The sequence below is a fragment of the Staurois parvus genome, unplaced genomic scaffold (assembly GCF_062004578.1).
Source record: "Staurois parvus isolate SC_StPar_1 unplaced genomic scaffold, SC_StPar_1.0 ptg001805l, whole genome shotgun sequence".
Lineage (NCBI taxonomy): Eukaryota > Metazoa > Chordata > Amphibia > Anura > Ranidae > Staurois > Staurois parvus.
The window spans coordinates 2,700,280-2,963,697 of NW_028319601.1; the positions used below are offsets into that span (position 1 = coordinate 2,700,280).

Here is a 263,418-nt window from a genome sequence, read left to right on the forward strand (position 1 = left end):
GCTCCTCCATAGAGAGATTGCCACCTCAATCCCAGCCCCTCCATTGGATAGATATTACATCTTCCAGTCCAGTCCTTCTCATGCTTTGGGAGCTGACTTGGTGACGTGATTGCTCTGGATACTAATATGCCTTTGTCAACACAGTCGTTTGTGAGTAAATATCTCCTTTAACTCAATAAAGTTAACTCTCAGGTAATGCACTAGGCCGGTGCGCCCTCTGTTTCCTTGTTTTTGCATACTGGATGCGTCATAGTTTGTTATTGTAATATAACAAACCATGATCTCTTATGGCCCATGTCCTGTGCACATGTTGTAGGAAACCTGGCATAGTCTGTCAAAGAATAATAAAGGGATCAGGCGTCAATTTTGTGTGTTTGTTGGAGATCTGGTACACTTTGTTCAAAAATAACAGCAAACCACAACATGTGCAGTACATGTGTGAGATCTCACTGGGATCACGTCTGATGAAGAGGTCTTGCACTCTTCTGCTGTGATGTGTTCACTTTGAAAAAAACCTTTGGATGTATTTTGAAGATCCATGGCATGCTGGCAAATATGTACATTGTTTGCACTGAAAGGCATTGGTGAGGTAGCCTTCCCAGAAGGCACCTGTAAGACCTTGGCTATGTCACAGTTCTTACTGAAAACCAGAAATGAGGGATGGGCTGTAAATTTAAAAAAAATTCTCTCAATGTACAAATGGCTTCATTAATATTTTGGGATTGTGCGTGCAATATGTACAGTATCTTGTGTTTGGGGTGAAGGCGGTGGCGGTAAACCAAGCTGGCTTTCTACCTCTTCCATGTAATCATTATGGCTGGTGCACTATTATTTAACAACCACTAGGTGCACTGTGGTTCTATCAGAGCGATTTGTTTTCTACTTCCGCCTAGCAACATTACAAGCCGTCGCTATGGAAGAAAAAAAAGTCAGCGCTGGAACCCGGTTGTGCGCAGTGACTTTGTGAATGTTCAAGGTGCCATGTTTACTACTGGCAACCGCTTTTTAAAAACCAAGCGTGCCGATACCTCCTGGATTCTTCCTATCGTTTGACGTATTTCAAGCTGAGGCTGTAAAAAGTGCTGACAAATATCTATGGCTGCGAAAGTGAAGATCTCTGTAATTCTCAATCTAAAATAAGCATGCCAGATTCCAGGATGTCTTCCTGTGATTGTGCCCATTTTTAGGACATGACGTCAGGTACGTAACCCACCCGGTACCCCGCCCCTTCCCTTGTTGTGCGGGAGTACAGGGCGGAGCTGGCAGTGGGGTTTCCGGTCCGCAGTGTGAGGAAGGGAACCGGGACACCGGGGGCGGAGCGAGCAACCGGAAACAGCGGGGTTTCGGCTGATATTTACTCTGGTACCGGAACTGTAAAGGGGGTCCTTGGCACGGGAGGGATAGCTGGCCGGCTGGATGTCGTTAATACGCCACCGCCCTGTTTAGGGAGAGTCGGGGAGCGCAGGCTGAGGTTGTCCTGACTGACTGGGATTGGATATCCGTGACGAAGGAGCTCTAATCGCTGTTCTCGGTACACAACGCGTCCGGCTGGGGCTCTATGTGAGCCGGGAGGAGTGGAGGAGAGAGCGGAGGAGGCAGCGCTATTGTCCGACCTGAGACACTCCCCATCCCAGTGTGTGCCACTGACACCGAGCACAGGACAGGTATGAGGGCTGATACTATCCGGGCTCATGTCCGGCCTCTACTCACTGATCCCCATCTACACCCTGTGAGGGCACCCAGCTCCCCTCCTCACTGATCCCCATCTACACCCTGTGAGGGTACCCAGCCCCCCTCTTCACTGATCCCCATCTACACCCTGTGAGGGTACCCAGCCCCCCTCTTCACTGATCCCCATCTACACCCTGTGAGGGTACCCAGCCCCCCTCTTCACTGATCCCCATCTACACCCTGTGAGGGTACCCAGCCCCCCTCGTCACTGATCCCCATCTACACCCTGTGAGGGTACCCAGCCCCCCTCTTCACTGATCCCCATCTACACCCTGTGAGGGTACCCAGCCCCCCTCCTCACTGATCCCCATCTACACCCTGTGAGGGTACCCAGCCCCCCTCTTCACTGATCCCCATCTACACCCTGTGAGGGTACCCAGCCCCCCTCCTCACTGATCCCCATCTACACCCTGTGAGGGTACCCAGCCCCCCTCCTCACTGATCCCCATCTACACCCTGTGAGGGTACCCAGCCCCCCTCACTGATCCCCATCTACACCCTGTGAGGGTACCCAGCCCCCCTCCTCACTGATCCCCATCTACACCCTGTGAGGGCACCTACAGCACCCAGCCCCCCCCCTCCTCACTGATCCCCATCTACAGTCTGTGAGGGCACCTACAGCACCCAGCCCCCCCCTCCTCACTGATCCCCATCTACAGTCTGTGAGGGCACCTACAGCACCCAGCCCCCCCCTCCTCACTGATCCCCATCTACAGTTTGTGAGGGCACCTAGCCCCCCCTCCTCACTGATCGCCATCTACACCCTGTGGGGGTGCCCACAGCACCCAGCCCCCCTCCTCGCTGATCCCCGCCCCCAGTCCCCCTCCTTGCTGATCCCCATCTACATCCTGTGAGGACGCCCACAGCACCCAGCCCCCCCCCCCCTCCTCACTGATCTCCATTGTAATGTGATGTTCCATGACCGTTCAGCACACAGCAAAGTGCTGCTCTTTTAAGTCATGCTATCAAAAGTTGTTAATGGCACCCCAAATGTAGCCCGTTTTCGACCACCAAACTGCATGGTACCACAGTACTATGCCATTTGGTGCGATTCAATTGCAAATTTAGTACTTGTTCCGGTTCAGGGCATTTGGTAGCTCTTTCAAATAAATGGACTGTCAAAACTGGAACTCGAAGGACTATAAGGGGAACTTCCATGTTCCACATGAACCAACACTGCAAACGCAAGAAAACGTGCATGCAGAAGTGAACGCAGCGATTGTGGTGTAAATGAGCACTTATTGTCCGGGAATCTGTTCTGTCTCCATCCTACAGGCTCCCTGGGTTGGCAGTTCCTTCTCTTGGTAGCCACTGTGCTAATTGATTAATTCTCCAATCGATCTATGGTCACCAGCCCTTTACATCGATACAACACACACGGTGAAGTGAATTTCGATCAATCGTTTAAATCTGTTATCATGTGACCCCACAATCTGATCAGTTGAAATAGTCGTATTTACAAACAAATGCTAATCAATGCAATATGATCGATGCTTTTTCTGCCCTGGCTGATCAACTTTGTTGGATCTTAATTGATCAGAAGGGATGTTATGGCTATTAGTTCATTTGGATTGAATGGCACATTGATTGGGTAATAAAAGTTTAGTGTGTATTCCAACTTTTCACATGAAGACATCATTCGCACAGGGCATATAAATCTGTGCTCCATGTGAGGGCTGTGTTTACCGACACGGGAATTCACAAGTATCCCATGCAAACAGTTGGGGTGCAAAAGCTGCAAAGACACCGCCACTGCTCCCAGTGTGACATCTGAGTGGGTGCATGGCCCCTGACATATCTTGGGTCATTTGGAGCTGTGCACCTGCACAGATGTCACATTGGGAACTGTGACCTAAGCAATGGGACTGCCTGCAAGGAGATGTATGGGGCACCTGTGCATCCCTCTACAGGTACATGACCCTCCACAGGCACACAGTTAGGTTTGCCCTATGTGACTGAGGCTTAATGCCAAACTAAAATCAGAAATACTTACCTCTGTTCCCATGGTCTGATGAATGTGAGGTCCCTCGCCAGTATCCTCTCACCAGCGTCTTCTGGGTGACTGTCTTGGCCGTCTTGATTGGCAAGTGCAGGATGATATCACTCCTGTGCATGCGCAAGAGTCAAGTCATTCTGGCACACATGCATTGTGCCCGAATGTAAACTGAGGTATGTAAGCACAGTTAAGTGTACATTGTACAGCGGTTTGCAAACGGGCAGGTAAGTGTATTTTATTGGGGAGGAGACATTGCCTGATTCTTCTGCAACAAAGAGGCTGCCTGTGTTTTCGTTTGTTTGTTTGTTTGTTTTTGGGCGTTTTTCCCCACCTGGTGATATGGCCAATACCAAACATCCTGCATTAGAGTGCCCCCACTATGGATTATGGCACACAGGGGGCACCTTTGGACAGCAGCATGGTCAGTCTGAGGGGAGGGGGAGTGTTGGATGTACTAGCAAATTTAGATACACTAATATCTTGAAGCAAAACTACAGCTCACATTGCAGTTAGACCAGCAGTCACAGTAACATTTTTTTAAATCTTTTGGGATAAAGGTTTTACATGAATAGATAAAAGTTAACCATTGTAAGTATTCTTCTGTCAGTGGTAAATGGTTTGTTTCATCCCTCTAGCTCAGGGGTGGGCAAACTTTTTGACTTGAGGGCCGCAATGGGTTCATATATTGGACCCGGGTGCCGGACCAAGAGTAGATGAATGATGTGTATGTGTCATCCATAGTAAGTATAGTAATATTCCCCCATAGTAAGCATAGTAATTCATCCCCCCTATAGTAATTCATCCCCCCTATAGTAATTCATCCCCCCTATAGTAATTCATCCCCCCTATAGTAATTCATCCCCCCTAGTACTATTCCCCCTCAAGTAGTAAGCCAAGTCCCCCCTGTGTCAATTTACTTACCTTTGCTCCGCGCGTTCCTCTCGCCGTGTTCCCCTCGCCGTGTTCCCGCGCCGTTCCGGTCTTCAGGGCGGACTGTGAGAGGAGCCTAGCTCCCCTCACGTTCGTCACGCTGCCCCGCCTACACACATCCTGACAGCCAATGTATCACGCTCCGCTGGCCGGATTAAAAGGTCCGCCGGGCCGTAGTTTGCCCATTGCTGCTCTAGCTGATGCTTTTTCCGGAAAGCTTGTTCTGTAAAAAAAAAACAAAAAAAACAAACTGGCTAGATTAAAATTAATGCAGCCATCACATCTAAGAATTGGTAAGCTGAAATTTAACAAATGTTTGTTTTTTGGTTTGATACTTTAAACCCTTTTCCTGCAAAATGTTTTTTTAAAAACACTTTATATAAAGTAGACCGCAATGAAAAACGTGTCATTTGTCATATTTATGTTACATTACATGCACACCATGCTAGGACATCTCCACACTACAAATGTTTACGATATACTGTAGTTTCAGTGACTGACACCATCTATCCTTGAATCAGTTCAGGTCCTCTGTTGTCACTTCAATAGCTAAAGCTTCTTTGTCCCAGTTTTTATGTATAACAAGCAGGGCAAAACCCATGTACAACAACATTTAAACTGTTTACGGCATGAGAATATGTTTCTGTATATAGATGACAACTGCTGTAAATTAAGTTGGGTGGGGGCGGGGTGGTGTTGGGTGGCCTTTATATGTTAGAGGGCTGGGATGCAGGATCTGATGGGATTCACCAGGGTACTTCTAAGGGAGTGTGCAAAATATGTATTTGAAAAAGTCAAATTAACGCAACAGCACTCACTGATCACCTATATACCTTGATGTGTGACATTTCCTAGCTAATATATGTAGACAATTGTATCATGTGCAGATAGGTGTCTGCTCCAAGCACCTGACTTCCCTAGTCTTGTCCAGGCATGCCCCCTCTTCCCATCTCCCTTCCTAGGCCTTGGATACAATGTGATACTATTTACGTATTAACAATATTTATGTAGTGCTGACAGTTTACATTGTTTTACGTTTTATTGTACATTAACATCAGTCCTGCCATCAAAGCACTTACAAGCTATGGTCCCTACCTCACATTTATTTATTACAGATATTTTATATAGTGCTGACTTTTTTTTTTTAAGCACTGTACATATATTGTACTTTCACATGGACAATTAACTTGTCAGCATGATATTGGAGTGTGGGAGGAAACCAGGGCATTCGGAGTAATCCCACAAGGGTGCAAACTCCATACATGTGGTGTCATGGGCATTAGCATGTGAAACCATGTTAGGGGTGCTTGTGGGTTTTATTTTTTTTATTTATTTTTTTTTCCTTCTGGCCTTAACACTATTACCATTTTGTATCAACCATATCACACAATTCTCCAGTACTCTTTAACCTGTTACTTTGTTTGCAAAAGTCATTTTTAATCTTTTAAAACCTGGAGATGTCACTAAAATAATGTTTAGGCCAATGTCGGATGGGCGACTGCTTGTATCAATCTTGCCGCAGGAGATAGTTTGAAATTGCCATCAGTAGGATTGCTAAGTGGCTGCCTGTCTATCCCTGTGGAATCATTGCCTTTGTACTTGAGTTAGCAAGATATCACTCCCATCATTTTGCAGCTGAGAATCAACAGTGTTCAGACCAGTGACTGAGTGACATCTGACTGCATCTGTCTACAGAGGGAGCTATTCCATAGGAACAGATGGGCATCCCCTTTAAGTGATCCTATAGCTGGCAACTTGTCTTTAGTTTAAGAAAGTCTGTCTTACATTATGCTTAGTTAAGCTGGCCATACGTGTGTGTTTTTTGTTTATTTATTTTTTTTTTTTTCAGCCTGTGGGTTGAACAAAAAAGTGAGCAGCACCCATGCTGACAGCACAGATAAAGAAATCTGTTGTATTCTGTATAACCGGCACCAGCAGCGGTTAGAATACCCGAAGAGCAGCTGCATCTGATTGCAGCCATGGTTTGGTCATCAGTTTGCATCCCATTCAATTTTGAAGAAGGATGGCAGCCGGGGGGGGGGGGGGGGGGCACTTGTTAACATGTCCACTCACAGAGAGAATTTCAGCAGGTTTCTCAGGAGCAGGGGCGGACTGACCATTTGGAAACTCATGCACTGCCCGAGGGCCCAGGGTCAGTAGGAGGCCCCATGAGATGCCCCTGGTACCTTTTTCATAGGCTTTTTTGAATTTGGGCAAGGACACAGGGGCCCCATGATCCCCTATTGCCCAGGGGCCCCATGAGTTGTCAGTCCGCCCCTGCTCAGGAGCCAGCTGAAATTCACATAGCAGGTCCTTGTGTAGGTATCTTCTGTTACATAGTGACTTCACACTACACTCTGTCCCTGTCTCCCAGTTGGCTTCTGCATTGTCACCCTGTCACATGCTTCTCCCAGAGACTATACACAGGCATATTGCACTATTGTCTCTAGGAAAGCCAAGACTGAAAAATGATAGCTGATGCTGGAGTGAGTGCATGCAGACAGGAAATAATTCCAAGAAGCTGAATGGAGATGAGCAGCACTGCGATGTGACAAAAGATTAAAAAAACCCTGAATTTTCTAAAGGGGGGGGGGGGGACATGGTACTGGTTTGTGGTGCACAATGCTTTTGGCAGTGATGTGTTTCCTTTTATTTAGGTCCCTGTGGTAGGGGTGCACTTCCTGTGTTACCTAATGAACTCAAAAAGGAAATGACTGATAGGCTTACATTGTGCATTTGCAACTGCGTCGCTGGTATATGAAGAACAGAAAAGACGTTGTTTGACCTGCCTGTAGTGCCCAACCCTATTGTATTTGTAGTTTAGATCTTTTTGCTTGATTATCCTCACATCGCTATGTTTCATCTTTGATTATTAGGCCCATCATTGTTTTCACCCTGCTTTAGTCTATCGTTCTCAGAGCATATGCATAGTTTTATGGTAGGATTATGCCAAATATAAGATCTCCTGCTATTATGGCAATTTTTCTTATTGGTTGAAAGGATTAGCAAAAAGACTATGATTTTCAAATTGATAGCTTAAAGTATATTTTCTCTAGTGGTGTACCAAAATGAAAATTCTTGGCTGAAAACCATAACATATATAATTTTTTTAAAACTTTTTAATATCGTGAATTTTAAATTATTATGAATTTTAAAAATTACAATCCAGTAGCGTAAAATTTCTTTTATTGCAAGTAACACAAAAATTGGACAAAAAATAAAATATATATAACCTTTAAAAATGGTGTTTTTTGCATTGGAGTCAATGGGACGTGATTTTTGTATTAAAGTCAGTTATTATCGTCACCTCCTCTCTCCTCCTCTTTGTTTTTGTTTTGTTTAGTTTTTTTTTGTCTGCAAGAGGCTGATTTTTTTTTTCTTTTTTTTTTTTTTTTTTACCAGATGATATATCCGTGCATCACTAATTTTCACTTTTTTTGCAGCCAGTTTGTGATGACAAATACTTTATATTCCCTCTTTTCTGAAAACTCCAGGTTTTACAAATACTATTTGGTTTTTCCTTTTTGTATGTAATGTTTATAAAGGGCTTGTAGAGTTATTATTTTACAATAATGAACCATATCTATACAGTGCTGGCAGATCTCATTATCCATTCTGAACACTTTCTGTCCTGCGGGTTAAACTAGAATGGACGCTTCTGAATTCGTTTAACCTTTTCTCACCCACCCAAGCATTCTCTTTACACAGTTTTAAACAACTAGGGGGGTGGAAAGGATTAGTGACCGTTTGACCACTGTCATGGTGGTCACTATTGGAAGCTGGTCCTTCTGGCAACTGCTCTTTAGTCCAGACTGAGAGCTGTCTTCTTCAGCTCAGGCTTTGTGTTAGGAGTGCGCAGCGAGTGCATTCTCAACAAATGCATATATTGGCCACCCAGCAATGCATATATGTGGCACGTGGGCATTATGGCTACCCTTTTGCCAACACACATTTGTTAGGCGGTCATAAAGGGGTTAGTGAGAGGAATCGGAGCCTGTCCTTACTTTGCCTGGGCATAGACTTAATTTGTCCATCCCCCACAGTTACTACCTTTTGTATCACTAGATCCTCCCTCCTAGATTGTAAGCTCCAAGGAGCAGGGCCCTCCCTCTTGTATTGAACTGTATTGTTGCTGTATTGTCTCCCACTATATTGTAAAGGGCTGAGCAAACTGTTGGCGCTATATAAATCCTGTATTATAATAATAATTTGATATTGTTCAGAGTATCTTGCAGTCTACCTAGACTTATTTTATTTTTTCTTTTCTTGGCATGCTGTGTGTGGGAACATATTTTCTCAAATTTGACTTCAAAAGTGGAAATGCATTTTAAACCCAATCCAGCAAGGGTTAAATGCTTAACTCTAGGTGATGAGCAATAAGATGCAATATTTGTCTCGCTCCCTACTCCAGCAGGCTCCCTCCGTGTGTGTGACCAACCCCACAAAGCCTCTTCTATAAGGCATTCAGGGCTGCAGTTGCATGTTGACATCAATTATGATGCAAGCTCAGTAGTCCTACTACACTAGTCCTAATACACTGTATGTGGATACGGCAAGGGACCACCCAAAAGCTGGACTGAAGTAGAGCACTGGCTTGAGAAGCAAGGTAAGTACGCCTCTTCCCTTTTTGAGTTTAATGAGAATTTAAACTTTCAATTGGAATGGATGTGGAGGGTCTGTACTGCTCCCTTTTTTTGTTTTTCTTTTTTTTTTCTTCGTAATTCTTTGACTTTGGCTTTAAACTTTATTACATTAATGTTGCTTTAGTTGCCCTAATGATATACCACCACAAGAAGTAAATGAAAAAAAACCTTTGCCTGCATTTGGTTTTTGATGTGTACCAAGAAAAAATATTTTTAATCAGTGCTCCAAGCAAACAAAAAAAAAACAAAATCATTCTGGATATGGGGAGCTGAGACAGGGGTCTCCCCACCTCTCCAAAGGGGGCTGTGTTCCATTGCCCCCCCCCACCCAAAGTGACTCCCATCACATGTACCAAGAAAAAAAACATTTTTAATCAGAGCTCCAAGCTAAAAAAAAAATAAAAAAAAATCATTCTCATTTTCCCCTTCTACTTGACTTACTCCTCAGTCCTGTAGCAAGAGATACTTTGGTCCTCTACTTCTTGATGTAGATGGTTATCCTGCCATGATACAAAACTCAGGATCAGTGGTGGCTGCTGGTTCTGAATTGTATTTGATATAAAACAAAAACGGGGCAGTCACACAACTGGTAAGTACAGAGGCTTTGTGGGACCTGTCATCTCAACAGGAACTGGAGTCAGGCCAGTGAAGTCAGATAAATTTTACTTGCATTCCCTTGACAAAAAACAATATTTTCTGCTTTAGCAAGGGAAGGGGGTGGTTGTTGGGTGGCACAATAAAATTTTTTTTTTTGCCTGGAGTTGGGTGTAAAGATGTGTTTTCTTTTCATTGCTGGGTGCTTGATCTGATGCCAGGACTCTTCAAATACTTCTGTGATAATGGTAGCAAAATGTTATCTCTGCAACAAATTCTAGGTCATTTGTGTTATTGATGCTTTTAATGGGCTTGTTGTTGCAGTATAGATCCTAATATATTGCTTAGCTCAGTAGCATTGCAGCACAAGTGCCCAATATATTTACTTGGTAGACATTTATTTTAGAGGGCTTCTTATCGCTGTATTACATCCAGTAAGCATAGCTTGAATGGCTTTATCCTCTTTGGGGATGACTCCGGTATTGTTTGTAATACACAAAATGTTAGTGTTTCAGGGGAAACGTGTAGTACTGGTTCACACTAGAGTCTCACAGAATTGCATGACAAGAATTGGTGCTCATTCACATCAATGCGACTCAGCATGGTGCAATTTTTGGAAAAGGTTCTTGTGCTACTTTGTTGTGATTTACAGTGCCACTTGGCCCCACAGCATATGCAAAACATGCATGAAAGTCACACTACTTAATTGTGCTGAAAATCATGTCAAAATTGCATCACATTAGTGTAAACTGAGCCTTCCCCTGCAAATACGTATACAGTCTCCTTTGAAATTATTTTTTTTTTTCTCTTTTTATGCTTTGCTATCAATAAAATTGGGATTATTCACATGTAATTACAAGTGTTCTGCGTGACCCGTTGTACTTAAGTTTCCATATTGCGGTGAAATGGTGGGGTTTTATCCACTACCTTGTTTACTTACTTTTCTGACAGCTGTAGCATTTAAAGAAAGTAAAACTGTAGCCAAAACTTTTTTTTTTCCATTTTTTGAATAGAGCAAGGGAGAGTTATAACTCCTGTCTGCTCTTCTTCCTTTTTTTTTTTTTTTTTTTTCCCCATTTGTTTCCCAGAACCAAACAGTGAGGGGAAATCTCTGCAAATTAAATTTAAAGCGGAGTTCTACCTGGGAAAAAAAAAGTCAGCAGCTACAAAAACTGTGGCTGCTGACTTTTAAAATACAGTCACTAAACCTGTCCCTCGGTCCAGCGGTGTCCTCACCATTTCTGGTTTCACCGCCCGTCTTCTCTCCCTGACGCCAGCATCTTCAGTGTGGGCACCCGGCTGTGACAGTTTGCGGCTTCACAGCCGGGTGCCCACTGTGCATGCGCGAGAAGCACTGCGCTTTGTGAATGGGCCCCGTAGTCTTCTGGAACCTGTCACGTGTCCCAGAAGACTACGGGGAGGGAGGGTAGGAGGACAACTTCCGATCGCATAGGAGATCGCAGTGGGAGTGGGTACCTGTCAAATTCAGGTATCCGCTCCTCCCCCTCGCTCCCCAAAAGTGCCAATCCTTAATGGGGAGCGGGGGACAAAGGCTTAAAATGGAACTTCCCTTTTTGGGTGGAGCTCCACTCTAAAGGAATTCCTCAGGGACCTCTAAGTCACCAGAATTGGGGTCCTCATTGGAAGATTTCCCCTCCTATTACTTTTCTGGGGACAAGTCAAAATTTGGGATTTTCTTTTACATTCAATGATGATGGTAAACGGGAGAAATGGAGAGGGTGAATCAGACAGACGGCAATAAAAATTGACAAGCATAGTAATCCATCTGTACTGTACTAAAAACTTGAAAAAAAAGAGTTTTTGCCTTTTTGTACTTTAAGCTTTACCAATAAACATTGCTGGTATATAGGCTTTTTTTTTTTTTTTTTAATAATTAATAAGTCTGCGTGTCTCTTTTGCATTAAAATCCTCTTCTGACTGCCAGTAATGTTTCTCCTAAATGTACACCAGGCTGCAAATGCCTTGGTGCCTGGATAAGTTGATTTCTGTGCATGCGCACAGGGTTTACATCAACCCAGGCTACCCAGACAAGATACACGAATATGTTGGCAGTGAGGGAGCTTGTAGATGTCGCATCTCTGGAGGATGCATAAGTGCAGCAAAGTTTGACATGTGAAACTGCACTCAAATGCATGGTTATGTTTGCAGCATTAGAATAAATGACGTCCTCATTCTCATCTCTACATTTTCCATCTAGGGAACAAGTGAAAGCTTTCAATTAGTTACTAATACCATCTGCTAAACAAACCAACTGTGCTTGTTCCGTGCAGGGCGTAGCAACAAGTTTACTTTACCTTATCCCTTCCCAACAGCATATACTTGCTTTACTTTCTCTCCATGACTTCCCCATTAGGCTGCTGGGAGCAAAGGAATGTCCTCTATACCTGTAAGTACCTAGGTATTTCTATTGAATCCCAGCACTACGTGGAATGGCTGGGGGTGAAGTAAATTTTAAAGCCTAAATTTAATAAAAAAAAAAAAAAAAAGGCACAATGGACATTACTATCATTGTGGTATATGTAACTTGTGCCTCTATCTGTTGGGTTAGTTGAAATGTTTCTCCTTTTTTCCACATTCCAAGTTTTTCCTAGGTCCCTCCCACGATGGTCACTTGCTCACGTCATTTCTGTTTGCAAGGACTTCTATTCAAGCGCATCAGATGACTGAAACCGCTGATCTCCTTCACTCCCAATGGGCTAGCATTCCTTCTGTTCTGGATCCTGAGAGGACCCCACCATTGGATAGCCAATAGGAAGTATTCACTTTATTCAGGCAGTGATGGGGACACCCAAAGAGGGACCCATGCAGGAAGTAAACGGAAGAGGAGTAGAACTCAAAGCTGCAGTGCCATGTGACTGCAGCTCAAAGCGGAACTAAACGGAACTGCTTAGAACCCCCAAACGTAAATGTTTGGGGGTTCTAAGTATTTTTCTAGCAACTAAAATGCTGATTTTTACATGTATGTGATGAGTGTCAGAATTGTCCCGGTATTGAAGCAGGTACAATGGCAGTTTTTCAGGTAACAGTTAATCCTTTGCTTTTTGTTATATACTTGTAATATTGTACTAAGCAGTTGTTGAAATAGCTTGGTATGTTTTATGTTTTTACATGCAATAATAGAACTCCCTGGTAAGAGCATGAAGAAAAGGAAATGTTGGTGTGTAGGACTTTTACAGAAGTTGAAATTGTAGAACTCATTTAAGAACAGAAGTTGGTGACTCACAAAGGGGACGTCTTTGTTTCCTCCTGTCACTGCTCACACCCAGATACTTATTTTAAAACGAGCCCATTAACCCCTAATATGAAAATACAAGTATGGTCAGCAAAATTAGAAATCCTCTTTCGGTGGTAGACAAATTAATGTAAAATTGAGCTGATAACAGGCAGTTAGGAGCCAAAGATGTTGTGTTTTTTTTTTTTTTTTTGGTAACAATCTTTATGTAGAATTTTGTTGTGTGTGTGTGTGTGTGTATATACAAAAAGGAAAACCTACATAACAGGCAACAGCTTAAACACAGACAGGATTTATAGTTAAACATTTTACGTAGCGATACAGAAATGTAGCAAACAATTTATAAACCATTGTTAGATGATAAGCTGAGCTAGCGAACCAAAGATGTATTTCAATTGGCAACAATGTACATTCTTTAGATTTAAGATGTCTGCCCAATAATGCTAGTAATCCCCTGGTTAGTAGGCACTAGCCGACTGCCACAAACATCTCTGTAAGAAATGGTTATAGACCCATCTGTGTTTTCCTCAAGTAACTATAAGTGGCTATTTGCTGGTATGAATTTTGCAAATATTCGTTATTCTTCCTGTGTTTGATGAATTGACAAATGTCTTCAGCATTTTTTGTTTGCTTTTAACATTTCATTTTGGAAAGCATGGACTTTCCCAAATGAAAACTACATATTTTGTGGTTTGCAACTCATTTGGTAAATGTTTTCTATCCTGCTCCTTCTAATTTTCTCCTTGCTGCAGTCAAAAATGAGCATCAAATTGACCCCACTAACAATTAAAAAATCGAACAGGGCCAAAAAAAATCTTCAGATGAGAAGACTTCCAAAAGTGTAACTCTCTTAAAGGGTTCTTTTTTGTTTTTGTTTAAAACATTTCATATTTACCTGCTGTGTGCAGTGGATTTGCACATAGCAGCCCTGAACATTCCCTTTTGGGGTCCTCTGCTGGCACTCTTGGCTATTTCTCTTCTCTGTGTGCCACCATAGGAAGTCACTTCCTATGGTAGTACCCTCAGGCTCGCTCCCATATGTTAGGTGCAGGGGTGGACTGACAACTCATGGGGCCCCCGGGCAATAGGGGATCATGGGGCCCCTGTGTCCTTGGCCAAACTCAAAAAAGCCTATGAAAAAGAAACCAGGGGCATCTCATGGGGCCCCCTACTGACCCTGGGCCCTCGGGCAGTGCCCGAGTTTCCAAATGGTCAGACCGCCCCTGGTTAGGTGGTCGTAAAGGGGTTAATTTACAAAAAAAGGCACTGGCAGTGAAAAGCTTACAGATTGCTAAAAAATTTTTTTCCTTTTGGACCTTTCTCAGCCAAGAAAAGAATTTATTTAAGTGTATGTAAACGTGTGTATATATTAACCTTGCCTACCGGGTACTTTTACCACCTTCATGTCCAGGCCAATATTCAGCTTTCAGCACTGTCGCACTTTGACTGATAATTGTGCGGTCATGCCACACTGTACCCATATGAATTTTTTTTTTTATATAATGTGTTTTTTTTTTTTTTTTTCACCAAGAGAGATTTCTTTTGGTGGTATGTATTCACCACTGGGTGTTTATTTTTTGCACTATAAACAAAAAAAAGCAAACAATTTGAAAAAATTTGCACTTATATTCGCACTGAGGTGGTACGGATAGGTGGTACTGATAGGTGGCACTGATGATGCTGCACTGACTGGCAGTGCTGATGGGGGGGAGGGGGCACTGGTGGGTGGCACTACTGGGCGGCACTTTCACGGTACTGATCATCAGGGCACTGATCAGTGCCAATCTGTTCTGTGACAGCTGCCGGTTATTAAAGTTAGGAAAGTGCTGCCAATAACTGGCAACTGTATTTACTCATTGATCTGCTGTGTCATTGGACACAGCTGATCAGGTGGTGAAAGGCCACTGTGATTGGCCTTTTACCTCATTACATGATCAACTGTGTTCGCCGGCGGCGTGCCGCAGGGCGCATTCCGGGAGGATGTCATATGACGCCCTCCCAGAACTGGACAAGCACGCTGTAGCCATCATTCGGCTATTGCGAGTTAAGGATGTAGTTAAAAAGCAAAACTTTACCTTCTATTTGCCATGTTCAATATTCTCACCAGTTGAAAGTAAATCCCAAATTATGGGTCGTCCCCAGAACAGTAATAGAGGAGAAATCTTCCAGTAGGGACACTGGTTCTGATGAACATGGTGACAACCTGAATATTTCCTCTCATTACCTGTTTTTGTCAGTGGCACAGGAAGTTAAAATCTCTCCAGTAGAACACATGGAAGGAAAAACCTGTCAGGGGCTATAACCCTATTGTACTGTATCCAAAATGGGGGGGGAGTTTTGTCTTTAGTTCTATTTTAACAATTCTCTCTTCTTATTTGGCGCTCTTTTGGTCCACTGAATGTGTAATTGGAATAGTTATGTTTTTATCTGTTTTGATTAGTGGCAACACATTCTTGTTCTCTATTATAGAGAGGAGTAAGGAAGGTAGGTCTAGAGACTAGCCCATAGATCATACAGTTTTCTTTCCTTCCACCACGGGTGGCAGGACGGAACATTGTTTCATTCTGCCATCAACACTGTCAAGGGAATGCTTCCCGCAGTGCTATTGTCTTCTGCCAGCAGAGCACAATGATCACTGCTAGCAGTTGTAGCCACCAGCAGTTATTGCATGACAAAAATGTGCCTGGCTGGTTGTACTGATGTCAATCAAAGGATCAAGATCACTACAACCAGCCTGCACATAGATGGTTTGAAGAGTGAGTGTTGTCACTCTAGGACAGGAAGTAGGTTTCTGGTGTGATCACTGGGTGAAAGAAAGGGAGTAAAAATGTGAAAAAGAACAAATGTAGTCACCACATCTAAGGATTGGTTAGCTGCAGTATGTTTTCTCTTGGGTTTACAGTATACTTTAACCACTTCAAGTCCGGACACTTTCACCCCCTTCCTGTCCATGCCAATTTTCAGCTTTCAGTGCTATCACACTTTGAATGACAATTGTGCTGTCATGCAACACTGCCCCCATATGAATTGTTTAGCATTTTTTTAGACAGAGAAAACTTTATTTTGGTGGTATTTATTCACCACTGGGATTTTTTCTTTTTTGCTATATAAAGGAAAGTCCAAACACTTTGGGGAAAAAAAGTGTTTTTCCTATACAATTTTCCAAATAAATAATCTTTCTTCATAAATCTTGGCCAAAATGTATTCAGCTACCTGTTTAGTAAAAAAATAAATAAATAACCCAAATTAGTTTATAATCCAAAATTATAATTTTTTAAAAAAGTGTGTGTGTGTGTGTGTGTGTGTGTGTATATATATGTGTGTGTGTGTGTGTATATATGTGTGTGTGTGTGTGTGTGTATATATATATATATATATATATATATATATATATATATATATATATATATATATATATATATATATATATATATATATAAACATACTGTCACCCTAGCAGTACAGTGTCTCAATAGCGACACTGTACTACTTGTGGGGGGTGATGATTTTTTTTTTATTTTTTTTTTATTTTTTTTTTTACACTGATTGCTTTTACACCCATAAAGGTTGTAAAAGCAATAATTTCTCCTTCTCTCTGGCTTTATTTTTGCAGCCATTACGAAATACTGTGAGCTATGTGATTGGTCACAGCTTGTAACATGGTAAAAGGCTCTTTTGAATATTCACAGATTTCACAAGCAGTAAGCAATGATGTCAGGAAGTGACATCTTGTTTACTACTATTCATGTGATCACTGATTGGCCAATGAATCGGGACCTCGCACAGAGGTCCCGTACAGCGATCAGTGTCCGGGCACAGAGGGCACCAGATCGCGGTGCCGCACGCTCCCAGGGAGTGTGCACAGGCAGTGACTGCGAGGGCAGTTTATAAACGGCTACCCACTTCGGCACTGCTTCCATCTGGCCGTTAATGTACATGGGCCAGACGGGAAGTGGTTAATTGTCAGTACACCAGTTCATGAGGGCATTTGTTTTGTAACCTCCACCAAACAATGGCTTGATATATTTCTTAGGAACCATTTACTTATTCCAGTAGATGAGTCACAGGTTACATTATCTTATTTGTAAATGATCACTTATATTTAGAGAAGGGTTGACTCATTATTGGAAATGAGTTTTTAACCACTTGCCTACCAGGCACTTTTACCTCCTTCCTGCCCAGGTCAATTTTCAGCTTTCAGCATTGCACTTTGAATGACAATTCACAGTCATGCAACACTGTACCCATATGAAATTTTTATAATTTTTTTTTTCCCACAGAAATGAGAGCTTTCTTTTGGTTGTATTTAATCACCACTGGGTGTTTTTTTATTTTTTGCTAAACGTAAAAAAGACCAAATTTTTTTTTGGGGAAAAAAGTTTTTCCATTATAAAGTTTAGCAAACAGGTAACTTTTCTGCTAGACTGATGCGGCTACACTGAGGCGGCACTGATGAAGTAGCACTGGCAGCACTGATCGACCCTGATTGGCATTGCTAGGCAGCAATGATGGGCACTGTTGGGGCTGCACTGTTTGTCAGTGTATATGTCCCCTTTAACACTTGCCGGTAATCAGCAGTACTTTCTTCACATTGTGAGATTACTGTTGATAACCAGCTAGTGTGTTTGCATCAGCTGTGATTGGACACAACTGATCACCTGGTAAAGGGCCGCTGGAATTGGCTCTTTACCGTGATATGAGATCAGCTGTGTCTGAACACAGCAATAACAGAGAGCAGGGGGAGTAGTTCTGGGAGGACGTCAACAGACACCAATAGGAACCCTCTCAGAACCAGGCGACCGCGCTGTAGCCATCATTTGGCTATAGCGCGGTCGACAAGTGGTTAAATACTATACTGCTCAGTCTCTTATTGTCTGTCAACAGCTGAAGGATAGTGTGATGGAAAGGGGTTTTTTTGTCAATAAAGGAAAGAGGTTGGTTTTAGTCACGGTTTCCCCTGTGCGGGAAATAAACATGTTGCTGGGTCTACTATTGCCTTGATTTTTATGAATATTTTGGATCTTAAAATATGGTTTTATTTTTTTCCTTGCATCGTATACTGGTTCTTTCTTTTAAGACCTCACACAGGGCTTTTGTGCAGCTGCCTCTGGGGACGTCCAGGGTTTTTTTTTTTTTTTTCCGTTTTTTTTGTTTTTCTGCCTCTTCACTCCCCTGCATGTAAGCCTATGTGTCCATACACACAGCAGCGTTTAGAGGCAGGAAAAATCCCACTGCCAGTGTGTGCAAGAGCAGCAGGGTCTTGGCAGAAAAAACACTTGACGCGCATTTAACTCTAGGCGCATTTAGCACTTGATTGTTAATTTTCATTGGCCAGATTAAATAATTGAAATGAATGCCTATACGCTTGACACCTGTAAACGTGCCTAAACACTTGTATAAGCATTAGACACTTTTACAAGCATCTGGTGGTGTTTTTTTTTTTTTTTTTTTTTTATGCCAAATCACTTCTTCTGTTTACAGTGTTTGGAAAACATCCGGTGTACATGAGGTCTAATGCGAAATGATATCTCTATCTTCCAATACTAGAGAAGTATTTCTATCTCATGTACTGTATTTAAGTGGAATTCAAGGAAATTTCAGCGTTCGTCAGTGCGAACACTTGTGGCCAGTGGGCACACACAGATGTAGCAAGCAGGTTTGTTTTGAATAAAAGTTTACCAGGAGATATTGTCGGAGTGCGTGCTTCATTTTTATCGTGTCAGTGTACTGTGGGGTAAGGACATGTTCTTTTGGGAACTGACACTTGCGGGTTTGATTGGTATGTAGTCTTTGGGACTTTGAATAGCACTGTCGGTTTTGGAGCTCTTTACTTGATGAATTTGACACAAAATATGCTCCTTTTAAGCTGGCCATACATTAGTAGATTTTTGAACAAATGTTTGTATGCACATTCGTATGAAAATTGTCAGTACATTGGATGATTTTGGCAAATGTTGTTTGAATATAATTAAGTGTTCTTGCATGGCAAGACCACTTACTGTTATCTCACATATATATTCTTATTATTATAGCCAAATTTACCACCCTAACTCCTCCCACAGCTTTTACACTATATAGACAGTAATATACCGAAATGTGCGGATTGTTCCCGATTGGTGTGCTATTGCTTTGTGGAACGTTTCGCCGAATGGGTCACGAAATATCAGCGTTTTTGTGGTGAAATTGGTCCCATAGGAATGAATGGCGGAATGATCAAAGCTAGAGTGGGAGCTGACAAAAGCTAGAGTGGGAGCTGAAAAATCAGGACATGATTTCTAAACTGCCATCACTCCCTCATTTTCAAGCCCACCTACACAAATCGTATATCAAAACGTTCAGCTGTCCCTGCTGCCACTAAAAATGTCCACGGCTAAGCCATAGTCCTGATAGTTTTCACAATATGACCATTTGTTTGCAACTCACGCCACTCATTGACATTCATTGAAACTCCACTCTAGCCACCTCAAATTTGAAGGGCAATTTCTAAACTGCGATTGTGACTTTTTAGTTTTAATATTTCAGAGACATACTATGCATCAAAATGTAGGTCTGGGTCTTGTAATTCTCACAATATAAAGCTCTTCGGTGTAGGACTTATATTTTTAAGCTACAACCGTTTGAAGATGGCAACCGCCAGTGAAGTGAGCAAGTTGCAGCAGTTTGTTTTTCACCGCTCTTCTCTGCCCTTGCTGTAGAGTGAGTTGCCATAGGAACCCAGGTGTGTGAGCATGCAGCAGAGTGGAGGCAAGAACACTTCATGCAATTTCCCCAGAAATTGTAGCTTTTCTAGTTTGAAATATTATGCACTTTCAAAACGGAACTAAACTCATTGATTTTAACAGTTTAAAAAAAAAAGGGTAATTCCTGGCACGTGCCATGAATAACTGTTACATTGGCTTGTGCTCTCAGCCAAAGTGTCAAGTGTCATGAAATGGATGGTGTCATGTCTGATATCATGTGCAGCACTGTGGCAGTTGAAGATCAGACCAAGGCTAAGATGGCAGCTTCCTTGGCTGAAAACTATAGTGGCTTTAGTTCCGTTTTAACTTCAGATTTGGGCATGAATGACATTTTCCAAGTGGAAACCACATACACTGTTAGGCCTCGTTCACATCATATGTGCAGAAAAATTGATGGAAACTGCCGCGCAGATTTCATTTGCAGAGACATCAGTTTTCATACGCGTTTCAATGAGTTTTATGCACGTTGTATATTCCTGTGCAGAAAAAATCTGCACTTGATACTAGTGTTGTGGTGTGAACAGGGTACATAAATAACAGTTATTTTGATCCCACTAACTGTTGGAGAATCTCAAGAACTTTCTTGAAACTAAAACCTCAATCAAGCTTTAGATGGTTTACCCGGGGGGGGGGGGGGGGGTTTATCACCCAGGTAAGGGACAAAGGTAACCCCTTGTCTGAAGCTGCTGACAGCTAGTCTTGGACTTGCATGAAATATTGGGCAGCTTTCAAGACCTTGAATAGTACATTGCAGCTCTGAAAAATTGGAGAAAGGAAAGTTTATAACTCTTAAAGTGGTTCTAAAGTTTGAAGGTTTTTTTTGTTTTGTGTCTGTTTTTGTTTTGTTTACCTTTTTTAAAGTGGTAGTGAATTTTTTTTTTTTTACTTTTATGCAGAGGTAAGCTTAGAATAAATCTTACCTGTAGGTAAAATGAATATCTCCAACGTGCACCGTTTAGGAGGTATTTGCTCTTTTTTAGAGCCAGCACATGTGCTCTTAAGAAACCGCATACCCGTTCCGTTTCATCAGAGTACTGTGCCATGGCCCAGGACTCCCAAACACATATGTGGGAGTGATGTCATCACGGCTCAGCCAGTCAGAAAGCTGGAGCTCACGACCGCGGAAGGAAGACCAGGTGAAGATAGAGGCCTCTGCAGCGGTGACAATGCTCTGCTGGAGGGCTTCGTTTTAAAGTAAGTCTTCATAATGTGTTAGTATGCGATGCACATTATGACATTACCTTGCAGTGGATTTTTTTTTTTTTTACCTGCGGTTTACTACCACTTTTAAGTGGTTATAAAGCCTTCACATTTTTTCCCTTAATGCATTTATGTCAGGCATCAATATCCCATCTCACCCCCTCCCCCCAAATGGATCCAGCGCTGTGCCTGTCTGTAGCTCTACTCTTCCCTCTGCCTTTGCTGGGGCTCCTCCTGCTGTCAGTCCGTGACGAGGGAACGGGGAGGCAGTGTCCAGTCCTGCTGTCTGTCTCCAATATGTTTAACATCTGAGTTCCAAGTGAGATCCTTTAATTTTTGTAAGTCTTTGCATCTTAACCTTTTTGCGCCGAGAGTATGCAAATATGTTGTATCTCGGCGGGTGGGCAGAGAGCACACGCCCCGCGTGCTCCCAGCACGGTTACCAGCTCCTGATGGAAACATTTTCAATCGTGACAGCCAATCACAGTGGTCACATGATCAGAAAGCTCGCCCTGCCTCCCGGCATCAGAGACCCCTTAAAGGGCCAAGAGGCGATGGTGTTAAGGTTGTTTTTTTTTTTTTTTTTTTGGCCCTGACTGCAAAAATGGAGCTAAATAGGATCAATTTTTCCCCTCCCAAGGACTTTTCAAAGGTACATTTAAAATGTTTGCATTAGGGATGTTTAAATCATCATGTGGGAGAAAAATGACTTCTAAGTTTAGATACAGCATCATACATACATGAACATTTGGTTCAACTATATATCCCAACTGTCAAATATCTGGAATTAAAGGAGAAGTATAGGCAAAGGTTTTTTGGCTATTTGGAGGATGATCACAGGAGTGCAGTTAGTTCTTCCTGTGACCTGTTTTCAGCCTTTTGAGGGCTGTAGTCTGCTGTTGGCTGATGTCACAGCTGGTTCAGGCTCTGAAAAGCTCCTGGCCATATGGTCAGGATCTATCCAGAACCCTGGACCAGCACCTGACTCAATCTCTTAGCGATCCGCTAAGGGCCTGAGCCAGCCCCTCCTGCCCCCTCCACAGCCTGGCGCTCTGGTGAGTGCTTGGGCAAAGCAGAGAGAGTAAGACTGACCGTCCCTGATCTCTGCCCAGTGCAGAGGTGGATAACTGGTCGTGATCTTTGATTGCTCAGTTCTGTGCGCAGAGCCAGCATTCACCTAGGTGAGTATGAGGTGTGGGGTTTTTTTTGTCTCCTACAACCTATACTTGTCTTTTACAACAGTATTAAGCATAATAAGCTTTTTATCACAATGTAATCCATGCATACACAGTACCCAGTTTTCAAAATGTTAAACTTTTCAAGCTGTAATGCTGAATATATTTCATCCTGAATAGTCCAATGAAATGTAATGTTAAGTTCATAGTACCTCATAATTATCTTTAAAAAGCTATTGGTGGCCCCAGGCTAAAGATAAAAAAAAAAAACCTATTTATTTATTTTTGCATGTGTATAGAGCATTTAGCTTTACCATTACTATGGTCAGCTTCAGCCCTGACTTAATGACCCACTTTTGATGGACTTTAGAATTTTTTTTTTTTATTGTAGCATTTACAGTGTTTAGTGTTTTGCAGTAATCTTTTCGGTCCTCCTGCCATACTGGGTTAAAGTAGTTCCAAACAGCTAGCCATAGCATCAGATTTGCAACAAATGTGTGGATGCGGCAGCTAAACCCACAACAGTAAAATCAGTCTGTATATTCAGTAAAGCATGCTTGTTATACTCACTGTGGAACATAAGGGGTAATCCTCCACATTATGTAAAAAGGATGCTTGATCCTGTCTTCTCTGATCCTCTCCTTCTACTGTCGCCAATCCCTCTGCTGATAGAGCCTTGGGGGCAAGCTGCATATGCTCAGTTTGGTGTGTATTGCTAGAGAGGAGTGTTTTTTTTTTTTTTTTTTTTCTTTTGGGAGAGTGCATGTGATCAGCACAGGGCCAATCAGCACTGTTCAGACAGAGGGTCAGGGGTTATGCAATCTCAAAGGACAATTGGGAGAATGAAAACTCCTACAAGTTTTAACCAGTGCTCTTCTGGACACTGATAGAAATCACTCAGACTGCTCTAACTGCTGGTGCGAAAAGGTATTTAGCAGTTTATATTTATTAAAACTGCATTTCCATGTTCTGTGTACTGTGGGAGACCAGATATAGTGAATGCAGGGTCATTGGTTTAGTAACACTTTAAAATGCACATTCTCTTCATTAAGGTTTCCACGGTCACTGGAAAAGTCACTATTTGTTTATTGTCTTGCTTATCTTGCTGTGTGTCTTCATGGAGAGATGTTTTTGTTTCTTTTGTCTCTTTGGATATCTTTTATTGTATGTCTGTCTGTACTTTTCTTATGGAAAAATCGATAAAACTTATTGTTTAAAAAAAAAAATGTAAAAATTAGGTGCAGCTGCCCCTCCAAATAATTACTGGAGTCTGATCTCAATGCGGCGGCGCTGCTCGCTCTCTCTCTCTACTCGCCTGACTCGGTGAGAGCAGCGGGAGTCTTTGGCTGCTGCTGCTGTCAATCAAATTCAGTGATGAGAGAGCAGGGGCCATGGGTTCGCCAAGGATGTTAACCTCTTCACACCGGCCCAGACGCCGAACGGCCACACATTTGCATTCTATTAAAAAAAGAACACGTGCTGAGAGCGCGCGCCCTGCACGCTCCCAGCACACATGTCCAGTACTCACAAAAGGTCCTGATCTCCTCTTTCGATCGGGACCTTTCCTGATCATGTGACTGCATGTCAAGGTGGTTACATGATCCTAAACCCCGCCTCCCGGCTTCTGAAACCCTTAAAGGGCCAGGAGGCACTGGTGTACAGGGGTTAAGGATATTGCAGAGGCTGGGTTTTGTGAATCAACCTGTAGAAATCAGGAATGGTAACTTTTTTTTTTTTTTTTTGGGGCCTCGGGTAATGAGAAGTTGTCAGTACATCAGGATTGTTCAGTTGTCAAATATATATACCATAGTTTTGTAGACGCTAGACCTTTCACACAAACCAATTATTGTACATTTGTTGGGTAACAAAAAAAAATCCTAAGGCCTAAATTAATGAAGAATTTTTTTTTTTTCCAAAATTTTCAGTTTTTTTTATTTGTATGAAAAATGACATAAATGTATTTGGGGTTCAGTGTTGAAAGACCGCACAATTGCCAGTTAACGTAGTAAAGTGCTGATTAACAAAAACTGCCCTGGTCATGAAGGGGGTAACATTTTCCAGAGGTCAAGCGGATAATCCAGGAAATGCCTATCAGCAATGCTGTAGGCTCCTCCTGATGTCAGTCAGACCCATTTGAGGAGGGAAGCGGAGGCCTGGTTTACTAGCGCTGTCTATCTATTGGCTCGCAGCCTGGCTCGGGAACCAAAGGGATCGCACACATGCAGGTTCCTCCTTAGCACCCGGCTTTTTACAGGAAGCATTGGTAGGCAGGAGCACTGGCAGGGAACAAAACAAAAGGTATACCATGCCTTGGGTTGCAGGATTGTAATGCATAGTGTCTAACTTCCTCTACACAATGGATACTTGGCCACATGCTACAATGCTCCATGGATGACCTCTGATACTTAATGAATATTCATTCTTACTGGGTTTCATGAGGCAAAGTGTAGATTAAATTTAGTCTTTTTGTCTTCAGCAACAGTGAAGAAGTAGAAGGAAAGGGAGATTAAAGTTCATTGCTCTAGGCAATTGATTTGTTTTCTGATAAGGCTCAACAACCTGCACCTGCAACCAGTAACACATATCTCCCTACAGACAGATGCAGGTATACCTTGTGGCAGAATAGTGGTGGTATAGACCGATTAGTCTGCTTTTGTCTTTACATTTTTTTTCTAATGTGGATGACAAATGTAAACTTGAAAATGTCTTTAGAAATAAATATTCTAACACAAATCAGACCCTGCCTACAGGTATACTATAGCCAGAACACTGACTGACTTAAAGCAAAAAAGTAATTACACACAACAAAATTATGTAAACACCAGGTAATAGAACAAACTCGTTACCAAATATGGTTTTGGATTGCCTTTGGCATCCAAGATATCCTGGGAATTGACAAATCTGAGTCTAGGATGGTGGATAATGGAATCTGATACCGCTCTTCACGCAGAATCATTCCAGTTCTAGCAGAGATGCCGGACGCAGAAAACGAGACTGAACATTGTTCTCCAAAATCGACCATCGTGGCTCTATAATATTGAGATCCGGCGACTGCAGTGCCCAGGGAAGGTGCAAGACTTGATCTGCATGCTCATCAAACCACGATTTGGCAACCCCAGCTGTGTGAATGTGATCATTATTGTCTTGGTAAAGGGCAGTGTCTTCAGAAAACAATGTCTAAACCATGGGGTGCACATGCTCAGCCAAAATGTGTACATTGCTGCTTGCAGTGACTCTACCTTTCAATGCGATGATGTGGTCTGCAGAACACTAAGATATATGGCTGCCCAAACCATGTTTGCATTGCCACCGCTGGTGGCACAAGACAGTCCTGGTCCTAAGTTTGGGAGGGTGTTTGCCACACGTAAACATGTCTGGCAGTTGGGAACAGTCTGAAGCTCGCTTCATCGGACCATATTACAGTCTTCCATTAATTGATAGTCTACCATTTATGGGTGTTGCACCACTCTCTCCTCTTCTGAGCATTATCGGTCACTAGTGGTTTGCAATTGCAGCTCGTCCGTGATTGTTTTGCTTATGGAGTTCCCTCTGCACAGTTTTTGTGGATATGGGCTTTGGAAGACTGAGATTAAGTGACTTTTGACTTTTTTAGTCACTTTTGCAGGAGTTGTTTTATTTTTTTTTTTTTTTCCGGGTCACAATCCTGTGCAATGTCCTTTTTTTGTCTTTTTCGGTCAGTTGGCTGTCAACTGCGCTTTTGCTATTCAGATGACGCTTTCTCAGAACCTGTATATGTCGTCATAATTTTGATACTGTACCTCGTGACAATGCAAATAAATTGGCAACTTCAGTCACAAAGGCCTCTAGCAGGTTCTCTATCCACTGCCTGCTATCAGTCACAAGGGAAACAGACCTTATGACAATCTAGTGTCTCTGAATCCCTATCGTGCTTCATTCACCCACCCAGCTTCAAACTTTTCGGACTTTGTAAACTTTGTTGCAGCTGCACAAAATGTATGCTTGCTCCAGTCTCTGTGCACCTCCATACGCGTTATGTGCCCCAAATTCATGTAACTCCTTCCAACAGGTACATGAATCTGTTGGCTGCACTGAAATTTATGTGTAAGCACGATGGAAGTGAATTTCTGTGAGGCAAAGGCCTTATTCACTTTGGTGTACAGATACCTACACCTGTGTAAAGAGCTGTCTTCACCCTCACGGGATTCAGTTGTTGCATGTAAGCAGCCTGTTCAAATCATTGACCAGTAGGTTCTGCACAGATCTCTCATAGGACATTTCCAAGTGTGTATCCTTGTGGGACTAATGCACAGATCAGAACACAGGCACTGCTTATCACATGGGTGAAGATGGCCCTGGGCACATTGGTACACTTGTGTGAATGAGGCCTATTTTAGCTGATCACAGCAGGGTTGCTAATTACTTTCCTTGACATACAGGTTAGAGATCGTTTGCTATTCTGTGGAGGAAATAAAGTAATCAAATTATGTCCCAACATGAACATAAAAATGTTAGTAACTGAAAATTATTTTCAGATAAATGTTTGGTAATAGCTCAATATGTGTGTGGTGTGTTTTGTTTTTTTTTTACAGTAGATACTCAAGTGTTCCCTTTTTTAGAGGCAGTGTATATTGCTTTTTAAAATATATTTGTCATGTTCAAGACTAATATAAAAAAAAAATATATACATATTTTTATGTTTTGGACACATGTAAAGTATTGGCTATGAATTTTCGAGTGTTTACTACTTGTCGTTGGTATATTTTGAGAAATACTGGTTAGTGGTCTCTTGAGTTTATAACATATATGTGATTTTCAGTTGTGGATTTACTCTACAATACAGCAATCCCTTTTTCTGTGGCAGATTTACTTCAACAAGAGTAATTCGCTTGCTTGAATTTTTTTTTTCTTTCTTTTTTTACTTTTGTTTCTTGGAACATATGAGCATTTTGCAAATAGAATTAATAACAGTTGCCATTTGGACCCAGCGTCCATTTTTTTTTTTTTCCTTTCTAGATTTACATGAGAATAGACAATTGACATGCTGTTGCTTAGAAGCTGGCAGTTGCATATCCTCTCTTGTATAATTTTCTGCCAGATGGGGACTCCTTGTGCATCATGTGCTGTGTACATAGAACATGGAAAATAATGGAGCTTATATTATAGTCAAATATTTAAGTATACAAACATGCAGTGCCTTTAAGAATTTGGCTCCCAGGTGGCCGGCTTAAAATTATTTTTCCTGTTAAGTAATATCTGGTCATTAGGTACAGTTGAAGTCATTTTGTACTAGCTCCATCCCTTTTGCCACATAATTATCATTTTGTATTGACTTGTATAACATATCATTGAAGAATCTGCAAAATACATATCTGCATATTAATTTAACTTCCATATAGAAATGGTTGAAGGAAAAAGTATAGATTGTGAATGTTGGTGTGTGGGGTTTTTTTTTTTTTTGCCCCACTCTTACCTTGTGCATTGGACACAAGAGACTAGTCAGGTAAGTGAATGGAGACTGCAGTGCCAACATGCATTAACACTGCAGTCTAGTGTAACATGAAGTGAAGCATCTACTTTGCTGCGTGAATTGTGTTGAGAGCCCAAATCAGACATTCTCCAGGGGCTTGCCGAGACGTCTACATTGACCTATAATATTTACAGTATTTAACACCTCACCCTTCTTGCTGCTTCCTAACCAAAAATATGAAAGTATTAAAGGGTCATTAAACTCAGACTATGAAAAACTCTATTTTAACATAGTGTGCGTACTCACAAAGCCAATAATGCATTAATTTTGTGTACATTGAAATCTACCTGGTTGATCTGCCTTTCAGCTGTCCCTTCCATCTTCTCTGTGTCCCCATTGCAGGCTGAGATTGTGTGGACCAGTTGGTGTCCCCTACTGAGCATGCATATTTTAGCTTTTTTCTAAGTTCTTTATTTCCTCCTTTTGCTTATCTGTGCAGCCCACATGACTAGAGAGTCGCATACATAGGTGTATACACAGTGGTAAATGACACTCCCATCCCTCCCATCTCCCTTGTCCTCCTATTGCTAAACACTATGGGGGCAGGATATATTCTACTGATTGGTTACCTTCACTAAAACTCGCAAAAAAAAGCTTAGTTTTAATATAAATCTGCATTAGATATATAAAAAGTAATTGCTAATACCTGTGGTGTATATATATAAAAAAAAAAACCTTTAATGCAGATGCTGTCTGAGCAAAATGAAAGCTAGTGTCAATCATCTTTTTACTCTGACTACATGTTAATGCACAAAAATACACATTTGATGTTTAGTGAAGATTTGTAGGGAGCTGTAAAAGGGGAGCAGGGCCGAGTTGCATGCTGTGTGTCTTATGGAGACACAGCACGGCTCAGGAGCGAGCACACACGTGTGACCATGGCAATTAGCTTGCTATGGGGGCACTTGGTGGGGGGAGCCAGGATCGCCTGTGGGGGACTCGAGAAGAGGAAGATAATGGCTGATCCATTCAAAACCATTGCTCAGAGCAGGTAGGTATAACGTGTTTTTTTTTTTTTTTTTTTTTATTTGTTTTTACAATTACTTTAGGTGATGTCCTATGCAAATCAAAGATCGCACATTTTGATCTACATGTAAATAAAAGTGATTCTAGCAGACTCTCACACAGAAACATCTGATTTTTGATAGTCACTTCTGCTGTGAAATATAGGCAATAGCAGCTGTCATTTTGACAGCCGGCAATTGCTGGTAATATTATCAGGGGTGAAGAAACTGCACGTAAGATGCCTCCAGACAGCTTGGTTAAAGCTTTTCAGGACATATCTCTTGCATTGAAAATCTTGGAGTGATTAACCATTTCCTGTATGGCCCATGTACATAAACGGCCGGACGGGAGCAGTTTGCCGTTTATAAACGGCGCCCGCTTTTATAGGTTGTGCATGCTCCCTGTGAGCGTGCGGCACCGCGATCCGGTGCCCACTGTGACCAATCTCTGTACGGGACCTCTGTGTGAGGTCCCGATCATGTGATCACTAATTGGCCAGTCGATGATCACATGAATAGTAGTAAGCAAGATGTCACTTCTGACATTGCTTACTACGTGTGAAATCTGTCAATTATCACAGAGATCACATGGTACAGGGCTATTCACAACAGTCTTGTACCATGTGACAAGCTGTGACCAATCACCGCTCTCAGTGTTTCTCAGTGGCTGCAAGAATGCAGGAGGAGGAGAAGGAGGAGAGATTATTGCTTTTACAGCCTTTATGGGTGTAAAAGCAATCCGTGTAAAAAGAAAAAAAAAGAAAATCTTCACCCCTCACAAGTAGTACAGTGTCACTATGGTGACACTGTACTGCTAGGGCAGGGGTGTCCAAACTTTTTTCAAAGAGGGCCAGATTGGATGAAGTGAACATGGTGGAGGGCCGAACATTTTTCCGAACATTCTTTGAACCATTACAATTAAATGCAAATAAATTATTTTATGCCAAGTTAATTGCAAACGACATACTTTTCATTTCATAACATTAAGATCAACTGACAGCTGAGTTTTCACAATGTATTGAAAATAAATTAAAAAAAACTTACCTGCACTAATGTGAAGGGTGAAAAAGGTAGCTGGAGCTGAAGTCTCTGCTCGGCAGCCGGGAGGGGAAGAGAAACACACTTCACGCTGGAAGCCTGGCCCTGACGTCATCGCCCTCTGTCTCTCCCAGCGCGGCGCAGTCACGCATGCGCACTGCTCTCAAGCAGAAGACTGTCTGCCACAGAAGGGAGGGCCGTGCAACAGCCGCATTTACACAGACCAGGGAGACAGCGCCGCAGTCAGGCATGCGCACTGCCCTCTGCTCTCAAGCAGAAGACTGTCTGCCATAGAAGGGAGGGCTGTGGGAGGGCCACATTACACAGAGCAGGGAGGGCTGTTGGAGGGCCGTATTAAACCGACCCCCGGGTCGTAAAGGCCCACTGGCCGGACTTTGGACATGCCTGTGCTAGGGTGACCGTATGTTAAAAAAAACCCATAAATAATATAAAAAAAAAAATAAAAATGTAAAAATTTAGAAAAATTATAATTTTTGGTTATAAACTAATTTTTGTTTTTGTTTTTTTGTGTTTTTGTTTAAAAAAAAAAAAATTACTGAATAAAATGTTGGCCAAGATTTATGAAGAGAGATTATTTATTTGCAAAATTTTATAAGAAACTTTTTTTTTTTTTTTTTTTTCCAAAATTTTTGGGCTTTCATTTTTATATAGCAAACAAATAAAATACCAGTGGTGAATAAATACCACCAAAATAAAGTGTTTTTTTCTGTCTCAAAAAAATGCTAAAATTTTTTATATGGGTACAGTGTTGCATGACCGCGCAATTGTCATTCAAAGTGTGACAGCGCTGAAAGCTGAAAATTGGCCTGGACAGGAAGGGGGTAAAAGTGTCCGGACATGAACTGGTTAATTTCTCTTTTGCAGGTACCCTTGGCCTTGGGTCCCTATTCACAACCAAATCAATCTTTAGAGGCCATGATTGGCTGCTTTTTTCTGAAGAGCCAGATGGCAGTTCTGCAATACATGGATTCCTGGGGAAATTAAACTTGAAAACGTTGTACCACCGTGACACAATAAAACTAGTTCGAAAATGAATGATTGAAACTGGGTTGTATGTGTTTGCAACTGTGAATGAATACTTGTCCAGCCATTAACAAACACGTTTTGCAGACTATTCATTTACATCACACTAGAAATGTGTAGTTTTTAGTGGAGAAGTCCTTGGATCTGAAGAGGTTACAATATATTATGCTTCCTGTCATGTTATACTGTCATGTAATATTAATGAGGAATGGGCTGGCGTGTTAAAATGGTCCAATTGATTCTGTCAACTGTACACATTACCCCCCCCCCCTTCTGCTGCTGCCTTTCTCGCTTTCTGCTTTGCTTTCTGAAGGGTGGGGGTGCTTTGTTCCAGGCAGCTAGTTCATGCTGAGATTTCTGCTCCCGTCACATTGTTTCTCCTCCCCTGATTTCATGTGGGTTTTATAATTACTTGACACCCACTCATGTAAGCTTTTCCTAGTTTTCCTGTGTGGTAGGCAGTAAAGAAGGTGATCTAGTCCCAGGCAACAATAACCCAGATTTTACAGCAGAGCAGGCTTTTCAAAATATACCTACAGTATGTTAGACTGGATCCAGCTGGCTTTGCTGCTTCGAAAATTGATGGAACCGTGCATTAACATTAGTCAACAAACTAACCTCACCTATTTCCTATCATATATGTGGCCAGCTGACATAAAGAGAGAAAATACGAATAGACTTTTTTGCCCAATTCTATGAATTATATTAAAAAACTCACTGAACTTAAAATGCAGTACTTTCGTGATTAAAGCATTCTAGATTACCGCAGGGTACAATCTTGCGCTGAAATACATTCATATGTATCACAGCAGTCACATAGCAAACTATTTGCTTCACTGCATGCAAAGGATTTTTATGGACATTTTTTGCTTTAATGGCGCAATCAGCAATTTTGTTATCTGGTCAGGCTCAGACATCTAAATTATTTAAAAATAATATGCCTACAGAGTGCTTGGTTTGACAAAGATTCAGAAATAAAATTGCTTTATTACTGTGTTGCTTAGGTGAGAATATTTTGTTTCTACTTTCCAATGTTTCACACTGAGATGGTTAAACACAAATAGTCTTCATTGGTATTACGATGTGGGAGATTGACTCCCTGTATTAAAATAATACCCTCTAGAGCAGTGGTTCTCAACCTTCCTAATGCCGCGACCCTTTAATACAGTTCTTCATGTTGTGGTGACCCCCAACCATAAAATTATTTTCCTTGCTACTTCATAACTGTAATTTTGCAGTGGGAGGAGTAGTGCCACGTCATTGGTGTCAGTGGGAGGAATAGTGTCCCATCACTGATGTCAATGGGAGGAATAGTGCCCCATCATTGGTATCAGTGGTAGGAATAGTGCCCCATCATTGGTGTCAGTGGTAGGAATAGTGCCCCATCATAGGTGTCAGTGGGGGGAATAGTGCCCCATCATTGGTGTCAGTGGGAGGAATAGTGCCCCATCATTGGTGTCAGTGGGAGGAATAAGTGCCCCATCATTGGTGTCAGTGGGAGGAATAAGTGCCCCATCATAGGTGTCAGTGGGGGGAATAGTGCCCCATCATTGGTGTCAGTGGGGGGAATAGTGCCCCATCATTGGTGTCAGTGGGGGGGAATAGTGCCCCATCATTGGTGTCAGTGGGGGGAATAGTGCCCCATCATTGGTGTCAGTGGGGGAATAGTGCCCCATCATTGGTGTCAGTGGAGGGAATAGTGTCCCATCACTGGTATCAGTGGGAGGAATAGTGTCCCATCACTGGTATCAGTGGGAGGAATAGTGTCCCATCACTGGTATCAGTGGGAGGAATAGTGTCCCATCACTGGTATCAGTGGGAGGAATAGTGCCCCATCATTGGTGTCAGTGGGAGGAATAGTGCCCCATCATTGGTGTCCGTGGGAGGAATAGTGCCCCCATCATTGGTGTCAGTGGGAGGAATAGTGCCCCCATCGTTGGTGTCAGTGGGGGGAGGAATAGTGCCCCCATCGTTGGTGTCAGTGGGGGGAGGAATAGTGCCCCCATCGTTGGTGTCAGTGGGGGGAGGAATAGTGCCCCCATCGTTGGTGTCAGTGGGGGGAGGAATAGTGCCCCCATCATTGGTGTCAGTGGGGGGAGGAATAGTGCCCCATCGTTGGTGTCAGTGGGGGGGGGTATAGTGCCCCATCGTTGGTGTCAGTGGGGGGGGGAATAGTGCCCCATCGTTGGTGTCAGTGTGGGGGGGGGATAGTGCCCCTTCGTTGGTGTCAGTGGGGGGGGGGAATAGTGCCCCATCGTTGGTGTCAGTGGGGGGAGGAATAGTGCCCCATCGTTGGTGTCAGTGGGGGGAGGAATAGTGCCCCATCGTTGGTATTAGTGACACCAATGATGGGGCACTATTCCTCCCACTGACACCAATGATACTTACCTTTCTGACCCCTGCTCCAGCCTGGGCTCGCTCGCTCCCTCCCTCTCCCATGGTACAGACACTTACCGGTCAGCTGTCTTCCTTCTCCGGCCGCTCTCCTCCTCTTCACTCGCTCGATCTTCGCAGTGCCGTTCAGCTCCTCCTCTCCAAGCTCCACCACCTCGCTGGTGATTGGCCGCCTGTGTGCCTCTCCTGAGCTACAGTTCCGGCGGCCAATCACCGGCGAGGATTGATCCCGGGGGTGTCCAGATAACAGGGGCGGCATGTCATCCCGTCCACACCTGGAGACGGATAGAGGAGCGGTGTCTCGGTTCCTAAGACCATCGGAAATATGTGTTTTCCGATGGTCTTAGGCGACCCCTGTGAAAGGGTCGTTCGACCCCCAAAGGGGTCGCGACCCACAAGTTGAGAACCGCTGCTCTAGAGCAAGGGTGGATGACTTGCTTGAAAATGGAGACAAGGGGCCACATAATTAGTGAATGTAATTTTAACAGTGGTCAGAGATGGTAGATATGTAACAAAGACTGCAAGCATGCTATGGGAGTTTGTTGGAGAATAGGGGCATACTTCAGGAGACCGCTATAGATGGGAGATGCAGTACGAGATTTTTACGGATCATTGCTCTTGGTCCCTTTTGAGATCTTTAATTTCACATATATGCTCCCAACAAACAAAACCGACTATCTGCTGGGGCTCCGAGGTGTGCACAATAGCTGCCAAAGGGACCCATGTAGCCCCCTTGTTGTAGGTTGGGCAGTAGAGATTTAGAGAGCATTTTATCTGTAGGGCCTCAAATGTGACTTTTAAATTGCTGATTTGCCAAAGATTTAAAGTGTAACGTCACTTGAAAAAGAACGTTCTACTGATCTTGCCCTCCTCACTTTTTTTTTTTTTTTTGCGTCCCCCTCCCCAATCCTTCCCCCACTGCAACCTCCTTGGATACATCACCCGTCCCAAGAGACTGACTGTGCCACCATTGACAGCAGTAAGGCAATTTTTTAAAGCCAATCAGCAACTGTCACTGAAAAAAAAAAGCTTACAGTACTGTTCATTATACCCCATGTTGGCCTTCTTGGCACTTCAAAGTGTCCATAGAAGTCTGATACTGCTCCCTTACAGCACGTGAAGCTTTGGAGGGGCTTTTATTCAGCTTTAGCCTCCTCTTTGTTTTGAAGGTATTGCAGATATGAGATACCCCAGGATGCACTGGGAAATCAACAAGCAAACCAGAAAGACCTCATCCGCAGTCACTTCCACTTCATGTGTATATATCCTGGGAATGTCTGGTGTAGACGTCATATCTGGTGTGCAGCGAGGAGCAGCAGGAAGCGGGATATGGACTGGAGCAGAACTACTAGCAGATCACACACGTGGTGTGCAACATGAAAATGCTATAGTGAATGGGGACTGGAGAGAGAAGACGGAGCAGCAGAGGGTCAGCATAGCTGGGGGACCAGAGCAGGAGAAACTAGAGATGTCACACATGGTGCGCAGCATGGGAGCAATATAGGGGGAGGTGAGCAGGGATCAGAGGGAAAAGAGGATCTACAGGGCCCCTTTAAAACAAATAGAGAATAAAAATGCAAAAGGCATTTACCAAGCTTTGTTAAACTTCAAAAAAGCAATCCTGGCAAAATCGAGCCATGTTTCTGGTGTCATTGAAAATAATGGCACCTGAACCAACATTTTCCATCACAGCGATGCTGCCATGATCCCAAAACACCAGTTTGTTGCGGTGCATTCCAGACGCACAAGTAATAGAGTGGCATGTGGAGATAAATGTTCAATGCAAAAACTCCTGCCAATAGCAATCCTATGTGAAGTCAATGGGATGCAATTATTATTATTATTTTTTTTAATTTATTTTTTGCATTGAAGCCAGTGGGAGGCAACATGTGAACCCAGGCCCCAGAATTCAATTTCTAGTTGCCATGATGATCTGGCACCTGTAATTTGTTGAGCTTTGCCCTAGCATTTCTATCTGTGGCCATCGTGAGTAAGGGCAGAAGATTTACTTCTTGGAATCCATCTGCCCTTGGCTCTGGCAGCATGGCAGGAGGGTGTGCTTAGCTGAGAAAACCCCTCCTGAGGACCATGGGATGTATGACATGATTTGCCTAGGCATGGAAAGCAGTAACTGAGGAAATGTTTAAAAAGAAAAAGTTTAAAACACGTAAATATGATATACTTTACTATCTATTTACTAATGCTAGCAGCATAAGGATTACAAATCGTTAGTGTTGACTGAGAGCGCTAAGTTACACTTTAAAGCAGAACTTCCTTGTTGCCGATTTCCTACCTTCACCGAATGTCCTCCATTTTCTGGTTTACTCAGTAGTTGCTCTAAAATAGCCTGTTAGTTTTCAAATCAAACCATTAATTCCCTTTTGGTTTTGTAATACCAGAGACTGCTATGCCTCCTATTCCCCCAGCCACTGGCCTTAGCACATCCTTTCTGTAGTTCTTTTTCCAGGAAGCGGTGATATATTTCAGCCCCACTTGCAATGGTGGACAGACCGAGACTCTGACACGTTTAACATTTACAGGCCTAGTGTACTCACTCACATTCAGTACAATTCCTGGTGGCTGATGGGAACTGTAGTTTCCTTTTTACTGCAGAGAGAGGGGAGAGCATATGATGTAATCCCTGCTGTTACACCTCCTCCCTGGCAGAGCAGATGCTGTTAGTTACAGAGATGAGGTCTTGAAACTTTTCTCCTAAATAAGAATTTTCTGTGTTTTAACTGAGTGTTTGTGTGTGTGTTTGTGTGTGTGTGTGTGTGTGTGTGTGTGTGTGTGTGTGTGTGTGTGTGTGGTGGGGGGGGGGGTGTACTAATGGGTGATTTTTTTTTTTTTCCCCTGCCTTTTCCAGAGTTCTTCTTTAAGATTATTATTATTATACGGTATTTATAAAGCACCAACAGTTTGCTCTGCGCTGTACATTACAATGGGAGACAATACATGCGACAGTACAATAACAATACAATGCGATACAAGAGGGGTTCGAGGGCAGGTATTCCCATTGCCCTCAGGAGTCTTGATACAAAGTAACATTTAGGAAGTGACACACTTGTTTTGATTTTTTTTTTATACAGATGTTTAATACATAACTGTATTGATTTGTGTTCTTTGTCTGCTTAAGAGTTCAGATTTAAAGAGTACTTAGAGCTTCCACAAGAAAATTATGGTCATGAACTGAAATCTTAATTCCTCTGACCCCAAATAACCCCACTGCTATGATGTGTGGAAACTAGACGTGCCCATTCAGCTCCCCCCGCTACATTGATAGAAGCTGTACCATCAGTTTCTGCATCGAAAAGTACTCTGTGAATGAAGGACAGGTAGATGGGTAGATGAGAGAAATGGTTCATTGTGATAAGCTGGTACACTTTCAGTGTACTGATGAGAAAATTTGCAGAGTCTGCATCCCTTTTAAAAGTAACTTTAACCTTTAAAAATTTTGGTTGGTTGCACTTTTAACACACCATCCAGTGTCCCCTTTGTAGAATATAAAGAAAACAATGAATGTACTTTTTATTGAATGTTTTCATTTTTAAGTATATAATTGTTGGTTACTGGATGAGCTTTCTTTTTTGTTGTTCCACATCATTGTAGGTCATGGCTTGGTAATTTTAGAATCCATTTTTGGTTCAGCCACCCTGCCCTTTTTTCAAAAAGTCAGGCTTTAGTTTGTTTTGCAGGTTTTTTTTCGGCAGGGGTCTGGTGATTACGCAAATTTAAAACAGGATTTTCAAGAACTCCAGGATGTGTTTGTTGACCATGTGGTTTCATGTTAATTTGAGCTGTTCTTGCTAGATGTTCCTCTGAGCTCTTACATTCTTGTATTCTTACAACACAATGCAGGAAGCAGATCTCTGAAACCTTTTTCTTTACAATGTTTAGTTATTACCTTTTTCAGATTTGGTTGAATATATGAAAAAAAAAATATATACACACTCCCTTCAAAACCTATTCATACCCCTTGAAATTTTGTCATATTATAACCAAAACCTTTTATGTATTTTATTGAGATTTTTTGTGATATACCAACACAAAGTGGCACATAATTGTGAAGTGGAAGGAAAATGATAAATGGGTTTCAAATTTTTTTACAAATATCTGAAAAGTGTGGGGTGCATTTATTTTCAGCCCCCTTTATGCAGATACCCCTAACTAAAATCTAGTGGAACCAATTGCCTTCAGAAGTCACCTAATAAGGAAATAGAGTCCACCTGTGTGTAATTTAATCTCATATTTCCGTTTTTGGTTGGAACTTGACAAAATATGGAAAATTTCAAGGAGTAGGAATACTTTTTCAAGGCACTGTGTGTAATGTGTATATATAATATACACTAGATTGCCAAAAGTATTGGGGCGCTTGCCTTTACACGCACATAAACTTTAATGGCATCCGCTTAGTCTGTAAAGTTTAGTATTGAGTTGGCCCACCCTTTGCAGCTATAACAGCTTCAACTCTTCTGGAAAGGCTGTCTACAAGATTTAGGAGTGTGTCTATGGGAATGTTTGACCATTCTTCCAGAAGTGCATTTGTGCGCTCAGGCACTGATGTTGGACAAAGGCCTGGCTTGCAGTCTCTGCTCTAATTCATCCCAAAGGTGTTCTATTGGGTTGAGGTCAGGACACTGTGCAGGCCAGTCAAGTTCCTCCACCCCAAACTCTCTCATCCATGTCTTTTATGGACCTTGTTTTGTGCACTGGTGCGCAGTCATGTTGGAACAAGAAGGGGCCGTCCCAAAACTGTTCCCACAAAGTTGGGAGCAAGAAATTGTCCAAAAATGTCTTGGTATGCTGACACCTTAAGTGTTCCCTTCACTGGAACTAAGGGGCCAAGCTCAACCCCTGAAAAACAACCCCACACAATAATCCCCCTCCACCAAACTTTTACACTTGTCACAATGCATTCAGGCAAGTACTGTTCTGGCAATCGCCAAACCCAGACACGTTCATCGGATTGCCAGAGAAACGCGATTTGTCACTCCAGAGAACACCTTTCCGGTGCTCTAAAATCCATTGGTAGCGTGCTTTACACCATTGCATCTGGCGCTTTGCATTGCACTTGGTGATGTAAGGCTTGGATGCAGCTGCTCGGCCATGGAAACCCATTCCTTGAAGTTCTCTAAGCACTGTTGTGCTAATCTGAAGACCACACGAAGTTTGGAGGTCTTTAGCAATTGACTCTGCAGACAGTTGGTGACTTCTGCGCACTCTGCGCTGACCCAGCTCTGTCGGTCATGCTGAACTATGTTAAAGGCAGCATAATGTTCTTCATGGCTTCTCCAGACCCTTTCACGTCTGTCACATGTGCTCAGGGTAAACCTGCTCTCATCTGTGAAAAGTACAAGGCATCAGTGGCGGACCTGCCAATTCTGGTTTTCAATGCCAATCAAGCTCTATAGTGATGGGCAGTGAGCACAAGGCCCACTAGAGGACATCGGGCCCTCAGGCCACCCTCATGAAGTCTGTTTCTGATTGTTCAGAGACATTCACACCAGTGGCCTGCTGGAGTTAATTTTGTAGGGCTCTGGCAGAACTCATCCTGTTCCTCCTTGCTCTAAGAAGCAGAATACCGATCCTGCTGATGGGTCAAGGACAGTCTACAGCCCTGTGCAGCCTCCTAGAGTAACTGCCTGTCTCCTCCATTCTCTTGAGACTGTGCTAGGAGACGCAGCAAACCTTCTGGCAATGGCTCATATTGATGTGCCATCCTGGTGGAGTTTGGACTGCTTGTGCAACTTTTGTAGGGTCCAGGTATCGGTTCATGCTACCAGTAGTGACACTGATCGTAGCCAAATGCAAAACTAGTGAAAAACAGTCAGAAATGATGAGTAGGGAAAAGAAATGTGGCCTCCACCTGTAAAACCATTCCTGTTTTGGGGGTTGTCTCATTGTTGCCCATCTAGTGCACCTGTTAATTTCATTAACACCAAAGCAGCTAAAACTGATTAACAACCCCCTCTGCTACTTAACTGACCAGATCGATATCCCAGGAGTTTAATTGTCTTGATGCAATACTCTGATTTAAAAATTGTTCCTTTTATTATTTTTTTTTTTTTTTAGGTGTGTGTGTATTTTTGTCTTTTACCTGTTTACATGAGCCAGCATGTAATAATAATTAATAACCTTATTCAAAGTAAAAGTCTCTGGAGGGCAAATTGAGAAACTGCATTGTATATACACTTGTCTGGAGATCAGCAGTTATATTGTCATTAGTGAAGGATTAAGAAACTGTAGAGACCTGTGAGCTTGTGCCAAACACATAGACCGTGATGTTATTCTGTGAAAATGTAAACTATAATTCCAATATGTTAAATCCTCAGCACATATTCAAATTTATTGGTACAAATTATTATTTTAGACTGTGTTGACATTAAAGTGTTACTAAAGGGTCATTGTTTGTTTTTTGTTTTTTTTCTAATTAATATAACAAACCTGTTATACTCCCCTGCTGTTTTTTAATAGTATTGCACAGAGCGGCCCAAATCCCCGTCTTCTCGGTCCCCCGCAAGTTTTGAATCAAAGACCAGGTTGCTTGCAGAAACCTATGGTTGTAATGTACAGTGTTCCCTATGCCTCTGTATTAGTGAGAGAGTGCCAAGGTGGTGTGAAGCCCCATTATTTTTCCTGCTGCATCTGGGATTCTTCAGAATAATCACTACCTACAGTAGAAGGAAACGGTGGTTCATACCTGTTTCAAAAATGGTTTTTGGGAGACAGGATGCTGTACTGAAACACACTTTTTTGTGCTGCAGTGCATTGCAGTAATGTGTGTGTTGGAGTGTTGCAATGGCATTCATTTTGAAAGACACCCCAATGCAATATGTCAACACAGCTCCATTGCGCCTGTGCTGCAGTGCACCACAACGCACAGTAACACAATCTGTGTGTTGTGCTGTCAGGGAAAAAAGTACTGCATGCCTTTTTGGGGTTTTTTGGGTTTAGTCTGTGCGTTTTCAGCCCATTTAAAAAATTTTGGTTATGCATTAACGAAACCCTTTCCAGGCAAAATTTTATCTCCCTACCACCCTTTACTCTTGTCATTTCTAACCCGTTCTGCTAGGCTTAGTGATTTGTTTTCCTTGTAAAGTCAGCTATGTTCCCTTTAAATCCTCCATCCAAGTCCCACATCTCTGCTGTTTCTGGGTGGGGGGAACGCGAATCCTGTGCTGCTGGATGGGACCTGGCTATTGCTAGTCCCCTTCACTAGCACCAGCCTTCTCCTCAAAGCTGAGAGACTGGGCCATCCAATAGGACGATGTGACGTCATGCAGGCACTGATGCCTGATGTGGACACCTGAAGAAGAACCCATACAGCAAGTAAATAAGAAGAGCTGAGGAGCAGCAGGGGGTTGTGGCTGCAGGTAAGTAAAAAGGCTTTTTAGATGTGGTGGTAGATTTTTTTTTTTCTAGAACAATTAGGCACTGGTGGGCAGGAGAGGGCATGATTTTTATCCTGAAATTAGACTTTTTAATGTGCAAAACAGATGTTGATGCAATGCACAGGGATGGAGAAGTGCGACTGGGCAATCTGCGTATTGTACCCAGAAGGTTAAGGGTTGAGCACAAGCAGATTAGGATATTAGAACCCAGACTGATGTTAATTGATGGATGGTAGGGCTCGGCATGGTGTTCTATGCCCAGTGCATGGTAGGATTCAAGTCGTTACAGTTTGCATACTTGATAATGTATGTCATGACGTAGAGGTTTAAGATGGGGTTTGACTGCAATGCTTGAGATGGTTTACAGATTCTTGGCTCGTGATCTGTGCAAGCCAGAGAAAATCTGAGTGGTTGTAAAGGGCAGTTCTTTTATGAGACATCGGGGAAAGACCTGAGTGCTGGCTGCTGTCGGACTGAGGTGTAAGGTAAGTGTTCTTTCTTACAACCCCTAGACAAAACCACGTTCTAGAAGGAAGAGAGCGAGGGGGTTGCTCAACTCTCATACTTTTTGTTGCATTTGTGAATTTGGGCTTTAAAATTGAGGTTCTTGCAAAGACTAGTTGTAATTTGTTGGTGCAGGGAGTAGCACAGATTTGTATATGTTGTGTATAATGTGCCCGGATCTGTAGGTCTTGTTTATCTGTTTGTAAGGGTTCATTCACACCATGCATTGGGACTACTTTGGCGGCATTTTTCCGTGCACCCCCCAACTCATAGTCATGGCAATATTTCCAAATGTCAATTCTTGCCACAATGTTGCTGTAATGTGCGTTGAAATAAAATGAAATCTATTTTTTTCAGTGCTGTTTTTGCAACTCAAGCTACCGCAGTGAATAGACCTGTTCTGAAATGTCACTCATGACATTTTAAAGAGGTTCTGTGAATAAAGTCAACCATGTGATGATCCGTTGTTTGTGCATTGGTATGGCGTGGCCATGCTTCCAGTATGCCTCACTGTGAACAAGCCATAAAACTGTATCTGTTGCTTATATAGACCTATCGACATCTACTTTGCAATCCTCAAGTTCATTCTAAATAATGAATTGTGTTGTCAAAATTCAGTATCACACAACAGTATGTGCCTATTTCAGTTTCATAATGTGCCAAGTGGTGTTGATTTATTGTCTTTCTGTTGTTTTTTACAGTGGCATCATCTTCCTTTAGCTTTCTTGGGTTTGAAAGCAACATGTCGTCGTGTTGCATTTTTGTTTATTATCTTAACTGCATTTTAATGAAGGATTTTATTAGATGTGCTTGTTTACGTCCTCACAGCTTTCGGTGATTTCAGAATTAATCCTTATATGGCTACAAAAAGATTATATAAAAGTCTGTGTTTGTGTTTTTTTTCTTTTTTTTTTTAAGTCTGATCATTGAATGATGGCTGCTGCTAGGTTGCAGGGCTGGGACAGCCATCAAGGAAACAGATCTGGGAAACCACCACCCAGGTTAATAAGTGCTTTGATCTGTGGAATCAGTGAGCAGCCTGCAGGGGTAAGATGCAGTGGATATTTATAGCAACATGAATGGGAGGGATAAAGAGATTCCGGCTTGACTGCAGAAAGCTTATGAAAGTGAAAGCTGAATGATCACACACACCTTTTCTTCTCTGATCAACAGAATCAACACATCTGTTAACTGTATACAGCAGAATGTTTACCAGGGAAGCCAATCAACACTTTTTAGGGAGGCAAAGCATCTACTTTTACTAAATCAGCAGTTAAGGCTTACAGAAAAGGGGGCCCTAATTATAATTTAGATCTGTTATCTAACAGCTTCTGGAATTCCTCCTTTTTTATTAGACAAATTCAATCTCGTTCGCCATTTTTTTCCCCCTTCCCTTTTTAATAGTGGCATACTATGCATTGTTAAAGATTTGAAAATTCTAATAAAAATACTATGGCCATTAATGTTCAGATGAAAATGGTTCAATAGTCAGATGACTTTTGCTTGTTGTATGTGTGGTTTTGTTTAGTTTTTTTTTGTTTGTTTTTTTCCACTATTTTTGTAATCATGCCTTGTTTTTTGGACCTGGTCAGGCAATAATCGTTTGCCAATGGGGTGACTGGTATTAGTAGCGTGGACTCCATGTATCACTGTTTGTCTAAACCAGCCATCCCTAAATGGCGGACCGTGGTCCGGATGCGGACTGAGCCTATACCTCCCGGACCCGCTGCGGTCATGCCATTTAGGAGCCGATTCTTTCCCCCCCAGCTGCCACTAGCACTGTCTTCTTTGCAGAGCTGACATAGGGAAGCAGCACAACAATGGACGGAGGGCGTTAGCTGACCCAGTTAATTGATTGGTTGCTATGATGCAGGGCAGTCCTAGAAATCAATCCGTTAACTGGGGCAGCTCCCACCATCATTGTGCTGCCTTTCCGAAGTCAGCGCTAGACCTTCTGTGCGTTCCGCCCTCTGCACTGTAAGGTAGGACAGGGAAGTGGGGTCCGTCACTAATCTGAAGTACGTGGGAGGCCGGGGGTGATGTGAAGGCAGTCCGGAAAGTGTAATGTGAAGGAAAGGGGGTGATATAAAAGGGGAGGACAGGCATGTGAAGTGAGTGTTATGAAACGAGGGGGGGGGTTCTACAAAGGGTGCGAGGACAGGAATGTGAAGGGGGGCTGGAGACTTCAGTGTGAAGGGGGGATTCTATAAATGGGGTGAGGAGAGGAATGTGAAGGGGGGCGCTATAAAGTGAATGAGGATAAGAACGTGAAAAGGGGTGGGAACTGCAGTGTGAAGGAGGAGTTCTATAAAGGGGTTGTGGACAGGAATGTGGAGGGCTGGGGACTGCAATGTGAAGGAGGGGTGCTATAAAGGTGGTGAGAACAGGAACGTGAAGGGGGATGATATGAAGGGGTGCTGGGAACAGCAGTTTGACGTAGGGGGTGATATAAAGGGGGGTCGAGGACAAGAATGTTTAGGGGGAGTAAGGACTAATATGAAGGGAAGGATGATCTGCAGGGGAACTGAGAACATTGATGTAAAAACAGCACTGTGATGTGAAGGATCAGAGGCTAGGTTCACATCCATGCGTTGTGTGTAGGCTGCCCATTTATGTCAGTTAGCTTCCTTATTATTATTATTATAATTACTATTATTACTATACAGGATTTATATAGCGCCAACGGTTTACTCATGCAGAAACACAGAGAAAGAAGTCCCTGAACCTTTTTTTTTTTTTTTTTTTAAATGGCACCATTCTGAGTTGCAAGGTATTGTGGTACCATGCAGTTTGGCACTTGCAAAAATGCACCGTGTTTGCCAATGCACAAAGGTGCCTTTTAAGAATCAAACATGGGATTTGGACCTCTGACTGGACCTTTGTGAATTTTAATTCAATACCCCTGCTCTAAAGTATTGTCTGAACTGAAAGGTTGCTACTGCTTCCCTTGTTGGACTACTACTTTTTTTTTTTTTTTCTTCAAATTGATCCAAGTCTTTACCACAAATGGAGCTAGGTTCTTGCTTTTCCAACCTTGTGTTTTTACACAGGTCCCAGGTTTCTTTATAAACGCACCCATATTATTAAAAGAAATAGTCTTTAAGTTCATTGAAGAACAAACGTCTCACTTTCAGGTTTTACTGCCACCTACAGGAGGAGCGAGCCCAGGCTGTGTGCGGCGGTGGTTGCGTCTGTCAAACACTGGCTCAGTCTTCCTTCCTGTCTCCCCTCCTCTTTTTCTCTGTGACCTCGCTGTGCTGTTGCCACCACCTCTCTCCTTCAACCAACCAGCACTGCATAAGAGAGGAGGAGAGCAGACAAACACCAGGTCGGAGGATGCAGGAAGGCAGGCGGTGGTGGCGGACAGTGTGAGAGGTTCCAAGTGCATTTTGAATTACAAAGTTTTATTAAAGACATTGTCATAGAAGGTACAGTTGTGACCAAAATTATTCAACCCCCACTGAAATTGAGTGTTTTGGCCAGTTTGACATTGCTTTTGATCATTCAGTCATCTTGCTTACATTTACATTAAAGAGGCACTTGTAGGTCAGACAAATATAACATAACAGTTATAATGAAATAACCACAAATGTCTTTTCTGTGCTCACAGCATTATCAGTTTTATTCAACCCCCAAGTGACATTCAATCTTAGTACTTAGTACAGCATCCTTTTACAGTTATAACAGCTTTTAAACGTGAAGCATAGCTTGACACAAGTGTCTTGCAGCGATCTACGGGTATCTTCGCCCATTCTTCATGGGCAAAGGCCTCCAGTTCAGTCACATTCTTAGGCTTGCGCACTGCAACTGCTTTCTTTAAGTCCCACCAGAGGTTCTCAATCGGATTTAAGTCTGGTGACTGCGATGGCCACTCCAAAATGTTCCAGCCTTTCCTCTGCAACCATGCTCTAGTGGACTTGGAGGTATGCTTGGGATCATTGTCCTGTTGAAAGGTCCAACGTCTCCCAAGCCTCAGGTGTGTGACGGACTGCATCACGTTTCCATCCAATATCTCCTGGTACTGAAGAGAATTCATGGTACCTTGCACACGCTGAAGCTTCCCTGTACCTGCAGAAGCAAAACAGCCCCAAAGCATGATTGACCCTCCACCATGCTTCACAGTAGGCAAGGTGTTCTTTTCATCATAGGCCTTGTTCTTCCTCCTCCAAACATAGCGTTGATCCATGGGCCCAAACAGTTCTAATTTTGTTTCATCAGTCCACAGAACACTATCCCACAACTTTTGTGGTTTGTCCACATGGCTTTTGGCATACTGCAGTCGACTCTTCTTATTCTTTGGAGACAGCAAGGGGGTACGCCTGGGAGTTCTGGCACGGAGGCCTTCATTACGCAGTGTGCGTCTTATTGTCTGGGCTGAAACTTCTGTACCCACATCTGACAAATCTTTTCTCAGTTCCTCAGCAGTCACACGGGGACTTCTCTCCACTCTACGCTTCAGGTAGCGCACAGCAGTCGAAGTCAGCATCTTCTTTCTGCCACGACCAGGTAGCGTTTCAACAGTGCCCTTTGCCTTGAATTTGCGAATGATGCTTCCTAAGGTGTCTCTTGGTATGTTTAACATCTTTGCAATCTTCTTATAGCCATTGCCCTTCCTGTGAAGAGAAATCACCTCTTCTCTTGTCTTCCTGGACCATTCTCTTGCCTTCACCATGTTTGTAACCACACCAGTAAATGTCTAGAAGGAGCTGAGTATCACAGTCATTTTAAAGCTGCCTAATTGGTGCTTATTATGCTTGATTGCTGCTCGGTGACATCCACAGGTGTTTTCAATACCTGATGGAAAGCACCTGTATGAACCTCTGTTCTTCAGAGTGGTAGTCTTTAAGGGGTTGAATAATTGTGGCAATGAAGAAACCACATAAGAACCATTTACTACTGTATTACATAAACAATTGATGTCATTTTAGTTGCATTTGGGTAGTTACAACGTCCTTGTAGGATTTGATTCTGAATACAATTCCAAATGTACACTATAGTCCCTAAACCCCTTTACAGCATTGGGGGTTGAATAATTTTGGTCACAACTGTATGCAAGGCAGTATCCTGCCATTGATGAGCGCTCTCCTGATCTCTGTATGACACAGAAAAGTAGAGCTCTCCTCAATGGCTGGACACTGCCCCGTGTACTTGTTATTGTGATGTTGGGGGAGTTTAATAAAACTTTATTCAGAGTTTGTAAGTGCACATTAAATTTGACTGTCCACCACCCACCGCCTTCCTGCAGTCTCCGACCTGGTGGTTGACTGTCTGCTCTGTTTCTCTCACACTGCTGGTTGGTTGAAGGGGGCGGTGGTGATGACAATGGCACAGCGAGGTCACACCCAGAGGGAAGAGGAGAGAAGACATAGGAGGTGAGGAAGCCTAGGTGGCAGTAAAACCTGACAGTGATAGACTTTTGTTCCTCAGTGGCCTTCAAGAAAAGGACTTTACACCTGGATATGGAGGACATATTGTGAGCTACCTACAGAGGAGATCCTACCATAGGTCTGCAGGAAGACACATGGTGAATATGGAGGCTGTGATTCCAGGATTTGTGTTCACATACTTTTTTTGACTCTCTTGCTCATAAGAGATGTCAAAACCATCTGATGAATTTGGTGTAAAATCCATTTGGCTCATCTTTCCTGGGGGAGAAACACTTTTGGAGCACCTCTTTATTTCTGTCTTTTGAAGCACTTTTTTTGAACTGTTGCTGTGCATGGATACTAATTTGTGGACTTTTCTTTATATGTATTGTTGCTATTTCAGTTTATATTATATTCTTTGCTTTTCACGATTATCACAATTTTGTTGTATTCAGGGAGGTCGTGCTGTTACCCATAGGGATTTGGGGATAAACATTGGTCCAAGCTTGACCAATGTAACTGTGTATAAAATATCCATATCTGCAGTTCCTAGGTGAAGTCTAAAACGTGACACAGGCTAAAAAAAATGTAGGCAACTGAGCCTAGCGGTGTGAACAGCAGAGCAGAATAGGGTTCTTAAAGGTTTTAGCATTGTCACAAGTAGAGAAGTGCATGAAAATGTGACAGGTTAACTTTAACACCGTATGGAAGAAAAGTATTAGAAACAACTGGTTGTACATTTTATAAATAAGGATCTAACTGGAAGTTGTTTAAGTCTGAAATAATGTTGGCTGGTTGTTGGTGTGCGTTCCAAACATTGTGCAGCTGCTTCTCACATCCTCTGGGGATGAAATGACTTGTAAAGTGAACCCTGTCTTCCTGTGTTTAAGTTCACGGTCACAGGCTACAAGTTTGGAATAGACAAATGGTATTCCTATTAAGTTAGTCTATTTATTTCATATTTTTTTTTAGCTTTGTAGTTAATGGCAAGTACACAGCGTCTTCTGACCTATTATTATTTTTTAAATGTATGGTGATTAATAAAGCCCTTTAGCTATGAAATGCTAACTGTGTAGTTCTTTGCTGTACCAATCTAGTGTCCATCGCTATTTTGGCGAAATGAGTTCATTCTAAATCTTCTAGGTCTTGGAGACCAGCTATAAATGAAATTAATGTTTTCGACTCGTTTGCAACACATGGGACTTGGTATTGCTGAGGAGACACTTAACAACAAGGGGATGGTATCATGTTACTAAGTGATTTTAGCTATCCTCTGTGGAATAGTCTAGTCTAAAGTTAATGTATAGTCTTTTCAATGTGTTGTGTGCCCATTTTTTTTATTTATTCTTTTTATACTGTATGTATAAAAGATTTTAAATGGAAATTCCAGGCTATTACCCACCACCCTTCTAAATCCTATACTAACTACCTTGTAGAAGGAAGATGCTTATACTTGCCAATTCTCAGGGTCTTTCAGCTCCAGTCACATGATCGGGTTCCAGTGGCGGCTTCAGGGGAGAGGAAACATATCCGAGAACAGATGACCCATAGTAAGTCTGAGTGATTGTTCCCTCTGTTGTCACTGCTCTCTCTTCTCCCCGAAAGTTGGCCACTGGGGAAGATCACAAGACCCGACCGGAGCACCCTGAGAATAGGTTAGAATTGGCATCTTCCATCTACATGATAGTTAGAATAGGAGTTAGAAGGGGATGGTAGCAGATTTAAGCTTAGTAATAGCCTCGAATTCCACCAAATGATTTAGTCATAGATCAGTGTTAGTATATTAAAAATCTGTTTCTATGCATGGTTTGCAATTGTGAATGAGTGTATTTATAGGTGTAGGCAGCCATATTGGCTCATTATATATGCATGCTCTGATTCTGCTTTGCCGTGCTGCACAATGGTTGTGCTTTAGGGTCATAATATGAACCGTAGAGGAATTCCTTGTGCTTTCCAGTTTGATTCATATGCAATTCAGTACAGTGCAATCTGAGCCAATTTTATATTGAATGGGCTCAAATCACACTGCATCACACCAAAAGTAGTGAATGCGCTACTTTTGGAGAATCGCTGAAACCAGATCGCATGGTACATTTATACCATGTGATCCAGTGCAGGTAAACGCATTGCTTTAGTGACCTGTGTTTTGGGGTTTCGGTACCCTAACATTGACACATGCTGTAGATCGCAACTGCAGTGCGTTTTGAATGCGGTGCAGGAAACTTGCATGGTTCACAGGTTTCCCGCACTGTGTTCTATTGTGAACCTAGCCTTACTGTTCCTTCTCGAAAGGTTAATTCATTGGTTGGTTAATTCATTGGTCAACTCTAGAAGGGAGAAAGAGTAATGCGATTTTGAGTGGTTGCTCCATCTAATTATTAATGTTGAAATCTGTTTCATACAATAATAATATGGAAATACAAGCTAGTCAAATATTTTAGGCTGGGTCTACATTATTTCTCTGCGGTAATACATATTAGGCACATAGGTGTGCTGTGGCGCATTTCATTCTTAAAGGATAACTTCACCACCTTAACAAAAAATAATAAATGCACATATTTATTTAGTTTTTGGGTTTTTTTTGCAGGTAAAAGAATGTGCATTTATTGTATTTTTTGTTTATGGAGCATCTAAAGCATTGCACCTGCTATCAGCAGATCACTGGTTCCATGTAGGTCTCCCCCTGAATTGCAAAAAATAATAAATGCACATATTTAGTTTTTTAAGGGGTTTTTAGCAGGTAAATGTGCATTTATTGTATTTTTTGTTTATGGTCCTCTAAAGCATTGCACCTGCGACCAGCAGATTGCTGGTGCCATGCAGGTCTTCCCCTGACCTGTCAGTATATCTGCTTGCTTGTACATCCCGTACGAGCAAGCAGATACTACTGGCAGGAAGGCTCAATGAACTACCACGGTGCTGTGGAGCGCCATGGTAGTTAATTGAAAGCTACAAGCCAACAGCCGCAAAGGTTGCCGGGACGAGTACTGTTCCCATTCACAGAATGCTGTGAAATTAATGATGTGGCTGGGCAGGCGGAGCCCCTCACAGCCACATTTTTATAATTAAATTGTGACAGCGAGGGGGGGAGAATATCCCCTGCTAGCTGTCACAGCGGGCATTGGTGGTGTGGGGGCCAGTCAGATCGTTGCATGTTACACCCTGAATATAGGTGTGACATGTTACAAAAGGTGAACTTATCCTTTTAATGGTACCCCAACAAACGTCACCAGTTTTGGTGCTTGTACTATTTGTAAGGATGGTGCTCTGCCATAATGGAACTCATGTTAACACTTGATATAATATGTGTTTTCACACCACAAAAGTGTGAATCTAGCCTTAAAGGATAAGTTCACCTTTTGGAACATGTTGCATGTTCCTCCTGTTTTTAGGGTGGAACATGTAACATGTTTCCAATGCTGCAACTGCCAACCGCTGCCCCTCTCTTCCTATGACAGAGGTACAGGGAGAAGTTCCCCGTACTAGCTGTCACTTCTCAAAAACAGCACGGCCACTCGGTGCTCTGCTCACAGTTCTTTGTAAATGAATGGACTACAGGTCCCGACAGCCTTAGTGGCTATTGGCTTGTAGTCCTCGAACTAACATGGCGCTGTGATTGCTGTGGTAGTTCATTGATTCTTCCTGTTAGAAGTATCTTCTTGCTCGTATGTGATGTAAGAGCATGCAGATACATTGACAGTCTGCAGGAGACCTGCATGGCATCAACGATCTGCTGATCAATGGTTCAATGCTTTACAGTCACCTAACACAAAAGAATAATAAATGTACTTTTTTTTTCCTGCCAAAAATTTGCATTTATTTTTTGTACAGGTGAACTTATGATTATTATTATTATTATTATTAAGGGAAATGGTACAAGAAAAACTCTAAGGGCCCTTCCACACTAATGCGCTCATTGACTTACAATTGAAGGTGGCTGCAGCATGAAGAGTGACCTAGGATTTAAAGTGACTGTAAATGCTTTGAATGCAGTAAGGTAAATCACTTTAATGAGGAATAATTTTCATGTGCCTTTGTTACCCCTGGAAAAGCGCAGGAAAAAGTGCATCAGCCTACTTTTTTTTAATGTAACCTTTGGTGCTGAGACATTTCTGGTTTGTAGTAGAATGTGGAATGCCTATACTAGCAAGGGTTGATGAAAGATCTGGGCATTTACTCACTGTGATTTCTTTTAATGTTTTTTGTTTTTTTTTTTTGTTTGTTTTTTTTGTCTCTTCTAACATTTTCCTTGAGCGCTCAGACAGCTCCCTTTTCACCCTCATTCTCTTTCCTTGAAATGAGCAGTAGAGATGAGCGAATCGAACCAGGCGAACCGGAATTCGAGTCGAATTTCAGGAAATATTCGATTCGCGTCGAAACCGAAATTTTGCCTACTTCGGGTGCGCGAATCGAACATTTCCCGATCAGCCGGCAAAAGTGTCCCTGCAGTGAGCTCCGCTATTTCTGACAGTTCTCTGACAGAAGGAACACATGTTTAGCGGTTGAAACATTGTATCTATTAGTTTCCATTTAGGATACAGATGTTTCAACCGCTGTACATGTGAAGAAGCTGTGAGAGAACTGTCAGAAATAGAGGAACTCTGCACATACACTTTTTGCCGGCTTGGAATTATTCTTCTTTTCATCCTACTTCTTCTTCTTCTTCTTCTTCTTCTTCTTCTTCATCCTCATCCTCATCCTCTTCTTCTGAGGATGAGGATGAAGAAGAAGAAGAAGAAGTAGGATGAAAAGAAGAATAATTCCAAACCGGCAAAAAGTGTATGTGCAGAGTTCCTCTATTCTGCAGATACACTTAGAGGAGCTCTGCAGATACACTTAGAGGAGCTCTGCACATACACTTTTTGCCTGTTTGGAATTAATCTTATTTTCATCCTACTTCTTCTTCTTCTTCTTCTTCCTCATCCTCATCCTCAGAAGAAGAAGAAGAGGATGAAGAAGAAGAAGAAGAAGAAGTAGGATGAAAATAAGAATAATTGCAAGCCGGCAAAAAGTGTATGTGCAGAGTTCCTCTATTCTGCAGTTACACTTAGAGGAGCTCTGCAGATACACTTAGAGGAGCTCTGCACATACACTTTTTGCCGGCTTGGAATTAATCTTCTTTTCATCCTACTTCTTCTTCATCCTCATCCTCAGAAGAAGAAGAAGAGGATGAGGATGAAGAAGAAGAAGAAGAAGTAGGATGAAAATAAGAATAATTCCAAGCCGGCAAAAAGTGTATGTGCAGAGCTCCTCTAAGTGTATCTGCAGAATAGAGGAACTCTGCACATACACTTTTTGCCGGAAACCGCTGTATGGAGGGAATGTCCCAGAACTGTCAGAAATAGACTATTTCTGACAGTTCTGGGACATTCACTCCATACAGCGGTTTCAACCGCTGTATGGAGGGAATGTCATAGAACTGTCAGAAATAGACTATTAATGACAGTTCTGGGACTGTCCTTCCATACAGTGGTTGAAACATTGTATCTATTTGTTTCCATAAATGACATTCTGCAAATACACTTAGAGGAGCGCTGCAGATACACTTTTTGCCGGCTTGGAATTAATCTTATTTTCATCCTACTTCTTCTTCTTCATCCTCATCCTCATAAGAAGAAAAAGAAGAAGTAGGATGAAAATAAGAATAATTCCAAGCCGGCAAAAAGTGTATCTGCAGCGCTCCTCTAAGTGTATTTGCAGAATGTCATTTATGGAAAAAAATAGATACAATGTTTCAACCGCTGTATGGAGTGAATGTCCCAGAACTGTCAGAAATAGACAGAAACTGTCACAGAACTGTCCTTCTTCTCATCCTTCTCCTTCTTCTCATCCTTCTTCTCATCCTTCTTCTCATCCTTCTCCTTCTCCTTCTTCTCATCCTTCTCCTTCTTCTCATCCTTCTTCTCATCCTTCTCCTTCTCCTTCTCATCCTTCTTCTTCTCATCCTTCTCCTTCTCATCCTTCTCCTTCTCCTTCTTCTCATCCTTCTCCTTCTTCTCATCCTTCTCCTTCTTCTCATCCTTCTCCTTCTTCTCATCCTTCTCCTTCTTCTCATCCTTCTCCTTCTTCTCATCCTTCTCCTTCTTCTCATCCTTCTCCTTCTTCTCATCCTTCTCCTTCTTCTCATCCTTCTCCTTCTTCTCATCCTTCTCCTTCTTCTCATCCTTCTCCTCCTTCTCATCCTTCTCCTCCTTCTCATCCTTCTCATCCTTCTCCTTCTTCTCATCCTTCTCCTCATCCTTCTCCTTCTTCTCATCCTTCTCTTTCTCCTTCTTCTCATCCTTCTCCTTCTCCTTCTTCTCATCCTTCTCCTTCTCCATCTTCTCATCCTTCTCCTTCTCCATCTTCTCATCCTTCTCCTTCTCCTTCTTCTCATCCTTCTCCTTCTTCTCATCCTTCTCCTTCTCCTTCTTCTCATCCTTCTCCTTCTCCATCTTCTCATCCTTCTCCTTCTCCTTCTTCTCATCCTTCTCCTTCTTCTCATCCTTCTCCTTCTTCTCATCCTTCTCCTTCTTCTCATCCTTCTCCTTCTCCTTCTTCTCATCCTTCTCCTTCTCCTTCTTCTCATCCTTCTCCTTCTTCTCATCCTTCTCCTTCTCCTTCTTCTCATCCTTCTCCTTCTCCTTCTTCTCATCCTTCTCCTTCTCCTTCTTCTCATCCTTCTCCTTCTCCATCTTCTCATCCTTCTCCTTCTCCATCTTCTCATCCTTCTCCTTCTCCTTCTTCTCATCCTTCTTCTCATCCTTCTCCTTCTCCTCCTTCTCCTTCTCCTTCTTCTCATCCTTCTCCTTCTCCTTCTCCTTCTCATCCTTCTTCTTCTCATCCTTCTCCTTCTTCTCATCCTTCTCCTTCTCCTTCTTCTCATCCTTCTCCTTCTCCTTCTTCTCATCCTTCTCCTTCTCCTTCTTCTCATCCTTCTCCTTCTTCTCATCCTTCTCCTTCTTCTCATCCTTCTCCTTCTCCTTCTTCTCATCCTTCTCCTTCTTCTCATCCTTCTCCTTCTTCTCATCCTTCTCCTTCTTCTCCTTCTTCTCATCCTTCTCCTTCTCCTTCTTCTCATCCTTCTCCTTCTCCTTCTTCTCATCCTTCTCCTTCTCCTTCCTCATCTCCAAGGGCATTTAAATTAAAGGTACAGTGTTCTGCACTAATTTAAAGGCTCTCTGAAGCCTAGAAACCCTTTTAATAAGTTAACTTCGTAGCGAAGAAATTCGCATCGAATCGAATTTCACACTGGAATTCGCCGAATCAGCCGAATCAAATTTTTGAGAAATTCGCTCATCTCTAATGAGCAGCAAGCATTAATTGCTGTCATATGCACTACTGTATGTACAATACACATTCCATAGTCCCTAGTCCATCTCTGGAGTAAGCAAGAGAAAGGTGGCTATGTTCCTACATACAGTGAGAACATGGAGAATGAATGTAGACACCATCGTAGTTAGCATGGCAGAGAGTACCTGGACCAAAGTGTTTGCGCTTTATTGAAGTGGGTCATGTTGGTGTTTCCAGTAATAAAGGAGCACTATTTTTTTGCTGCAGCTCACTTTGAAAATGAACTATGTAATTCTTATTTTAACCAAAGTAGGTGTGACTACTTTATAGATCTCATTGCTTACGTTTTGACTTTTTAAAAACACAGCCTAACCTTAGTCTCTACAGTTGTTAACTTGCTCCAGGCTACTGTATAACATCTGACATTTACTTAAATAATGCATAAGCCATAGGAATGCCAGCACAAGGAAGGCAGAATTTGTTACTAGTGCTTAAAGGAGAAGTAAACCATCACAACAAAATTAAAGGTTAAGTTCACCTTTCATAACCTGTTACACCCATGTCTAGGGTTTAACATTGTTCCTATATAAGCAGCCTCCGCTCCTTCCCAAGCCCCCCACGGCCACGTCATTCAGAGTTGCATGAATTTGACAACTACAGCTACCATCAGCAGTTTCGGCTGACAGCTTGTATTTCTGAATGAACGACCAAGGTGCTGGTTCTTGCTCGTATGTGATGTAAGAGCATGCAGATACATTGACAGTCTGCAGGAGACCTGCATGGCATCAACGATCTGCTGATCAATGGTTCAATGCTTTACAGTCACCTAACACAAAAGAATAATAAATGTACTTTTTTTTTCCTGCCAAAAATTTGCATTTATTTTTTGTACAGGTGAACTTATGATTATTATTATTATTATTATTAAGGGAAATGGTACAAGAAAAACTCTAAGGGCCCTTCCACACTAATGCGCTCATTGACTTACAATTGAAGGTGGCTGCAGCATGAAGAGTGACCTAGGATTTAAAGTGACTGTAAATGCTTTGAATGCAGTAAGGTAAATCACTTTAATGAGGAATAATTTTCATGTGCCTTTGTTACCCCTGGAAAAGCGCAGGAAAAAGTGCATCAGCCTACTTTTTTTTAATGTAACCTTTGGTGCTGAGACATTTCTGGTTTGTAGTAGAATGTGGAATGCCTATACTAGCAAGGGTTGATGAAAGATCTGGGCATTTACTCACTGTGATTTCTTTTAATGTTTTTTGTTTTTTTTTTTTGTTTGTTTTTTTTGTCTCTTCTAACATTTTCCTTGAGCGCTCAGACAGCTCCCTTTTCACCCTCATTCTCTTTCCTTGAAATGAGCAGTAGAGATGAGCGAATCGAACCAGGCGAACCGGAATTCGAGTCGAATTTCAGGAAATATTCGATTCGCGTCGAAACCGAAATTTTGCCTACTTCGGGTGCGCGAATCGAACATTTCCCGATCAGCCGGCAAAAGTGTCCCTGCAGTGAGCTCCGCTATTTCTGACAGTTCTCTGACAGAAGGAACACATGTTTAGCGGTTGAAACATTGTATCTATTAGTTTCCATTTAGGATACAGATGTTTCAACCGCTGTACATGTGAAGAAGCTGTGAGAGAACTGTCAGAAATAGAGGAACTCTGCACATACACTTTTTGCCGGCTTGGAATTATTCTTCTTTTCATCCTACTTCTTCTTCTTCTTCTTCTTCTTCTTCTTCTTCATCCTCATCCTCATCCTCTTCTTCTGAGGATGAGGATGAAGAAGAAGAAGAAGAAGTAGGATGAAAAGAAGAATAATTCCAAACCGGCAAAAAGTGTATGTGCAGAGTTCCTCTATTCTGCAGATACACTTAGAGGAGCTCTGCAGATACACTTAGAGGAGCTCTGCACATACACTTTTTGCCTGTTTGGAATTAATCTTATTTTCATCCTACTTCTTCTTCTTCTTCTTCTTCCTCATCCTCATCCTCAGAAGAAGAAGAAGAGGATGAAGAAGAAGAAGAAGAAGAAGTAGGATGAAAATAAGAATAATTGCAAGCCGGCAAAAAGTGTATGTGCAGAGTTCCTCTATTCTGCAGTTACACTTAGAGGAGCTCTGCAGATACACTTAGAGGAGCTCTGCACATACACTTTTTGCCGGCTTGGAATTAATCTTCTTTTCATCCTACTTCTTCTTCATCCTCATCCTCAGAAGAAGAAGAAGAGGATGAGGATGAAGAAGAAGAAGAAGAAGTAGGATGAAAATAAGAATAATTCCAAGCCGGCAAAAAGTGTATGTGCAGAGCTCCTCTAAGTGTATCTGCAGAATAGAGGAACTCTGCACATACACTTTTTGCCGGAAACCGCTGTATGGAGGGAATGTCCCAGAACTGTCAGAAATAGACTATTTCTGACAGTTCTGGGACATTCACTCCATACAGCGGTTTCAACCGCTGTATGGAGGGAATGTCATAGAACTGTCAGAAATAGACTATTAATGACAGTTCTGGGACTGTCCTTCCATACAGTGGTTGAAACATTGTATCTATTTGTTTCCATAAATGACATTCTGCAAATACACTTAGAGGAGCGCTGCAGATACACTTTTTGCCGGCTTGGAATTAATCTTATTTTCATCCTACTTCTTCTTCTTCATCCTCATCCTCATAAGAAGAAAAAGAAGAAGTAGGATGAAAATAAGAATAATTCCAAGCCGGCAAAAAGTGTATCTGCAGCGCTCCTCTAAGTGTATTTGCAGAATGTCATTTATGGAAAAAAATAGATACAATGTTTCAACCGCTGTATGGAGTGAATGTCCCAGAACTGTCAGAAATAGACAGAAACTGTCACAGAACTGTCCTTCTTCTCATCCTTCTCCTTCTTCTCATCCTTCTTCTCATCCTTCTTCTCATCCTTCTCCTTCTCCTTCTTCTCATCCTTCTCCTTCTTCTCATCCTTCTTCTCATCCTTCTCCTTCTCCTTCTCATCCTTCTTCTTCTCATCCTTCTCCTTCTCATCCTTCTCCTTCTCCTTCTTCTCATCCTTCTCCTTCTTCTCATCCTTCTCCTTCTTCTCATCCTTCTCCTTCTTCTCATCCTTCTCCTTCTTCTCATCCTTCTCCTTCTTCTCATCCTTCTCCTTCTTCTCATCCTTCTCCTTCTTCTCATCCTTCTCCTTCTTCTCATCCTTCTCCTTCTTCTCATCCTTCTCCTTCTTCTCATCCTTCTCCTCCTTCTCATCCTTCTCATCCTTCTCCTTCTTCTCATCCTTCTCCTCATCCTTCTCCTTCTTCTCATCCTTCTCTTTCTCCTTCTTCTCATCCTTCTCCTTCTCCTTCTTCTCATCCTTCTCCTTCTCCATCTTCTCATCCTTCTCCTTCTCCATCTTCTCATCCTTCTCCTTCTCCTTCTTCTCATCCTTCTCCTTCTTCTCATCCTTCTCCTTCTCCTTCTTCTCATCCTTCTCCTTCTCCATCTTCTCATCCTTCTCCTTCTCCTTCTTCTCATCCTTCTCCTTCTTCTCATCCTTCTCCTTCTTCTCATCCTTCTCCTTCTTCTCATCCTTCTCCTTCTCCTTCTTCTCATCCTTCTCCTTCTCCTTCTTCTCATCCTTCTCCTTCTTCTCATCCTTCTCCTTCTCCTTCTTCTCATCCTTCTCCTTCTCCTTCTTCTCATCCTTCTCCTTCTCCTTCTTCTCATCCTTCTCCTTCTCCATCTTCTCATCCTTCTCCTTCTCCATCTTCTCATCCTTCTCCTTCTCCTTCTTCTCATCCTTCTTCTCATCCTTCTCCTTCTCCTCCTTCTCCTTCTCCTTCTTCTCATCCTTCTCCTTCTCCTTCTCCTTCTCATCCTTCTTCTTCTCATCCTTCTCCTTCTTCTCATCCTTCTCCTTCTCCTTCTTCTCATCCTTCTCCTTCTCCTTCTTCTCATCCTTCTCCTTCTCCTTCTTCTCATCCTTCTCCTTCTTCTCATCCTTCTCCTTCTTCTCATCCTTCTCCTTCTCCTTCTTCTCATCCTTCTCCTTCTTCTCATCCTTCTCCTTCTTCTCATCCTTCTCCTTCTTCTCATCCTTCTCCTTCTTCTCATCCTTCTCCTTCTCCTTCTTCTCATCCTTCTCCTTCTCCTTCCTCATCTCCAAGGGCATTTAAATTAAAGGTACAGTGTTCTGCACTAATTTAAAGGCTCTCTGAAGCCTAGAAACCCTTTTAATAAGTTAACTTCGTAGCGAAGAAATTCGCATCGAATCGAATTTCACACTGGAATTCGCCGAATCAGCCGAATCAAATTTTTGAGAAATTCGCTCATCTCTAATGAGCAGCAAGCATTAATTGCTGTCATATGCACTACTGTATGTACAATACACATTCCATAGTCCCTAGTCCATCTCTGGAGTAAGCAAGAGAAAGGTGGCTATGTTCCTACATACAGTGAGAACATGGAGAATGAATGTAGACACCATCGTAGTTAGCATGGCAGAGAGTACCTGGACCAAAGTGTTTGCGCTTTATTGAAGTGGGTCATGTTGGTGTTTCCAGTAATAAAGGAGCACTATTTTTTTGCTGCAGCTCACTTTGAAAATGAACTATGTAATTCTTATTTTAACCAAAGTAGGTGTGACTACTTTATAGATCTCATTGCTTACGTTTTGACTTTTTAAAAACACAGCCTAACCTTAGTCTCTACAGTTGTTAACTTGCTCCAGGCTACTGTATAACATCTGACATTTACTTAAATAATGCATAAGCCATAGGAATGCCAGCACAAGGAAGGCAGAATTTGTTACTAGTGCTTAAAGGAGAAGTAAACCATCACAACAAAATTAAAGGTTAAGTTCACCTTTCATAACCTGTTACACCCATGTCTAGGGTTTAACATTGTTCCTATATAAGCAGCCTCCGCTCCTTCCCAAGCCCCCCACGGCCACGTCATTCAGAGTTGCATGAATTTGACAACTACAGCTACCATCAGCAGTTTCGGCTGACAGCTTGTATTTCTGAATGAACGACCAAGGTGCTGGTGAGCGCTGTAGTAGTTCATTGGTTTTTTCCATCATTCAGTAACTGCGCGTCCATACTCAGTATAGTCAGACAGTGACACTGACAGTCTGCAGCTCCTAAAACAAAAAAATAAATGCACATTTTTTAACAAAAAAAATATATATTTTTTTTTACCTACAAGATGTGCATTTATTTATTTTTTAAACTTATGAACTTATCCTTTAAAAATGCTGGGGCCCCAGGAACTTGGCATAATGTGCTAGCATGCACATCATATTCTCATATTATGGAAGACTATTTGTTTATTACAGGGACTTGTATAGCGCCGTCAATTTACGCAGCGCATTACATATATATTGTACATTCACATCGGTCCCTAACCCTCAAGGGGCATACAATCTAAGGTTCCTAACTTACATTCATTCATACATACACATACTAGGGCCAATTTAGACAGGAGCCAATTAACCTACCAGCATGTCTTTGGAATGTGGGAGGAAACAGGATCACCCAGAGGAAACCCACGCAGGCACAGGGAGAACATGCAAACTCCGGGCAGGAGGTGCCGTGGTTGGGATTTGAACCGACGACCCTAGTACTGCCAGGCGGAAGTGCTAACCATTTAGCCACTGTGACTAAGGCCCATTTCACATGTGCGGTCCAATCAGGTGCACCTGTCTGTTTTCAGGCGGACCCTATCGGAACCTCCATTCTCCTCTGTGGGCAGCTGGATGTAAACGAGCTTGTGTCTGTTTACACCCGGCTACCTCTGATCCGGCAAAAACAAATGGAGTTCCATTCCCCTCTGTCTGTCCAGGTCAGGTCAGAGAGCAGTTGGTTGTAAACAGACAGCTGGTTTGTATATATCTGACTGCACATCGAGCAGAGCAGGTGGTGTCCGTGTCCGCCTCCGCTCTGCATAAGTGGAGCAGATATGGTCCTGTCATCTGGCTGCTCAGCTCAACGGGATCAGCGAACAGATCCCTGCTGGTCAAATCTGAATCCGACCCGGTAAGTCTGGATCCGACTTACCTTGCAAGCACTCCTCTCCAATGCTGCACTATCACTCAGTGCATTAATCTTCTCTCATTCTTCAGATTTGAAGTCTATGGTTTCCTGATTGGCTGTGATACCATAATTCCCACTCATGCGCACAAGAATTAATACACCTTGGCGCAGAAGCATGTTAAGTTTGCGTACACCAAATTCTGCACACAGCTCACTGTACAAATGCAGAAAGGCAGGAAAAATGTGTTCTTGATCCTTTTGAATGCTGATGCCTTCATAAATCTTTAATAGTTGTGTGATGAGTCCTTGGGTACTGATGTAAATTGTTGATGCTTAAACTCTTCATGGATACATATATAATACTTGTGTTCCTTTTTTTTCTTTTTTTTAATCTGGTAAGTAAACAGATTTTCTTAAGAAATCCATTGTTTTGCTTCAAACACATTGCTATATAAATAGTTTTTACTCATTTAATCAATTACAAAGTGAATGTTGCACTCCTTTTGCATGGATGTTCCGATCAGGTCCGCCTGCCGTTTTTCAGGCTGACCCAATCGGAACATCTATTCTCCTCTATGGAGTGGCGGGTGTAAACAGATATGTCTGTTTACACCCACCAACATCCTATCCGTTCCACCAAAAAGAAACTGATGGGGATCCCTTCCGTCCATCGGATGTGATGGCAGTCTGATGGAAACAGACAGGCGACTGCCATCCCATCCAACCACCCATAGAGGACAGCGGGCTGTGTCTGTTTTCGCTCTGAAGCAGCAGTGGAGTGGAAAAGGAACCTGTCATCCGCTTGCTCAGCGGGGATATCCCTCGCTGAGCAAGCGGATCCGCTGACTGGTCTGCGCCATGTGAAAGGGGCCTTGGTGAAAATTGCTAGCTCATGATTTGGTATTTAAAGGCCACGCCTGGGATTGTTTTTTTTTTGTTTTTGTTTTTTTTCCTTCTTCCTTACCACTCTCTTGATGAAATCTCCATCTAAAGGATTTTTTTTTTTTTTTTCCTCGGCAGTCCCCCCACCCAAACTGGCAGCAAAAAAGGCCATGGGGGGGGGGGTAGTACTTAGTTTAATATGTTTGGGTTCACACTGTAAGGGGGAATATGCTTAGTATCGTGCGTTAGAAGGGAGAGGAGTAGGAGGAATGGTAAAATATTTTTAGCCCAGGGTGGGACTTTAAATTGAGCACAGTGTCACCTTATTCACTAACATTCACTTGGCAAAGGGAATAACTTATTCTTCAGTGAATAAAACCAATTACTTTCTACAAGCTGCTGATGTAGAATTTGGATTATGTTCCACTTCTCACCTATCATTCTCTGTTTGTAGTGTTGTTTTTGTGTTTTTTAGCTTTTTTTAACACTCACCTAAACTTTTTTTTTTTCTCTTTTCTTTTCTCTGCTTCAGGAACTGTTCTGTAGGACACCATGGGAAAACTTCATCATGGACTTGCCAAGTGGTGGTGAAATGGTACCTTGGCAGCACTGTGCGGTGATGTGATCCGTTGTTTTGGCCCCTGAGGATACTCGGCTGGATATTATTGAGGCCCCATTGTTTTTGTGGGTTTGTTGATTGGGAATCCCCTAGCATCTGCTGGGATCCCTAGGCCTGGCTCTTATGGTATAGGAACATGGACCATAGCAACAGGGAGAAGGATGACAGGCCACGAGCAGCCAAAGCTTTGCCAGTGCGGACCGTCCATAGCACCCGGCCATCCAGCTCGACCACCTCCTCAGGGGTCCTTATGGTGGGACCCAATTTCAGGGTGGGAAAAAAGATTGGCTGTGGAAACTTTGGGGAGCTACGGTTAGGTAAGATTAATTCAAAGATGGTTTTGTTTGTTTTTTGTATTTTAATTTCACTTTTATTCAGCCTGATCTGATTAACAGATAATTTGGGTTTTGAAAGGCTACCAATGTCATTCACAAAATACATTAGTACACACCTAGGGCATTCTTCCAGAAACTTAGAAGCCAGCAACAATAGAACTTTGCACTGGCATATTATGTTCTCTCCCCACCCATCACGGCAGCTGTACATGTATATCTGTTCACACACAGTCTAATCTCGGCCACAGTGACATTTATTATTTCAACACAAACAAAGGCCTGGTTTGTGGGCAAAAACAATAAATATATACACATTCACTGGCCACTTTATTAGGTACACCTGTTCATTTGCTTGGTAACACAAATTGCTAATCAGCCAATCACATGGCAGCAACTTAATGAATATGGGTCTGGTGAAGATGATTTGCTGAAGTTCAAACCGAGCATCAGAATGAGGCAGAAAGGGGATTTAAGTGATTTTGAATGTGGCATGTTTGTTGGTGCCAGACGGGCTGGTCTAAGTATTTCAAAACTGCTTATCTACTGGGATTTTCATGCACAAGCATTTTTGGTTCTATAGACTTCAATGGGAATGCTGTAGAAAAGCAACTTTTTGCGTTTAAAGTCCCTGACTCTTTCCAAAAAATGCACCAGGTGAAAACGCAGAGATGTGAATCTGTCTCATAGGAAATCGCCTTAAATGCACTGTATTGCGTTTTCTGCAAAACTTGGCGGAAAACCGTTAGGCGTGAACCTAGGGTTACAGAGAATGGTCAGAAAAAGAGAAAATATCCAATGAGCAGCAGTTGTGTGCACAAAAATGCCTTGTTGAGGTCAGAGGAGAATGGGCAAATTGGTTGCTGCGACATTCACATGGTAGGGTCAGAATTTGGCGTAAATAACATGAAAGCATGGATCTAAATATACTCTTGAGGACAGTTTTTTTTTTTTTTTATTGTTGCCAAAAAAATGGTAGGCTTCTTACATCATCCTTAGTGCAGTGTAGTGCCTAACAGGTTAATTTCCCAAGATCGATATTGCCATCTTAGATGTTGACAGCTGTCAAATATTTACCGTATTTTTCGCTCCATAAGACGCACCTGACCATAAGACGCACCTAGGTTTTGGAGGCGAAAAACAAGGAAAAAAAAAATATTCTGAACCAATGGACTGCAGACATAGTACAGGGGATGACCAGAGACTGCGGACACAGTACAGGAGATGACCAGAGACTGCGGACACAGTGCAGGAGATGACCAGAGACTGCGGACACAGTGCAGGAGATGACCAGAGACTGCGGACACAGTGCAGGAGATGACCAGAGACTGCGGACACAGTGCAGGAGATGACCAGAGACTGCGGACACAGTGCAGGAGATGACCAGAGACTGCGGACACAGTGCAGGAGATGACCAGAGACTGCGGACACAGTGCAGGAGATGACCAGGGACTGCGGACACAGTGCAGGAGATGACCAGGGACTGCGGACACAGTGCAGGAGATGACCAGAGACTGCGGACACAGTGCAGGAGATGACCAGAGACTGCGGACACAGTGCAGGAGATGACCAGAGACTGCGGACACAGTGCAGGGGATGACCAGAGACTGCGGACACAGTGCAGGAGATGACCAGAGACTGCGGACACAGTGCAGGAGATGACCAGAGACTGCGGACACAGTGCAGGAGATGACCAGGGACTGCGGACACAGTGCAGGAGATGACCAGAGACTGCGGACACAGTGCAGGAGATGACCAGAGACTGCGGACACAGTGCAGGGGATGACCAGAGACTGCGGACACAGTGCAGGGGATGACCAGAGACTGCGGACACAGTGCAGGGGATGACCAGAGACTGCGGACACAGTGCAGGGGATGACCAGAGACTGCGGACACAGTGCAGGGGATGACCAGAGACTGCGGACACAGTGCAGGGGATGACCAGAGACTGCGGACACAGTGCAGGGGATGACCAGAGACTGCTGACCTTTGGGGAGGGAGGGGGAGCGGGTACCTGAATTTGACAGGTACCCGCTCCCACTTCCGTGGAGTTGCCTTCCCTCTTCTTCACGGGCCGGCTTCTGTGACAGCCGGGTGCCCACTGCGCATGCGCGAGAAGCGCTGCGCTTTGTGAATGGCCCGGTGCCTTCTGGGACCTGTCATGTGTCACAGAAGACACCGCACCATTCACAAAGCGCAGCACATGCGCAGTGGGCACCCGGCTGTCACAGAAGCCAGCGCGGAAAGACTGTGCAGCGCTGGAGCGAGGAACAGGTAAGGCCCTGCAGGAGAGAACAGCTGAGCGGCCGGCCCGGTATTCTGACATGGTGGCGGCAGAAATACCGGACCGGCCGCTTTATATTCGCTCCATAAGACGCTCTGACATTTTCCCCCCTTTTTTGGGGGGAAAAAAGTGCGTCTTATGGAGCGAAAAATACGGTATTTGAAGTCTTAAGTAACAAGCCCAGATTTCACCACATTATCCTTGCCGTCAGTCGCTGTTATTGTAGAGCAGGATTTCGGCTTGATCACCTATTATGCAGTAGAGAAGTTTGCTCTTCACAAACTGGCTGATTATCAGCAGATTTGGTCTACAGCTACTTTGCTAGCTATTATATCCACACATTTATCAATATTCAGGGGCGGCGTTAAATGTACACGCCAATCAAAATTGGTTAGGGGAGGGAGTCTATTCTGAGTGCTGTAAACCAGCCACCCAGTTTGCTTTTATAGGAAAGCCAGTCACCTGCTGCAGCCATGATACTGGTATATCACCCCTTGCAGCCCAGGAAATTTATATACGTATATTGGACAGCATGCAGTTAAAGTGGTTGTAAAGGCTTGAGGATTTTTACCTTCGTGCATTCTATGCACGAAGGTAAAAAAACCTATGTGCAGCAGTGCCCCCAGCCCCCTCATTACTTACCTGAGCCCCATCGATGTGCACAACAGCCTCAGTGGTCCCGGGTCTCTGGCTCCTCATTGGCTGAGACAGCAAGCAGGAGCCCTTGGCTCCCACTGCTGTCAATCACAGCCAATGAGGAGAGAGAGTGGACAGGGCTAAGCTGCAGCTCTGTGTGAATGGACACATGGAGCAGCGGCTTGGGAACAGCCTGCTTGGGTGCCCCCATAGCAAGCTGCTTGCTATGGGGGCACCCGGCAGGAGGATCCAAGAGTGCCAGCGAGGGACTCGAGAAGAGGAGGATCCAGGCTGCTTTGTACGAAACCACTGCAAACAGCAGGTAAGTATAACATGTTTGGTATTTTACAAAAAAACAGAAATGTGAACCTTTAGAATCGCTTTAAAGGTAGGATCCAATCAAAATTGAAAATGAAACCCAAAGATACTGACAGTGACCACCTACCTACTCATTAAAGAAAACACTCCAAACAAAATGCTAATTTTTTAAACTTGACCTGCTCCCTTGTGACAGTGCTTTGGTCTAGCAGCCAGTTGTTAAGCCTGAGCATTGTCACATGACCAAGGGAATTGCATGACTGCTTCCCCACAGATTTCAGTGACATTTATGATGGAGAGGAATGTAAGAAAGAGGGTGACAAGATGCAGTATCACTTTTGTGTCTCTTATAACATATTACCATTTTTAGAGTGTATTTGCATTTCTTCCACATTTACTGATGTTTGCAGTTGACATTCATTGGTATTTAGAAGGATGGCTGGTGAATGTTGGCAGATGAAGTCATCGAGTCAGTCTTCAGCACCGTCATAATTCACTGTACTGATCAGTGTGTCTTGTATAGTATATCATTTAGGATAAACAGAGGTGTTCCAAAGCAATGTACACAAAAGTGAAAAAGTACTTGCCCCCTTCCTGAATTTGTATTTTTTGCATATTTGTCACACTATCACAAATTAATCAGATCATCAAACAGATTTTAGTATTGCACAAAGATACCCTGAGTAAATACAAAATGCAGTTTTTAAATGATGCATTTCATTAAGGGAATGCTTTGCAAACCTGCCTGGCCCTATGTGAAAAAGTAATTAACGCCCCGCCCCCCCCTTTTTTTTTTTCTTTCTTTCTTTTTTTCTTTCTTTTTTCTTTCTTTTTTCTACATCATGAATGAACTGTGATTAACCACATTTTTTGGAAAGCTGGGTTAATTTTCACTTGCCACACCCAGGCCTGATTACTTCCACACCTGTTAAATCAAGAAATCACTTACATAGAAGCTGTCTGACAAAGTGAGGCATGCTAAAAGATCTCAAAAAACAACACATCTTGCCGCGACCTAAAGAAATTCAAGAACAGATGAGAAACTAAGTCATTGACATGTATCTGTTTGGAAAAGGTTACAAAGCCGTTTCTAAGGCTTTGAGGCTCCAGCGAACCACTGCTAGAGCCATTATCCACAAATAGAGGCAACTTGGAACAGTGGTGAACCTTTCCAATAGTGTCCGACCTACCAAAATTGTTCCAGGAGCACAACGACACATCTAGGAGGTTATAAAAGAACCCAGAACAACTTTGAAAGAACTGCAGGCCGCCCTTGCCTCAGTTAAGGTCGGTGTTCATGATTCAACAATAAGAAAGAGACTGGGCAAAAATGGAAACCATGGGAGAGTTCCACAGCCACTGCTGACTGTGACGATCGCGGCGTCAGGCCCCAGCCCTTCTCACCAAACTCTTGACTGAAGGACTAGCCAATCTAAAACCGTGCTGTCACGTGCGTAACAATGCCACGCCCAGCTGCACTCTGCACAAAGATTTCCCAGCTAATGGACCACAATCTGTACTAGCAGCCTGGGAGCGATTGTTACTGGGTCAGGTTAATTATGCAATTAGCCCTTCACACTGCCACCACCTCCTTTTTGTACAGAGAAAGAGGAAACTCGGCAATATTAGCAATAACACTATGATGGTTGGATAATCGTCTGTATACCACTGTCACCGCAAGCAGGTTATACAGAGGGTTAAACACACACACAGTAGCGCTCTTCAGCGGCAGGAATTCGTAATTTGCATTAAAGAGCTTTAGAAACAGTTCAACACTTTCAGAAAGTAAGATTTATTACTAAAAGGGCAAAAGGATGCAATAAAAATATTTACAGAAAAAGATGTAGCCAATATATCTATATAAATATACAGAGAGCAATAGCACAGCAAAGAGATAACAGACGTTTAGGTAGATAAAGTACTTGCCAAAAAGCCTTGGGTTAAGCAGCTTCATGTTTCAGGAGCCAAAAGGATTTCTGATCTCCTACTGTCAGTTTCGATGTTAAAGAGAGAATCTTCAACTCTTACACCAGCTCAACTCAGCCTAGCTTAGCTTTTTCTACCAACTCCACAGGGTGTCTCCCTGCAATAGAGAACCAATCACCTCATTTGGGGAGGGGGGTGTGTAGACAGGGACCTCAGGCTATGACCAAAACCTGCACAAATTATATTATGATTCATAACTTACCCTGGAGACATACAACACTCTAACCACGAGTAAATTAATACGCAGCCACATCTGCGGACCGGTTAGATATGAAACATGACATATCTACTTGACTGGTTCAGGAGATATAATTTTCTGCTCTCCTGTGTATGTCAGATAGGGGTCGTAATTTATCAGGAAATTTGTCTTAACATCAGCCGTCCGAATATGTGCTCCACGTTTGTGTAATTACGTCCTATTTGAAGATATCACTTATATGAAAAAGTGAGTTTTTAAAAGTCTGTTTTTACGACCCCCCGGAATGTCCTTTGAACTCAGTGAAGGACTTGGTTTATGGCTTTACAAGCCTAGATTGCAAAGTTAACCGACAGCTAGGCCCCAGTGGGATTTATAGCCCAGACGCCCTCCCATTGAGTGTGCTGCCTGTGATCTGCATCAAACATACCACATGTCACTCAACAGAGAGGGAGGGGGGATAAGGAAAGCTGATTTTAGGAGTGAGAGATGGTACAAAATGGAAGATTCTTAACAAGATGACCGTGTCCATCTCGGTGTGCATGATTGCTACACTGACCAAAAAAGAACTCTCCCATTTACCAAAAAAAAATTCTTGGTTATCCCCAAGACTTTTGGGCAAATATTCTGTGGACTGATGAGACAAAAGATTAACTTTTTGGAAGGTGTGCTTCCCATTACATCTGGCGTAAAACTAACACAGTATTTCATAAAAAGAACCTTCTACGAGCAGTCAAATGTGGTGATGGTAGTGTGATGGTCTGGGGCTGCTTTGCAGCTTCAGGACCTGGATGACTGGTCATAATTGATGGAGCCATGAATTCTGTTCTCTACTAGAAAATCCTGAAGGAGAATGGGTTATACAGCAGGACAACAATCCAAAACACACCAGCACGTTCACCTCTGAATGGTTAAACAAAAAAGAATTAAGGTTTTGGAGTCGGCCAGATTTTAAGTCCAGACTTGATTCCGATTAACCACTTTACAACCGTTCTATAGCTGAGTGGCGGCTACAGCGCGGATGTCCAGTTCTGGGAGGGCGTCCTATAACGTCCTCCCAGAACACGCCTCCCGCACGCCCCGGCGCTGTCAGCGATCACTGTGTCCTATGGACACAGCTGATCACATGACAAGGTAAAAGGCCAATCACAGCGGCCTTTTAGCACGTAATCAGCTGTGTCCAATGATACAGCAGATCACAAAGTAAATGCAGTTGCCGGTAATAGGAAGCACTTTCCTCACGCTGTCACTGCATGAGGAAAGTACTACCGGTAACGGGCAAATGTGACAGCAGATCTGCACTGATGATCAGTGCTGCTCAGCAGTGGCCGTCAGTGCCAATCATTGCTTCATATCAGTGCAGCAGCATCAGTTCCTCCTCATCATTGCTCACCAGTGCAGCTTATCAGTGCCGCCTATCTATGCCACCTCATCAGTGCAGCCTCATCAATGCACATCAGTGAAGGAGAAAAATTACCTGTTTGCGAAATTGTATATTAGAAACAAAGGAACTTTTTTTTTTTCTTCCCACTTTTTTCTTCCCACTTTTTTTTCCCCACTTTTTTTTTGTTTATAGTGCAAAAAATAAAAACCCCAGTGGCAATTAAATAACGCCAAAAGAAAGCTCCGTTTTTGTGTGAAAAAAATTTATTAAACTTTCTAATGGGTATAATGTTGCATGAATGTAATTTTGTCATTCAAAGTGCAACAGCACTGAAAGCTGAAAATTGGCCTGGACACGGGGGAAGGTGCCCGGTAGGCAAGTGGTTAACCCCTTCTCGCCGACATAACACAAATGTGCGGCCTCACAGAACTGGGCTTTTTCCGTGGGGCCCCATATTTGCATGCCTGTCTTTGTGCTGGGAGTACGCCGAACAGTGCACTCCCAGCACTATGACCGGGATGTCACTGAGAGCCACAAGTCCCGTTCTAATGATTGCTGTGATAGCATCTGATTTGGCTATCACAGTGATCAGTCACTGTGAAGCCCGCCCCCCTTGGTTTTTTTCTCTCTGAATGGAGGAGAGCGATACATTGTATCTCTCTATCTCCTTGCAGAGAGGAAAAAACAACTTTGTATTAAAAAAAAAAAAAAAAAAAAAAAATTAGTAAATACCTAGAATACCTTCTAGTTCAGTGCAAGGGTTAGTGTTTGGGTCAAGTTCAGGGTTAAAGGTTAGGATTTCTTTTTCTTTTTAATTGGTATTAGTGTCCAGTTAATGTCAGTTTGTTAGGTAAAAAAACAAAATGCGCACTATTGTTTCTGGGCTGTAGTACAGGTACAAATAACATACACATATATATGGTATCGCTGTGATAGTCAAGAGCTGGAAAATTTATTGTTCTATGGTGGTAGTGTATGGTAGTAACAAGAAACACACAGCTAAATTAAAAAAAGATTTTTTTTTTTTTTACTATTTTGGGCCAGTTTTCCTTTTGATAATAAGAAAAAATCAGGCGATATCCATTACCATTTACCACCAAATGAAAGACCAATTTGTCCTAAAAAAACAAGGTATAATTCACCTGGATGTACAAAGTAGTTGTGATGATATGTATGGTTTTACTAACGCATGTCAAAGTTGTAAAATTTTACTTAGGCTTTAAGATTTGTTTTACCCTTAGGCATGAAGGGGTTAAGATGCTGTGGCATGACCTTAAACAAGGCTATTCATGCTCCAAAACCCTCCAGTGTGGCTGAATTAAAACAATTCTGCAAAGAAGAGTGGGCCAAAAATTCCTCCACAGCAATGTGAAGGACTCATTGCCAGTTATCACAAATGCTTGATTAGTTGTTGCTGCCAAGGGTTATTCGGTTTAGGAGGCAGTTACTTTTTCACATAGGACCAGGCAGGTTTGCACAGTTGTTTAATTTTTTTATGGAAAAAAAAAAAAAAAAAAAATTTTAAAAACTGCATTTTCTATTTACTCAGGTTATCTTTGTGAGATATTAAAATTTGTTTGATGATCTGATTCACTTAAGTGTGACAAATATGTAAACAAAATCATGAACGGAGCAAATACTTTATTCAGAGCACTGTAAAGCGCAAAACAACAAGCTTGGGGTCTTTAACTACTAGCCCTCCAGAAGTTTTACCCCCTTCATGACCAGGCAATTTATTGCGTTACGGCGCTGCATTATTTTAACTGACAATTGTGTGGTCAAGCAACGCTGCACCCAAATGAAATTTGTATTTTTTCCCCCCCCCACAAATAGGGCTTTCTTTTGGTGATATTTTATCGTGTGTGTGTGTGTGTGTGTGTGTGTGTGTGTGTGTGTGTGAGATTTTGGTTTTTTTTTTGCGCTATAAAACAAAGACAATTTTTTCCTTTTTGCTATTAAACGTTCAGTAAATTCTGTTACATGTCTTTGCTAAAAAAAAAATCCCAATACGTGTAAATTAATTGGTTTACGTGAAAGTTATAGCGGTTACAAATGGCAGTGTATATATGCTGAGATTGTTTATGTTTACTAGCAATGACGGTGATCAGCGACTTATAGCAGGACTGCGGCAGACGCTCTGATACTGGGGGGAACTGACACCAATACAGTGATCAGTGCTAATAAAAAGCACTGACACTGTACTAATGGCATTGGGCAGGAAGGGGTTAACGTGGGGCGATCAAAGGGTTAACTGTGTGCTGTTTTACAGTAAGGGGTGTGTGTGTGTTTCACTGTAAGCACACTGCTTTGCATGGCTCTATGTAAAGCTATGCATAGCAGTATGCAGGAGCTGACAAGGGAGAAAACAGTTTTTTGTTTACTTACAGTTCTCTCCCTCCATCAGTTATGCTCCTCGATCACAAGACAGCCAAGTCCATAAATAGCAGTGCGGGTAGGTACCCGGAAATGCAAAATCACAAATATATATGATTTAGCCGCCCTGTAACAATATATCTGCTATAGGGCGGCGGGAAAGCGGTTAATAGCATTCAAAGGTGTTCGGAGGGAGTTATTATTATTATACAGTGTTTTGCTCCAAAAGGTTTGCTCAGCGCTGTACATTAAAGTGGGGGGACAGTACATGAGACAATACAGTAACAATACAATACACGAGGGGTTCAAAGGCCCTGCTCTTTCGGGCTTACAATCTAGGAGGGAGGGGGTAGAGGTACAGGAGGAAGTGGCTGTGGGGGATGGAGTGGTAGGAGGAGTGGAGGGGAATGGCTGTTAGGTGAGGGTGGGATAGGCTTCCCTGAAGAGATGGGTTTTCAGGGTGCGTCTGAAGGTGAGGAGGTTAGGTGACAGTCTAATGGATTGGGGTAGGGAGTTCCAGAGGATGGGTGAAGTCCTGGAGAAGTCCTGTAGTCGGGCGTGGGAGGAGGAGACCAGGGAGCTAGAGAGTAGGAGGAGTAGGAGGTCTTGTGAGGAGCGAAGAGTACGGGTAGGGCGGTATATGGGTATCGGGTCAGTGAGGTAGTTTGGGGCAGTGTTATGAATGGCTTTGTATGTCAGAGTTAGTAATTTTGAATTTAGTGCTTTGGGCAATCGGGAGCCAGTGAAGGGATTGGCAGAGGGGGGCGGCAGAAGTGGAGGGGTTGGTGAGGTGGATGAGTCTAGTCGCTGAGTTCAGGATAGACTGGAGCGGGGATAGCCTGTGTTGGGGTAGGCCGGTGAGAAGGGAGTTGCAGTAGTCTAGGGGTGAGATGATAATAAGGGAGTGTATGAGTTGTTTAGTTGTGTCTGGGGTGAGGAACATACGTATCTTGGAGATGTTGCGGAGGTGGAGCCTGCATGAATTTGATAGTGATTGGATATGAGGTTGGAAGGAAAGGTTTGAGTCCATGGTGACACCTAGGACTTTGGCTTGCGGGGTGGGATTGATTGTGGCGTTGTTAGTTGTGATGGAGAGGATGGGGGGGGGGGGGGGGGCGCGGGTTGGGGGGAAAACTAGGAGCTTTGTTTTGGAGAGGTTTAACTTGAGGAAATGGAGCGACATCCAGTCTGATATGTCGTTTAGGAGGTGGGTGATGCGGGCGGAGACTGAGGGGGTGAGGTGAGGGGTGGAGAGGTAAATTTGTGTGTCATCGGCATAGAGGTGATAGTTGAAGCCGTGGGAGTGTATCAGTTTGCCAAGGGAGGAGGTGTAGCTGGGGAAGAGAAGGGGTCTGAGGACAGAGCCGAGGGGGAGGTGGCAGCGTTATATGTGATGTTGAAGGAGCGTTGGGATAGGTAAGAGGAGAACCAGGAGAGAGCAGAGTCCCTGATGCCAAGGGAGTGTATTTTATTGAGGAGGGGGTGGTCGACTGTGTCGAAGGCCACGGAGAGGTCGAGGAGTAGGAGGACAGAGTAGTGGCCATTAGCTTTGGCAGTTAGCAGGTCGTTAGTGATTTTGAGGAGGGCGGTTTCGGTGGAGTGTAGGGGATGGAAGCCAGACTGTAGTGGATCAAGGAGGTTGTTGTCAGTGAGGTGGGCGCTTAGGCGATTGTGGACTAAGCACTCGAGCTTGGAAGTTAGTGGCAGCAGGGAGATGGGTCTAAGGTTGTTCAGGTCAGTGGGGTCCAGGGAGGGTTTTTTGAGTATGGGGGTGATGTGCGTGTGCTTTAGGGGGGGAGGGGAATGCGCCAGTAGAGAGGGAGAGATTGAAGATGTTGGCGAGGGAGCGAATGATGGAGGAGGGGGGTGACCGGAGGAGTTGTGAGGGGATAGGTTCCAGGGGGCAAGTGGTGAGGCGGGCTTCTGAGTAGACCTTAATGACCTCCTCAGTGGTAGTAGGGTTGAAGGAGCGGAGTGTTGGGGAGGTTATAGTGTGCGAGACGTTAGGTGTGGTGGGAGGCAGTGCGGTTGCGAGGTCAGAGGAGGGGAGAGTTGAGGGGGTGATGGAGGGAGGGAGGGAGGCTCGGTGGAGAGGTAGATTGTGAATTGACAATGTCCTTACGGATTGCGTCAATCTTGTTTTGGAAATGATTGGCAATCTCATGGGCGGTGAGTGAGGTGCTGAGTGGGGGTGGGGGGGGGGGGGTGGGGAGAGAGCAGGGAGTTGAAAGTGGAGAAGAGCCGGCGAGGACAGGTGGAGAGGGTGTTAATGAGGGTTACGAAGTAGGCTTGCTTGGCGGCGTGGAGGGAGGAGGTGTAGGTGAGGAAGGCGGATTTGTAGAGGGAGAACGCTCGAGGGGATCTGGTTTTGCACCATAATCGCTCCAGCACGTGACTGCGTCGTTTGAGACATTTAGTATGGTCATTCTGCCAGGGTTGAAGTGGTCGGGGTCTGATGTTACATTTGGTTAGGGGTGCCAGGGAGTCTAGGGCAGCTGACAGTGAGTCGTTATACGCAGTAGTGGCCAGGTCAGGGCATGACAGTGGAAGGATACTGTCGTACAGACGGTCTGCTGCTGAGTGGAGAGGGGCCGGGTTCAGGTTGCGGAGGTTACGGCTGGTGATGTTTTGACACTTTGGGGGGGGGGGGAGTTGGAGGATGGGGAGACGGAGAACGTGAGGAGGTGGTGGTCAGAGAGAGGGAAGGGGGTGTTAGTGAAGTTGTGGAGGTTACAGAGGTGGGAGAAAACGAGGTCCAGGGTGTTCCTGTCGGAGTGAGTGGAGGACTGTGTGCACTGTGTGAGCACGAAAGAGGAGGTTAGGAGGAGTTGGGAAGTAGCTGGGTTGTTGTCCGAGGGAAACACAGAGAAATCACAGCGCAGCGCGCTCAGAATGGGAGGACGTCATATGACGTCCTCCCAGAACGAGAGAACCGCCTTGCGTCCGTCATATTACTATATGGCTGGCGGGAGGTGGTTAAAGTGGCTATAAAGCCTTAAGGATTTTTTTTTTTTTTTTATCTTAATGCATTCTCTGCAGCAAGGTATAAAACCTTCTGTGCTGCAGGATTCCCCCTTTATACTTACCTGAGTCCAATTTTCTATCCAGCAGCGCTCACTGCTGTCTCCCTGCTGTCAATCAAATCTTATCACAAGGGAGCTGGGAAAGAGGGGGGGTGCACAAGGCAAAGTCCCACTGTCAATGAAACATGGGCAGGGGAGTCTTGGGAGCGAGCCCCCATGAGTATCCCCCTTGGAAAGCAGCTTGCTAGGGGAAATACTCAGAAGGGGGCTGGAGCCAGGAGCGCCAGTGGAGGACTCCAAAAGAGGATCGGGGCTCCTCTGTGCAAAACCTGAACGGGTAAGTATAACATGTTTAACATCACTTTAACCTCCCTGGCGGTCTGATTATTTCAGATTTTTTGTGCTAAAAGCGGTACCATTATTTTGCATGGAAATATGTAGTTTTTTTATTGTAGACATGTAATTTATGAATAACTCACTGAAATCTGTCCGAACAAGAGTCTAGTAAACATTCCGGATATGATAACACTTCAAACACGAAATCATAAATTATAATTTAATAAATAATCATAAAAAAATAATATAATAATAATAAATTTAATTCAATAATATCAAACCAAAAACACTGAAATTTGAAATATAGCGCCAAGTTCGCACATCGCTGAGCAAAGTCGCAAAATCGTTTTCAGTGTCTGATGACCAATTTCCCACGAATCATTATTACTCAATTCTGCAAGTGGTTCTGATTTACTATCGCTGTTCTCTAGCTGGTCTAAAACCACTTTTGACCTAAAGGGACGCTTTTTAGACACCTTGGACATTTCTCAGTTTCCAGGCAATAAGAACAGTAAAAATGCAGGCAGGGCACAGGACAAAGCACTCGGGACAAAATGTATGTGAAATGCTTTGATACAGTAATATTTTACTATGTGATTTTAGTATATTTAGTGAATGTCACTTTTGGTTATTTTCAAATTTCCCGCCGTTCCGTCCCCCGTACATCCCGACGCTCGCAGGGGACGGAACCCTGATGACAGATGCTGGCATCGGCCGGAGTACATTACAGGGGACACTGCAGGAGGGACATCGCGGGAGTGCAGGAGAAGGTAAGTAAAGAGCAGATGCCGGAGCAGAGCTGCATGGTAAGTCCGAGTGTAGCTCGGGGGTTACCACTTTTGGTACTGAAACTTTACCCCGAGCTACACTCGGGAATACCGTCAGGGAGGCTACGTGGTTGTAAAGGCTCCAGGTTTTTTTCAATGCATGAAGGTAAAAAACTTTGTGTGCAGCAGCAAACGCCCCCCCCCCCCCCCAAATGTGCCTTGGCTCTCCAGATCTCTCCCTGGCTCCCTTGGCTGTCGTTACTGTTAATCATAGCGAGTGAGTCAATGAGGAGAGAGTATGTGGTGAGGTCGAACAGCGCTCTGTGTGTAAATGGACACACACACAATAGTGGCTTGGAAGTGAGCCTGCTTGGGTGCCCCCATAGCAAGCTACTTGCCATGGAAGCACACTAGGCAGGAGGAAGGGGCCAGGAGCGCTGGCAGGGCACCCCACAAAAGTAGGATTGGGGCTGCTTTGTGCAAAACCACTGCACAAAGCAGGTAAGTATGACATGTTTGTTACTTTTATACAAAAAATATCTGCCTTTTTTAATATCACTTTAAGTTATTCTTCCTGTAGTGAGCTGGCAAAGCTACTGCACTGAAATCATAAGCAGTGTTGTCAACCCTGCATAAGTTTTCTCCTGGTCTCCAGAACACTTTCCCTTTATGTTATGGGCATAATATGACATGGACATTTGTTCTGTAGCCGGAGAACTCTGACAGGGCTGATGGAAATCTGCATGTATTGGACAGATGTGAGAGAGATTTATTTATTAATTATTAATAATAATTATAATAATCTTTTAAATATATTACTATGTATGAGTAAAAATGTATAAACATCGCCTGTGTAATGTTGGCAACTAATTTTCAACAAATGGTTAAATCTCTCATTAGCAAATACTTAATTTGCAGCACACAGAAATCAGCTTACTGCTAATGGCTAATTCACACAAGCGGACCGATGGGATCCACCTGTCCATCTTTCCTGGGGACCCAATTGGTCCATCGATAGACTTTTCTGTACTGCTGGCATCCGATCCTGTACGTCAAAAACCGATGGATAGGGATCTGTTCACCATCCATGCAGCGGATTGAATCGGATGACAGTCAGGTGGAAATGGGCAGGCGGTCTGTTTCCATCTGACCGTCCCATTGAGATCAGCGGGCAGTGTTTGTGTCTGCTCTGCCGCAGCAGATAGAGTCCTGTCATCTGCCTGCTTAGCGGGAATCAGCGGAAAGATCCTCCGCTGAGCAGGTGGATCATGTTGACTGATCCGCCCCATCTGAAAGGGGCCAAAGAGGTGATTGCCTACAATTAAGGATAGTTAAGGATAAGTTCATTGTGACAGACCCAACCAGGACAGGGGCTGTTGGATGGGACCACAGGCTAGCCCAGGGGTGGGCAAACTTTTTGAGTTGAGGGCCGCAATGGGTTCATATATTGGACCCGGGGGCCGGACCAAGAGTAGATGAATGATGTGTATGTGTCATCCATAGTAAGTATAGTAATATTCCCCCATAGTAAGCATAGTAATTCATCCCCCATATAGTAATTCATCCCCCATATAGTAATTCATCCCCCATATTAAGTCCCCAAGTCCCCCCTGTGTCAATTTACTTACCTTTGCTCCGCGCGTTCCTCTCGCCGTGTTCCCGCGCCGTTCCGGTCTTCAGGGCGGACTGTGAGAGGAGCCTAGCTCCCCTCACGTTCGTCACGCTGCCCCGCCTACACACATCCTGACAGCTATCCTGACAGTATCACGCTCCGCGGGCCGGATTAAAAGGTCCACCGGGCCGTAGTTTGCCCATTGCTGGGCTAGCCTCTTGCTTACTGACCATGGGCCCTGGCTTCTCAGGGGGCTCTATTCTTTGGGAGGTGTGTGTCTGGGAGGGGGAACCTTTGGAGTAGTTTTACTTCGGATTCAAGTCCATGTCTCCCAGAAACGCACAGACTATGAGAACTGGCAGACCAGGATACAGATCTGTGCCCAAACAACCATTTTCTGCTTCCATCCCCCTCCTAGATTTAGACTTTAAGCAGATGGTAATATAATCAGCTCAAAGCATCCTGATGCTTAGGTCTCTTGCTGTAATCTGTTTATTAAGGGGTTATGTGTTTATGGTGTCTCTTCCCATTGTTAATTGAGTCACCTATTGTTTCTGTCTGTTGGCTAGTTTTCCTGGAGGTTCCTACACGATGTGATTAGTCTGGTGCCAGCTTTTACCTTATGTAATCCGTGTAGTATTGTTCATGTGGGGGCTGCCACTATTTTTGAAGTGTATAAAGAACTGTTTTTCTGTTCAATAAACAGTTCCAGTTGCACCTAAGCTAGTGTTATCTAGTTTTTGGGTGCAATGCCCAGCTATAATACCTTGGTCCTGTGTCCAAGTGGGCAAGAAAGCAGTTCTCGGACGGAAGCACCCAGGAGGGGTGCCAGGTGGTCTGTCACATTCACCTTTCAACAAGAACTAATAATTGCAATTTTTTTTGTTTTTCAGGTAAAAAAAATTTGCATTTATTCATTTTAGTTGTAGGAGCCTGTAAACCATTGCACCAGCAATCAGTAGATTGCAGATGCCATGTAGGTCTCCTGCAATCTTCTTGCACATACTTCATATGGGAAAGCCGATACTTACCAACAAGAAAAGTCAATGAACTACCACAGCGCAGTGATAGTTCATTAACCTCCCTGGCGGTATTCCCGAGTGTAGCTCAGGGTTAATTATCAGTGCCAAAAGCTTTAACCCCAAGCTACACTCGGGATTACCCTGCAGCATTGCTCAGGGATTCCCAGTTTCAATTACCTTGTCCTGCGCTCCCGCGATGTGTCCCCTGCAGCGTCCCGGGCCATCTCCTCTAGCCGATGCAGGCATCCGTTTTCCGGGTTCCAGTCCCTGCGAGCATCGGGACATACAGGGGCTGGAACCGGTGGGAAATGTAAACATTTTAAAAAGTGACATTCACAAAATACACTAAAATCACATAGTATAACATTACTGTTTCAAAGCATTTCACATACATTTTGTCCTGTGCCCTCTCTGTATTTTTACTGTTCTTTCTGCCTTGAAACTGAGAAAAGTCCATGGCGTCCAAAAAGCGTCCCTTTTTGTCAAAAGCGGTTTTAGACCAGCTAGAGAACAGCGATAGTAAATTAGAACCACTTGCAGAATTGAGTGATAATGATTCGTGGGAAATTCGTCATCAGACACAGAAAACGATTTTGCGACTAAGCTCAGTACTGTGCGAACCTGGCGCTATATTTCAATTTTCAGTGTTTTTGGTTTGATTATATTATTGAATTAAATTTTATTATTTTTTATGATTATTATATTATAATTTATGATTTCGTGTTTCAAATTTTATCATACCCGGGATGTTTACTAAACTGTTGCTCGGACAGATTTCAGTGAGTTATTCCTAAGAATTACAGGCCTACAATAAAAAAAAAAACTACGTATTTCCATGCGAAAAAAGTACCACTTTGAGCACAGAAATATTGACATAATCATACCGCTAGGGAGGTTAAGGAACTGGAAGCTGACAGCCGCTAAGGGACTTGCAGTTTCTCATTCTCAGAACACTCTGAATGACTGACGTGGCCAGGTGGTTTTTTTTTTTTTCTTAATTTTGACAGCTAGCAGGGGGAGAAGATCTCCTGCTAGCTGTCAAAACTGGGGAGCAGGGGGCGGTCATTTCATAACATGTTACACCCTAATATAAGTGTAACATGTTATGAAAAGTGAACTTATCCTTTTCAATATATAACAGACTGTTTTAATTGTCTTTTGTAGATGCAGCCTATGCATAAAGTATATTACAGATGTAACTATTTGCATTATCTTCAATTTGTTTTTTTGTTTTTTTAATTTCTGTCAGGTAAGAATCTTTACACCAATGAATATGTGGCTATTAAACTGGTGAGTATCTATCAACCATGTTGGGTTTCTTACAGGATTACCGTTTTGTCTATGGCTTCCTGACCTCAACTTTTGCTGGCTTCCTTTTTCCTGCTGTGTGTATAAACTAGCTCGTTTCCGGGTTCAAGATGTCAGAGTTCTTGGGTTCCTTGAAAATCGGGAAATGAGTATGGAGTTACATTTTGTGTATTTTGCCTTTTTGATTTTATTTTATACTTATTTTTTATATATGTACAGAATATAGTGCTAGGTTCCAAAAATGCAACAGTGCATAGAGGGATTGATGGCTTTCACAGTCCTGATGACAAGAGGAAAATCCGCATCCTGCTATTACTGATGCCTGGCAGCTCGCAAATAAAACCTTGAAAAACAGATATTAGCCCACCATTGTAAATGGCACAAAGTGTCACCTGCATATTTGCAGTTTATATAAATACCATCATGTGTTGAGGGCAACTTTGAAACAAATTATTCTGTTCTATGCTAGTTTCACTTACTTTGAGCATGACACTTTAGAGTGCCAGGGGTCAGAATCACCTGATTTCTCTTGACGTGATCTCTGTAATGATAGCACACAGAGTCATTTTTTTTTTAGATCTACTTCTGCCTTGTGTGCCTCTGTACTGTTCGCAGTTATCATGATAGTGCTAGCAGGTTTGTTTCTAGGCTAGCCATATGCATATATAATTTTTTTTCAGCTTGTCGGCTAGCCAATACAGAATGGATGGACAAATCTTCCACTGTAGCAATCTTCTGTAGCGGCCGCTGTAGCAGTCAGCTGTCAAAATACCAGAGCAGTGGCTGCATGTAGTTGGAGAAGCTGATGCTCGCACAACAGTTTTCCAATCGCTTCTTCGATTTTTTTTCAGTTGAAGGATGTCTGGTGGCAGGGAATTACGGGGCCACCCACTGAATGTTGCCTAATTCAATAGTAACTGGATGACATTCATACAGTGTAAGGCAAGCTTTAGTAACAGCTAGATGTTAGAGGATTAGCTTATCATTCAGCGAATCATAACTAAATGACTCCAAACTCCTTTCAGCCTGCTCTCTTACCAGTGACCATATACAAAGGTTGTCTGGTATACCAATAAAGAGGGTGTACAGAAAACTGGTCTTATCACTTTTCCAAAATACCTTTTTTTTACCTTCCATAATAAAACAAAAAATATAACAGTACCATGTTTGCTACCGTCTAGTAAATACTAGATCTCTTTGGATGAAGTGGAAAATTCTTATTGATTGTTTAGGATAGTTGACAACTTCCTTCATTTTGTTTTACTCTAGTTTGTGCCCTCTGTCTTTTGTTTTACTCTAGTTTGTGCCCTCTGTCTTTAAGCACTGCACAGGTGTGATTTCTTTGTTGAAAAAAAGTTATTAAAAAAAGAAAGGGGTACTGTATTTTTCGCTCCATAAGACGCACCTGACCATAAGACGCACCTAGGTTTTAGAGGAGAAAAACCAAGAAAAAAAATATTCTGAACCAATGGACTGCAGACACAGGACAGGGGATGACCAGAGACTGCGGACACAGGACAGGGGATGACCAGAGACTGCAGACACAGTACAGGGGATGACCAGAGACTGCGGACACAGTACAGGGGATGACCAGAGACTGCGGACACAGCAGAGGGGATGACCAGAGACTGTGGACACAGCACAGGGGATGACCAGAGACTGCGGACCTTTAGGGAGGGAGGGGGAGCGGGTACCTGAATTTGACAGGTACCCGCTCCCACTTCCGCAGAGTTGTCCTCCCTTTAGTTTGGGCACCCGGCTGTGACAGCCGGGTGCCCACTGCACATGCGCTAGTAGTGCTGCGCTTTGAGAATGGCCCGGCATCTTCTGGGACCCATGACAGGTCCCAGAAGACGCCGGGCCATTCGCAAAGCGCAGCGCTTTATGCGCAGTGGGCACCCGGCTGTCACAACCAGGTTCCCACACTAATGCTGCCGGCGCGGGAAGACTTCACAGCGCTGGACCGAGGAACAGGTAAGGTCCTGCTGCAGAGAAGAGCTGAGTGGCCGGTCCGGTATTCTGACATGGTGTCGGCGGCGGAAATACCGGACCGGCCGCTCCATATTCTCTCCATAAGACGCACTGGCATTTTCCCCTCCTTTTTTGGGGGGAAAAAAGTGCGTCTTATGGAGCAAAAAATACGGTAATAAAAAAATAAACCATAAAATCTGTATTTAATGAATACTTAAAATAAAGGTTGTAAGTTGTCTAATAAATTTTTTTTCAGGAACCAATCAAATCTCGTGCACCCCAACTTCATCTGGAATATCGATTTTACAAGCAACTTGGAAGTACAGGTATAAGATTAAATTTGCATATTTCCACATGTAGGTGAAGATGCACTAGAAGATTATAGCAGTTTACGATTCTGATGTCTTATTATTACTACATTGTGTTATTACAGCGGATGGCCTTCCTCAGGTCTTCTACTTTGGCCCATGTGGAAAGTACAATGCCATGGTACTCGAGCTCCTAGGTCCAAGTTTAGAGGACTTGTTTGACCTTTGTGATCGGACATTCACTTTAAAGACTGTGCTAATGATAGCCATTCAACTGGTGAGAATTTTTTTTTTTATCTTTTTCTTTTATAAAAAGGTTTTATTAACAATTTATTAAAAATCTAAGATGTGTGTTTTTTTTTTTTTTTTTTTTTTTTTTTTTATTCAGGCTAAATTATGTTGATCTCTGAATATTTTATTTTTTTTCTTAACAAAATTGTGATCTTCCCTTCACTTACATAAGGTACAGTTGGCACCATCTGTCATAGTACTTTTTCCATAAGTCTCCATGCACACTGGCATTTTTTTTTTAAGCTCCTAGAAGCTATTATCAGCATATATTTTTTTTTCTGCTCCTAGAAGATAAATAGTGTTATCCTATGTATCCATGCACTCTACTTATGCTAATAGCATTTTTTGAGCTTCTGTGTCTAGGAGCAGAAAAAAACAGCCTCCTAGCAGCTTTTTTTTTTTTTTTTTTTCTAGCTTTTTGTTTTTTTACCTCTATATGTACTGTAAAAACGCTAACACTCTTAAACGCTACTAAAACAAGCTATTACCATCGTTTTTTTATCCAGCATTTTTTGAGCTTAAAAAAACGCTAGTGTGCATGGAGCCTAAAAAATTCATATGTATGTCCTAAAAGAGCAAAACCTTGTTGATGAATGTTTTATATATTGTGGTAATATTGGGCATACATCAGTGAGGTTTTTATGTATGTAGTAGGATGAGGCTTGCATCACCCAGACAGTCAACATTATCAATGTAGGAGAGTTATGTTCATTCCATTTGCATTCTAAAAACAATGGATTTTCAGGTTTATTTTCTTTGGTCTATGTGTGAGTCACAAGTTGACTTTCAGGTTCACTCTTTGGTTTAAATGTGGTCACAATCACATGAAAGTTGTATGCTACCTTTAACACTGAAGGGTTTCACTGACTAATAGGAATCCCTTTTGACAGAATATTTTCATATCTCTAGATAACAAGGATGGAATATGTTCACTCCAAGAACCTCATTTACAGAGATGTAAAACCAGAGAACTTTCTAATTGGTCGTCAAGGGAATAAGAAGGAGCATATTATCCACATCATTGACTTTGGACTGGCCAAGGAGTACATAGACCCAGAAACCAAAAAGCACATACCTTATCGGGAACACAAGAGCCTGACTGGAACAGCCAGATACATGTCCATAAACACTCACCTGGGAAAAGGTTTGTTCCTTTTTTCTTTTACATGAGTTCTTTCTTTTATTTCTTTCTTCTCTCTCCTTCTTTCTTTTTCTCTTTCCCTCCCCTCCCATGATGTAAATCTAGTGCTGGACGGAAGTCTGTCATTAATCCTTTGTGTTCTCATTTGACAAGTAAGATCCTGTGGGATTTTTCTTCCGAAAATTGTTTTATTTATTTTTTTAATTGAATGTGTTTATACCTATTTTCTTGCTGATACTCTGTGCATTGCTGTTTAAATTTGCCTTTAATAACTATAAAAAAAGTTACTAAAATATTGCTGCAAACGACTTCATGGTTAGACTGGAGCTGCAAGTAATGGCATGCTTTTCTTTTCTGTTTTTTATGTCTGTTTTTGTGAAATAATTTACTTTTGTTTATAGCTGTAAGTGCAGAAATCTCAGGGAAACATTTTAGATTGTGTAATAAAAGAAACTGTGTGGCTTCTGTTTGACTATTTTTTTCTCTGAAAATGATAGTTGCCTGGCTGTTAAGCTTAGCTTCTTGTTGTTCACCTTTTTTGTGAAATAAATACTCTGCAGTCAAGAAGAAGCCCCACCAGTTCTTTAGCTTGTCCGCAGTGACATGAGAGAGAAGACACTGTACATATTTATTTATTTCAGGTACTTATATAGCGCCGTCAATTCACACAGTGCGTTACAAAAATAGTTTTGTGATTCTGGGGGTGAGTGCCCAATGGCTGGCTCTTCCAGGCAAAAGGACAGTAATGGAGCTAAGCAGAATATTGGGACACTTTCCTTTGTTTAGTAATGCACGGTTATAGTACGGGGGGCAATTATTACATCAGTGCGCAACTCAGACGCGCTCACTGCACAAGGGGTGCTCTGCTGCTGCCTGGCTACAGTACTACCCACAAATAGACAAAAATTTGTAAGGAGGAGCAGAGATGATGCCATTGAGGAAAAAATTGACTTTAACCCCTAGACACCGAGCGCACGCATATTTGCATGCCATTAGAAAATACATATGTGAGAGTGTGCACTCCCAGCACATATGTCCGTGACTCACGAAAAGGTCCCGATCTCCCCTTGCGATCGGGACTTTTTCCGATCATGTGACTGCCATGACAGCAAATCACAGCGGTCACATGACCCTAAAACCCCACCTACCTCCCGGCTTCTGAAACTCTTAAAGGACCTGGAGGCGCCGGCGCAAAGGGGTTAAGGAAATAATTGTGACATAATTTTACAGTGCATCCAGAAAGTATTCACAGTGCTTAACTTTTGCCACATTTTGTTATGTTACAGCCTTATTCCAAAATGGATTAAATTCATTTCTTTTCCTCAACATTCTACAAATAATACCCCATAATGACAACATGAAAGAAGTTTGTTTTGAAATCTTTGCAATTTATTAAAAATAAAACGAAAAAAAAACAAAACACATGGTCATAAGTAATTCACAGCCTTTGCCATGACACTCAAAATTGAGCTCTGCTGCATCCTGTTCCCACTGATCATCCTTGAGATGTTTCCACAACTTGATTGGAGTCCACCTGTGGGAAATTCAGTTGATTGGACATGATTAGGAAAAGCATAAACCTATCTATATAAGGTCCCACAGTTAACAGTGCATGTCAGAGCACAAACCAAGCCATGAAGTCCAAGGAATTGTCCGTAGACCTCCGAGACGGGATTGTATCAAGGCACAGATCTGGAGAAGGGTACAGAAAAATTTCTGCAACATTGAAGGACCCAATGAGCACAGTGGCCTTCATCATCCGTAAATGGAAGAAGTTTGGAACCACCAGGAATCTTACTAGAGCGGGCCACCCAGCCAAAATGAGCGAAGGAGGTAGAAGGGCCTTAGCCTGGGAGGTAACCAAGCACCCGATGGTCACTCTGAAAGAGCTCCAGTGTTTCTCTGTGGAAAGAGGAGAACCTTCCAGAAGAACAGCCATCTCTGCTGCACTCCACCAATTAGACCTGTATGGTAGAGTGGCCAGCTGGAACCCACTCCTCAGTAAAAGGCAAATGGCAGCCCGTCTGGAGTTTGCCAAAAGGTACCTGAGGGGACTCTTGGACCATGCAAAACAAATCTTTCTGGTCTGATGAAACAAAGATTGAACTCTTTGGCCTGAATGCCAAGCGTCATGTCTGGAGGAAACCAGGCACCTCTCTCCACCTGTCCAATACCATCCCGACAGTGAAGCATGGTGATGGCAGCATCCTGCTGGGGAGATGTTTTTCAGTGGCAGTAACTGAGAGACTAGACAAGATCGAAGGAAAGATGAATGCAGCAATGTACAGAGACAGCCTTGATGAAAACCTGTTCCAGAGCGCTCTGGACCTTAGACTGGGGTGATGGTTCATCTTTCAACAGGACTACGACCCTAAGCGCACAGCCGACATAACAAAGGAGTGGCTACGGGCCAACTCTGTGAATGTTCTGAAGTGGCCCAGCAAGAGCCCAGACTTGAACCCGATTTGAACGTCTCTGGAGAGATCTGAAAATGGCTGTGCACCGACGCTCCCCATCCAACCTGATGGAGCTTGAGAGAAATTGCCCAAAAATAGGTGTGCCAAGCTTGTAGCATCATACTGAAAAGGACTTGAGGCTGTAATTGGTGCTAAAGGTGCTTCAACAAAGTATTGAGCAAAGGCTGTGAATACTTACGTGTGGGTTTTTTTTTTTTTAATAATTTCAAAACTAACTGCTTTTATGTTGTAATTATGGGGTATTGTTTGTAGAATGTTGAAGAAAAAAATGTATTTAATCCATTTTGGAAGAAGGCTGGAACATAAAATGTGGCAAACGTTAAGCGCTGTGAATAATTTCTGGATGCACTGAATAGAGCACTTTTGTATTTGTAAAGCCTACACAATTAAAATAATTGAAAACTGAATATTCTGTTTCCTGCATATGCCCAGTCTTAGGAGTCATGACCAGCAATGTATAATAGGTATCTGCAGGAAACTGTAAATGTACCTGTTTTCTGCCAGAGTTCTTTGGATTCCTTGAAACCTGGGTGATTAAACACAAATAATGACTTTGGCATAGAAAGTCAAACTGTGGCTAACTTCTCTTGAATCTTACACATCATTATTTTGTCAGGGAGACAGTCTGCCACTTTGAAGGATTAGTACAATGATGTGAGAATATGAATGGGGGTGTGTGGCAACATACAGTAGATTATACAAAAGAAATATATGCAACCCTGCAATCAAGTAGTAATTACAAGAATAATAATGGTTAACACTGCCATATGCTGTAAGTAAGTAAAGCACCCAAACATGGATACTAGAAACTCCATACTTGTGGTGTTATGCAATAAATTAAAGTAATACTAAAGCTACAAAGTTTTTTTTTTTTTTTTTTTTTTTTTTACTTTTTTAATGCGTTTCTTGCATTAAGGTAAATCTCTTATATTTCTCTGTGTGAAGGCGATCAAGCGTTGTGCACGGCTCCCTCTCTTCTCCCCTATCATTCCCTTCACACAAGGACTCGAGCCATTGGCCCTGCTGCTGTCAATCAAATGCATTGAGCAGGAAAGGGAGGGCGCTAAGTTCCGCTGTGTCTGTCTACGGCTCCATAGACACACAGCTCAGCAGCGAATGGACACCAATAAGATGAGGAGCCAAGATTGCTGTTAGGTGGCCTGAGAAGAGAAGGATTGGGGCTGCTCTGTGCAATTAACAAGAAAAAGATTTAACTTTAAATATACTTATCTGTACCACAAATTGTGTCCAAATCTTACAGCAGTCAAACCTTTCTGTACCATTTTATGTAGAACGTCTATACAGTAACTGGTATCATTAGAACTCCATGAAATACTTCCTAACAAATCTCAAAAACCTTCTGCTTTGTAATAATCTGCACTATTGAACATGACTGCCCCCTTATTTTTAATAAGATTTTAAGCAAACACATTAAGGGGTTTTTCACTATGTGTAGCAACTGGGGCTTTTCTGCACTTGATAAATGCAAGTCACCGCCAAAGCACCTAGAAACAATTGTTTTCTTTATGCCCCATTCACAGCACAATGCTGGTGTGAAATGTTAGGTGTGGAAAACTGCAGACATGGTGCGTTTTTTCCGCAGCACATCGAATGGCACTGGAGGTCACCAAAGTACAACACTCTGCAGTGTGGAGCCTTGAAGTAGAGTACACAAAGGTTGCATTCCATTAAAGTTTAAATGTAAAATGATGCAATGCACCAAAACAGTGCATCATACCCCACCTACCCCCCACTTCTTGCCAAAACAAAGCAAACCCTGCCCCGTACACTTAAAGCAGAACTGAAGTTTCACTGTCACAAACCGTGAGCAGGCAGGCACAGTTTTTTTGCAGAAGAGACGAGCAGTGTCTCTATGCAATAAAATACACCTACCTGTCTACTGGTTGTCTTCCCCAGCATGTAACCGGAGTTGCACATGGAAAGCTTGGCTACATCATGTGTGTTGGAGTGACGTCATCCCGCACCGGCCAATATAAACTGTCACTGACCAGCACCCAAGCTATATTTATAGTGCATCTAGTATTAACAAGCACTAAACAAAGTGTGTCTGGTAGGTTAATTTAGGAAGTGATGATAGACGATTTGAAACATTTTAATACGTGCTAGAAACCCTTTTTTTTGTTTACCTATCACAAATTTGTGGAACCGTTCCCTACCTCTAGACTAGATCAGTAAAAATATGAACTGAGCAAGGGAAGAACAAAGATGGTTTACTGCCTAGTTACTGTCAGATGTTTTTATGCAAAAAGTGCATGTATAGGCATATAGGGAAATCCTTCACCAGACTTGATGGTTAGTGATGTGACTTTGCAGCACCTTGAGCTGGAGTTTAAATCTTAAGGATGTTCTATTCATGGAATTTGTGTTTTTGTTTTTTGATGGCTTTTATTCATTCACTCTGCTCATTCAATGTTGTTAATGGTGTCTCTGTTTTACACTTTTAACACATGCACATTAGAATGTAAATTTCTTCAGGGTGGGCTCTCTGTAGTTTGTGGCGTATATTGGCTCATATGAGAACAAATAGTACTTTGCACATCAGTACAGGCAGCAGCTCTGAAAACGAAAGGGGTTTGTCGCAGATTCTGCTGTCTGTGTTGGTAAATGCTCCCTCTAGTGGATATCTTCCACAAATCAAAACTAAAATGTTAAGGCTGTCCGAACAAAACTAAGAAGTCGTCTTCTTCTTCTTCTTCTTCTTTTTTTTTTTTTTCCTTCTTCTTTGAGAACATGGCTTTGCTTTTGTTGCACAGCTAGCTCAGTGCCAGTTCACATATATGCGGATTGGATGTGGTTTGATCCGCATCCAATCCGCATGACATGTGAAATAACATTGCTTTCTATGGTGCCTGTTCACATATGTCTGGTGCACTGGCAGTGCGGATTGAAAGAGTCATGTCCGATTTCTGAGCAGTTCGGACCAGTTCAGATGTGGATTTCAGGCTTATTGAGTCTTTTGGTTTCTAAACCACACAGGTCATCAGTTGCCAACAAGATTATATCCTGACCTCTTGTACCTGATGTAAACCTGTCCTGAACAACTGCTGTGTCATATAGGTGTGTCTGTGTGTGTCTGTTCCACGGGACAGAGAAGTCAATAGAACAGCAAATTATTGAGATTAGGATTTACAATAAAATATGATCTTTACATATTGTGGTCCAGAAACCTTGTTCAGAACAGCCTTTTCTTTTGAGAAACATTTACCAACTGGATCACCAGGTGAAAATAAAAGAAATATATAATTATTATTATTTTTTAATTTTCATATATTATTTTTTTTTTTTTTTGTTATCATTCCATCATACTACCTGAATCTATTGTTTTTCCTGCTATGTCTTTTGTTAGTGTTGCTGCCACTACTTTTTATATCCCCTGATTTGTTCCCATTCACTGCGAGGCCGACGCTGTGTCCCCTATCTTTTCATCTCTAGTATGCTGCCACTACGGGTTTCTTAGATCTCCTGATTGTTCCCATTCTCTGTGAGGCCAGCGCTGTGTCCCCTATCTCTCCATCTCTAGTATGAGATGGAGGCTTGGTTAACAGCGTCATCTCCCTCCCACCGGAAGTGATCTCCTCGTGAACCAGAAGTCACGGCTGGTACACACTACACAACTGCCCTTCCAATCCATCGTGAGCATGTGCTCCATAGGCTGTTCAGATGGCTGACTGGAGAGCACTGCGCAGGTGCGGCTGCCTATCGGATCGCTAATGGACGTGCGCTCCACAGGTAGTTCCGATAGGGCCTTGTACCCACTGCGCAGACGCTCTTGGAGTCGAACACACTGGCGTGCGTTCCACTGGCATGTGTAGCCACCTCTGTGTTTCTGTTTTTTTCCTCCTTTACTGCTGATCTGGTGTACTATTGCCCAGCTCATTAAAACATAATATGGAAATGTATCTTACTCCTATCCAACCTACCTCTGTGTGCAGCAAGCAGGTCCTGGACGTTTTTGGAACAAATACACATGTTGTTAACCACTTGCCCTCCTGAGGATTTACCCCTCTTAATGACCAGGCCTCTTTTTTTGCTACTCGGCGCTGCACTAATTCAACTGATAATTGCGTGGTCATGGAATGCTGAACCCAAACAAAATTTACGGCCTTTTTTTCACACAAATAGAGCTTTCTTTCGGTGGTATTTGATCACCTGTGTGCTTTTTATTTTTCACGCTATAAACAAAAAAAGACCAAAGATTTTGAAGAAAAACAATTTTTTTTACTTTCAGCTATAAAAAATATATAGTAAACTCAGTTAGTTATAAATTTAGGTCAAAATGTATTCTGCTACATGTTTTTTGTAAAAAAAAAATCCCAATAAGTGTATATTGATTGCTTTGTGTGAAAGTTATAGCGTCTACAAACTATGGTATAGATACTGCAATTTACGCCTTTTTTTGCTATACAGCGCTGCGCTAGTTTAATGGACAATTGTGCGGTCATGCAATATGGTACATAAATGAAATTTATGTCCTTTTTTTCACACAAATAGAGCTTTCTTTCGGTGGTATTTGATTACCTGTGTGGTTTTTATTTTTTGCGCTATAAAAAAAAAAAGCCTGACAATTTTGAGAAAAAAAAAACAATATTTTGGACTTTTTGATATAAAACATGTCCAGTAAAAAAAATTAAAAATCAAATTTAGTCATAAATTTCGGCCAAAATGTATTCTGTGACATGTCTTTGCTAAAAAAAAAACCCAATACGTGTAAATTAATTTGTATACGTGAAAGTTATAGCGTTTACAAATGGCGTTAAAGATACTGGGATTTTTAATTTTTTTTTATACTAATAATGGCGGCGATCAGCGACTTATGGCGGGACTGCGGCGGACATTCTGACACTGGGGGGGGAACTGACTTGGGGTCACTGACATCCTCAGTGACACCAATACAGTGATCAGTGCAAAAAAAAAAAAAAAAACACTGACACTGTACTAATGGCACTGGGGAGGAAGTGGTTAACTTTTTTATTGAAAGGGTTAACTGTGTGAGGGGAGTGTTTTACTAGGGGGCGGGGGTGTGTACTGCACGGGACAGCTGATCGGGAGAGAGACATGCTCAGCATGTCAGGAGCTGACAGGGAAACTGACAGCAGAGCTACTGCAGCCCTGCTCTCTGTCAGTGATTGGCGCTAACGGTAACGACCGGCTGTGACCCAGCGACTGACATCCGCGGCCGTGATCGGCGGGACAGGTAGGGCGGTGGCACGCCTCGCGCGCGCCCCCTACCTGTATTGCAAACACACACTTTAAACCGTGGTTTTGCCCAGCCGTGCCGCCCTGCCAACGTATTTCTACAGTGGCTGGGCGGCATGTGGTTAAGGTACACAAGTTTTAAAAGTAAAATTACTACAGGACCCTAAAAGCCTTTGATCACTATGACGATTAATGCTATTATCAGTATTACTCAGTCACATCATTTGTTTGCGTACTGATGGCATTTATACACGCATTTAATATTTTTATAATGTTGTTAAATTGTTCCATATTATTTTACCTTGTTTAGCATGTTTTTCTGACACCTATGCCCCACCTTCCTTTTTGGGACTGCCCAGCCCATTTGGGAGGGCTTATTCTTAGTTCCATGATTATATAGAAGAGCGCACTCATGGTTTTGTTAGCTCTGAGGAAGAAGGGATCTCCCTTCGAAACATGTCAGCTGAACTTTGAGAGTCTCCCCTCTCGGTGGGATTTGCACTGGTCTCGCACTTCAATATACTTTTTAGGATTTCATATGCCTTTTATACTGCCTTGTTTGTGAGTATACATCTCATTTTAATAAAATTACAGCTTTTTATTGAGGTAATGTGCAAGGTTGGTGCGCTTTCTTTTTGTTTTCATTTGCAGTACTGGTCGGGCTTCCCCAGCCTTGTTAAGAGATGCACAACCTTTGATCCATTGGTGGACGAACTTCCTTAGTGGTTGATCCATCCACCCACCCACCCTTGATTTGGGTCCCTGAGCGCAGGAGGTGTTTCTGAGAATAAAAGAAAGCAAGTCTAAAAAATGAATACCAATGCAGCCATAATATCTAATAATTGTAAACTACAATATAATGTTTGCTTTTGGGTTTAATAATTCTTAAAAAAATCTCAGTTTAAAGCGGAGCTCCACCCAAAAGTGGAAGTTCCGATTTAAGGACTGGTCCCCTGCTCCCTGTTTAACGATTGGCACCTTTGGGGCGCAGGTACCCAAAATTAACAGGTACCCGCTCCCACTTCCACTGCGGTTGCCTAGGCGATCGGAAGCGAAAGTTGTCCCACCCCCTCCCCGCTGACTTTTTTTTTTTTATTTACACTTTCACTGGAACTCCACTTTAAGGGTTTTCTTGAAGTGGCTTATAATCTGTGAGCGTAAGCCTCTCTAGATGCCGAGTTTTTCCTGCTTGTACTACAGAGGTGGCATAAAGGCTCTATTATGGCATTCGAAGCAGGTATCATATGCCAGTTACTATCTGATGCCAAAAATTTTTAATATTGCTATAAAATTATCAAAACTATCGGTGGTAGGTTGTCTTTTTTTTTTTAAAAAACCAGTTGAAACTGGTGTAACTTAGCATGCATGGCCAGCATGCCTCTGGCAAGGAACATCAGTTGGCAATAACTGATGACAGCAAAGTTCATTTCATATAGTCGTGCAAGTGAAAAGCAATCTGTTGTGTTAGGGGCTGTGTGGTATTTGTTATCGCTAATTGAAAAAAATGGTTTAAAAAGTCTATTATGCTGGTGGCCCTAGTATTTCGGCACCCCCGGCGGGGATAGCTCCTTCCTCAGCCACCAACTCCCCAGCCTTGGAGGAGGACGCAGCCACGTGGCCTATTCCTGAGGGCGCAGCGAGTAACCCTGCTACAGACCCTGACTCCATCCCTGCTGGTGATACTGAACCGACATTGAAAGATATTATGTCGGCAATTGCCTCCTGTAATAGCTCTCTTACTACCTTAGCCCAGTGATTTGGAGGCATAAGGGAAGATCTCTTTAATCAGACAAGATTTACGTAACTTAAAAAAAAAAAAGGGGTTACTGCTGTGGAAGACAGAATTAGTGTGCCTGGAGGACTCTGTTCATCCCTTGCTACAATCTACTAAGTCTACCATTCAGAGTTTAGCCAGTCTGTTCATCCCTTGCTACAATCTACTAAGTCTACCATTCAGAGGTTAGCCAGTCATGACTTCCGTTTTGGATGACTTAGAAAATGGTTTACACTGGAATAATGTTAAAAGTTGTAGGTCTTTCTGAAAGAAAGGAGGGTAAGAATACGGAGGACTTTGTGGAAACTTGGCTTAAGACTACATTTGGAGCGTAAGGTTTTACTTTCCTATTCGTTGTGGAGTGGACACATAGGGGTTTAATTACTAAAGCTGGAGAGTCCAAAATCAGACTCCCTTCTGCATAGAAACCAATCAGCTTCTAACCTCAGCTTGTTCAATGAAGCTTTGACAATGAAACCTGGAAGCTGATTGGTTTCTATGCAGAAGGGAGTCTGATTTTGGACTCTCCAGCTTTAGTAAATAAACCCCATAGAGTTCTGGCTAGGCCGTCACCGGCGGGAGCCCCTCCTAGAACCTTTCTCATACGGATGCGCAATTATCAAGATCGTGACATCATTCTATAGAAGGCAAGGCAGAAGGAGTCTATCTCTAAGGATGGTTCGCAGATTTTCTTCTTTCCTGATTTTTCGGTGGAAGTTCAGCGCCAACGTGCAAAGTATCTGATGTGGAGAGAAGTCTGCGCCAATTGGATCTCAGTTACTCCACGCTATATCCGGCTAGGCTTCGGATAGCTGTTCATAATACTACCTACTTTTTTGATACTGCAGCTGCCCAGTGGCTAGATGCTTATAAGCGACCTGATCGCTCTTCTAACCCACCTTGAACCCGATGAATAGTGCCATTAAAAAATAGTGTTCCTGTTCTGGGCTTTTTATACAGTACCTATTACAGGTGCGTTCAGCACAAGTCCTTTTCCTGGTCACCTGGCCCCCCAGGTAGTGGCTCCTGCGAGGAGCAAGTTATTTTATAGGCTGTTTGCATTTTTTTTTTTTTTTTTGATTTGTAGTTATTTTCTCTTTTTTGAGGTCTTCTGGCCTGCTCTGCTTTTTACTAACCCTTTTGATTGTATGGGCCGGAGGTCAGTGTTATTCTCGGAGGCTTGAGTGCCAGATGCTCTCCAACACAGTAACTCCTTCATTCTGTTCCATGTCATGGGGCCCCCAATGGTTTTTTTTTTTGGCTCCACTCGTTGGAGCGGGACATTTTGTTATACTTTGATTTTGGCTCATCTATTCTGGGTACCTTGACTGACACTTTAATTTCCTGGAATGTGAGAGGACTTGGTGATCTTACCAAACGACAAACTGTGTTTGCTGCTCTGAAATGTCATTCTCCTTCTTTGATCTGTTTGCAGGAGACCCACCTTTGCTTAGATCAGTGGTTCTTAACCTTGTTGGAGGTACTGACCCCCACCAGTTTCATATGCGCATTCACCGAACCCTTCTTAATTGGAAAAATAAAATATGATTTTTCAAATTCAAAACATAGGTATATATTTAGGTATATATTTATACATAGGTGCACAAAATGAACAAAACCATTAAGAACAAAGAACAAAACCATTAAAACATGATTTTCACACAAAAACATAATAATGAATATTTACTGCACGAATCATATGAGTCGGGTGTGGGTCTTCACCTCCGCCGAACCCGCGAGACTGACTCACCGAACCCCTGGGGTTCGATCGAACCCAGGTTAAGAACCACTGGCTTAGATACTCTAAAATATTTGAAACACACTACTTATAGTACTCAATATCCTTCTACTTACACCTCTTATTCTAGAGGGGTGTCTATCCTAATAGCCAATGGTGTGAGACTTCTCCAAAGGGATACGAAGGGGAAGTATATATTCCTGTATTGTACATTGTTTAGGAAACCGTATTTGGTGGCTAATATCTATATTCCTCCTCCCTATTCACCTGATGTCCTTAGGGACCTCCTAAAGTTTTTACCTCAGATAAGCCAGATGTCCCGTGGTTGTTGGTGGGGGATTTCAATAATTATGGTGACCCATTTCTGGATAAGTATAGCTCTGCCGCGGGACCAGTGCTGTTGCAAACCACAGCCTTTGCTAAATATATTCAGGATCTTGGACTGGTAGATATTTGGAGGCTATGACACCCTACTGCAAGACCCTTTTCGTGCTTCTTCTGTACCCATAAAACCTTGTCGAGAATAGACTTGGCTTTGGGAACAACTGGGATACTGACCTTAATTTCTGATATTGCCTATGCGGCTAGAGGTCCTTCCGACCATTCCCCTTTAGTCCTGAAACTGTTTTTGAGGTTAAGTCCCAATCGTAGCTTTTCGAAAGTGAATCCTTATTGGTTGACTCTTCTTCCCCCTTATTGACCTTCAGGAGTATAGTGTTGCCAGTAAACAAGTTAACTGTGCCCTCCTTTAACCTCTTCACGCCGGCCGCACGCAAATGTGCGGTCTCCTGGCGTCTGGGCCTAGATGCCGAGCGGCCGCACATTTGCCATCTAATAAAAAAGGACATATGTGCCGAGAGTGTGCGCCCTGCACGCTCCCAGTGCACTTGTCCGGTACTCATGGAAAGGTCCTGATCTCTTCTTTCGATCGGGACCTTTCCCGATCATGTGACGGCGGTCACATGACCCTAAACCCCGCCTTCCGGCTTCTGAAACTCTTAAAGGCCCGGAGGTGCCGGCGTGAAGGCTTATATGAGAGGTGTCCTTATAACACAAATTGCTAGTATCAAGCAGCGCTCTAAGCAGTGGGAACGTGACTTAAATACTCACGTTCTATGCACCGAGACCAGATATATTGCTGGCCCCACGATGGTTAACCTACATGACTGGGAACAATTGCAACAGGCTATGTCTTACTCAAGAAGGCAGAACAGAAGCATTTTTTTTCTCCAGCAGCCATACTTTGAGAGGGGGGGGGGGGGGGAGTACGGGTCATTTGTTGGCTACTATAGTGAGGGCACGGAGTTCTCCAGCCTATATTCTTGAGCTGAGGCCCCCGGATGTTGTGGTAACTGCCACATCAGAGATCTCTACACTTTGATGTGATTATTTATTTTTTATATCACTATACAGTACTAAGGCATCCTATCATGAGGAAGACTTTTATTGTCGTTTCTTAATTCTATTCAGTTGCCAGCCATCTCTGTCCAATTTGGAGAGAGAGGCATTAGAAAAGCTATTGACTCTAGAGGAGTTACAGTTCGCAGCTGCTGGTATGCCTAATAATAAAGGCCCCAGGGCTTGGTGGCCTTTCAAGTGAGGTGTAAAAAACTTATGGAGATTTCCATTTATCAGAACTCTTGGAAGTATTTAATACTGCTTTTGACGTTGGGACCTTGCCTCCGTCTATGAACGAGGTTGTCATTGTTGTAATACCCAAACCAGGCAAGGACCCCAGCATTCCAGATTCTTCTTGCCCGATGTCGTTGCTTAATTTGGACGTTAAGCTTCTGGCTAAAATGTTGGTCTTCCATATATCGAATATTTTTTCCAAGATAGTTCATCCAGATCAGTCAGGCTTTATTCCAACTAGAGCGACTTCTATCAATATTAGACGATTGTTTTTGAACTTGCAAATCCCTACGAGTAATGATGGTAATAGAGCTGTATTATAGCTCGATGCAGCTAAGGTAATCGATAGTATAGAATGGAGTTTTTACTGTGGCATTTTCTACGTATGTTTGGGTTTGGGCTTAAATTTCTAAGATGGATCCAACTTCTTTATGTAGCGCCAGCAGCTAGAGTACAAATTAATGGGCATGTTTCGGATTCTTTCCCATTATATATAGGTACGAGACAGGGCTGTCCCTTATCATCCTTCCTTTTTGTGTTGGCTTTGGAACCCTTAGTGGTAGTAATGTGTCAATCCTCTATCATAGGATTCAAACTGTCTACAGGGGAGGACAAAATAGCATTATATGCTGATGACACTTTGTTTTTGGGGGACACTTCCTCCTCTTTAATTGAAGTAATGTCCCTTATTAATACATATGGTTAGTTTTCAGGTTTTACAATTAATTGGGACAAGTCAGTTCTTTTACCGCTGGTTCCACTTCCGTTAGACCTACCCCCAATTGCTCAGCAGATATCGGTGGTGTCCTCCTTCAAATATTTGGGAGTTCTGGCACCCCTCAGGTGTCTTGATTATGTGGAACACATACTCCATAGGTTAAAACAAACGCGTGGAACGTGGTGTAAATTGCCTCTAACGGTCTTTGGTAGAGCTAATTTGGTTAAGATGGTTTGGATGCCTCAGCTCCTCTTATATTTTACATAATTGTCCAGTATGGCTTCTGCAGCTCTTTTTTTTCGTAAAATTGACTCCCTTTTTTAGGGATCTTATTTGGAAACAGACATTCTAGAATATGGCTGTCCACATTACAACTGCCCAAGGATGGGGGGTGCCTGGCTGTGCCTAATGCCAGACTATTTTATAGCGTCACAGTTGCAACACTGGTATGGCTGTAATAAGCTAGATGTCTCTGACCCACTTCAGTGTATTATTCTGTCTCAATTTATTAGTGCTCCACCCGTACAATTATTAGTTTCTCATCGTTTTTACCAAAAGCGCTACTTTCCTACTTTTAATTTAATTAATAATGTATGGGATTATGTCTGAACCTTAACCATGCATGAGGGGTACACTCAATATATGCCTATTTGGCATAACCTCCAGTTGTCATAAGTGGTGAAGCTTGAGGGTTTTGATCTTTGGAAAAGGTCTGGCCTCCTGTTTCTCCACCAGTTGTATAAATGGTATGTGTTCTTGCCGTTTAGAGAGCTGGTGGACCGATTATCATATTCCTAATAAAGTATTTTTTTTCCAATATCTCCAGTTACGTCATGCATTACATTGCCAGGCCGCAACAGTTCTGTTTAAGTATAATTTTTCCATACATTGACTATGGCGGTGTCCACATCTTGCCCAAAGAGAGGTCTTGTCTCATCGGAGATCTATACTCCTCTCTACAATCATCTATTACGGATCGCTCCCAGGTCGGAGTTTAATACAGTGGCAGCAGGATTTGAAGGCCTTGAAGTCCCTCTCATAGGTTTCTTTGTCCCAATCAACACCTGACACAATTGCTTATAATTCACAGGGTGCTTTACACCCCACAAAAGCTTCACTCTTGGGGGAGGTTAGAATCTCCATTATGTTCTAGATGTCATTTAGATACCAGTACACTTATTCATACGCTGTGGCGCTGTCCTAAACTTTGCCGATACTGGTCCTCTGTCTTTAACACCCTTAATTCTATCTCTTAGATCCCAAAATTGCAGTTTTGGGTATCATTTCTGAGGACATCCTTCCTGTAGAGATGCACTTGTTATGGATTAGATCCCTATATGTAGCCCGTAAACTTATCTTTCAAAAATGGATCTTCCCTATGTTACCAACTTATAGTCAATGGCGTAATGCTCTTAATGCTACTTTGAAGAGGGAAGATTTGACTTACAAGCATAGGAACTGCCCCCACAAATTTAGGAACATATGGTCTCTGTGGCTGGTGTCTAATGATTCAGCATTTTCGCTACTATCCATGGGGATGGATGAGGGGAGTTAGATTTCTGGTATAATAGGTGCAATGTTACTTATATTGAAGGATCTTCAAGCTCTGATGTGCTAGGATAAGGGTTGTATTGATGAATCTGATCACACTGGCTCCAAGCATCTTGTATGTCTGTAATGTAATTTTGCACGATCTATGTATATGACAAAAATGTTTTTGGACCTTATGGCCTATAGCTTCAGTTATTGTACTTATTTTCTCTGTTTTTTTTGTTCTTGCTGTTCATCTAATGTCCAGCTTGGTGTCAGCCGGTTTTGGCCTACTGTTGTTCCATGTAACGTTTATATTTCTTGCTGTTTTGTTTGTATGACATGCAAAAATACCTTAATAAAAATTACTTGATTAACAAAAAAAAAGTCTATTAGGCAGAGCTGTCTTTCACCTTCAGAGAGTAATAATCCTATAATAACTAAACTTAATGTGGCAGAAGCTACTAATCTTTTTGTACTGGATAAATCCTTTTTTTTATTTTATTGCGTGCCCTGTACTAAGCTTGTGAAACAGAATGTATCTGTCTTTGGGGACCCATATCACGAATATGCATTTAAATGCTGTAGTTTGCAGTATGGAGGTTTGATTGGCTGTCATTTCCAGAGATGGTATCACTAAACGTCTTATTATCCTCTGTTACTTGCTGCTTTGACAATCTCTGTAGCAAAGTGTATAATGGTATGATTTCTATGGCAACTACAGTGTAAAATGTTGTTATATCATTACTGTAACCTTCTGCTTTAGTCTCACCTCCACATTTTCTACGCTAAATAATTGGAGACAGCTCTTTAGACCTAGCTGAACCTTCCAAACAGCTATTTCAATAGGGGTTTTGTATCTTCGTACTCTTAGAGACAATGTTAAAGGAATATTTGTGAAATGAAGACAAATTTCTATTTATCAGTTACACACATCTGTATGTTTAATATTTTACAAATGATTCTCATACATTCAGCATATCCTCCTGTATTCACTATTTAAATGTCTTGGGAAAAAAAATTCAGTAATATATACAGTGGCAAGAATAAGTATGTGAAACCATTGGAGTTAAAGTATTACTAAACCCACAACCGTAAAATCAGTCTGTATATGCAGTAAGGCATGCTTGTTATACTCACTGTGGAGCCTAAGATGTTAATCACATTGTGTAAAAAGGCTGTTTGATCCTGACTTGACTGCTCCTCCCTGTCTGCTGTCCCCAATCCATCTGCTGATTGTACAGAGCACTTGGAGTCACTCTGCACATGCTCAGATTAATGTGCATGGCTAAAGTGGGGTTTTTTTTTTCTTTGGGAGGGTACATGTGATCAGCACAGGGCTAATTGACACTGTCCAGACAGAGGGTCAGGGGTTATGTAGCCTCATAGGACAGTCAGAGTAGATTGAAAACCCCTCTTACAAGCTTTAACCAGTGCTCGGCACTGATAGAAGTCACAAGATTGCTATATGCTATTGATGATAAAAAGGGGTATTTAGCAGTTTATATTTGCAAAAATCATTGAATTTCAATGTATTGTGTAAAACTGTATAGTAATTGCAGGGTCATGGGTTTAGTAACACTTTAACCTACCTTCTTTTTTTTTTTTTTACCTTCATTTGCCATAAAATAAGATCTGATACTCATTTTAGTCACAAAAATAGACCAACACAATGTGCTTATGCTGATAACACACAAACAATTTTGTTTTTTCGTATCTTTGAACACCCCATTAGACATGCACAATGCTGGGGGGAAAAGTAAGTGAACCTATTCAGGAAAGCTAATTGGAGGCAGTAGTTTGCACACCTGGAGTTCAGTTAATAACATTAATTTGGATGTGTGGTTTAGAGCTACTTTGATCAGACACCCATATATTCTACGATTGCTGTTCATAAGAATTATCAGCTGATGTGAACCATGTCTCCCACTAAAAGGAGCCCTCTGAAGACAGGGTAGTTGTTCTTCATAAGGCTGGAAAGGGATACAAAGCAATCTCCATGTTTGTTTATACTTCCATCAGTCTACAGTTAGACAAAAAGAGACAGTTTAGTATTATGGCTACTATTCCTAGAAGTGGGCCCCCAGCCAAGATGACTCTCAAGGCACAATGCAGAATCCTCAGTCAGAATAAGTGATGAGTAGCCGCTAAAGGATTGAAGACATCACTGGAAATGGCAAATATTTCTGTTCATGATTTTACCTTATGTAAGTCTTTGAACAGTCAGATCTGAGGTCTGTTGCTGGTCCCTGAGTATTTTAATGGATTGCTTCTTTAAGCCACGCATGATCTTATTGAAAGTTGCGTAGGGTCTTACTGAGTAAGTTGGAGATAGTAAGGCCACCTGCTTACCTATCCAGGAAGGGGAATACTCATATGATATATGCGGAACCCTGTGTGTGGAGGTTGGCTAATAAGGAGATCCTGATCGTAGGATCCTGGGGTGATCCAAAAAGCGTATTGGTCCATAGGGTCACCGTATGGAGGTGAGGGGGCATTCTTGCCATTTTCGTTTTTGTTTGGAGTGTACACCCCACGGCACCAGTTTTTTATGAATAGTGAAGCACTGTTTATGTGGCACTTTATTGGACTTGATTGGACATTTGCTGCTTTGTTGAATTTTTTTTATTGATTCTCACCACACATATATATTGTTTTTGCATTTTTTATACTTTTTAGATTGTTTGTCACTGTGTGTATTGTGATTAAGCACTGGTCACTTTGTTTTTTGGTTTATTATTATCCCATCATTGGGATTCACCATGTTGGCACGATTGGTGTGTACGTTATCCCAATTCTGAGATTGTATTGTATATCGTTTTTCACTTATTAACAGGGTCTGTGTTTGTGACTATTGGATTCATCACTACTTTGCACTATTTTTTGCACCTTATTTCAGATCCCAATAGGATCTTTTCTAGTTGCACTTTTACTGTTTAATTATTTAATATTTTTTATTTTAGTGTTCTATATTTTAACGCTGCACCATTTGGTACATTATTTGTTATTTATTCTTTTGAGGTAAAGGGTTGGGTGCTAGCAGCTTTATTAGGGTGAAGTTTATTCATTTAGCGCAGGAGGAACCACTACACTTCAGAGCCCAGATCTTGCCATAGAGACGCTGTGGGAATGAGCTTGAGAGCCATTCACACCAGACCTCCTACAAATATGTCTGAACTGAAACCGTTTTTTGGAAAGATGAATGGTCTATAAAATTTCTCCTGAACATTGTGCACGTCTGATCCAGAGCTACTGAAAGTGCTTGCTTGAAGTCATTTTCCTCCAGCACTGTGACTGTTTAATGGGTATGTTTAGTAATGACACGAGAAATTAAACTTGTTTTGTGAGTTATCAGCTTAAGCACATTGGGCACAATTCACTAAAGGTTATCGCATGCGTTGTCAGTCACGTGACCACATATCGCATGCCATACTGAAAATGTCAATTCACTATTGCTATGTGCAGTATTTGCCAAAAACGCTCGGTAAATGCTGCATCAAAAGACCTTAAAGTCGAAAGGAAATAAATAATTAACTGCATGCGGTGATTAAGTAGTGGTCCAAGCATGCAGTATGTACTAGTATTTGTCAGTAACTGTCATGGGTCATTAAGGAGTGGGTGGCTGAGTCTTCAGCTGTCAGCGGGGTTCCCCACTGACTGCTGAATTAAAAAAAAGAAAAAAGAATTGATGACAATTAAAAATTTAGCAAAAAAATGAGCGCTTCATGCCATCGAATGGGTTATTTTTACTATAATTACAGTGGCAAGAAAAAGTATGTGAACCCCATTGGAATTAAATGTTCTGCCGTATTTTGCCATAAAATATGATCTGACCACTATTATCCATACCAAGCCCTTCGTGCCTAGTATGGATTTTGAGGGTAATCCCCACATCAATATTTAAAAAAAAAAAAAACAACTTGACGTGGGGTCTCCCCCAAAATCCATTCGAGACCCTTATCCGAGCATGCAGCTTGGCAGGCGAGCGAGTGCGATGCCAGGCCACATGCCTTCAACATGGGGGCCCCCTTTAACCACTTTACAACTGCGCTATAGCTGAATGACGGCTACAGCGTGGCTGTCCAGTTCTGAAAGGGCGTCATATGACATCCTACAGACACAGCTGATCACATGACAAGGTAAAAGACCAATCACAGCAGCCTTCAGGTCACAAAGTAAATACAGTTGCCGTTTATCGACAGCACTTTCTTCACGCTGTCACAGTACTGCCGATAACCGGCAAATGTCATGGAGGACACCTGCACTGATCATCAGGACACTGTTGATGGTCAGGTGATTGACTTGGCCATTGTATAACATTCCACTTCTTTCCCTTAAAAAAACTCTTTGGTTGCTTTTGCAGTATGCTTTGGGTCATTGTCCATCTGCACTGTGAAGCGGCGTCCAATGAGTTCTGAAGCATTTGGCTGAATATGAGCAGATAATATTGCCCGAAACACTTCAGAATTCATCCTGCTGCTTTTGTCAGCAGTCACATCATCCATAAATACAAGAGAACCAGTTCCATTGGCAGCCATACATGCCCACGCAATGACACTACCACCACCATGCTTCACTGATGAGGTGGTATGCTTAGGATCATGAGCAGTTCCTTTCCTTCTCCATACTCTTCTCTTCCCATCACTCTGGTACAAGTTGATCTTGGTCTCATCTGTCCATAGGATGTTGTTCCAGAATTGTGAAGTCTTTTTTAGATGTTGTTTGGCAAACTCTAATCTGGCCTTCCTGTTTTTGAGGCTCACCAATGGTTTACATCTTGTGGTGAACCCTCTGTATTCACTCTGGTGAAGTCTTCTCTTGATTGTTGACTTTGACACACATACACCTACCTCCTGGAGAGTGTTCTTGATCTGGGCAACTGTTGTGAAGGGTGGTTTCTTCACCAGAGAAAGAATTCTTTGGTCATCCACCACAGTTGTCTTCCGTGGTCTTCCAGGTCTTTTGGTGTTGCTGAGCTCACCGGTGCGTTCCATCTTTTTAAGAATGTTCCAAACAGTTGTTTTGGCCACGCCTAATGTTTTTGCTATCTCTCTGATGGGTTTGTTTTGTTTTTTCAGCCTAATGATGGCTTGCTTCACTGATGGTGACAGATCTTTGGATCTCATCTTGAGAGTTGACAGCAACAGATTCCAAATGCAAATAGCACACTTGAAATGAACTCTGGACCTTTTATCTGCTCATTGTAATTGGGATAATGAGGGAATAACACACACCTGGCCATGGAACAGCTGAGAAGCCAATTGTCCCATTACTTTTGGTCCCTTAACAAGTGGGAGGCACATATGCAAACTGTTGTAATTCTTACACCGTTCACCTGATTTGGATGTAAATACCCTCAAATTAAAGCTGACAGTCTGCAGTTAAAGCACATCTTGTTCGTTTCATTTCAAATCTATTGTGGTGGTGTATAGAGCCAAAAATGTTAGAATTGTGTCAATGTCTCAATATTTATGGACCTGACTGTATATTTGATGCTGGGCACTTGAACAGGAGTAAAAAGGAAATAATCTCCCAAGTGTTCAAGTATCCATTGTAAATTTTTAGATTTTCTCTTTTCTTTTCTTACTGTAAAAGTAAGTAAAGACAGCCTGGAACAAACACACAGATGCCCTTAACCTTTCCCTGCTCCTGCTCTGCTCAAAATAAAAAAAAAATAATTTCAGTTTAATTGGCATGTTTGTGACCATAAAATAGTTGTAGTATTTGCTAGCTAGATACATTTCAATTACAGTGACATGTATAATATTATATAAAGAGCTGCATACAAGAATTCAAAGTGCAGACTTGGAACTTGTTCCTTGGCTTATGAATAATTCATGTGATGGAGACCAGCATTGTGTGCTTGGGGTCCTGTTTCTGCTAACTTAAGCATTCCACCACACCAGCACTCAGAACAGGAGATGGTTACATTTTTTAATTACTATATGCAAAAACAATGTGCTAATCATATAAGTTTTTATAAATAAAGGTCTTGACTCCCTTTTTTTCACTTTTTTTTTCTTCTTTTTCAGAGCAAAGTCGGAGAGATGACTTAGAAGCCTTGGGACACATGTTCATGTATTTTTTGCGAGGAAGCCTTCCGTGGCAAGGCCTTAAGGTAAGCTTTTGTTTTTTTACCCTCCAGTTTGAAAATGCTTTAAATCTACAGTGGTAGTTCCAACAGTCCTTATTTGAGGAAAAACAAGAGTTTCAATCTTTCACTAAGTATTTTTACGATTTGCCCTGGGAGCATGTAGCATGAATTCTGTTTAACCTCTTCACATCGGCCGCACACAAATGTCCGGCGTCTGGGCCTAGTTGCCGAGTGGCCGCACATTTGTGTACAATTAAAAAAAACACGTGCTGAGAGTGCGCGCCCTGAATGCTCCCAGCACACGTATCCGGTACTCACAGAATGGTCCCGATCTCTTCTTTTGATCTGGACCTTTCCCGATCAAGTGACGGCGAATCACGACGGTCACATGACCTTAAAACCCTGCCCCGCCTCCCGGCTTCTGAAACCCTTAAAGGCTTTAGAACCACTTTTACTAAAGTGGTTGTAAAGGCTCAAGGTTTTTTACCATCATGCATTCTATGCATGAAGGTAGAAAACCTTCTCTGTGCAGCATCCCCCCCAATACTCACCCAAGCCTCTCGATCCAGTGTTGTACACTGGAGTCCCGGCTATCCTGGGAATTCCTCCTCATTGGCTGAGAGAGAAGCGGGAGCCGTTGGCTTCCACAGTCAGTGAGCCAATGAGAAGGGGGGGGCAGCTGCGGATCTATGTGTAAATGGACACACGGAGCAGCGGATGCCCCGATAGCAAGCTGCTCGCTATGGGGGCACTGACAGGAGGGAGGGGACAGAAGCGCGAGTTGGGGACCCGAGAAAAGGAGGATGCGGGCTGCTCTGTGCAAAACCACTGCAAGTATAGACATGTTTTGTTATTTTTCTTTATTGCAGGGAATGCATTAAAGTGATTCTAAAGGCTTTTTTTTTTTTTTTTTTTTTTTTTTTTTAAACTGATACTAAATCTAAAAAACTTTTTAATTTAATGTGGTCCTTGCATTACAGTAAAAAAAAAAAGGTTTTTGTATATTTGCCCCCCCCCCCATCCCCCCCCCCATCCCTTTCCCTGTGTGAAGGCGAAGAGAGGGGAGAATGCTGTGCACCACTGCATCTCTTACCTCTTCTCCCCTCTCTTTACACAGGAGCCATTGGCTCTTTGTGCTGTCAGTCATATTCTGTGAAGAGGAAGTGGGGGGTGGGGCTAAGTTCTGGGGTGTGTGTGTCTACGGAGTGCTCCTTCATAGGAACACAGCTCGGGAGCAAGCAGACACAGTATGCCCCCATAGCAGCTGTTTGCTATGGGGACACACGAAGAAAAGGAGGAGCCAAGATCACCAGCTGGGGATCCGAGAAGAGGAGGATCGGGGGCCGCTTTGTGCAATACCATTACACAGAGCTGGGGAGTATGCCAGGTTTGTTTTAATTTAAAAAAAAAAAAAAAAAGTTTAACACTTTAAGGTAATAAATGTTCCAGTAGTTGTATTACCCACACACCTCCCTAATCACTTACCTGAGTCCTATCTCGATCGAACACTGTGCCCGTCTGCACTGGGGCTTGTCTTTGTTCATATCCTCACAGGCTTTTGCTGCTTTCAGTCAAATCCTGTGAGGAGGGGAGGGGGCCGAGCCATGCTGCGTGTGTCTATGGATACACACAGCCCTGCTTGGGAGTGAGCCGGCAGGTCTGCCCTCATAGCAAGCGGCACACTCAGAAGAAGCTAAGTTCACCGTTTGGGGATCCCAGAATAAATGGTTCCGGGCCCTTTGTGCTATACAGAGCAGGTAAATATAACATGTTTAGTATTTTAATTAACATAAAAAATTAATTATTTTACAGCTGCTTTAAAATATTAATTGGCTCATCTTTTTTTCAGTTTTCATTTATTAACACACTTCTGTGCACTACTTTTTGTTTTTTGTGTTGGTGAACCTTGATTTAAAATACTTTAAAAAAAAAAAAAAAACAGGTTGCCATTACAAACATCTTATTGTGCATTGCTAACTGTTTAAGTATCCCATTATTGTTAATTTTCATTCACCTAGAAGTTGCATTTTCATAAGGAATTCAGTAATGGCAGCCCCCATATTTTTCTTAAAATGAGCTAAACAAATGAAATAGACTAGTAAAAGTCAAGAAATATGTAAATTAATATTTTCCTTTCTGTTAATGTGGATTTGGCTTATGTCTAGGAATAGCAAGGTTTCTTGTAAGCAAGTTGTGTTGACAGGCTGCCAGCGTTCAGTTGTCCATGCCACTCACATGTCCTTGGAACATTTGATTCCTCTTGCATAGTAGTCTTAGTACAGTTTGAAGGCATCATATCATCCACAAGCAAATGGCCAGACCTGTATTTACATTTCTGTGGATTATTGCTCGTGATGGTCTTTAAGTCTTTAAAAGGACAGCAGTAAACTGAAGCTAGGTAACTTGCCTATGATTAAAAAGTGTTTAAATAATTAAGATCAGTGTGTATGAAAACCGCGTCCCGTGTCTCAAGCAGCAGTCTTCTTCCTGGGTGTCAGATACGTGTGACAGTTGTACTGTGATCATTTGGTTGTCTCTTTGGCCACAGAAAACCGAGAAATTGGTTCCACAGTGATTTTCCAAAATACTGCCTCTTGTTGCTTTCTACCTGTGGGACTTCATCACCACAGCGCTAATATCTGTTGCACAGCGTGCTTTTATTGCCTAGTTTATGGTGATTTAGTCATGTGTCTATTCATATTGATAACTTGTTCATAGATGGTTCTATTACCTTATGCTAGCAAGCAAGGTTAGAGAGCAGACTGCAGAAAGGTAATGTAAGATCACATGCAAGTAAGCAAAAACATTAGGTTTGGTTGTTTTGTACTAGGTGGAAGTAAACAGGTAAAGTAATCATGCAGTAACGTGTTCCTTTACAAGGCCTCAAGCTAGCCGGTCTAGTTATTATTATTATTATACAGGATTTATATAGCGCCAACAGTTGCTCAGCGCTTTACAATATAAAGGGAGACAATACAGCAACAATACAGTTCAATACAAGAGGGTTAGTAGTTAGCCTTGTGCATCTACTTAACATGGTTACATTGTTCACACATTTGTCCTTCTAAGAATCATTGAGCCTAATAATCATATCATTGTGATTTCATGTTGCTTTTAGCTCCGTATAAATAGAATACTGTCATGTTATCCCATGTAATGTCAACCATACAGGCAGATACCCTTAAGGAACGCTATCAGAAGATTGGCGATACAAAACGCAACACTCCTGTAGAAGTTCTTTGTGAGAATTTCCCAGGTAAGGACTATTCTTCAGTGTAAAACATTGAATAGTGTAACTTGCATGTTTACCAATATTGTCTTTGTTGGGTTTTTATAATGTAAAGAGCTTGGCTCCACACACTTTATATTGCTGAGTCTTGCTGAGTTGTTAAATCAGCCCAGTTCCAGCAGAGTTCCTGGTCTGTTGGCTATGGAATATGTAATGTAATTCATCCCATTAACCTCGGCCAAGCTGCAGCATAGATTGCAGTCCATTTGAAGTCTTCAGAAAATTTATGGACATGTAAGGAATTTAGGCTGGCTATCTAGCATTCTAGATTCTGAATTTTTTAATTTAAATATAGCAATTCCTTAGGAATTCCTTGTGTAATGTATAGAGTACAGCAGGAATTCATAGAATATATGTACCAACCGTGACACAAACTGCATTAAAAAGTATATTTTGAAGGTACACAATTGTCAAGCATAGAAAACATTGCATTTAAACTGGATGTAGGGCTCTTATCCTCCTTACTGAAGAACTCTAAATTTTATCCTGGCATTTAATTTGTGTGTTTTAACTGTCCTGTTTAGGAAATTACTATTCTTGAGTCTGTGAAAATCATGACCAGTTTGTTTAATTGTTCACTATTGACCACTCTTGGAGCCTGTTGATGCCTTACCCACATACATACTGTAGACTTGTATGTGGGGTGTTGAACCGCACAGGATAATCTGCAAAAAAAAAAACCCAGTACTTTCAAGTGGCCCATAAGGAATTCCTCAATGCATATGTTTGCTAGCTTTAATACATATTGTTGTTTTCGGTTATTATAACAAAAAATGCATCTGGCAAAGACTGACATGGTTTTGTTTTACCCAGTACCTGGTGGCTTTTTTATACCATGTTTTGCCCTATCCTAATCACAAAGTCTTTTTACTGGGTGGAATCCAGTTGCCGAAGAGAATTGGGCCCAGAACTGCTGAGCTAACCTGATATCACTTCACTTAAAGGAAAATTGCAGTTTTGTAAATTAAAAATAAAAATGTAAAATTACTACACAAGCCATTTTGAAATTGAGGTATTAAAAATTACTTAGCTATTCCAAGCTGCAGTGACCATTGGTGTACAGAATGTCCCCAGAAATTAAATTTTCTTCTTTCTTTTTTCCCCCCAGAAGTCAGCACTAAAGTGGGCTATAGGCTAGCAGATTTTTTAACAAACATTTGTTTGATAATTCTCAGTACATTCGATAGGTTGACTAATATTGTCAAAAGTAGTTACAAATTTCATTTGCTTTTAACATTTGATTTTGAAGTGAATGGACTTTGCTGAATGAAAACTACATTCAATGTCAAATTTTTTCAAGAAAAAAAATTCCATCCTGTTTCTTGAATTGTTTTGTCACTGTCGTTGACAGCAAAGGTCAATTTGACCCCATAAACAATTAGAAAATCAAATGCTCTTAAAACTAAACTTTTTGACTACTTGCCATCCGACCTATAGCAGATTTACTGCAACAGAGCGGACATTCTGTATAAATGTGATTTTGCGCTTCTGCCGTAGGGGGGGCCGCTGGAGCTCCTCTTCTGCTGTGATTGAACACAGTAGAAGCCGGCTAATGGATGAGCGCCAGCACCCATTGATCTCCGAGGAGACTGACAGAACACGGCTCTGCCTTTGTAAACAAGGCAGAAGTGTGTTCTGTCTGCGGCAATCTGCTAGATTTTCTTTACCTGCTAAGCGGGCCATAAAATCTAGCAGATTGTGTAGTAAAAACACATGAAAGTACACACAATACAAATAGCTAGGAACACAGTTAACCCTTTGATCGCCCTGGATGGTTAACCCCATCACAGCCAGCCAGTGTCATGAATATAGTCAGTGTATATTTTTTAGCACTGATCACTGTATTGGTTTCACTGGTTCCCACAAAGTGTCAGTGTCACTGTCCGCCGCAATATTGAAGTCCCGCTATAAGTTGCTGATTGCTGCCCTTACTAGTATTTGAAAAAAAACAAAAAAAAGTTCCAGTATATATACCATAGTTTGTAGATGTTATGCCTTTTGTGCAAACCAATGAATATACACTTTTTTTTTTTTTACCAAAATTATGTAACATTTTGGTGATAAGAAAATTCAGCATCCCAAAACTTAGTTAACTAATTCTAATCCATAACTGAATTAATAAAATTCCTTTGTAGTGATATATTAGTGTAATAATTCACTTTGCCATATATAATATATTCTAAAAAATATATAAACTTTGTAATAAATAATATATCAATTTTTTTAATCTAATATAATCCATTGTGCCTTAATTGATTATATACAATAATACCGTGAACACTGAAAATGTATAAACCTACAAAGTGCCAACAAAATTAATAAATATATAATTGTCCCAACTTAATTGAATTATTCCACGCTGTGTTCCAATCTGTGCTTCAAAATCAACATTCATATGTGCTCACCTCCTTGTCAGCCTAATTAAAGGCAGACATAACTTTATATTCAAGTTAAAGATGATATGCTGGATTTTGTGGTCAAATCCTTCAGGATGGGTTGAGCCTCGGATATCCTCTGTGTTTTCCTGGATAAGACTCTGCTTATGTACAGGTGATGGGATCTCTCCATCCCTGCACTGTAGGGTTTCTCTCCGTCCCTCTGCTCCTTATTCCAATTAACCTTTGTTTAGGCAGTAAAAAAGAAAAACGTACATAGTGCCTTATTGTTTTTATAAGATGTATATTTATTTAGTGCCCCATATGCAGATGCACTCACATAGGAATCAATAAAACACACTTTGTATTATACAGCCGCTTTGTAAGATAGCAAGAGAGCCTCCTCTGTGTGTCTTACACACACAGACTATACTCGCCATCTGTAGCCGGGTACGTGGTGATGTCAGAGCCCCTCCCCTACGCGTTGCGCCACATGGTCACGTGGCTTCCTCAGGTGGAGTTTAAGACACTTAGACATAGCGACCAAAACAGTCTGTTGACTTTACATCCAATCCTTCAGCCTCTTTCATTTCATTTACATACTTCTATGTTGATCTTTAGAAGATTATCATCAGATTATAATATGTGACCAGTTTATCAAGGATATCATATTTAGCATATATAGCTGAGTGAGATGCCTATTGTATGTGTTTATAGAAACTGTATTGAAACATCTCTTATTTGCATTTGTTCATTCCAGAAGAAATGGCAACTTACTTGAGATATGTAAGGCGTTTGGATTTCTTTGAGAAGCCGGACTATGACTATCTCAGAACGCTGTTCTCTGAACTCTTTGAACGAAAAGGATACACTTTTGACTATGTTTATGATTGGGTTGGCAGGCCAATTGTGAGTAGCTTTTCATTTCACTGTTAAAGTTTTATTTCCATTTATTCCGATATAAAGCTGGCCAATGACAGTTCAAATCTCAGCCGGTCCCTGCTGAGCTGTGTATGGGCAGGCTGAATGTACTAAAGTCAACTTCAGTACAACCAGACTGTTGGATTGTACATGTGATGATTGCCAGCGGCTGTTATAGCCACCAGCCGTATTCATGGTGTTCTGGTGGGATGCTGTTCATTGAGAACTACAACCCGATGCTAATTCTGCCAAGACTTGCAGTTCGTTCATTCGCAGAACTCTGTGAATAAATTACATGCACGTCTGCACTGATTTAAAAAAGTGACCGCATGTATGGGGGAACTTCTCCCAATACTGCTATCACAGGGAGGAGGGGGGATCTGCAGCATCGGGAACATGTTACCTGTTCCACACTAAAAATGGGTAGAACATGTAACATGTTCCCAAAGGTGAACTTATTCTTTAAGGGCTCATTCACTCTAGTGTGTCTCTGCATATGTTCTGCAAGGGCACCAAAAAAACAATTGTTCTCTGTACCCACTTCACACCACAACAGTGGTATCATGCAGATTTTTTTCTGTGCAGGAATCTGAAACGAGAAAAAAAAATTACGTGACATCACCGCTGTATATGAAAACTGATGTTAGCATGCATAAAACCTTACTGAAAAGCAAATAAAAACTGATGTGAAACTGATGTAAACTCATGTCTCTGTGTGAAATCTGCACGGTTTTCCCATCGGGGCACAATAAAGTCATTTGTTCTCTATGTGCCCTGTTCACACCACAACACAAGTATCATGTGCAGATTTGTTTCTGCACAGGAATCTGCAACGTGTATAAACTCATTGAAACCTGCATGAGAACTCTCTGCAAGCGAAATCTGCACATCAGTTTTCATGCGCGTATGGTGTGAACGAGCCCTTACATTCAAGGCATACCGTGAATACAACTTGCTTTCTCTCCCAAACGAACTGTTGAGCCATCAAATGGCGGGTGTCATAGCTGATCACATTTGCAAGCCCCATGGCAAATGCAGATCAAAAAGAGGCTATGATGGCAGTTTCAGGGCAGTTAAAATGCAGGAGGGTTTAGTTCTACTTTAAAATCCCTAATCCTGAGATTTAGTTCTTAGGTTACATACTGTATGTATTAAACGACATAACGGTAGTATTTGTTGATTAGCTTCTTATTTCTTTGCAAATGTGTCTGCCCATGCAAAGATTGTTTTCATGTGATCTTAGTAGAAGCCTTTTTTTCTTTCTTCAGCCTACCCCTGTGGGATCCGTCCATGTTGATTCTGGAACTTCTGCGATAACCAGAGACAGTCATGTCCACCGGGAGCGGCCATCACAGACTCAACCACTCAGAAACCAGGTCAGTTTCTTTCCTGTCAAAGTGCTAGATTAAGTTCATGTAAAACTTAAACATCCAACTTTTAGAGCTGGTTTTAACGTGCTGCTGCTTTTATTTAATTACCTTATTGAGACTGTCTTAGATAATTGTTCTGGAGTAGCAAGTAATATTCAAGCTGTATTCAAAAAATGTAGAAAGTATTCTATTTGTTTTTAGTGATATCCTTTAAATTTTATAAGCACCAAAGAATCAGTCCAGAGGTAATATTGTACTAGGTTTTTTACTCCAAAGGCAATATTTTATTTTTTTATTTATTTTTTTTTTCCTTTTGTGAACTGAATGTAAAGATATCATAATTGTGATATTTTTCTTTGTGGATTAGTTTACCTAACTTTGATTAGTTGGACTACAATCGCATGTGATTTTGTATGCATATACTTAAGCTTTCAGGATAAATTTAAATTCCTTTTTCAGGCTTCATACATTTCTGTAATGTGCATGTTGAAAGTGTTTTAAATCAGAAACGACCCGTGGACTAGTGCTCTTAAAAGGTCTGTAATTGACAGCACAGTGTTCTTCTGACATCTGTTTTTCTTTAATGCTCTGCTTGGGTCACAAGCACAATTAATAGGATTCTTTTTCTTTTCAAGGGTACATTTTCCAGCTTATGTTTAAAAGCTACAAGTTACACCAGTATTTAGGGTGCGGTGTAACATGTTTTAAATCACCTGCTACCCACCTCCAGACGTCCCCTCTACCTGCAGCCGCGGCCCCATTTAAAGAGTTACTAAACCCACAACAGTAAAATGAGTCTGTATAATGCAATAAAGCAGGCTTGTTACACTCACTGTGGAGCCTAAGGGGTTATTCCTATGCGTTGCTTGATCTTTTCTTCTCTGATCCCCCCCCCCCTTCTTCTACTGTCCTCAGTCCATCTGCTGATAATACAGAGCTCTACTGGTCACTCTGCACATGTTCAGTTTACTGTGCATTGCTAGAGAGGGTTTTTTTTTTGGAAGGGTGCATGTGATTAGCACAGGGCCAATCAGCACTGTCCAGACAGAGGGTCCGGGGTTATGAAGCCTCATAGGACAGTCAGAGCAGAATGAAAACTCCTAAAAGCTTTAACCAGTGCTCAGTTGGACACTGAAAAGTATTTAGCAGTTTATATTGACTAAAATAATTGCATTTCCATGTTTTGTATACTGTCGGAGACCAGATTTAGTGAATGCAGGGCCCAGGGATTAGTAACACTTTAAAATCAGCATGGCCATGCTGGGCTCCACCTCAGCACAGCCATTCTGATTCTTGATCTGGAGGGAGTGCCTCCAGGAGCCTGACATTACACCTGTGATCCCCTAATCATGGGTGTGGTATTTTTCTGCCTTTTTTTTTTTTTTAAAGAGGGGACCTTTAAATTTATTGTCGCTCTGCAGTTTCTGTGGAACATTTACACCATGGCCTGAAACCCGTAGCCAAGGCAGTCATTGCAGGAGTTGCGGTTATTAGACATTCTGCAGGCCTCTTCTTAATCACTGTATACCCCCTGTACTGGTGGCTACTTATAACCTTGACCAAACCTTTAGGGCAGGGCAGGTGTAGAACAATAATTACATAAGAACATCCTCATGCAGATGAGGCCCTTATGGCTCTTACAGTGATTCTAAAGGTTAATTTTTTTTTTTAAATAACAAACTTGCCTGCTGTGTGCAGTGGTTTTGCTCAGAGCAGCCTGGATCCTCCTCTTCTCGGGTCCCCCGCAGGCTCTCCTGGCCCCTTTCTCCTGTCGGGCACCCCCACAGAAATCAGCTTGCTAAGGGGGCAGCCACTGCTCCATGTGTCCCTTCACACACAGTCGCAGCTTGGGCCCCCCACCCCTCTTCATTAATTAACTGGCTGTGATTGATGGCAGCTTGTTGTCTCAGCCAATGAGGAGGAAGAGACCCGGAACAGCCAAGGCTGTCGTTCACATCACTGGATCGCGATGAGGCCCAGGTAAGTATTGAGGGGGCTGGGGGAGCTGCTGCACACAGAAGTTCTTTTGCCTTCATGCATAGAATGCATTGAAGGTAAAAAAACCTTGAACCTTTTCAACCACTTTAAGCAGCAGTCTACACTGGCTTTTAATCTGATAATTTTTCTTTAAAGGTTATAAATATTTTCTTTCTTTAAACACTACCATTGTTCCCTAGTTATTAGTAATAGGCTTTACTCTTTAATGGTAATGGCACTTACACATTCTCTCTCATGTATTTATCACTAATTTTCTGTTTATGTGATATGCCCCCTCTAGAGCACTTCAGCATCCTCCCTTACCATCTCAGATGAAGGCTTTTGGGTTGATGTCTTCAGTGATGAGACAGAGGGAAGTGAATGGAGCTAGAACAGGGGGACTATTCTGACTTCTGTCTTCTGTTATACCTTCTGTAAAACTGCTTGTCCACAGTCTTTTTGTAGCCATTTGGGGAATCTTTACCACATCTTCATTAAAGGAGAACTGAAGTCCATCCACACATATTGCTTGTAAGATGCTGTCAGTGGAAGGATTTTGAATCTGTTATCGACACCGATATGATGTTAAACTGTATTTTTAAGTTGGCATGCACCCCACAGTAAAGCAGACACAGATGAAATTTTATTCATGCACTGTCAATCTTCTAGCTGTGTACTGCCCATGCATGGTATTTAGCAGAAACAACCCCCCCCCCCCGAAGATCTGATCCGAAGATCTGATCAGCTTGCTGTGTTGAAGTGTGAATGTTAATGGAATATGTTCTACAGATAAGGTTTATGCCTCCCTCCCTCCACTGGTTTACATTTAGGGATGCAAATATGCTAGGTTAAAGCACAACATCAAATCCTCTGTATATAAAATATTGTTATATATGACTTTTTCCTTTGATAAATTTGGCTGTATTGGCCAGTATCCTCTTTATTGTTGGTTTTTAAAGTGATTGTAAAGTCAATTATTTAAAAATAACAAACATGTTATACTTGCTCTGTGCAAAGGTTTTTCAGCACACAGAAGGTTTTTTACCTTCATGCATAAAAAGGTATTAAGGCAAAAAACCTTGAGCCTTTACAACCACTTTAAGGTGCATAAAATGTAGCAGCAGTTGGTGATTTCGTCTTTTGAAATACTATCCCTGTCCTTTTTTAAAGCGGTAGTAAACCACACCTAAAAAATAAATACATTTTAAAAAAACTCCCCTGCAAGGTAATGTCATAATGTGCTTGTATGCATTGCATACGAGCAGATTGTGAAGGATTTACCTTCAAACAAAGCTCTCCAGGAGTGTGCTATCACTGCTGCAGAGGCTTCCATCTTCACCCAGTCTTCCTTCCGGGTTCGCAACCTCCAACCGTCTGACTGGCCAAGCCGCAATGACACCACTCCCACACGCATCTGATCCACAGCACAATGCTCTGAAGGAATGGCACGGGTATGTCATTCCTTCACAGCGCACACGCCCTGGCTGTCAGAGCAAATATCTCCTAAACGGTGCATGTTTAGGAAATGTTAATGTTAACTACAGGTAAGCTTTATTATTGGCTTATCTGTAGGTAAAAGTATACAAAACAAGTTTGCTGTGGTTTGATTTACTTAGTGATGCAGAGACCACAAGGTCAGCCTGCTTATGTCACATGTGGACAACATCTAAATTAGGAAGTCAAAGCTGGCCATTGAGGAGAAGAATAAAATGTGGTAACAGCGGAATTTAAAAAAAAAAAACAAAAACAGCGGTATGAATGTCAAGATAACCTCCTGGGAGGTAAGTCTTTAAAGAGTTCACCTATACCAAAAATAAAATGCCTCTACAGATCAGACATCTCTAGATTAAAAACAGACTGCGCTGCTCTGAAAGTTGAATAATGCCCTTTCTATAGGTGTAGGCCTTTTACTTGTAGTGAAAAGGAAAAGATATAACACGCGCTCAACCCTAGTTCCAGTTAATAGCACTAATCCTATAGTCAATAAGGCTTGCTGTAGTAATAAAGAAATTGAAAAAAATTGAAATACATTGCCAAAAATGTACTGTATGGAAGCCCTGCTAATTTGCTAGTATTTGGTCATGGGTAAACCTATGAAACCAGTATCTCCTGTAAGGTGCAAGGGTCCAGTGCTGGAGGATGACCAGGATCAAGTAGACAAACATACATAGAGAAAGCCAGCGCAAAAAGATCTTAGTGCAGTAAGTATATGTAGCTATTGTTTAACCACTTGCCCTCCAGAGGATTTACACCCCCCCCCCCCCCCCCCCGCCCCCTGACCTGGCCATTTTTTGCTTTACGGCGTTGCGTTATTGTAACTGACAATTGCGCGGTCATGCAACGCCGCACCCAGATGAAATTTACGGCCTTTTTTTCCCCCACGAATTGAGCATTCTTTCGATGGTATTTGATCTCCTGTGCGTTTTTTTTTGCTATAAGCAAAAAAAAAAAAAAGGCTGACAATTTTGAGAAAACAATATTTTGGACTTTTTGCTATTAAACATGTCCAATAAAAAAAAATTAAATCAAATTTCATCATAAATTTAGGCCAAAATTTATTCTGCCACATGTCTTTGCTAAAAAAAATAAAAAAAAATCCCAATATGTGTAAATTAATTGGTTTACGTGAAAGTTATAGCATTTACAAATGGAGGTATATATACTGGGATTTTTTTTTTTCTTTTACCTACTATTAATGGTGGAGATCAGCGACTTTTAGCGGTACTGCGGCAGGCATTACTGGGGGGGTATTGGAGAGAACTAGATGTCACTGACATCCCCAGTGACACCAATACAGTGATGAGTGTGAAAACAACAGCACTGACACACTACTAATGACACTGGACAGGAAGGGGTTAATTTGAGGGGAGATCAAAGGGTTAACTGGGGGGGGGGTGCGCTTCACTGTAAGCACACTAATTGGGATGGCTGTGCTGTGCAGTGTGCCCGATCTGACAGGGAGGAAGATTGTTTGTAATCAAAACAGTCTTCCTTCCCATCGGTGATTGTTAGTAATCATCGGCCGGGACCGTGATTGATATCCGAGCCCATTACCCGGAAATGCAAAATCAAGTGTATGTATATATATATATGTGATTTTGTGCACCCATGCTGCCGTGTAGCAGTATATCTGCTATACTGCGGCGGGTAAGTGGTTAAAGAATAGGTAAATGCACTCACAAACATGGTGAAGGAGAGAGCATGTAGTGTGGTATGCTGGCAGCCAATGTGACCACAGTTCTGCTCGAAGGCTCTGGATTGCTGGGGTTAGTCCGGACAAGCAAGATGGGATGCATTCTGCAGCTCTCGGATGACGCTGCTGAGTCTGTGCCCAAGGAGGAAAAGTCTCTGCTGTTGATGCCTTCTAAATTACGTCATATGCCACAGTGATGCCGAGATGCCGGTATGGTGAGATGCACGTTTCTGGGGGAAGTTCCCTTTCATCAGTCTCCTGGGAGAAATGTGCGTTTCGCCAAACAATAGTCATATACTGCACTAAAATCTTTGCGCTGGATTTCTCTATTTTTGTAGACCTTTTTCTTGTCTCATAAAGCCTAACTGGAATACATCCAGGATGCAGTTAGGATGTTGCTAAGCAAGTCGTTACTGCCCCCCTCCACCATCACAGGATCAAGCTCTCAAACACTAAGCTCAGATCTACTGCATCAGAGGAGAGAAAGAATGTGAGGGGACCTAAATCAGAGAAAAAACTCACTCCTGTGATGTGAAGGTGAGCAGTAATGACCAGATCTGATTTAGCAACATCCTGGGAGTATTTTAGACAGGCTTCAGTAGGTATGTAAATGGCCTTACACCTATAGCAATGGCATCTTTTAACCTTGGTCAGAACTGCAGTTTTTTGGGGGGTTTTTTTTTTTGTTTTTTTATACAGGCACCCCTTACCTGTTTAATAGTATTGGAAATTTGAATGTATTACATGATACTATCAGACTGCAGTTGCACTCAAAAGAATGAGCACACCCAAAACCGATATTTAAGTTTCTGGTCAATGTTGGAAAGGTAAATCTGAAAGTTTCTGAAATCTCTTACTATTGGACTATTGGTGCGATCCACTCTTGAGTTCCTACTTTGGAAATTTTTATTTTATTCGACACTACTATACCTGGAGTGTCGTAGGATGTGCTGGAACCCCCAAATGGTTAGAAGTAGTATCAAGAATTACAGCTGAGAGATCATTAAGGTATCTCAGGATAATAAGTGAAGGGCCTTTTTGGCCAGGCTTCACTAAAATTTTAAGGAATTGGTTAAAAATGGACTGGGCTTCAAAAATCTCAGATTTTATTGTAATTATGGTGCTTTGATTTATTAGCTTTTCTGACAATAAATTGTTAATGTAACATTGAGCAATGATATTTACCTGTTTATTTTGTTTTTGGTGTTCAAATCTGTCTATCTTGATCATTCAAATTACCCTTGTTGCCTTTTTTTTTCCTCATTCTTCCTCAATAGCAGTAAGTTTTTTTAAATCTGACAGTGGCACTCGGGAGTTATATTGGAGACCGTAGTGCATGAGAGAGAAAAATCTGTGATATTAACACTGTTAATAACTATGCTTAGTGCTTTAATTCTCCAGTTTTGGAAAGTAAAGTTTTCCTTTAGTAAGTCTAAAAAAAAAAAAAAACAGTAAAATTCCCAAAAAATAATCTAAAAAAAAAAAAAAGTTTCCTGCCAAAGAAGGCTTTACACTTGCCTCCCTGGCAGGAAGCCAGTCCTCATCTCACTTTGTTCAAAAGATACAGTCTTCACATGAGGCATGCTCCTGGATGTATGGAATGCCTGCACCTCTGCTTGGCCTAATGGCTCCTACACTACTACTGTGTCCTGTAGTAATGTTGGGGCTAATGGATAGAACTTCTGTAAGGTTTTTATTTCTGCCTGGGTCCTTATGGGGAAGGGGGGAGGGTCCTTATGTTCTATCTGAGAGACACAACTGGAAGAGAGAGAACATCCTCCATGGGCAATTTTCTGTATACGCATTTAGAAAAGGCAGCTCTAAAATTTTAGAAATTTTTTAAATTTTCTGTCTCTGTGACAACAGTCTTAACCATTCCACCATTCTACCCTAAATGTTTCATTGTCAAGTGGCCAGGATGAAACCATGATTTGTTAAGGTGCATAGCGTTAAGGATTGGGTGTTTGTTTTCTCTACGGAAGCAAGAAAGTTTGTCTCTCAGTGTAATAAGTGGTAAGATACCTGCCTGTGTTAACACGTCTCACTATGCTTGACAGTATCTCACAGATGTGTCTCTGACTCAGCCACTGCATGAATGCAGCCCATTTGAGAGCTTTTTTTTTTTACCTAAAATGGTGATTTTTTTAGCTTGCACAAAAAATTTAATCATCTTTTATAATCTGTGTGTAATAACAAGCACTTGTAACACTCGTAAATAGAGATTGTTTCAAAATGTGGTTCCTTTTTCTGAATTTCATGGGACAAAGGAAAACTGTTGCACTGTAATATAACAAGGCACTGATGGGGTCAGTAGAAGATGGGAGTTGGGAATCTTTTACAAGAGAATTTTTAGTACCAATAATATTATAAACACTCGTACCATTTGTCATGAATAGGTTATATTGCGCTTGTTAGGAGACTCTGACCTTACAATGTGTGACCAATTAAGTATTTGTACCTGTGTATAAAAGTTCCTATCCTGAATCTTCTCCTTTCCACGACATCTAATACAGCCCATAGATGGGGAGACTTCCCAGCCATCACAACACACTCATCAGTGTTGCAGGCTATAGATGTGCATGAGAGCAGCGGTTTTCTCAAAATCTTCTTCTCCTTTCCACGACCTCTAATACAGCCCTTAGATGGGAGACTTCCCAGCCATCAGAACACACTGATCAGTGTTGCAGGCTATAGATGTGCATGAGAGCAGCGGTTCTCTCGACTCTTTCCCCCCCCCCCCTCTTTGGCTCAGACAGTAGCAGGTGCCATTGCCTCCTGTGAGGAGAGGCGGGAGTGGGGCCAAGCCAAACTGTGTGTCAATACAGAGTTGGCTTGGGAGCAAGCCTGCACAAGTGCTCCCATAGCAAGCAGCTTGATATGGGACACTCATTGGGAGGGAGGAGCCCAGAACTGGCGGCGGACCCAAAATTAGGGGAAATGGGGCAGCTCTGTGCCAAAACATTGCACAGAGCAGGTAAGTATAACACATTTGCTATTTGAAAAAAATTCAAGCTTTACAATCACTTTAAAAAAAAAAATTGCTGAATGCCTGTATAAGCAGTTTTTTTTTTTGTTTGTTTTTTTTTTTTAAAACGCCTGTAAAAGCAGCTGTATGTTAGCCTTTGTGGCATGCACGCATAGGCATTTACAGGAGTATTTGAAGAGGAACACGAAAAAAACTGCATCAAAGGTACATTCTGGGAGGAGTTTGAGTAGAATAAACGCGTCTAAACGCTTGCATATGCGTGTAAATGTATTCCAGTGGTTATTCTAGAATAAATTAATATACTGGCCATAAATACCATTAGCTTGCATTCGTAATGTAACATTAGAGATTTTTTTCTTCCAAATTTTGGCAGAAACAATGCTGCTTATTTTAATAAGCCTGTCTGCATGAGGCTTTTAAAGGGCTATCGTACCTTAGCTCCCACCCTGTGGCATACATCCACTTTGCGCTCACATGCTTCCCTAGTGTCAGTTGAGTTTTGGTTTTTACAAAAAAAAAAAAAAAAAACCTGTAGCAACCAAAATAATCAGAAGTGCTCCTGAGATAGACAGCTGAGCAGTGAATGAATCGAGATTTTTCCCTAATATTAGCTTTTCAAAATCACATGATATTTATTTGAAGTAGAACTACAGGCAAAATGTTTTTGATTTTGGATAGAGTAAGGGAGGGTTATAACCCTTGTCAGGTTGTTTGCCATCTGTGTCCTATGGGGAGAATTCCCTTCACTTCTTGTCCCATAGCCAAAACAGGAAGTTGGAGGAAATCCATGCTAGGTGAGGGAATACCTGGTTCTCACCAGAACTAGTGTCCTCATCAGAAGATATCCCCTCTCTCCCGTTTTTGTTGACAACCCAACATTTCGTGTTTTCTTTCACCCTCGGTGATGATGGCAAACCGGACATACAGAAAGGAGTAAATCTCCCTAATTGGGGACATAACAATAAAAACCTGCCTGTGATTATAGTCCTAAACTGCTGTATCCAACACTAAAAGAAAAAGTTTTGCTTTTTAGTTATATTATAACCTCAGACTCTGAAAATGTAACATTCTCTAGATTTGATGAGGACCTTGATTTTTTTTTTTTTAAATCTACGTGTTTATGAAAATAATCTGTGGAAATTCTAATGTAAAGATTATCTTCCTCTGAACAGACTTCTCACTTAGTTTTTGCCTGATTTTGTTGTTTTTTTCAATTTTGTTTATAACAAAGTAGTATTGCATTTGGACTGATGCTTTGGAGTATTGTGAAATGAATGCATAACATGAAGGGTCCGTTTCTTTAATGTGTTAGATCTTGCTTGCACTGCTTTACCAGCCCTCTTTTGCTGGAGTAAAAGCACGATGTACACAATCTGCTTTTTCCAGCAAAAAGAAGGCCTTGAGTATTTTGTTTTGCTTGCAGCACGCAGTCATAGCTTGGCTTTCTACTCACCTCCACTAACACAGTGATCTGTTTCCATTGCTTTGGCCTGGCTGACCTCCTTCTCCCCAAACACCCCTGTCCTCTACACCTTGCAATCGCATGCTTCCTAACGCCTCTGCGCAGACGGGCGCCCCAGACCGCCGAGGAGCTTGGGAGTTACAAGCCAGCCGACAGGCTCACCCCGCTTACCTGCCACCTCACCTGGCATCAGACCGGCTTGGGGGATCCGTGCAGGTATTGGAGCATGTTGGGTTTCTTGTTCAGCCAATATTAATAACCTGTTAGTGCATTTAATTCCTGTAACTTGTTTTGCATATGTCCTTATTTCACTTATGTGCAATCAATTTTACTTCTAAATCTTTCTGCTGTCTTTAACCAATTCCATTTACCTGACTATATTTGAAGTGTAATTCCAGCTTAACACAAACTTCTTTTAAAACTGTCCCCTCCCCTCTCCTAACACCCATGTTCACTAACCTGTGTAAGAATGATATATACGAGCACAACTATTTTCAAGCTGCTCTGGTCAGGTCACATGACTCAACTCCCCTGTGTCAGCCAGCACAGCTTCAGGAGCGAGGAGGGAACACAAGCAACAGATGGGCCATGCAAGTCTGACATCACTGCTCCAGCCTTTACTAGTCATGGTTGGAGCACTCTGTCCTCTCCCCTGCAGCTGCCACTAGCTGACACAGAAGAGAGTACGTTACTGGACCGGAGATAGCTGAAAATAGGTAAGTATGTACATCTTTCCTACACAGGTTAGTAAGCATAGGTGTTAGGAGGGCAGTGGTGACAATTTTAGGAGTAGTTGGGGTTAAGCAGGCATTCCACTTTAATATTTTTCTTGCCCTGAGATCAATAGCTTTGATCACAGTTTAGAGATCAGGTGAGCTGTTCTGTTGCTCAAAGATAGGGCAACAGAAACAACTCGATATGAAGGGAAAAAATATATGCCAGAGAATACATTTTAATACCTGTTGCTGGAGAGCATATGTAAGTTAATGGATTTTGGGTAATAATAGGAAGGACTGTCTTGCTGAATACTGTGTACAGTTTTCAGGGTAGTTCATTTACATAGTATATGATAGAACAGCTTCAAGAGCTGCATCCAGCTTATACTAAGTATCTGTTGAAGCTCTTCTATCATATACTAAGTTTGCTTGGTGTGGTGAAGCTGATTTATTCAGTAAAATAGTTTTCAAGATTCTCAAATTACCTATTGGTTAAAGGATAACTAAATGCAAGAACAAAAATGTAATCTGTTGCAGTTTAACAGTCATTAGATATGGTGGCTGCATTTGTTTTTCCTTTTTTCAGACTTAGAACATTTTTAGCGACTGCTGAAAATACCTGTTGATTTTGCCACAAATGGGGGTGTCCTTGTGATGGGAGGTGAACTGGAGCCAAAACCAAAATGATTAAATAGTAATTTCAATACGCCTTCTCCCATGTAATTTAACAAGTGCACACATTTTAGAAGTTTAGCCTGGGTGCCAACCTTGGCTACATCCATAGATACAGTGGAGGAGTCAACATAGCCAACCAGGAACAAGAAGTGTGTAATTTTGCAGCTGGAAAAAAGTAATGCAGCCACTACATTAAAGGGCTGGTGATCTGCAACATAACTTTTTTATTTGTATTTTGGGTTTAGATACACATTAACCACTTGCCGTCCAGAGGATTTACCCCCCCTTCCTGTCAATGTCCTTTTTTTTTTTCGTGATACGGCGCTGTTAATTTAACTGACAATTGTGCGGTCATGCAATGTTGCACCCAAATTAAATTTGTCCTTTTTCCCCCACAATTAGAGCTTTCTTTCGGTGGTATTTGATTGCCTCTGCGTTAGTCTTTTTTTGTTTATAGCGCAAAAAATGAAAAACAATTTTGGGGGAAAAAAACCTATATTTTTTACGTTTTGCTAGAAAATATATCCAGCAAAAAAATTTTAAAAATCAAATTTAGTCGTAAATTTAGGCCAAAATGTATTCTGCGACGTCTTTGCTAAAAAAAAAAAAAAAAATCCCAATACATGCAAATTAATTGGTTTACGTGAAAGTTATAGCGTCTACAAAAGGTGGTATATATACTGGAATTTTATTTATTTTTATATACTAGTAATGGCAGCGATCAACGACTTATAGCAGGACTGCGACGGGTATTCTGACACTGGGGGGGAACGGACTAACTGCTATTGACATCCCCAGTGACACTAATACAGTGATCAGTGCTAATAAAAGCACTGACACTGTACTAATGGCACTGGGCAGGAAGGAGTTATCATCTGGGGCGATGAAAGGGTTAACTGTGTGCTGTTTTACTATGTGTGCTGTGTGTGTTTTCTTAGGGAAACATACTGCTTTGTATTGCTCTGCTATGCAGAGTAATACAAAGCAGCATGTCTGTGCTGACAGGGGAGAGATCTGTGTTTTGCACACAGACCTCTCCCCGTCACTGTTCCTCGGCGATCGCTGGGTGTCGGCGGGGAATCTCCGGCCGGAACACGGTGATTGACAGCTGTAGCCACCAAGGGAGGCACACACGTGTCCCCTACCCAGAAATGCAAAATCACGTATACATGCGTGATTTTGCACAGCCCTGCTGCCCTGTAGCAGTAGTTCTGCTATAGGGCAGCGGGGAACCGGTTAATACTTTGACCATGAGTCTTTGTGTTTGTGCCCTCTTAAAGGACACTGACAGGTTGTCCCTTGCTGTTTTGTTAATGAAAAATCACTGTTCTTACTCTATGCTGAACTGACTGGCATCAGCAATTGTATTTCACTCCAGTCACACAAGTATTGTAGATGGCAGTTCTCAAAGAGCTAAATGCTGTCTGAAGGAGTTGAGCAGTTACCATTACATACCATGGTGACATGGATTTTGCAGCTTTGCATATGAAATGCATGCTTTGAATTTCACTCGGGCAGATATTTGTTTAAATTGTACTTTTCTGACATCATTGACTGTGATACATTGGCTACAAATTGTGATTTTACAGTTTAATAAAATTTCATTGGTCAATATTACACAGTCCATATGTAGTGTAATAGGTGTGGAAGCTTGCAGCTTCTTATAGAAAAATAGTACACCACCATGTAAGTGTGCTAGTGTAATATTTGGCAAATATGTACCTTAAACAGTCCATGGAACATAATGTGCCAGTCTGATCTTAAAGTGGACCCATGCCAGGCAGATCAACAGGTTCAATTTAGTGTCGACAGCACCCACTGCACATACAAACCTTCACTACCTACCCCCTTCTAATCACTGGAGGCAAATAGCTGAAGCCCTCTGTGAGCTCCATGTTATAACTTGCAGCTCAGGCAGAACTGAGTACTCCATCCATGCTTCCATGTGATAGCGCTGGCTTCCTGAGTGGCCAGTCGACAAGTTCAAGTGCTTTCGTGTGGGATATGATTCATTTGATTTCTAACACCCTGAAGCATCAAGCAATGCTTCCAGCAAACAACCAGAAAATGTATGGGGGAACAAAAAGAGGTATGTGCTGCTTGCAGGGCCACTTTTAATGCAAAACTGGGTTTGGTCTGCATCAGCAAACCGCCAGGTTCAGGAAATAGTCTTGTATCTTATTGCATTTACTAGTAGCATCCTGGGGGAAACCTATTACATTATAAGGTGATAAAAATCTGTAATATTGTAAATCTAACTGTAAAAGGGTATTGGTTCATAAACTGCTAGCAACATGTTTCAAGATGCAAAATTATGCGTTTGGCCACTTGCCTTATGTATCTGAGTCACCTGTATTTTTGTTCTATTAATTTGTGGAACAGGTTATGAGTTCAACAAACGGGCAGCTGAATGCTGATGACCAAACAGGAGGTCACTCCAACGCACCGATCACAGCGCAGGCCGAGGTGGAGGTTGTGGAGGAAGCTAAGTATGTGCCATCTACATTACAACATAGTCTGCTACGCTTGCACGTGTCTCCATTGGTACCTTTACCATGTGCCTCATCTTCCTTTCTGTTTGCCACCATCTGCCCTTATTATTTTTTTTAATAAACACTCCTAATGTATACAGCCACATCCTTAATTGCAGCCGCTTTTGCATGCGGTCGCTCAATTTTCTAGAGGATGCAGACTACACAGCTGTCCTTTTCAGAAAGTCACCACACTGAATCATATCATCCCTTGTAAAACAAAGCTTGCCATCTTTATAGGTGGGTGGTATTTTCAGGCCTGTACAGATTACATTGTATACTTCATGCATACCAGGTTGTAATATAATGCCTACACTATCAGTCCCTGGTGTGTGTCGAAGATGGAAGAGATATAACTATTTCCAGTATATCTAATCTGTTTTAACTTCAAAACCTTTAAATTGATGTGCTACGTTTGGCTGTATTTATTTTGTGTCATTTGGAAAAAACGCAGTTAAAGAAAAGTTCACTCTTAGCACTGAAATTTTTTTTTTCCCTATGATTGGGCTCAGGATACATCCTACCTAATGTCAGAACTTGGCATGGCTCTCCAAGGCTGTAGCTAGTACTGTAGATTCTAGTTTATTATATCAATATAGTGGTGCTTTTATTAGTAATGGGAAATCTATAGGTCACTGGTCTTCATAGGTGAACGAAGCAATGCAATTAATGTTCTGCTTCTTTCAAGTAAATTACTATGGTTGGGGTGCTTCTGTGTTATCACAGAGTCAAAGTTCTGCTGAGAATTTTTGTAATTACTATTCTAGGTTGTATCTGCTATTGGCTTCAGAGTTAGAAGGCTGAAATCTTGGCATGTTGGCAATTTTGTGGAAAATCTTTTTTTTAAATTCTGTTGCCATTGATCATTATGATATCAAAGTCTTCTACCTACAGGAAATTTAGCATGTGCCTTATATTAGTAGAATTAAAGTGGTTGTAAACCTCAGTTATGAAATATGAGCAAAGCATATCCCTCTATAGTGTGTACTTGGCTCAATCCAGAGCACTAAGTGTGATTCTCTCTGTTGCCCGATTCCTCTGGTATAAGCATGTGTCACTACTTTTGACAAGTTTTCCTGATGGTAAAAAAAAAAGGGGGAGGGAGCTCCAGCACATAGGCTGTGATTGACAGCATCAGCGCTGTTCCTGTGTGCTGTGTTAAGGGGGTGTATTCCTTCCTTCCAATCCGCTGTTACTGAGCTCTGCAGAGTGCAACGTAAGCTCCCCACCCCCTGCTTTCTGAAAGGCTAGACAAGCTTTATATATTCTGGACTTTGAAGAGCTATAGAGAAGAGAGAGCTCATCTATGTATCACCTGAAGCTAGTCACTTCATTGGGTATGTGTAAGGCTTTACAACCACTTTTAAGTCTATATTTAAGGTGTTGAGAGACATCAGGGCCAGCGAAACATAAGATGTAAATTTTAGGATATAGCCAATATTCTAATTTGACACTTTTTTGCTACGTGCCTCTTCTTCACAGGAAAAAAGCAAGAATAATAGCGAGTTTTTAGTTCTAGCTAGCTCTTACAAGCCCTGTGAACTTAATATTTAAGAGGTAAAACAAGAACAGAGCTCAATAAGCCTTAGATCAGCCAATCAGGTCTACTTTCATTGCTTGTTTCTACTTAGAGAGCCCTGCAGTGTGCTTACCAGTATGATATTGCAGAAGTCTCGCAGTAGTTGGCCGTAGTGGAGGGAAACATTGGGGACCTTGTTTCATTTGCCTGGCCTCACTTATGGATGCTCTGTTTCCTGTTAATGTTACACTGATGTGAGCCCACGATGTAAAAGGCCTTGAAATACCACATAATATACAATGATTCAGGTCCCAGGAAAGCATTCCCAACAATCTGCCATAATTAGACTTGAGGATGTTTGAACAGATTTTAGGTTTATATAGAAATCCCCTTTTTTATGACAAAAATTGAAGATTGTGTGAAATGAGTTGATTTTTTTTCTAAGTGTCTGGACAGTCGCAACCTCTCCTGACCTTAATGTCCTCTCCTTTCCTGTGACCTGCAAGGCATGTTGTCTGCATGGCTGCACCCTCATCCTCTCCCTAGTGTCTCTTGGGTGTATTAATTCTTCTCTCTTTCTCTCTCTCTCTGTCTTTTAACATTCTGTAGCTGCGTGAAAATGCTCAACTTGTGGTGAGTCTCTCTCTGCGGAATGCATACCAGGGAGAGGTCCCCCTTCTAATTAGGAAAATACCCTTTACTATTTTATGTAATTGTTCAGTGTCTAACCAAGTTGGCTAAGAAACAATTAGTGTTACCAAAAAAAACTTGCTCTGTGTTCTAGTAATTTATGATGGTAATACAAGAGCAGGTTTTAGGATATGTGCATGTTTGGTACATAATAAAATTCCCAACCAAATATACTTACATTGGCATGTAAGGCATTTGCAAGTCTTAAGGATTTAACATGCCAGGTTTCAATATGTTTTAGCTTTAATGAATAGTGTTGTTGAAATCAGCATACTATTATCTAATGGCAAAGTAGAATTTAAGTCCTTAACCGCTTCTGCGCCGCCCTATAGCAGAAATGCTGCTACAAGGCGGCACAAGTGCACAAAATCACGCGTGTGTGTATATATACGTGATTTTGCAGTTCCGGTTAGGGGGCACGCACCATTCGCTGGCCTCGGCTGTCAATCGCTGTGTCCCGACTGGTGATTACCTGCCGGCACCCAGCGATCTCCCGAGTATTACTGACAGGGGAGAGATCTCTGTATGTAAACAATACGTATTTCTCCCCTGTCAGATCCTGCACACTGTATGGCTCTGCATAATATAAGCACACAGTAAAACAGTTAACACAGTTAACCCTTTGATCGCCCCACATGTTAACCCATTCCTGCCTAGTGTCATTCGTACAGTGTCAGTGCTTTTTTATTAGCACTGATCACTGGGGATGTCCGTGACACCAAGTCATTTCCCCCCAATGTTAGAATGCCCACCGCAGTCCCGCTATAAGTCACTGATCGGTGCCATTACTAGTAAAAAACAAAACATTCCAGTATATATACCGCCCATTGTAAATGCTATAACATTCATGTAAACCAATTAATTTACACGTATTGGGATTTTTTTTTTTTTTTTTTTTTTTAGCAAAGACGTAGCAGAATACATGACGAAATTTGATTTTTTTTTTTCTTTTCACTGGCCATGTTTAATAGCAAAAAGTAACAAATAATATCGTTTTTTTTTTTTTAGCATTTTATTAGCGTTTTTACAGTACTTATAGAGCGGAAAAAGAGAGCTTTTTTTTCCTGCTGGAAAAACACTCCAAATAACTCTACAAAAACAATTTTTTTCTGCTCCTAGACGCTGAAGCTTCAAAAATGCTAATGGCCTAAAGTAGTGCTCATGGACACAAAGGATAACATTTAGCTTCTAGGAGCAGAAACAAAATATGCTGTTAATAGCTTCTAGGAGCTTAGAAAAGCGCTAGTGTGCATGGAGCCTTAAGCTGGGCATACACTGATAGTTTTGTTTTTCGATCAGCCTCTGAGCTGGACAGATTCTTCCGTCCACCCTGTACAGTGTGGGTGAATGAGTCTCCCACTGCTGATATATTTATTTTGACAGCTGGCCCCAAGCAGCCACTCTGATTGGATGCAATCACTGTTTGAAAAATTTCCAGCAGACCTCATCTACTCTTAAGAATTGTTGGCTCACCCGCTGAGAATAATGCAGTAGATGGGCAGCTTTAATCCTTTTTTGGAGTAATAAACTGCCTTCAGCACACAGTACTTCTGCCGCTCATCTTATTCAGCACTGTGGTTTCCGCATTGTGACCACACTGGTAAGCTACTTAATCCCTACTTGATTTGTTCAGAGCACTCTCAGAAGCTTCAGACCTTGAACAGTCAAAGCTCCACTGTTTAGCCAGATGGTGGGAGTTCACGGACTTCTGTATAATAAGAGGTTCAACCTCAATGGTTCTCTCTGATTTGGTTTGTTTTGCAGTAACAATAGATACTTGTCTGAAGACTGTTTTGCTTTGAAGTGAAGGATTACTCTTTCTGCTTGAGTCTTTCTTTGCTTTGGTGCTAAAAAAAAATCAAAGTTGTGACATTTTTTCAGAGTAGTAGGCTGGTGATGTTCCTATTACAATTAAGTTGCCATTCAATATTGATATTCTTATTAAAGGCGAAGTTTACCTTTAGTAACATGTTACACCTGTATTTTGGTGTAGCATGTTACTAATGCAGCACCCCACTTTACCCCCCTTATCCTTTAATACAGTGGTCTCCAAACTGCGGCCTGGAGGCTGGATGTGGCCCTCTGTTTGCTTTCATCAGGCCCTTGGGGCACTATACCGATAACTGTCAACAATGATGGAGCACCATTCCCCCTACTGACACCATCAGCGGGGAACTATTCCTTTCACTGATATCAACAATAGGGCACTATTCCTCCTATTAAAACCAAAGATGGGGCACTGATTCCAGGGGATTTTTTCTACCCCCACTGGCTACAGTCTGGCCCCCATAAAGTCTGAAGGACCGTAAACTGGCCCTTTGCTTAGAATTGGAGACCCCATTGTTTATGGTTTGGTGGCTTTCAGGTAAAGTAATTTCTACAGGGCCTGATTCTGGTGGCCCTGCAATAACTTATTAGCCCAATATTTTAATAATGTAAGTGGTGTCTGACAATAGCTTTTTCCACACCTTTTTTTTTTTTAATGTAAACACTGCCTTATTGCAGTGCATTTTATATGTTCCAAAGTTAATTCTATGACTTCTCATTAAGTGGTCCACCTTTGAGAATTTAAAATGCAGGAGAAATCGATTTAGAGAGTATAAACAAACTTTTTACTTCTCAGATCAATTTCTCCTGCATTTTAAATGGACATTTGTTTACGCGCGTTTATCTGCATGAAACAAGGCCCAATCTTCCTGGGACGCACCTATATGAAAACCAATTGCTGGACTGAATGCCCACAGATGCAGCTGAATGTCTAGGTATGCTTTATGCCATAAAGAAACATTCCAGATGCATATAGAAATTAACTCAAAATGCGTTTGCATGCATTTAGCTGCTTTTACATATTTAATTGCATAAAACCAGACTAAATGGCCCCAGGACATACATATATCTTGAAATATGTAAGCACTGCTGGATTGTTACTGCTGAATGTCTAGAAAAGCTGAATAGAAAAGTATTCCAAGTTTCCAGATGCATTTAGAAATCCACTTCAAACACAACTGGACAGATATGTTTTGTGTGCATGAGGCCTAATTTGGGCCTAGGGATACTACTCTTACACTGTTGTATTGGTTCCAAATATATTCCGTGATGTTGTAGGAATAAGAAATAAGACCTTCTGACATAGCGTGTGTAATACATGATTAAGTTTACAGCCCTGCACCCACTAGTTAATGCAACTGAAATCCAGTGGTGTTTGAATTCTCACATGCAACAGTTCTGCACCTTAGGCTGTTTTTTTTAATTTTTCAGTGCGCATTCCCCCCCCCCCCCCCCCCCCCCCCATTTTAGCACTAGTAATTTAATAGTCAGCAGATGTTCCGACTTATAAAATCAACAATTTTGCCTTCGTTTCAAAGACATGAGGGTTTAACCTAGATAAATTAGCAAGGATTCTAAGCCTGTCAGCAAACCCGTGGGAAGGTCAGAACCTGTAAAATAAAAGCTGTAGCTTATTGCTGATAGAGGAAGGTGTCATATTTTTATTTTACTTAAAGTGATATTAAACCCGAAAGCAAACATTTTATTTAATTACAGCTTACCAATTCTTAAATGGGATGGCTGCTTTAGTGTTCTTTTTTTTTTTAGGTTTTTTTTTCCTTTATTTTCATTTGGCAATCAAGCCAGTAAGTCTGTTATTCAACAGAACAAGCGCTCCTGCAAATGTATCAGTTAAGTGTGTTGAGACAAACCACTGACAACAGTGCTTGCTATGATCCGCTTTTATTTATTAATCTAAAATCTTCATCCGCTTTTATTTATTAATCTAAAATCTTCATCCCAAAAGAAAAAATCTGTTGTAACTACATTGTGAGCTGGGGTTTGGCTTCAATTTCTTATTGTATCTAAATCTGCTAGTACATCTAACACTCCCTTCCCCTTCAGACTGACAATGCTGCTTTCATGCTGTGCCCCTTCATCCAGAGTGGGGGGCACACTAATACAAGAGGTGTGTTACTGGCCAGATCACCAGGTCAAAACAGAAAAAAAAACAAAACAGCAAAAAAAAGAAAACGCAGCCACCACATCTAAGGATTGGTAAGCTGCAATATATTACATTTTTAGTTTTGGGTTTAATACCACTTTAATTGTATTTTACAGGTCCAAGAAGAAGTATTCTGTAACAGTAGGTTATGCAGCTGCTTTCAGGAGAGTAGGCACTGGCAAACTGTGCTGTAAGGACAGCCTTTATGTAATCCTGCACCCCCACTCCCAGTTTTTGCTAGTGTTCTTAGGAGAACTAATGTCTTCTCTCTACCTTGTGAGAGCAAACCATTTTCCCTTTTTCTTTTTGCATCACTTTCTCAATGATTCTACCAGAGCGTTTCTTCAGCTACTGCAGCTCACTTCTGCAGCTTCCAAATTGGTTACTCAGCTTTGTCTTGGGGACCATACCTAGACCCCTCCAGGAAGAACATGCATTGCCAGCCTGTAATGCTGCCCTCTGTGCAGCTAGGCACTCGCCTAAGCACATAGAGCGACTTGTTAAGTAGTCACAGGGTGCTGAATGGGTCAAAGGTAACTGTGCTCTTTTTGAGGTTCTTTGATTCTAATGACGGACGGCTAGCTCTTAAAACAAGGGTTGGGTTTATTTACAAATACAGTGCTTTGAAAGTATTCATACTCTTTGAAATTTTCCATTTTTTGTCATGTTACAACCAAAAACGTAAATGTATTTTATTGGGATTTTATGTGATAGACCAACACAAAGTGACATATAATTGTGAAGTGAAAAGAAAATGATAAATAGTTTCTCAATTGAATTTACGTTTTTGGCAGTAACATGACAAAATGTGGACAATTTCAAGAGGTATCAATACTTTTTCAAGGCACTCTAGATAAACATATATTTATAAAGAGAGAAATGGGAAAGGGGATAAGGTAATAGGAAGGAGTGAGATGGAGAGGGGGAAAAAGGGGGTCCTGTCTAGGCTAACAAACAACCATTATGACTGGATCTTACACACCAAAGCTTCATATCCAGTTATGATATATCCAGTTAAGTTGGGTCCCAGCAACTTGCATCCTTGATTCATCATTGACAAAATCTTGCACCAAAGATCACAAATGTTCATTCATGTCCCAGGCTTAGAGTTGAGTATTTGAGCAGAGCATTACACATGATCACCACAGAATCCTTCCCTCAGGAAGAATACACCAATACTGAACAGGTGTGTACAGTTAATACCCCCAGGACCCCAACTGGTCAATGTGCTGAGGTGCTTAACCAATCGTCTAGTGTTTTTGTTGACTGTTGGCTTTGCAATCTTCATCTTCCCTAACACAAATCTGTTTGCAATTTTGCTTCTGTAGCAGGTGTATTTTGGTTCATACCAAAGCTGTGTACATGGATAAAAATGGATATCCGTGCAAAGGACTGAGATACTACCCGTGGTGTAACCCTCTCCCTGAAGTCTCGTTTGGGAGTATGGTCACCATGAAGGTGAAGACCACTGGCTGGGTTTTTTTTACCTACTACCTTACCTACCTGCTGGAAAATCATAGGGCAGATTCCAAAGCTGGAGGAAGTCAGAGCTTTATTCCTCTTTGGGAGCCTAGATGTGTTGTGTTTGGGATTCATTTTCCTTGGACATCTAAATCAAGGAAGTTACAGGGCAAAGAGTACCTTATTGTCCCAGAAAACGAAGGCAGAAACTTGCCTAGGAGTACATGGTACTCAGACATAGTACTGTATAATGCTCCTGGATCATCCAGATCTTGTGTCCCAAAGACCTGTCTACAATACTGCTTCTTTGCCCCTGGATTTAATGGGTTTGCTGTCAAAGCCCAGATGCTAAAAGAGGTCTATCTATCATATTCAATCTTCGCTACACTCTCTTGAAAGCTACAAAGGCAACTTCTTACGAGGTCTATCCTGCACTTGGAAGGTGTACAAGAGAATTAAATTCCAGAAGGTATATTGTGATTATCATCAAGGGTCAAATCTCAGAGGAAAGTGGTCTCTTAAAAAAAGAGAACCACCAAGGCTAATTTCTAAGTGAAGGCCTTTATACAGCTTATTGCTCACCTTGTGCCTCCTGTACGTTCCCCTGCAGCTCTGTGAGTTCTCAACCTAGTCCGGTCGATCCTTCAGAGACCATCCTTAGAATCTGTTAGGCATATTCCTTGATCTACTGTTTATCGCAAGACTGCCATTCTCTTCAGCATCGCTTCTGTATGGAAAGTTTGAGTTGACAGGCTTGACCTCTTTAAAAAAAAAAACCAAAAAACCTTTTTTAATCCTATGCATGAATTTGGGTTGTCTAGAGGCCTATGGCCTCTTTCCTTCCCAAGGTGGTTTCTACCTTAACCAAGACATTGTCTTGCCATCTCTATATCCTGCTCTTAACATCACAAGGATAATTTCCTCTATTGTTTAGATGTGGTACACGCTATTTTTTTTCATTAGTCCTACTCACTATTTGTAATTCCTAAGGCCCCTAACGGGGTCAGCCACCTTTTACATTCCACTATTGCTAGGTGGATTTGACCACCCATCCATTCAAGCTTGTGACCTCAAGGCCAAAGTTCTGGTCAAGGCACACTTATTAGATCTGTTAGTGTTTCCTGGGCCCTTCAGTATCTGATTTCGGTTTCTCAGATTTGAAAAGCTGCCGCTTGAGCTTTGGTTCATATGTTTGTTACATTTTACCCAGTGGACGTTAAATCCTGAGTAAATTCTGGCTTCGGTCATATGGTTCTTGCAGCCTTGTAAGCTGTAAGGCCATATCTGTTACTTATGTTTTTTCTCAGTTGGACTGATGTTTTTCTTTTTTCCTGGTTCCAAGATAATTTATATAATAAAATATTTTTCTTGGAGTGCATCACAGGACACCAATCCCTCCCTTCTGTTTCTTATAATTCACTGCAATTATCGATTGCTAAAATATTAATGGTTCTAAAGTCAAAAGTTTTTCACCTTAAAGCGGAACTTTACCCATAACAGTTTGATAACAATTAATGTTTAACAAAAGAACATACAGTACTGTGCAAACCTTTAAGCAGATGTGAAAAATGCTGTAAATTAAGAATGCTTTCAGAAGTAGAAATGTTCCTAGTTTATTTTTATCAATTAACAAAATAGAAAGTAAATGAGCAGAAGAGAAATCCAAATCGAATCAATATTTGGTGAGAAACACCCTTTGTCTTCAAAACAGAATCAATTTTTCTAGGTACAGTTGCAAACTGTTTTTGAAGGAACTCTGCAGGTAGGTTGTTCCAAACATCCTGGAGAACTAACCACAGATCTTCTGTGGATGTAGGCTGTCTCACAGCCTTCTGTCTTGTCATGTAATCACAGGCAAACTTGATGTTGAGATCAACAACCTGTGGGGGCCAAACCCTGGAAGCAGAGTTTGTCTTGTCACTGCTCCCGCTTTTTTTTTTCTCCCTCCCTAATCTGTGTTCCCTCAGCACAGTCTACGTCATTCCTGTTGCTTTCTTCCCTCTTTAGTAACAGTAAATCTTCAGGCTGTTAGCTGACTGGCCTTTAGTGGCTTTGACTGTGGGAACTGTGCCAAGACTAGAGTGCAACTGAGCATGTGCAGAGCAGGGCAAGACAGTACGTTACTGGACTTTTTTTTAATGTTTTACATAATTATACCTGCAAAAGGGGCCAGCCTGAACTGATCTCTCAGGATCTAGTGATATTAAAGGCTAGCTTGTTATTTAAAAAAAAATATGTCATTTACCTGCTCTAAGAAGTGGTTTCACACAGAGCAGCCTCTGCACCTCTGCTGGTGCTTCTGGCTCCTTCCTCCTGCCAAGTGCCCCCTCAGCAAGCAGGTTACTATGGGGGCACCCAAGCAGGCCCCCTCCTGAGCCGCTGCTCTGCATGTCCATTCACACACACAGCTGCTGCTCGTCCTCACCCCCTCTCTCCTTATTGGCTTAATGCCTGTGATTGACAGCAGTGGGAACCAATGGTTGCCGCTACTATCTCAGCCAATGGGGAGGGAGAGTCCCCAGAGAGCAGAGGATCTCGTGCATATTGCTGGATTGCAATGGGGCTAATGTAAGTATTGTGAGGGTTGCTGGGGGTGGGGGGCTGCACACAGGTTTTTTTTGTTTGTTTTTTTTTAACCTTCATGCATAGAATCCATGAAGGTACAAACCTTGAACAGTTACAGCCGCTTTAATTATCTGAACAAAGTTCCACTTTAGTGCATTACAAGCATTTAAGTAAAAAAAATTCTACTCTGCTGCTCCTCCCCCCCCACCCCAAATATTTGAGTCCTCTCGCAATGCAGAGCTGTGCCTGTCTACTATCACTTTAGGCTTGCTTAAGGGGGGTGGAGGGTTATACAAGGCTGCCCTTACAGCTTTATGTGCCAGTATTCTGAAGGCAGCTGCATAATCCATGGTTCCAGAACACTTCATGTGTGACCTGTAATATATTCCAAGAAAAAGATTTTACAGGTAAGACCATTCCTTTTTTTTTTGTTTAGATCGTCTCCTCCTCATGCACTGGCCTATTCTGTAATGCATTTCCCAGGACCTAATGTATCTTATCAAAGCATAAACTGGCTGAACTGAAATATTGTATGAGCCGTCCTCTTGCTAACATCTGTATACTGCAGAATTTAGTGTACAGGTTGGCCCTCAAACTAGGGGGGGGGGGCTTGGTGTACAGATTTATTCTGGTTCAAAGCCCTTGCACTCTATAGCCTTGTATTAAACATTTATTGAACTAAGGGACAGAAACCTGTCCAGCTTGGTGTAGCATTACATTGGGTTTTTCGTGTTTTATCCTTAATGTGACCCAAACATTTGACCGTGCTCTTCCCCAAACCCTGATACCTAAAGGATTTGTATAGGTAAGACCTAGACTTATCTGCAATCCTCCCTTTCCCTCCTCCATATCCCAACAATAAAGCAGAACTTCACCTATAACACCTTGATAAAAAAAGAATATTGTTCTTTAGCAAGGACATACATTCCACATTAATAATTATGCTACCAAATTTGCCTTCAGCATTGCTCCTGTTTCTTCTTGCTGAAGCCTAGAGCTCTTGAGCAGCAGTAAATCTTTAGTCTGTCAGCAGATCGGCCTCTGCATTTTCAGCAGTGCCAAAAAATAGAGCAACTGAGCTTGTGCAGAGCAGGATGATCCAGTGCATTACTAGATTTAAACCATATAGACACTAATTTGTAATGTTTTACACAGCTACAACTGCAAAAAGGGCAAGCCTGAAGTGGAAGTGATACAGCAGAACTTTATTCCTGTAGCAAGAAATTATTAAAGTGGACGTTTATTACATTAAATTTTCTCTTACTTTTCTGAATAATCAGACTTGTAAAAGCAGGTGCTGGGAAGAAGGGACCAGCAGGGTGTCCTTGATTTGTTCCTATTATTGTCAGGCACATGTCCCAGGACTACATATATCAATCCCCCTTTCCCTGCACATAGTGTGTGTGCAGGCTCTTCAGACTTATGGAAGCTGCACTGTTTTGCACCCAAAGAAAAGGGATATGGATCAGGGACATTCTGTAATCAAGCAGGATAGAACACAAAAATAGGGCTGATAGCACGATTTAGTGGTTTAGGCCTCCTTCACATAGACCAGATTTTGTTCCGTTCAGCAGGGGATGCACTCAGAAATCTGTTTATTGGAGCAGAGTGGGTAGATGATTTATCCTCTGCTTTGACAGCCGGGAGTAAACAGACCCTGCTGTCAGTTTACACCTGACTACCCTCTGATCTGACCCGCCTAAATGGTAGAGGACATATCAACTGTTTTTTGTTTTTTTAATGGGCCTGTAAGTAGGAGGGTCTAAACAGACAAAAGTCCATTTACACCCTCTGGTACATATGAATGTATGGACCTTCTGATCCAGTCCGCCTGAAAGTGACTGGTGAACCTGATCAGATATCCTGTGTAAAAGGGGCCTGAATCGTGCAGAAGTGAATGGGGCTTAAGTCCAGCTTAATCTTAACCAAATCCATAAAGTGAACTCTTAACTTAAACCTTAAATGATCATTTGCAATTAACCCATGGGAGTATTCTATTATTAAATGTTACCTTGTCACTTAACATTAGAATACTCTGTAAACCCTAACCTAATAAAGACTATATTTACTTCATTAGGCACCTGAAGAATACTTTGCAAAAGCTACCAGTTCCACACTGAACTTGCAACACCAAGATTTGGGTGCTAAAATGCACTCCTCTTTGTATCTGAAGTTCATATTTAAGCACTTCTGTAGCTTTCAGGAGAATAATTTTAGAGGATTGTGTATACATTTTTTGCTTGCATTGTTCTTTTTAGGCTGCCACCATACGGCTTTACAGTCAATAAAGTGTCAGGCAGTTCTTAATCCATTGTACATGGAATAAATGATGCCCTTCAACTCAAGTCATTGCTCTACAAGTCTAAATTGAACCTTTTATGTGCGAGGAAAAGCCCAGTATGTAAATGACATTCAGAGTAGACTAGTCTCGGTTGTTTATCTAAGGTAGACTAGGTTTTAATTTTATGTCAGCATTGGTTGAAGACCACATAACTCCTGGGGTCATATGCTTTCACCAAAATCCCACTATGTCTGGCTAATTTGTTGTTCACTCTTTTCCACCTTCTGTCCATGTACTGTCTGCATGCAACATGCTGGTCTTTTTCTTGCCCCTCCTCATTTTTTCCAGTGTCCCTAACCTTCATGATTCATTTGGTTCCTACTTGTGTTGTCTTGTGATATAGTCAGGTTGTCCTATAAACACACACAATGGCAGAAAAGTGGTTTCTGTTTATAATGTCTCTATTAAATACCTGCTTGATTCTTTTGTAAAATAGCATTGTAGGTATTTTAGCTATGCAGAGGATTAGTTGTTTTTTTTTTATTTAGACAGAAACTGACTCCTTATGCTGCTGATTTGTGGGAATCTCCCTACAACTGAACCTCCTAGCCTACCACTATTTGAAACAGCTTGACATTTAAAAATTGTGCTAATCTTCAAAATAATATATAAAACTTTTCTTAAAATAAAAAATCCTAAATCCCAAAACACACCCCACTCGTATAAGCAAATATTCAATAAACAAATGTTCAATAAAGTCTCTTTTTTTCTTCTTTTCCACGAAAAAATTCTTTTTCTCAACACCCGTACATTCTTATGCCCATATACCTCAAAAAGAAAAAACTTTACATAGTGTCATACCTTTTTAATAATCAAAACACACGTGCCCTTAACAGTGCACTATGCATTACTTGTGAAACACTCCAAAACAAAAAAAAAAAAAAAATATTAACTCTCTATGTGAATATCAGCATATATATATTATTATAGGACTTCACTGAGTTGCTCTTGTCACTTGGCAATCTCATCATACTTTCGACACGGACTTCTAAAATGTTGATGCAAAGGATTAACAGAAGGTGAAAATTCTGCTCCAGGTTCCTTTCAGTACTGACCACGTGTGAGAAGGCCTGAGTACATGATCACAGCCTCTGTTGGAGAAAACTGAGGATCTAAACTGCGATCCTTCCCTTTAGCAGACATCATATGACCAAGTACCTGAGCCTGCAGACAGTATTTCAGCCCTTCTTTGACTCTTTATTCATCCCGGCAGAGCTGTTAACAAACGAATGGCAGGAATTTTCCTTTCCATTATTGGAGAAGGAAAATTATATTAATCCTATTTCTATTGAGGGAAGTGTATATGGAAATATGAAATTTATATTTGGACAGATGGAGAATGGAAGATAAAACACTTTATTGGATCTAATATTGGATGGATTCCTACAGCTAAGGAGATTTATATCAAGCCCTGTTTTTGGTTATATAAGGTAATTATCCATCTTACACAAGGAGTTGGAGATCACGGTTTTGGTTGGGGATGTGTGTTTGATCACATATATATTTAGTGCTGTGTCACTAAGTTGCAGTGCTATAAGTGTCACAGATTCACATAGTGGATGTGATATGTATATGTTTCACTGGTCATAGATGTGGTGACACAGAGACCTATAATAATATATATATGCTGATATTCACATAGAGAGTTAATATTTTTTTTGTTTTTGGAGTGTTTCACAAGTAATGCATGGTGCACTGTTAAGGGCACGTGTGTTTTGATTATTAAAAAGGTATGACACTATGTAAAGTTTTTTCTTTTTGAGGTATATGGGCATCAGAATGTACGGGTGTTGAGAAAAAGAATTTTTTCGTGGAAAAGAAGAAAAAAAGAGACTTTATTGAACATTTGTTTATTGAACATTTGTTTATTGAACATTTGTTTATTGAATATTTGCTTATACGAGTGGGGTGTGTTTTGGGATTTAGGATTTTTTATTTTAAGAAAAGTTTTATATATTATTTTTAACCTTCAAGGGTGGAGGTAGACTACTTTTCTGGGTATTCTTTTGGTGTGTGCTTTGCATTTGAGAAATATATAATCTTCAAAATAATTTGTCTTTCAGTGAATTTTCAAGGCTAAGAATAAAAAAAATATATACACACTTCAGATCTGCTTGACAGTGCTGTTGTTACAGCTTAATTGCAGAGTGTTCAAATAAAGTTTGTCCCACCAGTCTGCATCATGGGAGCAAGGATAATATTTCCACCTTCATTGTTGTGGATGGAGGCTGCTCCAAATTAGTAACTGTAGCACATTAAATCTTTGTCTGTATTTATTTAAGACCTATTTCAGTCACTGACAGATACTGTCTCCTTTCTTAATAGGTGCTGCTGTTTCTTTAAAAGGAAAAGAAAGAACCACTCTCAGAGACACCACAAGTGAAATCCCATAATCCTTTGGGGAGGAAATTGTGAGAATGGCATCTACAGTGTCGCTGTGTCAGTGACTTCAGGGCATTGGGGAAGGAGGTAGTTTCTACTTGGTGTTAAACTCGAGGGAAAACAAACACCGGAAAAACGAATGTCATCGGCTGTAATGGAAGGCCGCCCCACAAATGGTTCCTGAGACAAGGTGCAATAATGCTGATCCCGTAGAGCCGAGAACCCTAAAAGAAGGGGCATGTCTGAGGCTCGATTTAGGGACTGCCAGGGACCATCCCTTTATGTTCATTTGTATTAAATGCATCAGTTACTGCACTCCCTTATTGCTTGAATTCAGCAAAGTTCCTTCCTCCTCCTTTATAGCCATGGTTGGGGGTTGCATCTCAGCTCCCTCTTTTACCCCCACCTTGTTACTTGGGACAGGAGGGAACAGAAACTTGACTACTTTATATTTTACGAACACCCTGGCCCCAACAGACTTAAAAGGTTTTTTTGATTTTTTTTTTAATACTTTTCTACATTTTTTTTTCCCCTCCTCTTCTTAGAAATTAATTATAGACAATTTGAAAGCATTCCACAGTAGACAGGCCGCTTCCTGCATGGGTAAATGCCTCACAGAGTCTGTGTTGCACTACTGGCTTTAAACTAAATATACCTTTTTATAAGATGTGTACATTCTCTTGCTCTGCTGCACGTTCACCTCAGAGCGAGGCTTGGGCTCAGGTTTTAGGATGATGAAGCCTTGTCTCCCTGCTTAGCTTTATGTAAACAGCAGATCACAGATGATAAACTGAGGATGAGTATTTAGTATTGCTGCTTTCAGGTGAAAAGAGATTGATAAATGGACTAATGAATATGGGAATACCTCTCTATGCTTGAATTCTTACTGTAGATCTTCTTGCAATGTTTTACTTTTCATAGGAACCATCTAAATCCTCGCATCTGTTAATTTAGCTTGGTATTGCAGACAGTACTTTTCCTACAAAACAGTGCTTTGATTTGTTTTCCAAATACTGTGGAGGGTAACAGTTGTACCCGTTTTATAGCATACACTGAGTTTGGCTGCAGAAACTGTGAATTCATTATCTTTTATATATTTAATCATTGTATGCTGTCAGAGCTGGTTCTATCGTGTAGGTTTTTTTTGTTTGTTTGGCTTTTTTGAGGGGAAAGTTTGCTTTTGTTCATTCAGACGTCTGTTTTTTTCCCCCTTTTGTGTCATAAAATAAAAAAATGGGCATGCATAAAAATGCACTAATAAGGCTAATATAATGACATGACCAACTGCCAACCGCTCCTAATTTTAACTTGCCAGAATTCTATGAATGACTTTGATCTCATATAGAGATCAGCCAGTCTGGTTTCTCCATCACATTTCTAACCATATGCTTAGAACCAGCCATGATGGCTTATCTTTTCTTTCTCCATATGATGAGGGAATACTGATGATCTAGCATCATGTAGTCTGTACTGCAGCTTTTCTGATCATTTGTGAGCCTTTGATTGCCAGATGTGATAACTCCTGATGCACTGATGAGACTGGGATACCCAAAAATGGTGTGATGAAGAGGTTTCCCTACTGCTCCCAGTGCCTTTTTGTTTTACTCTGAGTCTTCAATTTGAACTTCCAGACACTGAAAATCAATTGCCACATGGATATGCCTCATAAGATGCTTCACTTGCTTTTGGAGGTAAACCTAGGACTCATGAAATTCCTCCTCTTTCCTACTCTTCTATATGGATGGATCACCCCCTCAGGAAAATTCCCACGTATCTGCAATGTACAAAGATCACTTTTTTTGTATTTTGTTTTAAAGGTATATTTAATTTAGAGTATTGCATTGCACTGTAGCTATAAGGGGATTTTTTAAACCTGTTTTGTGTTTCTTTTAAGGACTTTAATAAATGTTTGTCTGTTTAATGTTTCAGGTAGAGGTATATGAGGTTACTGTAAATGTATGAATGGGCAAGTGTTTGCATTCTCCTTTAGCAAAACTTGGTGGGTGATCTGTGTAACAGTGCTGCAGAAAGCAACATAGGAAACTACACTGAATAAAGCTGTTGCCACATGGAAGAGCACGTTAATAATAAAATGCAATTCAACAAATATTGTGAATGAACATATTTACAATGACATTTTAGATTTTAGCAGGTATTTTATACCTTTTTGGCTTGAGAGAATTGGGCTCCTGAAGTTTTGCCTAAAAGTAAACAAAGGACTAGTCCCAGTACTGCCTACAGTAGTCATTAGTTCTGCCTTGTCTCTATGTGGAGAGAGCCATCTTGGCTAGAGCCATGGTATTGCTCCTCATGTTCAAGCCTTCAGCAGGGAGAACAGTAAGCAACACACTAATGGCATCATCAGATCTTGCTTAAAATCACTTTTGATCTTTCACTGCAGATATACAGCTCTGAGACTGTAGGCACAATCACACAAGGAAGTGCACTGCTATTTTCAGGAGCAGTTCCAGACAACAGGTGTATTTCCAAGTCCTCTTTTAGGGCGGTCACATAATAGTCTCCACCCACCTACTGGAACCACAAACACAGACATTTTAAAAAAATAAAAATAAATAAAAACAATTACCCAAGCTCAACCACTATACGTTATAATGCATGGTGAAGACCAGTGCCCACCCTGGGACGTTCCCCATATAATGAATCCAAAGAAAAAAGACTCTGGCAACCCGGTCCTCTCTTCTGGTTACTCTTAATTGACTACATGACAGGAATACGAGTTTCAGCTATACTGTCTTCCTCAGCATGTTATATTTAAAAAAGTGCTTATGTACTCTTTAAGCCCAAGATATGTCATGGAGGTGGGACTACAAACAGCAAAAGGTGGGTGGGACTACAAAAGTATTGTATTGAGCCTATATATCCTATATATCCTATTGTTTTCCCAGTTGTTGCAGCTTTAAATTTCTAAGTCCCATCTATTTAAACCCAGTGGTGCTCTTGTATTGAGAATGTGGATCTACCACACTTTCCTCTGCAGCAGCAAGCGATGTAGATCTCCACCTCTCAGAGGAATTTTTTTTTTTTTTTTTTTTTAATCTGTTCGGTGTCAAGAAAAGAAACTGTGAAGGTTACCACCTTGAATATCCCTAAAATGTTTTAGAGATATTGGCAATATTCTTGGCATTTTGGTTATTAGTGTCATTGTAGTGCTCTGAAATTCTAATTCTATGGGGGGGGGGGGGAAATTGTGGTGCAACCCAGATACTGGATCCTGCAACTATTGCTCTCAATAACATACACCACTGTTTTGGTATTGCAATTAATATACTGTTTAATTGGAAAATATTTACCAATAGTGAAAGACACAACCTGGGTTCTCTTTTTATGCTTTCTACAGTACCTGCAGGTATTATGACTGCATCCATTATTAAAAAGCTCAGGGGTGGCAATCCTGGATGTCACTGCTATCCCTAACATCTGGGAGGGGTGGTGAGGGTAGTGCATGAGGGCCTAGATAGCTGGTGGTAGTAAGGGATTCTATCATCAGAAGGACTGATAAAATAATTTGTCGCCAGGATCACCTCAACCAAATGGTTTGCTGTCTCCTTGGTGGCAGGGTTCGGCATGTGGTGGACCAGTTTGATAAATTACTGGGAGGGGCTGAGCATGACCCAGCCGTCTTGGTCCATGTTGGAACCAATGACAGAATACATGGAAGGTGGAGGCTTCTTAAGAATCAATTTAAAGAACTAGGCTGCAAGTTGAAGGGAAGAACCTCCAAGGTGATATTCTTTAAAATATTACCTGTGCCATGCGCAACTCTGGAAATACGGGGAGATTAGAGAACTAAATGCATGGCTATAGACCTTGTGTAAAAGGGACGGATTTGGGTTTCTAGAGCACTGGGCTGACTTTTCATTGCAGTGTAACCTATATGCTAGAGATGTTTTGCACCTAAATGGAAGAGGGTCTGCTGTGCTGGGGGAGAGGTTTATGGGGAGACTGGAGGAGTATTTAAACTAGGATCAAGGGGGACGGAGAATTAGATTATAATGGGGTAGACAGATCAGACAGAGGTCAGTCCTTTTTGGTGGGTGGAATGGGGAAGGCTATGGCAGATGATAATAAGGTTCCCATGTTACAAACAACCATTGGAATTGGTACCATTTGTATGAAAATAAAAAATATGCAAAATACGTGTGCACAAGGTGTCAATGAATTAAAGTGTTTCTTCACCAATACCAGAAGTTTGCCAAGCAAAATAGGTGAGTTTGAAGCTTTGGTGCATGAAGAGAATTATGACTTAATAGGTATTTCTGAATCTTGGCTTCATTCTTCACATTACTGGGCCATTAATACTCCTGGCTATGTTCTCTTTTTTTTTTGAGACGGTAAAAAGGAAAGGTGTTGGTGTCTGTCTCTATGTGAGAAGTGATCTCAGAGCAAATGTGAAAGAGGACCTAGTTGATGAAGAGTGTGATGAGGCTGACGCATTATGGGTGGCACTGCACATGGGGGTGCATACTACAAAGGTAATCATTGGAGTTTGTTATAGGCCTCCCAGTGTTAATGAGGAGGTGGAGACTCTACTCCTTGCACAGATCGAAAGGGCTGGGACAGTGATAATAATGGGGGATTTTAACTACCTGGAAATTGACTGGAGTAATGGCACTGCAGGAACAGTTAAAGGGCAAAAACTGATTAACCTACTACAGGACAATTTTATATTACAATTCATAGAGGCCCCAACTAGAAATGATGCTCTGCTGGACCTGGTAATCTCCAACCATGCAGAGCTTATTATGAATGTTTATATAAAAGAACTTCTGGATGGCAGTGACCATAACCTGATTTAATTTGCTAGCTGTAAACAGCAAGTACATATGGGAAAAATAAAACCGCTCAATTTTAAGAGAGTTGCTCTCCAAGACTTAGACTGGGAGGGAATATTGATACCGATGAACACAACACAGAAATCGGATTTCAAAAAGACTGTATGTGAACACACTGCAAAGTATATTCCCATGGGCAACAAGTTTAAAAGGCTAAAAATCAAACCTATGTGGCTTACGGCCAAAGTTAAAAAAGCTATAGATAATAAAAAAAGAGCTTTTATTAAATATAAAAATCAAGGAACACTATCATCGTTTAAAGATTACAAAGAATATAACAGGATATGCAAAAAGGAAATAAAGGCTGCAAAACTTGAAAATGAACAACAGACTGCAAAAGATAGCAGGACAAACCCAAAATTCTTCAAATATATTAATAGTAAAAAGGTTCGGTCCGAGCATGTAAGTCCTTTACAAAATAATCTAGAGTGGGTGACTGGAGACAAAGAAAAGGCAAATTTATTTAATACCTTCTTCAGCTCTGTGTATACAAAGGAGCATGGGGGAGCTCTTGTCCATAATGGGTATGGTATTGACACAGCTCCAGATGATCCACATTGGCTCACAACTTGATATGATCCAATAATATTTAGAATAAAGCACCTGGACTGGATGGCATATACGCACGGGTCCTTAAAGAATTGAGCTCTGTCATTTCAAAGCCATTATTTCTAATTTTTAGGGACTCTAAAGAGATCAAAATCTTTACCAAGTAATTATAGACCTGTTAATTTAATTCTCTAGTTGGGAAAATACTGGAGTTTAATAAAAGATCACATAGATGAGTTCTTGCTGGAAAAAAAATAGTTTTAGCAACAGACAGCATGGATTCATGAAAGACCGAAGTCAAACAAATCCGATTTCTTTTTATGAGGGGGTGAGCAAAACCTTGGACAAGAGGGGTGGCGGTGGACGTGGTATACTTGGATTTTGCAAAAGTGTTTGACACAGTTCCCCACACACGGCTAATGTGTAAGGTAAAGTCTACAGGCTTGGAAAAATCTGTATGTAAATGGATAGAAAACTGGCTAAAAGATCATATTCAGAGAGTAGTGGTTAATGATTCATACTCTGAATGGTCTACGGTTGTCAGTGGTGTACCCCAAGGTTCAGTGTTGGGACCCTTACTTTTTATTATATTTATAAATGATATAGGGTCTGGGATTAACAATACCATTTCAGTCTTTGCAAATGACACCAAGCTGTGCAGTGGAATAATGTCCTTACAGGATATCTCCAACTTACAAGCCGACCTCAATGCACTGTTTAATTGGGCAACTATGTGGCAAGTGAGGTTTAATATTGATAAATTTAAGGATATGCACTTGGGGGCTAAGAATATGCATGCATCATACATATTAGGGGGGTACAACTGGGGGAATCAATGGTGGAGAAGGATCTGGGGGGTTCTGGTAGATCAAAAGTTTAATAATGGCATTCAATACCAAGCTGCGGTTTCTATAGCGAGCAAATCTGGTACTAAGAGGTGTAGACCCCAGAGAGAGAGATATATTACCCCGGTACAAATCATTAGTAAGACCTCAGCTGGAATATGCAGTTCAGTTTTGGGCACCAATTCACAAAAAGAGAGAAGAGCAACCAAAAGAGAACGGCAACCAAACTGATAAGAGGCATGGAGGAGCTCCGCTATGAGGAAAGATTAGAGGAACTGAATTCATTCTCTCTCGAGAAGAGGAGATTAAGGGGGGATGATATGATCAACATGTATAAATACATCAGTGGTTCATATAGTGAACTCGGTGTAGTGTTATTCACCCTGAGGTCATTTACAGAGGCAGTCTCTACGTCTCGAGGAAAACAAATTTAATCTCCAAACACGGAAAGGTTTCTTCACAGTAAGAGCTGTGAAAATGTGGAATAGACTTCCTCAAGAGTTGGTTCTGGCCAGCTCAGTGGATTTCTTTAAAAAAAAAAGGCCTGGATTCTTTCTTGTATACACAGAATATAACTGGATAAACATTTATAGGTAAGTTTGAGCCAGGGAATATCCAATTGCCTCTCAGGGTTCAGGAAGGATTTTTTACCCTGCAGGAGCAAATTGGATCATGCTTTGCTGGGTTTTGTCTTCCTCTGGATCAACTGTGGGTATAGGATTATAACTTTTTTTATAAATATATATATATATATATATATATATGTGTATTGGATGGACTTTTTTTTTCAGCTAGACTGATTATATAACTATGTATGAAGTTTCTCATCTGCATAAAGTATCGGTAAATGTCTTTTTTTAATAACACTGATGATTTGAAGGAATTGCAGGTTACAAGCTCCCCTGCAGTTTCTTTCCTGTAACACCTGTGGACAAACTTGTGCAGCTTCCTGTGACGGAGGGTAGGCAATACAGAACACACAAAGCGGATGGCAAACACACAAAGCTTACTCTTGTGCCCTCTCTGTTCCCTATCAGTTAATTATGGGGGAAGATACACCAGAGATCATTTCTGAGCAGGTGCTTGCACAAGGGTTCATGGCCTGTTAGTCTGCAAGTGTTCGCTTTCAGGAGAGCTTGCAGCCATGGAAATGATTAAAGGCAGGTGCTGATGTCACTTTCCTCTTGTTCATTCATGGTGTAGTTGGTTTTTACATCACTTCCGCTAGGCTTGCTGAAGCAAGGTGATCAGAAGTGAAGCATAGGCATAGTCTGGTCTATAGCACAAACGTAGAGTGCAGTGTGGAGAGGAGACCAGTGTTCGCCCTTACATGGCAGAAGAAGGACTAAGGTGGACATGGAAGTTAGTGAGTGTACTTCAGCAATGAGTGTACACCCCCATCCCATTGCTTCAATGATCCAATCTGCTGCAGACAGGGTAATTCCTGCTAAGGCACTTCTATTCTGTGCTGGTTCCTCTGTAATACAGTTAGCAGGTCAGAGGACCCAGTCAAATCAACTGCATCTTTAGAGCCTCCAGTCCCTCAGTGCAAAGGTGCTGGTTTTCTTTACTCCTCCATGCACCCTTTTTTGAGGTTGTGTGAGGATGCTAGTGCTGGATGCTTAGCCTGGTGCTTTTTTACTGCACTGATGTGTATCATTCATGGTGGCAGGTCCTGTACACTTTAGAAATCCTGTAAGTGCTAGGGCCCTGTTATCTCAATTTGTAACTTTCAGGCCAAAGCACCAGAAAAGCCTGAACCCACCAAGAAAAATATGCAGATTGTGCTATTAAACTATCTGCTTATTTGAAAAGAAAAAAAAAAAAGTCAGAAATCCATCCATAAATTTGTGGCAAGTCTTAGGACCAAGATGCCTTCCACTTTGCAGTCGTTCAGATCAGTATTGGAGGACTTAAAATTGCATTCACAGGTCAAACTGTTGCAGTCACACTTTACAGTGGTGAAAGCCTTGGGAGTTGTATGTGAATTGCTAGTCACCTCCAGTTCTGATTCAGAATGGGAAGCGGTAGATGAGCCCTACTCTAATGGCTCTGAAAGGGAAAGTAAAGAACCCCCTGTTAGTGCTGAAATCAAACCTTAAAGTGCAGCTCCACTCAAAAAGGGAAGGTCCATTTTAATGGTCGGTGAAATGGGCTGCGGGATTGAGGGACAGGTAAGTGTCTATCTGGTTTTTAAAAGTCAGCAGATACAGTTTTTGTAGCTGCTGACTTATTTTTTCACAGTTTCACTGGAACTCTGCTTTAATGTCTGTTCCCTGCAAAAGAAACACAGGACCTGTTCAAGGCCATATACAATGCCTTGAAAAATATTCATACCTCTTGAAATTTTCCACATTTTGTCATGTTCCAACCAAAAACGTAAATTTATTTTATTGGGATTTTGATCTAGACCAACACAAAGTGGCACTTAATTGTTAAGTGGAAGGAAAATGATAAATTGAGTTTAAAAAAAAAAAGTTTAAAAATAAATATTTGAAAAGTGTGGCGTGGATTTGTATTTGGCTCCCTTTACTCTTATACCCCTAACTAAAATCTAGTGGTACAAATTGCCTTCAGAAGTCCACCTCTGTGTAATTTAATTTCAGTACAAATACAGCTGTTCTGTGAAGCCCTCAGAGGTTTATTAAAGAACATTAGTGAACAAACAGCATCATGAAGGCCAAGAAACACACCAGACAGGTCAGGGATAAAATTGTGGAGATGTTTAAAGCAGGGTTTGGTTATAAAGAACACAAAAACATCCCAAGCTTTAAAGATCTCATGGAGCACATGGGGGGGGGGGGGGAGAGAGAGAGTGAGTGTGTGTGTGTGTGTGTGTGTGTGTGTGTGTGTGTGTGTGTGTGTGTTGCTCATAAAAAAATTAAAGGAACACTTTTTAGTGAAGAGTATAGCATCAAGTCAATTAAATTCCTGGGATATTAATCTGGTCAGTTAAGTAGCAGAGGGGGTTGTTAATCGGTTTCAGCTGCTTCGGTGTTAATGAAATTAACAACAGGTGTACTAGATGGGAAACAATGAGACAACCCCCAAAACTGGAATGGTTTTACAGGTGGAGGCCACTGACAATTTTTTTTCCCCTACTCATCTTTTCTGACTGTTTTTTTTACTAGTTTTGTATTTGGCTAGAGTCAGTGTCACTACTGGTAACATGAGGCGATACCTGGACCCTACAAAGCTTGCACAGGCAGTCCAACTATTCCAGGTTGGCACATCAATATGTGCCATTGCCAGGAGGTTTGCTTGTCATCCAGCTCAGTCTCAAGAGCATGGAGGAGATTTCAGGAGCCAGGCAGTTAACCTAAGAGAGCTGGACAGGGATGTAGAAGGTCCTTAACCCATCAGCAGGACCAGTATCTGCTCCTTTGTTCAAGGAGGAACAGGGTGAGCACTGCCAGAGCCCTACAAAATGACCTCCAACAGGCCACTGGTGTGAATGTGTCTGACCAAACAATCAAAAACCGACTTCATGAGGGAGGCCTGAGGGCCCAACGTCCTCTAGTGGGCCCTGTGCTCACTGCCCAGCACCATAGAGGGTGATTGGCATTGAACAGCAGAAATGGCAGGTCCACCACTGTCACCCTGTGCGTTTCACAGATGAGAGCAGGTTCACCCTGAGCACTTGACAGATGTAAAAGATGCTGCCTCTAACGTTGTTCAGCATGACCGTTTTGATGGTGGGTCAGTGATGGTCTGGGGAGGCATATCGATGGAGGGACACACAGACCTCTACAGCCTACACAATGGCACCCTGACTGCATTAGGTATTGGGATGAAATCCTTGGACTTGTCAGACCCTTTGCTGGTGCAGTTGGACTTGGGTTCCTCCTGGTGCATAATGTCTGACCTCATGTGGCAAGAATATGTAGGCAGTGTCTGGAGGATGAAGGAATTAATACAATTGAATAGCCCCTATGCTCATCTCACCTAAATCCAATAGAACCTCTGGGATGTCATGTTTTGGTCCATCTGATGCTGCTAGACTGCACCTCAGACTATCCTGGAGCTCAGTGATGCCCTGGTACAGATCTTGGAGGAAATATCCCAGGACACTGTCCATCGGCTCATTAGGAGTATGCCTTGACTTGTCAGGAATGCATACATGCACATGGGGGCCATACAAACTACTGAATACCATTTTGAGTTGCTGCTATGACATTTCAGCAAAATGGACTAGCCTGCTGCATCATTTTTTTCACTTTGATTTTCAGGGTGTTTTTGAATCCAGTCCTCCTGTAGGTTGTTCATTTTCGTTTCCATCAAATGATGGGGCATCCTTCTGTTCCTAACACTTTACCCCGTCCATATCAGTATAGAAATCCAACATGATATTTTCCCCCATTGGGATCTGATGTGTTTTCAAAGTGTTCCTTTAATTTATTTGAGCAGTGTATAGATATATATAATTTTCAGACCAGGCTGTTCCGGTCCACTTACATGATTTTCCGTGGCAGCTTAAGGGGAGAGGAGAGCACTCCAAAAAGGTTAGTAAACACTGGAGCAGCGATGTCACCCATAGGGTTCATTGGTCTATTCTTTTGTCAACGTTCTCCCTTGAAGTCATGCTGGCCGACACAGAGCCAGACCTTGTGACCAAATTGGAGTGGCCTGAAAAAAGGTAAGTGTGTGTGTATATATGTATATATGTGTGTATATGTATATGTATATGTGTGTATATATATATATATATATATATATATATATATATAGCGCCTTATTCAAGTTATTTAGACTATAGAGTTGTTGGAGGAGGGGACTATTTTAAGGTTATTTAGGAGTAAGCTGGAATTCCACTTTAACCATCATTCCTAAAGTCACATAGTCTATTGTAGATCTGTGTATTTGGATGCTGTTTAATCAAGATTAGTTGCCTATGAACATTCGATCTGATATGTTAGATAACAATTTAATGCTAGCTGTATCTTGCGAGAATCTGATTGGGTACAATTACAATGGCTTTTAGATTCGTCAGCAAAGTTACTTCATTCTTAACAAATATGCAAGTATAAAGAAAGAGGACTCAAAGGTAATGGTTTCCGTGCCAAGGCTGTGCATCTCCAGAAAGGGCTATCTACAGAAGAACAGTAAAGAAGGTAAACACTTTTCATAATAGTCTGCAATCAAGTAGGTGAGGAGATTGATTTAAAGTAGAACTTTAGGCAAAACGTTTTTTTCCACTCTGGACATAGTAAGGGAGGGTTATAACCCCTGTAAATTTATTTTTTGCCATCTGTGCCTCTTTGAGGATATTTACACTTCCTGTCCTATAGCCAAAACAGGAAGTGAGAGGAAATCCCTGCAAACTAAGGCATTCCTTGGGGACTCACCTGTCACCAGAACTAATGTCCCCATTGGAAAATTTACTATATTTTCTGGGGACAGCCAAAACTTTGGAGGTTTCTTTTACTTTCACTTTAGATGATAATGGTAAACAGGACCAATAGAGAGGGTGAATCTCCCTAATGGAGACAGCAATAAAAACCTTAAAGGTGTGCTAATCCCTCTCCACTCTATCCAAAACAAAAAAAAAATTGTGTCTTTAATTATACTGTACTATAAGGATAATTTTACTAAAAGTCACTGTGATGACCGATGCGCTCAATTCCTGCCTTTTTTTTTTACCAACTTGTGACAAAGGACTGGCTGCTCTCATACTGTGCTATTACATAACATTACCACTCAGTCATACCCTGCACAAAGATTTTCCAGATCAGGAGACCACAATCTAGGTGCCACCAGTCTGAGAGTGATTGTCACTGGGTTAAGTTAATTAAGCAATTAACCCTTTAAACTGCCACCTTTTTACTGAGAAGGAAGAAACTCACAATTTTATCAATAACTACTATGATTTTAGAATAAACGTCTGTAACACGCATTGTCACCACAGACAGGTATGTTTAGAGATTTATACTACATTAGTACTCTTCAAGACATTGGATTTTGTTTTTAGTTTACAGTGAAAGCCTTGGAGACAATTTGAACACTTAATAATGAAAAGGTCAAAATGGTGAAAATAAAATTTTTACAGAAAAAGGGTACTACAAGGAAGCAAAGAGACAATAAAGTAGCAGGGAAATAAAAATGAGTTGAAAAGGAAGAATACTTGCAAATCCTGATTTCAGCAGAGTTCAGTGAATAAGCAAAAAACGATACAGTGGCTCTCACAAGTCCTGTTAGGTGTTCCTTGGTTTGACGTTACGAGAGCTATCCAAATGTCCTGGCATTCCCCTTTTCTTCACATCAAGGAGGGTATTGACAGAGACCATCTGACCAATCATCCAGTTTAAGGGGTGGTTGCTGGGATGTCACCCATTTATGACCCAATCCCAAATACAGTTTTCTATAAGTATTCGTATTTCTGAATACCTACTGTTTACAGTCTGCTTACATGCAGATTATTGTCCAGCTTGAAATTAGCTTTGAAATGGATATAGATATAACAGGTCTCAACATATCTATTTCCGAGGAGGGGTGTGGAAGCCTCATCCGCTTTGGTACCTCCTAGCATAGGGCTGTTTGGGTTCAAAATGCTACCCAATAACTGATGAAGGTGAATATGACTTTATTCTGGCAATACTGTCATAATTTCAGAAGTTATGAAACATGCTGAAGTTTTAGAGTCTTGGATGATAACCAGTCTATCGGGACTGTGTATACTACCGACTTCCAGCTAAGGTATTTATGACCCAATGTCTGTTAATTTCTAGTCACTGAAGACACTTTTATTTGCCCTGCTATATGTATTGGGGGTTAGATCCTGCTAGTCCTATTACCAGATTTATAAGGGGTGTCTGGCAGCAGCAGTCTGGCAGATATTGTGAATTGTACGAGCTGAAAGGAGGAGGGAGGGGGAGAGATGAAAAGATTGCTGTGGCCATTTTTCTCTTCAAACAAAATGGCATAGAAGACTTCTGACCTGAACAAATCGGCTGCTACACACACAGCTATTTGTGTGCCCAGTACACACGACCATTACACTGACTACATAATTAAGCCCCCACTGTGGTAGTGAATTGTGTTAATGGAACATAACCTCTGCAGTTCTTTGACCACCTGTTCTAATAAAATTACAAGAATGCAGTGTATCCTCAATTGGTTTCCTTCTTACCCAGGAGAAGACAAAGCACAGGGGAGATCTGGCACCCGTGGTTGAGACATTGTGAAGCCAGTTCTCCCGCTGGAGGAGTGGGGTCAAAAGAAATGCACAGAATAGGAACAGATACTAAGAATTATACCAAACATACAGTACAACAGGCGTCCTACTTTACAGGATCCATACATACAGAATGAGAATGACACCTAGCATACAAGAGAACTAACGTGCAATTTTCATACATACAGAATAAAGCTACATGCCCAGAGAAGTATTAAAATATATTTCTGCTGGGAACTGCAAAAGAATGCTTAATCTGCTGCATATTTCCTTGCTTTCATATGCATAAGGTATGTAATGTCAATCTAATGGCTACAATACTTTTTCTAACCACTAGGCTAAAATTAAGTGTTTATGAATGCACATACATAAGTATGCCACTACGTTGAAAGCAGGTTTGAGGCTTTTTATTTTTTTTGGGTGCCTGAACACTGCTCTAAAATACACCTGTGAATGACACAGTTTGCATAAGCACATGCGATATTATAGCGCTGCTTGCAGAAGTGTAAAAAAACTTATTTAAAAGCAGTGTTTTATGCACCCATGTGCATGTAACCTTTCATATAAGAGAAGTGCTAATGCACAGTGTTCATACTTATATAATTATACTGTCTGTTTCACAATGTACTGTACAGTGAACATTGGTGTGGGACACAGGTATACAAATGTAACAAAGGAAAGTCGGAGTAAGGTATACCCAATGCCACTACCAGAATTCAAATAAAGAGACAAAGGCATAATCCCAGGTAACATGTTATTTTGCAAAAGGAGGATTCCCCATTAACCAAGTCAATATTTGCCCGTTTGAGAGAGAGGAATAGGGTGACCTAGGATTTAAAGTGGTTTTAAAGCCTTAAGGTTTTGTCCTTAATGCATTATATGCAAAAAGCCTTCTGTATTGTAGGATCCCCCCCAGCCCCCCTCCACTTATACTTACCCAAGACTAATACCGATCCTGTGATGTGCATGAGAGTAGCAGCTCTCACCGCTGTCTCCTTCCACACTGGGTAGATTGATAGCAGTGGGAGCCATTGACTCCTGCTGCTGTCAATCAAATCCTGTAATGAGGGGGTGGGGCTGAGCAGCTTGGTCTGAGTCAGTAGATGCATACAGAGCAGCTTGGGAGTGAGCAAGCTATGGAGCAAGCTGCTTCCTAGGGAGGCAGTTGCCAAAGAGGAGGCATTAGGAGTCACAGGAAGAGGAGGATTGGGGCTGCTCTGTGCAAAACCATTGCACAGAGCAGGTAAGTATAACATGTTTATTATTTTAATAAAACAAAAGTTTAATGTCACTTTAATTATTGAGGAGTGAGAGGAGAAAGTAACAGCAGAAAATGGAGACCTAAAGAGGGGAGAGAAGGTTCTCGTGCGTCTCGGCCAAACAGAAGTACCAACATGTGTAGCAAACGTGCACACAGAGATGGATGCGAACCTCCATTTTGGCAAAGGCCTCCATCTTCTATCATTTTCTACTCCCAAATCAGATTCCTACGATATGCCCCCTCCCTCTCTGTTGAGTGACGTGGTCTGTTTGATGCAGAGACCAAAGGCAGCAAACTCATTAGGAGGGCGTCATGGTTATAAACCCCAATTAGCCTGGCCCCCAGATGTCTGTGAGACTCTGCTTGTAAAAGGATCGTAAAACCATAAACCAAGTCCTTCACTGAGCTCAAAGACATTCCAGATAAGCCATAAAGCAAACATCACATTCAACTTCCACTTTCCCCTATGATTACATATCTTGGAATATGAGAGACTTACATAAAAACGAGGCATATATTCAGACCAGTCACTTTAATACAAGTCGTCTGATATATTACACCCCCTATCTGACATATACAGGAAAGCATAAAATGATATCTCCTTAACCATCACAACAGGTATGTCATATTTCATACCTAGACGTTCAGCAGATGAGTCTGCGTATTAATCTACCGGTGGATGGAATGTTACATGTACCTAGGAAAAGTTATTGACCATAGTATGATTTGGAAGGGATTTGGTCATAGCCTGAGCTCCCCGCCTACACCACCCCTCCCCAAATGAGGCGATTGGTTCTCTGCTTTAAGGAGACACCCTGCTGAGTTCCTAGAAAAAGGCTGTTATGCTTGAAGCAGGGGCGGACTGACAACTCATGGGGTCCCAGGGCAATAGGGGGCCTCTGTGTCCTTGCCCAAACTCAAAAAGGCCTATGAAAAAGGTACCAGGGGCATTTCATGGGGCCCCCTACTGACCCCGGGCCCTCGGGCAGTGCCCGAGTTTCCAAATGGTCAGTCCGCCAGCTTAAAGGCAGGGAAAATTGAATGGCAGACAGGTGGGGAGGGGGCAGTATTCAACTGATCCCCATGTGTGGCTCTCAGCTGCTGCAGGGAAAGATCCACACAGGGATTGGTTGCCCCTTCACCACACCAGTCACCCTCCCTGCCCACCATCTGATTCCCCCTGCTGCCTTAACCCCCTGTGTGTCCTTTACCTCTGCAGCGCTGGCAGCCCCCTCTCCTCTCTCCCGCGAGCCACAGGGGGATTGTTCAGGATGAGGGGGGGTAAATATGTCATATTTTCCGACCCTTCCTTTTCTGAAGTGGGGTTGATTTACTAAAGGCAAATAGTTGCACTCATTTTCCTTATTACATGTGGTTGTGGTAAAGCTTCACTTTGTAAAGAATACCCAGTCAGATGTAAGGAAAATTAGAAAAAAAAAAAAGGCAATTTTACTTGCACGTGATAAGATGATCGAAAGCAGCAGAGCTTTACCGTATTTACTAAGCTCTGGGAAAAATAGGTGCAACTGCACTTGCAAAGTGCACAATCTATTTACCTTTAGTAAATCCACCCCAGTGAGTGATCTGTACTGATCACTCACTGTGTTCATTCATAACGCAATCATAGTAAACTGTTATGGGCAGCACAGTGGCTAAATGGATAGCACTTCCGCCTTGCAGTACTAGGGTCGTCGGTTCGAATCCCAGCCACGGCACCACCTTCCTGGAGTTTGCATGTTCTCCCTGTGCCTGTGTGGGTTTCCTCGGGGTACTCCGGTTTCTTCCCACACTCCAAAGACATGCTGGTAGATTAATTTGATTCTGTCTAAATTGGCCCTAGTATGTGTATGTATGACTGTTAGGAACCTTAGATTGTACGCCCCTTGAGGGTTAGGGACTGATGTGAATGTATAATATATATATATATATGTGTGTAAAGCGCTGCGTAAATTGACAGCGCTATATATGTACCTGAAATAAATAAATAACTGTGTTTGTGAATGAACAATACAGCGTGCTTCCTGTTCATTCATTCTGCAGTGCAGTTGTGCTGCAGAGAAAGCATTGGGGATCTATGTCCTCAATTCTTTTCTGTCTCAAAAAAGTGAGTCTTTTTAGACCCCTGATATATCACCAAAGCACCCCCAACAGCATTATAAAATATTTAAAAATCAGTTAAAACTGTAAGAAACCATTTAAAATGATTAAATTTAAATAAAAATAATTAAAAAAAAAAAAAGGTCTTATTTCCTGGGTTCTCTGGCCCATACAGTGTGAATGAGCTGTGTGTTTGTGCCTGTTACTATATGGTGACACAGCGGTTGTATGAATGCAGCTGCCGGTCCTAATTTGACAGATATGCAGGTGTGGGTGAGTGGCCCCAAATGCACACTGTCTGGGTTTGGGGGCCACACACCTGTCAAATTAGGATCTGTGGCTGTGTTCGTACAGCTGATAGGTCCCCATAGCATAACATAGGCTGCCTGCACACAGCTCCAACCACATAAACAAACCACTGATTCACACTGTACAGGCCACATCATCCATGTGAATGAGCCCAAAGACCTCATTCACACACAACTTTATCAACTCAATATAGTTTTATCTTTTGCAGGAATTTATGTTGTGTTTGTGTCCACTAATATTGATTTTGATGTATTTTTTTAGCAAAAATATAATTAGTTATTTTTTGGGACTGTATGGGGCCCTGTGATTTTTTTAACAGCAGTCCTAATGGACATTAATTTTTTTTAAGAACTTTATGCTGGAAAGCAGCACTTCCATATTTCTCGCCATGGTGAGACTTTGTGCCCACCCCCTGGCCTAAATCTCAGGAAATCCCTGTGGCACATTTGTGCAAATGTTGGGTACCTGAAGTCCATGCACACACAAAGACTGATGAAAGGTAAATCTGAAAGCTTCACTTTCTTTGTATGTGTGGAAATTACACTGTGGGGGAGATTTACTAAAGCTGGTTCGCTCAGAATCTGGTGTAGCTGTGCATGGTAGCCAATCAGCTTCTAACCTCAGCTTGTTTAATTAAGCTTTAGCAAACAAACCTGGAAGCTGATTGGTTTCCATGCAGAAGTGCACAAGATTCTGAGTGACCCAGGTTTAGAAAATATACCCGTGTGTGCACAGCTGTGCCAACAAGCTGGGCATATCCCATGGGCACATCTGTGCATGCCCCATAATTATAGCACCGCGGGGCAGAGCCAGCTAAGGAAGGTGACTGATGTTCTTTTTTAAATGTTGTCAGGTCTCTGATGAAGGGGAGGAATGAAGGTGGATGTGTACATCAGGCAACAGGATGGCTCCCTTCTCTGCTTTTTAGCTAAGATCAAGTGTAGTATCTGTTCTTATCAGTTTTTGGGAAGAGAAATGCCAATGCCTCTTGTTGAGTGGGGCGCTGGTTAGTACCCCTCCTGATGTAATTAGGTATGGAGCTGTGGGCGGGTTCCTTTTTCCTCCTGGGTTGATTCTAGCCCACAGGCTTGTCCCCAGTGTTGGCAGGGCTCTCCCTAAACTTGACTGCCTTCCTGGTAGGGATAAGAGCGGCACTAGTTTGGCTGAGGGCCAGGCTGTGAAAGAAGCCTGTGGTGTATGTGCCCCTGGAGTGGCAGTCTGGGGGTGCTGAAATTCTCATGATGAGGGAGCTTACTTTGGGTTTTAGGCACCATGGTCACTACACCAGTCATGCTTTTTTTTTTTGAACTTGCCTCTGGGGCTGGGCCTTTTGGCCAGAACCAGAGAAATTTTTTATTCCTGGCCAAATGGCCTGCCATAGTATTGCACTATGGCACTAAGCACTTGTCCACTTCCCCTTTCCCTTTTTTTTCTATGTTAGCCACTTGCATAGCACTGTACGCACTGCATCACTTTCCTGATTAGTAGGGTGTAGGTTCTCGGGCCTGCCCTGATAGTCTTGGGTGGGGGAGTCATGTGGCTTTTTGGTCAGGTTCTCACCCTCCCATGGGGTCTTCCTTCAGGGGAGCCCCACTAAGTACTTGGGGTGACTTTGCTTCGGCAGGCCTCCTCTAGAAAGGGGTCCGCCTGGTTTCGGCCTTAGTCCCTGTCAGGAGCCTTGTGCCCCAGGCAGGGCTGTTGTTAGAAACCATGGGGCCCTGTACAGCCAACCTGACAGGGCCCCACCAAAGAAAACAGTTTACTATGCTTCAGTTATGAACACAGTCAGTGCTTGGTACTGAGCACTCATTGTGTTCATTCTGGAAAGAAAGGGGCTGGTAAATGTGACATTTATGGGACCCTTCCCCTACTCTCATCCTGAAGGATCCACGTGTGTGCTTGAAGCTGCCCATGGGAAGAAGAGGAGGGAAGGCGGCAGCACTGCGGGAGGGGGGGCAGATAGCGGGGCCTGGGAGGCAGGGGGAGATGTATGGTGCACGGGGAGGGTGATGGGTGTGTTGGGGTGATAATTACTGGAACTGATCCCCTGTATGGCTTTCTCTGCTGCAGCTGAAATCCAGCAGGAGGGAGAGAAGAAATCAGGTTCCAGCTGCTGCAGAGAGGGGATCGGTTCCAGTAATTGCCCCAACCCCCCACTGTGTTGATTATCCTCCCTGCTAGCCATACAGGAGATTAGTGGTACCCCTTTATCCACAGCCCTAGCCCCAGGGGATCAGGACTAGAGCCCTTTCTCTTCGGAGGAGGGCCAGACGCACGCGCCCCGGAGGAGGGCCAGACGCACGCGCCCCGGAGGAGGGCCAGACGCACGCGCCCCGGAGGAGGGCCAGACGCACGCGCCCCGGAGGAGGGCCAGACGCACGCGCCCCGGAGGAGGGCCAGACGCACGCGCCCCGGAGGAGGGCCAGACGCCCGCGTCCAGGAGGAGGGCCAGACACACACCCCGGAGGAGGGCCAGACACACACCCCGGAGGAGGGCCAGACGCGCGCGTCCAGGAGGAGGGCCAGACGCACGCGCCCCGGAGGAGGGCCAGACATACACCCGGAGGAGGGCCAGACATACACCCCGTGCACTTTTTTACGTGCTCACATCTTTTTTGCACAGAGTGCTAGTTTTGTGTGTTCACGGCACTGTGCGGGACTTCAGATAACAGCATAGCCCCTTGATTTTAGTGGGGTTGTCACGGGTGCCCGCCTCCCCCTACACCTATTGTTGATTTTCATGGTGCTGCTCTATGGAACATACAGACCTGGAACAATACATCGCTGAAACACAAACACTCCCTTGAATTTTGCCGGGTTCAATATAGCCACCTATGAGCCCCGCCTGTTTCCCCGCCCTCCTTTCTGCCAGCACTTCTATATCTCCTACTGGCTCTGGCCGGGTCCGCTACAGCAGCTCCCTTTCCCATAGGCTGACATGGCTGTCATGTCGGGATCCTATTGGCCATTCTCACAAACCAATGCCAAAGTCGTAACGTGGCACACGAGTCTAGGGGTCGCAGGGGGGTTTCCGGCAATGGTAAAGTCCGGTCTCTTCCACTTTTAGTGTACAGTGGTAGGTCGGCATGTGGGTACACAGCGGGCTAATGGCAGCCCACAGAACACAGATAGTCATTCTTCTCTTAGTAGCAAGCTATTGAAATGGAAGAGTTCATTAGTGTGAGGAGGGGAGCGGTCCTGTGAATGATAACAATTTCCGGTCTACTCATGTCTGACAGCCTATAGTGCCTCAGAGAATCCCCGCCCCTTTTCCCCCGTCCTCCTCAAATTGGTCTCGCCCTCTGTCACGGTGACGTCAGCTCTGCAGTCCCTTTTCTTCTCTTGGTGGTAGGCCGCTCGTGTCTTTTGATGCTGCGGGTGCTGGAGAGGAACATGAAGCTTCTGTTCGCCGCCGCCCTGATCGCGGGCTCCGTCATCTTCCTGCTCTTCCCTAGTGCGTCCCAGGCCGATGAGAAGAAGAAGGGACCCAAGGTTACCGTCAAGGTAATGTGGAGCTCCGAGTTCCAGAGTGTGGGCGGCTTCCCTCCATGACTGAGGGAGAACGAGTGTGTGGGACTCCCCTCCATGACTGACCCCGCAATGGTCCTCATAGGGGGAGAATAGACTGCAAGAGAACCACAGTTCAGGGAACAAGGAGCACAGCCACTATACAATGAATAGCCAATCACAGGCGAGAAAAGACAAAAAGTACCTCTGCTGGCTCATGATTGGATGATGGAGGTCAGCTGATCTTCACCTTTGAGGAAAATTCCATTACAAAGTGTTCTATTTACCTTGGGGCCCATTCACACCTCATGCAGTTTTCATGGCATTCCAACTGCATGTATAGTCCAAAGCCCAGGCTATCCTATGGGCAGAGTGCGCACCATTACAGTGCTAAAAAGTACACCATGCTGCATTTATCTGCACTGCCGTGCATCACAGGGCATAGAGGAGCCAAGGGAAGAAAGGAGGGGGCGACCTCACAGGACAAACGCAGATAGAAAAACGCACATCAACTGCATGCAAAGAGAAAATGTGCAGCTTCTTGTGTGAATGGGCCCTTAGGTGCAGATCAGGGTGTGAAACATTGCGTAGTATACCCGACGTGTAACGACTGGCAGGCGCAAAGCCCACCAAACGCTACACTTTCAAGTAAATCTGGGAGCACCACACATGTTTGCAGAGAAAATGAGGTTAAAACAGGCGGTGAGGAGGTGCCACATCACTTCATCTCCTATCAATAGCCTCTGAAGTGCGATCCGAATGCGGATCAGTTTTCAGAGGATATGGAGATTTAAGACACATGTCTAACTCTATCCTTAAAGGGGAAGTGAAGGCTTTGTATTGCAGAAGAGATGTGCAGCTAAATACACCTACATGCCTGCTGACAGTCTTCTATGGTATGTGACCTGAGCATGGTGTGTGGTCCCTGTGTGCCGGCTTGACTGGCTACTGCCATGCACAGAGGTGATATCATCCTGTGCTGGTCAATGCAGATGCCCAAAGACTGGCATGCAGAAGAAGCCATCAAGGGACACAGACCATGAGAGAGGTTAGTTTAGTGACTTTAGTCCTGCTTTAAATCTTCCCCCATGTGCCATGTATGGGCTTCTTCTGTCATCCTGACTGATCCTCCCATTGGGTTCCCATAGGGGGCAGAAGACTGCTCTGTATAAGATGAGTGATCCTCCCATAGGAGGCAGAAGACTGTATGCTGTATATAAGATGAGCGATCCTCCCATAGGGGGCAGAAGACTGCTCTGTATAAGATGAGTGATCCTCCCATAGGGGGCAGAAGACTGTATGCTGTGTATAAGATGAGCGATCCTCCCATAGGGGGCAGAAGACTGTATGCTGTATATAAGATGAGCGATCCTCCCATAGGGGGCAGAAGACTGTATGCTGTATATAAGATGAGTGATCCTGTCATGGGGTTACACTAGGACAGTGTTTCTCAACTCCAGTCCTCATGGACCCCCAACAGGTCATGTTTTCAGGATTTCCATTATTTTGCACAGGTGATTTGATCAGTTTCACTGCCTTAGTAATTACCACAGCTGTTTCATCTGAGGGAAATCCTGAAAACATGACCTGTTGGGGGTCCATGAGGACTGGAGTTGAGAAACACTGCACTAGGAGGACAAATAATTGTGTGCAGTGTATAGTCTGCTGCTATACTGACTCTCTCATTGGATTCCCATAGAGGGACAGATGTGCCATTTATGGAATTCTGCTTTTCCTCACTGACCATCTCATTTCTTATATAGGGAGGGCAGAAAACTATGTACAGTGTATTGGCTGCTGCCATCCCTGGTTTGTATCATTGGGTTTTCATGGGGTAGACAGATAACCGTGTACATAATATGGGTCTCTGCCATCCTGATTGTCCCGATTGTAGCAATCAGTCTAGCGTTCATTAACCTTTATTAATCTCACTGCAAACAATGGGCACAATTCCCAGAGCAAACAGATCAGAATAAAGATCCTTAGGCTAGAATATGATGTGTACAAATCTGCCGCTCCTGTGAAGAGCGATTCTTGTTCAGATCACTTTTCAGAGGCAAACTACAGAGATGGGGTGCCACCTTTGCACCTGGCAACCAGATTTCTACCAAAAACCGCACCGCAACCACATGCATTGCACATGGTTGTGGGAATTTGGTGGCAGCTCCCATTCCCTTGAATTGGCTACGCTCACTGGGCTTGGCACCCGCTGATTGTTGCATGTTGGATAGCTTTTTCTGCAGACACAAAGCATTTAGACTATAAACACCCCCCCTCCCCATATTCCTGTATTCTACTATTGAAACTATCGGGGTTGCTTAAAAAAAAAAAATCAGCTCAACCATGCGTTTTACCCCCACCACCACCGCATGATTAAACTTGCCTTTACAGTAAAATGTACTTTTTCTGTGTTGTCCAGTGAGGTTTGAATATGAGTCACGTGGCACAAATTGGAGATCATGTGTAAAACTTTGTGAGATGACTGTTGTAAATGTAGTTGTAGATATGGGGAGCCATTTATAACCAGAAAATAAAATGCATCGCTATTTCTCCAGCTAAACTACATGCACATTTGTTTCTGCAGACTAAGCAGCTGTTGAGGATAGGGGGAACTTGAATGATCTAAAGCCATTTTCTCTTTTGGTCGAATGGTATTTAAATAATATGGACAGCAGTAAAGACACGTTCATTCATGAGGAACAGTCATCAGGGAAATTGTACATTGTGGCCACTAGTTGGCACTGAGGATCATAAGAGATACATTGTAGTAAGAGATACAATGTAATACCTGTAGAATGCTGGAAGGAATTGGTAAATAAACAAGGATCCTGTAGTAGCAGTGGTTACATTTATTTGCTAATTCCTTTCAGCATTCTGGAGTGTGAGGAAACGGCTTTCAGGCTAGGTTCACACTGCTGCGATCTGATTTTGATCTGACTTTCAGTGAGATTATGTAGTGCAACTTGGATAAGGTTTGTATGTTCTATGGGGCCAAAATTGCATTGGAATAGTACCAAACGACAGGAACCTTTTCCAAAATGGCACTGTGCTATTGTTTGTTTTCAATGGTGCCTGTTCACATCAATTCAAATCAATGTGGTTTCCATTGTCATGCGATTCTGTGTGACTCAAATTGCATCTGAAATCCCACTCCTGTGAACACAGCTGCTGAATACCACTGCATGCTAACAAATGCTCCCTTGTACATGCAGGCGTTTAAATCCTTATTTGTATGCTGTGTTCAGGGACAGAAAAGAAAAATCCCCAAATGTGTTCCCAGAGAAGCAGAATACATAAAAGTGCATAATGCGCACACATGCATTCTAGTGGTTAGAACGGGGGTGCTCTGCCTTTTGAAAAGTGAAGGCCACTTAAGGGATTTGGTAACCAGTGGAAGGCCACAATAAAATGAAAAGATTCAGAAATTAAAAATTTTTTATTTTGAATATCATAATGAACATTTTCTTTCTGCAGCCGCTGAATGCTGGTGGGAGAGAGAGAAGAAACCAGCTTTCGGTGGTTGTGGGAGGAAAATGGAGAGGATTGGTTCTTGTATGTCACCCCATCACCCCTCCTGTCCAAGTGTAAAACAGAATGAGACAGGGCGGCCACACAGGCTCCATGGAGCATGGGACCCCTAAAGCTACCCTAATGGTTGTGGGTGTGTGGTAAAAACATGTCTCAACTTTGGAGTTTTACCACTTCCCAAACCAGAAATAGAAACAAGCCCTTGCTGTCCTGAACATCCTCTAAGGCTGCTTTCACATTGAGGCTCTGTGATTTACCCACAACAAGGGTGCAGCGCACTTGTGGCTTTCCTGTGAGTTAGCTGCGCTTTGCCATAGATTTGTACTATATGTTGCCGGTAGGTTGCAATTTCTGAAAATTTACCAAAATTCATGCATTCAGGAGTTTCGGTGTACTTTCAGAAAGCACACCAAACCCGCAGGATATTCTAGAAGTACGCTTCCTTGGTTCGAGGTCGAGGGCCACAGGTCAAGCTCCCCTGGGCTAGAGTAAATGAATATTCTAAACAGAAGAATGAGTTTATACACATATTATACATCAATGCCACACACCTGTAAACATGCTTAATGGAGTGCCAAAAAGTGTATTTTTTAACCTGACTTTTTCTGCCAGATCCCACCAGAAAGATCCAGTGTGCATAGGAGACCTTTATTACACCCGTGTGTATGGGGCCTTACTCACTACAGTTGGTTAGTTCACACAGAACGAATGTTCATGCCTTTTTGCCGGATGAGTAGCTATGCAAAGTGTTTTATATATATATATATATATACATCTGAGCTGCTGGTTTCTACATTAATCAGCTTGAAACGTTTGAGATCATTCAGAACTCTTTCACTGGTGCAGTTCACCTCCTTTGAGCTGCATTTCACCTGCTGCAAGGTTTTAGCATTTCCATAGACCAGGGGTAGGCAACCTGAGAGCCGCAGGACTACAAGTTCCATCATGCCTCTGCAAGTCATAGCTGTAACTGTCAGTTTTGAAATCTTTGTAATGCCTCATGGGAAATGTAGTTCAACTAGAGAGCCGCAGGTTGCCTGCCCCTGCCTTAGACCTATAATGGAAAAACAGTACCTGCTTGAACAGAACAAAAGCACAGGACACGGATCCTTACATTGCTTAGGACACCAATCATTGTGAAATAGAATGTTGCGAATTGCAGATAACAGCCATATCCACTCATGCTCCTCAGGATGTTGGCAATCATTTGCTCAACGATGGGCTCCTGGGGACTTGAACATTTGTCTTTTAAAAGGTTTTAGATATTCTTCTTTTTTGGCATACTGATATTAAATTCACAGATAGTTGCTAGTGACTTTCCTAGGCGGTACTCCGGAGATGGAAATGCTCTGTACAGTAATCAGGCTAGATCTCCAGAAAACTGCTTTCAGATCTTTTTCTTTCTGCTTTTGGGTAGCCATCTTCTCTGAGATATCTGCTAGGAAATCCAACAGCAGGGGTGGAGGAGCAATCCAGGTCTTGACAACTTTGCTTTGATTCTAGGAGCCTATTTTTTTGTTTAATTTTTTAGCATAGCATGGGTTGTCAGGGGCAAGGAAACTTTTGGACGACAAGCTTCACAATGCGATTTGCTGCGAGACGATGGCAAAACCACACCACGTTTTAGGTGCCATTGAAATTAATGGCACCTGACCATGCATTTTTTGCAGCAAGTCCTCTGCAGTCCCAAAATGCCCAGGTGTAAATGGAGCCACCGTGGTTCACACATATGCAAATCTAGATGCATTTTCAAACTCAGACGCATGACGGGCTTGATATTGTGTTCCTATTGAAATGGTTCGCACAGATGTGTTCCACCCGCATTGTGTGCCATTATGGAAAGGGTACTGTATGATTTTTGCATTGAAGTTGGTGGGAGGTGATTTTTGCTTTGAAGTCAGTGGGAAGCAGTGTGAACCTAAGCGCCAGGACACAAATTCTAGTCAACATGGTGCCTTGGATTTGTCGAGCCCTGGAGTAATCCTCTTATACATTTGATATCTGAAAAGTTGCTCTAAAAGTGCGTACTGCATAATAGTGCATTTGCATTGTCCACGTAAGGAGAACCAATAAAGATCAGTTATGGTTTTTGGTGCTGTCCAATATATCCCCTGCCAAATGGTAAACTTAGGCCATCTCGATGTACCATGAGTTGGTACCCCAATTGGGTTTCAAACCAGATAAAAAATGCTCCAAGCCCCATTTGCTTCCTGTAGCGTTGGGCTGATATTTCCAATAATGAGAGTTGGCCTAAGGTTCCACATATGAAGAATCCATAGGGGAGGCAGGTTTTTTCCTCCTTCCTCAGAATGTCCAGTCTGGTTTTTATCTAGTCAGATTTTAGCAATTGAAGTGTTTTGTAAGATTGTGATTGAGTTTCCTGATTACAAAATCATGGAGTGGCTTTAAATTGCACTTGTGCCCAGATCATTGGCATTGGGGTATTTACACCTTTCAACATGCAGTAAAAGGCTTTAAAACAAGCCATCTCCTACCTCCCTAGCTGCATTTACAGTGGAGTCATTCATCTTTTTAAAGTGCAGAGACTCTCAAGTCAGGTTTCAGTCAGTTTAAAGACTTACAAATGCCTTCTGTTGGTTTACATTAGAGTGTTGGAAGGCTGAGAAGTTTCTTCTGCCAGGAGCTGTGATTTCAGTGCCATGGTGAGCTTTGAAGAGGATTGTCTCCACAATGCCCATTAATACAGAAATGAATGAGGTCTTTGCTGTTTGTTCAGAATATGTAAACTCTCTAATGTGCATAGTTGGGCACAGGTTTACTTGAAGTGCATTTCCCAGGACATCCCCCTGCACAATGCCCCCATCACATTTTATACCTGCGATGCAGACGCCTTACCTGCTGGGCTCAGAGGCAGGCAGTGTTGATAGACTTCAGCACAGCCATATCCTGCAGCCAATGCTCTGAAACTTGTGCATTTTCCAGGCAGTTTTTATGACTGCTATTGCTCAAACACAAACCGACAGATGTCCTGGGCATGCATGTTACTGCCTGTAGAGGAGTGAAATAGAAGACTGAAACTATTCAACGCTGCTAGTTATGGTTTCCCTCCACAGAAAACGTATTTCATTGCAGGATCATCATAGCGGATACATAGGTGCTCACCTTTTATGTGAATATGCAGCTATAATGACTTATTAGATATGGTGGCGTTACCTCTTCTTGTCAACTCACACTGACAAGTCTGTGGTCAGTTTATCTTATTTGAACATCCTGTTATTGGGGTTGCAGAGTGAAGATGGCCAGCAGTGGAGGAATCCACAAATCTGTGTATTCTATATAATCTGTAAAATATGGTACAGCAAGAAGTCACATTAAATTATATTGTAAAGTAGAACTAAAGGCAAAGTTATTTTTTAATTTTTTTTATTTTGAATAAAGTAAGGGAGGGTTATAACCCCTGTCAGTTTTTTGCCATATGTCCCATTGGAGAGATTGACAACTCTTGTCAACTAAACTAGTCTTCATTAGAACATTTCATTCTACTCCTGTTCTGGTGACACCCCAAAATTTCTTTCACTCTCAGTGATGACAAAATAGAGAGAGAGGGTGAATCTTAAAGGGGATACAGACAGCAATAAAAAATAAAACCTGACTGGTATTCTAATCCCTCTCCACTCTATCAAAGGTACAAAATGGTTTTCCTTTAGTTATAGTTAACTACTTCCTAACCACGCTATAGCCGGAAGACTGCTACAGCATGGTTGTCCAGTTCTAGGAGAGCGTCCATAGATGTCCTCTCAGAACGCTCCCCCAGCATTGTCGGTGATCGTCTTGTCCTACGGACACAGGTGATCACGTGATGAGGTAAAAGGCCAATCACAGCGGCCTTTAACACGTGATCAGCTGTGTCCTATGACATAGCAGATCACAATGTAAATACAGTTGCTGGTTATCGACTGCACTTTCCTCACTGTCACAGCGTGAGGAAAGTACTGCTGATAACCGGCCAATCTGATGGGAGATCTGCACTAATCAGTGGCCCAATTATCACTGCTGCCCAGCAATGCCACTCAGCTGTGTCACCTATCAGTGCCTGTCAGTGCCCATCATTGCTGCATATCGGTGCCTCCTCATCAATGCACATCAGTGAAGGAGAAAAATTACCTGTTTGCAAAATTTTATAATAGAAACAAACAAAAATTTTTTTTTTTTGCTCTTTATTGTTTACAGTGCAGAAAATAAAAACTGCAGTGGTGATTAAATACCACCAAAAGAAAGCTCTATTTGTGTGGAAAAAAATACAAATTTCATATGGGTACATTGTTGCATGACCACGCAATTGTCACTCAAAGTGCAACAGCACTGAAAGCTGAAAAGTGCCCGGTAGGCAAGTGGTTAAAGGTAATTACTGTAATCGGTTCAATGTGTACTTACTGGTAACCATAGCCTTGTATGGGTTGGTTAGATTTACATATATTCTAAATTCTTTCCTGTGATCTGGGGAAAGTGTATTTAGTGCAAAGGGATAATCTCAGAAATGTGTTTTATTCATTGTCGGCCATGTTTGATGTGGCCAGCTCTGCTGCCCATGGGGCACTGCACTCCTCTTGGTAATGTTCCCCCAGCCCTTAGTAGTCATGGAATGGAGATGTCTAAAAAACGTCTATAACAATGAGCATTGCTGGTTGCCTGTGATAGATGAAGAAAAGGGAAGAGTTTGAACACATCATTTGTCCAGTTTTGCTGCAGACCAGAAATATCACTGAAGGAATTTTGTGTGACTATTATAACACTGTCTTTCTTCAGAACGGTCTTTTATCAGCTTGACTGCGACGACATTTAATTTTTGTTGAAAATAAGCATTACTCATTAGTCTATTATTTTAAATCTGATAAATACTATATAGAGGGTAAGGGGTGTACCAGAATGTTATCAAATGCCATCTTATTTTCCTGGATTACACTAATCCTAAAAATATGATGCCCTGTTACCAGCCTTGCCTTGACATTTAAAATTTGCCTGTAATTCAGGATTATGTGGGCTGGCCATGTGCCCTATGTTATTGATTGCCCAAAAGTCAATCCAGTTCAACCATATTAAAAAAAAAAAAAAAAAAAAAGTTATAATCCTATACCTACAGTTGATCCAGAGGAAGGCAAAAAAATCAGCAAAGCATGATCCAATTTGCTCCTGCAGTGGAAAAAAACTTCCTTCCTGATCCCCTGAGAGGCAATTGGATATTCCCTGGATCAACTTTACCTATAAATGTTAGTATCCAGTTACATTCTGTGTATCTAAGAATATGCAGTACTTGTAAAACCGTAAAGTGTTATCTTAGCATTTATTGTCAAGAAGCAAAGGTCAAATATTTACCGCCTATTGGTTTTAGTATTTAACTACCTGTTTGGCAAAATGTTAATCTTCAATAATTTGGTGTTGTACTAAATGATAGATTTGCTTAAGTGTCAGGGGACAACTAAATTCTATGTTACTATTAACAAGACTCAGCGCTAATCCGTTCCTGTAAATTGAACACGAATTAAAGATTAGACCTTTTTTTTATCTTAACATTAGTTTAACATTTGTGAAATCCTAAACAATAGATACTGCACAATGAACAAAACATTCAAAATCTCATAAGGCATCTATGACGTTCATTATGTTTCACTTTAACATCACGTGTTGTTTTCTCGCACTTTCCCTGACAGGTGTACTTTGATGTTAAGATTGGAGATGATGAAATCGGAAGAGTAGTCATTGGCCTCTTTGGTAAAACTGTGCCCAAGACTGTTGATAACTTTGTTGCATTGGCAACTGGAGAGGTAAGCTAATGACATTTGAGGGTCCTGTTGACTTATTGATTCTTGTCAACCATGCAGCAATCTTCTTATTGTTCAGGTAGTGCCTAATGGATATGTGAGGGATGATTAGCTGCTATGGGTTTCTACTTTTCAATGGACTCTGTTACCAAAAAAGTGACTGGAAGCCAGAGTGTAACTGTACAGCTGCAGTTCTTGTTTTAGATCTGTAATCAAAGATGGCAGCTTGTCTTTACACACTATGATGCTTAATTTGAGTGGTAAATGCAGACAAGTGCACTTTCTAGATATCCAATTATCCTGAGCCTTAAATGTAGTATAGTAGAACAAAAGAAATGAGAAAATATGTACTTCTGGTGAGATTTAAGTCAGTGATGGTTTAGTAACTAGGCTTGTTAAGTGTGTATACTTATGATCAAATTGTTCATGCGTAAATTATCACATGCATGTCATAAAGCATTCAAACCCTTTCTCACAGATGACTCCTCTAATGCTTTATGCCTTTAGCCATGTTAATATCTGCGCATTGACAACAAACTATTACTTTTTGACATACATTTATTTTCCTTTCCTTGGACACTTTCTAGGATGGCTTAAAAACACACTTATTTCATTACATGCTGATTTGCAGAGTACATTGCATTGTTCATATCATACTTCACACACCAGTCTTGGGTCGGCATGTTTGCATTGGTCCATGAAGGCCCTTCTTGCCTCCAATTCTTGTACTGAAAGGTGAGTGCAAACCACTGAGCCAGTGTGCTGTCCATTTCATGGCTGTACTTATACTCCCTGTTCATTTGCAAATGTGAACAATTGGGTTTGCACTTAGAGACACTAATGCCAGCAGTTGTACTAGTGAAGGTTTTTAGGATTATAAACTCAGCTGAATAACAAAGAATCTTGTGTGCTGCTATGGATCAAAATACAAGTGCATTTGAAACATTTTTATAGAAATGTAACGTTCCCAAATAATTATGTAGCCGCTATAGCACAAACACCCTCTTATGTTGGGCAAAATCAATAAAATAAAAATATTAAAGTGCAGTGCTACAAATCAAGAGTCTTCAATATGCTAATTAATAAAGAATATAAGTGATAATTTAAAAGTCCAAACAAAGATGCTTCTATATAGAATTTCCTTTCTCCTGTGATCACCAAGTGCCCCAACCAAAGAAATGTGCACAATTCCTCCACCAGATGTCTGCTCACCTCCAGCAGTGCAACCTCACATATGATATGTTTGGTCTAACTGCACTTTTGATGCCACAATGGACACTGAAGATCAACTTGATGATTGATGGGTGTTAATATCTCGCTCCAAATGCACCCCTCATCAGCAGTATTCCTCATAAATAAAAAAACTTCATGTGTGTAACACTTAAAAGCTTTATTTATCACTAGAACATATCCAAATGCACACTCACATGTGCCAGACCACAAAGTATAAAATGCATCCAATCAACCTCTGAAATCTTAAAGCTGAGCTCCACCCAAAAGGGGAAGTTCTGCTTTAAGGACTGCTCCCCATTAAGGAGTGGCACCTGTGGGGGGGGGAGTGGGTACCCGAATTTGACAGGTACCTAGGCGATCGGAAGTGGAAGGTATCCTCCCTCCCTCCCTGTAGTCTTTTAGGACACGTGACAGGTCCCAGAAGACTACAGGACCATTCATGAAGCGCAGCGCTACTCGTGCTTGCTCAGTGGGTACCCAACTGTGAAGCCACAAGCTGTCACAGCCGGGTGCCCACACTGAAGATGCTGGCACCTGGAATACAGGACGGCCAGTGAAACCGGCTGCGGGGGACAGGTAGGTGGCTTTTTTAAAAGTCCGCAGCTACAGTTTTTGTAGCTGCTGACTTTTATTTTTTGACAGGGTGAGTGGAACTCAGCTTTAAGAATCTGTGCCGGAGTCAGCTAAAATATACTACAGCGGTGTATCCTCCAAACATGACAACATACCATAAGGAAATCATGTGACACAACTGTAAAAGGACCCTTAGTATACTACCAGAGTGTCTTCCCATCTAAGTTTGCTTGGAAGGATGTGTGACGCCACTGTGAAACGCCGACTCCTAGTTGCATTGTGACATCATCCAAAAGCTCCTCCCTGAAGAATTTCATCACCGATCAGATTCCCTTGAAAAGTCACGTGACCTATGACTAAACGTGTCAGGGTGGAGCTTTTGGATGACGTCATGATGCAATTTGGAGTTGGTATTTATCGCAGTGGTGGCACACATCCTTCCAAGCGAACTTAGATGGGAAGACACTCTGGTAGTATATGAAGGGCCCTTTTACAGTTGTGACACACAATTTCCTTATGATATGTTGTCATGTTTGGAGGGTACACCGCTGTAGTATATTTTAGCTGACTCAGACGGCAGAGATTCTTAAGATTTTGGAGGTTCGTTGGAGGCATTTTATACTTGGTGTGGTCTGGCACCTGTCACATGTGAGTGTGCATTTGGATATGTTCTACTGATAAATAAAGCTTTTAAGTGTTACAAACTATGTGAAGTTTTTTATTTATGAGGAATACTGCTGATGAGGGGTGTGTTTTGGTGTGAGATATTAACATCCATCATGTTGATCTTCAGTGTCCATTGTGGGACCAAAAGTGCAGTTAGACCAAACCTATCATATGTGAGGTTGCACTGCTGGAGGTGAGCAGACATCTGGTGGAGGAATTGTGCACATTTCTTTGGAGCACTCGGTGATCACAGGAGGAAGGAAATTCTATATAGAAGCATCTTTGTTTGGACTTTTTATATTCTCATCGCTTATATTTATTCTTTATTAATTAGCATATTGAAGTCTCATGAATTGTAGCGCTGCACATTTTTATTTTAATGATTAAACTCGGCTCAATGTCCTTTTTTAAATGTATACCTGTTTTTCCCAGGATGTTGATAGTAAATCTGGTACATTTTGCTTTTCAGAAAGGATTTGGTTACAAGGGCAGCAAATTCCACCGTGTGATCAAAGACTTCATGATTCAGGGCGGAGATTTCACTAGAGGAGATGGTACAGGAGGTCAGTTGTGTCTGATATTTGATTTTCACTCTTTCCTTCTTGATTGAGGAAACAGTTCAGGCTAATTAACCGCTTCCATGCTTCCCTATAGCAGAAATACTGCATGGGTGCGCAAAATTGTGTGTATATACAGTTCCGGGTAGGGGGCACGCGCCCTAACCGCACCGCCATTTGCGGTCTTGGCTGTCAATCACCGGGTCCCAGGCAGTGATTCCCCACCGGCAGCAGGCGATCTCCAAGTATTACTGACGGGGGAGAGACCTGTATGTAAACAGTACAGATCTTTTCTCGGTCAGCTCCTGCACACTGCTTTCTATAGCAGAACCATACAAAGCCGTGTGCTTAAAGTGAAACACACACACACAGCCCCCATAGCAAAACAGCACACAGTTAACCCTTTGATCGCTACACATATTAACCCCTTCCTGCCCAGTGCAATTAGTACAGTGTCAGTGCTTTTTATTAGCACCGATCACTGTATTGGTGTCACTGGGGATGTCAGTGACACTAATTCAGTCCCGCCAGAAGTTGCTGATCGCCACTATTACTAGTAGAAAAAAGAAACAATTCCAGTATATATACCGCCATTTGTAAACGATATAACTTTCACATAAACCAAATAATTTTACGCGTATTGGGATATTTTTTTTTTTAAGCAAAGACGTGTAATGGAATACATTTTGGCGTAAATTTGAGTTTGACCTGAAATTTGATTTGTTTTTAAAAAATTTTACTGGATATGTTTCATAGCAAAAAGTCAAAAATTGTTTTTTTTGTTTTTTTTCAAAATGGTCAGTCTTTTTGTTTATAGCGCAAAAAATAAACGCACAGGCGATCAAATACCACCTAAAGAAAGCTCTATTTGTGGGGGGAAAAAAGGGCAGAAATTTTAAATTTGCAGCGTTGCATGACTGCGAAAGTGTCAGTTAAAGTAACGCAGCGCCATATTGCAAAAAATGTTGGTACTACTAGTGAGACATGGTTAAGGGCTACATTATTATTATTATTATACAGTATTTATAAAGCGCCAATAGTTCGCTCAGCGCTGTACATTACAAAGGGTGACAGAACAATACCAATACAATGCAAAACATGAGGGGATCGAGGGCCCTGCTCTTTCAAGCTTACAATCTACATGAGCAGAAAAATGTGTTTTACTATTATGTACCTAACTGGAACACAAGTGCCCGGCAGTCTGCCTTTGCTGCATTGTTTTACTGTCAAAGCGAACTCGGAGCTTTCTATCTGTATACTCATTTCATGTCAACGTACTGAAGCCTAATTGTCGGATCATCACAATGAGACCCCATATTCTCTCCCAAAATTCTTTTAAGCCCATTCGATAGTCACACAATTTGTAGTAGACTGAAATATGCTGCTGCCAGTAAGACAGTCAACATATTTTTATTTCTGTACCAAATTGTAATTTTCTGTGTAAACATGGCTATGGTGGACTTGTGGGACCCAAGTAACACATTACTACTTGTAATCCATTCTGGTTCACTGTCTGCCATCTCCAGCAATGCTTGTAGTATCTTCATTCCCCATAAATACATGGAAAAATAATGCTAAGCATGTCTCTTATCTAGGTAAAAGCATCTATGGGGACAGGTTCCCCGATGAAAACTTCAAGCTCAGGCACTATGCTGCTTACTGGGTGAGCATGGCAAATGCTGGCAAGGACACAAATGGATCGCAGTTTTTCATCACCACAGTTAAGACGTCTTGGCTGGATGGAAAGCATGTGGTGTTTGGTAAAGTGCTAGAAGGAGAGGTAAGAATTTCCAGACCTATTTTTTTTACGTTGATTTGAAACGTATCATTGTAGAACAACTCGTTTAGACGTAATTTTATTTTAACTGCAGATTTATCCTGAAGACTGACCTGTCACAGTCAGACATCTGAACAGTAGTTTTACTCTTGTTTTTAAATTCTGTAAATGTTGCCAACGCTTCTGCTTTTTTCACACTCTGCACCTCTCGGCAGGAGCGGAAAATGGCTGCAGAAATATTCTCTTTTTTTATGAAGTGAATTTGCAGAATCTTCCTTCTTAAATGAATTTGCAGAATCTTCCTTCTTAAATAACGTGTGTGTATAATTTGGGGTTTTTAACACTGCTGCTGTCTGAAGACATGTGTCATGCTCTAGGCTGCAGGGCCAGTTTTTCATTTCACCCATGTGGTTATGTTTTAAATTATTTGTATGCATCATAAGTGGTAGTTCATCCAGTTATACAGCGGTTTTGTAGGAAGGAGTATCTTTACAGATAAACCTATACCAAAATATCTGCACTCACCCTAAATTAATCAGATTGATATAGTAAGCACTAATTGTTTGCTTCATTTCTCACAGCCTTTCAAAAGTAATTGTTAGCAAAATCCCTAAAGTCCATTAGCTACTAAGTATTGTTTCTGTGTTTATATTTAATACTCCATTTTGTTTGAATTTATTTATATGATTGGCGGATTACACTGGTCAACACAATTTTTCTGGCATACGGTATTCCAACGGTTTTAAGGTAATTTTGGGGTGCTGATTCCAAATCTGGCATCAGTTTGTCTTATCACATCAGGTTTTTGAGATATTGAATATTTCATTTTCAATAAAAACAGCAAATTTATGCTCATATACGAATAGCTATACAGGCATACATACAAGAATAAGATACAATAATATTGAAACAAACATTTAATGACCCGTAGCACAAAGTTGTGAGTGACTGCATATCCATGTGAGTGAATGCATATTACCATGTAAGAATTGAATTGTGAAGATAAGAAAAATATGTGCAAAAAGGTCATTCCCAATAGTGATGTTAGGTCTGCATAAATGACCTCTTTTTTGATGATCTCCGATGTACAGCTTGTGGAATGTCTCCTCAAGGACCAGCAGTAATCTGCCATCATATTTTGAGTCCCATCGGCCTTGGTAACTTTCTTCCATAACTTTAATGTCTTCATGAAAGCGTTCACCTTGCTCTTCGCTCATGTGACCCATGTTCTCTGGAAACTGGGCCAAGTGACTATGTAAGTAGTGAACCTTGATGTTCATTCTACATCCAAGTGCTGGGAAACTCAAGAGCAGCTCCTCCACAATCTCTCGATAGTTGTCCACTTTCCTGTTCCCAAGGAAATTCCGCACCACATCAGAGAATGCATTCCAAGCTCTAGCCTCTGCAGCAGTCATTGCTTTAACAAAGTGTGGATCCCTGATCAGTGTTCCTATTTGAGGGCCATCAAATATTCCTGCTTTTTTATTCTCGGCACTGAGACTTGAAAAGGTTGAACATATATAGCTGAAGCAGTCTCCAGAGTGATCAAGAGCTTTTACGAATTGCTTCATTAACCCAAGTTTTATGTGCAGTGGGGGAAATACAATTTTATTCCTATCAAACCATGGCTCATTCTTGATGTTCTTGTCACCAGGCATCAAACTGATTCTTGGTGGCCAGTTCTTTTTAACCCAGTGTTCTAATGTAGCCATACTGTCCCAGTAGGTCAGGAAACAAGGGTATTCGGTGCGACCTCCTTGCAGAAGGAAAATAATTAAATAAATGTGGATATCTACATAAAATATTATAAACACACTATCCTAAAAATATAACACCATATTTTAACACTAAAGCAGTCACTGACTCGCAGTAACTTGCAAACAAAAGTGACAGTTAATTTCGGCTAAAATCAATGAAAATGGGGTATGGTGATAGCATAAAAATGAGATAGAGCAAATCTGAGATCAGATTTGGAATCGGCACCCTGAAATTAGTCTAAAACAGCTGCAAAAGTCCAGGCCAGAAATTTTTTATTTTTTTTTGTTTACCAGTGTTATTTTCCTATGTGTTTAATTATTAGTTTTTTGGTTTTTTTTCTCTATATAGGAGGTGGTCAGAAAAATTGAATCCACAAAGACAGATTCCCGAGACAAGCCTCTCAAAGATGTAATCATTGCAGATTGTGGAATAATTGAGGTAGAAAAGCCATTTGGAATTGCCAAAGAGTAATAGGGGAGCCCACCAGGTCAGAAAACTCTCTTCCATCACTGGATCTGCCTGAGCTTGAAGATTTCTTTAATCAGTTGCCTTTGTTCAGTGACTGGCATTGAGCTGTTTACCACCCAACCAGTACTGTGTATGCAGCACTGGACTAATCGGACCGCGACCAAGACAAGTGACTGTCTAACATCACTTATTGGAACACAGTAAATTGACTTGTACATTCCACGCACTAAATATTCAACGTTTTTAAATTTGGAATGAGAAAAGACCGTGATTATGTAAAATTCATTGGAATAAAACGGTTTCTATAAAATGTATGGTGTTTTGGATTTTTTCTTTAGGTCTATGTTTGAAAAACTGAATTACTTCCAGAAAAATGTCCTGACTAGAAAGGGGGACTGGGGCTACACGAAGGAGACCAGAAATAGAAGCACATCACAGGACTGTGGCTGAGACAGTTGAGTGCATAGCTAGCTGTGTGGGTGGGAGAATTTAACCACCTCACGTCCGGCTGTTGTATATAAACGGCCAGATAGTGGCCGTTTATAAACTGCCACCCCGCCCCTTGCTTATGTGCGCTCCCTGGGAGCACCCATTGCCCACTGTGTCCTCCGGACACAGTGGAACACCGATTGTCGCACGGGACCTCTGTGTGAGGTCCCGATCATGTGATCACTGATTGGCCAATCAGTGATCACATGCAGAGTAATAAGCAAGATGTAACTTCCTGACATCATTGCTTACTACCTGTAAAATCTGTGAATGATCACAGAGATCACATGGCACAAGGCTATTCACAACAGCCTTGTACCATGTGACAAGCTGTGACCAGTTACAGCTCACACAGTAGTTCTCAATGGCTGCAAGAATGCAGCCAGAGAGGAGAAATGATTGCTTTTACAGCCTTTTATGGGTGTAAAAGCAATCCGTGTAAAAAAAAAAAAAAAAAAAAAAAAAAACTTTATCACCCCCCACAAGTAGTACAGTGTCACCATGGTGACACTGTGCTGCTAGGGTGACAGTATGTATAAAAAAATAATTAAAAAAAAGTTTACATATTATAATTTTTGGTTATAAATTTGATATATAGATATATCTCTAAACTATTATTTTTTATTTTTTTTATGAAAGATAGAATAAATTTTGGCCAAGATTTATGATGAAATATTATTTTTGTAAAATTTTATAACCCTTTTTTTCAAAATTTCCGGACTTTTTCATTTACATAGCAAAAAAAATAAAAATCCCAGTGATGAATAAATCTTCATCTGTCTCAAAAAATGCTAAACAATTTATATGGGTACAGTGTTGCATGACCGCGCAATTGTCATTCAAAGTGTGATAGCACTGAAAGCTGAAAATTGGCCTGGACAGGAAGGGGGTGAAAGTGTCTGGACATGAAGTGGTTAAACAGCTGCAGGATCACAGAAGCTGGTGGTGTTGGGTTGTCCAAGCAGGCATGTTGCAGGACTGATACTGTGAGTGTGTAAGGTGTGCTGAGCAAATCCTGTTTAGAGGCAGCAACAAGTCTAAAAACAAGTCCATAAACTAAAGGCAAGCACAAACACCCACACTCTATGCTGCACTTCATAGATCCAAAAGATAAGTCTCATGCAATTTTGATTGGATAGTGTATGGGGGACTTGCCTTAATTGGAAAACATCAGCATGTGGATCTACAAAACTGCGTATAGGTAATAAAAGCATCAACAATTTGTAAACCTTTTGTTGCAAACTCCACTGGCTGGGGAAGGTTGCCTTCTGAGTGGGCTGGGAACCCAAGTGCTACAAAAGAGAAAAGAGATGGGGAGCGAGGTGCCAAGCCGCCAATAGTGTAGCAAAATGTATTGAATAAAAAAAGGATATAAAGTGCAATAATTATGCACTCAGACATTGCTGGTAATGAGCCATTGAATCAAGCTCCAAATGGAGACATCCGTGCAGAGTCTAGTCCGCATCAGTGCTGTTGTCAGAAGCGCTGTGAAGCGGAGGCAGAGATCCAAGCAAGCCCACATAGCTGCCACTGGAGACAAGATCTGTCAGAGAGCTATCCAAGTATCTGTCAAACGTCCAGGGTGCTGTGACTAATCAGAAGGCATTTTGAAGGCCAAACCACACCTTCATCAGCCTGACATTTACCCTAACCTCCAGGGATTATATACTCACTGTCATTAACCCTATAGTGCCCAAAGCAATTGTCTGCATAGGCACACTGAGGGAGCAGAGCAGTAAAACTGTATTTTGACATAAAGGAATAAAAACTAGGAATAAAACAAAATGCTGAAATATTACAAAAACTTAATTTAGGAACATACAGCCTAAGGCAACAAATAGGGGGGATATTTGATGAGCAATAGGCTCCAACAAATGAAAAATGTATTTAATGATAAAGTAATGGAAAAGGAGAAGTTACATGATCTCATGATAAGAAGCCATACAAACGGTATAAGTAAAGCGTGCATCGGGTGAAATAAATGCACCTAATAGTGCATCTAACTATACGCATACCTAACTCCAAATGATCCCATGTTGTGAGCAAACACCATTCAGAGATGAGAAATTGTTATAAAACCGGTTAAGTCAATTTTTGAGGTACATATTTTCCAGTGCTTAAAGTGTGAATATACTACAGGTGCATGGTGGCTTCTATGCATAAAAGTGGCCACCCGCCCCAAGTCTATAACTGGCTTATGAAGCAAGGACACATAAACAGGCATCACATAGTGAATAAAGGGGAGAGAACAATGTTGTTGGACAGCTTGCTAACAACCGAATTAACCTGTCTAACAGTATGCGTTTATAACAGGGGTTTAGTTAGCACACATTTGCAAATACATACGTAAGCCACAGAGCCACGACACGGCACCCTGGTAATCTGTGGTCCTAACTCTAAAATTTGTGAGTCCCCATAGTAGAGGCACATGCATTTAATGGATAGATCATGGGCAGGTGGACCTGAGGGAGCCACCCCTCTTAAAGGCAAAGGAGTGCACTGGACCCCAGCATGTAGCACAATGGCAACCAGGGTCCTAGTGCACCCACGTACCAAAAACTCAAACATGCATAAAAGTGGCCACCCGCCCAAGTCTATAACTGGCTTATGAAGCAAGGACACATAAACAGGCATCACATAGTGAATAAAGGGGAGAGAACAATGTTGTTGGACAACTTGCCAGCCAGCTTGCTAACAACCGAATTAACCTGTCTAACAGTATGCGTTTATAACAGGGGTTTAGTTAGCACACATTTGCAAATACATACGTAAGCCACAGAGCCACGACACAGCACCCTGGTAATCTGAGGCTCCTTTGCCTTTAAGAGGGGTGGCTCCCTCAGGTCCACCTGCCCATGATCTATCCATTAAATGTATGTGCCTCTACTATGGGGACTCACAAATTTTAGAGTTAGGACCACAGATTACCAGGGTGCCGTGTCGTGGCTCTGTGGCTTACGTATGTATTTGCAAATGTGTGCTAACTAAACCCCTGTTATAAACGCATACTGTTAGACGGGTTAATTCGGTTGTTAGCAAGCTGGCTGGCAAGTTGTCCAAGAACATTGTTCTCTCCCCTTTATTCACGCATGGTGGCTTCTAGCCCAGCATGCATGTAGACGGATATGCCAAATGAATGACCATAAAAAAGCAGGGAAGAGCAATGAGAAAATGGTGAAGGGGAAAAGCGCAATAAGGAGAAAGGGGGAGGAAGGAACAAGAGAGGCAATGCCTAGTATATCCATGGTGGTGTGCTACTGGATGTAATGGAACAAGGCTGGAGGTGGGGGGGGAGTGTACTAGGAAGGACTAAAGGATTATTTGAACTTCTAGTTCCTCTTTCAGTCCACCCGGTGATAGACAGTTCAGTTTGAATATCGGGTATGGATTGGATGGCTGTCAGGGAGGCTGGGTCCCTTTCATGAGATGCAAAGTGACATGCAAGAGTTGCATTTTGAGATTTAGTCCTTGAGGCTCATCCTGTGTTCCCCTAATCTGGTGCTGAGAGTTTTAATTGTCTGGTCAACGTAACACATATTACAGGGACAGGTGATCAAGTAAATCGCATAACTGGAGGAACAGGTCAGAAATTAATTTGTGAATGTATTGCTCTAGAAATATCACAAACTGTTCTGGCCATTTGTTACATGTGCACATATGAGGCATTTGTTTTCTTGAAGCAACAATGCATCCCTACCAGGGTTATTATCTTTGGAATGGATGGTTGGAGTATTGTTGGGAACAATGAGATTCAAGTGTAAGGTCTTTCATGGGGTTGTTTGAGCTGCAGGTAGTCCCCACTTTGTTTTTTTGTTTCTTCTTGAGCCTGTTAGCAATTGTTTGTTGTATTGTCCACCCCTCAGTTTTGGATGTCCTGAAGGTTAATGACTTCCTGTATACCTCAATGAACCAGAAAGTAATTAGCATTTTTGTACTCGATGTAAAATAATTTGCTTGGAATCCACTGAGGTACACAGTTTCACCCCTCTGTGTTTATGGTCAACCTTTTGGTACTGCTACAAACTGAGGTCTGCTGGTGGTAGAAGGGGCTATCTTGGGTGGCCTACTCCCCCCTTTTTTTTTTTTTTTTTTTTTTTTCTTGCCAGTGTCAAATTCTCCTGTAAGCATTATTATAGCCTGAGTGTTAGACTTCCTGTGAACTCTAATTTTTTTTTTTATTTTATTAAACCTGGAATACAAAATTCCTGTTTTCTTGGAAGACACAATTCCTACCCCTCTGTTTATGATCATGCTCTTGGTATTGGTTTTCTACAAAACTGGGGTAAGCTGGTAGTAAGAAGGTACGTTTTTTGGGTTTTTTTGTTTTTTTTTCTTGGCTGTCCTGCAGGTTTTTTTTGTTTGCCAATGTCCACTTCTCCTGTAGGTGGCAATATAACCCAAAAGATAAACTTCTGTGTCCCTCAATTGACTCCAAGAAAAGGATTTTAGGATTCATACAAAAATCCTAATATTTTAAGCGTAAACCTCACTCTTTCCAAAATAGTTCTAAGCCTTCTTTCTTCAGTATACATTACAAATGAAAATGCCATACAAATACTTGAGTACTGTATGTGAGCAAATGTCACATAACCTACTGCTCCAGAAGCTATACTTAAACCATTTGCCTTATTCTACTGTAAAACATCTTACATGTTTTTATGATTCTGAAGCCCTTCAAAAGTAGTATGTTGTCATACCTTACTGTAAACCCTCATATAGAAAAGAAAAGTGCATGAAACAAAGAAAGCCTGTCCAAGATAAGGTGACCAGATTATCAAAAGTGAAATCTGCGACCACCCTGCCAACCATAACTTTAACTCCCCTTTTGGAGTAGGAGATAGGGAAATGAGTTGCATGCAGGGGCGGACTGACAACTCATGGGGCCCCCGGGCAATAGGGGATCATGGGGCCCCTGTGTCCTTGCCCAAACTCAAAAAAGCCTATGAAAAAGGTACCAGGGGCATCTCATGGGGCCCCCTACTGACCCTGGGCCCTCGGGCAGTGCCTGAGTTTCCAAATTGTCAGTCCGCCCCTGATTGCATGTGAGGCACACTACACCAAATGCTGGTTGTGGCTGAATTCTGCTAACAGTGGGATTGGCTTAAAGGGGTATGGTTGCCTTCTCCAGTAACAATCCAGTTTATTATAGTAATGTCATAACATGCCATTGTGTCTGCTACTGTTTTTCTTAGTCACACAGCACCTTCGCCCACATTACAACACTGTGCACGGCTCAGCTGTCCCTCCTGGATGCCCACCCACCCCCAGCCCTGTACCTAGTGTAGTGTTGCTTTATTGGCTCCAGGCCCACAGGGGCTCTGCAGGTCACATCACATAAAAGAGCAAGGTGGCGAATATTCCATATCCTCACTGCCTGCAAAAAATGTCTACACAAGCTGAGAGGGAAGGGAAATTGTAGACCACATAATATCATCAGTGACAGAGCAGGCATACTCCTCCCCAACCTTCTGCTCCAGGCCAATGACAGAAACTTTTCTAAATCGGGTTACCCTGCAGCCACCCGAGTTGGGGACTCGAAGCTGGAAGTAAATCAGGGACATATTCTTTTAATTGGGGACACGTTTCCTGTGGACAGCCCCCTGAAACTGGGGACATCTGATCCACCCTAAGGTGACCAGATTTTCTAAATGAAATCTGAGGACACCCTACTGACCATACCCACTTTCATTGAGGATGGAACAGGGGACAGGAATAATAGTAGCAAGTGAGGCTTGCTACATCAAATGTTGGGTGTTTATTGGGATAACTGGGGGGGGGGGGGGGTTCTGCAGCCACCAGGACTGTGTATAATACTGACAGGCAGACTCCTGCCTGTCAGATGGAGGCAGTCGAGCAGCTAAGCTGCTGCCCAATCACTTCCACAACCTCCGGTACCGGTGCCTGCCATGTATCCGGGCTCTGCTTGCCTATCTACTACTGCAACTCCCTCCTCACTGGCCTACCCCAGTGCAGGCTCTCCCCGCTTCAGACCATCCTCAACTCAGCGGCTAGACTCATCCACCTCACCACCCGCTACACCTCTGCCACCCCCCTTTGCCTCTCCCTCCACTGGCTCCCTATCGCCCAACGCATCAAATTCAAACTACTCACTCTGACCTACAAAGCCATTCACAACACTGCCCCTAACTACCTCACCAACCTGATTCCCAAGTACCACCCTACCCGTACCCTTCACTCTTCACAGGACCTCCTTATATCTTGCTCCCTGGTCTCCTCCTCACACGCACGTCTGCAAGACTTCTCCAGGTCCTCCCCCATCCTCTGGAACTCACTACCCCAATCCATCAGACTGTCACCTTCCCTCCTCACCTTCAGGCGCTCCCTGAAAACCCACCTCTTCAGGGAAGCCTACCCCACCCTCACCTAACTGCTGCTCTCCTTCATTCCTCCTACCACTCCATCCCCCACAGCCACTTCCTCCTGTACCACATCCCCCTCCCTCCTAGATTGTAAGCTCGAAAGAGTAGGGCCCTATAACCCCTCGTGTGCTGTTTGTAGTTGCTGTAATGTTTCATGTATTGTCCCCCCCTCTATTGTACAGCGCTGAGCAAACCCTTTGGCGCTATATAAACTCAATGTAATGTAATAATAATGTAATATCTGCGGGCTCAGGGAGTGCCATGGAGGGAAGGGAGGAAAGCAGACTAAAGCTCTCCTCTCTTTCTTTCTGTGACATAGTTAGTCTGGCTGAAAAAAGACAAAAGTCCAAAAAAGTTATAATCCTATACCCACAGTTGATCCAGAAGAAGTCAAAAAAAACCAACAAAGCACGATCCAATTTGCTCCTGCACGGAAAAAAAATTCCTTCCTGATTCCCCAAGAGGCAATCAGATATTCCCTGGATCAACTTTACCTATAAATGTTAGTAACCAGTTATATTCTGTGTATCTAGGAAAGAATCCAGGACTTTTTTTTGAAGCAATCCACTGAGCTGGCCAGAACCAACTCTTTAGGGAGTCTATTCCACATTTTCACAGCTCTTACTGTGAAGAAACCTTTCCGTGTTTGGAGATTAAATTTCTTTTCCTGAAGATGTAAAAAGTGCCCCCTTGTCTTCCGTGATGACCTCAGGGTGAATAACTCTACACCGAGTTCACTATATGAACCACTGATGTATTTATACATGGTGATCATATCCCCCCTTAATCTCCTCTTCTCAAGAGAGAATAAATTCAGTTCCTCTAATCTTTCCTCATAGCTGAGCTCCTCCATGCCTCTTATCAGTTTGGTTGCCCTTCTCTGCACTTTCTCCAGTTCCCCAATGTTATTTTTGTGAGTTGGTGCCCCGGAAGGCAACATGTATGATGGAGTGAGAGCAATAATTCTAGCACAAGACCTCCTCTTCTCATCCCCAGTAGTAGCACCTATACAGCTGCAGAAGGCACCATATACTTGCAGGATGGGGAGGAATCCGTGGCATCAGATGGAGCATGTCACCTCTCCAGCATCCCATGCCTCTGCACAGACAATCACCAACACACTCGTGAGAGGTCATGTCCCAGGCTGCATTTACAGGTAGCTGCCAGCAGAGGGCTCTCCAGTCACAATACAGTTCAGAGTCAGGTGTAAACTTACTTAAAAATGTTGATTTTTTTTTTTCTTAACTGCAAAAACATGTGGCCAAAGAAAAGTGTCACTTTACTGGACTTTTATACGTTTTATCTTCCCAAAGATAAATATCCCACTCTTCACAATCACGCCTTATTCATGACCTCAGTTTTTGGCAGCACCTATATTTGTGAGCAACTATTTCCACAGATGAAGCACACAAAGGGCAAAATTACAACCAAAATATCTGGTGAGCACCTTGAGCTACTACATCAATTGAACCTGATATTGATGTGTTAGTTTGTCAAACTGTGTTAAATATTGCACTAGTTTTATGTTGACTTCTTTTACGTTCATAATAAAAAATATTTTAAAAAATACTTGGTTATATTCTGTATTAACTTGTGATCTGCCCAACTTATTCTGCTCTTCAGCTGTCCTTGTTAGTTGTTATTGTTAATGTTTTTTATTACCTATGGGTTTCCTTTTGTATCCCGAACAATTCTTCTGGCAGTTGTGGCTGCAATCTTTCTTGGTCTACCTGACCTTGGCTTGGTATCAAGAGATCCCCGAACTTTCCAATTCTTAATAGGTGAGTTAACAGTACTGATTGGCATATTCAAGGCTTTGGACATCTTTTTATGTCCTTTTCCATCTTTATAAAGTTCCATTATCTTGTTACGCAGAACTTTTGACAGTTCTTTTCTGATCCCCATGGCTCAGTATCTAGCCTAGTCAGTGCTTCCACATAAGAGCTAACAAACTCATTGACTATTTATACACTGACACTAATTGCAATTTAAAAAGCCACAGATGTGGGACATTAACCTCTAATTGGCATTTTACCCGTGTGTGTCACCTTGTGTGTCTGTACCAAGGCCAAACATTCCAGGGTATGTAAACTTTTGATTATTATTATACAGGATTTATATAGCGCCAACAGTTTGCTCAGCGCTTTACAATATAACAGGAGACAATACAGCAACAATACAGTTCAATACAAGAGGGATAGGAGGGCCCTGCTCCTTGGAGCTTACAATCTAAGAGATCATGGCCATTTGGGTGATTTCTGTTGTTATGATTTAAAAAGGAGCCAAACAAATATTTGATAATAAATGGCTTCATATGATCATCATCCTTCAATAAAAGAGCATTTTTTGGCATGATCAGTCATATTTTCAATATCAATGCAACAATTTCTGCACGGGTATGCAAACTTTTGAGCACAACTGTATGTAGCCCGACAATTCCTCTTCTTCCAATGTGGCCTAGGAAAGTCAGAAAAGTTGGACACCCCTGCATTACACAGAGCCTAGCAGTATGGATGTGACTTAAAATGTTGTCCATAGAAAATGGTCACTCATTTTCTAATCTAATAAATATGAACAAAATTGCACACATTTACTAAGACTTCTCAAACTAGTTTATTAATTTGTGACCAAACACCATGTAGGCATTTTCAGGAGTTTTAATTTGAGTGTCCGCTTCCTTTTTAGTACATAATTTTCTCAAACACTTATATTAATTAATTTGCTATGACAATGACTGAAACAGTGAATTTTATGATTTTTAGATTCATGAAAACTACGGAGATGCTTGGTTTTGTTTTTTCACTATACCTACCTTCCATACTAAGGCTCCATGCACATTAACGTTTTTTATAAGCTCAAAAAACGCTAGAAAAAAAAGCTGGATGAAAAATGCTGATAATAGTGTTTTTGTGGCGGCTTGTAGTAGTGTTTAGGAGCGTTAGCGGTTTATTAACATTTTTACAGTACATGTAGAAAAAAAAAAGCTAGTTGAAGTAGTGTTTAGGAATGTTCAACATTTTTTTTTTCTGCTGGAAAAACGCTCCCAAAAACTCCTCATAAACACTGAGCTTGAAAAACACTTCTAGCCTAAAATAATTTGCATGGACACATAGGATTACGGAAAATTTAATTCAAATATTTACCATAATTTTTTTTTTGCTGATGAGCTCCATGGCAGCACAGCTGCGTGAAGCCCCACCCACCCCCTGCCTGATCAGGACGTAACTCAATACATTTTTGACCCATCTCAGCCTAGGCGTTTCGTAACTCGTACTACTAAACTGGGTGAGATTTGTGCTGCCATGGAGCTCGTCAGGAAAGGAAAATTATTGTAGGTATTTGAATTCAATTTTCCATTTCCATGTCAGAACAGCTGGGATTTAACTAGCCACACCGGAGGGTAAGGCATAAACCATTTAATTTCCCCTGGAAGCAGAGGACAAGATACTCCTGCCAAAATCAGCAGTAGTCAAAGCCGAAGGTTCTATACATAAAAGAGTCATGAAGGTATGGACAGAAGATCATGTAGCCGCTTTGCAGATTGTTTCTGGGGAAACTCAGCCCACTGCCACCCATGAGGTTGAAAGCCCTCTAGTGGAATGCGCTGTGACCCCCTCAGGCACAGGCAAGACTCTTGCTCTGTAAGCAGCCATGTAGCAATTACTCTACTAGAAGCCCTCGAGCCTTTCTGTGCAGCTTTAGGGATGGTGAAAAGATGCTCTGACTTCCTGATCTCGGAAGTAGCGTCCACATAGTCTCTCAATGAGCACCCGACATCCAATGGACTTGGGTCCTGGGAATTTTCCAAAAGGAGCATCAGGAATGTAATGTCTTGTGTTATATGAAACCTAGAGGCAACTTTGGGTACGAATCCCAGCATCGGTCTAAGCACAACCCTATCCAGAAAGAACGACAGAAAGGGTTCTTTAACCATTAGCCGCCCGGCCAATGGCCGTTTGGCGGCTTTAGATGTGTCTCTCCATTCCGGGTGCACGCCATTTGGCGTGCTCCCGCACATGCGCCTTTTGCGCTAATGCAGAGCGGCGCAGCAGTGCGATCTGTCACCGGCTGTGCACCTCGGACACGGCCAATGACAGATCCGAGTACCGGCTCCCGTTGCTGGTACCATGTGACCTGCTGTGACCAATCACAGCAGGTCACATGACAGTTGTATACATGGATGGCTTCATTCATGATGCCATCCATTGTATACTAGTGCCTAGCTGTGAATGGTCACAGCTAATCACATGCACATGTCATGTGATTAGCTGTGACCAAATCACAGCTAAGCACAAAAAAAAAAAAAAAAAGCTGAATGAATCGATTTCATTCAGGTAAATGCTTGCTTATAGCAAAGTAATTCTTTGCTATAAGCAAATTGTGTAAAAAAAAAAAAATACTGATCACTTCCCCAAAGTAGTACAATGTTACTATGGTAACATTGTACTACTTTGGTCATAGTAAAATATGAAAAAAAAATAAAAAAAAATGTAATAAAAAATTAAATATAATAAAAAAATAAAAAAAAATAAAAAAAATATATATATATTTTTTTTTTTTCATACTGTCACCAGTCAGTGTCCCTGTTCACCGCCATGCCAGTTATATGATGACGCTGTACTGCACTGGTGACAGTATGTAAAAAAAAAAATAGTGAAAATAATTTTTTAAATTTTTTCATTTTCCGAAAAATTATGTAAAAAAAAATACAACTTCAAAAAACTCGCCATGCCTCTTATGAAGTACGTCGGACTGTCTACTCTGCAAAAAGGGGTCATTTGGGGATATCTGTACTATTCTGACATTCTTGGACCTCAAGAAATTAGATTGGCTGTCAGTACTTCAGGATTGATAAATTTTCAGATCTGTACCATAGTTTGTGAACTCTATAACTTTCCTACAAACTAAAAAATACATCCTAATTTGGGTTATTTTCACCAAAGACATGTAGCAGAATACATCTCGGCCTAAATTTATGAAGAACAACTATTTATTTGTAAACTTTTATAACAGAAACAAAGAAAAATGTGTTTTTTTTTCAAAATTTTTGGTCTTTTTTTTGTTAATTTAGCCAAAAATAAAAACCCCAGCGGTGATTAAATACCACCAAAAGAAAGCTCTAGTTGTGTGAAGAAAATGATAAAATTTTAGTTTGGGTACAGTGTTGTATGACCGTGCAAATGTCATTCAAAGTGTGAGAGCGCTGAAACCTGAAAAATGGCCTGGGCAGGAAGGTGTAAAATTGCACGGTATTGAAACGGTTAAACCCTAAGACTTCCAATTCTGAGACTCTTCTGGTTGATTTTATCACCACGAGATGATCAATGGCAAGTCCTATTTTGGAAAAATCAGAGGCTTGAATGGTCTTTGGTGGATAGCTACCTTTAAGAACTGAACCACTAAAGAGTCCGATGTCCATAGGTTATGTGCAAAAGCCAAGAGGGCAGAAACATGAGCCTTCAGAGTACTCACAGACAGACCCACATCCAGCCCCACCTGGAGGAATGCCAATAAGTGTCAGATTCTCAGGGTATCTGGCGCAAAGCCATGCCTGTTTGCAAATTCCATGAACTTGCCCATATCCTGCTATAGGCTGTGTTGGTGCTGTCATTTCTGGCTCTCGTCAAGGTATCTGTGACCTTAGTCACGCAGCCTAGATTGATCAGCCTTTGCCTTTCAAGACCCAGGCCGTCAGCCTGAGTTTCTTAGGAGTGGGGTGCCAAATGGGTCCCTGCATGAGCAGATCCGGTGTTACTGGCAGAGGGTATGGTTCTCTGATGTTGAAATGAACGGAGTAGCGGGTACAAGGGTCTCTTTCGCCAATCTGGCATTACTGATAGAACTGTCACCTTCTCCTGGTGTATTCTGCGCAGCAAGCTGAGAATCACTGGAATTGGAGGGAAGATGCACATGGCGACCTGTCCCCTACCTTCTCTGAGAATGCTGGCCTTTAGAGGGGGTAGGTATGTTATCACTGCTGCAACAAGATAAAATCAAGAGCATGGGGCAGAGCAGCATAGCAGATAGAACCATAGGAGCACAGCTTTGCAGGTGCTTTGCATACCTGGAGGAGAGCGAGGGAATAGCAGGCACAGGCAGGCTGCAGGAGCACACAGCAGATGTTTTCAGCCAAAATAATTTTTTTTGGCTCCCTTAAGCCTGGCCCCGCCTCCCCTCTCCTGATTGACTGAGCGGTTTGCGCATGCTCAGAATGGGTTGCAGAGTGCACTCCACACTGGCCCACACACACTGACCGAGCAACGCCAGTAAGAAGCAAGGAGACTGGAGCCGTTCCCCTTTAGAGCAGCACAGGGGATAGAGCAGCCATCACCACCAGCAGGAAGGAGGTTACCCCTACCAACGGCTGCCCGAGGAAGGTGATTACCTCTACCAGAAGCCATAAGGGAAGGAGATTACCCTTACCAGCAGCCACCGCAGCAATCCTGCCCACCGGTGCAACACCCCAGAAGCCAGCAGCACCTTACCACGGCCTGATGACGCCCCGAGGACCAACAGCGGGACTCCCTGGTCAAACTACTGTTAGCAGTGAAGTACAGGGACCGTGTCCAATCTTGAGAGTGATTCTGGATGGTACAGGGACCGTGTCCAATCTTGAGAGTGATTCTGGATGGACAACCAGCCATTAGACCAGCTAGGAGGGGAGACGCCACCTGTCCTGGTTGCAGGAGGAAGAAAAAGGAACGCCTAGGCTGATGTGGGTCAAAAATTTATTGAGTTACGTCCTGATCAGGCAGGGGGTGGGAAAGGCCTCACCGAGCTGTGCTGACATGGAGCTCTCAGGAAAACACTATTTAGCTTCTAGGAGCAGAAAAAAAAGCGGATAACATCATCTAGGAGTTTAAAAAAAAGCGCTAGTGTGCATGTAGCCTAAAACTATGTATAGTGAATTCACACACTTTGACAAGATATAATGAAACAATTATGTATGGACCTCCTTGAAATATCCCATTTGTGAGCTGGCAGTTTCTCTGAGCCCGTGTCCATTGGCATACAGGTATGCACCACTAACACAAAGTAAAAGGTCCACAAGGGTCTATTTGTGATAACAGGTCAAAACTATCTGCTGGTCAGTTTTGAACATGCCAAAAACAAAGAATTTGTTATTAAAACTGCACTGTTTGCTATATGTGCATTCATATGCGCCTTCAAATACAGATTCTGAACCCATGGCTCTAATCAACCTCTGCTGATGCTTGCGAAAGCCTATCTGCAAGATTTTTCAGTATATCTGAAGTACTTGTTTTATCTGAACTACACTCTGTATATGTCATAAATCAGACACTTTTAATTTCTGTATACAGATGAGCTGGCAAACTTCATAAGTCAAATCTTCATTTATTTCCACTCTATTATTTACTACATATTAAAACGGGTGCTTGTGGATAAAGTTATCATCTTGGTTGTTCCCATACATCACACAATGTTGTATACTTTGTTGGAACTATTCAGGGCTCACGGAATCCAACTGGAAGGCCTGAACATATCATCGCAACATAAGATAATATGGGTATGCTGGAAGCCATTTTGTTTTTTAGATTCTATTTTCATGGTCTCTGAACAAAGATTCTAATAGCAGACATTCTCAGTTTCCTACAGCACACTTTCCCAGGTTGTAAATTGGGGGGGGGTATGGTGGTACCAGACAGGCTAAGAGATAAGGACTGAACATGATACCAATTTGCAAGATTAATTCAAGTCCATGTCTCGATTGAACAAAGGACAAAGAACTATTCACAATGATTTCTTATTTCTCCATGAACATCTGGAAAAGTGTTCATATTAACATTTGCATTGCATATGGTGTTTAGTATTATTTGACAGGATTATTTTAATCAAAAATGTCAATTGTAATATTATTATTATTTCATGAAGTGAATATTTTCCTACTTAAGTAATTTGGGTTTTATATTACTGTATTCATTTTCCATATTTATATATATTTTATCTATATTATTGGTTTTAACAATTAATACATGTTGGTATATATTGTGGATATTTGTTTTCAACATTATAAATAATTATTTTGAGTTTATTATATTTCAACGTCTATATGCTACAGAACAGATTAGATAATTAAGAAATCTCAGGACAAATTATCTCAGTGAACGTCTGTAAGTCATAGATAGAAATTTTTTTTTTACAATCATTTAGGTAATACATTATTTAAGTGACACTGGTCCCAGTTTGTCTACCCAGTTCTTTCAAAAGAGCTCTATTTGTAAAATCTATAGCTATTTAACAAGCTGAAGGTTAGAGGTCAACTCCTGACATGGCACAGGAGGTTTTAAGAAAAATACAAAATTATTCCTTATCCTGTACTGCACCCTTCAGGCAATTGGAATCATTTAGTGAAGGAAATAACACCTAGTGTGATGTCATAATTAGGTGAGATAATCTTTGCCGCCCCCCCCCCCCTAGGTTTTTTTGGGTGATAAAAGTTAGGAGGCAGAAAAAGGAGGGGGGACAAGGAACAACAGACAGACCTACCCACACTGAAGTGAGCTGACTGAAAGCTGACATCACGGACATCATAGAATCGATATTGGTAATGTATAACTTTCATTTTTCTGCAGGCAATTTGTGCTCGTCTTATATCTTCAGCTAAACCATTTACTCTGATACGGTTATGGTTAGCACCTGAGTTTATTTGAACTAATGCTAACTGCAGTATAAATTCTCTTCATTTCAGTTCTCTGGAGGGAAGGTTCTCTTTGCAATATCCTTGAAGCTGATTTTAGCTTCTAGTCAGTAGTTTAGTTGAGTATATATGACAAAGTAGACAACTTAAGTGTAACATTTGTTTTTGACCTCAGATAGATTCTAAGCTTATTAGATTGTCCTGTGTATGGTATTCTAAGTCAATTCACTTTGAGCTTTGAATATCTGGCTGTAGAGAGATCATGTGGTCAATCTGCCTATCTTTTGTCATATTCTGCTGAGTTACTGATAGTTTCCTACACTGCATTCCTAGACAGTTGGTTCTAATTCATTAATATTTGAAAATAATTGCTGGTTTGAATTTCTATCCATTATTTGGAATTAGATCATTGTACTGCTATTTTGATTTGTTTATTAATTATCATCACCTATTATATTTTAGTTATCATTTTGCACTGATTTTTTAATTAATAAATATATATATTTGCACATATTTTTGCAATATTTTTTCTATTAATAAATATATATTTTTGCAAACTTTTGCTTTTTATTTCATCTTCCAGTTAGCGCAAATAAAGAACTCAGATTATCAGCTGAATCATGAAAATTAGTAGGGAATCTCCTTAATTCCAGATCCCCGCCTGTTTTCATAAATTATATGCTGATTATTTTCTCAGAGCTAAAATTCTGACAACTTTTCTTCTAACTATTCATCTATTTTTTAACTGTATTTGTCTGTTAAATTTAAATTTACCTATAATGAGTTCAAGATGCTTGGACAGATCTACAAAAAAACCAAACAAAAAACAATGCAGACTCTCAAGAGATGCTTAATGGAGCACTTTGTGGCTTTACCATATGACAACATTAATTACCACATAATGTGCTGATATTTGTTGGCAATGTAGTTTTGGTAAAAGTCAGGAATGAGATTAGATAATCTCATTTAGCACTAGCATGGTCAGTTACCTGATTGAAGTGATCCTGATGCAAACATGGCAGACGTATATATGGACAGCACCTTATCAAAATCCAACTGTTATAGTGAAATGCCATAAGGAAATGGGTGAATCAGCATCACGTATTTAAAATAGTTGCCAATAATTTTATGCTAGTTGTTTGTGTTTTAGATGGTGGTTTTCAAATACATTAGGTGTATCCCAATTCTTTTAAGCTCAGTAATGAATAAATAAAGTGTGTGAATACTTGCCTACATCTCTTTTGTTTTTTTTGGACCTAGTTAGGAATAAAAATGTTTTTACTATGAACGGAAGCCTATCTCATTGCCACACATAATGTAGTACGGTCCAAAAGAGAAACCGCCTCCCTTACAATTGAAACATCATCACCTGTGGAAAGCTAATATGTAAAATGTACCAATCAGTATACAGGTACTGCTGCAGCTCACAATTTAAAAAAATGGAGCATGTGAAAAAACAAAGGTCATGGGGATCCAAAAAGAGTCCTTCCTAAGAACTGTCCTTGTCCTGTTCTTACACATAAATCTGACCATACATTAACCAGTTGCTGACCGCAGATAGCCGAATGACGGCTACACTGCGGCCGGCCAGTTCTGGGAGGGCGTCATATGACGTCTTCCCAGAATGCCCTCTCCTGCGCGCCCCTGGGGGGCGCGCACCCGGCGATCTCCATGATCGTTGTGTCCTACGGACACAGCTGATCACGTGATGTGGTAAAAGGCCACCTATCCATGCCACCTCATTAGTGCTGCCTATCAGTGCCCTTCAGTGCTGCCTATCAGTGCCCATCAGTGCTGCCTCATCAGCGCACATCAGTGAAGGAGAAAAATTACCTGTTTGCAAAATTTTATAATAGAAACAAAGAAACTTTTTTTTTTTTCACATTTTTTGCAATTTTTTTGTTTATAGCGCAAAAAGTAAAACACCCAGTGGCAAGTAAATACCACCAAAAGAAAGCTCTATTTGTGAGAAAAAAAATGATCAAAATTTCATATGGGTACAATCTTGCATAACCGCACAATTGTCAATCAAAATGCGACAGCGCTGAAAGCTGAAAATTGGCCTGGTAAAAAAAGGGGGTATAAGTGCCTGGTAGGCAAGTGGTTAATTATACAGTTGTATTGTACAATCTATTCGAGATCTATCATCAACTGTGTAGTGAAAGAGTCTGCCTGGTTTGATACTAATTGAATAGACTGTTAAGACTGATCTTATATTACATAGTTTTGGTAAACCTAAAGGTTGTGCAATCAAAATATATGTATGGTCAGCTTAAAGTGGTTGTAAACCTCAGACATGAAATATGAATAAAGCATATCCCTCTTTAGTGTGTACCTGGCTCAATCCATAGCACTCAGTCTCTTTTCTGTCTGCTGCCTCGTTCCTCTGCTATAAGCATGAGTCACAAAGCCCACTAACTATTCCATCTGATTAACTGCCTAGATAATGCCATTATGTCAAGTCTGTGCACAGTAAGGTTGTACAATAAGACAATTGTGAAGGAATGAAAGATTTTATCTGTAAGAATTAATGAACCTCCTGACGCCGGGCCTTCAGCACCTCTGACGCCGGGCCCTCAGCACCCCCTGACACTGGGCCTTCAGCACCTTCTGACGCCGGGCCCTCAACACCTCCCGACACCTGGCCCTCATCACCTCCTGACGTCCAGCCCTCAACGCCTCCTGATGCAGGGCCTCCAGCACCCCCTGACGCTGGGCCCACAACACCTCCAAACACCGCGCCCCACGGCTTGTCCAGTCGCCGAATCACTGTACCCACCGACGCCATGCCACAACACCCACGGACGCCGGCCTACAGTACCCACAGACTGCAACCAGCCAGCTGCGGCCCCAGCCGCCCACCACTCCCACTGCCCTCCTACGATTGGACACTGTTGAACTCCGACATGGCATAACGGACTCTCCCCATCCTCACGTCCTGACTGAAACCTCCCTCCTCCCTGACCCGTCCAGCACTCCGCTCACCCTAGCATGCCACCTGCACTCCTCCTCCTCATTCTCCTCTCCTCCATTCCCAAACTTGCCTCCCTCTACCCCCCTACTCCCCCTAAACAGCTCTACATTGCACCCTCACTTCTTCCTTCTCCCCTCTTCGGCTCTCACCACCTACTCCTGATACTCCACTCCCCCGCTTACCCACACACCACCACCAACAGACCCACTTGCTCCTGCACATCCCGTTCCCATGCCACCTTCCTCACCCTTCTCCTTCTCCTAACTGCCGGAGATCTCCCCGAACCCTGGCCCCCCACCTCCCCACTCCCCCCCTCGGCACCCCCCTACTCCCGCCAGCCGCTGCAACCCCCTCAACCTCATATCTGTCCCCCTCCTCCCCGCATCCACCCCTGCTCTCTCAGTTGCACTCCTGAACGCCCGCTCGGTTTGCAACAAGCTCACCGCCATCCACGACCTCTTTGTCTCCCACTCCCTCAACCTCCTAGTGGTCACTGAAACCTGGATCCAAGCCACTGACTCCACCTCCCCTGCAGCACTCTCCTATGGAGGTCTCGTCTGGACCCACTCACCCAGACCGAGCGGCCGCAGAGGCGGTGGGATCGGTATGCTCCTGCCACCGCTGAGCACCTTCCAGGTCCTCCCTAACCCCCCCTCCCTATCCTTCTCCTCCTCCGAGGCCCACTGCATTCGGCTCTTCTCTCCTACCCCTCTGAGGATTGCGGTAATCTATCGGCCTCCTGGTTCTGCATCCTCTTCCTAGAAGACTTTCCCTTCTTCCTCTCCTCCGAGCTACCGACCATCATCCTAGGGGACTTCAACATCCCCATCAACGCCAACATGTGCCTAACGCCCCGCACACTATCACCTCCCCAACGCTCCGCTCCTTCAGCCCAGCTACCCCTGAGGAGGTCTCTAAGGTCTTCACTGAAGCCCGCCTCACCACCTGCCCCCTGGACCCTATCCCCTCAAAGCTCCTCCAGTCACCCCCCCCCCCCCCCCCATCATTCGCTCCCTCACCCACATCTTCAATCTCTCCCTCTCCACTGGCACTTTCCCTTCCCCTCTAAAGCACGCGCACATCACCCCCATACTCAAAAAACCCTCCCTTGACCCCACTGACCTGAACAACCTCAGACCCATTTCCCTGCTACCATTCACTTCCAAGCTCCTTGAGCGCCTGGCCTACAATCGCCTAAGCGCCCACCTCACTGACAACAACATCCTTGATCCTCTACAGTCTGGCTTCCAACCCCTACACACCACCGAAACCACCCTACTTAAAATCACCAACAACCTGCTAACCTCCAAAGCTAATGGCCACTACTCTGCCCTCCTGCTCCTTGACCTCTCCGCGGCCTTCGACACAGTTGAACACCCCCTCCTCCTTACTAAACTGCACTCCCTTGGCATCAGGGACGCTGCTCTCTCCTGGTTCTCCTCCTACCTAACCCAACGCTCCTTCAGCAGTACCTATAACACTGCCACCTCCCCCTCTCTCCCCCTCTTTGTCAGAGTCCCCCAAGGCTCTGTCCTTGGACCCCTCCTCTTCTCCATCTACACCTTCTCCCTTGACAAACTAATACACTCCCACGGCTTCAATTATCACCTCTATGCTGACGACGCGCAAATTTACCTCTCCACCCCCCACCTCACCCCCTCACTCTCCGCCCGCATCGCCCACCTCCTGAACGACCTATCAGACTGGATGGCGCTTCATTTCCTCAAATTAAACCTGTAAAAAACCGAGCTCCTGGTCTTCCTCCCCCCACGTGCCCCCCCCACCATCCTCTCCATCACTACTAACAACGCCACCATCACTCCCACCCCACATGCCAAAGTCCTGGGTGTCACACTGGATTCAAACCTTTCCTTCCTACCTCATGTCCAATTACTATCAAGATCATGCAGGCTCCACCTCCGCAACATCTCCAAGATACGTACATTCCTCACCCCAGACACTAAACAACTCGTACACTCCCTCATCATCTCACGCCTGGACTACTGCAACTCCCTTCTCACTGGCCTACCCAAACAAACGCTATCCCCACTCCAGTCGATCCTGAACTCAGCGGCGAGACTCATCCACCTCACCAACCGCTCCACATCCGCTACCCCCCTCTGCCAATCCCTTCACTGGCTCCCGATTGCCCAGCACATCAAATTCAAACTGCTAACTCTGACCTACAAAGCCATTCACAACGCCGCCCCAAACTACCTAACCGACCTGATACCCAAGTACTACCCTGCCCTTCACTCCTCACAGGACCTCCTACTCTCTAGCTCCCTAGTCTCCTCCTCCCACGCCCGACTGCAGGATTTCTCCAGGACTTCCCCCATCCTCTGGAACTCCCTACCCCAATCCATCAGACTGTCACCTTCCCTCCTCACCTTCAGGCGCACCCTAAAAACCCACCTCTTCAGGGAAGCCTACCCTCGCCAGCAGCCGACCTCCACTCCTCCCACCACTCCATTCCCCACAGCCATTTCCTCCTGTACCACCTTCCCCTCCTTCCTAGATTGTAAGCTCGCAAGAGCAGGGCCCTCGACCCCCTCGTGTTTTGTATTGTTTCTGTCTTGTCTCATGTTCTGTCCCCATTGCTATTGTACAGCGCTGAGCAAACCCTTTGGCGCTTTATAAATACTGTATAATAATAATAATGAGGACAATCTGTATATTTTATTGTTTTATCAAAACAACAAAAGTTGTGCACATTAAGGGCCATGTCATCCTTGTGATCCAGTCTGCGGTGGCCACTTGTCAACAACAGGAACTGTAAAGAGAGCATTCACTGACTTCTGTGGTGTTGCTACCTTGCTAGCCAAACCACTGCAAAACTCCAAAGGAAAAGTGATAGAGCAACACTATGCTGGTTCACCCAGTGAGGGAGTGATAGCCACAGGAGCAGGCCAGTGTCACTCTCATAACAATCCTATTGCTGGCAAGTTGCCTCCAGTGACAAGATCGCTGGTGTGACATGGGCCTGAGAGAAAAACATGTCCAGCTTTAAATATTTAGTAACCGCCAGCATCCTGTAGACTTTGGTCCACCTTGAACACAATACATTCTGGATTGTAACAGCTAGGTTACTCATTGCATATGATGGAATAATCAGACAAGTCTTTCTCCACAATCTGTAAAGTTGCTTTATGTAGTATTATACAGTGTCTAGATTGCTTATCCAGGACAAATTCCATGCAGTAGATGTGCCATAATTCAGGAATCACTGGTCCCCACTAGTAACAGCAATCTTTCTCCTGGTAGCCCTGGTAGAGTGTCCATCTCCAGAAGCAGCTTCTACTCCTTATGATCTGTCACAGGTCCACACTCAAGTTTACTCAGTTTCTAAAATAAAGCACCATATGAAAATGAATGAATGCAGTAGCACAGTCAGACTACGGTCACTGCACGTAAATTTGTTGGGAGTGCATGCTTGACTGTAGGTAGCTTCTTATGATTCTGCTGGTACAGCCCTCGGAGAACTCCCTGTAAAATGATGTCCTCAAACACGTCTGTCATGGAGGAAAGAGTAACATAACATTAAATCATAAATTAGCCTATTGTTGAATATAAACAGCATGTAGTTAGCTGTAGATCGATGTACTAACACTTGGATGGCTTACTGCTAGTAGTCATTTGCATTTGACACTTTTAAATACTAAGAAATGATTATACAAATTGTAGTTGTTGGACCTATAATCAGCTAATAGTCCTGAAATAATCATGTGTTCATGCAATACATAATGACATGCTTGTGTTTTAAATACTTCCAAATGGTAGCAATTAGGCTGAGCTTTTTGAGGTGCTCATACGTACAGGAACTCTGCGGTGGAAGCTCAGCATACACAGGCAAAACCTGAAAGTTATTTTTTGAACACTGACTGAACAAAGAAGGGTATCAATATATGCCATAACACTTTACTCCCCATATTAAACATTTCATGTAGGTTTCCTTGGTCTATGGACCAGCAGGCTTCAGCTATGCTCGAATGTAGCCCCAAATTACTGGTCATTACAGTCTGGGCAATTCATTGTACATTGGTTATATCTGGGTACTTTTTCTATACGATTTTCTGTATTCTGTATAATCTTCAATAAAAATGCATAAAAAAACCCCCAAAGTAGCCAATACAAAACAAATACAAAGTTGTTGCCCATAGTGACCAATCGAGTGTCATCTATTATTCTATTGGACAGCAGAATAAGGTATCTGATTGGTCACTATGGCCAACAACTCCACTTTTATTTCCACTTTTTTCCCCCAATTCTTTAAAGTGGTTGTAAAGGCTGGAGGTTTTTTAAAAAACCTTCAGTGTGCAGCAGCTCCCCCAGCCCCCTCAATACTTACCTGAGCCTCATTGCGATCCAGCGATGTGAATGACAGCCTTGGCTGTCCCGGGTCTCTGCCTCCTCATTGGCTGAGACAGTAAGCAGGAGCCAACGGCTCTCGCTGTTGTCAATCACAGCCAGTCAGTCAATGAGGAAAGTGTCGGGACCAAGCCGTTGGCTTCGTGTGTGAATGTACACACGGAGCTGCGGGTGCCCCCATAGCAAGTTGCTTGCTGAGGAGGCACCCGAACGACAGGAGGAGCCAGGAGAGCCTGCGGCGGACCAGAGAAGAGGAGGATCCAGGCTGCTCTGTGCAAGAATAGACATGTTTGTTATTTTACAAAAATTAACGTTTAATATCACTTTAATGTCTGTGTTTTCTCTCTATCACTTAGTATATCCTGCAAAATGCTATGCTGCTTTAGCGATCATCACCAGTGCAGCGCTTCAATATAAAGTGCATCAAAATCTCATATGACCAAAATGATAAAGTGCATAGATTATCAATGAAAGCGCATCAAACTGTAGCTTTATATAAGAAACCTTATGAAAGTGCAAATAAAATAACCATAAAGTGCTAGTGTTTATGAATATTCAAAAGTCTGACAAAAGTCCCAAGGTCATACATAAAACAAATTACAGATTCCATGTGGAAGCAAACACAATAAAACACTTACTAAGATGGCCGCCAATCCGGAATCCGGAAATGGCATCGTGACGTCAGCACGTAAGGCTCCATGTGGAATCTGTCATTTGTTTTAAATGGCTGATTTTAAGCAGTAAATGCTGCAGTATATACCTTATCTTTGGGCTCCATGTGGCGAGCATTTTCTGCACAGGAACCTGTTTTGGATGGATAAGATCTGGATTGAGGATCTGAGAGTGGATTCTATGTTCGGTTGATTTGATATGGTAATGCCTACTAGCTGTCTGGTGAGTGCATAAAGGTGAAGGATCACTTCACTTTGGTTGTACAGTATGAGATATCATACACTGGGAACTGGGAATCATCATTACTGAAGGTCTCAAGTGGAATTCATGTGACCTTGGGACCTTTAAATATTCATAAACACTAGCACTTTATGGGTATTTTATTTGCACTTTCATAAGGTTTCCTATATATAGCTACAGTGTGGTGCACTTTCGTTGATAATCTATGCACTTTATCTTTTTGGTCACAGGAGTATTTGATGCTTTTTATAATTTATATTTTTAGATTTCACCTTTTGTGCGAGCAACTTTCCTCTCTGAGCGTTCACTTGTGTTTTTATTTGACGTATCATCACCAATGGACTAATGTAACTTTTCCACAGGCACTGTGTATTGGCAACCTTTGGCTGTGTACCCCAGCTGCTATTTAGAGTGAAATTACAGGCAAGCTGGGAAAAATAATATATGTAAATTGTTTTAATTAACAAATGATTTTTAATCTGTTCAGCCAGTCTGAAGACAATAAACTCAGAAGAAGAAAAGGTGAAGGTGAAAACACTGGCATTGGAGTGATAAGGGAGATTGCTGGAGGAGGGCAATTTGCACAGTAAGTCTGCTATAATGTGCAAATATGCTGAGCGTACTTTCAAAAGCTCCCCAAATTCTTTGTTCTGCTTCATGTTTTAATATTAGCTGTGGAGGGAATCATAAACGCTTTTTCCATATATGACAGAGATGTTGGATACACTTTTAAAGTAGAACTATAGGCAAATCTTTTTAGATTTTGTACAGAGTATGGAAGGGTTATAACCCCTGTCAGTTTATTTTTGCCATATGTGTCCCATTGGGGAGATGTCCAAGAGCCAAACCACGAAGTGAGAGGAAATCCCTCTGAAGAGAGCGAATCCCAGTGTGTCACCAGAACTAGTGTCCCCAAGGAAGATTTCCTTTCTATTACTGTTTGGATGTTAACTCAAAATTTGGGATTTTATTTTACTTTCTAATTGTCCTGTTTACTGTTATCATTGAGAGGATGAATCTCCCTAATGGGGGCACAGACAACATTATCCTCTTGCTGATCCACCCACTGTATTTTTACTGCAGGCGGGCAACATGCACAGGCACACACACGTACCTGTACGTCAGGAGCTGAACGTGCCCACTAATGCGCCCCCATGTGAGCAGCAGCGCACACCAGTGACCGCTGTGTCCACCGGACACAGCAGAACAAGGTGCTTGGTACCCGGCTGCTATGAGTGGCAGGGGTATCATGTGATCGCTATAATCAATCATAACAATCACATGGTGACAATGTAAAGAAACTGTCAAGAATGGATTTCCATTCAAGAACAGCTTGCTTACCCTTGTGATCTGTGATTGGCCCACAGCAATCACATGGTACCTGGCTACCTGTACCATGTGATTAGCTGTAGCCAATTACAGATCACAACTATAAACAAGCTGTTAATGAATGTTAATCCACTCATGACAACTAAAATTAAGCAAAAAAAAAAAAAAACCCTAATCACTCCCCTCCCCCAGAGTAGTACAGTGTCACTATTGTGACACTCAGCTAGTCTGATGAAAGTATGTAAAAAAAAAAATAAAATAGAAAAACAAAATTAACAAAAGAAAAAATGTTTAAAAACATGATTAAAAAATATACCAGTCAGTATCCCTTATCACCACCACATTAGCAGTATGATGATACTGTATTGCACTGGTAAGATTCACAAATCTCACCGTGCCTCATACTAAATACCCTGGTCTGTTTACGTTCTAAAAAGGGGTCTTTTAGGGGGTATTTGTACTGTCCTGGCATTTTAGGACCTCAAGAAATTAGATCAGCAGTCAGCAATTTAGGAGTGTTCAATTTTCAAATATATATATACCCTAGTTTGTATAACTTTCACACAGACTAAATAATAGACACTAATTTGCATTATTTTTACCAAACAAATGTAACAGAATACATTTTGGCCTAAATTTATGAAGAAAGATTACTTATGTGCAAAATTGTATAACATTAACTTTTTTTTAAATTTTTGGTATTTTTTGTTTCTATCGTATAAAATATAAAAACCCAATCATAATTAAATACTACCAAAGGAAAGCTCTATTTATGTAAAAAAAATGATATAACTTTCATTTAGGTACAGTGTTGAATGATTAGCAATTGCCAGTTAAAGTAGCGCAGTGCTGAATATAAAAAAAAAATGCCCTGGTCATGAAAGGGGTAAAACCTTCCTGAGGTCAAGTGGTTAAGAACTGACAGGTATTCTAATCCCTCTCCCCTACATGCAAAACTAGAAAAAAGTTTTGCCTTTAGTTATACTTTAATAAGAATGACTGTAATTATCAACCAATCTGAAAACACTCTGATACTGTAGCTGTAACTTACCTGTGTCTGGAGGTAAAATGTACAGGTCCTTGTAAAATCCTACCACCGCTTTATGTGCCAACTGGGAACTGTCAAGAAAACATAGCATTACAATCAGGTTTTTAACATCACAGACCAGAGATGTAAATACAGATCATGAAGCCCTATAGACAACTGTCCCACTGTCACTGTTTCTGTCACTATTAACAGAAAGTATGTTTAAACCAAGGACAAGTAGCAGGAGAGCCGTCAGCATAGCCAGTATATTGCTAGGGACCAGGGCTGTGGACAAAAGTTTCTTTTTGGTTTCTAGAACCTGAAACTTACAGATGGTGACAGACATCTTGATATATTAAATCTGAACTGTTGTTTGGAAAAGATTGTTACAGTTATAATGTTTATACAGTTGTTATAATGTTTACATGCTACATTACTGCTCAGAAAGTTTCGCTTAATCACATCACTGTATATCTGTCCTCGCAATAATATGTTTGCATAACAGACATACAGAAATATGAATTATCTTACCAGACAAATGGATTGTAACGATACCCAGAAAAGTCCTGGGAGACAAACGTTTCCCTTTAATTCCTATCCAGAATAATACTTTGCCAGGGAATGGTGAAATTACACATTTTGCCACTAGGTGGAGCATCAGTTATGCACTCAAAAGATGTACTATGCAATATAGGTGGCATTAAAGTGACCCTGTGCTTTAACCAGTCAGGGCACCTTTACACTGGTGGTCATTTGGAAGAATTTCCTTTGACATTGGTGGTCAGAGGGAAGTACTTACCAGTACACCAGTGGTCAGTGGGAAAAATGCCCCAAAATACTGGGGTCAGTGGGGAGCATGCTCCTTACTTTGGGGGTCAATTTGAAAAATGCCTTCTTACAGACAGCTAAATAAGATCATTGATTTCATTATTAACTTGCAAAGAGACAACAAGAGGTGTCAACACCATTACCTATGCAGGCATCATCAAAGCAAGAGTTCAACCCTCCCAAACTGCCTGCCCCAGGGATGACCGACAACCAATGCCCCAACCTTTATAAACCAATGGACAAAATCTTTCAAATAATGCAAAGCAGCCCTCGCACACATTTGGCCCGGATTCTCTAGGCTAAAATAAAAGACCCATCAACAGATTTTCTTTTAAAGTGTATGTAAAACATAAACGCCGCATGCGCGGTTTAACGGCGGTTGCTAGGCGTTTGCCAAGCGTTTTAAAAACGCCCCACAAACACCTATAATGAAGTTTGAATGGTGTTACCACTCCGCAAACGCCTTGCAACCGTGTCGCAACTGCACCGCAAATGCTGGGCAGGCGTTTGCGGAGCGGCACCATAGACTTGAATAGGAGGCTTCAACTCCTCCTGACTCGACCAGAGGCGTCCGTTTTGCCACAACGCGACGCCACGTGACGCTAACACTTCCGTTTGAACAGCATTATGTGCCGCAATGCGCAGAATTTTCCCAGGCGTTTGGGAAATGGTAAAAACGCTTCCCAAATGCCTGTCTGCCGCTTGCTAACAAGGCTAGTGTGAACGTAGCCTTAAAAATGCCACTGAAAGTGTTATGTTGTATCAGTTTAATAAGTGCAAGAAATACCTGTTTGTCATGTCAGAAATTCTGAGCTGTCCTATGTCTAGTGCACAATTCTGGTGTTATCGCAGGTGGAATAATTCACCTTCCCAGTCCTTATCTTGGAATTAAGGATGATTAGTTTTTATGTTGCAGAGATGGGAGAGAGGATGGGTCTGAGTAGTTTGACAAGATAAAACTGTGCAGAGCAAACAACACTCATTGTACATAAATGCTTTGTGTTGTCAGCTCACAAGACTGAGTACATTTCTGTCAGATTGACAGGTATTTTCTGTACTTGCAGGGTCTTCAAATGGATAAGACATTGGGGCAATGTGCGTGTGTTACAGAGACGTATTATGTTTTTTTAAATTTTTCCTTTATGAACATTTTAGGGTGGTTTCAGTATATATAACCTGGTTAAGAGAAGCAGTGCTGTATGTGTCTGCCATTAGACAGCCCCATACAGCTGCACTGTCACTATGGGGAAGAAAGAAGGAACAGGACCAGGTGAGTGATCTTTATTTTTTATATGTATTTTTCCTCCAATAAACAACCAGGAATAATCTCATACTGGAGACGTCTTTTAGCACCACATACTTTTTTTTTTTTGTTTTTACTGTACACTATTATGAAAGGGACATTTTTATATATAGCTTGTAAGCATGGTGCTTTTTTTCTGCAGTAACAGCCTACTTTGTATGGTCATGTCTATATACAGTCAGGTTCATAAATATTGGGACATCGACACAATTCTAACATTTTTGGCTCTAAACACTACCACAATGGATTTGAAATTAAATCAAGATGTGCTTTAACTGCAGACTGTCAGCATTAAATTGAGGGTATTTACATCCAAATCAGGTGAACGGTGTAGGAATTACAACAGTTTGCATATGTGCCTCCCACTTGTTAAGGGACCAAAAGTAATGGGACAGAATAATAATCATAAATCAAACTTTCACTTTTTAATACTTGGTAGCAAATCCTTTGCAGTCAATTACAGCCTGAAGTGTGGAACGCATAGACATCACCAGACGCTGGGTTTCATCCCTGGTGATGCTCTGCCAGGCCTATACTGCAACTGTCTTTAGTTCCTGCTTGTTCTTGGGGCATTTTCCCTTCAGTTTTGTCTTCAGCAAGTGAAATGCATACTCAATCGGATTCAGGTCAGGTGATTGACTTGGCCATTGCATAACATTCCACTTCTTTCCCTTAAAAAACTCTTTGGTTGCTTTTGCAGTATGCTTTGGGTCATTGTCCATCTGCACTGTGAAGCGGTGTCCAATGAGTTCTGAAGCATTTGGCTGAATATGAGCAGATAATATTGCCCGAAACACTTCAGAATTCATCCTGCTGCTTTTGTCAGCAGTCACATCATCAATAAATACCAGAGAACCAGTTCCATTGGCAGCCATACATGCCCACGCCATGACACTACCACCACCATGCTTCACTGATGAGGTGGTATGCTTAGGATCATGAGCAGTTCCTTTCCTTCTCCATACTCTTCTCTTCCCATCACTCTGGTACAAGTTAATCTTGGTCTCATCTGTCCATAGGATGTTGTTCCAGAACTGTGAAGGCTTTTTTAGATGTCGTTTGGCAAACTCTAATCTGGCCTTCCTGTTTTTGAGGCTCACCAATGGTTTACATCTTGTGGTGAACCCTCTGTATTCACTCTGGTGAAGTCTTCTCTTGATTGTTGACTTTGACACACATATACCTACCTCCTGGAGAGTGTTCTTGATCTGGCCAACTGTTGTGAAGGGTGTTTTCTTCACAAGGGAAAGAATTCTTTGGTCATCTACCACAGTTGTTTTCTGTGGTCTTCCGGGTCTTTTGGTGTTGCTGTTTTGTTTTTTCAGCCTAATGATGGCTTGCTTCACTGATAGTGACAGCTCTTTGGATCTCATCTTGAGAGTTGACAGCAACAGATTCCAAATGCAAATAGCACACTTGAAATGAACTCTGGACCTTTTATCTGCTCATTGTAATTGGGATAATGAGGGAATAACACATACCTGGCCATGGAACAGCTGAGAAGCCAGTTGTCCCATTACTTTTGGTCCCTTAACAAGTGGGAGGCACATATGCACACTGTTGTAATTCCTACACCGTTCACCTGATTTGGATGTAAATACCCTCAAATTAAAGCCAGCAGTCTGCAGTTAAAGCACATCTTGTTCATTTCATTTCAAATCTATTGTGGTGGTGTATAGAGCCAAAAATCTTAGAATTGTGTCGATGTCCCAATATTTATGGACCTGACTGTATTTTTTCTAAAGCACTCCATATAGGTCCTGCGTTATGTTCAGCCAGCTCCCAGCTGTAATGTAAAAGTGATCTGGGCAGCTTTATAGCCACCCGATCACCTTTACAGCACAGGTGGAGCACCCCACACCCCCTCTGGGACCACATCAGTGGGTCTGAAGATGGCGAGTGGGAGGAGACCGAGAAACATCTGTTCCTCAATCTCTTCTGCAGTGAATGAAGCCAGAAGCACTCAGCTCTAAGCGTTTCCAACTTCAAAAGCTGTCATTACCCAGCCAATACAGCCAGGGAAGCAGCTATTCAAGCACATTCTGTGCATCTGAATAGCTGCTGTAAAGGGCAGGGGAGACAATGGGGGTTTAATAGACTTCCAATGTCTCCATAAAGAGTACCTGTCACCTGCCCAATGTTATCACATCCCCCCTGTTATAGTAATAAAGTAAAAACAAATTAAAATAACAATTATTAAAAAAAGAAAAACAAAAAAAATTCCCCTTGCCCTGCACACACAAATGCAAACACAAGCATGGGGTGAACATATGTATGTAAACTGTGATTGAACCACACATTTTAGATATTGCCGCTAAGGAACAAGCAAAAATTCTATGGCCATGGCTAACTCTAAGCTGATGAGCAGTAAGGGCTTTTAAAACATCACCTTTTTTGTGTTTTTTTGGGGTACTACAATATCACAGGTGCATGCAATTTTAAGACAACATGTTCAGTACCTATTTACTCAATGCAATTCGATCTTTTTATATTTTTATAAAAATTGGGTATTATATTGTGTGTTTGTACTAAAGTTTATCTCTAAATATAATGCATTTTGTTCATTTTATAACCCTTTAACATCCGCCTAATAGCAGTTTTACGGCTACAGGGCAGCATTCCTGTGCAAAATCACATATATACGTGATTTTGCCCTTCCGCCACATGGGGGCGCGTGCGCCGCTGGAGGATCACTTCTGCTATGAATAGTCACAGCACAAACTGATCTACAAGCCGCTACAGATCCTCGGTCAGGGAGTAAGAACAGACTATGTTTACATAGATACAGTTTTGTTGTGACAGGGGGGAGTCATGAATCCTGTATCTCTGCAGAGCTGAGAACATGATCCATCACTTCCCACAATAAAAGCACCATCTAGTGTACACCAAGCACATAGCTAGGCACACATTTAACCCTTTAATCATCCTACATGTTAACTGCTTCCCAACCAGTGTCATTAGTGTATATTTCAGCACTGATCACTGTATTAGTGTCACTGGTCCCCACAAAGTGCCAGTTAGTGTAAAAATGTCCGCTTCAATATCACAGTCCCGATATAAGTCGCTGATTGCTGCCATTACTTGTATTAAGAAAAAATAAATAAAAAGAATTTCAGTATATGTACCATAGTTTTTAGACGCTGTAACTTTTGCGCAAAATAATATACAATTATTGAGTTTTTTTACCAACAATATGTAGCAGAATACACTTTGGCCTAGATTTATAAAGAAATTTGATTTTTAAAATTTTTTTATTGGATGTTTTATAGCAGAAAATAATTATTATTTTTTTTTTTGAAAATTGTCTTTTTTTGTTTATAGCACACAAAGTAAAATCTGCAGAGGTGTTCAAATACCACCAAATGAAAGCTCTATTTGTGGGAGAAAAAGGACATAAATTGCATCTGGATACAGCGTTTCATGACCGCACAATTATCAGTTAAATTAGCGCAGTGCAGTATCACAAAAAATGGCCTTGACAGGAGGGGGGGGGGGGGGTAAATCTTCTGGAGGGCAAGTGGATAAACAGTTGCACAAATATAGTGCAACATAAAAAAATGCAAATAATATGTTTTTATTCTGCAAGGTCTTTGCTTTCAGAAAATATATAATTATCTGGGGTTAAAGTAATTTTATAGCACAAAATGCAGATTTTTACATATGTGCAAAAAATGAAAAAACTGCTTCAGATGCAAAGTGGTTAAAAAAGGGAGTGGAGGGGTGGTTCTTGGGAGACCGGGAAATTTGGGTGGTGTTTAGGAGACAAGACAGGAAAGTATCAGTACCTCTGTTGAGAAAAAAAAAAATCCCTAGTTCTGCTGATGGTGGTGAGGTTTATACAGCCCACAAATACCAGATCAAAAATGTGTTGAGAAGGCAATATGTCATAATGGTCACAAAAATTGCAAGTATGGTTTGAATTGATTATTATTCAAAACAAATGTTACTAGCTGAAGGCTAATAAAAAATAGACATGCCTAGCCTACAAGTGTTATATGTGCTTTAACAGAGCAAACATTAACAGCTGATGTCATGACGGAAAAAAATTGCAACCTGAAAAACTGGTCAGCCATTCAGTGCATGAACTAAGACACAGAATAGTGCGTACCTGTTCTCTTCTGAAGTGAAATCTGTCAATGACCTGGAGAAAAGAAAACATGTCCATTTTTGCAAAGTACTAAAGTAAATGCAAGCTTGTTTCTCTAACTTGCGAGCCCCTGAGAAGTTTTAGGTCATAGAATCTGTGTTCATCATAGGTCAATGATTTTGCCTTTGCTTGAGCAGAATCAATATGTATACACTTGTATACACAAGCACCATAATTATGGGTGATGTTAAGGTACCAAATGGAGAGAAAATCTATGGCACGCAGGTCCATACTGAAGACTGAGCATCACGTAATCACATACCACTTTCAGGAGTCTGCACAATGGATAGCACTACTACAAAAACAATGAACAAGAACACTTTGTACATTTTGTACAGATGTGTTGTATCTTTAGAATAGAGTGCAGAATTTAAGAAAAGGAGAACACGTCACAAAGGAGCAAACCTGCTGAGCTTAGATATTAGCAGAGGCTGTGCTACAAGCAGGGGCGGACTGGCAACTCATGGGGCCCCTGGGCAATAGGGGATCATGGGGCCCATGTCCTTGCCCACACTCAAAGCACACCCAAAAAAGCCTATAAAAGGTACCAGGGGCATTTCATGGTGCCCCCTACTGACCCCGGGCCCTCGGGCAGTGCCCGAGTGCTTGAATGGTCAGTCCGCCCCTGGCTACAAGTAATTATATCTGTCAAGCTTCTCATTTATCCAGGTCATGATACATCTAGTAGTAGTTAAATACACTCAATTGACCTTTGCTGTTTTCTCATATTCCCACACTGGTTTCAGGGTATGCACCCCAAAAACCGATTGCCAATATGCCTGTGTCATGGAATATCTAGTAGTGGTTAGTCACATTAAGCTGAACTAATCACTAGTGAAGAGGTGGCTTGGATAAGTAAGTCTGGTTGAATGTGACTACCTATTACTAGATATACAAATAAATATATTTGCCTCTGTCATAGTACTATATTTTCTTGATATGTTGTATTCTCAAAGCCCATGTGTTCTATAAATAAAATATTACATAAATATATTATTTGATGCTACATGCAGTGCCATTATACTGTATTTACAGAATATGTTGTTGCACCTACAGAATATGTGCCCATTCAAAACCATTGTGTGTTTGGAACTTTAATGGTTTATGTTTAAAATCATTTATGACTATTGTAAACATTTTTTAATCTCTTGAGCAGCCAGTACTCCTAAAGTCCTAAAGTGTACCTCTGGAAATGGTAACCTGGTTGCTAGTCAGGATGGCAAGTGTTCTGAGCTTCTTTGCAGAGTCTCAGGGGTTGAATAAAAAAAAAGTGATCTGATTATCTCATCCACATTGAATGAAGTCATTCCCGCTGTGCTATTGTGTTCTGACAGCTGGGAGACTTTTTGGCCGTGAGAACACACTGATTAGTGTTGCCGGCTACAGCTGGTGGCACTGAGCGTTCGGGAAAAACCCAACAGGCTGGTTGTACAGAAGTCGATCAACTGCTGTACAACCAGCCTGACCATACATGGATCGAAATTTGGCCAGTTCCTGCTGAATTTTGATCCACTTATGGCCACCTTTGGAGCAGCCGTACCAACCCTACACCAATTGTCTCTAATTTCAAATTGTTTCAAAGTGCCTGTGCTCACAATTAACACACTAAGCTCTTCATAAAATGTACTTACTGGAAGCTGCAGTTCTTTTTGCTTTGTGGAAAATGCTTCAACTTCAAGAAATCTAATAGCTCTTTTGGGACCTCTTTGTTGAACCAAAGCACCCCCTGAAAAAAAAAATGTGTAGTATCTGTCTGACATAATTACATTTATATTAACCTAACCATTAAGTTAGAGTCACCAAGATGTCATGCAATACACACCTCCCTGAAGAATCCACACCCCAAAACTGTTTTATTCCTCACATTAGTTTTCTGTATTCAGTTTGAAGGAAGAAAAACTTCCCCAGGTTCCATCTTCCCTTCTATCTAATGGGTGCAGGAAAACTAGAACTGTTTGATAGGCTGGCGTAGAAGAAACATAATATGTGACAGTAGATAACATGTTCTTGTCCCACCCAAACGGCTATTTTGTCATGTACATTAATAGCTCCATTTTTCTACAATCCATGATAATAAATTCTGCATAATATTCCACCTTCCCACCCGCCAGTATTAACTCTTTATAAACACACAGCTGTATCACACAATGCCATAACATGAGATTATTTTTCTAAAAACATCATTATCTGAAGGCTAACGTGTTTCCAGGTAATACCTGTTAATTCCATTTATCAGAAATTACATGAAAACATTTCTTTTCTGTTCTTCCTCAATTACACCAAATGGTGTAAGCTCCCTGTTTTCAGTTCCTCTCCAATACTAGCCTCTTCCATATAGTCCTGGGACAAAGCTTTCTTCTCCCCAGAAAACCACACTGTACAGTAATAGCATGCCAGGTCTCTTCCTCTTTCTGGCCATAAGATATGTTGTGAGCTACAAGTATTGTTGGTCATGGTGTAGCAATATATTGTATATTTCTTCACCTGTATGAGTAACACTTCTTAAATGAATACTAAAGCCGCACACATATGTCAGCTGACATTCCACTGTTCAGATTGCCTCAGTGGCCAGTAAGGGCGGTCTTACTAGTGAAGTGGATGGCAGTGAGTGGAGCTTAATAATGAAGTCAGGAAAAGTTAGGCAACAGGTAACAAAGTGAAACTTAATCAGAGAGGGGTACAGACTTGGCTTTTCAGGCCAACAAAGTTAGTATCAGACACAATATATTGTGTGCTTTTAGACAAGCCTTTACTTTTATTGAAGTATGGATCTATTCTAAGTTCTCTAAGGCACATGCACCAGATCTCATTTGGAGTTGACTGTTTCCAAGCTCATAAAGCAGAACTGATGCACAGCACCCCAACTGGATGGGTAAAGTTAAAGGGTGTGGTTAGTAGCTAAGAAGTGTAGTTAAACTGAACTGAACCATAATGGTGGGAAAGATAATCTGCCAAGAGAGAATAGGTAGAAGGTGTTGCATAAAAGGGAGGGAAAAAAAGCCGCAAATGTAAAAGAAAGAAAAGAAAGTGGAAATAGGAAGTCTACTCACCTGTATGTAAGCTTCAAGGCCTTGACGACGCTGCTCTTGGACCTTTGACATCCAGTTTGGAACTCGTTTGGATGGAAAATCTGGCACCTTGCAGGTCTTCTTCAACTACACAGACACAAAGATAATGTATATCATTCACTTGAAAAAAGCGCAGACAAAAATAATCTAGATTCATAAGCAGAAAAATGTTATAATGCACACAAAATAAACTAATACATCAGCCTTTCTCATCCAAAGCTCTGTGGAAACCTGGGGTTCTTCCAGGGGATACTAGGGATTTATTGAGCTGGGCTGACTGACCTTTCATTTCATGGTGCTTGCACAGTGCCGGGGTCAATGCCACTTGACAGAGTCATTTGCATCACACCAATCAATGATCTTTTTAGCTGTCCACAAGGTCATCTGGCTACCATTGTAAAAGGAACATTCTTCCCACCAGCCATCAAAGTAAAGGGCCATTTTTTCCACTGACTGCCAATGAACTGATTTTAGCAAGGGGTCCCCAAGACATGAAAATCGTTTCAAAGGTTCCCCTGGGGTCACTGGTGTCTGTAGAGCACCATCCAAAATACATGGTGGACATGCACAATTTTTCTAGTGCCTGTGCTATCTATCCATAACTAAAAAATGGTCAGTTACCAGTTTATGGAGTGCATGGAATTCACTGTAACGTCGATCCAAAGAATGTCTGCGGCCATTGCATAAAACATCGATTTTGAAGACCTGTCAAAGAATTACAGCAAAAGTAAGAAATGGACAGTATTGTGTTTGGTGCTCATAATTCAACATATATGAGTGAGCTGGCCACAGACCTGCAGGCAGCAGATGCTCTTGTGAAGACCACAGGCTGAATAGGACATGTCAAACCCATCCAAGTCACATTCCACGGGCACCATTCTAGATTTCCATATAACATCAAGTCACTCATTCTGGGTAGTAAAGAGCAAAGGTTCTGTACTGAGCCAGATGGCTCAATGCAGACAAGCATTTCTACATCATGTGTATGTTGTGCTTTATCATATTAAAAGGGATTTGTGGCCTTTAATGCTGAAGGATCACTTGCAGTGCTGACTGCTAGAGCTGAAAACTTTGGCTGTATACTGACCTTGATTCCAGAATTGATCTTGGTTACCAAACAATTATTTACAAAATGCAGTGCCTAAAGTTAATCAAGCCAAAGTTCTGTCAACACTTGTGTATCACAAAGTCAGAAGTGCAACCCTAGCTTAGCATAATTTGCTTTTTCCAGACTGTGCAAAAACACTAGGCACTAGCTTCATCAAATATGACAATGTTATGAAACACACAGTATCGCTAGGATGTGACAAGGTAGCTAAGTGTCTCATTTAGTAAACATACCCACTAGGTGACTGCTTCTGACATCTGATCTCTGCTTTAGGTCACCTCATGTGACAGATGTTAAAAAGAGTTTTCTCAATTACTGGCTGTGAGCTAAATGGGCCCCACACCCAATTCCTGCATAACAACACATACAGGATTTTCTTAAAGTAAAAGTCCACCTTCTGTAAAATAAAATAATAAATACACGTGATTTTGAAGGTAAAAAATGTGCATGCATTATTTTGTTACACTGCAGCATGTAAAAATCATTGCACCCGCAGGCAGTGGATCACGGGTGCAATGTCAGGCTCCTGCAGACTCTCAGTAAGATGTTTGCCCATACTTCCCATATGGGAAGACAGTTACTGAATTGCAGGAAGAACCCTCACAGTTCACAGAGAACTACAAGCCATCTGCCATGGTAGCAGATGGGAATTTTAGTTAATTCATTCACAAAGCTGAGTGAAAGAATGACGTAGTTGTGTGGGAGAGCCCCGCACAGTTTTTAAAAGTGGAGCAGAGAGAGCATACCCTTCCAACGCCCCCCCCCCCTCGCTGACGCAGCAGAGGATTGGTGGGGGGGGAGTAGTAGGAGACTGGAGCATAGTAACATGTTATACTGTATGCTACACCCTATATTTAGGTGTAACCAGGGGCGTCCCTAGGGTTGGTGTCACCCAGAGCCGGAACGCTTGGTGACACCCCCTCCAATGATCCCCGCAGGATGGATCGGATCTGCGGATTGAGCAAAATGGATCGGAGTCCGATCCATTGTCCTCCCCAATCCGCAGATCCGATCCATCCTGCGGGGATCGTCGGCTTGCAACCTATACGGGGTTAACTGATCACTCCACAAGCTCCACGAAAAGGTAAGTTTTAAAGGAAGCCGACGATCCCCGCAAGATGGATCGGATCTGTGGATTGGGGAGCATAATGTATCAGACTCCGATCCATTATGCTCAAACCGCAGATCTGATCCATCTGATCCTCATCCTTGCTTTAAGACTTACCTTTTAGTGGAGCTGGATCGGTGTCACCTCATGTAATAGGTGTCACCCGGTGCGGCATGCACCTCCTGCACCTGCCAAGGGACACACCTGGGTGTAACATATAACATGTTACAGGAGGTGAATCTGTCCTCTGTGGGACTGGATAGGATTCTGTATATCAGGGTGCTCAACCTTTTGAAGACCAAGGAACCACTTAAGTAATTTGGTAACCGGTCGCAGGCCACTATAAAATGAAGTGGTTAGGAATTAAATTTTTTTTTTTCATTTTCAGTAGCATAATGAACATTTTCCTCCTACAGCCGTTAAATGCCAGAGGGAGGGAGAAGAGGAGAAGCCAGCTTTCAGCCGTTGCAGAATGAAAATGGAGAGGATCAGTTCTTGTATATGATGCCCTTGCCGCCCCTTGGGTCTAATGCAGGCCATAGATGGGTCGAAAAACGGCAGATTTTTCTTTTAAAAAACGAAAAATCGGTCGTTCAAGCGGCCGACGTTACCATCAATGGTAAAAAAAATCAGCCGATTTTCATCCCGTCTACAGCTGGCAAAAAGTGTCCCTGCAGAGAGCTCTGCTATTTCTTTGACAGTTCTCTGACAGTTCCTTGACATTTATAGAGGTTGCAACAATGTATCTATTTGTTTCCATTTAGGATACAGATGTTTTTATTCGGAAACAAATAGATACAATGTTGCAACCGCTGTAAATGTCAAGGAACTGTCAGAGAACTGTCAAAGAAATAGCAGAGCTCTCTGCAGGGATACTTTTTGCTGGACTGGAATTCCTCTTATTTTCATCCTACTTCTTCTTCTTCATCATCCTCATCCTCTTCTTCATCTTCTTCTTCTTCACCCTCATCCTCTTCTTCTTCTTCTTCTTCATCCTCATCCTCGTCTTCTTCTTCATCCTCATCCTCGTCTTCTTCTGCTTCTTCTTCATCCTCGTCTTCTTCTGCTTCCTCTTCATTCTCATCTTCTTCTTCTTCATCCTCTTCTTCTTCTTCTTCATCCTCATCCTCTTCTTCTTCTTCTTCATTCTCATCCTCTTCTTCTTCATCCTCATCCTCTTCTTCTTCATCCTCATCCTCTTCTTTTTCTTCTTCTTCCTCATCCTCTTCTTCATCCTCATCCTCTTCTTCTTCTTCATCCTCTTCTTCATCTTCATCCTCTTCTTCTTCTTCATCCTCTTCTTCATCTTCATCCTCATCCTCTTCTTCTCCTTCTTCATCCTCATCCTCTTCTTCTTCCTCATCCTCATCCTCTTCTTCTTCCTCTTCTTCATCCTCATCCTCTTCTTCTTCTTCATCCTCATCTTATTCATCCTCTTCTTCTTCTTCATCCTCTTCTTCTTCATCCTCTTCTTCATCCTCATCCTCTTCTTCTCCTTCTTCTTCTTCATCATCCTCATCCGCATCCTCTTCTTCTTCTTCTTCGTCCTCATCCTCTTCTTCATCCTCTTCTTCTTCCTCTTCTTCATCCTCTTCCTCTTTTTCTTCTTTTTGTCTTCCTCTTGCAGGTCACTGCTCATGCGCAGATTTTTTATCGGTAAAAAATCGGCCGATTTGCCCACTAATTGCTGCGAAAATCGGCCGATCGGCAAAATCGGCCGATTTTTTTCCAACTTTACCAAAAAAAAAAAACGGCCAAAATAGCGAAAAACGGCCGAACAAATAGCCCACTAACGATCCGAAAATCGGCCGAAAAATCGGCCGATTTTCGACCCATCTATGGCCTGCATAAGTGTAAAACAGAATGTGACAGGGAGCATGGGTCAAGTTCGCCATTGTGACCCCTGATGCTACACCAGTGGTTGGGGTGTGTGGTAAAAACACATCTCAACTATGGGGTTTTACCGCCCCACAAATCACAAATGTAAACAATCCCTTACTGCCCTGAGCCCTCTATAAGGCTGCTTTCATACTGATGCACTGTGGTTTACCTGCACCAGAGGTGCAGCGCAGTGCATCTGCAGGTTAGCTGCACTTTGACTTCTATTATATCTTGCAGTTATGGTGCACATTCTGAAGGTGCATCAAAACTCCTACATTCAGTTTGAAGTGGTGGCCACATCAGAGGGCTCCAAGGGCCATATACTGCCCGTGAGCATTCCTTTTTTTTTAATTTAACTAGATGAATTTGTGTCTTTTTTCAGCCTGACCAGGGGCAGACTGACCATTCGGGCCTTCGGCATTGCCTGAGGGCCAGGGGTCAGTAGGGGGCCCAGTGAGAGGCTCAATGGGCACAATTCACTAAGCGGTATGTTACTACATCCGAGTATGCGGTAGGATACCGCATAGCAGTTTTAAAAAAAAAAGGTTGAATTCACCAAAAAACGCTACTAAAATACCATGCAAGTCATGCGGTATTTTATTAGTGAAAACCATGTGTTAATGTTTCAGCTGTCAGCGGGGCTCCCCACTGACAGCTGAACGTAAAAGAAAGAATTGCCAGCAATTAAAAAAATAACGTAGAAAACGGCATGGGGTCCCCCCTCCATCCATACCAAGCCCTTTGGGTCTGGTATGGATTTTGAGGGGAACCCCCATGCCAAATTTTTTTTAAAAATGATGTAGAGGTCCCCCCAAAATCCATACCAGACCCTTATCCGAGCATGCAGCTTGGCAGGTCAGGAAACCATACCAGGTCACAAGCCCTCAACATGGGGGGGGGGGGTTTGGAGCGGAGGTGGCTCCCCCTCCAAAGCACCTTGTCCCTATGTTGATGGGGACAAGGGCCTCTTCCCCACAACCCTGGCCTGTGGTTGTGGGGGGCTTATCGGAATCTGGAAGCCCCCTTTAGCAAGGGGGCCCCCAGATCCCATCCCCCCATGTGAATGAGTATGCGGTACTCATTAACACAAAAAAAGTGTAGTGTGAAAAAAGACAGGAGACAGTCTTTGACAAGTCCTTTATTAAAAGAAGAAAAATGAAAGAACGTCACCCGAAGTAGATCCAATGTCAATCATGATGCCCACCGCCGCTGCTAACCGAAGAAAAAAAAATAAAAAAGCTCCCTGCCAATGCTGGCTCCTGGCCATCTGACTGCTCCGCTGGCTTGGCAGTTGTTTAAAATGCAAGGGGCGGGGTCACCCAGGGACATCAGGTGGGTGACCCTGCCCCCTGTGGCATCATCAACTGGGGCATGCTGGGTCAATGATGTCACAAGGAGCTGGGGCCACACGCATGATGTCACTAGGTGGCTCCACCCCTTACATATTTAAGAACTGTCCAGCCAGTGGAGCAGTCAGACGCACGGGAGCCTGCATCAGGAGGGGAGCCATTTTTTTCTTTTATCAGGTAGCGGTGGCGGGCATCGTGATTGACACGCTTTTATTTTTCTCCTTTTAATAAAGGACTTGTCAAGACTCCTGTCTTTTTTCACACTACACTTTTTTTTGTGAATGGGTAGCTGCACCATGTACCCCATACTCATTCACATGGGGGGGGTGGGATCTGGGGGCCCCCTTGCTAAAGGGAGCTTCCAAATTCTGATAAACCCCCTTCCCGCAGACCCCCACAATCACAGGCCAGGGTTGTGCGGTAGAGGCCCTTGTCCCCATCAACATGGGGACAAGGTGCTTTTGGGGGGGACCCCCCAAAGCACCCCGCATTTTGAGAGCATGTGGCCGGGTGTGGTTCAGGAGGGGGGGGCGCTCACTTGTCCCCCCCTTTCCTGACCTGCCAGACTGCATGCTTGGATAAGGGTCTGGTACGGATCCTGGGGGGGGGGGGGGGCCCACGCCATTTTTTTTTATTTTGGCATGGGGTTCCCCTCAAAACCCATACCAGACCCGAAGGGCTTGGTATTAATGGAGGGGGAACCCCACGACATTGTTTTATTATTTTTAATGCCCCCTCTATGCAGCTGAACTGCAATATGTAGGTGGGGTGTTGTGTGGGTGTGGCTTTGGCTTTAGTGTAGGCGGAGACACAGGGGGCTCCATTATCTCTTATTGCCTGGGGGCCCTATGAGTTGTCAGTCCGCCCCTGAGCCTAACTAACTATGTAACAATGTAAAATCCAACCAGATTTTTTTTATTAAATACATAATGTCTATTTACAAACAAGATTTGACAAATGAGGAGCAGCAAAGTATCAGAGAGCTTTCATAGAGTCTGTATTAAACTAGCTGGACAGGAGGACATTGTTTTGCTTTTCTACAGTATATGTAATTACAATTCCCACAAATGCTGCTACTTGGTGATTGTGGCAAACGTCCAGACCAAACCATGGGTCTGATTTAATAACAAGGTACAAACTAGCATGATGTGCAGCAACCAATCACACAGCTTTCACTGGTCTTACTACTGTAAATTGCTAGTAGCCATTTTCGGATTAATCATTACAACACTTCATTATACACATTGTTCTGCCGCGGCAATGGGATCACAGCTCTACAGGGATGATTTATGAAGAGTGGAGGTATTGCCTGTAACTCCCAAAAAGCTATTCTCTAACCTTGCATGAAAATGAGACATGGCTTTTGTTGCTGGCAACAAAGGTACTTTTTAGTTCCAACAAATTAGCTCCTTTGTCTGTGACTAAAACCAATACTCTGATGCTGAGTTAGCCAGAGATCTCTATATTTGCTGACTACCCAATGTTTTTTTGGCAGACACAAAGACCCTCTTCAGTTAAAGATTACAAAGAGGTGTCCACATGATATACTTGCGTAAACTGTGCCTAAGACACTTGTGATCCAAAATTCCCACATTGATGGCATCGTATTGGCTCAGCTATTAGATTATCCAAAATTATGGACTGTCCTCTAAAAAAAAAAGTCATCTATACATAAAATGTTCATAATTATTGCCACAAAATTAATTTGCAGAGCTGTTTTCTCCCAGATGAATTACCTTGTTACCTGCCTATAGTAAAATCTATTATACACAATGTACTGTTCATGCGCATTGTTAGTGATGGGAAGCATCACTGTCATATTTTGTGGTTCTGTTACACATGTATTTGGAGAATGCACACTCTTGCTTGTTTCATTATCAGGTTCTGCCTCCTTGGCTGTGATTTGCTCATCCTCTTTACTTGCTGCCAATCTAACAACAAGATTTTGTAAAGCAGACATGTACCCTACTGATTCATGTGACGTGTGAAATTTAAAGTGATGTTAAATTAAAAGTTTTCACATTTCTGATGATTATAAAATCTCTTACAATGGATGCTACAGTAAAAAAAAGTTGTTTCCTGACAAATTAGCTGGTGCTTTTAGCAAAAGCACTGTATCCTAAGCATCAGCAGGACAGCCAGGGAACTGACATTTTAAGGATTTAAACTTGTAGATCGCTCTTCAGAGAACATTTGACAGGTGGTGATGAGGCATTGCATCACCTTCTCACTGCCTGCTTTAACCCTCTGATCCCCTCACTGGCATGCCACAGCTGAGTGGATTGTACAGTACACAGTTGCAGGGCAATTGCAGAGTGGCCCATTCACTTGCTATAGGGGGTATCATTTTGGCTGTGTAGCCTAGGTCTATTAAGCATGCATTGCCCAAATCATATGATTTCTTGCCAGGATCTAGTGCAGCATTTTCCAGCCTTGTTATTACTGAAATAACTTCCCAGTTTCAGGGAACCCCTGCTAGCAATAACTACTGTATATCTACAGTTAATACGTGTGGTGTTCAGTGGGAAGCATGGTCCTTACATTGGTGGTCAATGGAAAGAATGTACCTAACATTTATGGTTAGTAAGAAAAATCCCCTCCCTATTTCTGATAGCTAAAAAGATCACGGTGACAATGGTTACTTCTTTGAGAGTCAGAAAGTATTCATTGTTCAAGGAACCCCAAGCAACCTCTAGAGTGGAGGTTGGTAACATGTCGTTTGAGATCTACCCTTTGATTGCGGGCAGGTGACGGGTAGATCGTCCCTTCCTTGCCGACCCCCGGACTGCTCCTCCCATATATACAGAGCAGCTCAGGGAAGAAAGAACTTTAAGCTGCACTACTGACACACAGAAGGAAGGGGAACCTGGACAGGAGGGGTGGCAAGGCTGGCATTTACTGGAACCAATCTCTCATAGTTCCAGTAAATTCTGGCCCCCCATCCCCTCCTGTCCAGATTCCCCTTTCACTTGCTGCCTGGGCCCTCCTGTGTGCTTTCCTGATACCCCCCCACCCCCTCCACACGTCCTCATAGTGCTTCCAGCTTCTGTTCCTCTCCCTCCCACCAGGCCACTGTCATTTACCGGCCACTTTTTCTGAATGAACACAATAAGTGATCAGTACCAATGTTTAAACTGTGTTTACTATGCTTCAGTTTGTGAATGAGTAAAGAGACTGCAGAGCTCACCAGATCATTCATTCTGTGCAGCTGAGGCTGCAACGATGGCGATAGAGGACGCATTCCTCAGTCTCCTTTCTCTGTCTCAAAAGGGAGACACCAGGGGTTTGTTTAGACCCCTGATATTTCACCAAAGCCCCCCAACAGGGCTGTAAAAAAAATTGTACAAAACCTGTAAAAAATAATTGAGAGCATCCATTGCCCTACTAACATTGTCCACTGCTCTACTAACACCATCCTCTGCTCTGCTGACACCATTCTCTACCCTACTGACACCGTCCACTGCTCTACAGACTTTCACTGTCCTCTGCCCTACTGTCACCAACCTCTGCCCTGCTGACAGTTCACTGACAACATTCACTGCTCTACTGACACCATCAACTGCCCTACCGACACTGTCCACTGCCCTAATGACAATGTCCACACACTGTCCACTGCATAACTGGTCCTGTCCACTGCACTACTGACTGACACTGTCCACTTTTAAGGTGTGCTAAGTTTATATTTTTTGCAGTGACATTTCTTTCATTATATTTTTCTTGTCTACCCCTGCTCTAGAGGAACCCTAGGATTTCAAAGAATCCTGGTTGAAAAGGACTGGTCTAGAGGGATCCCTAGCACCTTCCTTGTTCTCAACCCTGGTCTGGAGACATTTACACTCTAAAACTATAGTTGCGCAGGGTCTGTTTGCTTCCAGCAGTATGTGGTCTGTTTCCCTTGTGGACTACATGAGTACAGCACAGAAATCCTGGTGTATGGCTTCTGGCAGTGACAACATCAAGTCAAACCGGTCTGTGAAGCAGATCTCTTCACTGTTCTCACTTCAAGTCTGCAGTTACAATGCAAAAGTACATAAGTTGTATGTAAACAGAGCAAATACATAACTTAAAGCAGGGCAAGTTCCGCTTTAAGGATTGTTCCCCGTGTCCCCGTGAGGGATTGGCACCCTTGGGAAGCAGAAGTTGTCCTCCCCCTCATAGTATTCTGGGACACGTGACAGGTCCAAGAAGACTAGGAAACCATTCACAATGCGCAGTGCTACTCGCGCATGCGCAGTGGACTCCTGAACACCCAACTGTGAAGCCGCAAGCTGTCACAGCTGGGTGCCAGCGCCAGGGAGAGAGGATGGTGTGGACACACCACTGGATCATAGGACAGGTAAACTACAGTTTTTTTAGCTGTTGACTTTTATTTATTTTTAATGTGAGAAAGGAGCTTTGCTTTAATATCTAAATGCACCTATGCCTGAATGTAACTTTATTTTTTAACCAAAACTATTTTTACCCCATTATATGGTGATAATTAATGTGTGTGACATCGTCATACTGGAATCATCATTGAACAAGCTAGTTAAATGATCACATATTTTGTTTTCTTTTTTGTGAAATGCAGGGTATCTTCATAATAAAGTACAAGTATAATAGAGGAAATAAGTGAATCACAACTGAAATAAATGTCATTAATGTATGCTATGTTATGTACACAAGGGGAGTTTCTCTTTCAAACCAGCAGGCTGAACGAAAAAGACTAAGGGGTTGCTGTACTAACTAAGTGATGCTAGGGTGGCAATTTTCCCCACTGAGCTATTGTGTTCTGAGAAGGGGATTGGCCCTCCTGGGCCAGAACACACTAATCAGTGCTCACAGCCATTGGCTTCAAGTGCTGACCGGATGCATGATTTCCAGCATGTCCATTTGATAAAAGCCAATCATCAGACTGGCTTCCATTGCACAGGCTGCTGTACATACGGACCGAACGTCATCCGGTTTCTGTTGAACGACTGTTATTTGTCCCATGTGTACCAGCCTTTACCCCTGGTTCACATATATGCGGTCGTGCAGGCCACGTTTTGCATGGGCACAAGCCGCACCATCCGCACATATGTGAACCTGGCCTAAGTGTAGCTCCCTATACCAGCCAATCAGGAATTAGCTTTCATCTGCATTAGAGATCTGACTGGTTGCTGACAATTCTACTTTTGTCATTTTCATAAATTTGTTGTTGTGAGTTTATCTGCATCTCATTTCCTCTCATAATATATATATATCTATATATATCTATATATATATACCCGAAGGCTATCCCCGCTTCAGTCTATCCTGAATTCTGCGGCCAGACTCATCCACCTTACCAACCGCTCTGTATCCGCCACCCCCCTCTGCCAATTATTCCACTGGCTTCCGATTGCCCAACGCATAAAATTCTAAATATTAACATTTACGTACAAAGCTGTTCTTCATAATACTGACCCAAACTACATCAATGACCTGATATCCATCTACCACCCAAAACGCACTCTCCGCTCCTCACAAGACCTCCTTCTCTGCAGTTCCCTGGTCTCCTCCTCCCATGCCCATCTCCAGGACTTCTCCAGGGCTTCCCCCATGCTCTGGAAATCACTACCCCAATTCATCAGACTGTCACCTTCCCTCCTTACCTTCGGGCGCACCTTGAAAACCAATCTCTTCAGAGAACCCTACCCTGCCCTCATCTAATTTGCTGATCTCCTCCGCTCTTCCCACCACTCCATCTCCCACAGCTATTTCCTCCTGTACCACTCTCCCCTCCCTCTCTAAAGAGCAGGGCCCTCGAACCCCTCGTGTATTGTATTGTATTGTATTGTTACTGTACTGTCTCGTGTACTATCTCCCATTATAATGTACAGCGCTGAGCAAACCGTTGGCGCTATATAAATACTGTATAATAATAATATATATCTATATATATCTCAGAGAACTTGCGTGCTTTTCAGCATCTGAGCATCCAAAGATACCTATGGTATGTTCACGACATATGTTTACAGCAACAGTCTATATATTATGTAATAGTAATTTGCTGCCAAGAGGTATGTTGCAATTAAATAGTTTAAGTGTATCTGAGGATCAAAAAAGTTTCAGACAAAGCTATTCCAGGTGAAGGCACTTTACTGGTCCATGTCTGATCTGAGTCACCGGAATTTATCTGGCACATCAGTGCTTTCCCATCTGTCTCTGTTACTGTGTTCAAGCACATGGAAGTATATCCGCTGACATCAAACAATCAGATAACTGGTGTGCTTTCAGCATCAAAAGAATGTATCACCACCAGCCTCAGGGAAAGAAAAAAGCAAGTTAGACTGATTTATATGATGAGTGCTCCCTATGTTACTATTGAAATGCTCTACTTACCGCTTACTGTTCCTTTGCCTGCCCCTGCTGTTCCTTTGCCCAATATTAACACACCTCCACTATGACTACCACTTGCCCTCCAGAGGATTTGCCCCCCTTCCTGATCAGGCCAATTTCTGCGATACAGCGCTGCATTACTTTAACTGACAATTGTGCGGTCATGCAACGCTGCACCCAAATGAAAAAATTTATGTCCTCTTTTCCCCACAAATGGAGCTTTCTTTCAGTGGTATTTGATCACCTCTTTGTTTTTTATTTTTTGCACTATAAACAAAAAAAGACGACAATTTTGAAAAAAAAAACTATATTTTTTGGCTTTTGAATATAAAACATATCAAAATCAAATTTCGTCATCAATTTAGGCCAAAATGTATTCTGCTACATTTCTTTGCTGCAAAAATCCCAATACAAGTAAATTAATTGGTTTATGTGAAAGTTATAGCATCTACAAATGGCTGTTATATACTGGAATTTTTTTTTATAGTAATAATTGCGGTGATCAGTGACTTATAGCGGGACTGCGGCGGGCATTATGACACTGGGGGGGGGGCATGGGGTTGACTAACTGCCACTGATATCCCAAGTGACACTAATATAGTGGGGGGCTAACCTCTGGGGCGATCAAAGGGTTAACTGTGTGCTGTTTCACTATGTGTGCTGTGTGTGTTTTACTATGTAAGCATGCTGCTTTTTATTGCTCTGCTATGCAGAGAAATACAAAGCAGCATGCTGGTGCCAACAGGGGACAGATCTGTGTTGTTTACATACAGACCTCTCCCGTCAGTGTTCCTCAGCAATCGCCGGGTGCCACCAATGGCGGAGCGGGTGCACCCCATACCCGGAAATGCAAAATCATGTATATATATATATATGTGTGATTTTGCGCTGCCCTGCTGCCCTGTAGCAGTAGTTCTGCTATAGGGCGGTCGGGAAGCAGTTAAAGCTCTCTCCCTGACATAGAGCATGATTCCAGTTTTTTCAAAGAGTTTTAAAAGAAGTTTTGTCATCGCTCATCCTAGTCATGACAAAGAAGGACTGTTTGGCCCCTGAATTGCACTGGCCACCTTTCATCTTACATTTGTCTCAGTTTTACCAGCAATAAATGATTTCTGACTCTTAAGATAACCATTTGGCAATCTTTTTGTCGATTCCCTCTTGCAGCCTAATGAAACAACACTTTTTTTGTTATACCTACTGGTATCTAATAACCCTTCTAAGTAGTCATCCCTGGGGAAGTGGGGAGGGGATTGGCTGGAATTTCTTGACTGATCACTGCCATTCCCTAGAGACAAAGCCATCTCTGCAGGTTTTTTTCACATAGTTTAAACATGATTGCCTAGAAGAGTGAATGGACCCTAAGCAGTAGCTGAACAATAGCCATAGCAGCCCAGGTGGCTGGTAAGGGGCATGGGGGTGGAGGGGTGGGTATACCCCCTGTGACATTTAGGAAGAGCAGGCTTTCAGAATTGTTCTTACTAGTCCCAGATTGCAGTTGCAGTCAGTGCAGTAAGGAGAAATTGTTTAGTCAACTTAAAGTGGTTGTAAAGGCAGAAGGTTTCTGTAAGCAGTTTCCCCAGTAACCCCTTCTCTCTGTGTCCATAGCTGTCTTACGAGCGCGCCGGGTGTCCCCACAGCAAACAGGTTGCTGTTGGGGCACTCTGAGGGGGGGGGAGGAGCCAGGATTGCCAGTATGGGAACCATTGAAAGGAGGATCAAAATCATTGCACATAGCACGTAAGTATAACATGTTTGTTATGTTAATATAAAAAACCATTACAATTACTTTAATCTGGCCATACATGGATTAAAATTTGTCTGGTTCAGATAGGGACCAGGCAAATTTTGATCCAAGTATGGCTCTTCCCGCTTGTCAGAAGTTCTAATTATCGACTTCTGTTGAATGGGAATGTTGGAAAACTTATGGCAATCAGTGGAGGAGTCCTGCTGTCAGATTACAATTTCCCAGTCGGGAGGATTCCTCCATTCACCTTGCTTGTATGGATATGGTAATTTGTCCTTTTTTTTCACTCAGCCAACAGAAGAAATGTATCTATGGCCAGCCTTAGAAGTATAGATTTATTACCCGCTGAGCTTCTGGTCATCCTTGCCTGCACTGAAATTAACCCTGTATTGCTAAACACTGGATACAGCGTTCAGCCCCATCCAGTCACGGCGTAGTTCAGCCTGTCATAGACTTTGACAGACCGCAGGCAGTTGTGCTGGCCTCCTGAGCGTACTAAAATGCTGGGATTGGATGAACAGAGACTAATGCAGGCCATAGACGGTTCGAAAATCAACCAATTTTCCATCCGAAAGAATAATTGGCCGATTTGCGTACTGTTAGTGGGGTAATGGCATCGGACGATTTTTGAGGTTCCTCCTCATTTCGTTTATTGGTCATGCTGGAAAATTCGTGAAAAACAACCGATTTTCGAAATCATGACAACATCATATTACAGAACGAACGATGTTTCGTTTTTCAGACAAAAAATTGGTCCATAAACGAACTGTCTATGGCCTACATGAGTGTCTGGTGTGCATGGGGCCTAAGGAAGCGTAGTATTTGGCTTCATTAGCCCCAGTTCACACTGATGTGATTTCAGATGTTAATTAGATCGCACTGAAACAAATTGCAAGGGAAATAACATTGGTTCCTATGGAGCTTGTTCACATCAATGCAGTGCAGACTTTGGGAAAGGGCTTTGTGCTTCTTTGGTGTGATGCATTGCGATTCTCTGGTCCATAGACTTTAATGGAAATGCTTTCAAATCGTTTATCTGCCCTATTGTCTCAGAATTCCAGCAGGTTTTCTTCCCCCAGCACAGAAATAGCAGCTGTATCCAATCACGTCAAAATTGCATCAAGTCGCACTGCAACTGCAGTTGAAAATCACACTGAAAATCGGATTCAAATGGCACTGCATCAGTGTGAACCTAGCCTTACAGGGGCACCAAGAGCCTACACAGCCTATTCCATGAAGTGTTAGCAAGAGTACCAAGGATCACTTCTCATACAAATCCTCATAAAACAACTCAGCCAACTCATTCAAGCATGATCAGCGAAACCAGGCCGAGCGCTTCCAACCCTAAAAGTGATCACAATTGCTCAAACATATTTTCCCAGTGATAACTAATTGTTCTCTATGAAAAAAAGGGAACAAAGCTTTCTCTGCATGTGTGAATTAGAAAGATGATCACAGCAGGTCCTGGAGGCTGGCGCGTCATTCACTGAAATGTCTCACTTCCCATTATTATCTCTGAGACATCTGACCATCTCTGTTACATAGTTAGCTAAGCTGACAAAAACACACATGTCCATGAAGTTCCACCACAAAAAAATGAATACGAAAATAGGAAAGAAAAAGACCTTACAGCCGCAGAACTCTTGTCCCTAGCTGGACAGCCTGAAGCTCCTAATTATCACTGATATCTGCATTATGTTTTACAAAGAAAAGCTTTGTGATTCATTTATTTAGGCAACTGAAATCAACTAAACAACTTGGGCTCATTTAAGAAGAAAACACAGTACAATGATAATATGTAAAAATCAATGGCTGTTGTTCATATCAGAGATGGATTTAGACCTTAGGTGGCCCAGGGTACTTCAGGTTTAGTATTTACAAAAGCTCTCTTTATTCTAACCTTGACATCTGAAAAATCTGCAATAACCTCCTAAAATTGTATCATCTGTAGATCCAGTAGTCACAGAGCATGACATTTTTCATGGATCATTGTGCTTCGCAGATAATTCCTTATCCGTGCTGATTTGATGAATGATCTGTCTACTGAACTAGTGACAATCATGCTCAAATATATTCTAACTCTTGGCCATACACTGTTAGAATATTGTTTGTAAATAGCCATATTTTGAAACATTAATTCGATCATCTAATGGTTGATGGGAACAATTCGAGTCATTATTGATCGCAGTAATGAGAAAAAAAATCAAAAGGGAAGAATGGAAATTTGTTTTCATTTATTACCTCAACAAAGTTCTAAACATGAATTCAATTCAGGAAAAAATATACATAATACAATGTGTATGAGCTAGGTGAAGTTGTATCCACAAGTAGAACTTACATTGCCTGTCATGAACATTTGTTTGTTTTACACATGGCAGCCTTTTCTCAACCTTGTTACCCCAGAGGAGCCCTTTAAATAATTTTCACCCATAGTGAACCCCTAGTAGGATTAGCCTATTGCTTTAAAAAAGTCCTGGATTCTTTCTTGGATACACAGAATATAACTGGATACTAACATTTATAGGTAAAGTTGATCCAGGGAATATATGATTGCCTCTTGTGGGATCGGTAAGGATTTTTTTCCCCTGCAGGAGTAAATTGGATCATGCTTTGCTGGTTTTTTTGCCTTCCTCTGGATCAACTGTGAGTAGAGGATTAGAACTTTTTTTTTTTTTTATGGTTGAACTGGATGGACTTTTGTCTTTTTTCAGCCAAGCTAACTATGTAACTATGATCAATGGGAAAATGCCCCTTACATTTGTGATGGTAAGTGGGAAGAATGTCCCTCTTACAGGAGAGGCCAGAATGACACCTTTGCAGTCATGTTATTGGCTCTGCCAAGTGGTGATGGATCTAAAAATATACAGACATCATCAGATAGGAGGTCAGTTAGCCATAGACCAAGGAACCCCTAGCCACCACTGGAGGAACGGCTGGTATATGGTGTATGTGGTAGAGTCATGAACATACATCCCCCTCCATGCATCATTACCATTTAAACCATTGGCAAAGCAGCCAAAAGTAAATTGGAAGGGCTTTCTAGCTACATTTGTTATGCGACTGATGGTATTATTGCATGCTCTGATGAACAACTTTTCATAATTGCCATACAAACATTCACACAAAATTGTACCCATATATGGCCAGATTAATGTATGCCATACATGGTTCGAATTAGGAGCGATTTTTCGTCCAAAAATCGGAAACGTTCACTCGGTAATCCGATGGTGCCATCATTGATTTCTAAAATCGGCCGACCAAGTCATAAAGTTCACCCCATATAACATGCAAAACTTCTGTTCCTTCCAGGTCATGGCTCATATTTTCTTTTCAGAAAAACAATCATACAATTTGACCATCATCGAGTCGAAAATCAGTCGGTTTTCATGAATTTTCCAACATGCCCGATCACTGAAAAGGGGAGGAACCACAAAAATCGGCCAGTGCCAATGACCCACTAACAGAGCGAAAATCGGCTGATTATTCTTAGGTCCGATTTTCGGATGAAAAATCGTTCGATTTTCGACCCATGTATGGCCAGCTTTACATTTAACAAATCCTTCATCATGGAGTGAAACCTCCTGCTGAGATGGATGAGACGTAAACCGAGCTTGCCAAAGGCTGCAAACTGGGCAGTTTCTTCTATAAATGACAGTCACACATTAGAAAAATGCATGGCACAATATAATTATTTTTATCGGTAAAAAGATCGACCGATTTGCCGATCACTGCCGCGAAAATCGGCCGATCGGCAAAATTGGCCAATTTTTTTCCAACTTTACCAATAAAAAAAATGTGCCAAAATCCCTAAACACAGCCGACCTATTAACCCACTAACGATCCGAAAATCAACCGATTTTTTTTTCAGCCAAAAAATCGGCTGATTTTCGACCCGTCTATGACCTGCATTAGGCTGAGTGATGTGACACTTTTTTTGCCATGTTTTTTGGTGCGTTTGTTGTGTGACGGCATAGGGCAGCCCATTCATTTGAACGGGCTGCCCTATGTGCAGCAATTGTGCCAAACTAACTCATGTACCTCTTTTTTTGCACTAAGCCAAGTGCATTTTGTGTTCCGCGGTTTGCTGCATTTTATGCGGGTTTTGTCCTGTAACAAATGCATGACAAAATGAGGGACTGCTACCCATGTTTGGGATGCCAATAAAAAAATAATGGCGATGCAAGCACGACACCAGCGTTTCTGCCTGCTTTCCTTGAATATGTAGGTGTGAATACACCCTAAGACCCCTTTCAGACAGGGCCGACCCGTCAGCACATCCACCTGCTTAGCAGGAGATCTCTCCACTGATCCCCACTGAGCAGGCAGATGACAGGTCTATGTTCGCTCCGCAGCTGCAGGGAAGACACAGCCTGCTGACTTCTATGGGGCAGTTGGATGGAAACAGACCGCTTGTTCATTTCCGCCTGACTGTCATCCGATCCTCCGGACAGAACCCCATCCATCTGTTCTGGTGTACAGGATCAGAGTGGATGCCTGCGGGTGACACCCGCTGATCCATAGAGGTCTATGGATGGTCCGATCGTGTCTGCCTGAAAAACTGACAGGCGGACCTGATCGGACCGCCAGTGTGAAAGCGGCAGAGAGGGTATAAGCTTCATTGTAATTCTCTCTTAAGCCATTACATTTGTTTAAAATGAGATCGGAGTAAAAACTGTTAGGCCTGCTTCACACTGGTGTGATTTCAGATGTGACATCAGTGGCACAGAATGGCATGACAATGGAAATCACATTACTTTCAAAGGTGCCCATTCTCATCAATGCAGCACTGCACAGCTAGGTTTTTGAAAAGGTACATGTGCCAACCTCATCTTGAGATATCGTCCAAATAGTCCACTCTGATCCTCCTAAAACCGCCTGCTTTGTAGATCCCTCTTCACCTCCTCCCATGGTCGCCTTTAGGACTTCTTTAGAACCTCTCCCATCCTCTGGAGTGCCCTACCCCATGTCCAGTTAGCTCCTACCCTGTCTGGCTTTAGGTGATCCTTGAAAACTCATTCATTCAGGGAAGCTTATCCCTCCTCCACCTAAAAAAATGAACTTTGGCCTCCTCTATCAGATCATCCCCTATAGCTATTACGTTTTGTGGCCCCTCCCTTTAGACTGTAAGCTCCATGAGCAGGGCCCTCCTATTCCTTCTGTATTTACTTTCTTGTACTGTCCCGTTTATAAATGGCTGTGTAAAGTGGTGGCGCTATATAAATCCTGTGTAATAATCATAGTAATGTGCGACTTTGTTTCACTTATAGCACCTTAATGACTCCATAAACGTCAATGGAAATACACCAACAATGTGTGTAAATTGTGTATGTGCATTTGTAGTGCATTTTAGGAGAGTTCTGTGTATAAAATCCAGTCTCCTCCAACAAAACAAATGTGTCAACAATGCACTGAAAGTTGGATCAGGTTCCAGCTGCACTAAGATGATTGCACCCCAAATATTCCTTCCCAAAATACATTTATATAAAAGAGACTCATTTTTATGTACTAAGCATTTGTGTACAGAGGGGGCCAACGGCAACTGCAACTGTAGCCCTTATAAATCCAGCACTGGTTCACCTAAAGCCAGCTAGAGGAACCCCTCAGATAAGTGACGACTGTTGTACCAGAGGACAATGAGCCTGGAGAAGGTACTGGATCTTCCTTCAGACTGCTCTGTGCCTGGCTCTGCAGGTCTGTATGTCTGCGCCTGGCTCCGCAGGTGTGAATGTCTGCGCCTGGCTCCGCGGGTCTGTATGTCTGCGCCTGGCTCCGCGGGTCTGTATGTCTGCGCCTGGCTCCGCGGGTCTGTATGTCTGCGCCTCGCTCCGCAGGTGTGTATGTCTGCGCCTGGCTCTATTCTGCATATTTTCCTCTGAGAACTCCCGACATCTTCTACTACAGAGTACACGGCACACACTATACAGAGTACACGGCACACACACTATACAGAGTACACGGCACACACTATACAGAGTACACGGCACACACTACAGAGTACACGGCGCACACTACAGAGTACACGGCGCACACTATACAGAGTACACGGCACACACTACAGAGTACACGGCGCACTATACAGAGTACACGGCACACACTATACAGAGTACACGGCGCACACTATACAGAGTACACGGCACACACTATACAGAGTACACGGCACACACTATACAGAGTACACGGCACACTATACAGAGTACACGGCACACTATACAGAGTACACGGCACACACACTATACAGAGTACACGGCACACTATACAGAGTACACGGCACACACACTATACAAAGTACACGGCACACAATATACAGAGTACACGGCACACACTATACAGAGTACACGGCACACACTATACAGAGTACACGGCACACAATATACAGAGTACACGGCACACACTATACAGAGTACACGGCACACTATACAGAGTACACGGCACACAATATACAGAGTACACGGCGCACACTATACAGAGTACACGGCACACACTATACAGAGTACACGGCACACTATACAGAGTACACGGCGCACACTATACAGAGTACACGGCACACACTATACAGAGTACACGGCACACACACTATACAGAGTACACGGCACACACTACAGAGTACACGGCACACACTATACAGAGTACACGGCGCACACTATACAGAGTACACGGCGCACACTATACAGAGTACACGGCACACACTATACAGAGTACACGGCACACACTATACAGAGTACACGGCACACACTATACAGAGTACACGGCGCACACTATACAGAGTACACGGCGCACACTACAGAGTACACGGCGCACACTATACAGAGTACACGGCGCACACTATACAGAGTACACGGCGCACTATACAGAGTACACGGCGCACACTATACAGAGTACACGGCGCACACTATACAGAGTACACGGCGCACTATACAGAGTACACGGCACACTATACAGAGTACACGGCACACTATACAGAGTACACGGCACACTATACAGAGTACACGGCACACACTATACAGAGTACACGGCACACACTATACAGAGTACACGGCTCACTATACAGAGTACACGGCACACTATACAGAGTACACGGCGCACACTATACAGAGTACACGGCGCACACTATACAGAGTACACGGCACACACTATACAGAGTACACGGCGCACTATACAGAGTACACGGCACACTATACAGAGTACACGGCGCACACTATACAGAGTACACGGCGCACACTATACAGAGTACACGGCGCACACTATACAGAGTACACGGCACACTATACAGAGTACACGGCACACTATACAGAGTACACGGCACACTATACAGAGTACACGGCGCACACTATACAGAGTACACGGCACACACTATACAGAGTACACGGCGCACTATACAGAGTACACAGCACACTATACAGAGTACACGGCACACACTATACAGAGTACACGGCACACACTATACAGAGTACACGGCACACTATACAGAGTACACGGCACACTATACAGAGTACACGGCACACACTATACAGAGTACACGGCACACACTATACAGAGTACACGGCACACACTATACAGAGTACACGGCACACTATACAGAGTACACGGCACACTATACAGAGTACACGGCGCACACTATACAGAGTACACGGCACACACACTATACAGAGTACACGGCACACTATACAGAGTACACGGCACACTATACAGAGTACACGGCGCACACTATACAGAGTACACGGCACACTATACAGAGTACACGGCACACACTATACAGAGTACACGGCACACTATACAGAGTACACGGCGCACACTATACAGAGTACACGGCACACTATACAGAGTACACGGCGCACTATACAGAGTACACGGCACACACTATACAGACTACACGGCGCACACTATACAGACTACACGGCGCACACTATACAGAGTACACGGCGCACTATACAGAGTACACGGCGCACTATACAGAGTACACGGCGCACACTATACAGAGTACACGGCGCACACTATACAGAGTACACGGCACACTATACAGAGTACACGGCGCACTATACAGAGTACACGGCGCACACTATACAGAGTACACGGCGCACACTATACAGAGTACATGGCACACTATACAGAGTACACGGCGCACACTATACAGAGTACACGGCACACTATACAGAGTACACGGCGCACACTATACAGAGTACACGGCGCACTATACAGAGTACACGGCGCACACTATACAGAGTACACGGCGCACTATACAGAGTACACGGCGCACACTATACAGAGTACACGGCGCACACTATACAGAGTACACTGCACACTATACAGAGTACACTGCACACTATACAGAGTACACTGCACACTATACAGACTACACGGCACACACTATACAGAGTACACGGCACACACTATACAGAGTACACGGCACACTATACAGAGTACACGGCGCACTATACAGAGTACACGGCGCACACTATACAGAGTACACGGCGCACACTATACAGAGTACACGGCGCACTATACAGAGTACACGGCGCACTATACAGAGTACACGGCGCACACTATACAGAGTACACGGCGCACACTATACAGAGTACACGGCACACTATACAGAGTACACGGCGCACACTATACAGAGTACACGGCGCACACTATACAGAGTACACGGCGCACACTATACAGAGTACACGGCGCACTATACAGAGTACACGGCACACTATACAGAGTACACGGCGCACACTATACAGAGTACACGGCGCACTATACAGAGTACACGGCGCACACTATACAGAGTACACGGCGCACTATACAGAGTACACGGCTCACTATACAGAGTACACGGCACACACTATACAGAGTACACTGCACACTATACAGAGTACACGGCACACTATACAGAGTACACGGCACACTATACAGACTACACGGCACACACTATACAGAGTACACGGCACACTATACAGAGTACACGGCACACACTATACAGAGTACACGGCACACACTATACAGAGTACACGGCGCACTATACAGAGTACACGGCGCACACTATACAGAGTACACGGCACACTATACAGAGTACACGGCGCACTATACAGAGTACACGGCGCACTATACAGAGTACACGGCGCACACTATACAGAGTACACGGCGCACTATACAGAGTACACGGCGCACACTATACAGAGTACACGGCGCACTATACAGAGTACACGGCGCACACTATACAGAGTACACGGCACACTATACAGACTACACGGCACACACTATACAGAGTACACGGCACACTATACAGAGTACACGGCACACTATACAGAGTACACGGCACACTATACAGACTACACGGCACACACTATACAGAGTACACGGCACACTATACAGACTACACGGCACACACTATACAGAGTACACGGCGCACTATACAGAGTACACGGCGCACACTATACAGAGTACACGGCGCACACTATACAGAGTACACGGCGCACACTATACAGAGTACATGGCACACACTATACAGAGTACACGGCGCACACTATACAGAGTACACGGCGCACACTATACAGAGTACACGGCGCACACTATACAGAGTACACGGCACACACTATACAGAGTACACGGCGCACACTATACAGAGTACACGGCACACTATACAGAGTACACGGCACACACTATACAGAGTACACTGCACACAGCCCCGGTCATGGAGGGGACCCCCTGAGCCCCGTATTAGCTGTTCTCTACCCCGGGGTCCCTATGAGGTGAATGCCCCCCCCCCCTCCTCCTCCTGTGAGGGGATGACATACCGTCCGGGTCTTGTCCGCCTTCATCACCTGGTGTCCTATGGAGGGGATGGACACCTCTAACATGGTGCTGGGTGAGAGAAGAGGACCCCGGTGTGCTCAGCCCCGCTGGAAGCTTCCTCCTCTCCGACTATAGAGGTCCCAAGTCCCCCGGTCCGTCCATGTCCCTCTCTGTGTGTGCGATGTACATCGGGAGGACAGCGAGTGCCCGGCTCCCCGCCCCCTCTCCGGATCATCCCCGCCCTCCTCCTCCCCTCACCATCACCTCAGGCAGAGTGCAGAGCCCGGCGGTCATAGACCGTGTGCGGCTCATATCCTAGTGCTGTGTGAGGGGAGAGCTGGGTGTCCTGTGATGATATACAATGCTCTAATCATTAAAGGAACACTTAGAGAACACATCAGATGTCAATGGGGAGCAATCTCCTGCTGGATATCTATACTGATATGGACGGGGTAATGTGATAGGAACGTAGGATGCCCCATTGATGGAAATGAAAGTCATCCACCTACAGAGGACTGAATTCAAAGACACCCCGAAAATCAAAGTGAAAAAATGATGCAGCAGGATAGTCTATTCCGCTGAAATCTCATTGCAGCAACTCAGAATGGTCCTCAGTAGTTTGTATGGCCCCCACGCTTGTATGCATGCCTGACAACCTCAGGGGAGGCTCCTAATGAGATGACAGATGGTGTCCTGGGGGATTTCCTCCCAGATCTGGACCAGGGCATCACAGAGCTCCTGGACAGTCTGAGGTACAACCTGGTGGTGTCAGATGGACCGAAACATGATATCACAGAGCAGGGGCAGACTGACAACTCATGGGCCCCCCGGGCAATAGGGGATCATGGGGCCCCTGTGTCCTTGCCCAAACTCAAAAAAGCATATGAAAAAGGTACGAGGGGCATCTCATGGGGCCCCCTACTGACCCCGGGCCCTCGGGCAGTGCCCGAGTTTCCAAATAGTCAGTCTGCCCTGTCCCAGAGGTGTTCTATTGGATTTAGGTCAGGCAAGAGTGGGAGCCATTCAATGGTATCAATTCCTTCATCCTCCAGGAACTGCCTGCATACTCTCACCACATGAGGCCAGGCATTGTTGTGCACCAGGAGGAACCCAGGACCCACTGCACCTGCATAGGATCTGACAATGGGTCCAAGGATTTCATCCCGATACCTAATGGCAGTCAGGGTGCCATTGTATAGCCTGTAGAGGTCTGTGCGTCCCTCCATGGATATGTCTCCCCAGACCATCACTGACCCACCACCAAATCAGTCATGCTGAATGATCTTACAGGCATCATAACGTTCTTCATGGCTTCTCCAGACCCTTTCACGTCTGTCACATGTGCTCAGGGTCAACCCGCTCTCATCTATGAAAAGCACAGGGCGCCAGTGGCAGACCTGCGAATTCTGGTGTTCAATGGCAAATGCCAATCGAGCTCTATGGTGGTGCCAGGCAGTGTGCACAGGAGCCACTAGAGGATGTCGGCCCTCAAGCCATCCTCATGAAGCCTGTTTCTAAATTGGTCAGAGACATTCACACCAGTGACCTGCTGGAGGTCATTTTGTAGGGCTCTGTCAGTGCTCATCCTGGCCCTCCTTGCACAAAGGAAATGATACCGGTCCTCCTGATGGGTTAAGGACCTTTTATGGCCCTGTCCAGCTCTCCTAGAGTAACTGCCTGTCTCCTGGAATCTACTCCATGCTCTTGAGACTGTGCTGGGAGACACAGCAAACCTTCTGGCGATGGCACGCATTGATGTGCCATCCTGGAGGAGTTGGATTGCCTGTGCAACCTCTGTAGGGTCCAGGTATTGCCGCATGCTACCTATAGTGACACTAACCCTAGACAAATGCAAAACTAGTGAAAAACAGTCAGAAAAGATGAGTAAGAAAAAAAATATTAGTGGCCACCACCTGTAAAACCATTCCTGTTTTGGGGGTTGTCTCATTGTTGCCAATCCAGTGCACCTGTTAATTTCATTAACACCAAAGCAGCTGAAACTGATGAACAACCCCATCTTCTACCTAACTGACCAGATCAATATCTCAGGAGTTTCATTGACTTGATGCTATACTCTGATTAATAAGTGTTCCTTTAATTTTTTTTAGCAGTGTATATACCAGATTATAGGGACATGACCAGGACCAACCTTGTCTGCAGGACAAGGACTACACAGAGCTCAGGATGGAGTCTATGGGGTTGATTTACAAAAGGCAAATAGACTGCAAGAGGTGTTGCACTTTGTAAGGAAAATTTCCCTTAGCTTTGTGAATTTAATGAAATAACATCCAATAAAATGCAAGGAAAAAATGCATTTTTCTTGCACTTGATTGGATGATGGAATTCAGCTGACCTTCACTTCATTCACTAAACTTTGGAAATGAATTCCCTGACAAAATAAAGTGCCTATTAGCCTTCAGTAAATCAACCACAACGGTGAACAAAGCATGACAAAGGTTTCTGGGACCTCCGTATAACTACTGCCTAGGGCTGGCCATATGTATACAATTTTCCCTTCGATTTACCAAAACCATATAACATGAGGTCAAAGCTAAACTTTGCTCAATCTGTATGCAATCAGACAGGCCCTTGTACTACACAGTACTACATACTATCCTTTAGACAAATCTAAAGGAAATTGAACAAGAACATTGTATAATGTATGGCCAACCTAAGAGGAAATATCTATTCACCTTTTGTTTTTTTAAACAATTTTTCCAGGTCGAAATAACAAAAAATAAACAAAAACAAATTTTAACTCTGCAGTATAGAAGAGCATAGACAACAGTGTGAGCCTCGTAGGAGGAATAATGCACTGCGTTCCAGAACTAATAGTACCGGCAGAGCTCTGAAGTAACCTGAGTTGTCCTACAAGCAGTACATACCGCATACAAGAACTCACACAATACAAGGTAGTTAAGGTGTTACTATACCCACACCAGTAAAATCAGTCTGTATATGCAGTAAAGCATGCCTTTTATACTCACTGGGGAACCTAAGGGGTTAATACTCTGAATTATGTAAAAAGGCTGTTTGATCCTGTCTTCTCTGATCCTCCCCTTCTTATACTGTCTCCAATCTATCAGCTGATAGAACAGAACCTAGGGGGCAAGCTGCACATTCTCAGTTTGGTGTGTATTGCTAGAGGTTTTTTTTCTTGGGAGACTGCATGTGATCAGCACAGGGACAATCAGCACTGTCCAGACAGAGAGTCAGGGGTAATGCAGCCTCATAGGACAATCAGGGGAGAATGAAAACTCCTACAAGCTTTAACCAGTGCGCTGCTGGACACTGATAGAAGTCAAGGCTACAATATACAGCTGATGGGAAAAGGAATGTAGCAGTTTATATTTACTAAAATAATTGCATTTCCATGCTCTGTGTGCTGTGGGAGACCAGATATAGTGGATGCAGGGTCCTGGGTTTAGTAACACTTTTAAGTAGAAGTTACCTAGAGAAAGTCACTTATTATACACTGGTTATACATATCAGCTTTTGTAACAGGCTTCAGCTAAGGAGGCAAAACAATCAGCTACCAAAAATGTGGTTAGGCTGTATAATTAGAGGTCAACCCCTATCTCTGAACAAGCCTGGACTATGCCTTCTGCTGTGGGTGAGCAAGAAATAACATGAACATGTGTAAGGCAAAGTCTACAGGCATGGGAAAATCTGCTTGTAAATGGATAGAAAACTGGCTAAAAGATCGTATTCAGAGAGTAGAGGTTAATGATTCATACTCTGAATGGTCTAGGGTTGTCAGTGGTGTACCCCAAGGTTCAGTGTTGGGATCCTTACATTTTAATATATTTATAAATGATATAGGGTCTGGGATTATAAACCCCATTGCAGTCTTTGCAGATGACACCAAGCTGTGCAGTGGAATAATGTCCTTACAGGATGTCTTCAATTTACAAGCCGACCTCAATGCACTGTTTAATTGAGCAACTAGGTGGCAAATGAGGTTTAATGTTGATAAATGTAAGGTTCTGCACTTGGGGGCTAAGAATATACATGTATTATACATATTAGGGGGGTACAATTGGGGGAATCAATGGTGGAGAAGGATCTGGGGGTTCTGGTAGATCACAAGCTTAATAATGGCATGCAATGCCAAGCTGCAGTTTCTAAAGCGAGCAAAATCCTCTCTTGTATTAAAAGAGGTATAGACTCCAGAGAGAGAGATATCATATTACCCCGGTACAAATCATTAGTAATACCTCATCTGGAATATGCAGTTCAGTTTTGGGCACCAATTTACAAAAAGAACATTGGGGAACTGGAGAAAGTACAGAGAAGGGCAACCAAACTGATAAGAGGCATAGAGGAGCTCAGCTATGAGGAAAGATTAGAGGAACTGAATTTATTCTCTCTTGAGAAGAGGAGATTTATGGGGGATATGATCAACATGTATAAATACATCAGTGGTTCATATAGTGAACTTGTTGTAGAGTTATTCACCCTGAGGTCATCACAGAGGACAAGGGGGCACTCTTTACAGCTGGAGGAAAAGAGATTTAATCTCCAAATACTGAAAGGCTTCTTCATAATAACAGCAGTGAAAATGTGGAATAGACTCCCTCAAGAGTTGGTTCTGGCCAGCACAGTGGATTGTTTAAAAAGGCCTGGATTGTTTCCTAGATACAAACAATATAACCGGATACTAGGGATGCACCAATACCCTTCTTTGATTGGTGAGTACGAGTACCAATACTTTCAGTTAAGTACTCGCCAATACCAAGCACTGATACTTTGCGTTGCAATTTGTGTCAATACAAAATGTAAGGACGCAAATCACACTGCAAATAATATGCGATTTGAACAAGAATGCAATTCCTGTCCAAATCGCATGCAGTTTCTCTACTGCTCCTGTGTAAACTTGGGGTTGTCATAGGAAACCTCCCTGCACCGATCCTGTGCTGTCACAGAAGGAAAAGCTGGGGATTTGAAATCCCCACGGCTTTCCCTCCTCTCAATTTAGGGATGACAGTATGGGCTAGATGGCTTTTCATTGGACCACAGTGCTGACCAATCAGAAGCCATCTAGCCCATACTGAAAGCCGCTTCACAGGTCTGGGAATTCGAAATCCCCACGGCTTTCACTCCTCTCTTTGCACGGATGACAGTACAAGCTAGACAGCTTCTGTTTGGTCAGCACCATGGCAGTGCTGACCAATCAAAAGCCATCTAGCCCATACTGTCATCCCTGTACTAAGAGGAGAGAAAGCTCCATGGATTTCAAATTCCCAGTTTCTCTTTCTGTGACAGTATGGGATCAGTGCAGAGAGGTGTGAACTCAGGAAGACTATGAACTATGACAAGCCTTGGTTCACACAGAAGCAGTGGGGAAACCGCATGCGATACGGACAGGAATCGCATTCCTGTTCAAATTGCATCCATACATTTTCTATTGACACAAATCGTACTGCAAAGTATCGGTTTCTGGTATCTGGAACATTTTTATGAGTACGAGTACTTGTGAAAATACTCTGTATCGGCACCAATACCAGTATTGGTGCATCCCTAATGGATATTAATATTTATAGGTAACATTGATCCAGGAAATGTGTGATTACCTCTTGGGGGATCAGGAAGGAATTTTTTCCCCCGCTGGGAACGTTTCTAAATGCAGAACTATAGTACTCAATGCACACAGCTGCATCTGCAGTTGAAAATGTGTGCTGCGTTCAGTAGAAAAAAACAGGGCTGCATCCAGGGCTGCACAGATTGTGCGTAAACACATGTAAATGCATAAACGCATACAGTAACCACTTTTCAGTCTTTATTTTATTTATATTGCAAAAAATAAAAAACCCAGTGGTGATCAAATATCACCAAAAGAAAGCTCTATTTGTGTGAAAAAAGCATGACCAAGCAATTACCAGCTAAAGTAGCACCATGCTAAACAGCAAAAAATGGCCTGGTCATGAAGGGGGTAAAACCTTCTGGAACTCAAGTGGGTACATCATTAGAAGAATTATACCCATCTAAATGCATCTGAATGCAAGTACGTTAGGTGCACATTTCATGCAGGATCTGCTGCAAGCTTTGCCAGTATGAACTTCTGAATTCCATGCAGAAAATACACATATGCCCATTTGAATGAAGCCTTAGGTTAGCCATACATTATTCTTTTTTTTTTTGTTCAACTAACAGGTTGAACAAAAAAATAAAAAGAAGCCAATTCCCCCATGCACATACTCAATGTGGGTGGGGGGAATGCTTTCCTCTGAGCTTTTGTATTCTAACAGTGAGAAACCTTCCTCGTCATCATAATACAGTGATCAGTGATCAGTGTTGCTGGCTATAGCAGGGGGTGCTGATCGATCAGTAAAAAGCCAACAGGCTGGTTCTACACAAGTCGATTGATACATTGACTTGTGAACAACCAGCCTGCCCATATGCAGATTAAAATCCAGCGGGTCTGAACTGAACTGGCCGAATTTTGATCCATGTATAACTGCCTTAAGGATGCACATTCATCCCATGCACCCTGCTTCTAAGGAAAGCTTTTATTGATGACAGTTTGTACATGGGGGGTGGTATTTTACTGTTTATTATTCCTAACCAATGCCCAAAATCAAACAGACATACTGCCAGCCATACAATACATTGCAAATAGACCTAAGTAAAACACGTTTCTGCCAGGGGTTCTTCCTAAATCCAATCCCATTGCCTAAAATGAATGGATGGACTGGGGAGATATATCTGGTTTAATATTAGATTGATGTGTAAAAGCTCCTCTTAGGACACTAGTGTGATATTAACCTAGGAAATGGGTTCAACTTGTACCGTAATATTATCATACCAGACTGCAGGAATTTTGTGTGGGAGTATATTAAACAGAAAGGGCATTCTGATCAGTGTTTTCACTGAATTTAATTTTGTGCTTCTCAATATAAGAAGGTTAGACAGTGTCTGTCTGTCTATCTGACACATTTTTGGCCTGCTGAGCAGTAGCTGCATTTAGAAGACACAGAAAGGGTGTATGATAGAATGTCAAACACAGTCTTGTTTACCTTCCAATAAATGAGTATGTGAACACAGGCATGACATGATGACTGCTGATCCTTTAGTACCCTAGGTTCACACCTAAGCGTTTTCTGCAGTGTTTTGCACAGTCCATTTAACATGATTTCCAACAGGACACGTTCACATCTCCGCTTTTTCACCTGGTGCGTTTTTTGGAAAGCGTCAGGTATTTTTTTGAATGCAGAAAGCTGCGTTTTTGGTTCTATAGACTTCAATGGACATGCTGCAGAAAAGCATGTAGTGCGTATTTGCTGCCTTTTTTCCACATTTTTGATGCGTTTTAAAAAACAAATGCAAAACGCATAAAAAATGCAAAAACATAGGTGCAAAAACACAAAACGCAATGTAGAAACAGGTCAAACGCAAACTGCCTAGGTGTGAACCTAGCCTAAATGAAGATCAACAAGTTTTATTTACTTCCATTGACAGTAAATTAGGTTTATTCTGCTTATTTGTGGTTTTGGACATCAGTTACTAATGACAAACAATGAATTTCAGTTTGTGTATGCGAAGCATATATATAGGCTTTTCTGTCTTTGTTTATGCTAATGCGAATAAAAAAATTAACTAAGATATTTTTTTAACCACAGTTAACAGTTGTCTTGGAATTGCTACCCAGTATCACCAAATATATTCTGTACATCTGCTATGTAATGGAACTGGACCCAGAATGCACTTGGGTATTTCGGTTATACTCCCACTTCCCTGACCGAACACAGATCCATGGACACCACCGCTGATCAAGCAGGACGTAGACAGCACCAGACCCTTCTTAAGACAGGAAGTCAACTGCTTTATTTTAACACAAACACAATATATATACACAGGGTGGGAAAATACAACCAGGAACAGGAAACACATCAGCAGGTCGACCCATCAGGGGGAAGGGCTGCTGGTAACACCCCCCTCCAAACCAAGACACACAATGGGATGCAACACATGGCAGTGAACAATGGACAACCCCCCACCCCACGTACACATGTCTACACAATATCAGGACAGACCACCCTGTACCCCTAACAGGCACAGGGTGGGTTAAACATAAGAGGAATCTAGGGAGCTGATACAGGGGTCCCCCCCACCCCCAAAGTCACTTCTGTCACATGCTATTTATGCGATGTTGGGTAATCTCAAAGTTGAAATCCTGTCAAATAACTAAGCCTAAACCTACTCTCACCCCCATTCGAAGACTATTCTATCTTGTAAAGAAAAGATGTCTATACTTACCTATTTTGAAGCTGCTCCTGTTCAATCACATGATTGGATCTCAGTGCCAGCTTCAGTGTAGAGGAGGGACAGCCAACAACGGATGCAGAGCCTGTACGATGACGTCACCCATAGGCTTACTATGAGGCATCCATTGTTGGCTGTCCATCCTCTTCATGTGACCGGACTGGCTTCAGAATAGGTACGTATAGACATCTTTTCTTTTACAGGATAGATATGCATAGAATGCTGGTGGGAGTAGGTTTAGGCTTAGTTAGAATTTGACTGTAATTACGCTTTAAATCTACTATCCAGTCCAACATGGGACCTGATTTTTTTTAATGGACAAGACATACCCGCTTACCAATGTCCTATGATGCCATTACAATTACACAAGTTCAGCTGCTATGTTTATCCCCACTGGCTATTTTGGGATTGTTGCATAATTTTTGTGAAATAGCTTGTGTCATGAAAAAACATCATTCATTATATAGCTGTCTTCAACACTAGGACTTTCAGGGGATGAACCTGTGTAACCTTTTAGATCAGGGGTGCTGGTGCTACTAAAGAACCTCTTTAACAGTTTATTCCAGGAAGGGGGGTGGGTAGGAGGGAGGTTACATCTTTCTGTATTAAAATTCACATTTTATTTGAAACAGCCAAATACACAGATTAAATACATATATGAGAGCCTCATGTGATTATGTCCATGCAGGTGATGCGGGTACATCCACTTCTAAGGGCTACCTCTATGCAGCTCCAAGGTGGATGCACACAGATCTGCTTTTGGCTCAGCACAGAGGATGGGTTTAAATGACCATCCAAATCAGCTCTTCATGTCAATGACAGATTGTATGTTGCAACTGGCTGCTTGAATAGAGGAAACACACCAATCAGCTATATGACCACCCATCTAATATTGAGTAGGTGCCCCTTTTGCCGCCAAAGCAATCCTGACTCATTGAGGCATGGGTGGCACTAGACCTCTGAAGGTATGCTGTGGTATGTGACACCAAGCCATTAGCAGCAGCTTCTTTAAGACCTGTAAGTTGGGAGGTGGGGTCTCAAAGAATCGGACTTGTTTTTCCAGTACATCCACAGATGCTTGATTGGATTGAGATCTGGAGACTTTGGAGTCCAATTCAACACCTCAAACTCATTGTGTTCCTTAAACCATTCTTGAAATTTTTTGCAGTGTGACAGGGCACTTTATCCTGTTCAAAGAGGCCTCTGCCATTAGGAAACATTGTTTTCATGAAGGGGTGTATTTAGTCAGCAGCAATGTTTAGGTAGGTTGTACGTGTCAAGTAAAATCCATATGAAGAACAAGACAAAGGTTTCCAGCACAGCATTGCCCAAAGCATCACACTGCCTTTGCCATCTTACCTTTTTCCCATACTGCATCCTGGTTTCATCTCTGCCCCAGGTTAGCGAGGCACACACACCTGGCTATCCATATGATAGAAAAGAAAATGTGATTCATCAGACCAGGATGCCTTCTTCCATTGCTCCAGTGGTCCAGTTCTGAAGCTCACGTGCCCATTGTAGGTGCTTTTGGTTGTGGAAATAGGTCAGCATGGACACTCTGACCAGTCTGCAGCCATGCAGCCCATTACACAACAAAGTGAGATGCCCATTGTTTTCCACTTTCCACATAGTAACTTTAGGGATGACATGTTTACTTGCTGTCCAATATATCCCAACTATTTCAGATGCCATTGTAAGAGATAATCAGTGTCATTCACTTAACCTATCAGTGGCCTTAAAGTTATGACTGAACAGTGAACCTATCAGTGGCCATAAAGGTATGACTGAACAGTGTCCGTTGGAGGTTCCACTGAACAGGCTCAGTCAGCCTGTATGCAAGAGCCCTAAGCAGTGGTGTATTTACGTTTTGTGCTGCCCTAGGCAACATAAAAATGGGTGCCCCCGCGGAGAGAGCCTGACATTGACCAACAACCCCCCCCCCCAGAAAGTCTTCCACTAACACACATCCCCCCCTTGCCCGGTGAGGGAGAGAAAGACACACACCTTCATAGCTCCGGACATCCCCGGGAATGAGAGTTGGGCTCTGCATACACCATCAAGCAGCCCGCAGCCTCTCTCGGATCCCACCTGGTCCCCGTGCCGCAAGTGTCCCTTCTTCTAGGGGGCAGTGCTGCCCCCCCTGAAAAATGCCACCTAGGCAAATGCCTTGTTTGCCTTGTGGTAAATATGCCCCTGGCTCTAAGGCTATACTCATACATGTGGCCAGGGGTGCATAGTTTAGTGCATTCAGAGGTGGCTAAAAGCCACCTGTGGACACAGCCACATTCTGTGCTATGGCTGCATCCAAACTGGCTGAGTTATTTGTGGCTAGAACTCTGCAGAAATTCCAACATCAGCAGTGTTTGTCATTATATGTACAGAGAGAAGCTGTTCACACACAGTATATGTTGGCAGCATTTAGACCGCTGGCAAGAATCTACCAACTCTTGCTGGTGGCTGTCCCTGGCTGCCCCTGTGCAGCCATGTGAATATAGCCTAATATATAGCCTAATAATGTTAAAGCAATTGTAAACTTCAGTATTGTTAAACACTTTTTTAAATAGATAAAGCTATCCATATAATACTAATAATCTTTAGTTAAAGTATTACTAAACCCAAAACAGTAAAATCAGTCTGTATATGCAGTAAAGCATGCTTGTTATACTCACTGTGGAACCTGAGGGGTTAATCCTCTGCATTGTGTAAAAAGGCTGTTTGATCCTGTCTTCTCTGCCCTTTCTCTTGTTGAAATGACCACCTTATACAGACTGAATCTGTAGTCACATGCACATGCTCAGTTTGGTGTGTATTGCCAGAGAGGTTTTTTTTTTCTTGGGAGAGTAAATGTGATCAGCACAGGGCCAATCAGCACTGTCCAGAAAGAGGGTCAGGACTTTCACATCCTCCTAGAGCTGAAAGAAAACTCATCCTAAAAGCTTCAACCAGTGCTCTGCCAAAGTCACAAGATTGCTCTAACTCTTGATGAGAAAAGGTATTTTGCAGTTTATATTTACTAAAATAATTGCATTTCAATGTAGTGTGTACTGTGGGAGAGCAGATATAGTGAATGCAGGGTCCTGGGTTTAGTAACACTTTAAAGAATAGGTCACTTGCACTGCATGCCTGTACAAACAGTGAGATGACACAAGATGTAACTGACCACACTAGAATGGATCAGCTGCCACGTTTAGCATGGTTAGTTTACTCTCAGGAGAAGGGGTACAAGCAGAATCAACCAGGTATTGGAGAACACAGCCAGGCTCAAATAAATCAGTAACATTAAAAGAACATTAAAGTGGTTGAAACCCTAAAAAAGGCATGAGAAATAGCACAGTGCGTTTGCCATGTCAATTTTCCATTGGTATGTTGTACAATACCTGGTTGATCCTACCTGTTCCTGTGTTCCCCTGTTTACACTGACCACGCTAATCATGGCTGCTGGTCCATGGCACCGTGGTCAGTAACTGTAACTGTTCCTCTGCAGTTGCTCCTCCTCTTCTATGTTAAAGCTGCAGAGTCTCCCAGAGTTTACAATCTTTGGAGACAGCAGCTAACAGGACAGTTTTCCTGCTTTCACAATTTAAAGAGCTATATTTTGCTCAATTAACATTTCTAAATACTAAACAAATTACTTAGTTTTTTTTCATATAAACTTCTTTAATATTGCAATACAGTGACACTGATCATTTCATTATCAAGGCTAGGTTCCTTCAATAGGTTGATCCTTCCTTCAGTCGATCGACCAATCCTTCCTTCAATTGATCAATCAGTCCTTCCTTCAATCGATCGATCAATTCTTTCTTCAATTGATCTATCAATCCATCCTTCTATCGATCCTTCCTTACTTTGATCCTTCCTGCGATCAACCGACAGATCCTTCCTGCGATCGATCGACCTATCCTTCCTTCAACTGATCCTGCTATTGATTGATCGACCGGTCCTTCGTTAGATCACTTGATCAACTGATCCCTCCTTTTTTTGATTCTTGATTCCTTCAGTCGATCGATCCTTCCTTCAATTGATCGATCCTTCCACTGCTTGGTCCTTCCATCGATCAATCAACCTATCCTTCCTTAAATTGATTGACCGATCCTTCCTTACTTTGATCCTTGATGTGATCAACCAACCGACCAATCCTTCCTTCAACCAATCCTTCCATTGATCAATCAACCAATCCTTCCTTTGATCAACTGATCCTTCATTCAATCAATTGATCCTTCCTTCGATTGATCCTTACTCCCTATCATTGATCCTTCCTTCATTCTTTCCTTTCTTCTTTCCTCTCTTTGACCCTTCCTTCGTTATTTATCCTTTTCCATACAGTATAATACCTGGTTGACCCTGCCTGTTCCTGTCAGTAAACTGACTTTCTGTCATCCTGCTCTCTCAGCAGCATCTGTATCTCCTTCTCTCCCCCTCCCTTCCTGTCATTTCTGTGGTCTGTGTGATCATCTCCCTGCCCCGCCCCTCCTGTGTGAGCCCCTCCCAATAGAGTCCCTCTGCTTGGGATGACAGGTCCTCTTTAAGGAGAGATCTGGGGTCAAAAAGACCCCAAATCTCTCCTTTACCTTCAAAAGCAAAACTTTTTTGATCTTTTGCTTTAAAAAAAAAAATTGTTTACATCTGCCCTGGACTGATAGTCATGAAATTGCTCCAGTCCTCCAAGGTCATAGAGGCAATCAGAGACAAGCGAATCTCTCATCGCCTCTGTGACGAGCCGGTCGCACCATCAGATAATTTCTCGGGCGCGCCAGTTGAAACAGTAAGCCCCCCAAAAAAAACACGTCCCCTACCACCGATACTGAAAGCGATCCAGTGGTTAATGAGCTACTCAGACCACTTTCATGAGAAATCCAGCCACCAGCTGAAAAAAAAAAAAGATGCCGCGGGTTATGGCTGATATCTTTAGGCATTACCCTAATAAACCACTTGCAAACCGCAACGTATATGTACCGTATGTATTGCGGTCGGGAATTGCTTCTCAAACCGCAAGTAACATGCTTTTATTCTTTTTTGGCTTACAAACACTTAAATATCAAAGTGCTATTTTTAATAAATGTTATAAAGCCACCAAAATGGAAAGCTACAACATAGGCAAAAAATATTATTTGATCTTTTGATAAATATGCACCTTAGTCAATGTGATAATTAAGGGACATTCATTAGATTTAGAGCTGTGAACTTGTATGGGGTTTCCTGAAAAGCTGTTTTTTCTCAGAGAATAGGTGCAGGAACTCCCCCCTTCTGAGTCACCCCATGTTTCTACCCACCTCCAAGCACCGATCCTTGGTTCCACCACCTACCCACTTCCCAGTACCACGCCTTTTAGAGAATACAGAACCAAGTATCATTTTGTGGTGCCAAGTAATTTTGATGGAAATTGTTATTTGTTACAAGAAAAGCAGTAAAATAGATCCCCTGTAGCTAACAACAGACCCCCCCCCAGCAACAATAGATCCCCCCATCAACATAGTTTCTCTCTACCATTAATAGATCACCCAGCAGCCAGCAACAATAAACCCCTCCTGTAACAGTAGATACCTCCCAGCAATGATTGACCCCCAGCAACATAAGACCCACCCCCAGCAAAAATATATCCCCCACAAGCAACAATAGACATCCCCAGCAACAACAGACACCCCTCTGAAAAAATAGATCTAGCCTAGATCCCCCAGCAGCCATCATCAATAGACCGTCCAGCACACCCCAGCACCCATTGTCATTACATACATTCAGTGCTGGAGGTGCCAGAACTGCGTCCCCCCCAATTCCAATGGTTAGCACTTCCGCCTGGTAGTACTAGGGTCATTGGATCGAATCCCAACCACTGCACCACCTGCCTGAAGTTTGCATGTTCTCCCTGCGCCTGTGTGGGTTTCCTCCGGGTACTCCGATTCCCTCCAAAGACATGTTGGTAGGTTAATTGGCTCCTGTCTAAATTGGCCCTAGTATGTGTATACATGAATGCAAGTTAGGGACCTTAGATTGTACACCCCTTGAGGGTTAGGGACTGATGAGAATGTACAATATATATGTGTAAAGCGTTACGTAAATTGACGACGCTGTATAAGTGCCTGTAATAAATAAAATAAAAATTAATTTAAAAAAAAGCCCTGCTGAAAAGTATATAAGTTGTTGCTGTTTGCTGTACTTAAATGGGAGGGTACCACCTGCCCATATGCCCCCTCCCCACCGGAAATGTTTTCTCTGGGCGCTTTGCCTAAGCTAGTTTTTACAGCTAACATAGGTGGAAACAAGAAGGAGGAGAGCTGCACATAGATAATAAACGTACATTCGTGTTCTTAGAAATTGCAAGCTAGGCATACTGTGCATCCATGAATAGCTAAATACATGGCTTTCTAACAGCAAATACAAATACTTCATTGTATATTTTTTTTATAAAGGAAAAACTATATGCATTATAAGACAGTTGTAAAGCAGACAGTTTTCTAAGATGCCCATCCATGTCTTTGCCAGAGCTGGTAATTGGGGGTGAGGCACGCATACACTATCCTCTCTGTGTGTGAGCCGAGTGCGACGCTGAGGAATAAGGCGCTTACTGTTTACTTATGTCCGGCAGTAGAGTGGGTCAGGAAGGGAATTGCTGTTATTGGCAAAGAAACACTGGACACTTGTCTGCAGGTGTGTGTCCATGTGCAAAACTGAATGCTGTCTAGCACATTTCATAGGTTCACATTTCTAGTGCAGATTTCTTTCTGCAATGAGAAAGAAAACTATATCTTCAACTTAGAAGAAAAAGTTAACAATCAGTGAAAAAATAGGAAATGTTTCATGCTGTATAATGTAGTCGCTGTACTTTAGCCCTTCTTTATACTTTATGAGCTCAGGTGTATGGCTACTGGTGGCATTTGCAGGAATTTTCAGACCATTTCAGAATAGTGTTTGATCGCAAAAACAACTTAATGATCTATGCAACCCAACAATCATTGTTTGGACTCTCTCAGCAGAACCATGTAAATAAAAAGTATCAGCAGAAGCTAAAAACTTCTGTTTGATTCCCCAGGAGACCCAGTGCATTATTATTATTATTATTATTATTATACAGTATTTATAAAGCGCCAATAGTTCGCTCAGCGCTGTACATTACAGAGGGGGACAGAACATGTGACAGAACAATACCAATACAATGCAAAACATGAGGGGATTGAGGGCCCTGCTCTTTGGAGCTTACAATCTAGGAGGGAGGGGATAGTGGTACAGGAGGAGATAGCTGTGGGGGATGGAGTGGTAGGAAGAGTGGAGGAGGTCGGCAAGTTAGCAGGGGGTGGGGTAGGCTTCCCTGAAGAGATGGGTTTTCAGGGTGCGCCTAAAGGAGAGGAGAGTAGGTGATAATCTGATGGGTTGGGGCAGGGAGTTCCAGAGGATGGGTGACACCCTGGAGAAGTCCTGGAGGCGGGCATGGGAGGAGGAGACCAGGGAACTAGAGAGAAAGAGGTCTTGTGAGGAGCGGAGTGTGCGTGCTGGGTGGTATTTGGATATTAGGTCAGAGATGTAGTTCGGGGCAGTATGGTGGATGGCTTTGTACATCAATGTTAGGATTTTGAATTTGATCCGTTGCGCAATCGGAAGCCAGTGGAGGGATTGGCAGAGAGGGGTGGCGGAAACGGAGCGGTTGGAAAGGTGAATGAGTCTGGCAGCCGTATTCAGGATCGACTGAAGCGGGGATAGCCAGCGGCAAGGCAGGCCAGTGAGGAGGGAGTTGCAGTAGTCGAGTCGTGATACGATGTGCATAATGCACTTGATCCCATTCAAATATTTGCCAACTTTGTATTGGTACTTTATTATTATTATTATTATAGGCAGGGGCGGACTGACAACTCATGGGGCCCCCGGGCAATAGGGGATCATGGGGCTCCTGTGTCATTGCCCAAACTCAAAAAAGCCTATGAAAAAGGTACCAGGGGCATCTTATGGGGCCCCCTACTGACCCCGGGCCCTTGGGCAGTGCCCTAGTTTCCAAATGGTCAGTCCGTCCCTGATTATAGGTACTTATATAGCACCATCAATTTACACATAGTTTACATATATATTGTACATTCACATCGGTCCCTAACCCTCAAGGGGCGTACAATCTAAGGTCCCTAGCTCACATTCATACATACACATACTAGGGACAATTTTTAGACAGGAGCCAATTAACCTACCAGCATGTCTTTGGGGTGTGGGAGGAAACCGAAGTACCCGGAGGAAACCCATGCAGACACAGGGAGAACATGCAAACTCCAGGCAGGTGGTGCCGTGGTTGGGATTTGAACCAACAGCCCTGGTACTGCCAGGCAGAAGTGCTAACCATTTAGCCACTGTGCTGCCCACTTTGTACTGCACCTTCCCACTAGTTGCCTGCTATTTGAGAGGAGAGAGATTACAGTCTTCTTGTGTTGTTGTGAACAACCATGCTGGAGAGGAGCGCTGTCATTCACAAAATCGCAAACCCACAACAACATATGCCAGCTGCTACACTAATCTCTCTCTGACAACTGAGCCCATACCCATCCGCCTGCTATTCTGGGGAGAGGCTAGTGTACTTAGCATGCCTTTGTTGTTTTGGGCTGGTGTCTTTGTGAAGGACAGTGCTCCTCTCTAACATGGCCATTCACAATAACACAAACCAACAGTTACTACATTAGACTTTCTCCCCTGAACAGATGGCAGCTGAGTCTGGACTCAGCCTTTCTATTAATATAAGGAAGATGGCAGAGGAGGCCCAGGGCTGCCAGGTTAGATGGGGGCTGCAGAATGAAGAGGAGGAGATGACTTTAGTGCTGGCTGTATCTCCCCTATGAGAACACCCATAAATTGGGCTTCAGCCTGGAGTGGAGCTGCAGCCAACACAGACAGAAATAAAAATGTCATTTTATTTCAGAACCACTACTCAGATCTAAAAAGAAACAAATGCAGAAGTGCACTGGGACCCCGGGGGCATACAATTATTTTTTAATGTTTGACAATAACTTCTTGAATATTGAAAGTGGTTGAAATTGCCTGAACATTGCCATGTGTGAGATAAGAATAACGCACTGTGCTCATATTTGTAGAAACTTTTTAATCTGCCAGTAACTTTTTAAGGTGCCAGCAAAAATGTGGGGGAGTCAAGCTGTTTAATAGGTTAGCTTTTTAACCACTCAAATGCCATGTGCCATTTTAAAATAGCTCTGGTGTAGCAGTTATTTGTTCGATCACCATTTTAAAATCCCGTCTGGTCTCACAGACTCCGTCCCAGCTAGGTTTAGAACTGGAAACGATGTGAGTTGATCAGATCCTAGACTTGTGATGTAGCTATAGTTCTCAGTAAATCTGGTCATAGATGTATCAACATTTGGCTGGTTCAGCAGGGACCATCCAAATATTGATTGGTGTGTGGTTATCCCAGATTTGACAGAAGCCAATCATTAGATCATTGGCCTTTCCTATGCTGAGCTCCAACAGAAATATTTAAATAGGGCAGAATTGGATAAGCAGATAATGATTTGCTGCATAAATGCATGATTTTTCCTGACTGGATCTAGACCTCCACCCCATGAGGACACCAGTGATTTCTATTAAAAATTGCTAATGCCAGCGATTACAAGTCATTTTTAGCTTGCTAGCAAATTGCTATAGTTGCTGGTGACTTGTCACTTCTACATGTAGAATTGTATTCCCTATATAAATGACTTCCACACATACATGGAACTCTTTTTTTGCACATTAACTAGGTTAGTTAGTTATCTGCATAGCAACATACAGACACTTAGCCTTCCTGCTTGTAGATGCATATATGAGCGTCTAGTCTGACTTGCACAACTGGCCAGTGCGATGTCCAGCACCTGCCTGTGACTCAGATGTCAGACCACAATGCAGTCATAGGGTTGGATGCTTCAGAGCTCCTGACTCAGCTAGACACAATCATCATAAGCTCTTTTTGCTGCATCAGCGCACATTCATAGTAAAAGCATCACAGGGTAACAGCGCCAGTGTTGTCATTTAAAGGGTCAAATATTATGGGGCCAATCAGCGAGGCATTAAGGAATGTGTAAAGTGCAGTAATCCACAGCAACTAATCGACAGTAACCATAACCATCTATCTTTTTCTGACTGTTATATACCAATGAATTAAAAAATCTGTTTGGCTGTCTGTTACTGCTCTTTGTTCATCATTGCTGCTGGTTGCATTGCCTTCCCAAACAAGCTTTGCTAATGTAAAAAACTGAGATTTTTTTTTCTTTTTTTTTTTTGCTTCGATGTAGTCTCTACACACATACTTGCATTTTACAAATATGGCAATATCTAAAAAAATTAATTTCAAAATTCTGTGAAAACATTGTTGAGTAATGGTTCTTTATTGCATATTTTATGGTTCAAATCCACACATATAGAATGTAAGATGTTACAGACTGCAAAATTTTTTTAGCTTTTTTAAAAAGATCGAATGTTATTCCTTTTTATACAAAAACAGTATGAATGGTGAAAATACTGCATTATGGCTGCTGAGGAGCTTAGTTATTTCCTGTGATCCTCAGTGCCATCTAGTGGCCATAATGCAGTATTTTCCCAATTCACACTGCTTCACTGAATAAAATTCAATCTGCAGATAAACTTAGAACATTGCATTTTGCTGTATTTGCACAGAATTATTTTACATACAATTTCAATCAACCAACAGCTATGCAAACATTTTAAAAACACATCCCAAAATGTTATCACACACATATTCCATTTCCCCAGCAGTTAAAGGGGTTCTAAAGCCTTAACACTTTTTTACCTTAATGCATTCCCAGTCTGTCTATGGCAGCGTGGCTTGGGATCAGAAGAGGCTTCCAATGAGGTCACGTGCAGAAAAGGAGGAGCCAGGAGCACCAGCAGGGGACCCCAGAAGAGGGACATCAGGGCCCCTTTGTGCAATTCCATTGCACAGAGCAGGTAAATATACATTAACATGTTTGTTATAAAAAAAAGACTTTACAATCACTTGACTTGGTTCTGGCCAGCTTAGTGGATTGCTTTAAAAAAGGCCTGGATTCTTTCCTATATACACAGAATATAACTGGAACTGGATACTATCATTTATAGGTAAAGTTGATCCAGGGAATATCGGATTGCCTCTCGGGGATCAGGAATTTTTTTTCCCTGAAGGAGCAAATTGGATCATGCTTTTCTGGGGGGGGGGGGGGGTTTGCCTTCCTCTGGATCAACTGTGGGTATAGGATTAGAATTTTTTTTCTTCTTTATAATGGTTCAACTGGATGGACTTTTGTCTTTTTTCAGCCAGACTAACTATGTAACTATATGTAACTTATTACAATATTATATTCTGGTTATGTTACAATCAAAATATACAATATTATGTTGTGGTAATACTAATAATTAGTGCTCTAAGGTAAGGGCTTGGAACGCATGTAAGCTTTGTGGTGTAGGCAGCCATACAAGTATGCTGAAATATTTTGTTTGCTGATTTATGTTTACAGTATGTAATTGTTTGACATCTTAGTAATGTGAATGAAGAGAGCTTATTGATTGAGGATCCATAGATACTAGATTCTCCACCAGCCCAGCATTGGGTAGACTGTATAGTATATGATATATTAAAAAACCTGGAAATTAGTCCATTGCACAGATTATCTGTAATCACCTTTGTAGAATGACACAAAAACATAAGGTCTTCCAAGAGGAAATGCTTTATTCTCTAAGAGGGAACAGAAAGTAGCTGTTTCCTGTCATTGGCTTCTTCTCCTCCTCTTCATATTAGTCCCCTCAGATGTAACAAAAATATATGTGCTGACCATAGATCAATCTAAATAAAGAAGGAAAAAATAAAAATATATGAGAGAGAAAGAGAGAGAGAGATTAAAAAAATATAGTCAATTCATAACTAATGTTACAAACAACTGATTTATATATTAGTATTTTCATGACAGCCAAGCCCTGTTTTCAGTAGCCTATTCTCCAGTTTCCTGATGGTAAAATCTCTTAAAGCTGAACGCCATGCAAAACAGCTGAATACACAGATATATGAGATAAAATGGAGTTGTTTTACCTGCCGAAGAATTTGTAATTGAGTCCATCGAGTCATGAGACATACTCAGTTCAATCACACATCACAGCAGTGCCTGGCAGGGCAGGAGACCTGATTTTTATCTGCTGTAGTTTAGAAACAATTACAATTTGTGACTGGACAGTGAAAGGAAAAGTAGTAATTGGCTTATCTCACTGCATGCTTTCTTCCCAAGCTCGTTGCACTGTATCCATTTAGGTTTTGTGCTGCCCTAGGCAACACAAAAATCAGCAACCCCAACCTCCTCCGCAGAGAGAGCCTGATACTGACCAACACCCCCCACTGTGGAGAGAGCATAACATCAACAACCCCACAAAGGAGAGAGCCTGACACCGACCAACACCTCCCCAAGCGTGAAGAGAGTATAAACCAACCAGCAAACCACCGTCCCAAAGGGGAAAACCTGACAAAAACCAACACCACCTCCCTCTTCCCCGGCCAACGAGAGAGCCCTCCACTACCATTGCCTCCCCCATGCACCCGCTGCAACCCCCTCCCCCCCACATCCCGACAAGAGCAAGAAAGAAACTCACAGACACCTTTACAGCTCCAGACATTCCCAGGAATGAGAGTCAGGTTCTGCATACACTGTCATGCAGCCTGCAGCCTCTCTCAGATCCCACTTGGTCCCCATGTGGCGTGTGCTCTTTCTTCCTGGGGCAGCGCTGCCCCCCTGAAAAATGCTGCCCTATGCAAAGGCCTTGTTTGCCTTGTGGTAAATACACCCCTGACTGTATCTAAATTAACTGGCTATTTGTGCTACTTCTCACTGGAGTCTGAACTCTACAACAAAGTGCAAGAGGCTGTTCAAAAAACTAACCATTCTAATTAAAAATAAATAAATAATAATAATAAAATAAATAAATACACACTATATTGCCAAAAGTATTGGGACACTCCTCCAAATCTTTGAAAACAGGTGTTCCAATCACCTCTATGGCCACAATTATATAAAATCAAGCACCTAGGCATGTAGACTGCTTCTACATTTGTGAAAGAATAGGTCGCTCTCTGGAGCTCAGTGAATTAAAGCGTGGTACCGTGATAGGTTGCCACCTGTGCAATAAGTCCATCCATGAAATGACCTTGCTATTAAATACTCCACGGTCAACTGTTAGTGGTATCATAACAAAGTGGAAGCAACTAGGAACAACAGCAACTCAGTATATAGAGTCCCTAATTTTAGATTCAATATGTTGAATTCAAATATATATGCAGATTAGTAATTTTGACTTTACTTGCTGCATGTTTGTTCTAGGTCAGTGACAGCCAGTAGACTAGCATTTTTAAAAGTAGGTCAGCAACGACAGCTTGCATATTACTCACAGTACAGAATCCCGTAAAAAAAAAAAAAAAGTTATCAATGTCTGCTCTTTTTCATGCAAAATGTATTTCTGCATACTGGGCAATTAGCTGTGGATGGAGGGCACAGATCCAGCCCTGCTGCCTGTCAAAAACTATTACGGCTGTAAATGACTGTTTGCATGGATACATAGGCTAAACAAAAATCCACCAAACACATGTATATGTGGCTTTTCTGAAATCCTGTGTGCATGAGGCCTAATTGTTTTCATTTTTTGTTACACATGTTGCTTTTTTTTTCCTGTTTTGAAATTGTAACTTTCCAATTCAAACTTCTATAAATCAGGAAAACTAAAACTGGAGAGTGCAAAATCTGGTGCAGCTCTGCATAGAAACCAATCAGCTTCCAGGTTTTATTGTCAAAGCGTAACTGAACAAGCTGAAGTTAGCAGCCGATTGGCTACCATTCACAGCTGCACCTGATTTTGCATTCTCCAGTTTTAGTAAATCAGCCCCTAGTGTGGCAAGGGAAAAAGCAATTATTCCAGGTTGGATTGATAATTAGAAACACAGCGCCTCTAAGTGTGTACTGTGAAGGTATTTAATAGAAAGATAAGTAGTAATTCACATCTTAGAATTATGGCTCATGGGTAAGAGGGTGAGACGTCTATAGCCAGATGTTGTGTGACTGATCCAGAGAGGAGATCGATTGAGTCCGCCAGCAGGTGGTGCTGTGCATGTGCAACATGGATGGGAAGCCTGGTGGAATCTGCAAGGTGTCTGCTAGCAGATGGTGCTGTGCATATGCAGCACAGATGGTGAAGCCTGGCAGAGTCTCCAAGATGTCCGGGATCAGCACGTGTGGCGTCTGACATCATCAAAATGCGGTGCGTTTCTGAGCATGTGCGGGACGAGAGGGGTCCAGGCTCGCTTTCATAAGGCAGGGCTCACCAACCCACCCCGTAGACCCATAGTTGCCTCCATCGACAGCATCATAAGCGGGATCTCCCAATATGTAGATTTTTTTATACAACCATTAGCCAAGAGCTTGCAGTCATATATCAGAGACGGAACCCACCTCATACAATCACTCACACCATACAGTTGGACGTCTGTATATTGTTGGGTCTCTTTAGATGTCAGCTCACTCTACACATTTATCCCCCATCAATTGGGACTCATAGCACTAAAACATTTTCTATCAGATGACCCCTTGATCATCCCTAAACAAGCAGATTTCATTTTAGAGGCAACCGAATTCTGCCTGACACACAATTATTAGTTTGATAATTTCTTTCAACTACAAGGGACTGCTATTGGCACCAATTTTGCACCATCCTATGAAAACTTAGCCATGAGTTATTGGGAACATCTGTATATTTAGCAAAATATCCCATTTGCGGCACATCTTACCTTTTACGGCAGAAAAAAAAATAATTCTGATGAAAGAGCATGCCTGGACTCCTCTCCTCCTGCACATGCTCTGAAATGCGTCGCACTTTAATGATGTCAGACACCACACGTGCTGATCCCGGACAACTTGGGAGACTCTGCCAGCCTTCACCAACTATGCTGCATATGCACAGCACCATCTGCTGGCAGACACCTTAGAGATTCCACCAGGCTTACCATCCATGTTGCATATGCACAGCACCACCTGCTGGTGGACTCAATCGATCTCCTCTCTGGATCAGTCAGACAACATCTGGCTATAGACTTCTCACCCTCTTACCCATGAGCCCATTTTAAAATTCTAAGATGTGAGTTACTTATCATTCTATTAAATATCTTTGCAATCCACACTTAGAGGCGCTGTGTTTTTTGTTTCCCTTTTGCAGAGTTATTCTTCGCTCCTACACAGCTTGCCCTTAGTGCCTACTGGACTACCCTAATCCCTGCCCATTTGGAACTCATCAAACATACATGGACTGCCACACCATGCGCCTGTTATCCCTTTTGTATGGATTTATAATTAGGCTTAGGTCTGTTTCTTAATACTGTCACCCAAGATTCACACAGCTTTCACCGAAGACTCACCTATTTTTCTAATGGAATCTTGTGTGAGAAATTAGTATTATTCTTAGGTTTCATTAATGTTTTCACTTAAGAGCTTCTTTGCACCACAATCCCCACATTCAGTGTGCAGTTTCCCAATGCACTTTTACATTTTTTTTTTTTTAATGCACATGAACCCACTGCAATGGTGTAAACTAAGATCACTGAAATATTTATTTTCCATACATATGTGTTCGTACATTTAAAACCATGTTCAACTGCATTTGAACTAAATGAGCCCTATATCTTAGTACAGCATTCTTTGTGATGCAAGTGTAATCCTCAAAAAGTGAAGATTTGTAACATTAAAAATGTTTCATTTCACAAAATATGATTCAGTAGAATGATTTTTACACAATTATTTATAAACTTATGAGTATAGTCCTGGAAGGTTATTCCATAATTCTTTAATAACTGTATTCATGATGGGTATGCAATAGCTATATAAAGTCATGTATAAACAGTTTTTCTTTTAATCATTCTTACTTTTATTGCAACTTTATAAAAGTTATATGTCATTCAGTATTAATCCACAAATGGAACTTATTTAAAACATACTCAACATAAAAAGTGAAGGTTGTCTTGTTCCTCCTGACAAACAGTAGTGCACAACCGAATATGTTTCATGTGCACAAATTCAGTTGTATGAAGATCTGGGACCCGCTTCTGGCTCCGACAACTGCTATTCTTACAAGATTTGGAGTGAAATTTGGTGATGTCACTGCTGTTCAGCTTTTGGTTTTTCTGAGGGTCTGATGAGGTAGAAGGCGATATCAGCTGTTCCAGGTAAGTGTCCATCTGAGGTTACTATGGAGAAGGGCAGCTGTTCCATACAGTACCCACTTAACTGCTCACTGTAAGTATGCAAAATATACCCCTGCAGTTCAGCTTTAACAAAATAACAAAAATGTAAATAAGCAAGCTTATACAAATGTGGAAGACATCAAAAAGAGGATTTTGACTTACCTGTAAATGGCATATATTGGAGCACAATACAGAAGACAGCCTGAATGTTCATCTACCATGTGTTATAGGCATGTACCTTTAGGTGATTGGACATTGGCAAAGTTTTAGGGGACACACCCCCTTGGCACCTCCCCTATAATCCTACTGCTGCGAGAACCTTGCATCCAAAAGCTGCATCAGAAGATTTGATGCCCACTTGATAAAACTTTGAAAAAGTGTAAACAGAAAAACAGGTGGCCACTTTACACAACTGGGCTACCGAGACTTGCTGCCAAAAAGCCCATAAAACACCCACTGATCTGATGGAATGAGTGCTTAGACATTCAGTGGAAGATTTATCTTTAAATAATGTTGGCTCTTGCAATCAAATTTCATATCCATCATGCAGGAGTGGACTTTGAACCAAGGTGTGCTTTTCGAGCTCCAGAAAACAGGACAAAGGGAATCTTGTCCATCTGACTGGAGCAGTAGCCTTGAGATATATGCTAATGGTTCTGACTACATCCAAGAAATGTAGAGATTTCCTATGAATGCTTATGAGCAGGGCATAAGGACTGGAGGACAGGTGTTCTGCTGTGGAGAAAAACCTTCCAACACGTGACCTTATAAATTGATCAAGCACTTCAATGAACACTTTCCTTGGAAAGGCATGTGTGTGAGGCACACTTTGCAAGCTTCAGCTGTCCAAACGTTTAGTCCTAAGATTCTGTGAATGGAGCAATTATGGAAATTTGTCTCAAATGTTCTGGGGCATCTACACAGAAAGGTAGAACAGAACAGAATTGTTGTAATTGCTGTGTAACAGCATGATCCTGAAATACAGGCTTGTGTTCGTTGATCATTGTCCTAGTCCAATTAGCTGCAGTTTGACATACTGAAATTGCAGCAATAGCTGGTTACAGGGCTGGGACTGCAAGATTAAAAAGATCTTTTTTAGGAGTTCTTCAAGCTTGCTCTGTGTAAAATCTTTGAAAAGGAACAGTGAGATTTTTTTAGGAGAAAAACAAAACAATAGGATCAATCTACCGGAATGGTCCACTTTTTTGTGAATTCTTCTTCCATCAGACAGAGTTCAGTAAAGATTTTGGGAGGTGTGCAAATTATTTCAGGAGTGACCCAGTTGTCATAGATTGCACATTCTGTTTATGAACAGGGAAACTTTTGCAGGGTTTTGTCGGTCTCTTCGTACCCAAAGGGGTATGGTGAGACAGAAGAGAGTCAGTTTGCATAATGCCAAGACTTTTGCTGACAGGGGCAATGAGCTTTTCAACACTGGCAAGCATGTTGCTGAAGCTCCCTCTTCAATAGAGTGACAATCTGGGAGGAGGAGGGAATATCATTCACAACTTCAATATCTTCTCAATTCCCTTCTGTGTCTGCATCCTCTAGGACTGGTATATCAGGATCTGACTGAGAAACAGGACTAGGAGAAGAGGAGTGACGTTTGATCCTGGATGAAAATAGCTGTATTAGGCCTTAATCTGTAAGGAAATATGACAGATGCAGAGAATTGTGATTTAGTCAAATAGGCTAGTGTTCCTGAAATAGAGCTAGATGCAGAGACTGTATTTTCACTCTGAGGTTGAATATTCTGCAGAAGACTAAATGCTCGCATGCAATTTTGAATTAGCCCCCTTTCACCTGGTCTTCACCATAGTTACAAGTGAGGGTATTCCCCTGTAGGGTACTAATGAAATAGGGTATGGGTAAGCATGTCTATAAGGAGTGTGCAGTTACCGAGGTGTAAACCATCCTGTGCCAAATCTTTGTGATGCAAAAGGACCATGGCCCTAGGCCTGTATAGCACCCTGCAGCTAACTCATCATGTTGCACCAAGTACCAAGGCAAATGTGCACGTAGGATCCAATGCCCCAAGCACAGGCCATTTCCACAATGTAGGGTCCAGTTCTCAAGGTTTTACTGAGAATGTGCCGATCCATATATGCTGGCATTAGAAGACAGCGAAGGACTGGCAGAGTAGTCAGAGTTAAAAAAGTAAAATAAACAAGTTAAGCTAAAGATGAGAACGAGAGAAGGTCCATCAGCTTCAGAAACTAGCATAAAACTGAGGCCACAAAGAGTGGGGTAGAGTTATAGGTGAGGTGCCCAGGGGGCATGCCCCGTAAAGCTTTACCAATGTCCAATCACCTGAAGATACATCCATGATGTGCGAATATTCTGCATGTGTCCACTAGGCTCCATGCACACTTGTGTGATTTCAAAGTTGCACGATTTCCAGTGCGATTTTGGAATGCAACTTTGAAGAGACTTTAAACTCTCTGGCAATAAGTTGCATCAAAGTAGTGCAGGAACCTTTTCAAAGTCACAGACTTTAAATCGCATAGATTCAAACAGATGCCATTTAACACAATGGGCTGTCACGTGTCATGCGACTTTATGCGTCCAAAGTTGCATGACAAGTAGCAAAAGTGTGAATGGAGTCTAACCGTACGATTAAGATAATTACTTTAAAGGAAAAGTACAGCCAAAGGTCTCTGCTCACAGCAGTGGTGAGAACTCAGTAATCACATCTTATCAGCGATCAGGTCATATACTTGGAGCCGGCAGGGGACAGATGCAGCATCGGTCCATTAAGCATTCGTTTTTTTCACTGAATATCATGGTAGAGACAGAGCATGTGTGTGCTTTCTGTCTTAGCTAGCATGCCCCAGTCCCTAAAGCAAAGGATACAGACAAAATGACCTAGCCCTAAATCACACAGCTCTAAATCGGTGGAGTTGCTCTCTCAAATACCAGGAAATAGTGGAGAGGGCAACCAATGTATCTATCCTACTGGTGTCAATTTTCTTAAGGCACACGGGCTGTGTTTTCAACAGAAACTGGCTGACA

At 42.3% G+C, this 263,418-nt stretch overlaps 3 protein-coding genes, 1 long non-coding RNA gene and 1 pseudogene across 11 annotated transcripts; 3 read left to right on the forward strand and 2 right to left on the reverse strand.

Moving 5' to 3' along the window:
* Positions 1–1,247: 1,247 nt before the first annotated feature.
* Positions 1,248–142,313, forward strand: CSNK1G1 (casein kinase 1 gamma 1). Of its 6 annotated transcripts, none has more exons than XM_089663955.1 (14): positions 1,248–1,664; positions 61,208–61,611; positions 78,813–78,853; positions 81,099–81,168; positions 81,276–81,427; positions 82,351–82,585; positions 103,701–103,786; positions 106,934–107,018; positions 110,187–110,335; positions 111,616–111,723; positions 121,441–121,551; positions 125,109–125,215; positions 127,386–127,409; positions 140,150–142,313. In XM_089663955.1, the coding sequence occupies exons 2-14, from the start codon at positions 61,431–61,433 to the stop codon at positions 140,205–140,207; spliced, it is 1,407 nt and encodes a 468-aa protein (XP_089520081.1). In that variant the 5' UTR covers positions 1,248–1,664; positions 61,208–61,430; the 3' UTR covers positions 140,208–142,313. The 6 variants fall into 6 exon arrangements, with proteins under 6 accessions (XP_089520081.1, XP_089520082.1, XP_089520083.1 ...); XM_089663956.1 differs by having other exon boundaries at positions 110,190–110,335; XM_089663957.1 differs by lacking the exon at positions 127,386–127,409.
* LOC149434213 (uncharacterized) lies at positions 109,721–119,561 on the reverse strand. The gene is made up of 3 exons (XR_016308794.1): positions 119,346–119,561; positions 114,019–114,233; positions 109,721–110,936 (listed from the first exon to the last, which is right to left on the reverse strand). It is a non-coding gene; the product is annotated as an uncharacterized LOC149434213 (long non-coding RNA).
* Positions 142,314–158,199: 15,886 nt separating the features above from the next.
* LOC149434214 (U2 spliceosomal RNA) lies at positions 158,200–158,350 on the forward strand (annotated as a pseudogene).
* Positions 158,351–160,604: 2,254 nt separating this feature from the next.
* Positions 160,605–177,448, forward strand: PPIB (peptidylprolyl isomerase B). Its single transcript, XM_089663961.1, has 5 exons — positions 160,605–160,795; positions 169,996–170,109; positions 173,048–173,141; positions 174,731–174,915; positions 177,019–177,448. Exons 1-5 carry the CDS (start codon positions 160,661–160,663, stop codon positions 177,139–177,141), a joined length of 651 nt encoding a protein of 216 aa, XP_089520087.1. The 5' UTR covers positions 160,605–160,660; the 3' UTR covers positions 177,142–177,448.
* A 20,851-nt stretch (positions 177,449–198,299) lies between these two features.
* Positions 198,300–236,144, reverse strand: SNX22 (sorting nexin 22). Of its 3 annotated transcripts, none has more exons than XM_089663964.1 (7): positions 235,934–236,144; positions 213,244–213,327; positions 212,605–212,709; positions 211,186–211,280; positions 209,516–209,548; positions 203,301–203,368; positions 198,300–198,985 (listed from the first exon to the last, which is right to left on the reverse strand). In XM_089663964.1, exons 1-7 carry the CDS (start codon positions 235,994–235,996, stop codon positions 198,975–198,977), a joined length of 459 nt encoding a protein of 152 aa, XP_089520090.1. In that variant the 5' UTR covers positions 235,997–236,144; the 3' UTR covers positions 198,300–198,974. The 3 variants fall into 3 exon arrangements, with proteins under 3 accessions (XP_089520090.1, XP_089520088.1, XP_089520089.1); XM_089663962.1 differs by having other exon boundaries at positions 198,300–199,152; XM_089663963.1 differs by lacking the exon at positions 213,244–213,327 and having other exon boundaries at positions 198,300–199,152.
* Positions 236,145–263,418: the final 27,274 nt, after the last annotated feature.

What these genes read in the sequence shown, in the direction of transcription:
- CSNK1G1 (XM_089663955.1), top strand. Translation starts at nt 61,431, where the DNA reads ATGGACCATAGCAACAGGGAGAAGGATGACAGGCCACGAGCAGCCAAA. An exon ending in GGCTTGGGGGATCCGTGCAG is followed by an intron (nt 121,552 to 125,108) that starts GTATTGGAGCAT and finishes TTTGTGGAACAG; the next exon opens with GTTATGAGTTCAACAAACGG. An exon ending in GTGAAAATGCTCAACTTGTG is followed by an intron (nt 127,410 to 140,149) that starts GTGAGTCTCTCT and finishes CTTTCTTAATAG; the next exon opens with GTGCTGCTGTTTCTTTAAAA.
- PPIB (XM_089663961.1), top strand. Translation starts at nt 160,661, where the DNA reads ATGCTGCGGGTGCTGGAGAGGAACATGAAGCTTCTGTTCGCCGCCGCC. An exon ending in TTGCATTGGCAACTGGAGAG is followed by an intron (nt 170,110 to 173,047) that starts GTAAGCTAATGA and finishes TTTGCTTTTCAG; the next exon opens with AAAGGATTTGGTTACAAGGG. An exon ending in TAGAGGAGATGGTACAGGAG is followed by an intron (nt 173,142 to 174,730) that starts GTCAGTTGTGTC and finishes TCTCTTATCTAG; the next exon opens with GTAAAAGCATCTATGGGGAC.
- SNX22 (XM_089663962.1), bottom strand. Translation starts at nt 235,996, where the DNA reads ATGTTAGAGGTGTCCATCCCCTCCATAGGACACCAGGTGATGAAGGCG. An exon ending in GCCTTGAAGCTTACATACAG is followed by an intron (nt 211,281 to 212,604) that starts GTGAGTAGACTT and finishes TTTTTTTTTCAG; the next exon opens with GGGGTGCTTTGGTTCAACAA. An exon ending in TTCACTTCAGAAGAGAACAG is followed by an intron (nt 203,369 to 209,515) that starts GTACGCACTATT and finishes TTTTCTTGACAG; the next exon opens with TTCCCAGTTGGCACATAAAG.